A 288,358-nucleotide genomic window follows, 5' to 3' on the forward strand; every position below is an offset into this window, starting at 1 on the left:
ATCACTATTCAGAAGAGGGGAGAATTGCACATTGTCCTTCAGGTTCTGAAGAAAGCAGATATTAAATGTTGCTGGCTGTTCCCTTTTGGATTGCAGTTTGCTGTTCAAAGTAAATCCACAAAGGTGAAGACAGTTGTTGCAGTGAGGGCATTCCTGGGTGAGATGGATATTACTGTGGCAGAGGATTTGTCGAATAGCCGCCAGTCTGCCCCAGCTAGAAGGAAGGAGGACTGGCTCGATAGCAGAGAGTACCAGGCTCTGGCCACAGACTATGGAGGCACTCTGACGACCCCTTGTCACCTGGAATGGGTGAGTGGGTGAGGAGGCCTCATTTGGTACTTTTATGCATTATATCAGTATATAAGTTTGCTCTTTATTGGGGGGGGGGGCTCTCTTGGGCTTATTCTTGCGAATTATGGGTAGGGGGCAGAGTGTCAGAGCGTCTGCTTATGATTGAATGTTCTGGGCTTGGGAGTTGGGAGGAAAGCTATCATGGCTGGATGAGGTCATTCCTCTTGGGGAGATGCCTACAGGAGTAGGGGTTAGAAACTTTTGGGAGATGGAGCTAGGATGGGGTTAGGAGTTGGGGGGAAGGGAGATATTCTTTGGTCTTGTTGGGAGTGGAATACTGTTCTTTTGTGCATGTGTGTGCTACAATGCTGGGATGTTATGATCTTATTGGGTTTTCATGGGACTGCTTAATATTGTTTTGGCTAATACTAAAGGCATGATTTCTAGAGGGAAGAGGAAGCTCCTCTTTATGGAAGCCACTATATGGAAGGCAAATGTGATCTTTTGCCAAGAAATGCATCTTAGGGTTAGGTATAGTGCCCTTATGTCCTCGTTGACGTTTCCATATCAGTATTTCTCTGCTGCTACTAGAGAAAACAAGTATGGGATAACTGTATACACAGACCACAAAAATTTGGAATATCTGCGTCATGCGCAGCGACTGAATCATAGACAAGCCCGATGGTCTTTGTTTTTTAATCGGTTTGACTTTCTGCTCAAGTACCGTCCTGCTGACAAGAATATCCATGCAGACGGCCTCTCACGCTCCTTCACTTCACAGGATGTCCCAGATGCACCTCACCATATTATCAATCCCGATAAGGTGATCCTGGCCGCTACCCATTCCGTTCCAGCTGAAAAGACGGTGGTACCTCGGACCCTGAGAAAGAAACTTCTTAAGTGGGCTCATGATTCCCAATTAGCAGGTCACCCTGGGCAATCCCGTACGCTATCCACCTTTCAGAGGTATTATTGGTGGCCTTCAATGATGGAGGATGTACAAGCATACGTTGAATCTTGCGCCACCTGCGCAAGACAGAAGCCTCCTGCTGGTCGCCCTTGGGGTCTTCTCCAGCCCTTGCCAGTTCCAGAGGAACCTTGGAGGCACATTGCGACGGATTTCGTCGTTGACCTGCCAGTGTCCAGCGGAAGCAACACCATATGGGTCACAGTAGATCGCTTCTTGAAAATGGCACACTTCGTGGCATTACCTGGTCTACCATCTGCCCCAGAATTGGCAAAGCTGTTTATATGACATATATTTCACCTGCACGGCATGCCGAAGCATATCCTCTCAGATAGAGGTGTACAGTTCACGGCTAAATTCTGGAGAGCCCTTTGTAAGAAATTTGATATTTCTTTAGACCTGACGTCAGCATACCATCCACAATCAAATGGTCAAACTGAAAGAACAAACTGTACACTTACACAGTTCCTACGCTCCTACGTCAACTCCAGACAAAGCGACTGGGCAGGGTTGCTCCCCTGGGCTGAATTCGCCCTGAATTCACACCCATCAGCCGCTATTGGATCAACACCTTTCCAAATAGTGTATGGCCGTCAGCCATTACCTCCATTACCAATACCCTTGTCAGTTTCATTTCATGCAGCCCAGGCTTTGGCTGAAGAACTCCATCAGCTCTGGGAACAAACCAAAGGCCTTTTACAAAAGGCAGGACAACAGGCCAAGAAATGTTATGATGCTCATCACAGAGCAGCACCCCAATTCCAACCCGGAGATAAGGTATGGCTCAGTACCAAGTTCATCCGTCTCAAGCTGCCATTTGTTCGATTCATTCCATGCTACATTGGGCCTTTTCCCATTCTTCGCTGCCTGGGACCAGTATCTTACAGCTTGCAACTACCTACTTCCATGAATATACACAATGCCTTCCACGTACCTCTCTTGAAGCCACTCATCCTCTCCGAGTTTTTAAATAAAACTCCGGACCCGCTAATTCTTACTGCCGAAGAGGACATCACGTACCAAGTGGATGACATTCTTGAAGTACATAAACGTGGAAAGCCATGGGAGTACCTCATATGATGGGAAGGATATGGGCCGGAAGAAAATAGTTGGGAACCTGCTAATAACATCATTGACAAGGATTTAATTCAGTGGTCCCCAAACCTGTCCTGGAGGGCCACCAGCCAGTCGGGTTTTTGGGATATCCTCAATGAATATGCATGAGAGAAAATTTACATGTTATGGAGGCAGTGCATGCAAATTTTCTCTCATGCATATTCATTGAGGATATCCCAAAAACCCGACTGGCTGGTGGCCCTCCAGGACAGGTTTGGGGACCCCTGATTTAATTCATCAATTTCATCTAACTCAATTTCATCTAACTCATTCAAGAAAGCTGAAACCCCCTGGGAGGGGCCCTAAGAAGGGGGTACTGCTGCGCCTGTCGGTTGCAGATGGCTGCGACCTCTGATGCTCACCTCCTTTTTCCCTGCACCAGCGATTCTTGGAAGAGTGACAATCTCCGCCTGCAAATGCCGCCTTCCCCGGGACAGTGTGGGCAATCCTGTCCGCCATCTTGAATCGGGAATTACCTAGGGCGCGCGCGCCAGGCCCTCTCTTAAACACGTCATGGCGGGAACCTCGGGGGCGTCCCCTCCGCATGACATCACCTGCCAGCTATTCGGACTTTGCTTCCTACGAGTTAGCAAGGATTTCCTTCCTGCTGAATTCCACTCCACTTGGAGACGCTTCGCTATTCGCTACTCTGAACTTGTTCCTGCACTCCGGGTCTTGAACGCTTTAGGTACCTGCTCCTCGGGGGCCTTGTCGCGTAATGGCTATCTGCTCCTCAGAGGGCCTTCCTGCCTGGAGAATCCATCTACTCATATTGGGACCCAGCCTTGTTCAACCTTGTGAGTACGCTACTCGTTTGCTACTATCTTGCTGACGGAACCTCCAGTGTACCCAGTGCATCGGGCCACTACCGTGCTCGCCTCAGCATACCTGCTTCTACACTTCAGAGTGAGTACCTCATCTATTCTGCTCTGCTGACCTCCTGCACTTCTCTTACAAACTTCAGTGCTGATCCTCGGCGTACCCTGCACTGCGGGCCACTACTGGATCTACCCCTGAGAGGGGTTCATCTAGAGAAGGAGTTCCCTGGTGTACCCCGCTCCACGGGCCACTACCAGGGATATCATCGCTGAGCTACATTACTACTCTGGACTGTGTGTTCCATCCCACTCAGTGGGTACTTCACCTGCATTCCAGTCTAATAAAGTTTCGTTACTATCATTCACAATCAAAAATATTCAAGCCGTCGATATCTCAACAAAAATAATGATACTGAGAAGACTAAAACCACTACTAACACTAAACAACTTTCGCACAGTTCTACAGGCAATGATATTCGCAAGCACAGATTATTGTAACTCCCTGCTATTAGGACTACCTCAATCTACGATTCGGCCCCTGCAAATATTGCAATATTCTACTGCTAGAATATTGACTGGCAAAAAAAAAAGTGACCACATAACAGGAACTCTTGCCGAACTTCATTGGCTGCCAATTGAACAAAGAATACAATATAAGGCACTATGTATAATCCACAAACTAATCCACGATGAAAAAGCAGACTGGCTTAACACGGCACTACGCGTACATGTCCCTCAAAGAAACCTGAGATCTGCAAATAAGGCTCTACTAACTATCCCCTCAGTCAAATCAGCTCGTCTCACGCAAGTAAGGGAAAGAGCACTGTCACTGGCTGGCCCCGTGCTATGGAACACCATGCCACTTGATATAAGGCTGCAGAGAAATCTGAAAATATTCAAAACTAATCTGAAAACCTGGCTTTTTAAACAAGCTTTTTATAAAGATAACAAGAAGGAGAAAAATAGTTGATGTATAAGGAAGCACCCAGCTAGAAGTTATTACTTATAACCTACAAAGCAAATTACCGTATTTTCCGGCGTATAAGACGACTGGGCGTAAAAGACGACCCCCCCTTTTTTATACATATTTTTAAGAAAAAAAAAATTTTTACACTCAAACAGGAGCAACCCTATCTATGAAAAGGCAACACTACAAATACCGTATATCAGGCCCTAAAAACCAATATACCTCTTATTAGGAAAACAGAACTAGCAAGCAGCTATAGATCCCCACACATAAATAATTGTAAAACTATACTAATAAGCAGAATAAATGTTTCAAAACAGCTAGGAACAGAATAACATCCAACAATTAAAAACTCATAAAAACTATTAAACATTCTCCAAACACCAATAAAATATTTCAAAAAAGCAGACACATCACATAATATTAAATAATTAAAATGGCAGTCAATCAAGAAAAATAAACTTAAAAAGCCACCTTTCCTTACCCCCTCCAGCAGCTCTCCTATTCCTCTTCCTCTTCCTTAGGGCCCATGTCTCTCACACACACACACCATACCAGTCATGCCCCCATGACCAGTTTCTGTCTCTCACACACCAATCATTTCCCAAACAGTCTTTGACACACACACCAGACACCTTCCTGAACAGTTTCTCTCATGCCATACACACACACAGGCTTCCCACTCCCGTGTTCTGCTTACCGTACATATACGGGCTTCTCACTCTCATAATCACTTTCTCTGTCTCACACACACACACCAGTCTCTCTCTCATTTCCATGCTCACTCTCCACGTGCACAGGCTTCTCATTCCCTGAATCACATTCTTTCTCTCACATTCACACACACCAGTCTCTTTCTCTCACACACACCATCACCTTATCAACCAGTCTCTCTCTCATGCACGCGCACACACACACACACAGCCAGCCCTCCCGCTCCCATGCTCTCTCTCACATAATCAGGCTTCTTACTCCCATGCTCTCTCACATACCCAGATTTCTCACTTCCATGATTTTTCTCTCTCTCACACTCACATACACATCAGTCATCTCTCTGAGCAGTCACTTTCATTGTCTCTCACACACGAGCTCGCTGACCAGTTTCTCTCAATCACACACATGCTCTCAATCAAATGCATTCTCTCACTTACACACAGGCTGGCTGCTTCTCTCTCTCTCTCTCACTTCCACTCCCCCCCCCCCCCCTGAGCACAAATAGTAGCTGCAGCAGCTTCCTCCTCCAGCCCCCGCAGGCCAAGAAAGAAGAATCCCATCGGCCGCGGGAGGCTCATGCTGCTGTCTCCTTTCCTGATTACCAGCTCCTTCGACTGCTCGGGGCCGTTCCTGCTGTCGCCGCTGCAATTTTTTCACGCGGCACGGCTCTTTCTTCCCGCGCATCACTTCCTGTTCCGGTTCAAAGGGGGGGGGGGGGCGGGAAGAAGAAAAGGGCAGCCGCGGATGCCACAGCTTTTTTTTTTTTTTGCACCGCTGCCGTTCCCGCTGGACTTGAACGTGCTGATAGCCCAGCGGCAACGGCAGTGCGGTGCGCGGGAAGGAGAAAGCCGTGCCGAATGAAAAAATTGCAGCGGCGATAGCAGGAACGGCCCCGAGCAGTCGAAGGAGCTGGTAATCGGGAAAGGAGACAGCAGCATGAGCCTCCCGCGGCCGATGGGTTTCTTCTTTCTTGGCCTGCGGGGGCTGGAGGAGGAAGCTGCTGCAGCTACTATTTGTGCTCGGGGGGGGGGTGAAAGAAAGAAAGAGAGAGAGAGAGAGAGACAGCCTGTGTGTAAGTGAGAGAATGCATTTGATTGAGAGCATGTGTGTGTGATTGAGAGAAACTGGTAAGAGAGCAGGTGTGCCCTATAAGACGATACCCGGCGTATAAGACGACCCCCGACTTTTGAGAAGATTTTCTTGGGTTAAAAAATCGTCTTATATGCCGGAAAATACGGTAATGTTAAAATCAAACCGCTAATATGTTCCTAACAAACAGGCTTAACTTACACAATTAGTTTATGTTAAATTGTTCCCGTACCACGATGGCACATGATTAATTTGTTAGATATACCACCCATTTTTTATTATTGTGCCCTTCTGAAAACCGTTGTGATGGTTATTTAACTTAGCGACGGTATAGAAAAGTTTTAAAATAAAAAATAAATAAAATAAATAACTGTGTCCATCTCAGCTGAGGCCACACCTATCGTGGTGAGTCCCCACAGGGCTCCTCCCTGTGGGTGGAGTCATCTCTCACAACCATACCAGATCATAACATTCCATTTCCAATGGGTGTTAGCAGTATTGCGGAGACCGAGATCCCACTTTGAGGAGCTTTGTTCTAAAATGACTGTGGTATCTAGGGCCATTTCTACAATTTATGCTTTATTGCTGGGGGAGGTAGTAGTAAAACCTAAACATGTTCTGGGATAGGAAAGAGATATGGAAGTGTCGTTGGAAATTTCTGACTGGGATCTGTGTTACCAAATAATGGGTAGGGGGTTGATTTCTTCCAAGGTTGTGGAGAACAGGTATAAGTTATTTTATCACTGGTACTTTACCCCAGCCAAGCTTTCTAAAATGTTTTCAGGGGTCTCTGACAGATGCTGGAGGGATTGCGGGGGCATGGATTACTTTTATCATATTTGGTAGGCCTACCTAAAGTGGTGGTTTATTAGTGCATGGTCATTGACTTTATTTTTGAGAATACAGGTTGTAAGGTGGATAGTAATCCAGATTATTTTTTGTGGACATTAGCATGCTTCTGGATCAGTGTAGCTACTTGATTCAGGTTATTATTGTGGCAGATCGATGTGAACTGGCTGCTTGCTGGCGAAAGTCGGAGGTGCCACAAGTTAATTGTTCAAATCAGGCTTGCTTCCCTTTTCACTATGTATTAGTTAACTGCTATAATTCATGACTATCTGACTAGATTTGAGAGAACTTGGAAGACTTATATACAATGGCATGAGTCCCAAGGCTCGCTTTAGTGTAGATAAGGAAGTTGTGACATGATCCCTTGCTCATACACATGGTCTATGTTCATTTAATAGTGTTCTCTCTCGTAAAAGAACATAAGAAATTGCCATGCTGGGTCAGACCAAGGGTCCATCAAGCCCAGCATCATGTTTCCAACAGAGGCCAAACCAGGTCACAAGAACCTGGCAAAGTACCCAAACACCAAGAAGATCCCATGCTACTGATGCAATTAATAGCAGTGGCTATTAGCTAAGTAAACTTGATTAATAGCAGTTAATGGACTTCTCCTGCAAGAACTTATCCAAACCTTTTTTGAACCCAGCTACACTAACTACACTAACCACGTCCTCTGGCAACAATTTCCAGAGCTTAATTATGCGTTGAGTGAAAAATAATTTTCTCCGATTAGTCTTAAATGTGCTACTTGTTAATTTCATGGGATGCCCCCTGGTCCTTCTATTATCTGAAAGTGTAAATAACCGATTCACATCTAGTCGTTCAACATGTATATCATGTTGAGGTTTTATAGTTTGCCAGAGTGGATGGGGAGGGATAAGGGTTGGAGGGGTAAAATAGGAGGGAAAATAAAGGGACAAATCACACATTGCTGTAGTCTACTACAATGTCTTTATTTACGATTGCTATTTTATCAGTCGACATGTTGCATTGTATTGATGATTGTGATTTCTTGTGTTCTTGCTGTTTATGCAATACCTCTGTTCAATGAACAGCTAATTATAAAAAAAAAAAAGGCCAACTCCTTTAGTGGGTCAACAGCATTTTACACGTTAGGTAGAATTAACAAGATACAGTGGAATTTATTCTGTAAGATTAACGATGACAAAATTAAAGTTTACAAAAGTCAAAATCAGGATGCAAAATCATAGATTTCTCCTAAAACAGTTGCAGGTATTAGCTTATTAGTATTTGCTTTTTCTAGAATGGAATTTTATTTTTTATCTTCTATACATTGAACTGTAAATAAAATTGGAGGTAATATTAGAGGAAGTAGTGGCTGAGACAGCACTCAAATGAACTGCTCACAGCTGAACACAAACATAGCTGGTCTGCATATGCAGACTTTTTTGTTTTTTAATACTTCACTATTTAGCCAGCTTATCACTGGCCTCTATCTGACACTGTCACAGAAGTGCAAAGTAAATTAATTTGCAAGTGCATTGTAGCAACCAGGGATATATTTCCCTAAGGTTCCAAGGGGTAAGTGGCTTGCCTGGAAGTCTGTTTTGTAGAAAATTGGAGGGCCCGTGTACTTGGGCGTAAACAACCTCTGGTGCGTTGTGCTCAGAAATCTGTCTCCTCTCCATGGATGAATGATATGGGACTTCTTGATCTATGAAAACAATGAAAAGGTTTGGTTATAATTCAAACTGAGCCTATTAGAGAAAGTAAAATTATACTTAGAGGAAGCCATTATTCAATAGACTGTTTAGTGGACAAGTTAACCGGCTAACTTATCCCATATATTCAGCAGGATAAACATCCCGCTGAATATACCAGCTTAAAGTTCAAGCTTAAAAAACTACCCAGCTATTTGAAAATAGCTGGGAAGGTTTTTATTTATCCATCCTTGTATGGCCGGATAACATGCTACTTAACTGGATATCTTTAAATATATCTGGCTAAGTAGCACTGACATTAAAGAAAAACAACAAATAAATAAATGGGCCAGTGGGCCATCCCCTCCCTCCCCCCCCCCCCCCCCAAGAAAATATATCTTATAAAAGCCCTGTTGGGCCATGCCCTCCTGACCCCCCAAATCCTTTAAATGTTACTGAGACCCTCCCAACCAGGTATTTTCAAAAATCAGGCTTCCCCCCTCCTTCCCATCCACCCACAAGGATTAACAATATCACAGTACACCCCCTTTCCCTCGACCCTTCCAATCTCTTATATTTTATTGCTAGGAGCAAGGGACCCTCTGCCTCACTCCCGGCTCATGCTTCTAGTGCTGCCTCTCTTAGAGCAGTGCTGGAGTCGCCAGGAGATCAATATTCTAAATGGCTTTTTGAATATTAATTTCAGAGGTTTTTACAGCCATTTTTCTGTTGGGCAGAATCATCAGAAATAATTCACTATTGTTATCTACAGTTAGGAACCTTCATTTTCAACTTCAAGATCACATTGACGCTAATCACCTTCTCAACAATGCTGAGTTTGGATTTTGGTCCTCTCATAACACTGAAGCTTTACTTCTGAGTAGTTTTGACACCATTTGTCAAGTTTTTGATAAAGGCACCCAATATTTACTAGTTTTACTCATTTACCATTAATCATTCCATCCTACTAGCTCATCTAGAATCTATGCGGGTTTCCACATCTGTTCTCTTTTGGTTCACTTCTTATTTATCAGACCGTTCTTTCAGAGTTAAGACTGATAGCATATTCTCTGGTTTGTACCCATTGCCTACTGGAGTCCCACAAGGATCCTTAATTTCAGAAGTTCTGTCAATCTCTATCTGGTCCCGCTTTGTGAAGTTCTGGCAGACCTAGATATTTCATTTAAATTGTAGGCTGATGATATTCAGGGGTTTTTTTCCCCTATTACTTCAACAATGGATCTGTTTCTACAAATCTTACCTCTTGCATGGGTCAAGGTAAGAGCTGGCTAACATCTAATAAACTAACCCTTAATATCAATAAGATCGATATTGTTTTACTATCACGCATTCCTCCTGAGAACTAACCTAACATAGAAACATAGAAATGACGGCAGAAGAAGACCAAACGGCCCATCCAGTCTGCCCAGCAAGCTTCACACATTTTTTCTCTCATACTTATCTGTTTCTCTTAGCTCTTGGTTCTATTTACCTTCCACCCCCACCATTGAAATATCTAGCTTGATTAGTTAGGGGTAGTAGGGGTAGTAACCGCCGCAATAAGCAAGCTACACCCATGCTTATTTGTTTTACCCAGACTATGTTATACAGTCCTTATTGGTTGTTTTTCTTCTCCCCTGCTGTTGAAGCAGGGAGCTATGCTGGAAATGCGTGATGTATCAGTCTTCTCCCATGCCGTTGAAGCAGAGAGCCATGCTGGATATGCATCGAAAGTGAAGTATCAGACACATTTGGTTTGGGGTAGTAACCGCCGTAACAAGCCAGCTACTCCCCGCTTTGTGAGTGCGAACCCTTTTTTCTTCTCCCCTGTCGTTGAAGCAGAGAACTATGCTGTATATGCATTGAAGGTGAAGTATCAGGCTTATTTGGTTTGGGGTAGTAACCGCCGTAACAAGCCAGCTACTCCCCTCTTTGTGAGTGTAAATCCATTTTTCCACATTTCCTCTTGCTGTTGAAGCTTAGAGCGATGATGGAGTCACAGTAAGCATGTGTATGTTTATTGAATAAGGGTATTGTCTCCAGGCAGTAGCTGTCATTCTGGTGAGTCACCCACTCTTCATTGGCGGCCTCTTGACTTTATGGATCCACAGTGTTTATCCCACGCCCCTTTGAAGTCCTTCACAGTTCTGGTCTTCACCACATCCTCCGGAAGGATATTCCAGGCGTCCACCACCCTCTCCGTGAAGAAATACTTCCTGACATTGGTTCTGAATCTTCCTCCCTGGAGCTTCAAATCGTGACCTCTGGTTCTGCTGATTTTTTTCCTACGGAACAGGTTTGTCGTTGTCTTTGGATCATTAAAACCTTTCAAGTATCTGAAAGTCTGTATCATATCACCTCTGCTCCTCCTTTCCTCCAGGGTGTACATATTTAGATTCTTCAATCTCTCCTCGTACGTCATGCGATGAAGATCCTCCACCTTCCTGGTCGCCCTTCTCTGTACCGCTTCCATCTTGTCTTTGTCTTTTTGTAGATACGGTCTCCAGAACTGAACACAGTACTCCAGGTGAGGCCTCACCAAGGACCTGTACAAGGGAATAATCACTTCCCTTTTCTTACTCGATATTCCTCTCTCTATGCAGCCCAGCATTCTTCTGGCTTTTGCTATCGCCTTGTCACATTGTTTCGCAGACTTCATATCATTAGACACTATCACCCCAAGGTCCCTCTCCTGCTCCGTGCACATCAGCTTTTCCCCCCCCCCATCAAATACAGTTCATTCGGGTTTCCACTCCCCATATGCATGACTTTGCACTTCTTGGCATTGAATCTGAGCTGCCATATCTTCGACCACTCTTCCAGTTTCCTTAGATCCCGTCTCATTCTCTCCACTCCTTCCGGCGTGTCCACTCTGTTGCTGATCTTCGTGTCATCCGCAAAAAGACAAACCTTACCTTCTATCCCGTCCGCAATGTCGCTCACAAAGATATTGAACAGGACCGGTCCCAACACCGATCCTTGCGGTACACCACTTAAAACCGCTCTCTCTTCAGAGAAGGTTCCATTTACCATCACACATTGTCTTCTGTCTGTCAGCCAATTTGCAATCCAGGTCACCACCTCGGCCCTCACTCCTAAGCTTCTCGTTTTATTCACGAGTCTCCTGTGCGGAACCGTATCAAAAGCTTTGCTGAAATCCAAGTATATGATATCAAGCGCTCTTCCTCGATCCAATTCCTTGGTTACCCAGTCAAAAAGGTTAATCAAATTTGTCTGACAGGATCTTCCCCTGGTGAATCCATGTTGCCTCTGGTCCATCAATTCTCCGGACTGTAGATAGTTCACTATTCTCTCTTTCAGCAGTGACTCCATTACTTTTCCCACCACCGAAGTGAGGCTAACCGGTCTGTAGTTGCCAGCCTCCTCCCTGTTCTCACTCTTGTGAAGCGGGACCACCACCGCTCTTCTCCAATCACTTGGCACCACTCCCGTTTCTAGGGATCTATTGAACAGGTCACACAGCGGAGCTGCCAGAACATCTCTGAGCTCCCTCAATATCCTTGGATGAATCCCATCAGGCCCCATGGCTTTGTCCACTTTCAGGTTCTTTAGCTCATCCCACACATTTTCTACTGTAAAAGGATTTATATCCATTCCACTTCCTTCCAGTTTCTTGTTGTGTAGAGATGGTCCTTCTCCAGGGTCTTCTTTAGTGAACACAGAGCTGAAGTATTCGTTTAATATTTCTGCCATTTCTTCGTCTCTCTCCACACATTGATCATTACCACCTTTCAATTTCACTATACCACTTTGGACCTTTCTCTTTTCGCTGATGTATCTGAAAAATGTTTTGTCACCATTTTTTATCTCCTTGGCAATCCTCTTATCCTCTCCTTGGCAATCCTCTTATCCTCTTATCTCCTTGGCAATCCTACTTATCTCATCTTTGATAATCACATTATTCCCATTAAACTTCAGGCTCATGATTTAGGTGTCATAATAGATCACTATCACTTCGTCTGTACATTAACTCTGTGATCCAAATTGCGAATTCTGCGTTCTCTTAAATCTTTTCTTGACTGTACCAACTTTTATATGGTGACCCAAGCTATGATACTCCCATCCATTGACTATTGCAATACATTAAGAACATGCCATACTGGGTCAGACCAAGGGTCCATCAAGCCCAGCATCCTGTTTCCAACAGTGGCCAATCCAGGCCACAAGAACCTGGCAAGTACCCAAAAACTAAGTCTATTCCATGTTACTGTTGCTAGTAATAGCAGTGGCTATTTTTTAAGTCAACTTAATTTATAGCAGGTAATGGACTTCTCCTCCAAGAATTATCCAATCCTTTTTTAAACACAACTATACTAACTGCACTAACCACATCCTCTGGCAACAAATTCCAGAGTTTAATTGTGCGTTGAGTGAAAAAGAACTTTCTCCGATTAGTTTTAAATGTGCCACATGCTAACTTCATGGAATGCCCCCTAGTCTTTCTATTATCTGAAAGAGTAACCGATTCACATCTACCCGTTCTAGACCTCACATGATTTTAAACACATTATTCCTTGGTCTACCCCAATCTCACAACTCATCCAAAATTCTGCTGCATCTTTATTCTCTGATGTTTCCTCTAGTGATTATATAATTCCAGTATTAGCTAGTCCTTCATTGGTTTCATTTTTAAGGCTTATTACAATTTTGCTCCTTAAGAACATAAGAAATTGCCATGCTGGGTCAGACCAAGGGTCCATCAAGCCCAGCATCCTGTTTCCAACAGAGGCCAAACCAGGCTCCAAGTACACTAAGAAGATCCCATGCTACTGATGCAATTAATAGCAGTGGCTATTCCCTAAGTAAACTTGATTAATAGCCGTTAATGGGCTTCTCCTCCAAGAACCCATCCAAACCTTTTTTGAATCCAGCTACACTATCTGCACGAACCACATCCACTGGCAACAAATTCCAGAGCTTTATTGTGCATTGAGTGAAAAAGAATTTTCTCCGATTAGTCTTAAATGTGCTACTTGCTAACTTCATGGAATGCCCCCTAGATCCTTCTATTATTCGAAAGTGTAAATAACCGAGTCACATCTACTCGTTCAAGACCTCTCATGAACTTAAAGACCTCCATCATATCCCCCCTCAGCTGCCTCTTCTCCAAGCTGAACAGCCCTAACCTCTTTAGCCTTTCCTCACAGGGGAGCTATTCCATCCCCTTTATCATTTTGGTTGCCCTTCTCTGTACCTTCTCCATCACAACTATATCTTTTTTGAGATGCGGCGACCAGAATTGTACACAGTATTCAAGGTGCGGTCTCACCATTTAATGATATAGAGGCATTATGACATTTTCCATTTTATTAACGATTCCCTTCCTAATAATTCCTAACATTCTGTTTGCTTTTTTGACTGCTGCAGCACACTGAGCCGACAATTTTAAAGTATTATCCACTATGATGCCTAGATCTTTTTCCTGGGTGGTAGCTCCTAATAAGGAACCTAACATCGTGTAACTACAGCAAGGGTTATTTATCCCTATATGCAACACCTTGCACTTGTCCACATTAAATTTCATCTGCCATTTGGATGCCCAATCTTCCAATCTTGCAAGGTCCTCCTGTAATGTATCACAATCCACTTGTGATTTAACTACTCTGAATAATTTTGTATCATCCGCAAATTTGATAACCTCACTCATCGTATTCCTTTCCAGATCACCTTTATCCACATGTTTATTAACCCCTTCAAAAAAATGAAGCAGATTTGTTAGGCAAGACTTCCCATGGGTAAATCCATGTTGACTGTGTTCCATTAAACCATGTTTTTCTATGTGCACTACGATTTTGATCTTGAGAATAGTTTCTACTATTTTTCCCGGCACTGAAGACAGGCTCACTGGTCTATAGTTACCCGGATCGCCCTGGAGCCTTTTTTAAATATTGGGGTTCCATTGGCCACCCTCCAGTCTTCAGGTATAATGGATGATTTTAATGATAGATTACAAATTTTAACTAACAGATCAGAAATTTCATTTTTTAGTTCCTTCAGTACCCTAGGATGCATACCATCTGGTCCAGGTGATTTGCTACTCTTTAGTTTGTCAATCTGGCCTACTCATCTTCCAAGTTCACAGTGATTTTGTTCATTTCGTCTGACTCATCATCCCTGAAAACCATCTCCGGAACTGGTATCTCCCCAACATCCTCATTAGTAAACACGGAAGCAAATAATTCATTTAGTCTTTCTGCAATGGCCTTAACCTCCGTAGGAGCCCTTTTAATCCCTCGGTCATCTAATGGTCCAACCGACTCCCTCACAGGTTTCTTGTTTCGGATATATTTTAAAAAGGTTTTATTATGAGTTTTTGCCTCTATGACCAATTTCATTTCAAATTCTCTCTTCGCCTGTCTTATCAATGTTTTACACTTTACTTGATAATGCTTATGTTTTATCCTATTTTCTTCAGATGGATCCTTCTTCCAATTTTTGAAGGATGTTTTTTTGGCTAAAATAGCCTCTTTCACCTCACCTTTTAACCATGACGGTAATCGTTTTGCCTTCCTTCCACCTTTCTTAATGTGTGGAACACATCTGGACTGCGCCTCTAGGATTGCATTTTTAAACAATGTCCATATCTGTTGAACACTTAACCTTTGCAGGTGCACCTTTCAGTTTTTTTCTAACTATTTTCCTCATTTTATCAAAGTTTCCCTTTTGAAAGTTTAGTGTTAGAGCTGCAGATTTACTTATTGTCCCCCTTCCAGTTATTAGTTTAAATTTGATCATGTTATGATCACTGTTGCCATCTGGCCCCACCACCGTTACCTCTCTCACCAAATCTTGCGTTCCACTAAGAATTAAATCTAAAATAGCTCCCTCTCTTGTTGGTTCCTAAACCAATTGCTCCATAAAGCAGTAATTTAGTACATCCAGGAACTTTATGTCTCTTGCAAGTTCTGATGTTACAGTTACCCAGTCAATATTGGGGTAATTGAAATCTCCCATTATTACTGCAATGCCAAATTGGTTAGCTTCCCTGATTTCTCTTAGCATTTCATTATCTGTCTGACCATTTTGTCCAGGTGGATGGTAGTATACTATCGCTATACTCTTACCCAACACACATGGGATTTCTATCCAAATAGATTCTACTGAGCATTTAGTCTCTTGTATGATCTTTATCCTCTTGGACTCTATACTCTCTTGGACATAAAGTGCCACACCCCCATCAAGTTGGTCCTCCTTAACATTGCGATATAATTTGTACCCTAATATAGCACTGTCCCATTGGTTATCTTCCTTCCATCAAGTCTCTGTGATGCCAATTATGTCAATCTCATCATTTGCTGCTATACACTCTAATTCTCCCATCTTACTTCTTAGGCTTCTGGCATTGGCATACAGACATTTCAAAGTGTGCTTTTCAGTTGTTAGGGATAATTCGAAAATCATTAGCTTTGGTGATTTTTTACATATAGGCACATGGACTATGTTTGCTTTTGATGGAACCTCTCTGTTGGGATGCCCTAAAGGAAAATTAGGTCTTACCTCATAATTTTCGTTCCTGTAGTACTACGGATCAGTCCAGACCATGGATTGAGCCTCCTTTCCAGCAGGTGGAGACAGACTAAAACTGAAAGGATATCCTATATGAGGTCAGAGCCTACCCTGTAGCCCTTCAGTATATAACTATTGTCAAAGCAGAGGAAGAAAAACATCATGGAACAAGCAAGTAACAGCAGAACTCACAATGAGAAAACTCTGAAAGATTAAGTGAACAAGATAAAACAGTGAATGAACTCTGTGCGTGGACACTCTTGCATAAATGCCCACAATCATCACATGGATGCTTCCGGTACCTCATATAAAGCAACAGATAGAACAATGTAGGATAGCATGGTAGGTACAGAATAAGGATCTTCGCGCGGACAGTAAGACAAGGAACGGGAAGGGCGTCTGAACTGATCCGTGGTACTACAGGAACGAAAATTATCAGGTAAGACCTAATTTTCCTTTCCCTGTACGTACCCGGATCAGTCCGGATTATAGGATGTACCAAAGCTTCCCTAGACAGGGTGGGACCTAGACAATCCCGCTCAAAGCACCTGCCGCCCAAAGGAACCAAAGACTGGTGCCTGAACATCAAGGCGGTAATGTCGAGCAAAAGTATGCAGGGACTTCCAAGTAGCCGCCCTGCATATCTCCTGCGGAGAGACCAACTGGCTCTCCGCCCAGGATGACGCCTGAGAACGCAAGGAATGAGCCTTAAGACCCTCCAGAACCGGACGCCCCTGACAGAGGTAAGCCGATGAGATCGTTTCCTTCAACCAGCGAGATATCGTAGTCTTAGAGGCTTGTTTGCCCCAGTTGGGGCCACCCCATAAGACAAAAAGATGATCCGATACCCGAAAGTCGTTGGTGACCTACAGATAACACATGAGGACGTGCTTGACATCCAGACGGCGTAAGTCATCCCCGCCAGGGCTCGCAATGACTGCCGGAGAGAACGCGGGGAGCTCGACCAACTTTTTGACGTGAAAAGAAGAGACGACCTTCGGCAAGAAAGACGGAACCGTCTTGAGGGAGACCCCGGAATCCGAAAAGCTTAAGAAAGGCTTGCGGCAGGACAGCGCTTGGATCTCAGACACCCGCCTAGTGGAGCAAATGGCAACCAGAAATACCGTCTTGAGCATCAAGTCCTTGAGAGTGGAACGGCGAAAAGGCTCAAAGGGAGCCTGACAGAGCGCCCGAAGAACCAAGTTCAAACTCCACGAGGGACATGTGAGACGCAATGGGGGCTTCAAATGTTTGACCCCCTTGAGAAAGCGGACAATATCCGGATGGGACGCAACCGCGTGGCCGTCGAGGCTTCCCAAGAGAGAACCGAGGGCCGATACCTGAACACAGAGCGAACCAAAAGAGAGACCCTGAGAGAGACCTCGCTGAAGGAAAGAGAGGACGAGTGAGACGGGGGCCGATCGAATCGAAATGCCCGCTTCCACACAGGCCAGCTCGAAGACCTTCCAAACCCGGACATAGATAATGGAGGTAGAAGTTTTGCGGGACCGCTAGATAGTGGAAATGACATCCTCGGCATATCCCCTCCGCCTTAGCCGTCGCTGTTCAAAAGCCAAGCCACAAGACAGAAGCGATCTGCCTGGTCGAAAGATACAGGATCTTGGCTGAGGAGGTGTGGAAGATGACCCAGGTGAAGAGGACAGTCCGACGCTAGATTGACCAGATCCGCGAACCACGGCCTGCGAGGCCACTCGGGAGCTACAAGAATGACCGGGCCTCTGTGAAGCTCTATCTGACTGAGCACTTTCGACAAGGGGCCACGGAGGGAACACATACAGAAGAACGTCGCTCGGCCACGGAAGAGATAGGGCATCTACCCCTTCCGCACAGTGTTCTCACCAGTGGCTGAAGAACCGGGGAGCCTTGGCGTTGTGCAGAGTCGCCATCAAGCCAAGATGCGGGGGACCCCATCTGCCGATGAGGGCCATGGCATCTTCGGACAGCTCCCACTCGCCTGGGTCCAGACACTGGCGACACAAGAAGTCGGCTTGGACGTTCTCATTGCCCGCAATGTGGGATGCCGTGAGGCAGTCCAGGTGCAGCTCCGCCCATGCGAGAAGGTGACTTGCTTCGAGGGCCACCAGGCGACTCCTGGTGCCCCATTGTCGATTGATGTATGCTATAGTGGTGGAATTGTCCAAGAGCACCCGGACCACCTGGCGGCGGAGTAGAGGAAGAAAAGCCTTGAGAGCTAGACGAACCGCCCAGGTCTACAGGTGGTTGATGTGCCAACGAGACTGGGCTGGGGACCAGAGCTCCTGCGTGACCTGAGACAGGCAAACTGCTCCCCAACCGGACAGGCTGGCATACGTCGTGACTACCATCCACTGCGGGGTCCGAAGGGACATTCCACAGAGAAGGTGCTTGAGCGGGAGCCACCATTGTAATTCACTGATGGTAGATTCTGAGAGAGGGAGCTGCATCTGAAACTGCTCTGATACCGGCTTCCAACGAGCCAACAAGGCTCTCTGTAATGGATGCATATGTGCAAATGCCCAGGGGACCAGGTCGATCGTCAACGCCATGGTCCCCAGGACCTGTAGATAATCCCACGCCGTGGGAAGAGGCATGGAGAAGAAGCCCTGGAGCTGAACCATCAGCTTGAAAGCTCTGGAGTCCGGTAGAAAGACCTTGCTGACGCAGGTATCGAAGCGAGCCCCCAGGAACTCCAAGACCTGACACAGCTGTAGGTTGCTCTTGGAGAAATTGACTATCCAACCGAGAGGAGCACGAGAACGTGGTCCACTGCCTGGCGGCAGAGGGTCGCCAACTTGGCTCGGATTAACCAATCATCCAAGTACAGATGGATCAGGACACCGTCCTTCCGAAGGGCCGCCTCCACCATAAGAACATAAGAAAATGCCATACTGGGTCAGACCAAGGGTCCATCAAGCCCAGCATCCTGTTTCCAACAGTGGCCAATCCAGGCCATAAGAACCTGGCAAGTACCCAAAAACTAAGTCTATTCCATGTAACCATTGCTAATGGCAGTAGCTATTCTCTAAGTGAACTTAATAGCAGGTAATGGACTTCTCCTCCAAGAACTTATCCAATCCTTTTTTAAACACAGCTATACTAACTGCACGAACCACATTCTCTGGCAACAAATTCCAGAGTTTAATTGTGTGTTGAGTAAAAAAGAACTTTCTCCGATTAGTTTTAAATGTGCCCCATGCTAACTTCATGGAGTGTCCCCTAGTCTTTCTACTATCCGAAAGAGTAAATAACCGATTCACATCTACCCGTTCTAGACCTCTCATGATTTTAAACATCTCTATCATATCCCCTCTCAGTCGTCTCTTCTCCAAGCTGAAAAGTCCTAACCTCTTTAGTCTTTCCTCATAGGTGAGTTGTGCCATTCCCCTTATCATTTTGGTAGCCCTTCTCTGTACCTTCTCCATCGCAATTATATCTTTTTTGAGATGCGGCGACCAGAATTGTACACAGTATTCAAGGTGCGGTCTCACCATGAAGCGATACAGAGGCATTATGACATTTTCCGTTTTATTCATCATTCCTTTTCTAATAATTCCCAACATTCTGTTTGCTTTTTTGACTGCCGCAGCACACTGAACCGACGATTTCAATGTGTTATCCACTATGACACCTAGATCTCTTTCTTGGGTTGTAACACCTAATATGGAACCCAACATCGTGTAATTATAGCATGGATTATTTTTCCCTATATGCATCACCTTGCACTTATCCACATTAAATTTCATCTGCCATTTGGATGCCCAATTTTCCAGTCTCACAAGGTCTTCCTGCAATTTATCACAATCTGCTTGTGATTTAACTACTCTGAACAATTTTGTGTCATCTGCAAATTTGATTATCTCACTCGTCGTATTTCTTTCCAGATCATTTATAAATATATTGAACAGTAAGGGTCCCAATACAGATCCCTGAGGCACTCCACTGTCCACTCCCTTCCACTGAGAAAATTGCCCATTTAATCCTACTCTCTGTTTCCTGTCTTTTAGCCAGTTTGCAATCCATGAAAGGACATCGCCACCTATCCCATGACTTTTTACTTTTCCTAGAAGCCTCTCATGAGGAACTTTGTCAAACGCCTTCTGAAAATCCAAGTATACTATATCTACCGGTTCACCTTTATCCACATGTTTATTAACTCCTTCAAAAAAGTGAAGCAGATTTGTGAGGCAAGACTTGCCCTGGGTAAAGCCATGCTGACTTTGTTCCATTAAACCATGTCTTTCTATATGTTCTGTGATTTTGATGTTTAGAACACTTTCCACTATTTTTCCTGGCACTGAAGTCAGGCTAACCGGTCTGTAGTTTCCCGGATCGCCCCTGGAGCCCTTTTTAAATATTGGGGTTACATTTGCTATCCTCCAGTCTTCAGGTACAATGGATGATTTTAATGATAAGTTACAAATTTTTACTAATAGGTCTGAAATTTCATTTTTTAGTTCCTTCAGAACTCTGGGGTGTATACCATCCGGTCCAGGTGATTTACTACTCTTCAGTTTGTCAATCAGGCCTACCACATCTTCTAGGTTCACCGTGATTTGATTCAGTCCATCTGAATCATTACCCATGAAAACCTTCTCCATTACGGGTACCTCCCCAACATCCTCTTCAGTAAACACCGAAGCAAAGAAATCATTTAATCTTTCCACGATGGCCTTATCTTCTCTAAGTGCCCCTTTAACCCCTCGATCATCTAACGGTCCAACTGACTCCCTCACAGGCTTTCTGCTTCGGATATATTTAAAAAAGTTTTTACTGTGAGTTTTTGCCTCTACAGCCAACTTCTTTTCAAATTCTCTCTTAGCCTGTCTTATCAATGTCTTACATTTAACTTGCCAATGTTTATGCTTTATCCTATTTTCTTCTGTTGGAGCCTTCTTCCAATTTTTGAATGAAGATCTTTTGGCTAAAATAGCTTCTTTCACCTCCCCTTTTAACCATGCCGGTAATCGTTTTGCCTTCTTTCCACCTTTCTTAATGTGTGGAATACATCTGGACTGTGCTTCTAGAATGGTATTTTTTAACAATGACCACGCCTCTTGGACATTTTTTACTTTTGTAGCTGCTCCTTTCAGTTTTTTTCTAACAATTTTTCTCATTTTATCAAAGTTTTCCTTTTGAAAGTTTAGCACGAGAGCCTTGGATTTGCACACTGTTCCTTTTCCAGTCATTAAATCAAATTTGATCATATTATGATCACTATTGCCAAGCGGCCCCACCACCGTTACCTCTCTCACCAAGTCCTGTGCTCCACTGAGAATTAGATCTAAAATTGCTCCCTCTCTCGTCGGTTCCTGAACCAATTGCTCCATAAAGCTATCATTTATTCCATCCAGGAACGTTATCTCTCTAGCGTGACCCGATGATACATTTACCCAGTCTATATTGGGGTAATTGAAGTCTCCCATTATTACTGCACTACCAATTTGGTTAGCTTCCCTAATTTCTCTTAGCATTTCACTGTCCATCTCACCATCTTGACCAGGTGGACGGTAGTATACACCTATCACTGTAGTCTTCCCTGATACACAAGGGATTTCTACCCATAAAGATTCAATTTTGTATTTAGTCTCATGCAGGATGTTTATCCTGTTGGACCCTATGCCATCCCGGACATAAAGCGCCACACCTCCTCCCGACTGCTCCTCTCTGTCATTGCGATATAATTTGTACCCCGGTATAGCACTGTCCCATTGGTTATCCTCTTTCCACCATGTCTCTGAGATGCCAATTAAGTCTATGTCATCATTTACTGCTATACATTCTAATTCTCCCATCTTACTTCTTAGACTTCTGGCATTAGCATACAAACATTTCAAAGTTTGTTTTTTGTTTGTATTTTTATTCTGCTTTTTAATTGATAGGGATAAGTTAGAATTTTTTAGCTTAGGTGAGTTTTTAGTTACAGGCACTTGGACTACTTTTCTAATTATTGGAACCTCACTGTCGGGATGCCCTAATTCTAATGCATCATTAGTATCCTTTAAAGATACATCTCTCCGAACCATGCGCTGCTGAGCAACTGTCGGCTTTCCCCTTTGTTCTAGTTTAAAAGCTGCTCTATCTCCTTTTTAAAAGTTAGCGCCAGCAGTCTGGTTCCACCCTGGTTAAGGTGGAGCCCATCCCTTCGGAAGAGACTCCCCCTTCCCCAAAAGGTTCCCCAGTTCCTAACAAAACTGAATCCCTCTTCCTTGCACCATCGTCTCATCCACGCATTGAGACTCCGGAGCTCTGCCTGCCTCTGGTGACCTGCGCGTGGAACAGGGAGCATTTCAGAGAATGCTACCCTGGAGGTTCTGGATTTAATCTTTCTAACTAAGAGCCTAAATTTGGCTTCCAGAACCTCCCTCCCACATTTTCCTATGTCGTTGGTGCCCACGTGTACCACGACAGCCGGCTCCTCCCCAGCACTGTCTAAAATCCTATCTAGGTGACGCGTGAGGTCCGCCACCTTCGCACCAGGTAGGCATGTTACCAGGCGATCCTCACGCCCACCCGCCACCCAGCTATCTACATTCCTAATAATCGAATCACCAACTATGACGGCCGACCTAACCCTTCCCTCCTGGGCAGTAGGCCTTGGGGAGATATCCTCAGTGCGAAAGGACAATGCATCACCTAGAGAGCAGGTCCTTGCTACAGGATCCTTTCCTGCTACACCTGGTTGGTGCTCTCCCATTATGAGACCTTCTTCCTCCAAGGCAGCACCAGGGCTGCCAGTCTGAAGTTGGGACTGGACTACTATCTCCCTGAAGGTCTCATCTATATACCTCTCTGTCTCCCTCAGCTCCTCCAGGTTTGCCACTCTAGCCTCCAGAGATCGGACTCGTTCTCTGAGAGCCAGGAGCTCTTTGCATCGCATGCACATGTACAACTTCTCACCGGTGGGTAAAAAATCATACATGTGACACTCGATGCAAAAGACTGGGAAGCCCCCCTCTTGCTGCTGGACTGCTGCCTTCATCTCAATTTTGATCAGTTCCTAGTTATGTTTTAGGTTACTATGGGAGTAGGAATGTGTCTAAGTTCCTTTAAATGTATTAGTGAATTCACTATATGTCTGGTAGTGGCCTACTGGGGTCTGATCGAATTCTCTATAAAGTTTTTGTTGATGGGTTTTTGTTTTTTTTTTGTGCAAGTGGCACCTGCCTATAAATTAAGGGATGAGCTTGGGGTGGGTGGGCGAGGGGTGGGAGGGTTGGGAATTACAAACAGTCTAACTTTAGTTAGTCAGCCTGAGTGACTCACAGCTCCCTTGATTAACAAATGTTGTTCCCTATTCAAACCTAATCACACTACCTCAACACTTTTCCAAGGTGAGTAACTGAGCTGAACTATTCAACTTTTTTACTTTGGTATATACTGCTCCTAGCTTATTTCTAGCTTCTGGCTACTTTTTTGTGGGGTTTTTTTTTTTTTTGTGGGTTTTTTTTTTGGTTTTTCAATACAATGCACTCAGTTATTATTAAATAAAATAACCACAACCATCACCTTGGTAAATGTGCTATTAAGTTCACTTAGAGAATAACCACTGCCAATAGCAATGGTAACATGGAATAGACTTAGCTTTTGGGTACTTGCCAGATTCTTATGGCCTGGATTGGCCACTGTTGGAAACAGGATGCTGGGCTTGATGGACCCTTGGTCTGACCCAGTATGGCATTTTCTTATGTTCTTAAGTGTTGGCCCAGGATGTGGAAACGAAGGAACCGCTGATGCTCGGGATGGATCGGAATATGCAAATAGGCCTCCGTCAGATCGAGGGAGGCCAAGAATTCTCTGGGGTGTACCACCGTAATCACTGCCCGGAGGGTTTCCATCCAGAAATGAGGCTTTGAGGGCCCGGTTGACCCTCTTGAGATCCAGGATGGGACGGAAGGAGTCGTCCTTCTTCGGGACCACGAAATAAATGGAGTATTAGTCGGTACCGCGCTCTGCCCTCGGAACCGGGCAGATGGCCCCCAGCCCCTGAAGTCTGAGAAAAGTCTGGGTGACCGTGGCCCGCTTCCGGTGGCCGCACGGAGAGACCATGTACAAGTCCGGGATGTTGCGAGCAAACTCGAAAACGTCGCCTTTGGCGATGGTTTCGAGGACCCACTGGTCCGACGCGATCTTGGCCCATTCCTCCACAAACAGGGACAAACGACCACCTAAGTTGGGAACGGAGGAATGGGCCAGCGGATTCTCATTGCGAGGCGGGCTTGGACGCTGGATGGTGGGAAGCGGCATCTCGAAAAGGTCACCGGCCTTGAAAGGACTGGGGCCAAGACTGGGCCCGAGAAGAATTCCCCCTGGAGAAGGCACCCCTTGCCCTAGGGTTATAGCGGTGTTGACCCCGGAAGCGGGTGTGAGTAGGGAAGAAGGATCTAGCCTGTTTCGGGCAGTCCTCAGGCAACTTATGAGCCTTGTTTTCCCCCAAAGACTTAATAAGCTGGTCCAGCTCCTCCCTAAAGAGTAACTTACCTTTGAAAGAGAGAGTACCCAGCTGTGCCTTGGAAGACAAATCAGCTGCCCAGTGGCCTAGCCAGAGGAGCCATCTAGCCGAGACCATCGCCTTCGCCTGTACGTGGAACAAATCATATAGGGCATCCGCCCCATAAGCTACAGTGCCTTCTAACCGGTCAGCTTACTCTGCCTCTGCAGGCGGGAGGTCCTGGGTGCTAAGCAATTGCTGGACACACCTAAGACTTGCCCGCTGCATGAGACTGCTGCAAATCGACGCCCTAACACCCAGGGCCAGGATTTCAAAAATGCGCTTGAGATGGGATTCAAGCTTACGATCTTGTACATCTCTCAAGGCTGTAGCCCCAACCACCGGGATGGTTGTATGTTTAGTGACCGCCGTCACAGAAGAGTCCACCTTAGGCAGCTTCAACAAATCCAAACACTCCTCAGGGAGGGGATAAAGTTTTTCCATGGCCCTTCCGACCCAGAGACTCGCCTCAGGGGCCTGCCATTCCCGTAGGAACATAAGCTTATGCATAAGGTGAAAAGGGAAGGAGGACGGTAGGGCCTGAGCCCTGCTATGACTGGGTCGGAGGATGCCGGCATTGCCGCAGAAAACTAGTCCACAGGGGGACAGTCAATCCCTAACTCTTGAGAAATAAAGGGAAGGAGAGGTTCCAGTTCCTCCCTACGAAAAAGACAGAGGACCCGGGGGTCGTCCCCCTCTAGGGGAGGAGGGACATCAACCGCGTCCGGATCCTGATCCGGGTCCTGGGAAGGCTGGAGGGCCCGGCGAGGGGAAAGGGGCCCCGGGACCACCCGGACCCACATTGCTCCCTGCCCACCCTGAGGCGCAGGAGGAGGAACGGAGAGTCGAGGGACCTTAGCCGGGGGAGGGGCGGGGGGGGGGGGTCTGTTTCCTCCTGTAAACTAGCCAAATAGGATTTGTGCAATAGAAGCACAAATTCCAAAAAAAAAAATCGGGTCCTGTGGCTCAGGCTGCTCAGAAAAAGAAGAAGAGGGGGCGCTCTAGGGAGCCGATGAGAGCAGATGTCTGAGAGCGGAGCTCCGTCCCCTTCAGGCCTAATATCGTCTAAATTGTGTTTTTATTGACCTCAGCCTTCCCAGCTTTGACTATTTTTCTTGGCAGATGCCAATTTGTGAGCTACCTATGGCTTCTAAACGAAAGACGACTGATTTGAAGCAGTTTTCATACGGTAAAGCACTAGCGGACACAAACACCAACATGGCTGCCGCACAGCCCGAAGCAGTGAATAACACTGACGATCCACTGATAGAGCCCCTGAAAGAAACCCTGACTGGGGACGAAACTCACTTTAACTTTCGTTCCCGGGATGAAATAAGGGACTGGTTTATGGAGTTGAGGTTCGAACTGCACCAACAAAAATCAGACCTCATGGCGGTCATGGCGGAGCTCAAAGAAGATTTCGGCGCGTTAGGCCACAGAGTGGATGAGTTGGACATCAGGGCAGACCAACATGGTGACTCCATTAATCACCTGAGCTCTGAACAAGGGATAATCCGTAAAGATGTCACGGCTCTTGCCGATAAAGTAGAGGACCTAGCAAATAGAAATAGGAGAAACAACCTCCATATCCGAGGTGTCCCTATCATAGAAACTTTTTCTGATGCGGCTGTAGTGGCGCAGCAAGTGTGCGCCTTTATATTAAATCAGAATGATTCAGAACAAGATGACGGGGAAGTGTCACCGGCGGATATTAACTTGGATAGAGCTCATCGCGCTCTAGGTCCACGAAGGGACACAGGAGCCAGAGACATTATTATATGTTTCCATAACTATACGCAAAAATTGAAGGTACATGAGCAATCAAGAAAAATGAAGGAGATTATTTGGCAAAATAATAAACTTGCCATTTTCCAGGATTTGGCGCCAATCACCCTCTCTAAACGATATGCCTTGCGTGAAGTAACAGCTAATCTGCATGAGTGCTCCATACGTTATCGCTGGACATTCCCGTTTAGCCTGCAGTTCCAAGTGAAGGGCATTACCTATAAAATCCAAACACTTGAAGAAGCTGCAGAGGCATTTCGACAGGCCCAACTGCCTACATCCTTTCAAGCCCCTAAAATGGCGGCTGCCCCAACTAAAATGGATATGCATCCTAGGTGGCAGAGAGCAGGAAAGGGAGGCAAAGGCTTGCGATGTCAATCAGATGCTCCTCAATTCATGGCCAGTGACAAGGGCTGAAGAATTCAGATCGCAGCACTGGCTAGAACGATAGGCCTGAAATGGTCTTGGTCCTGGGACCTTGAAGTCTTTACATACACTGCAGGGAGAATACTTTTCTCACATTTTACTTTCATGAAGCAAAAACCTCTGGAGGTTGAGAGTTCTTTGTTACGTTGGTTGACGGTTTTTTGAATATCAGTATGCTATTACTTAGTTCATTCTCTAATAGTATATTTGTATATTGCCATAAGTACATGCGGCCTGGGGGGGAGGGGGGAAGATGTCTGTTCTCGTAGAGGAGTAGGGAGCGCACCCCAATTAACTAATCCCGGTAATAGGAGGGATTGGTATTCATTTTTTCACGCTGACAGCTTGGGCTTTTCTTATACGTGAATGGGCATTGTTGGGGAGGGGATTTCAGTTGGAGGGCCATGTGGTTTATGTGGCAGCGCGGGGGGGGGGGGGGGGGGTTGAGAGATACCCATATTTTCCCTTGGGGTAAGGTTTTAGTGATGGGACCTCCCCATTCTAACAATTTTTATAATGGACACACGCATATTATCCCTTAATGTAAAGGGCTTAAATACATCCAGGAAGCGAATGATGCTTAAAAAAGAACTGCAATCTCAGAGGGCTTTAGTGGCTTTTATACAGGAAACGCATGTGAGAAAGAGACATGAGCGATTACTTACGAATACTCAATTCCAAAGTGCTCATTGGGCAGCCAGCACGAAAGGATCTTGATATGCCAGGGTGGGAATACTTATAGCGAATGCATTGGTGCATGAGGTTATGTTTAAACTGGCAGATGAAAATGGCCGCTTTATGCTTCTCCATGTCTGGATAGGAGCCAGGGTTTTCACCCTTCTTAATGTATACTTTCCAAATACTAATCAAGGGTTTTTTTTAACCATCATTGATAACTTACTGCAGCAACATGCATTGGGTGAACTAATTATAGGGGGTGACTTTAATGCAGTCCGAGACCCCAAGCTCGATTCCTCTAATGTTAGCACAGTCGTGCAAGGTATGCAACGGGAGTGGTCAGCCTTTCTGGAGCACTGGAGCTTAATAGATATTTGGCGTCAGAGGCATCCCAGGTCGCGCTCCTATACTTTTTTCTCTAAACCTCATTGCACTTATTCTCGTTTAGATTATCTATTTCTTAATCCCACTCTACAAAATGCAGTTAGCAAAGTAGGCATAGATAGTATAAACTGGTCTGACCATGCCCCTATTTGGGTAGACGTAAAGCTGCAGGATCCTGACAGAGGGCTGCGTTCGTGGCGACTCAATGAAAGTCTGTTGATTGACAAGACATTTGTGAGTCACTTGGATACACAAATCAAGTCCTATTTTGAGACTAATAGCACAGAGGACATGCCTCCTACAATAGTGTGGGAGTGTTCTAAAGCTGTAATGAGAGGAATATTCATAGCGCGGGCGGCCTACTGCAATAAGGAAAGGGAACGTGCTCGCAGGTCCCTCTTGTGTGATTTGGATTCTCTGACACGGCAACACCAGTTGTCATTGTCCTCGAAGGATTATCATAAAATACTCAAAGTTAGGGATTCCATTAGGGCAATTGATGACACTGCCATCAGCCACTCTTTAAACATCTTAAAGCAACAATACTATTTATTTTATTTATTTAGGTTTTTTATATACCGGCATTCATGATACAATCACATCATGCTGGTTTACAGTTGAACAGGGTGCAAAATAAACTTCAAACTAGACTATGGTGCGGAGAAAGCAGTTTCAAATAACAAGGAAGATAGAACTGGGAGGGGAGAGAAATAAAAGGACAGGATAACGTAGGCTAAAGATAATTGTACATCATTGAAACTAAAATGCCTGTGTGATATAGGTTGGTGGAGTTAGAAATTAATTAGGGTCCGGGAATGCTTGCTTAAACAGCCAAGTCTTACGTCTTTTCCTGAAGGTTAGGAGGCAGGGCTCCTGTCTCAGATCGGGGGGGATGGAGTTCCATAAAGGGGGACCGGCTGTGGAGAGGGCCTGATCCCTTAAGGTAATATGTCTGGTGGTTTTGGTAGAAGGTACTTGGAGAGATCCTCTGTATGCGTCTCTTGTCGGTCTAGATGAGTTATGTAGTCTAAGTGGGATTAGTAGGTCAACTGGAGCATGTTGGTGGATGGTTTTGTATATAATGGAAATGGACTTGTAGATGATTCTGAAATGTATAGGCAGCCAGTGTAGGTTTTTTAGGATTGGGGTGATGTGGTCTTTCCTCCTGGAGTTGGTTAGTATTCGTGCTGCCGCATTTTGTACCATCTGAAGAGGTTTGGTGTAAGAGGAAGGGAGACCAAGTAAGATTGAATTACAATAATCTAACTTTGAGAAGATGATTGCTTGTAGGATCGTTCTGAAGTCTTGAGTGTGGAAGAGAGGTCTAATCCTTTTCAGCACCTGGAGTTTGTGGAAACAGTCTTTGGTGGTTCTATTGATGGTGGCTTTCAAGTTCATGCGATTGTCAATAATCACTCCTAAGTCTCTCACTTGTGTGGTTGGTGGAATGGCAGGATGCGTAGAGGTGTTGCAACTGTTTTCAGGGGAGATGAGCAGGAGTTCGGTCTTGGAGGAGTTTAATACTAGGTTTAGTCTGGAGAGAAGGTGTTTGATTTCTTGGAAGCAGTTTTCCCAGTGGTCAAGTGTTTTCGAGTAGGTATCTTTAATGGGGATCACGATCTGAATATCATCCGCGTAGAGGAAATGTTTTAGCTTGAGGTTGGTGAGAAGCTGGCATAGTGGTAAAAGGTAGATGTTAAAGAGTATAGGAGACAAGGAGGAACCCTGTGGGACTCCTACGGGTGAGGCGTAGCGTGATGATTCTTTGTTCTGGATCCTAACCTTGTAACCTCTATTGCTGAGGAAAGTTTTAAACCATGTAAAAGCAGTGCCTGAAATTCCTATGGAGGCCAACTGGTTTATGAGGATGGAGTAGTTAACCGTGTCGAATGCTGCCGAGAGGTCCAGTAGGATCAGTAAGAAGGATTGACCTTTGTCGAGACCCATGATGAGGAAGTCAGTCAGGGAAATGAGGAGAGATTCTGTGTTTAATGTTTTGCGGAACCCATACTGGGAGGGGAATAGGAAATTGTTATCTTCAATGTAATCCGATATTTGAGTGTTCACTAATTTTTCCATAATCTTGGCTATGAAGGGCAGGTTGGCGATCGGGCGGAAATTATTCGGATCTTTCGGATCCAGATTTGGTTTCTTTAGGAGTGGTTTGAGGGAAGCTAGTTTGAGGTCGTCTGGGTAGGATCCTTGGGATAGAGAGCAGTTTATGATGTCCGCCAGTGAGTTGGAGATGGAGTCAGGAATTGTCAAGAGATGTTTGGTGGGGATATGATCCGAAGGGTGAGAGGAAGGTTTCGTTCTCCTAAGGGTGACTTGTATTTCAGAGGCGGAAATGGGTTCGAATGCATCAAAACAAATGCTTTTGCAGGAAGGATGATGTGGAGTCGGGAGAGATTGGGTGCTGGAGGGCAGCTGCGTTAGGAGGCTGGTGATTTTGTTTTGGAAATGATGGCCTAGTTCTTCAGCTTTAGCTAGTGCTAGGTTACTGGGAATCTCCGGAGGGTTGATTTGTGTGAGATTAGATACATAGGCAAAGAGGGCTTTGGCATCGAAGACCAGGTCATGGATCTTGGATGCGTAGAAGTCCCTTTTGGATCTCATTGTAGAGGCCTTGTATTGATGTAGCGTGAATTTGTAGGAGGCCAGTGAGCTGGCGCACGGGGCTTTACGCCATTTGGTCTCTTTCTGTCTTAAGCTTTGTTTTAGTTTCCTAAGTTCATTAGTGAACCAAGGTTGTCTTTTGGAGGAGTTGGAGTGAGATTTCTTTGTTACTAGAGGACATAATTTGTTGGCAATGGATTCTGTGATGTTGTTCCAGGAACGGAGAGCTGTGTTCGGATCGGTAAGGTCTATGAGATGGAGTTGAGATGCCAAATGATTACTAAGGTCTTCAGAGGAACATGATCTTCTGTAAAGGAAGGAGGGTGCGGGTGAAGGCATGTGTGGGGTGGTGGTTTCTTTCAGTGAGAGAGAGGTTGCAATAAGTGTGTGATCTGACCAACAACTAAGGTGAGAAGCAGGCTTGATGCCGGAGTTGACGAAAAAAAGATCTAGCGTGTGACCTGCCCTGTGTGTGTGTTTATTCACTAACTGCGTGAATCCCAAGGCTGAGAGGGCATTGAGTAGGGCTTCACAACTTGGTGAAAGCGTGGGGTTGTCCACGTGTAGGTTAAAATCGCCTAAAATTATTGCTGGAGCATCCAAATTGAAGAGAGTTGTGGTTATTTCAACTAGAGGGGAGGCGTCTGTTTCCAATAAGCCAGGAGGGGCGTAGACGAGAAGGATTTGAAGTTGGGCTGATGTGAAGAAGCCGATTTCAAGTTTAGAATTTTAATTGAATGCGTGGAGAGAGAATCTGAGGTCTTTTTTAGTTGCTAAAAGAATTCCCCCTCCCTTTTTTTTATTCTGTCGGGGAACAGAGAATATGTCATAAGTCTGCGTAGGTAATTGATTTAAAATTGCTGTATCTGATGGCTTAAGCCATGTTTCCGTGATTGCGAATATATCCGGCTTAGTGTCGATGAGATAATCACTGAAGATCAGAGATTTCTTGGTTAGAGATTGCGTGTTGAATAATGTTAATGAGAATAGGGTGAGGCCTAGAAGTTGGGTGATTGGTGCGATCAGAATTGGTGTAAGTGATTTTAAATTGCGGTGTTGAGCATGCCTAGTTGATTTTTCTTTGGAGGATAGGCAGTGCTGAAGAATCGGGATCGGGCAAATTGGCTGCCTTCTGGAATGTTGTGCTGGTGAAAGTAGAGGATGAGATAGAGGGTAAGGAGTGGGAGCTGGAGGGGAAGGTGGTAGTTTAAAGGCCAGGAGGGAGGAGCTGATGTGAAGGTTAGTAGATGGCAGGGTAGCACTAAGGGATGTCTGAAGGCAGGCGTTGGAGTGAGAGGCTGGTAGGGAAGATTGAGTTGGTCTCAGTTGGATTCTGGATGGTGACTGAACTCCGGAGATGATTAGAGTAAGAAAATAAGTGAGGGTAAGAGGTCCGCAGTAGGGAGAGGCCCCGCCAGCCCTCGGGGCTGCACGAAGGGGCGCACAAAGGGGCAGGCCCCTTTGTCGCGCGCCTTTGGCGCATGATGCCGGGAAAGTAGTAGGGGGTTTAAAACCCCTAAGGTCGCTGGCTAATGATGTCGTGGGAGCGCCTGGCTCCTGATTGGTTGAGGAGATGGAGAGGTGCAGCTAGTGCGGAGTGCGGTCCGGGACGGAGCTGCGCGAAGGAGAGCGGCGAGAGGCCAAAGGATGTTGCCTCGTGGTGGAGGAAACCCTCCGGGCAGTGATTGCGGTGGTACACCCCAGAGAATTCTTGGCCTCCCTCGATCTGACGGAGGCCTATTTGCAGGAGATATTTGCTCCTTTGGCGCAAATATCTCCACGCTTTATTGCCACCTTCTCTATGAAGGTGGCAATAAAGCGAGGAGATATTTGGCCAATAAATTGAGGGCGGCTAGAGCACAAACCATGGTAGCTAAGGTATGCGACTCGAGAGGGAAACTTGTCACTTCATCCACGGACATTCGTCAGGCTTTTACAGATTTTTATGCTACCTTGTACTCCTCGGGGGGAGTAGTGGCAGAATCTAATATCATTGAGTATTTAGACTCTGTAACTCTGCCAGTGCTCTCTTCTGAGCAGTCCACTTTACTAGATAAGCCTATTACTGCTCTAGAAGTAGAGGATGCTATTAAAAGGTTGAAAATGGGGAAAGCACCCGGCTTAGATGGGTTTTCTGCTGCTTATTATAAAAAATATCAGCAGCACCTCACGGGGCCCTTGATGTACATGTTTAATTCTTTAAGGGAGGAGGGTCAGTTGGATAATCAAGCAAACACGGCGGGAATTTCTGTCATAGCAAAGCCGGGCCGCAACCCTGAACAGTGTGGCTCCTACTGGCCAATATCGTTAATTAACTTGGATTTAAAAATTTTGGCTAGAATCCTGGCAGCTAGGATGAATATGGTGCTCCCTGAGATGGTACATCCTGACCAAGTGGGATTTGTACCTGTCGACTAGCTGCTGATAACGTTCGTAGGATTGTGGATTTAATTGAATATGTACAGCAACGTGGTATTCCATCGGTCCTTTTGTCTCTAGATGCAGAAAAGACGTTTGATTTAGTTCAATGGCCTTTTTTGTTTGCTACACTTAAAAAGATGGGATTTGGGCCTTACTTTGTACAATGGATTATGAAATTATATGACCACTCGTCTGCCAGAGTAAAAATCAATGGCAGCTATGGAGATGCTTTCCCCATAGAGAGGGGTACCAGACAAGGTTGCCCACTGTCCCCCCTCTTGTTTGCAATTTTTCTAGAGCCCTTTTTGACCCGCATCCGTGCTACTACTGCAGTGCAGGGAGTGGTGAGAGATCAACACCACTTTAAGATCTCCTTATTTGCAGATGATATTATGCTTACATTAATGGACCCATTCTCTTCCTTAAAGGGAGTTATGACAGAATTGATCTCTTTCAGTAGAGTGTCTGGTCTGCAGGTGAATTATGATAAATCAGAGATTCTTAATATTAAGTTGCCGCAGGCAAAGGCTGCAGATATAGCGAAGCACTTTCAGTTTAAGTGGGCGGCCACGGCCTTGAAATATCTGGGCGTGCGCATTGGAAATAGGGCTAACCAGCTCCTCACTCTTAATTATACCCCACTCATTCAGTCCCTCCAGAGGGATATGGGAGGATAGGCTAGGGGAACATTCTCGTGGTTGGGCCGTATAGCCATCATTAAGATGAATGTTTTGCCTAGATTGTTATATTTTTTTACCACCATTCCAATATTTCTTCCCACTACACTTTTGAAAGAATGGCAAAAACTCATTTTTGGATTTATTTGGAGGAAGCGACCGCCTAGAGTTAGTAGGTCGACTCTATACTTACCAAAGGTGCAGGGGGGACTGAGTGTACCAGATCTAGCAAAGTACTATGGAGCTGCGCAACTTAGAGCTCTAGTAAACCTGCATAAGCCTACTGCCCTACCTCGTTAGGCGATATTTGAACAATACTTTTTTGGGTCTCTACCCCTGTTGGCTCTCCCCTGGCAACCTAGATCTACCTGGAAAGGGATCGATTACATGCCTTATGCTTTGGAAACTACTATGCAGGTCTGGTCTCGATGGAAAGTAGCCTTAACAGGCCCAGCGTGATTTACCCCACTGACCCACCTATTCAGCAATGTACTCATGTCACCCCCATCACGAGATGACTTGGTGTCGCAGTGGCAGAGGGCGGGTATCTGGCGTGTCAAAGATATATTAAGGCAAGACTCTATTATGACCAGGGAAGAAGTAGGGACTCAATATCGCCTAACGCAGGTAGATTTCTTACTGCATGCTAGTATATACCATGCCATAACAGGAAAGGCTAGAGGAGGCGATCTTCGACTAACCATGACACTGTTTGAGACGATATGTAAAAATGCCCAATATGTTAGAGGTGTCATATCCAAAATTTACGCTCTATTAAGTGGTAAAAGTTCAAAGCTGTTTAGACAGCAAATCCTGTGGGCAGACAACCTTGCGCAACAGCTCTCGAAAAGGACTGGGACTTGATATTTTATGCGGCATATAAGTGCTCCATTTCAGCGAATATACAGGAAAACTGTTATAAACTTTTATACAGATGGCATTATTCCCCAAGTCAGGTTCACAAATTTGTTCCTAGGTACTCTGATCAATGTTGGAGAGCGTGCAGAGTGGTTGGCACATACTACCACATGTGGTGGCAATGCTTGAAGATACAAGCCTACTGGTCCTCGGTCCTGTCTTGGGCATCTACTATTCTTAAGTTGGATATTAAAAGTTGAACCATGGCATGTGTTGTTGAATCTACCTTTAGACAATATAAATAAAGACAGCCAGCGTTTTCTTCAACAGCTCTTTATTGCTGCGAGGCTAGTTTTGGCTATGCATTAGAAAGATAACAAGCCACCCAGACTTGCCATGATGCAACATAAACTACATTTTCTGTATCAAATGGCACGCTTGACAGCCACTCACCATGATCGTCTGCCAGTTTTTCTCAGAATTTGGTCCCCCTATCAGACTTGGTTAGCAGTCCAGTAATGCTCAATTTGTTCCACAACCGGGTGTCCTATTCTGTAGTACAGAAGTGGCCCATGTGTGTTTTTCTTTTAACTCCTCTCTTATATGACCCATACTTAGATCATATTGATGTTATTTGCTTCACACAATACTATGCTCTAGCTGTCAGCAAAGGTTGAGTGGGGGGGGGGGGGGGAATTCATCCTTTTTGGATTTATTGCTTCTAAAAACGTGCATTGGGGCAGACAGATGCTTATTAGTAAAGTTTTGTAAGAGTATGTTATGATATCCATAGCGTATTATCTTGAGGCGCATGTGGAAAAATGTATATTGTAATATGTTCTTGTCTTTTCTGTATATTACGGATTTCATGGAACGTATGCATTCTGTTTGGTCTGATAATAAAAATGTTTATATATAAAAAAGAAAAAGAAAAAGAAGAAGAAAAACCTAAAATGGCCGCCGGTCCTGCCTTGGAACGGCCCGGGAACGGTGGGGCAGAACGCTTGGGAGGTCTGGATGGGGGTCCTGAGGGCATAAGAACATAAGAAAATGCCATGCTGGGTCAGACCAAGGGTCCATCAAGCCCAGCATCCTGTTTCCAACAGAGGCCAAAACCAGGCCACAAGAACCTGGCAATTACCCAAACACTAAGAAGAACCCATGCTACTTATGCAATTAATAGCAATGGCTATTCCCTAAGTATAATTGATTAATAGCCATTAATGGACTTCTCCTGCAAGAACTTATCCAAACCTTTTTTGAACTCAGCTACACTAACTGCACTAACCACCTCCTCTGGCAACAAATTCCACAGCTTTATTGTACGTTGAGTGAAAAAGAATTTTCTCAGATTAGTCTTAAATGTGTTACTTGCTAACTTCATGGAATGCCCCCTAGTCCTTTTATTATTCGAAAGTGTAAATAACCGAGTCACATCTACTCGTTCAAGACCTCTCATGATCTTAAAGACCTCTATCATATCCCCCCTCAGCCGTCTCTTCTCCAAACTGAACGGCCCTAACCTCTTCAGCCTTTCCTCATAGGGGAGCTGTTCCATCCCCTTTATCATTTTGGTTGCCCTTCTCTGTACCTTCTCCATCACAACTATATCTTTTTTGAGATGCGGCGACCAGAATTGTACACAGTATTCAAGGTGCAGTCTCACCATGGAGCGATACAGAGGCATTATGACATTTTCCGTTCTATTAACCATTCCCTTCCTAATAATTCCTAACATTCTATTTGCTTTTTTGACTGCTGCAGCACACTGAGCCGACAATTTTAAAGTATTATCCACTATGATGCCTAGATCTTTTTCCTGGGTGGTAGCTCCTAATGTGGAACCTAACATCGTGTAACTACAGCAAGGGTTATTTTTCCCTATATGTAACACTTTGCACTTGTCGACATTAAATTTCATCTGCCATTTGGATGCCCAATCTTCCAGTCTTGCAAGGTCCTCCTGTAATGTATCACAGTCTGCTTGTGATTTAACTACTCTGCATAATTTTGTATCATCCGCAAATTTGATAACCTCACTCGTCGTATTCCTTTCCAGATCATTTATATATATATATCTTGAAAAGCACCGGTCCAAGTACAGATCCCTGAGGCACTCCACTGTTTACCCTTTTCCACTGAGAAAATTGACCATTTAATCCTACTCTCTGTTTCCTGTCTTTTAACCAGTTTGTAATCCACGAAAGGACATCGCTTCCTATCCCATGACCTTTTAGTTTTCGTAGAAGCCTCTCATGAGGGACTTTGTCAAACGTCTTCTGAAAATCCAAATACACTACATCTACCGGTTCACCTTTATCCACATGTTTATTAACCCCTTCAAAAAAATGAAGCAGATTTGTTAGGCAAGACTTCCCTTGGGTAAATCCATGTTGACTGTGTCCCATTAAATCATGTCTTTCTATATGGTCTACGATTTTGATCTTGAGAATAATTTCCACTATTTTTCCCGGCACTGAAGTCAGGCTCACTGGTCTATAGTTACCCGGATCGCCCCTGGAGCCTTTTTTAAATATTGGGGTTACATTGGCCACCCTCCAGTCTTCAGGTACAATGGATGATTTTAATGATAGGTTACAAATTTTAACTAATAGATCAGAAATTTCATTTTTGAGTTCCTTCAGAACCCTAGGATGCATACCATCCGGTCCAGGTGATTTGCTACTCTTTAGTTTGTCAATCTGGCCTACTACATCTTCCAGGTTCACAGTGATTTTGTTCAGTTCGTCTGAGTCATCACCCCTGAAAACCATCTCTGGAACTGGTATCTCCCCAACATCCCCATTAGTAAACACGGAGGCAAAGAATTCATTTAGTCTTTCTGCAATGGCCTTATCTTCCCTAAGAGCCCCTTTAACCCCTCTGCCATCTAATGGTCCAACCAACTCCCTCACAGGTTTCTTGCTTTGGATATATTTTTAAAAGTTTTTATTATGAGTTTTTGCCTCTATGGCCAACTTCATTTCAAATTCTCTCTTCGCCTGTCTTATCAATGTTTTACACTTTACTTGACAATGCTTATGTTTTATCCTATTTTCTTCAGATGGATCCTTCTTCCAATTTTTACAGGATGTTTTTTTGGCTAAAATAGCCTCTTTCACCTCACCTTTTAACTGTGACGGTAATCGTTTTGCCTTCCATCCACCTTTCTTAATGCGCGGAATACATATGGACTGCGCCTCTAGGATTGTATTTTTAAACAATGTCCAAGCCTGTTGAACACTTTTAACCTTTGCAGCTGCACCTTTCAGTTTTTTTCTAACTATTTTCCTCATTTTATCAAAGTTTCCCTTTTGAAAGTTTAGTGTTAGAGCTGCAGATTTACTTATTGTCCTCCTTCCAGTTATTAGTTTAAATTTGATCATGTTATGATCACTGTTGCCAAGTGGCCCCACCACCGTTACTTCTTTCACCAAATCTTGCGTTCCACTAAGAATTAAATCTAAAATAGCTCCCTCTTTTGTTGGTTCCTGAACCAATTGCTCCATGAAGCAATCATTTATTACATCCAGGAACTTTATGTCTCTAGCAAGTCCTGATGTTATTTATTTATTTATTTTATTATTTATTTATTGTTTTTGTTATACCGAGTTTCATGACTGGCATCACATCAACCCGGTTTACAATTAACAATGTGTGAAAAGCATAAGGTAACGTGATAACAATATTCCCAATAGAACTGTGAACTTTAAATACAGAGAATCAATTGAAGGGTGAGAAAGTTACAATAAAACAGGGAAAATTAACTTGGAGCTGGAAGAGGGGAGAGATTGAACAATGCAATATTTACATTTCAGCCAATTAGTGTAGTAGTATAGCGGAGTGAATAAATAAGCCTATGTGAATAAATGGGACAGTACATAAATATGAAACGGTAAAATAAGTAACCAAGAGAATAAATATGACACAGTAGTGAATGATAATAATATGATAAAACTCCGCAGGTAATGATGTGCGTAAGTTTATGGTAGTTGGATTCTTATTTAGATCCAGTTATTGCATGCGAGTTTGTGTTGAAGAGTGGAGGTTTTATTCAAGGCTTGGAAATGCTTTTTTGAAAAGCCAAGTTTTGAAAAGTCAATATTGACTGGGTAAATGTTACATTTACCCAGTCAATATTGGGGTAATTGAAATCTCCCATTATTACTGCACTGCCAAATTGGTTTGCTTCCCTGATTTCTCTTAGCATTTCATCATCTGTCTGACCATTTTGTCCAGGTGGACGGTAGTATACTCCTATCACTATACTCTTACCCAACACACATGGGATTTCTACCCATATAGATTCTACTGAGCATTTACTCTCTTGTATGATCTTTATCCTGTTGGACTCTGTACCCTCCCGGACATAAAGTGCCACACCCCCACCAAGTTATCCTCCCTATCATTGCGATATAATTTGTACCCTGATATAGCACTGTCCCATTGGTTATCTTCCTTCCACCAAGTCTCTGTGATGCCAATTATATCAATCTCATCATTTGCTGCTATACACTCTAACTCTCCCATCTTACTTCTTAGACTTCTGGCATTGGCATACAGACATTTCAAAGTGTGGTTTTTGCTTGTTTTAACAACCTGCTTTTCAGTTGTTTGGGATAATTCAGAAATCATTAGCTTTGGTGATTTTTTACATATAGGCATATGAACTATGTTTGCTTTTGATGGAACCTCTCTGTTGGGATGCCCTAACTTTCCTGTTTCATTAGTATCCTTCAAGGATACATTTCTCCGAACCATGCACTGCTGAGTGACTGTCGGCTTTCCCCCTTGTTCTAGTTTAAAAGCTGCTCTATCTCCTTTTTGAAAGTTAGTGCCAGCAGCTTGGTTCCACTCTGCTTAAGGTGGAGCCCGTCCTTTCAGAAAAGTCTCCCGTTTCCCCAAAAGTTTCCCCAGTTCCTTACAAAGCTGAATCCCTCTTCCCTGCACCATTGTCTCATCCACGCATTGAAACTCTGGAGCTCTGCCTGCCTCTGGGGACCTGCACTTGGAACAGGAAGCATTTCAGAGAATGCCACTCTGGAGGTTCTGGATTTCAGCTTCCTACCTAAAATCCTAAATTTGGCTTCCAGAACCTCTCCCCCACATTTTCCTATGTTGTTGGTGCCCACATGTACCACGACAGCCGGCTCCTCCCCAGCACTGTCTATAATCCTATCTAGGTGACGCGTGAGGTCTGCCACCTTCGCACCAGGCAGCCAAGTTACCAGGCGGTCCTCACGTCCACCAGCCACCCAGCTATCTACATTTCTAATAATTGAATCACCAACTATGATGGCCGGCCTAACCCTTCCCTCCTGGGCAGTAGCCCTGGGAGATTTGTCCTCAGTGTGAGAGGACAATACATCACCTGGAGAGCAGGTCCTTGCCACAGGATCACTTCCTGCTACACCAGGGTGATGTTCTCCTACTGGGAGACCTTTCTGATCCAAGGCAGCACTGGGGCTGCCAGAATGGATTTGGGACTTGGCTACTATGTCCCTGAAGGTCTCGTCAATGTACCTCTCTGTCTCCCTCAGCTCCTCCAAGTCTGCTACTCTAGCCTCCAGAGATCGGACTTGTTCCCTGAGAGCCAGGACCTCTTTGCACCGAGTGCACACATACAATCTCTCACCGGCGGGTAAAAAATCATACATGTGACACTCAGTGCAAAAGACTGGAAAGCCCCCCTCTTGCTGCTGGACTGCTGCCTTCATCTTAGTATTATTGAGTTCCTAGTTAAGTTTAGGATACTAAGGGAGTTGGAATGAGAGTACTTTAAATTTACAGATGAATTTAGTAATTAATCAGCTAGTGTCCTACAAGGGGATAATTAAACTTTCAATAAGGGCTGGTACAATATTATGTTTTAGATAAGACCCTGATTGATTTTTAATGAGAAAGTGTCTTGTGCCTAAAAATCAGGGGTTGAGTGGGTGGGAAAGACAGGCATTAGAATTAACTATCTCTGGCTTGCTTATTAATTCAGACACACACAAACTCTAAAGAATATATCCCTTAATTTCACCATTCACCAAACTTTTATAAGCCCAAAGATTTCTGAAAACTATACTTACCAATCCTCTTAAACCACAGTTAAATTAATCTTCACTCAGTCAAAGGAGGGATTTACGGGGCCTCTGGAAGCTGGGGCGTGGAAGTCAATCCCTGGATCGCTTGCGGTGACCTCTGGACTCCTCTCCCGGGGGATGCTGGGAGCAGTATGCAGATGAGCCTTCCGGTCCTCCTCTACTGCAAACCTTGCGGGGCCTCTGGAAGCTGGGGCGTGGAAGTCAATCCCTGGATCGCTTGCGGTGACCTCTGGACTCCTCTCCTGGGGGATGCTGGGAGCAGTATGCAGATGAGCCTTCCGGTCTTCCTCTACTGCAAACCTTGCGGGGCCTCTGGAAGCTGGGGCGTGGAAGTCAATCCCTGGATCGCTTGCGGTGACCTCTGGACTCCTCTCCCGGGGGATGCTGGGAGCAGTATGCAGATGAGCCTTCCGGTCCTCCTCTACTGCAAACCTTGCGGGGCCTCTGGAAGCTGGGGCGTGGAAGTCAATCCCTGGATCGCTTGCGGTGACCTCTGGACTCCTCTCCCGGGGGATGCTGGGAGCAGTATGCAGATGAGCCTTCCGGTCCTCCTCTACTGCAAACCTTGCGGGGCCTCTGGAAGCTGGGGCGTGGAAGTCAATCCCTGGATCGCTTGCGGTGACCTCTGGACTCCTCTCCCGGGGGATGCTGGGAGCAATATGCAGATGAGCCTTCTGGTCCTCCTCTACTGCAAACCTTGCGGGGCCTCTGGAAGCTGGGGCGTGGAAGTCAATCCCTGGATCGTTTGCGGTGACCTCTGGACTCCTCTCCCAGGGGATGCTGCAGGAGCGGAGGCAGAGAGTGAAGTCTGCACGCTCCTAAACTTTCTCAGAGACTGCCAAAAGTAAGTTAGAAACTTTTCTCCCGCATAGAACTCAAAAGCCCCCCCACCCCTTTTTTTTGTAGAGAAGGCAGGGAAAAGCTCCCAGCAGGCAGTCTTAAAGAAATTCAAACCCCTTGAGGGAAGAAAATTATGGAGGGAGAGGGAGAGAGCTGCTGAACAGGGGGAGTGACTGGCACCACCAATATCCACCCCTGCAGCTGAAGAACACCGGGAATAGGGAGCCTAGGCTATATAAAACAAGGGGCAAAGCCCCCCTAGGCCCCCGCAAAAGCAAGGAGACAGGGACTGTCTCCTGTAGAACAGAACACAAATTTCAAACACAGTAGAAATTTCCTTTTTTTTTTTTTAAAACAATGAAGAGAAATACTTGCTTGTTCCAGTCAACGTGAGAAGAAAAGGTATAAAGAATCCCCAAAGGGACAGATAATAAGGAAACCAGGGAACCACAGGGTGAGCTGTTCCACCTGCTGGAGACAGACAAATACTGAAGGGCTACAGGGTAGGCTCTGTCCTCATATAGAATATCCTTTCAGTTTTAGTCTGTCTCCACCTGCTGGAAAGGAAGCTCAACCCATGGTTTGGACTGATCCGGTACGAACAGGGAACTCTGTTTCATTAGTATTCTTCAAGGATACATTTCTCCGAACCAAGCACTGCTGAGTGATTGTTGGCTTTCCCCCTTATTCTAGTTTAAAAGCTGCTCTATCTCCTTTTTGAAAGTTAGTGCCAGCAACTTGGTTCCACTCTGGTTAAGGTGGAGCCTATCCTTTCGGAAAAGTCTCCCCTTTCCCCAAAAGTTTCCTTCTAGTGTCCAAGGATTAGTTAAAAAATACCTCCCTTTTCGGCACCTATGCTCTCCAGCAAAATTGTTATTAGAAGTACCATTTCTCAAGATAGCTGAATCCAGAGACCGGACATTTAGCATATAGGGATGTGAATCGTTTTTTGACGATTTAAAATATCGTCCGATATATTTTAAATCGTCAAAAATCGTTAGAGGCGATATTTGCCAAAAGTCCCCCGCTGGACTTTTGGCAAGTCTTGTGGTGGTCAGGAGGCCCCCCCAAGCTGGCCAAAAGTCCCTGGGGGTCCAGCGGGGGTCTGGGAGCGATCTCCTACGCTCATGACGTCGTTTTGCCGTACAAAATGGCGCCGGCCATACGCCGTATGGCCGGCGCCATTTTGTACGGCAAAACGATTCGCGTGCAGGAGGTCGCTCCCGGACCCCCGCTGGACTTTTGGCAAGTCTTGTGGGGGTCAGGAGGCCCCCCCAAGCTGGCCAAAAGTCCCTGGGGGTCTAGCGGGGGTCCGGGAGCGATCTCCTACGCTCCTGACGTCGGGGGACAAAAAACAAAATGGCGCCGGCGCTACCTTTGCCCTGTCATATGACAGGGCAAAGGTAGCGCCGGCGCCATTTCTACAACGCACCGGAGGGCCGAGAGTAAAAGATCACACCGGGACCCCCCCTCTGGACCCCAGGTAATTTAAGGCATTTTGGGGGTTTCGGGAGGGTGGGGGATTTATTTTAAAGGGTCGGGGTGGGTTTTAGGGATGTTTTAGTGTGCCGGTTTTCCCGCCCTCCCCCGATTTACGATTTACACGATATTTAAAAAAACAAAACCGCGACGATCCGATTCCCTCCCCCCCCCAGCCAAAATCGATCGTTAAGACGATCGATCACACGATTCACATCTCTATTAGCATAGCAGGTCCCAGACTCGAGAATGCCCTTCCAGCTGTGATTAGACTAGAAAATGACTGTGTTCACTTTAGAAAGCCCACTTCTTTGGCCTACTTTTCCCTATTTAGGTTCTTTTTGTGCTCCCTACCCAGATGTTTTATACTTTGTTGTTTGCTTTGTGATTTTTGCTTTGTGATTTTTGCTTTGTGATTTTTTTGTAAGGTTGTTTTTACTTTGTATGTGAAATTGTTATCCGCTGAGAATTTAACAGTGTTTATTACAACAAGAACAAAAACAATATATACCTGCAAAAATAACGAGTCATTCTATTCTACAGCATAGACATTGTGTGAGACTTCTTTTTTTGTACATTTTATGAATGCTCATGTTTTCAGTTTGTCCATTTATCCATCCATTTCTCTGTGACACATGACATCCAAGATTGTGAAATCCATCACCAAGGTCTCTGGAATCACAGGGACCAGGACCAGGACCTGGGTCAAGCATGTATGCACACACTTTACTTCTCCCAGCTTGATCTACGATCCACCACCCTCCCACTGATACCTTTCTCACTACCACTGATCAATAAGGAAAAGGAGGAGGAAAAAGAGAAGGGTGGATAGTACAGTACACTGGGCCACAACCTCTTCCCTCTAATGCATGGGACCTGACTGGTACTTTTGAGTCGTGGGTTCCTCTTTTCACCTCACCCAGCTAATACCCCTGTCATCCATCAGTTCCTCCTCTCCACACTCCAGTCGACCCCTCATCTCCCAGTCCTTCCTCCCCCTCCTCCTCAACAATCCTCCCTCCAGATCCTCTCGCCTTCTCCCTCTCCTCTCCCCATCTGCTTCACAGATTACTCAAAAAATGCACTCTTTTTAAACTGCCCCACAATTTCAGATTTATTTCAGTTTTTTAAATTCCTTGTTTTTACCTCATCCAGTTTTTCTTCTGATATTGCCATTCTTCCCTTGTGAGGTACATAGGCTGACTGGGCTTCTGTAAAATTCCTTTCATCTTCTATTAGAAATTAATGCATTATTTATTTTTTAAATTTATTTTAAAAGATTTTAAATCTACTCGATCCTACATTCTTGGAAAAGCATAATAAAACATGCACAATAAAAATAATCAAAATTAGACTCGTCCAGACAAATGGGTTATGCCCATTTGTCTGTCCAAACAGATGGAGGTAGATATTAACAAGTTCGCTGACATGGCCCCTTATAGCAACTGTGATGACCTCAGCCTGCCAGTATTGCCTGTAACAAGTTAACTCCAAAATTTAAACCCTTCCAACCAGAGAGCTTTCCAGAAATTAGTAAAGAAAAAAAAACAGCAAAACACGGAACTATATACAAAAACTATTTAGATTATCTGCTTACCAGGATAAATGCTTCACATGGATTACTTCAGAGAACTTAAGAAGTAAAAGGAACGTATTTGGCAGTACAACAGGGGGCAGGTTCTGGACCAGTCTGACTGGATTCAAGGAAAGGAAATTACCAGGTAAGAATAAATTTCACCTTCCTCTTCATCCAATCAGACCAGTTCAGATGGATGGGATATACCCAAGCTAATCCTGAAAGGAGGGGGTTACTGCCAACCTCACTCAAAGAACTCCTGCAGGAAAGGAAGCCTCCTCTTTAGGCCTTGTATCTAAATGATAATTGCTTTGTGAAGGAATTCAGAGAAAGCAAAGTTGCTTACCTGTAACAGGTGTTCTCCCAGGACACATGGGTGACATCATCAGATGGAGCCCTGTCACAGAATACTTTTGTCAAAGTTTCTAGAGCTTTGATTGGCACACTGAGCATGCCCAGCATGCCACTAACCCTATAGCCACCAGGGGTCCCCCCCACCCTTCAGTCTCGTTTGTAGCAAAAGTATGAGCGAAAAATAAAATAAGAAAACAGTAACAAACCCAACTCCGTGGGGTAACGGGGGGGTTTCGTGAGGACTAACATCCTGCTGTCCTGGGAGAACACCTGTTACAGGTAAGCAACTCTGCTTTCTCCCAGGACAAGCAGGATGGTCGTCCTCACATATGGGTGAATAGCAAGCTACAGGCTGATTCATAACAAAGGAGGCCAATCAGCACTCAAAATGTGCAACAGGCACAACAACTGTGGTGCTATTGGCAAAAATGAGGCAGCTTGAAATTCACAGCGGGTTGAGGTAGGACGAGTTGGGTTTCTATACTGAGAATAAATTCCTTAGGACAGACTGGCCAAAGACAGAGTCTTGTCGTCCAGCCTTGTCTAGTCAGTAGTGTGCTGCGAAGGTGTGGAGAGAGCTCCATGTCACAGCCCTGTAGATGTCGGCAATTGGTACTGAACGGTAGTGTGCTATTGACGTTGCCATGGCTCTGACGGAGTGTGCCTTCACTCGTCCCTGCAGTGGAAGGCCTGTTTGCTGGTAGCAGAATGCAATGCAGTCTGCCAACCAATTGGAGAGTGTCGACTTGCCCACCGCAACTCCAAGTTTGTTTTTATCAAAAGAAACAAAAAGTTTGGTGGACTTCCTATGGACTGCGGTGCAGTCTAAATAAAATGCAATCGCACGCTTACAGTCCAAGGTGTGCAGAGCTCGCTCACCTGGGTGAGCATGAGGCCTCGGGAAGAAAGTGGGCAAGACTATGGACTGATTTGAGTGGAAATCAGTTACCACCTTACAGGTCGATACTCTAAGGCCGCGGTAGAAACAGTGCGGCATTGCCAGGCGCACCCTCGCTCCCCGCACGCACAGTTCTCTTCACCTAGCGCTCGATACTCTCTTCTAATTGCATGCAAATGCATGCCGCGTCTGCGAAGTGTTAGGGAAGGGTTAGGCCCGCGCAACCCATTTTACTGTATAGGCGCTTAATACAGCGCCTATACAGTAACCTGGGTGCGCTGGTACCTGTCATTTCAAATGTCATTTCAAATGACAATTGAAATGACAGGCACCAGGAAGTGTAAAAAACAAAAAACCAAAAATATGTAAATACCTGTCACTTTCCGAATCCCCCAGGCGTACGGTCATCCAGGCGGCCGCGGGAGCCAGGGGCGGGTGAGCGCGCGTTGGTTTCAGGCGGTCGGCGGGAGCCGGCGGGCGGGTGGGTGCGTGTTCGATCGAGGCCGCGGGCGGGTGGGCGCCTGTTCATCCAGGCGGCGGCGGTGGGAGCCGGTGGGCGGGTGGGCGCGTGTTCGATCGAGGCCGCGGGCGAGCGCCTGTTCATCCAGGCGGCGGGTGGGCGCGCGTTGGTTTCAGGCGGGCGGCGGCAGCGGGAGCGTGTTCGATCGAGGCCGCGGGCGAGCGATTGTTCATCCAGGCGGCGGGTGGGCGCGCGTTGGTTTCAGGCGGGCGGCGGCAGCGGGAGCGTGTTCGATCGAGGCCGCGGGCGCCTGTTCATCCAGGCGGCGGCGGCGGGAGCCGGGGGGCGGGCGGCGGGAGCCGGGTGGGCGTGTGTTCGATCTAGGCCGCGGGCCGCAAAGGCGCGCATTCATCCAGGCGGAGGGAGCCGGCGACGAAAGCGGCCTCCGGCAGCCCCCACCGGCAATGAATGTGCGCCCGTGCGACCCGTGCGATTCGGCGCTCACGGCATGACGTCATGACATGTGACTTCCTTGAGCGCCGGGTCGCACGGGCGCGCATTCATTCACTGCTGGTGGGGGCTGCCGGAGGCCGCTTTCGCCACCGGCTCCCTCCGCCTGGATGAATGCGCACCTGTGCGACCCGGCCCGCGGCCTAGATCGAACACGCGCCCACCCGCCCCCCGCCGCCGCTTGAAACCAACGCGCGCCCACCCGCCCCCCGGCTCCCGCCGCCTGGATGAACAGGCGCCCACCCGCCCGTGGCCTCGATCGAACACGCGCCCACCCGCCCCCCGGCTCCCGCCACCGCCGCCCGCCTGAAACCAACGCACGCCCACCTGCCCCCCGGCTCCCGCCGCCGCCTGGATGAACAGGCGCCCACCCGCCCGCAGCCTCGATCGAACATGTGCCTGCCGGCTCCTGCCGCCGCCGCCCGCCTGAAACCAACGCGCACCCACCCGCCCCCCGGCTCCCGCCGCTGCCTGGATGAACAGGCGCCCACCCGCCCGCGGCCGCCCGCCGGCCGCCTGGACCCACGCGGCCCTCCAGCTCCCGCCGCTGCCTGGATGACCACGTGCCTGGGGGATTCGGAAAGTGACAGGTATTTATACATTTTTTTGTTTTTTTACACTCTGTAACAGGTTTTTATGTGTCCCACAGCAATACATTTTCTCGATCATCTCTGTATCGCTTTTTTTTTTTATTGTGTTTGAGTATCTTAAGTGGTATCGATGGCCTTAATAGTGATTTGTTACAAGACTCAGTCCTAACACCTAGTAGAGGGTAGGCGGTAAATTAGCACGTTAAGGCCGCGGCAAAATAGCGGGTTACTAAGGAGATAATATCAGCGCCCATCACAGTATCGGAGGGAAATAGCTAATTCCTTCATTATACAGCTAATTCGTTCATTTACATATCGTATACATGCTGCGTGCGGAAAGGGTTATGCGTCTGTTTTAAGAAGCGCTAAGGACGCGTGAAACTGGAGACTGTATCGCTGGATCGCCTTACGCGTCCGAATTGTGCGCTCCCAGCACGTTACAGATGGGAAATCTTCAACCGCATGTTACAGTATCGACCTGTTAGAAAGGAATTTAGGGTGAGTGCGGAGAACCACCCGGTCATGGAGGAACCTTGTGTAGGGTGAGTAGGTCACAAGGGCCTGTAACTCACTTACCCTGCGAGCAGACATGATGGCTACCAGGAAAAGTACTTTCCATGTAAGGTATCTGAGTTCACAGGAGTACAAGGGCTCAAAAGGAGTGTGCATGAGCCGTGCAAGGACAACATTGAGGTCCCATGCTACGACCGGTGGCCATAGAGGAGGCTTAAGCTGTAATAAGCCTCTCATGAAGCGACTCACCAGGGGTTGAGCTGTTATCAGGGCATCCCCTACTCCTTGATCATAAGCAGAGATGGCACTAAGGTGTACTCAGATACATGACGTCTGGAGACCAGATTCTGAGAGGTGCCAGAGATAGTCTAACAGATTTGATGTGGGGCAAGAAAAGGGGACCAAGCCCTTCTGTGTGCACCACAAGATAAACCTCTTCCATTTAGAGTGGTAAGACCTCCGCGTGGAAGGCTTCCGTGAAGCTACGAGGAGTTGAGAGACGTCACTAGAAAGATTGAGTGGTTGTAGTATCAACCTTTCAACATCCAGGCTGTCAGAGACAGGGTCTGGAGGTTCGGGGGGCGTAATTTGCCGTGATTCTGTGTTATGAGGTTGGGCAACGTGCCCAGGCGAATGGGTTCGTGGACAGAGAGGTCGAGAAGTATGGGGAACCAAACTTGGCGTGGCCAATACGGGGCTATATAGAAACATAGAAATGACGGCAGAAGACCAAACAGCCCATCCAGTCTGCCCAGCAAGCTTTCACACTTTTTTCTTTTTTCTCATACTTATCTGTTACTCTTGGCCCTTATTAGTAACTTTTCGGTTCTAGTTACCTTCTACCCCCGCCATTGATGTAGAGAGCAGTGCTGGAGCTGCATCTAAGTGAAGTATCTAGCTTAATTGGTTAGGAGCAATAACTGCTGCAATAAGCAAGCTACTCCCACGCTTATTTGTTTACCCAGCCTGTGTCATTCAGTCCTTGTAGGTTATTGTCTGAATATAATTCCTCTTTTCTTTATTCCCCTCTGCTGTTGAAGCAGTGAGTTACGCTGGATATGTATTCCAAGTGAAGATTGAGGCTTAATTGATTCGGGGTAGTAACTGCTGTAACAAGCAAGCTACACCCATAATTATTTGTTTTATCCAGACTATGTAATTCAGTCCTTGTTGGTTGTTGCCTGAATATAAATCCTCTTTTCCTCTTTCCCCCTGCCGTTGAAGCAGAGAGCTATGCTGGATATGCATTGAAAGTGAAGTATCAGACTTATTTATTTATTTTATTTATTTAAATAATAAATAATTTGGTTTGGGGTAGTAACCGCTGCAACAAGCAAGCTACTCCCCGTATTTTTGTGAATGCAAATCCTTTTTACCACATTTCCTCTTGCCGTTGAAGCATAGAGCAATGCTGGAGTCACATTGACCGTGAGAATGTTTATTGAATAAGGGTATTAATCTCCAGGTAGTAGCTATCATTCCCCCAAGCTACCCCCATGCCTCTTCTCTTCATTCATATCCTCTAGACTTTATGGATCCACAGTATTTATCCCACGCCCCTTTGAAGTCCTTCACAGTTTTGGTCTTTACCACTTCCTCCGGAAGGGCGTTCCAGGCATCCACCACCCTCTCCATGAAGAAATACTTCCTGACATTCGTTCTGAGTCTTCCTCCCTGGAGTTTCAAATAGTGACCCCTGGTTCTGCTGATTTTTTTCCAATGGAAAAGGTTTGTCATTGTCTTTAGATCATTAAAACCTTTCAAGTATCTGAAAGTCTGTATCATATCACCTCTGCTCCTCCTTTCCTCCAGGGTGTACATATTTAGATTCTTCAATCTCTCCTCATAAGTCATTCGATGAAGACCCTCCACCTTTTTGGTCACCCTTCTCTGGATCGCCTCCATCCTGTCTCTGTCCCTTCGGAGATACGGTCTCCAGAACTGAGCTCAGTACTCCAGGTGAGGCCTCACCAAGGACCTGTACAAGGGGATAATCACGTCCCTTTTCTTACTCGATATTCCTCTCTCTATGCAGCCCAGCATTTTTCTGGCTTTAGATATTGCTTTGTCACATTGTTTCGCCGTCTTCAGATCGTTAGACACTATCACCCCAAGGTCTCTCTCCTGCTCCATGCGCATAGCCCTCCCCCCCCATCAAATACAGTTATGAGTATCATTAAACCTCCGTCCTGTTGTAGCTTCACGAGAGTCTTGTTTATTAGCGGAATCGGAGGATACGCATATAGTAGGCCTGTGTTCCAGGGATGTGCGAAGGCATCCATGGTTGGTGCTTGTCGTTCCCTGTGCAGGGAGCAGAAGCGTTCCACTTTGTGGATCTGACTGGACGCAAAGAGGTTGATGGTCGGCTGACCCAACTTGTGGAAGATTCTGCTCACATCCGAGGGATCCAGAGACCACTCGTGGGACTGGAAACGTCAGCTGAGGCGGTCCGCCTGTGCATTCTGTGTGCCTGCTAGTTAAGTTGCTCGCAGTAGTATGGAATGTGACAGGGTCCAGGCCCATATCTGCACCGCCTCCTGGCAGAACAGGTAAGAGCCCATGTCCCCCTGTTTGTTCAGGTACTACATTGCAACTTGGTTGTCTGTTTGAATCAAGACAACTTTCTTGGAGAGGCAGTCCTGGAATGCATAAAAGGTGTACTACATCACCCGAAGCTCCAGAAAGTTGATCTGAGAGGTTGCTTCGGCTGTTGTCCAAGTCCCTTGAGTTTGAAGGCCTTGGACATGGGCTCCCCAACCTAGGTTGGAGGCGTCCGTGGTTAAGGTCACCTGAGGAGCCAGTTGCTGGAAAGGAAGACCCACTTGTAAGCTGGCTCTGTGTGTCCACTAGGCAAGGGACAGACGAAGCTGGCTGGTGATGTGTACCAGGGACGAAAGCGTTTGAGTAGCTTGTCGCCACTGAACTTTTAGAGTCCATTGTGTCCCTCTCATGGCGAGGCATGCCATTGGGGTGACGTGGACTGTTGATGCCATATGGCCGAGCAACTTGAGTAGGTGGCCAGCCGAGGTTCTTTTTCGATGGCGGACAGAGCTGGCAAGGTTGGACAGCGTAATCATGCGTTGTTGGGTAAGAATACCTTGGCTAGTTTGGTGTCCAGTTCTGCTCCTATAAAGGAGAGATGGTGAGACGGTGTTAAATGGGATTTCGAGTAATTGATTAGAAATCCCAATGAATTTAGAAGTCTTATGGTGAGACCGAGGAAGTCGAGGTCTCCTTGTTTGGACTGGCTTTTTATGAGCCAGTCATCCAGGTATGGAAAAACGTATACGCCCCTAAGGTGTAACTGTGCAGCCAATACTGCCAGGCACTTCGTGAACACTCGGGGCACAGAGGCCAGGCCGAATGGCAATACCTTGTATTGATAGTGCCCGTGACCCACTACGAATCACAGATACTTGTGATGAGGAGGGAAGATTGCAATATGGGCGTATGTATCTTGAAGGTCCAGAGAGCAGAGCCAATCCCCCTGTTGTAGCAGAGGAAGCATGGTGCCCAGGGGCACATTCTGAACTGTTCCTTGTGAAGAAATGTGTTCAAGGCACGGAGATCCAGAAGGCCGGAGGCCGTCTGTCTTTTTTGGAATTAGGAAATATCTGGAGTAGAACCCTCTACTCTGCTGATTCGGTGGAACCGGTTCTTCGGCTCTGGCCAACAGAAGGGTCGAGAGCTCTGATTCGAGAAGTCCTGTGTGATCATCCCAGCTCCAGAATGGAATGGGTGAGAAGTCCGGGGGTATTTTTTAAAAATTTAGAAGGTAACCGTGGGTTATGATGGACAATACCCACTGGTCCATGGTAATTGGGTGCCAATTGGTTGCAAAGTGGCAAAGGCGGCCTCCCACTGGAGAATAGCTGCTGCTCTCTGGAAAGGAGTCAAAATCCAGCCACAGGGCCAGCTTGTGGAGCTGGCTGTGGTCTAGGTGTTCTCGCTTGGTGTACATGTCCTCTCTGAGGTGCCTGAGCTGGTCGTGCACGGGACGCAGGAGGGTAATATCTGCATGGCCTGTAGAATTGTTTCCTGGTGTCCCTACGTGTGCCCCTGCGGGCTACAGAGGGAACATCTAGGGAGACAGTTGACAACTGACACAGGGTCTCATGATGGTCATTTAACTGGGCCACTGCGTCCTGGATCTTGTCCCCGAACAGGTTTCTCCTGTACAGGGTAGATCTGCAAGTTTGTCCTGCACTTCCGGGCATAGGTCTGAGGCCTTGAGCCAGGCCCAGCGCCTAGCACTGATTCCCGCTGCCAAGACTCTGGATGCCATTTCAAAAGAAACGTAGGCAGCTCTGACCTCATGTTTGCCTGCTTCCAATCCTTTTTGTAGGATGGAGGACAAAGTCTCTTGTTGTTGCTGTGGTAATGTCTCCGCAAATTCCTGGACTTGTTTCCAGAGATTTCTATTATATTGGGTCATGTTATAATTGCTATGCTACTATTCGCGCTATCAACATGGACCCCTGGAAAACTCTTCGTCCCAATGCATCTAATGCCTTCTGTTCCTTACCAGGAGGAGCAGAGGAATGTGGATGCAATTGTTTAGCCTTTTTCTGAGCTGATTCCACAACTACAGAATGGTGGGGCAGCTAACTTTTCTGAAAACCTGGGGCTTGTTGGACCATCTGTCTTTGACTGGAGGAACAGTACCTGGATGGTCCCACAGGTGGTGCAAGAGGGCAAGAATAACTTTGTGCACTGGTATTGCCATTATCTCTTTTGGAGCATCTACGAATTGTAAGACCTCCAACATCTTGTGGCGAGCAAGTGGAAATGGGATAGTCTCAGACATCTATTTGACAAAACTGGCAAAGGAGAGGTTTTCCGGAGGAAATCGTCACCTTTCTTCCAGGGGTGAAGGCTCTGAAAGCAATTCCTCGGAAGCTTGCGAGGAATCACCTGAGGATGCATCTTCCCATGGATTATAGGGACTTTCCCTTCCCCTGGAGGACTTCCTGAGGGAGGAAGGATGCCAAAGCTGAAAGGGCGGGAAGGCATCGATGGATGTGACACTGGCATCGAGGGCACCGGAGCAGATGAGGTGCACTTGGGCACCAATAGCCCTGATGGACCTGGCACGGGTTCTGGCATCGGTGGTTCCCGTGGATGAACCCGGTATTGGATGACTCGGTGGCATAGGTTGAGTCGGCAAGGCACCGATGAGCATGTTGAGGTGGCTCGAGGAGCGCTGCGAACACCGAGGGAGCCGGTTCTGGTGCCAGTATGGGGGCCGGCGCAAGCTGGAAGCCTCGTAGGGTATTCAGTACTTCCTCTTGGAACATAAGGTCCAATTCCTCCCGAAAAGCTGGCATGGATGGCATAGCAACTAGGGTAGGAGGCAGGCTAGGCGCCACCGGAGCTTCCACGGGGGCCCATGGAGGCTCGGTGCCCAGCACCGGTATTGGTGGGGAACGCCTAGGGGTCCCAGCTCCAGAGGAGGATGGGGGTTCCTCTCCCCAGGTCCTCTTCGCAGGCGACTCAATGGAAGTTGATGCCGCTATGGTATCAGTGCCGGCACCGGTCAGGGATGTCCATTTGTGCCAGTGATTCCCTCGGTGCTCGGTCCAGTCCTTCTCCGGCACCAAGGACGATGACGCCGATGCCTTCGATGGTGTTGGTGACGGACAGTCACCCGCTTCACGATGTTCCTGGCAGGGCATCTCCGAGGTCGATGGACCTTCTCCGGTCGGTGGCGCTTGAACTGGCGTTGATGGAACAGAACGTTTTGAAGCAAACAAATGCTCCATCTTGTCCAGACGAGCGCGCCGGCCTTTGGAGATCATTTGTACGCAACTAGGGCATCAATGAATCTCATGCGAGGGACCTAAGCACAAATCACAAACACTGTGCGGGTCCGTGATGGACATGGTCCTTGGACACTCGGGGCATTTTCTAAACCCAGTCACCATCGAAAAAGAGGCGGGTGCACGGTTGGTAACCCTTGGGCACCGAGAGGTATCCTGCTGGGAACCGACCACAAATCATGGGAAAAATACTTACCAAGCGTCGGAAGGAACAGAGTGCAAAGGGGGGCCCCAGTGAGAGTGAATTTAAAAAGATAAACTTCAAATGTTCCCATGAGGAAAGTTGTGAGAATTTCTCACAGAGCTCCTAACCACGAGGCAACTTGCAGCGCGGAAAAAAAAGAGACTGAAGGGGAACCCTGGTGGCTGCAGGGTTAGTGGCATGCTGGGCATGCTCAGTGTGCCAGTCAAAGTTCTAGAAACTTTGACAAAAGTATTCAGTGACAGGGCTCCATCTGATGATGTCACCCATATGTGAGGACTACCATCCTGCTTTCCTGGAGAAGACCAGATCTCTGCCTTACAAACCTCCTGTGGCAAGGCCAGCCACAACTCCGCCCAAGAAACAGCCTGAGCTCTAGTTAAATGCGCCCTGACCTGCCTAGATTAGGATCTACCCTTATCCACATAAATTGGCATTAATGACCTCCTTTGTTGTAATGGGAATATTTAGCGTGAGTCTGGCTATTGATGAACTCAGAGCCACACACAGTATATACTGAAGCATGTAGAGATGTGACCCTGCAGTGATACTTTCTAGTATTTATAGAAATAATAAAAAGGTCATTGAGTCTGATCTTGCAGTCATGAGATCCCTTTACTATTACTTACATAAATAATAAAAAGGTCACTAACCTTGTGAAACATGAATGTAATGCTTAGGCTGAGGGAGAGGAACAAAGCCACTGACCTTGTAAAACCTGAAAGTTGTGATTAGGCTGAGGGAGGGGGATGCTTATCCCTCTCCTGATTTGCAGCTATTTTGGATACATTACAGAGCTGTATGAAAATGGTCAGAACTATCAGAGAGCAGATCTTTTTGCAACAGACTTCTGGAAGTGGCAGAGCTCACTGATTCCTTGGGCACTTGAGCATTGTAAGGAATGTATAATTTGCCTCTTATATTGTATTATTATTATTGTTGCTTATATGTGCAATCAACAAATCAGTGATTATTTCATTATTTCCCATTTATTTTATGAGTTGTGCTCATATGTTTACATATCCCTGGCAGAGTGTTGCGCTGGAGGTGGACCCTTGGCCTGGCACAGGATTGGTAACGGCCCTCTGAGGGATCCCAGGAGGCGGAGCACACAAGGAGACAGAGGTTAACAGGAACTTTACCAGTTACGGTCTGAGGACTCCGCGGGTTGAGCCCTTGGATTCCCGGACCGCCTGGGCTTAGGTGGGTCTCTGGGGGTCTCCCAGAGAGATGACGGAGAGGTGTGCCCACCAAGAGAAGAGGTGCGTGGCTGTCTATGAACAGGCGAGCTAGACCGGAACAGAATAGTTTTCATATACAACAAGAATACGTTTTTATATACAATTTTTAATTAATTTTTGTAATTATTAATTTTTTAATTTTGTATTTATTGTTTTATAAATTTAATTTATTTTTGGTAATAATGTTTATATAATTTGATTTTTAGCCTCTGAGGCAGCCGTCATAAGCGGCGAAACTCGGCCAGAGTCTTCCACGTCTCCACGTCTCCACTTTAATAAAGGAATTGAAAAAGACTTAAAGGCATCTATCTCTTTTGTATTTCCTAACGGCTTTCATAGATCGCCTACCTTTGTGCTTTTTGGGACCTAGAATTTTAAGAGAACATGAGCGATCAGACAAAACACATCTGTTATTTTTAATGTGTTTCAAATTAAACTATTTTATGTATCACAGAATAGCACAATCATTAAACAAACCATAGAAATAAAGTAAATAACAAAATGGTCCTGTTCACCTTTATAAATCAGGAAAAGGATATAAAAATATATCAAAAAATTTGAAAATGCCAATCAGTACTGTCCAAACACTGACAAGAAATGGAAAATTATAGATTTCGTTAATACCAAGCCAGAGCAAGAAGGATTTCAGACACAACTGCCAGGAAAATTTGTTGGGATGCAAAGAATAACCCACAAGCAACCTCTATTGAAATACAGGCTTCTCTGAAACAAAGTGGTGTGGGTGTTTCAGCATGCACAATAAGGAAATACTTGAACCAAAATGGGCTACATGGTAGAGTTACCAGAAAAAAGCCAATGCTGCACCAACAGCACAAAACAGCCCACTTACAATACACCAAACAGCACAGAGAGAAGCCTCAAAACTTCTGGCACAAAATAATTTGGAGTGATGAGACCAAAACTGAACTTTATGTTCACAACCATAAATGCTGTTTTTGAAGAAGAGTTAACACCATCTCTACCCTGAAGCAAGAAGGTGTATATCTCAGCTGTTTTAGGGGGGTGTGAGTTACAGCAGTACAGGGAATTAGTCAAAATTGATGGCAGGATGAATGCAGCATCTTATCAGAAAATATTGGAGAAGAATTTGCATTCATCAGCCAGGAAGCTATGCATGGGGCACACTTGGATTTTCCAACATGACAGTGATCTGAAACATAAGGCCAAGTCGACCCTGAAGTGGCTTCATCAGAAGAAAGTGAAAGTTCTGGAGTGGCCATTACAGTCTCTTGACCTCAATATCATTGAGCCACTTTGGGGAGAACTCAAACATGCAGTTCATAAAGAATTTACAGGATCTGGAGGCTTTTTGCCAAGAGGAATGGGCAGCTTTACCCCATGAGAAAATAAAGGGCTTCATTCACAACTATCACAAAAGACTGCAAGCTGTCATTGATGCAAAAGGAGGCAATACACAATATTAAGAACTAAGGGTATATCAACTTTTGAACAGGACAATTTTATTGCTATGGTTTGTTTTAATGATTGTGCTATTCTGTGATGCATAAAAGTTTAATTTGAAACATTAAAAATAACAGATGTGTTTTGTCTGATCACGCATGTTTTCTTAAAATGCTATTGTATTAAGATTATTTTAGGAAGTTACTTTTAGATTCCTGGAAAACATTGTACGCGAAGGTGGGGCTAGTGATGGACCAAAACAATTACCAATAATTGATAAATGTGGATCAACATATGTACATTGCACATGGCTTAGCATAAGAGAGGCCTGAAACTGTAGCATACTGCTTGGTACTAATGAGCTAAAATATAAGCCAGGATACTCTGTTCTTTCTACATTTGGTTTTCTAAGAGATAAGGTTGGTGAAGGCTGGTGCCTGGAGTTAGGGAAACATCCTGCCATTACCTAATAACGATAGCCAGGCTACAAATCTTACTATAACTGTGAGTCTTAATTGGTCAAGGTTTAATGAGCTGCATCTGGTCTGGCTAATGTCAGAGTTATAAGTGCAAATTGAAACACCTAACTGGCAGACGCTGGATTAGAGCCAGAAAATGAGATATAAGAGAAGCTGCATGTAATAATGATTCTTTAGATGAGCCATGAACACTAGCAGGTAGCTGGTTTGTGGGGTCTCCAACATCATATAGTCTTTCGTTTTCCAGGATGCATTGGCTCATAGAAAGAAAGGCCTATGAGGGAAGTGTCCTTCTTTAAAATCTTTCCTTTTTTCTAGATTTGTTACTGCAATAACTAATTGTCTTGATTAATCTATATAATGCTTGATGTGCTGCTATCTGTTATTACCGATATTCACTTTTGATATTGTCTTTGCTGATTATACAATTTTCTACTATACTTTATCATATTTAATAAACTAAGTTTTGCTTTTACAAGACTGAGTGTTCTATGACATAATATATCATCTCTCAGCCCACCTTTTACAGCTACACATCTTACAAATTCTACCAGGGATATGTAAACGTATGAGCACATATACTCTAATAAACCTGTTACTATTATTCACCTAGAACCAAATTATGGCTTTGTGTGTGTGTGTGTGTGTGTGTGTGTGTTAGAACCACCGTAGTAGTTGTGAGTGTGAATTACAGTGAGCTCTTTTAAGGGATAATTATGTGTTGTGTATGCTTGTGGGGTCAGCCCTTTCATAGTCACAGGTAAATACCTTTGTGTCTGAGCTTGGAGTCTGTAAGCAAGCCCAGGCAGGGCCTGTCGGGGTCAAATGTAAATCACTGAGCGAGCCCCTTCATTCAGAAGCCAGGCGTTATCCTGGTCTTTCAGTCTGAACTCAAATATTTATCTAATGTGCAATGGAAGCCTTGGTAGCCTCTTCTCCTTTCCTAGCTCCACAGAATAGCACAAATAGATGATCCAATCTTTGAAACTCATTCATGACTTTCAAATATCATATCCAAGGAAATTCTTTCCCTTCTTTTGCTTACAAAAGTAAAGTTAACAGATAATCTAATTAAAGTGAAAATCTGACACTACCTTTGGAAGAAAGAAAGAACATAAGAACATGCCATACTGGTCAGATCAAGGGTCCATCAAGCCCAGCATCCTGTTTCCAACAGTGGCCAATCCAGGCCATAAGAACCTGGCAAGTACCCAAAAACTAAGTCTATTCCATGCTACTGTTGCTAGTAATAGCAGTGGCTATTTTCTAAGTCAACTTAATTAAAAGCAGGTAATGGACTTCTCCTCCAAGAACTTATCCAATCCTTTTTTAAACACAGCTACACTAACTGCACTAACCACATCCTCTGGCAACAAATTCCAGAGTTTAATTGTGCGCTGAGTGAAAAAGAACTTTCTCCGATTAGTTTTAAATGTGCCACATGCTAACTTCATGGAGTGCCCCCTAGTCTTTCTATTATCCGAAAGAGTAAATAACCAATTCACATCTACCTGTTCTAGACCTCTCCTGATTTTAAACATCTCTATCATATCCCCCTCAGCTGTCTCTTCTCCAAGCTGAAAAGTCCTAACCTCGTAAGTCTTTCCTGATAGGGGAGCTGTTCCAGTCCCCTTATCATTTTGGTTGCCCTTCTCTGTACCTTCTCCATCGCAACTATATCTTTTTTGAGATGCGACCACCAGAATTGTACACAGTATTCAAGGTGCGGTCTTACCATTGAGTGATACAGAGGCATTATGACATTTTCCGTTTTATTCACCATTCCCTTTCTAATAATTCCCAACATTCTGTTTGCTTTTTTGATTGCCGCAGCACACTGAACCAACGATTTCAATGTATTATCGACTTTGATGCCTAGATCTCTTTCTTGGGTGGTAGCACCTAATATGGAACCTAACATTGTGTAACTATAGCATGGGTTATTTTTCCCTATATGCATCAACTTGCACTTATCCACATTAAATTTCATCTGCTATTTCGATGCCCAATTTTCCATGCCTCTTGCACACTTTTTACCTTTGTAGCTGCTCCTTTCAGTTTTTTTCTATTTTTCTCACTTTATCAAAGTTTCCCTTTTGAAAGTTTAGCACGGGAGCCATGGATTTGCTTACTGTTCCCCTTCCAGTCATTAATTCAAATTTGATCATATTATGATCACTATTGCCAAGCGGCCCCACCACCGTTACCTCGCTCACCAAATCCTGTGCTCCACTGTTTGAATTTTGATCATTTCTCTTGAGATCACCAAGAAGGGTGCCTACAATTCTGAGAGCCTGGCCGAGCAAACTGCTACCAGAAACACCACCTTCAAGGTGAGCAACTTTAGGGAAAGAGTCCTTAAAGATTCAAAATGCATACTTACCAAGAAAGACAACACCACTTTCAAATCCCAAAATGGAATGGATCCCTCACCGGAGGCCTAATGTGTTTAACTCCTCTCAGGAAACAAGTAACATCTGGAAGAGGTTTCCCTAAAACACAATGGGGCAGATTTTCTAACCTGCGCGCGCAGGGTACATTTGTGCGCGCTACCCAGCGCACACAAATGTACACAAAAGAGGGAGCACGAGAACGGGGAACACGAGAACAGGGAGTGACAAGCGAAACCCGCACCGACGAGCAACACGCGGAAAACAGCACAAACGAACAAGCAGAAAACAGCACAGACGAGCAACAAGCGGAAAACAGCATAGACGAGCAACAAGCGGAAAACAGCACAGACGAGCGAAAGCAGGAAAACAGCAGAAACGAACGAAAGCAGGACCACAGCAGAAATGAGCAAAAGCAGGAAACAAGGGGGGGGGGGGGGGTAAATCCAGGGTGGGAGCAGGCCATGTCAAAAACATCAGGAGGTGCGCAGGCGCCTCCTGCAGGTCGTGGAACTTCATCCTGGGAACAAAGAGCAGATGGTCTGGGTGTAGGTGCCTCCTGCGGGTCGTGGGAACCAGACAGCTGGTGCCTCCAGCAGGTGTAAAAAAAATGGCAGAAGCTGGCGCCTCTAGGGAATCCTCCGACCCAGAGTAGGAATCCTCATTTTCTTCCAACTCCATTCCTATCTTGGGCCTTCAATGAACATTTAAAACTTGGAGCAGACTTAGGGATCAAACTATGCCCCATGGAAAAGGCTGCATGCATGCACCTTACGAACTCCTAGGACATTACAGCCCATACCAAAGAGGATGCTTCCACAGGGTAAGGGGCCAAAATAGCCTCTAAACTAGCCCTGCTGCTGCCCCACTAGTTTCCAGCACTATGGGACTGAGGAGGCCCTGACTATCCATTCCCCACAGACCGAAGAAGGCCACCGTTCCTGCCAAGGTGCTCTTCTTCCCATTAGGAACCAACAGATTAAACTGCTCCACTGACACAGCCCCCCCCCCCCCCACTTTTCCTGGAGCCCAAAAACTTGTAATCTACCGCATGTCTTCCAGTTCAAAATAGGGCCAGCCCAGCTTTAATGATCCTCTCCCGGGTGCTGCTTACAAACTCCACAAGACCTGCAGAGCGCAGCCTTTTTCCCATGCTCTACACCAGTGGCCATACTATTCCTGCTGTGCTAAAGACTCACCACCACGGCCAGGACTGAAGAAGGCTGTAAACTCACCTGGACACTTCCTCTAACTGGAGAGCATCGTTTCTTGGCAGCTGTCTTCCCCAGTACCCTCATTTTAGTTTAGTCTAGCTGCTGCCTCCTTGTGTTCCTCTCTTATTTTTTTAAACTTTATCACACCAGGGACAAAATACTGATGATGTACCTCTTTTATCTTTTAAAGGTAACTAGAGGAATAATGGGTGAGGGGTTGGGAAATCAAGTACTAGAACAGACTGGTAGCCCCCTGGCTCCAGCACTGCTCAACTGATGGAGGGAGCCTAGGATTTCATTTTGCCTACCCCCATACAAATCCAAACCAAATCCACTAATCCAGAGGTATACTCAACTGAGAGAGGGAGGGAGAGCTAGTTTCTCACCTCAAAAGCTGCCCACTAAAATTTTTCTGTTCACCCAACTTAACCAAGCCTTATTTCACAGCACGTGATTCTCACCTACCGTCTATTGTATACAGAGAATACTGGCAAGCTGAGATCAGCACAGTTGCCTTTAAGGACTGATGTCAGCAAACTTGTTTGTCTCCATGTTCTGGTCGGTGGACACAACCCATTCGTCTGGACTGGTCTGACCAAATGAAGATGAAATATACAATACATTAATAACAAAAGCCACAGATGTATTATCAGTTAATCGCTGTGCATTTGCTCGAAGTGCATTGAAAAACTCTGATCTATACTTCATTATGCGGGAGATGGACAAAACTTATTTACCGGGATGGAGAAAAGTGGATAAGTTCAAGGCCATTGGGCACCTTGAAAATCAAAACAACTTCAATGTGTATCTGCCCCTGAGCAGAACAACTTCTTGGAAAAAGGGCTTTCAGGTGCATCTGGTTGCTTTAATATCATCTGGAAACGCATTCTGCAGCTATAGGCCAACAACAATGAAAATTCTTTTCCTTGTCTCTTCCAAGTGCACTTGCCACACTGATAGAACATTTAGGAGATTCTATCCAGTAGACCTTAATGATCTTTTTGAAATAATGAAAAAAAAATATTTAGGGAAAAAATACTACTTCTGACATGGATAACATTTCCATTATATAGATAGAACTGTAAGCTTTAAGCTATGAAAGCAGCTTTCATAAGATCAGTAATGATGTCAGAAAGGGGAAATAGTCAACAATGACATCATAGGCAGTGATGGAACAATCACTGGAGAGTATGCTTAGTCCATTGGTAGTGCACTGAGAAAGCAGGCAATTCCTGAGTGGAATGGAAAAATGACTCAAAATAATTACAAATTTATATTGCTGCAAACAACTGGAAGAGTTAAAGAGAACAGATGGAGAGCAGGATGTCTGTCCTTTGTGATATGAGAATCATGATAACCACACTACTAAACTATAGAAGCAATACAATGCCTCAGTTCCTCCAAAATGCACCAGGGACAAAACACACCACAGTGCCTCCAACACGGGGATCTAAGAAAGAATTGAGCATTAGATGTCCTGTGACAAACCAGTTTCATGGCTTTATATTTCCACTTTTTGGGCTTCATCACTTTTTAAGAATGATGTTTTCCCCCAGGGAATAGCACTCTGTTGATGGAATAGCCAGCTTTATCAGCACAGCCTGCACGATGAGTATCCTGCAATGAGCAAGCTTTCAGCCAAGCCATAATAGGAAAATTGGTTCTTAACCTGCACAACCCACAGATCAGTCCAGACCAGTGGGTTGTGCATTCCTACCAGCAGATGGAGTCAGAGAACAATTAGAACTTTGGGCACTGCTACATAACTAAGAGTGCCACCTGCAGTCCCTCAGTATTGACCTGTACCCAAACCTAAACAACCAAACTTTACTTAAAAGGCGAAGGGAGTTGGAACACAAAACTTAACTGCCAACCTCTCACCTCGGAACTTGCCCCTTCCAGAGCATTTGCAAAAAGACCAAATTGTTTCTTCAGGAAATATCACCTCTCAAGGTAGTCTTTCAGAATCTGAAAAAGGGGACGGGTCTCTGGACTGTTCTGTGGTATTACAGGAATGAAAATTAGCAGTTAAGAACCAATTTTCCTTTCCTGAACATACCCAGATCAGTCCAGACCAGTGGGATGTACCCAAGCTACTCTACACTGGGCGGGAACCCAAAAGAGCCGCTTGCAGTACAACCTCCCCAAAAGACGCTTCATCTTGCCCCCTCACATCCAAATGATAATGCTTGGTGAAAGTGTGCAGGGAGGACCAAACCGCCGCTTTGCAGATCTCCTGAGGCGACAGAAGCTGACACTCAGCCCAGGAGGTAGCCTGGGTTCTGGTGGAATGAGCTCTCAGACCTACGGGCACTTGACGCCCGCGGGCAACATAAGCCACAGCGATAGCCTCCTTAATCCAGCGCGAAATCATTACCTTCGAAGCCTTGTCACCCTTCTTAGGACCCCCAAACAAGACAAACAGATGGTCTGAACACCGTAAATCATTAGTAACCTCCAAATAGTGCAAAAGAACGCGATTCACATCCAAAAAATGAAGTTCCCTCTCCTGAGGAGAATCCCTGAACCAGTTCGGAAATCCTGGCAGATCCATCGCCTGATTGACATGAAAAGCAGAGACCACCTTGGGCATGAAGGAAGGAACCGTGCACAGCAAAACTCTATCATTGTAAATCCTAAAAAGGGATCTCTACATGACAAAGCCTGTAACTCTGAAATGCGTCGAGCAGAACAAATGGCTACGAAGAAAACGGTCTTCAAGGTCAAATCCTTAATGGGAGCCCTCTATAAAGGCTCAAAGGGGGCTCCGCAAAACACCCGAAGCACCAGGTTCAAACTCCAGTACGGACATAAAGGGCGTATGGGAGGACATAAATGCTTTACTCCCTTGAGAAAACGTGAAATGTCTGAATGCACTGCCAGCGACCAAACAACCGTGAACTATACCCCTTGAGGCACCTAAGGCAGCCACCTGAACCCTAAGAGAGTTGAAAGCTAAACCTTTGGCCATCCCCTGTTGCAGGAAGGCCAACACCTGGGGAATCTCCGTTGACAAAGGATCCAAGGAGCGCTGGCGGCACCATGCCTCAAATAATTTCCAGACCCTAACATAGGCCATAGAAGTAGAAGGTCGACGTGCCTGAAGAAGAGTGGAAATGACCTGCTCGGAATATCCCCTCAATCACAATCGCCGCCTCTCAAAAGCCAGGCCGCGAGAGAGACGTGATCCTCCCGATCCGAAAATATGGGCCCCTAATGGAGTAGATGCGGAAGATGCGCCAGCTGTAGAGGACCTTCCAAGGCTAATCGCACCATGTCCACAAACCATGGGCAATGCAGCCACTCCAGAGCCACCAACATTACACTGCCTGGATGCTGCTCTGTGTGTCGTAGAAGCCGACTGATGAGAGGCCAGGGAGGAAAGGCATAGAGAAGAATGCCCGTGGACCACGGACATACCAGAGCATTCAGTCCTATCGAGCCTATTTCTCGACAATGGCTGAAGAAGCGCTCCGTCTTTGCATTGGCTTGAATTGCCATCAGATCCAACTGAGGCACGCCCCACCTGGTGCAAATGAGGTTCCATGCTTCGGGAGCTAACTCCCACTCTCCCGGATCAAGCTGTTGCCTGCTGAGGAAGTCCATCTGTACATTTTCCATGCCCCGTGACATGAGACGTGGCGATTCCTTTGAGATGACGCTCCACCCAAGCGAACAATAGCCTGGCCTCCAATGCCACCGTGAGACTCCGTATCCTGCCTTGCCGGTTGATGTAAGCTATCGTCGTCGCATTGTCTGAGAACACTCGAACCATTGTGTCCTTGACCAGAGGAAGAAATGCTCGGAGGGCCAGCTGGACAGCCCTCATCTCGAGGCGGTGATGGACCAGGATTTCTCCGTTGGAGACCAAAGCCCTTGGGTGGATTTGTTGAGGCAGACTGCACCCCATCCAGATAGACTGGCATCCGTGGAGATAACCACCCAATTCGGAGGGTCTAAGTCTACGCCCTGTTCCAGGTTGCTGCGTGAAAGCCACCATGATAGACTGACTCTGGACTCTAGAAGGAGAGATAACAGTATATGGAACTGATCCAACACTGGACTCCACCGCGATAACAACGCACACTGCAACGGACGCAAATGAGCGAACGCCCATGGGACCAAATCCAAGGTGGAGGCCATGGATCCCAGAACCTGTAAGTGATGCCAAACCGTCGGATTCTTCCTCTGAAGCAGAACTTGGACCTGATCCTGCAACTTTGTTACACAGTCCACTGCCAGAGAAATCTTTCCTTGGAAAGTGTCAAAGAGCGCTCCCAAGTAGACTAACGACTGTGTGGGCTCCAAATGATGCTTCTGGACATTTATGACCCAGCTGAGTGACTGGAAGGTGAGCATCACCCTCTGAACCGATCTTACGCAGTCCTCCTGAGACTTCGCTCGGATTAGCCAGTTGTCGAGATACGGGTGAACAAGGACTCCCTCCTTGCACAGGAACTCCGCCACGACCACTATGACCTTGGTGAAAGTATGTGGAGCCGTCGCCAGGCCGAAAGGAAGAGATTGAAACTGGAAAAGTTGGCCCATCACCTTGAAGCGGAAGAACCGCTGGTGAGCCCAGCGAATCAGGATGTGGAGATACGCCTCAGTGAGGTCTAACGATGCAAGAAACTCTCCTGTGTACCGCAGCCACCACAATTCTCAATGTCTCCATGCGAAAACGGGGAACTCGCAAACACCTGTTCACCTTCTGCAGATCCAGAATAGGATGAAAGGTGCCCTCTTTTTTTTGGGGAACCACAAAGTAGACCAAATACCGTCCCTTGCCCTGTTCTGCCAGAGGAACTGGAACAATGGTCAGGAGATTGAGCAGCCATTTTAGCATCCCCTGTACTGCCTCATGGTTGACCCTCAAAGTGACGCGAGACTCCACAAAGGCCTCCCGCACCAGGCACGAAAACTCGAGACAATTTGCCTCCGACAGCTTCTACGATGGAATGGGTGCCCCTGGCTTCACTGGGTAGGTTTTCCACGACCAGCACCCTGGCCCCTGGACTCTCTGCCTGGGCGCCGTCATCCACGAAAGGACTGCTGACGTCCCTAGCCCAGCCTAGACCCCGAAGGCGCTGAAGACCTACCAGGACGAAATCTGCGAGAATTCTGAAAATGAGCCCGCGGAGGAAAAACCTTCCCCGAAGGTTTCCTATCCTCAGGCAATCGGTTGTCCTTGGACTCCCCCAGCAATTTCACCAACTGGTTGAGATCCTCCCCGAAGAGAAGCTTGCCCTTAAAGGGGAGGCTACAAAGTTGAGACTTGGAAGATAAGTCTGCTGACCAATTACGCAACCAGAGCAGTATACGAGCCGTAACTGCAGACACCATACTACGCGCCAAGGTCCTAATCAAGTCATACAACGCGTCCACGACAAAGGCAAATCCTGCCTCCAAACGCATGGCTTGCAAAGGTCCCCCGCCGTCAGGACTGGGGATTGCAGCCGCCTCCTGAACCCAGCAAAGACAGGCTCTCTGCATGAGGCTGGCGCAATTCGCCGCCTTGAGACTCAGCGCTGAGACCTCAAAGACGCACTTCAGATGAATCTCCAGTTTGCGGTCCTGAATGTCCTTCAGCTCAGCGGTCTTCTTAGTCTCGGCAGACACTGCCACGTCCACCTTCGGTATCTTTAGATAAAATTTGCATGTTATGGAGGCAGTGTATGCAAATTTTCTCTCATGCATATTCATTGTGGATATCCTGAAAACCCGACTGGCTGGGGGGGTCCCCAGGACAGGGTTGAGAACCACTGCTTTAGAAGATCGAAAACATCCTGCGATAGCGGGTAAAGTTTCACCATGGCTCTTCCCATTTTTAAATCTGCATCCGGCGAGTCCCACTCCCAGGTCACTAGCTTGCGGACCTTCTTAGGTAATGGGAAGGAAGTCATTGGACCCCAAATCCCATCCAGGTCCGGTTGACACCTTCGCTGTCTGATTCCTCCTGTGAAACTTTGATCCCCAGGACCTCCAAGATCTGGGGAATGAGAGATCGAAGCTCCTCTCGCTTAAACAAGCGCACTTCGCTGGGATCATTGCCTTCTGAGGGTGGGAGGTCATCTTGGTCCGGGCCATCTTGTATCACATCACCCATATCCTGGGTGAGTCTCAGATCCTGATCCACCCAGGGTCTGAGGGATCCCCGAGTGGGGCCGGCACCCTATCCACACCTTGAGCCCCTTGGTGAGCCCCTGCAGGGTGATGGCAGTCCGGGGACCCCGTGGGTATCCACTTTAGTGGAGGTTCCGCCAAAAGATCCTGCGCTGCTCTCTTCAGGATCTCCTGTTCCTAGCCAGGAACACCTGATGCAGCAGGAGCACAAACTCAGGGCAAAACTCCCCTGAATCAACACCCGCCCCCCCCCCCCCCCCTGCAGGAGGGTCATCCCCAAATGCGGGAATTTGGTGCCCCAGAGAAAGAATGGGAGGGGTCTCCTCCTCCCTGGGCAGCCGCCGTGAGCTACCCTCCCCCGCCGAGGAGGACCGCGGCCCGGAGACCTTGCCTGCTTGCTGCTCCCCCCGAGGAAGTTTCCTCCTGCCCTGAAGAACAGGCAGAACACAGCGAACTAGTATTTATGGCCTGCCCTGACGCCCCACACGTGCAGCAGGTTCCCAACTTAGGTTGGGGTGCCATTGAGAAAAATGAGCAGCAACGTGCTTGGTTAAAAAAAAGAAAAAAATTCCAGTCAGAAAACCTTCACGTGACTGCAGGAGCTAAAAATAGAAAAACTCCATGCAGGCGCGAAATTGCTGAGGAGAGCTGCCGGCGCGAAAATAAAAAGAGGCCTCACATGCACGCGAAACCTTACCCCCCCCCGCCGACCTACCCGAAGCCCCAGGCTGTCGTGAGGACCCGCAGGGTTAAGCTCACCACTCCAGCTGGCCTGCCAACGAAACGGCACAGCCCGTCCCCCAAATGAACTCCTCCTACCTTGAAAGGCTTCTTCCTTGCTTTCTTTCTGATTTTTTATTTTTTTTTTGAAGAAAACTTTACCCTGACAGAGTTGGAGTCTGAAGGAAGGAGTGAGAGGAGCCTCCTTGGTGCTCGAGGAAACCAGGAACCCCTGGTTATTGAGACACTGGCAACGATGCGGGCAGGGTATTCAACCCCCAGGACGCCCGGCTTCAACTAAGGGATGGCCCACAAAGGTGCCTAACACCTCAGGAAGCTACATTACTAACTAAAAACTAGCCTATCCTAGGAAAAAAACCTTTCCCTAATAACCTTTTTTTTTTTTTTTTTAAACTAACAGTGCAGGTTTGCATCTCTACCATCTGCTGGAGTCAGAGAAATACTGAGGGACTGCAGGTGGCACTCTCAGTTATGTAGCAGTGCCCAAAGTTCTAATTGTTCTCTGTCTCCATCTGCTGGTAGGAATGCACAACCCACTGCTCTGGACTGATCTGGGTATGTTCAGGAACAGTGTAACTAATTGTTTCTGTAGTTCCTTCCCAATCTAGCATGTTAGCCCTGAGTTTTTGCATAAACTACTCTGTGGCATACAGAGGGATTTTTAGTGCTCACACAAGTGTGTCACAGTGTCAGATTGGTTTTAGATTACAGTAGTATTCCTAGTTGCAGGCAATACTTTAAGATTCCCAATGTGTAGCAGTTCTGAGACCATTCCATGTTTTCTGTGTTTCCTCACTGCAAAGGTTGTAGGAATTCAAGAAAGCATGAGACAAGCACAGCGAGGAAACACTGAAAACTAGAATGATCTCAGACCTGGACCTTATCAGCCCTGTATCAGAGATACAGTACAAAAGAGAGGGGAAACAGTATAGGGAGGGGAGGAGAAAATCAACCTACTCATAGATTAACTGAAAATTTGAGTGGAATTCACCTACCAATAGATTAACTGAACGTTACTTACACAAGCAGGCACCAAGAAGACGGAGGAAAAAGGAAATCCTGATCTCTCCAGGATGGAAGAGAGAAATATGTTAAAGTTAGGGTCCTATTCTTATTTACTGCAGCTTGATGCAGGGGATTTTACCCAGTTGTCCCAATCCTATGACTATACAGTCATCTGGCTTAATCCGGGGTGTTCTGTAGAGCCTCTGGAAGTTCTAAACTCTGGGGTTCCAATCTCTCATGAATTCTAGAAAAACAAAAAAAAGCAGAATCGACATACTTACTGTAGACACCAAGTGGCACACTGCTCACCAGATTAGACCTGTCTGACACCTTTACTCTGCTGGTTTCTGCAGGCTGGAAAGCAGATGTGTTACTTGTTGTGTAGTAAAGGCAGTTCTGTTTTTCATCTCCTAAATGCAGATTGCTCTTTTTCCCTTCCCAAGGTCGCTCTTCCAAAGTCTGTTGCTCCCTGGGCTCCAACTAGGGTGAAAAAAAAAACCAAAGGTAGGTGGACAGAAATACCATTGGCGCTGCTGACATTTGAACAACTTGAGAGCTTTCAAGACTTAAAACATTCTGATCTCCCACTGAAATGTATAAGAACATAAGAAATTGCCATGCTGGGTCAGACCAAGGGTCCATCAAGCCCAGCATCCTGTTTCCAACAGAGGCCAAAACCAGGCCACAAGAACCTGGCAATTACCCAAACACTAAGAAGATCCCATGCTACTGATGTAATTAATAGCAGTGGCTATTCCCTAAGTAAAATTGATTAATAGCCATTAATGGACTTCTCCTCCAAGAACTTATCCAAACCTTTTTTGAACCCAGCTACACTAACTGCACTAACCATATCCTCTGGCAACAAATTCCAGAGTTTTATTGTGCGTTGAGTGAAAAAGAATTTTCTCCGATTAGTCTTAAATGTGCTACTTGCTAACTTCATGGAATGCCCCCTAGTCCTTCTATTATTCGAAAGTGAAAATAACGAGTCACATCTACTCGTTCAAGACCTCTCATGATCTTAAAGACCTCTATCATATCCCCCCTCAGTCGTCTCTTCTCCAAGCTGAACAGCCCTAATCTCTTCAGCCTTTCCTCATAGGGAAGCTGTTCCATCCCCTTTATCATTTTGGTTGCCCTTCTCTGTACCTTCTCCATCGCAACTATATCTTTTTTGAGATGCGGCGACCAGAATTGTACACAGTATTGCTTTTTTGACTGCTGCAGCACACTGAGCTGACGATTTTAAAGTATTATCCACTATGATGCCTAGATCTTTTTCCTGGGTGGTAGCTCCTAATATGGAACCTAACATTGTGTAACTACAGCAACGGTTATTTTTCCCTATATGCAACACCTTGCACTTGTCCACATTAAATTTCATCTGCCATTTGGATGCCCAATCTTCAAGTCTTGCAAGGTCCTCCTGCAATGTATCACGGTCTGCTTGTGATTTAACTACTCTGAATAATTTTGTATCATCTGCAAATTTGATAACCTCACTCTTCGTATTCCTTTCCAGATCATTTATATATATATTGAAAAGCACCGGTCCAAGTACAGATCCCTGAGGCACTCCACTGTTTACCCTTTTCCACTGAGAAAATTGACCATTTAATCCTACTCTCTGTTTCCTGTCTTTTAACCAGCTTGTAATCCACGAAAGGACATCGCCTCCTATCCCATGACTTTTTAGTTTTCGTAGAAGCCTCTCATGAGGGGAAAAAAGCTTATTTTAGATGTCGTCATTTTGAAAATGAGATCAGGATATCTAAAAGAAGGTCATGCCCAGGGTTATCAAAAGACTTAATGTCACATAAGGTAACCAAAGTCCTTGTTTTATCTCATGGAATGTCTGGAAGATGTAATTCTTGCTTTTCTTAGGGAAATCAAAGCTACACCTCCAAGTATATATTGGGACAAAACCAAGCCTTAGATGACATGGAGTCTCGCATCCTGACCACCCACTTAGGCAGCTGCTTACAGTTAGCATTTACCCATAGTTACATGGTAGTGTGTGCCTCCATAAAATCATGCTATATTCTCTTTACATGCCTCTCACCTGACGTTAGATTTTTAATAAATGTGTGTAATTTTGAAATGTTTAGGTTTTATGTGTCCTGGATGGCCTTTCTATTAAAGGGGTACTTTGTATGCAACATAAGATGACCATGGAAAACAGGTACTGTGTGTCTACTGAAACAGTGGCATTACCACCAGTGGATCCATCTGTTTAATATGGGATCCATATATCTCATCCTTACCAGTAAGAGTCAGGACTAGAATGCTAGATTTGTTATATTTACAAATGCTTAACATGCAGGCTTGTCCTTAAAATGTTCATAAATTTAATGCAGTCACCTTCAAGAGTCCTTTTTACTGCTCTTTCTCTCTTAATACCTGCATTTGATATTTTCATGATAATATAGTAAAGTCCAGAGAGGAGGAAAATGACAAAACAAAAGGAGAAAAACTCCTCATTCCTTGTACATACCCAGATTAGTCCAGATTACTGGGTTTTTCCTCCCTGTCAGCAGATGGAGACAATGAGAGTTTCACTAACACTGTACATAACCCAGTGTGCCACCTGCAGTCCCTCAGTATTTCTCTGTCTCCAGCAGATAAGAACATAAGAAAGTGCCATACTGGGTCAGACCAAGGATAAATCAAGCCCAGCATCCTGTTTCCAACAGTGGCCAATCCAGGCTACAAGTACCTGGCAAGTACCCAAAAACTAAGTATATCCCAAGCTACTGATGCGAGTAACAGCAGTGGCTATTTTCTAAGTCAATTTGATTAATAGCAGGTAATGGTCTTCTCCTCCAAGAACTTATCCAAACCTTTTTTAAACCTAGCTATACTAACTGCACTAACCACATCCCTTGGCAACAAATTCCAGAGTTTAATTGTACATTGAATGAAAAATAATTTTCTCCAAATAGTTTTATATGTGCTACATGCTAACTTCATGGAGTGCCCATAGTCCTTCTATTATCCGAATGAGTAAAAAGCAAGTTTGCTTACCGTAAACGATGTTTCCGTAGATAGCAGGATGAATTAGCCATGCTGTCATGGGATCTGTCAATCAGGCCCGGGAGGCGGAGCTTGTCAAAGCAGAGAACAGAGCTTTGCTCTCTGCGGCTGCGCGTGTATTCCTGCGCAGGAAAGTAACGGAATCTCCTTAGTTTGTGATTAAGCCTTAGTGTAGTCGAAGACTTGGTGACTGCTAGGGAGGAGGGTGGATCAGCATGGCTAATTCATCCTGCTATCTATGTAAACATTGTTTACGGTAAGCAAACTTGCTTTTTCCCGTCGATAGCAGGGCTGAATTAGCCATGCTGTCATGGGAGTCCCAAGCTTCCGATCACGTATATGATATATATGTTTGTTCGTGATCTTTGACAGTGTGGCAGTCACCGTGGACAGGAGGATAGAGATTGCAGTATTGCTTACCCTATCTTCGCATCAGTGGCTGCTTGTTGATCAAGGTAGTAGTGAGATGTGAAGGTATGAAGCGATGACCATGTAGCTGCCTTGCAAATGTCTATGGGTTGTACATTCTTAAGGTGTGTCAAGGAGGCTGCTACTGCTCTGACTTGGTGAGCTTTAGGGGTAGAATGTAACTGTAAATTCTGTTTATTATAGCAGAATTTGATGCACTGTACTATCCAGCTGGAGATGGTGCGTTTAGCCACTGGTAATCCAGGTGCCTTCGGGTCAAAGGAGACAAAGAGTTGAGAAACACGGGAGTCCGAGTTTGTTCTTTCTTTGTAGTGTGCTAAAGCTCTTTTACAATCTAGTGTGTGCAGTAGTTTTTCCCTATTATTTGCATGAGGTTTAGGGAAAAAGGTGGGTAATTCCATAGTCTGATTGAGATGGAATTGGGAAACCACTTTTGGTAGGAAGGATGGGTGAGTTCAGAGAACTACCTTTTGGTGATGAAATTGCAAATATGGAGGATAATGGACCAAGGCCTGTAATTCACTAACTCTTCGTGCTGATGTTACTGCAACCAGGAATACCACTTTCCATGTGAGGTATTTTATGTGTACCGAGTCCATGGGTTCAAATGGGGACAGCATGAGCTGTTCCAAAACTATGTTGAGGTTCCATGAAACTGGAGGTTTAGATACCGGAGGACGAATGTGAGTTTACCCCTTCATGAAACGAGACAGTAATGGGTGATTGGATATAGGAATATCGTTAATTGGTCTATGATAGGCGCCTATGGCGCTGAGGTGAACTCTGATGGATGATGTTGCTAGACCAGCTACATATAGTGTATGAAGATAATCGATGAGCAACTCCGGTGAGCAGTCCAATGGTGGTACATCTTTGGAAGTGCACCAGGTGGAGTAACATTTCCATTTATAGCTATAATTTTTCCTGGTTGAGAGTTTCCTGGATTCTAACAAAATGAATTGTGCTGAAGTGGAAATTCCCTGTTCTGTCAGAAGGAGCCTCTCAATCTCCATGCTGTCAAGTGTAGAGATGAGTGTAGCAGGTGTAGAAGTGTCCCTTGATCTTGGCAGAGAAGATCTTGGCGATTCGGTAATCGAATTGGATCCATGATGGATAGCCGGAGAAGGAAACTGTACCATGGTTGCCTCGGCCAGGCCGGGGCTATGAGTATCAGTTGAGCTGTGTCTGCTATGCACTTCTGAATTGTTCTTGTTATGAGTGGTTTGGGAGGAAAGGCATACAGGAGGCCTGTCGTCCACAAAATGAGGAAGGCATCTTGAGCGATCCTGAATTGGCTTGGTCTTATCGAGCAGAATTTGGGAACTTGAGCATTGGTCTCCATTGCAAAGAGATCCATCGAAGGTGTCCCCCACTACATGAATATGTCCTAGGCTATATCTGTATTGAGTGCCCATTCTTGAGGGTGAAAGATGCGGCTTAGTCTGTCTGCTCTTATGTTTGCAACTCCTGGTAGGTAAGTTGCTTGAAGATGTATGGAATTCTGGTGAGCATGTTCGAAAATTATCAGGGTCTCCTTGCAAAGGGACCATGAACCAGACCCTCCTTGTTTGTTGATGTAAAACATCGCCACTTGATTGTCCATGTAGATCATTACCCTGCGGCCTTTCAGGTGGTCCTGGAACACTCGTAATGCATTCCGAATCGCTCTGAGTTCCAATAAATTTATTTGCAAGTTTTATTCCGAGATTGTCCATAACCCTTGTGTTTCGTAAATCTTGAGGTGTGCACCTCAACCTTTGCGAGACGCATCTGTGGTTAAGACTGCATTGTGCGGAGGGGGACTGAACAATGCTCCTTTGGACAGGGTGGAGTCTAGGAGCCACCATGCTATATCCTTTTTCATTTAAGCGGTCAGCGAAACCTTCTGTGTCAATGGTTGTGAATGTTGTTTCCATTGGCGTTTTAGTCCCCATTGCAGGTATCTCATGTGTAGCCTGGTGTTGGGAACCGTGAAAATCGCCGCCGCCATGTGGCCCAGGACTACCAACACCTGTCTCACTGACGGTCTCTGAGTGTGGTTCAAGGTATGTAGAAGGTGACGGAAGTGCGATATTCTGTCGCCTGGTAGGTATGCCCTGTTGCAAGTAGTGTCCAGGCATGCTCCTATGAACTGTAACTGCTGTGTTGGTTGTAGGTGTGATTTCTGAAAATTGATCACTAATCCTAATTCCTGTAAGCATTGTATCACCCGATGGAGGTGATCTAGTAAGATGTTGGGAGTTGGGCTGATTATGAGCCAATCGTCCAGATATGGAAAGATGGTTATACCTTGTTGTCTGAGATGAGCCACCACCACTATTATGCATTTGGTGAACACCCTGGGTGCAGCCGATAGTCCAAAGGGAAGAACTTTGTACTGGTAGTGTTGATGCCTGTAGCGAAAGCATAGGTAACGCCACAAAGATGGATGGATTGGAACGTGTGTATAAGCATCCTTCAGGTCGATGGAACACATTCAATCGTTGGTTTGAATCAGAGGAAGGATTGATTTCAACGATACCATTCTGAATTTCTCCTTGGTGAGAAATTTGTTTAATTCCCTTAGGTCTAGTATGGGACGAAGGTCCCCCGACTTCTTGGGTATGAGGAAGTATGGGGAATAAAATGCTACTGATTTGGAGCCTGGGTGAATTTGTCGAATTGCTTGTTTGCGAAGCAAAGCAATTTCCTCCCCCAGTTGTGGTTGGAGGTTGTGAATCTTGAGTGTGGAAAGATGAGGCAATATGGGTTTTGTGACAAATTGGAGTTGGTAACTGTGACGTTCTATCTCCAAAACCCATTGATCGGATGTTATTCTCTCCCAGACTTCCAGGCAAGAACGAATCCTGCCGAGTGGAGCTTGATGTTGTGGTGGTGGTGGCTGAGTAACTAAAAAGATGAAGTCGCTTTTACCACAGTAGCTGGCTGTTGTGCCTGCTGTCTCTGGTTACGTGGTTTACCTCTACGTTGGTTTGAGGTATTGTGTTGTTGAGCAGGACGCTGGTAGGAAGGGTATGCTTGTGTACGAAAAGACTGATAAGATCTGTAGGGTCTCCTGGCATATGATTGCCTACGAGTAGATCCAATATAACGACGTGTGGTCGAATAATTAGGATGTGATGTTAATGATTGTACTGCTAGAGCTTCTTCCTTCAGTTTACCTACTGTGTCCTGGAATCTTTCTCCGAACAGGTTATCTCCTGTACATGGGAGGTTTGTTACTTTCTCGTGCAAATCTTCACGTATCGAACTTGAACGTAACCATGCTAGTCTGCGGGCTGCAATGGCTGTTGCCAATACCCTGGAGGATGTTTCATATGCTGCATAGATCGACCTCAAAAGGTGTCAAGAACACTCTTCCATGTCATGAAGAGGCGGAGGTATCTGATCCGCCGTCGAGGAAAGCATACCCTTCATAGCATGCATGCACTCATATAGGTATTCTACCATGTAGAATTGATGGTGCATAATTCGGGCATTCAACATTGAGTACTGGTATATTTTCCTGCCAAACTCATCTAAATATTTGTTGTCTTTCCCTGGTGGATATGAGGAATGTGACTGTTTTCTTAAATCTTTGCATCTCCGATTCCACCACAAATCGAAGCGTGAGGTAATTGTGGTAGAGAGTATGGTGATGTTTTTCTCATACAAAATTTTATGTCTGTTTTCCTGGAAATGGCTGCGATTGCGTAAGGCGTTTCCCAGGATTTCTGTAAGACTGAATGCAGGAGTTCTTGTGGTGGAAGAGATGTTGGTTCCCCTGGAATATCAAAAATCTTTAGGAGACCAAGGGTTTCTGCCCTAGGGTCTGCTTCTTTTTGGACCTCTAGATGCAGTATTGTACCCAATTTTTCTAGGAATTTTGGGTATGTAAGGTCTTCGGAGGGGAGTACGGTTCCTGAGGTTGTTCCTGCGGATCCGACGGGAATCCCGTAGATGATGATGGGGATGTTTGCAGTGAAGGCGAATCAAAAGATGTATCCTGTTTATAATTTGGCGAGGCTGGTCGGTTTGTTATGGGAGATGTTGGCGGCTCCACTGACGGTTCTCTATTAATCTGCATTTTGTGTTCCGGAGAACTGTCAGCAGCAATATTGGTCATTTTGAACGATGACTGAAGAGTTTCAAAAAACCTAAGGATTGAGACAATTGATAAAATGCCTCTTTTGTATAAGGGGGCATTGTTGTACGACCTTCTGGTTCTCGTGAGACACCTGCTTTAGGGTGCATTGGATTATTCTGAGGTGAAGTATTAGATACTTCACAGTCCCTTCGTATTTTATTGCCCGTTATGTTCCTCGAATCCTCTGAATCTGTAGAAGCGTTAGAGGAAACAACCTGTATTACCTCTCTATGTGAGAAGGTATTGGAAGGTGGTATATGAGATGATTTCCCATGTAGCACTCCTCTTTGCCGACCTTCTATGGTGGGAGTGTCGTGAGTGCTTATGATAATAGTGAGACGACAAGTCTGTATGACTTCTACGTGGAGATGGTGATCGTTTCCTACGTTTTATTGTAAATTCATTGGAATCAGCTCTCGAAGAAAGGGAAGTACCTGAACGAGATGAAGTTATTGGTGGAGAAGCTGAAGAAGACCCTTGTAAGGGCTTCGTCGTCGTTTCAACTCATTCTGTAATACATGAGATGAGTAGTCATGTCTCTTATGCGCGGATTTAGATTTATGCGCGGATGTAGACTTGTGCGCATATCCTTCTGTTTTCGTGCGCGCAAGGGTTATCGGCGCCAATGTCTTCGGCGCCGTGCACATAGATACAATTGGCGTCGAGTGCGCAGGTGATGTTGGCACCATATGCGCAGATGTCAACAGCGCCGTGTGCGCAGCGAAACCTTTGGTTGTGCGTTCTGACGTCTTCAGCGCCTTGCGCGCCGATGTCTTTGGTGCCCTGCGCGCAGCATTCTCCTGTGCCGTGCACGCAGGGTTCTTCGGCGTCGTACACACAAGTGTCGTCAGCGCCATGCGCATAGAAATGTTGTGCGCCGATCCCTCTCCAGGCGCCGATGTATTATGCGCCGATACTTTTTTATGTGCATAAGGCGCCTTAAGCGCAGAAGGTGTAGGCGCCGAGGTTTTTGGCGCCAATGTGTCCTGCTGCGGCACTTCTGGCTCTGTGGATTTTTAACAATCCATTGGCCTTTGTCGTTTTGACATCTCCTTACCTCCAAGAGCGGAGGATTGAGGATCCCACGAAGATGCTCTCTTATTCGAGGGAGCCAATGAAATCGGCGGGCCAGGCGATGAATGAGCCTCCGATGGTTCCGTTGAGGCAAAACGTTCCTGAAACCTGTAGGCCCTTTGCTTCAGTGCTCTGGGTGACATCCTTGAGCAAAATTCACAATCTTCCCGATTGTGATCTGGTCCTAGGCATCGGTAACATCGGTCATGGCCATCTGTGACCGACATTACCTTGCTGCAATGACAGGGTTTAAACCCCGATTTTGACATGTTTATTATGTTAACGATGAGGAGAAGAACAGCTCCACGTGTGATCCCGCTCGCGGAAAAAACAGACTGAGGAGATTCCGTTACTTTCCTGCGCGGGAACACACGTGCAGCCGCAGAGAGCAAAGCTCTGTTCTCTGCTTTGACAAGCTCCGCCTCCCGGGCCTGATTGACAGATCCCATGACAGCATGGCTAATTCAGCCCTGCTATCAACGGAAAATAATCGATTCACATTTAGCCGTTCTAGACCTCTCATGATTTTAAACACCTCTATCATATCCCCCCTGCAGTCTGTAGAGAGAAAAAAAGATTAAAAGACAAAACGTCTGGATTCTCCCAGGTTGTGAGGTCCTGGTGGAGCCATCCCCTCTGGTATGAGGTGGACAAGCAGGGGGTTGATGACCCTTTTGATAGCTTGGTCCGAAGTTCTGTGGGGTGGACATCTGGTGGTCCAGATCCCTCATCCCCTACGAAACAGCAGTGGAACCTGCTGGCAATTCTTTACTGCAAGCCCAGTGGAGCAGGGAAGTATTCCTTTTATATGGTTTGTCCTGGGCTATGTTGCTAAAGTTTGGCAAAAGGAAACTGATATAGCCAGTAGTCTGGCTCTTTTCTGATCTGCCATGTAGCCTGCGCTCCTGGAATCTGAACCTCTGCCCCAAAGGAAAGTATTGGTTGCAATGTATCTTTATTTGCTCTCAGAGGGTTAAAAAAAAACAACAAAAAACCCCAAGAGAGAACAAGGAACTAGATGGAGGAATCTGTAGCAGTGAGTCGGGGGGGGGGGGGGGGAGGCGCTACCTCAGCAGCTCAGCGATGGGGTTTTTCAGCAGCTTCTCTGCCTGTGGAGGAGACTGCATGGTGGCTCTGTGGCGCTGAGGGACTGTTCCCCTGCTTGCTGTTGAGGTGCTGGTGGTGCCGCAGGTGAGGGGAGGAACAATGTGTGCGTGCAGCAAAAGCATTTGGGGGTCTCCATCAAGCATGACCGCATGGGTGACAGGGTCTAGAGCTGAGGCTTTCCCCACCAGCGAAGAAATAGCGGCCATTTTCAATTCCTTAGCACAGCGCTTCTCAACCGGTGTGTCGCGACACACCAGTGTGTCGCCAAGCACCGGCTGGTGTGTCGCGTGCTCCCGGTCTCTCCCGCTGCTCTTTCTTCCCTGCTGCCATTGCCGCTGGGCTATCAGCACGTTCAAGCCCAGTGGGAACAGCAGCGGTGCTAGAAGAAATTGTTGTGGCACCTGCGGTTGGCCTTTTCTTCTTCCCGCGCCCCCCCCCCCCCGAGATCCGGAACAGGAAGTGATACGCGGTGCGTGGGAAGGAGAAAGCAAATGTTGCTTACCTGATGTAACAGGTGTTCTCACAGGACAGCAGGATGTTAGTCCTCACAAATGGGTGACATCGAGGATGGAGCCCACCACGGAAAACTTCTGTCAAAGTTTAACAGAACTTTGACTGGCCCCTACTGGGCATGCCCAGCAAGGCACTGACCCTGCAGCCAGCAGGGGTCTCCCTTCAGTCTGATTTTCAAAGCTACAGGCAGTGCCTAAAAAAGTAAAAACAAAACGAACCCAACACTGCGGGGTGGCGGGCGGGTTTCGTGAGGACTAACATCCTGCTGTCCTGTGAGAACACCTGTTACATCAGGTAAGCAACATTTGCTTTCTCACAGGACAAGCAGGATGGTTGTCCTCACAAATGGGTGAGTACCGAGCTGAGGATGTCCCGACTTGCACCAAATGCACCCAACGACGTGCAAGAGGCACAACAACTGGGGTGGAATTTGGTAAGGGCATCCGCACCCTACCGGGAAGGTGGAAGGGTGTTGGTACATCATGTTGGAAAAAGGTTACGCAAGACAGATTGGCCGAAGATGGAGTCCTGTCTTCCAGCTTTGTCCAAACAATAGTGGGCTGCAAAAGTATGGAGAGAACTCCAGGTTGCAGCTTTGCAGATGTCAGGAAGCGGCACCGATCGAAGGTGTGCCACCGAAGTCGCCATGGCCCTCACAGAGTGTGCTTTTACACGGTCTTGAAAAGGAATGCCAGCTTGCTGATAGCAAAAAGAAATGCAGTCCGCCAACCAGGAGGATAGAGCCTGCTTACCCACAGGTTGTCCTAACTTGTTAGGATGGAAAGAGACGAATAATTGAGTGCTCTTTCTGTGAGAAACTGTACGGTCTAGATAGAATGCTAGAGCCCGTTTACAGTCTAGGGTATGCAGAGTCTGTTCTCCGGAGTTGGAGTGGGGCCTGGGAAAAAAGATAGGTAGTATGATGGATTGATTAATGTGAAACTCCGATACTACCTTAGGTAAAAATTTAGGGTGAGTGCGGAGTACCGCCCGGTCCTGCAGGAGTTTAGTGTAAGGCGGATAGGTGACTAAGGCCTGTAACTCACTAACCCTACGAGCTGAAGTGACAGCTAAAAGGAATAATACCTTCCATGTGACATACTTTAATTCACAGGAGTGTAGAGGTTCGAAAGGTGGTTTCATTAGCCGACCAAGAACCAGATTAAGGTCCCAAGATGGGGCCGGAGGACGTAAGGGTGGCTTCAGATGGAGGAAGCCTTTAAGAAAGCGTGTTACCAGGGGTTGTACTGAAATAGGGACACCCTGTATGCCTTTATGGAAAGCGGCTACTGCACTGACATGCATCCTAATGGAAGAGGTTTTAAGACCCGATTCCGATAGATGCCATAAATAGTCCAAGAACTTAGAGATTGGACAGGAAAGGGGATCAAGGGACTGGGAAGTGCACCAAGATGTGTACCTTTTCCATTTATACGAATAGGATCTTCTGGTGGAGGGCTTTCGTGAAGCTATCCGGACACGAGAAACCGAATCCGAAAGGTTAAAAGGCTGAAGGACTAACCTTTCAACATCCATGCCGTCAGGGACAAGGCTTGGAGGTTGGGATGGAGGAGGCATCCGTCGTTCTGAGTGAGCAGATGCGGATCCGTTCCCAGAGGGATGTGCCTGCGGATGGAGAGATCCTGAAGAATGGGAAACCACACCTGGCGTGGCCAGTGGGGTGCTATCAGGATCATGGTTCCTCCGTCCTGGCGAAGCTTCACGAGAGTCCTTGACAGAAGAGGAAGTGGAGGGAATGCATAGAGCAGACCTGATGTCCACTTGAGGGAGAAGGCATCCCTCGGCCAAGAGTGGTGGCTCCGAATGAGAGAGCAGTAATTGTCTAATTTGTGGTTCTGAGGGGACGCAAAGAGATCTATGTGGGGAGAACCCCACTTGTGAAATAGAGAGGTCGCTACCAGAGGATCGAGTGACCACTCGTGTGGTTGGAAGACCCGGCTCAGCTGATCTGCCAATACATTGTCTACTCCCGGTAGGTAAGTGGCCCTGAGGTACATGGAGTGGGAGAGGGCTTCTGCCCAAATCTGCGCAGCTTCCTGACACAGAAGGAAAGAGCCTGTGCCTCCCTGCTTGTTTATGTACCACATGGCCACTTGGTTGTCTGTCTGGATTAAGATTATCTGATTCGAAAGACGATCTTTGAACGTTCTGAGCGCGTAACGAATTGCTCGAAGTTCCAAAAAATTTATCTGGTGTTCGGCTTCCTCTGGTGACCATAACCCTTGGGTTTGGAAATCGTCCACATGAGCCCCCCAACCGATGTGGGAAGCGTCGGTGGTCAGGATTACAGGTGGATCTGGTAGGAGAAAAGGTAAGCCCTGAAGGAGATTGATTTGAGTCGTCCACCAGGTTAAAGACAGGCGAAGCGCTTGTGTAACTGCGACTATGGAGGACAGGCGCTGAGAAGCTTGAATCCATTGGTGTCGCAGAGTCCATTGTGTTACTCTCATGGCTAGTCGGGTCATGGGAGTGACTTGAACTGAGGATGCCATGTGTCCTAGGAGAATGAGGAATTGGCGAGCCGGGCCGTGTCCTGAGACTGGAGCTGGCGAGCTAGGGACATGAGAGTTTGGACCCGCTGCAGCGGAAGGTAAGCCTTTGCCTGTAAGGTGTCCAAGTCTGCCCCAATGAAAGATAAGGTTTGAGATGGGACTAAGCAAGATTTCTCGTAATTGACAAGAAACCCTAAGGAAAGGAGTGTGTGAATTGTCAATTTTAGGGAGGATTGAGCAATCTGAGGGGTAGAGGCCCTGATTAGCCAATCATCCAGATAGGGGTAGACGTGGACACCTTCCTTCCTGAGGAATGCTGCTACCACTACGAGACATTTGGTAAAGACTCGTGGAGCAGATGCCAGACCGAAAGGTAGTACCCGGTACTGATAATGGTCGCGGCCTACCAGAAAACGCAGATACTTGCGATGAGATGGTGTTATGGCAATGTGGGTATAAGCGTCCTTGAGGTCGAGAGAGCACAGCCAATCCCCCTTTTGCAGCAGAGGGAGCAGCGCGCCCAGGGTTACCATCTTGAACTTTTCTTTTTGAAGGTACTTGTTGAGGGCCCGAAGGTCCAGAATGGGACGTAGCCCCCCTGATTTCTTTGGTATTAGGAAGTATCTGGAATAGAATCCTGTCCCTTGTTGACAGGGAGGGACGGGTTCTATAGCATTTGATTGTAGAAGAAGGGATACTTCTTGTTGTAATTGAGTCAACTGGCTGGTGAGACTCCATGCCTGAAGGGGCGGGGAGTCTGGCGGGAGAGCCATGAAGTTGAAGTGGTAACCCTGTGCGATAATTGCTAACACCCAGTGATCTGAGGTGATCTGTTTCCAACGGTGTAAGAAGTGGAACAGTCGACCCCCCACAGGGATGTATGGAAGAGGGATCTGGCATGTGCTCAGTATAGGGAAGTCAAAGGCCCGCCGCAGGCCCAGGAGGTGGGGCTACAGTAGGTCTTTGCTTTCTTGGCTGGCGAGGCTGAGGCCTGTTGGAGGACCGTGCAGGACGAGGCCTAGCTGATGGAGGATAATAGCGACGTGGTCGAAAGAACGACTTCTTAGAGTCCTTCTTTGGTGGTTGCTTGGAGGACACGTCAGGTGGGACAGACGAGAGTTGTTTCAACGTCTCATGGTGATCTTTTAACTCTGCCACAATCTGTTGAATTTGTTCTCCAAACAAATTGTCTCCTAAGCAGGGTAGATCAGCAAGACGATCCTGGACCTCTGGGCGAAGGTTAGACGCCTTTAACCAAGCCCAACGTCTGGCTGAGATGGCTGTGGCTGAAACTTTTGTGGAAGCATCGAATATGTCGTAGGCAGTTCTAATCTCGTGCTTCCCTGCCTCAAATCCTTTATGAAGAAGGGCTTGAAGCTGTGGTTGGTACTGATCCGGCAACGTGTCAGCATAGTCTTGCATCTGCTTAAGGATGGCTCTGTTGTATTGAGTCATGTAAAGTTGATATGAAGCTATGCGTGAAATCAACATAGCTCCATGATATACTTTTCGTCCCACACTATCCAGGAATTTATTGTCCTTGGTAGGTGGAGTGGAAGAGTGTGGCTTAAGACGTTTGGCCTTCTTCTGCGCAGACTCAACCACAACAGAACGATGATCCAGTTGAGGCTTTTGAAAACCTGGTGCTGACTAGACAAGATATGTGGAGTCAGCTTTTTTGTTAACTGGTGAAATAGATGAAGGAGATTCCCAGTTTTTCTTTAGCAGATCCAAAAACACCTGGGGGTAGATTTTCAGACAAGCGCGAACAGCCTACTTTTGTTTGCGCTCCAGGCGCAAACAAAAGTACGCTGGATTTTAGTAGATACGCGCGTAGTCGCGCGTATCGGCTAAAATCCTGGATCGGCGCGCGCAAGGCTATCGATTTTGTATAGCCTGCGCGCGCCGAGCCGCGCTGCCTCCCCCCGTTCCCTCCAAGGCCGCTCCGAAATCGGAGCGGCCTTAGAGGGAACTTTCCTTTGCCCTCCCCTCACCTTCCCCTCCCTTCCCCTACCTAACCCACCCGCCCGGCCCTGTCTACACCCCCCCCTTACCTTTGTCGGGGGATTTACGCCTCCCGGAGGGAGACGTAAATCCCCGCGCGCCAGCGGGCCTGCTGCGCGCCGGGCCGCGACCTGGGGGCGGGTACGGAGGGCGCGGCCACGCCCCCGGGCCGTAGCCACGCCCCGTACCCGCCCCCAAAACGCTGCCGACACGCCCCCGGAACGCCGCGACGACCGGGCCCGCCCCCCCGACACGCCCCCGACACGCCCCCCTCCGAGAACCCCGGGACTTACGCGAGTCCCGGGGCTCTGCGCGCGCCGGGAGGCCTATGTAAAATAGGCTTCCCGGCGCGCAGGGCCCTGCTCGCCTAAATCCGCCCGGTTTTGGGCGGATTTAGGCGAGCAGGGCTCTGAAAATCTACCCCCTGGTGAATAGGGATGGAAGCGATGATTTTTGGAGCATCCAGAAATTGGAGTAGTTCCATCATCTGGTGTCTGTCATCGGCTTCAGATTGTAACTGAAAAGGTACAACTTCTGACATCTCTTTTACAAAATTAATGAAAGAGAGATCCTCAGGAGGAGATCTTTTTCTACTCTCTGTAGGAGATGGTGGTAAAGGCAAATCTGTGTCAGAAGATGTATCATCATCATCACCCCAGGTATCGTAGGGATCATGTGGGACTTGAAGCCCTGAAGGACCTGGTTGAGGCTCTGAAGGCATCGATGGAAATCTAGATGGAATCGGTGCTGCAGGTGGAACTAGGAATGGCATCGAGGGCTTCGGCGCTGCCGATGGAATCGGTGCCAGACGCGGAATCGATGGAGCCGAAGGATAAATCGGTGGAGATATACCAGAAGGTACCGATGGAACCACCCCTGAAGGGGGAATTCGGAACGGTGTTTCTCCTGCCGATGAGAATCCAGTCGGAGACGGTGGTGTTGTCGATGGTACTGGAATTACCGATGGAAGGGCCGTCATAAGTGCCTCCATGCGGTGCAGTAGAGGTGCTAGAGCTTGCACCAACGGCTCGGTGGTCGATTCCCTCCTCGGTGGCGAAGTTGGTGCCGGCGTCGGTGCCGGAACCGGTGCCGGAGACGGTGCCGATGGAGGTTGTAATTTCTTCATCGCTTTCTCGATGGCCTCCTGGACCAGCCGGTCCAGTTCTGCCCGGAGACCAGGGGTAACAATACCCGGCTCGACGGGAGAGGGAGGCTGAGGCAAGGCCGGAGGGACCACCGTAACCGGTGGGATCACGGCCCCCACACCCCGAGAGGGTGAGGGTTTCCTCGGTGCCTGCGAACGAGACGTGGAGGGTGTCCGGTCTGATCGCGGCTTCTTAGTCGGTGGCTCGGCTTGAGCGGAGGTCGATGGCTGTGGATCCTCGACAGGCCGAGACTTGTGCCGTCGATGGCGATGCTTTTCTTTCCGATCCCCTCGCCCATCCGGGGAAGGGACGGGAGTCGACGGCCGAGAAGCGATCGATGGCGGACGGTCACCGGAGGGTTGACGGTGATGGTGCAACTTCGACGGTGCCGGTTCCGATGACGTCGATGCTATCGATGGCGTTGGGGTGGGTGCATGGAAGAGGAGCCCCATCTTCTCCATCCTGGCTTTGCGACCTTTGGGTGTCATTAAGGCACATTTGGTGCAAGTCAGGACATCATGCTCACTACCCAAACACATAACACAAACCCTGTGGGGGTCTGTGATTGACATAGTCCGGGTGCAATCTGGACAACGACGGAACCCCGTTGCCATGGCTGTAAGCCAAAATTTTGCCTGGGGATCGGTAAGTGCCAACAGGCCTCGAGGGCCAAAATCGACGGTAGTCGATGGAAAATGGCAAAAAACTTACCGGATTCCGTAAAGATGACAAAAATTTGTCGAAGGGAGACCCCTGAGGGGCAAATTTTCTTAGGAAATTAATTTCCAAATTCCTGTCAGGAACATGGTAAGAGAGCTCCTTTCACCGCGTGGCAACTGCTGCGCGGAAAAAAGAAGACTGAAGGGAGACCCCTGCTGGCTGCAGGGTCAGTGCCTTGCTGGGCATGCCCAGTAGGGGCCAGTCAAAGTTCTGTTATACTTTGACAGAAGTTTTCCGTGGTGGGCTCCATCCTCGATGTCACCCATTTGTGAGGACAACCATCCTGCTTGTCCTGTGAGAAAGAGCCATGCCACATGAAAAAATAGCAGCGGCGGCAGCAGCAGCGGCCCCCAAGCAATCGAAGCAGCCGGTAATCGGGAAAGGAGACAGCAGCATGAGCCTCCCGCGGCCTATGGGATTCTTCTTTCTTGGCCTGCGGGGGCTGGACGAGGCTGCTGCAGCTACCATTTGTGCTCGGGTGGGGGGGGGGGGGGGGGAGGAAGAGAGGAAGTGAGTGAGAGAAAGAGAGAGAAGCAGCCAGCCAGCCTGTGTGAAAGTGAGAGAATGTATTTGATTGAGAGCATGTGTGTGATTGAGAGAAACTGGTTAGAGAGCTGATGTGTGTGTATATGTGAGAGACAATGAAAGTGACTGCTCAGGGAGATGACTGATGTGTTTGTGTGTGTGAGAGAGAAAAAGCATGGAAGTGAGAAATCTGGGTATGTGAGAAAGCATGGGAGTAAGAAGCCTGGTGTTGTGGGGGTGTGTGTGAAAGAAAGCATGGGAGTGAGACGCCTGATTATGTGAGAGAGCATGGGAGTGGGAAGCCTTTGTGTGTGTGCATGCATGAGAGAGAGACTGGTTGGTAAGGTGACGGTGTGTGTGAGAGAAAGAGACTGGTGTGTGTGAATGTGAGAGAAAGAATGTGATTCAGGGAATGAGAAGCCTGTGCACGTGGAGAGCGAGCATGGAAATGAGAGAGATACTCGGGTGTGTGTTAAAGAGAGAAAGTGATTATGGGAATGAGAAGCCTGTGCATGTGAAGAGAAGGAGCATGGGAGTGAGGAGCATGGGTGTGTGTGAGACACAGCATGGGAGAGAGAAGCCTGTATATGTAAGACAGAACATGGAAGTGGGAAGCCTGTGTGTGTGTGTGTGTGTGTGTATGCATGAGAGAGATCAGGTGACTGGTGTGTGTGTGTGAGAGAGAGAAAAAGAAAGTGATTATGGGAATGAGAAGCCTGTGCATGTGGAGAGAACAAGCATGGGAGTGAGAGACTGGTGAATGTGTGTGAGACAGAGAAAGTGATTATGAGAGTGAGAAGCCTGTATATGTAAGTAGAACACGGGAGTGGGAAGCCTGTGTGTGTATGGCATGAGAGAAACTGTTCAGGAAGGTGACTGGTGTGTGTGTCAAAGACTATTTGGGAGATGATTGGTGTATGAGAGACAGAAACTGGTCATGGGGGCATGACTGGTATGGTGTGTGTGTGAGAGACATGGGCACAAGGAAGAGGACCATGAGTATAGAGCTTAGCCTCTACTGTTGCTTCTGCTGTGTGCTGCGGCCTGCATGGAAGAGGAGTAGAAGAGCTGCTGGAGGGGGTAAGTAAAGGTGGCTTTTTAAGTTTATTTTTCTTGATCGACTGCCATTTTAATTATTTAATATTATGTGATGTGTCTGATTTTTTTGAAATATTTTATTGGTGTTTGGAGAATGTTTAATAGTTTTTATGAGTTTTTAATTGTTGGATGTTATTCTGTTCATAGCTGTTTTGAAACATTTATTCTGCTTATTAGTATAGTTTTACAATTATTTCTGTGTGGGGATCTATAGCTGCTTGCTAGTTCTGTTTTCCTAATAAGAGGTGTATTGGTTTTTAGGGCCTGATTTAATATTTGTAGCATTGCCTTTTCATAGACAGGGTTGCTCCTGTTTGAGTGTATTCCATAATACAGGTTTAACTGTGTGTGGATTAGTTTATGTGCATTACTACAGATCCTGGGAGTATGTTAGGTCGGTTCTGTGTCTGTTACCGAGATATATTACTAGCATGTAAGCATTTGTATCAGTCTTATTTGTTGTGTTTTCTCAAGAGGACATGCATGGGGGTAAACTGCTGTCTTTTCATAAGTAGGGCTATTGAGCCTGGAAGTAGAAGGAGTTTGAGTTGCTGTTACTGAGATGACACCAGAACCAGAATATCTTTTTTGTAGGGTGAGTTGTATGGGGAATGTCATAATTCTGCTTTACATCCATTATTGTGGGTCAGGGGGGTTCCCGTGGATGCAAACTGTACTTTTACATCTAGCCCCGTGACGATCATGGGTCAGGGTGTCATGCATGTGAGAACCATCTGTCAGGTATGTCCCGACAGAAAAAAGGTTGAGAACCACTGACTTAGCAGATTCGGTGGGAGAGGCAGGGGAATCCCCTCCTCAATTATCGCTGGCGGTTCCCTGTACGGCAGAGGTGCAGAGAGGCACTTGCACCGAGGAGGAGTCTCTGGTTCTGGTAGAGGTCTCCTGCTAGTATTAATTTGCTTATAGGCAAAGCATGTTTAGCGAGATGCTGGCTCTTGGCCCCAGTCTCCATGGATTCTCAGCCAGTCAAGAGGCCTGAGATGTTGAGAAGCTCTTCAGGGTGATGATTTTCAGTGCTGGATGTTAAACAGATCTGGGCATAAATGGCTGAAGGTGCAGGCAAGCTTTACTTAGTCATGTGGTAGGCCACTGCAGTGGTTCTTTTCTCGCATGCGAAGGAATGTGTGCACATCGTCTCTGCATGGCAATTGCATGTGCTGGACCAGGGCGCATAAGGCTGCGACCTAAATTTGAGCGTATACGTCTGCGACCTAGACTTGAGCGTGTATTTGCGCGGGTACTTGAGTCCATATTTGCATAGGTACCTAGACCATGACCTAGACTGGAGCCCGTATTTGCGAAGGTATTCATGCGCATAAGACTGCAACCTAAAGTTGGGTGCGTATTTGCGCAGCAATTTGTGCACATACAACCATGGCCTATATGAGCACGTATTTGCGCATGTACTTGTGCATGTACAACCATGACCTAGTGTTGGGTGTGTATTTGTGCGCATCCTGGAGGGGTGTGTGTGTACGCCCAGGTGGCATTAGTGTGCGCACAGGAGGCTGCCTAGAGCCGAAGTTCAGGAGAGTTAGGCACCGGGGACAAACATGTCCAAGCACCTTGCAATCTGATAATAATTCAGTCCTCACTCGATCTCCGTTTGTGTCAGTGCTGTTTAGATGCTCAAAGTGATTTGACTACTACAGCTTTTGCCCATGTTGGGACCTCCCCTTGGCCTATGGTGTCTCTGGAGGGGGACTGGCATGGGAGGCAAGGCAATGGTCATTTCTTCTCCTTTGTTCCCAAGGGCAGAAGCTTCCCTGAGAGAAGTTGGAGAGAGCAAGGTTGGGCCTATGGACTCTAGTATAGATCCATCTCCTCCTCCTGGGTGGAATGTTTCCAGGGCCTGCAGACTTTTCTGCAGGGATGCCCAGCAAAGGCGAAGCAACCTACTTTGTAGGGAAAACATGCTCGGGCTTCCCATTTGTCCATCTAACGGGGAAATGCCACAGGGAGGCTGTCCCTGGTAATGTCAATGGGGTGTAGATCATGAAACATCTGTTGGGAATCCCGGCCGCAGCAACCCGCGGCTGGTCCCCCCTACCTACCTTGGCTCTCAGTGTCGCGGGGCTTCTCCGCACTTGGCGTGGCATGGTCCAGCCCCGAGCCGGCTGGCAGCGCTTCCCCACGCAGCCCATGACGCCGCCGACTTCCTCTTCACGTGTGTTCTCCTAGGCGTGCACGCATGGGACATGCTGGCACTTAAAGGGGCCACAACGGGAAACAGCTGCCCAGCCCCCAAAGATGACGTCACGACTCTGGGGTATTTAAAGCCTGGCTCAGCTTCCTGTTCTTTGCCTTGGCAACAGGTCCTGCTCCTAGGAGTGCGTTGTTGCTGTGTTCCTGCTTGTTCCTGATCCTGAGTTCTTCCTTGTTCCTGCGTTCCTCTCCCTGGATTGTCCTCCCGGTTCTGACTTCGGCTTGGTTTCCTGATTCTGCATGTCTGCTGCCTGTCCTGACCTTTGGCTTGTCTCCTCGTCTCCGCTCATCCGCTGCCTGCCCCTGACCTCCGGCCTGTTTTACCGTACTGCATCTTCGCTGCCAGTCTCGACTCCTGGACTGTCCTCATCTACGCCTGTACTCCGCCCGCCTCAACCCGGACCCCCAAAGCTGTCTCAGCCTGTTCCTGGACTCTGCTTCACCGAGGAGACCCGCACCTAAGTACTGCCGGCCCTGGCACACAAGGGCTCAACCTGAGGGGAATGAGGGCTGGTATAGGTGAAGCTCCTGTGGGTCTTCCTCACTAGTACCACCGTCCGGCGACGAGGACCACTGGGGGCCGTCCCTCAGTGGTGGTTCCAACCCTCGTCCCGGCCCAAGGGTCCACAGCGCTAACAGTTTGCCAAGGCCAGGACCCGGTAGACCTATCCGGTCTCCAGGCCATTCCAGGCCTGGCTCAATGACTCCAGCAACAGCAGCAGTGCCTTGACGTCCTGGCAGCCACGGTCGAGCGTCTGGCCAACCGTCTGGACTCCACCCCCATGCCAGGGGCTCCTCCTCCGCCATCTAAAGCAGCATATGAGGGAGCTGAAGCCAAGGCGCCGGACTATTCCCTTGGCGCCATCTTCTCTCAACCCTTAGTCTCCCCCGCATCTTCTGAACCAGCTTCCGCAAGCAGTGAAGAGCCCATGCAACTCAGCTGTAGTCACCTCACACTAAAGGAAAGGCAGCAAAGTAGAACTCTTGGACTCTGTCTCTACTGCACCGGCAAGGGACACTTACTGGCCCAGTGTCCTGATCAGTCGGAAAACTCTCGAGCCTAGATGTCATGGGGGAGCTGACCCTAGGCTGTGTAAACCCTTCTCCCCAATGCACTGTCCCAATAACACTCCCAGTACCCTGATGGAACCTTTCCAACAGTAGCCTTCATCGACTCCGGAGCCGGAGGAAACGTTATCCTAGCAGAGCTAGTGAGACAACTACAGCTTCCCGTGGTTCCCCGGACTTCTCCATTGTTGATTTCTTCAATTCAAGGAGACCCGCTACCAGGTCGAGTCACTTCCGTCACCGCACTGGAGATCACCTTTTTTGTACTCGAGAAAGCCATTCACCCAGTGGTACGTGGCCTCCCAAGGCTCCAGAAGCATATTCCTCGTATCAACTGGGAGACTCTGCAGATTACCTCCTGGGGTCCTAACTGTTTCTCCTCCTGCCTCCAAGACCTACCTTGACCCTAACTTCTGCTAGCCACATCCTCTCCAACCCTGCCAGCCCAGTATGCAGACTTTGCAGATGTGTTTTCAAAGGAGAAAGCAGAGGTTCTTCTGGAGCACTGTCCATTCGATTGCGCTATTAACCTCCTGCCCAATACCACATCTCCTCGGGGTCGGGTGTACCCACTGGGGCGGATTTTCAGAGCCCTGCTCGCGTAAATCCGCCCAAAACCGGGCGGATTTACGCGAGCAGGGCCCTGCGCGCCGGGAAGCCTATTTTACATAGGCCTCCCGGTGCACGCAGAGCCCCGGGACTTGCGTAAGTCCCGGGGTTCTCCGAGGGGGCGTGTCGGGGGGCGGGCCCGGTCGTCGCGGCGTTTCGGGGGCGTGTCGGCAGCGTTTTGGGGGCGGGTACGGGGCGTGGCTACGGCCCGGGGCGGTCCAGGGGCGTGGCCACGCCCTCCGTACCCGCCCCCAGGTCGCGGCCCGGCGTGCAGGAGGCCCGCTCGCGCGCGGGGATTTACTTCTCCCTCCGGGAGGTGTAAATCCCCGGAGAAAGGTAAGGGGGGGGTGTAGACAGGGCCGGGGGGGTGGGTTAGGTAGAGGAAGGGAGGGGAAGGTGAGGGGAGGGCGTTAGAGGATTCCCTCCAAGGCCGCTCCGATTTCGGAGCGGCCTTGGAGGGAACGGGGGTAGGCTGCGCGGCTCGGCGCGCGCCGGCTATACAAAATCGATAGCCTTGCGCGCGCCGATCCAGGTTTTTAGCAGATACGCGCGGCTCCGCACGTATCTACTAAAATCCAGCGTACTTTTGTTTGCGCCTGGAGCGCAAACAAAAGTAGGCTATTCGCGCGCCTTTTAAAATCCGCCCCACTGTCTCTCCCCGAGACTCAAGCAATGTCACAATACATCTGCGAGAACCTGGAAAGTGGGTTCATCCGTCCCTCTACCTCCCCGGCGGGCGTGGGATTCTTTTTCGTAGCTAAGGAGGACAGTACCTTAAGTCTATGCATTGAAAAAAAAAAATCAGCAGAACCAGGGGTCACGATTTGAAGCTCCAGGGAGGAAGATTCAGAACCAATGTCAGGAAGTATTTCTTCACAGAGAGGGTGGTGGATGCCTGGAATGCCCTTCCGAAGAAAGTGGTGAAGACCAGAACTGTGAAGGACTTCAAAGGGGCGTGGGATAAACACTGTGGATCCATAAAATCAAGAGGCCGTCAATAAAGAGTGGGTGGCTCACCAGAATGACGGCTACTGCCTGGAGATAATACCCTTATTCAATAAACATACACATGGTTACTGTGACTCCAACATCGCTCTAAGCTACAACAGCAAGAGGAAATGTGGAAAAAAGGATTCGCACTCACAAAGTGGGGAGTAGCTGGCTTGTTACGGCGGTTACTACCCCAAACCAAATAAGCCTGATACTTCACTTTCAATGCATATCCAGCATAGCTCTCTGCTTCAACGGCAGGGGAGAAGAAAAACTGATACTTCACGCATATCCAGCATAGCTCCCTGCTTCAACGGCAGGGGAGAAGAAAAACTGATACTTCACGCATATCCAGCATAGCTCCCTGCTTCAACGGCAGGGGAGAAGAAGAACTGATACTTCACGCATATCCAGCATAGCTCTCTGCTTCAACGGCAGGGGAGAAGAAAAACTGTTACTTCACGCATATCCAGCATAGCTCCCTGCTTCAACGGCAAGGGAGAAGAAAGCAAGTGTTGCTTACCTGATGTAACAGGTGTTCTCACAGGACAGCAGGATGTTAGTCCTCACAAATGGGTGACATCGAGGATGGAGCCCAACCACGGAAAACTTCTGTCAAAGTTTCAGGAACTTTGACTGGCCCCTACTGGGCATGCCCAGCACGGCACCAACCCTGCAGCCAGCAGGGGTCTCCCTTCAGTCTTGTTTTCAAAGCTACAGGCAGTGCCGAAAAATAGAATAAACGAACCCAACACCGCGGGGTGGTGGGCGGGTTTCGTGAGGACTAACATCCTGCTGTCCTGTGAGAACACCTGTTACATCAGGTAAGCAACCCTTGCTTTCTCACAGGACAAGCAGGATGGTTGTCCTCACAAATGGGTGAGTACTGAGCTGAGGATGTCCCGACTTGCACCAAATGTACCCAACGGTGTGCAACAGGCACAACAACTGGGGTGGAATTTGGGGAAGGGCATCCGCACCCAACCGGGAGGTGGAAGGGTGTTGGTACATCAAGTTGGAAAAAGGTTACGCAAGACAGATTGGCCGAAGATGGAATCTTGTCTTCCAGCTTTATCCAAACAATAGTGGGCTGCAAAGGTATGGAGGGAACTCCAGGTTGCAGCTTTGCAGATGTCAGGAAGCGGCACCGATCGAAGGTGTGCTACTGAAGTCGCCATGGCCCTCACAGAGTGTGCTTTAACACGGTCTTGGAAAGGAATGCCAGCTTGCTCGTAGCAAAAGGAAATGCAGTCCGCCAACCAGGAGGAAAGAGCCTGCTTACCCACAGGTTGTCCTAACTTGTTAGGATGGAAAGAGACGAATAATTGAGTGGTCTTCCTGTGAGAAACTGTATGGTCTAGATAAAAAGCTAGAGCCCGTTTACAGTCTAGGGTATGCAGAGTCTGTTCCCCGGAGTTGGAGTGAGGCCTGGGAAAGAAGATAGGTAGTATGATGGATTGATTGATATGAAACTCCGAAACTACCTTAGGTAAAAACTTAGGGTGAGTGCGGAGTACCGCCCGATCCTGCAGGAGTTTAGTGTAAGGCGGATAGGTAACTAGGGCCTGTAGTTCACTAACCCTGCGAGCTGAAGTGATAGCTAAAAGGAATAACACTTTCCATGTGAGATATTTTAGGTCACAGGAGTGCAGAGGTTCGAAAGGTGGTTTCATAAGACGACCAAGAACCAGATTAAGGTCCCAAGATGGGGCCGGAGGACGTAAAGGTGGCTTCAAGTGGAGCAAGCCTTTAAGAAAGCGTGTTACCAGGGGTTGTACTGAAATAGGGACACCCCCGATACCTTTATGGAAGGCGGCTACCGCACTGACATGCATTCTAATGGAAGAGGTCTTTAGACCTGATTCTGAAAGATGCCATAAATAGTCCAAGAATTTAGAGATTGGACAGGAAAGGGGATCAAGGGACTGAGAAGTGCACCATGATGTGTACCTTTTCCATTTGTATGAGTAAGATTTCCTTGTGGAAGGCTTTCGTGAAGCTATCAGGACACGAGAAACTGAATCTGAAAGGTTGAATGGCTGAAGGACTAACCTTTCAACATCCATGCCGTCAGGGACAAGGCTTGGAGGTTGGGATGGAGGAGGCATCCGTCGTTTTGAGTGAGCAGATGCGGATCCGTTCCCAGAGGAATGTGTCTGCGGATGGAGAGATCCTGGAGTATGGGAAACCACACTTGGCGTGGCCAGTGCGGTGCTATCAGGATCATAGTCCCTCTGTCCTGACGCAGCTTCACGAGAGTCTTCGACAGAAGAGGAAGTGGAGAGAATGCATAGAGCAGACCGTTGTCCACGTGAGGGAGAATGCATCCCTCGGCCGAGAGTGCTGGCTCTGAATGAGAGAGCAGTAATTGTCCACTTTGTGGTTCTGAGGGGACGCAAAGAGGTCTATGTGGGGATAACCCCACTTGTGAAACAGAGAGGTCGCTACCAAAGGATTGAGAGGCCACTCGTGTGGTTGGAAGACACGGCTTAACCGGTCTGCCAATACATTGTCTACTCCCGGCAGGTAGGTGGCCCTGAGGTACATGGAGCGGGAGAGGGCTTCCGCCCAAATCTGCGCAGCTTCCTGACATAGAAGGAAGGAGCCTGTGCCTCCCTGCTTGTTTATGTACCACATGGCCACCTGGTTGTCTGTCTGAATTAAGATTGTGTGATTCGAGAGACAATCTTGAAAGGTCCTGAGAGCATAACGGATCGACCGCAGCTCCAGGAAATTTATCTGGTGTTTGGCTTCCTCTGGTGACCAGAATCCTTGAGTTTGTAGATTGTTTACATGGGCTCCCCACCCGATGTTGGAAGCATCGGTGGTGAGGATTACCTGGGGTTCTGGTGGGAGAAAGGGCAAGCCCTGTAGGAGGTTGAATTGATTTGTCCACCAGGCAAGAGACAGGCGGAGTGTATTGGTGATGCGAACAATGGAGGACAGAGGCTGAAGAGCTTGGGTCCATTGTAATCTCAGAGTCCATTGCATGACTCTCATGGCCAGACGGGCCATGGGAGTCACATGAACGGAGGAGGCCATGTATCCCAGGAGAACGAGGAACTGGCGAGCTGTTGCTGTGTGTTGAGACTGCAGCTGGCGAGCTAGGGACACAAGGGATTGAACCCGTTGATGAGGAAGGAAGGCTTTTGCCTGTAAGGTGTCCAAGTCTGCTCCAATGAAGGATAAGGTCTGAGATGGGACTAAGTAGGATTTCTCGTAATTGACAAGAAACCCTAGAGAAAGCAAAGTTTGAATTGTTAGTGTCAGGGAGGACCGAGCTAGTTGCTGGGTTGGGGCCCTGATCAACCAATCGTCCAGGTAGGGGTAGACGTGGACCCCTTCCTTCCTGAGGAATGCTGCTACCACCACAAGGCATTTGGTAAAGACTCGTGGTGCTGACGCCAGGCCGAAAGGTAGTACTCGGTATTGGTAGTGGTTTCGGCCTACTAGAAAACGCAGGTATTTGCGATGAGATTTCGTGATTGCAATATGGGTATATGCGTCTTTCAGGTCTAGAGAGCATAGCCAATCCCCTCTTTGCAGCAGAGGTAGTAGCAACCCCAGGGTTACCATCTTGAATTTCTCCTTGGAAAGGTACTTGTTGAGAGCCCGTAGGTCTAGGATTGGACGAAGTCCCCCTGACTTTTTTGGGATCAGGAAGTACCTGGAGTAGAACCCCAGTCCGTGTTGTAGGGGAGGAACGGGTTCTATAGTGTTTGACTGGAGGAGAAGAGAAACTTCCTGCTCTAGAAGAACAGAGTGATCGGTGAGTCTCCATGCCTGCAAAGGTGGGGAGTCGGCCGGGAGGGATAGGAAGTTGAGGTGGTAACCCTGTGCAATGATTGCTATCACCCATTGATCTGAGGTGATTTGATGCCATCTTTCTAGAAAGTGGCAGAGCCATCCTCCTACTGGTATAGCTGGAAGAGGGGTTTGGCAAGTGCTCTCTAAGGGAAAGTCAAAAACCCGCCGCAGGGCCCGGTGGTGGAGCTGCTGCAGGCTTTTGTTTACGGGTCTGGCGAGGCTGGGTCTTATGGTAAGACCATGCGGGCCTAGGCTTGGATGATGGGGGATAATACTTTCTTGGCCTAAAGAAAGACTTTTTGGAGTCCTTCCTAAACGGTTGTTTAGGCGGCAAGTCAGGAGGAATAGATGAGAGCTGTTTAAGTGTCTCATGATGATCCTTCAATTCAGCAACAATTTGTTGAATTTGCTCACCAAATAAATTATCCCCTAGGCAGGGTAAATCTGAGAGCCTGTCCTGAACTTCTGGACGAAGGTCAGATGATTTAAGCCAAGCCCAACGTCTGGCTGAGATGGCTGTGGCAGAAAGTCTCGTGGAAGCATCAAATATGTCATAAGCTGTTCTTATTTCGTGCTTCCCAGCTTCAAATCCTTTATTTAAAAGGGATTGAAGTTGTGGCTGGAACTGTTCAGGCAAGGCATCAGTGTATTCCTGCATCTGTTTCAGAATGACTCTATTATATTGTGTCATATAAAGTTGATAGGAAGCTATTCTGGAAATCAGCATAGCTCCATGATATACCTTCCTACCTACACTATCTAGGAATTTGTTTTCCTTAGTAGGAGGTATGGAAGAATGTGGCTTTAGTCGTTTAGCTTTCTTTTGAGCTGATTCTACGACTACAGAATGATGGTCTAATTGAGGTTTTTGAAAACCAGGTGCTGACTGTACAAGATATGTAGAGTCAGCTTTTTTGTTGACCGGGGAAACAGATCCGGGAGATTCCCAATTCTTTTTAAGAAGGTCTAGAAAAACCTGGTGAATGGGAATAGAAGTGATGACTTTTGGGGCATCCAAAAATTGGAGCAATTCCATCATCTGGTGCCTGTCATCTTGTTCAGATTGAAGTTGGAATGGGACCAACTCTGACATTTCCTTCACAAAATTTATGAAAGAGAGGTCCTCAGGGGGAGAACGCTTTCTACTCTCCACAGGAGAGGGCGGTGAAGGCAAATCATCGGTGTCAGTAGAGGTATCATCACCCCAAGTATCATAGGGATCTGGATGATGACCTGCAGGACCTCGAGGGGGCTGAACACCTGAAGGCCCAGGTTGAGGTTCAGAAATATCGATTGGAATCACCGGGGGCATCGAGAAAATCCTCGAAGGAATCGGTGCCGATATCGGTGCCGGTGTAGGCATGGAGGGAACCGGTGTCAGTCTCGATGGAATCGGTGTCGGCATCGAAAACCTCGGTGGAGCAGAGGTGCGTATTGCCCCCGAAGAAGAAATCGGTGGCGAGGGACGACCTGGCATCGATGGAACAATTCCCGAAGGGGGAATTCGATACGGTGTTTCTCTGCTTGATGATAAACCTGTCGGTGACAGCGGTCTTACCGGTGTCGGTGACTGAGGTATCACCGGTGGAAGGGCTGTCATGAGCGCCTCCATGCGGTGTAGCAGCGGTGCCAGTGCTGCTGCAATCGGCTCGGTGACCGGTTCCACTCTCGGTGCCGGAGGAGTCTGGAACCGTAGCATCGCCTTGTCGATGGCCTCCTGGACCAGCCGATCCAGTTCTACCCGGAGACCAGGGGTAACAAGACCCGGCTCGACGGGAGAGGGAGGCTGAGGCTGAGCCGGAGGGACCACCGTCACCGGTGGGATCACGGCTCCCAAACCCTGAGAGGGTGAGGGTTGCCTCGGTGCCTGCGAAACAGTAGTGGACGGTGCCACTTCTGATCGAGACTTTTTTGGCGGTGGCTCGGTCGGTGCTGAGGTCGATGACGTCGATTCCTCGACAGGCCAAGACTTATGACGTCGATGGCGATGTTTTTCTTTCCGATCCCCTCGATCATCAGAGGAAGGAACGGGAGTCGATGGCCGCGAAGTCATCGATGGTGGACGGTCACCGAAGGGTTGTTGATGATGATGAGACCTCGACGGTGCCGGTTCTGATGACGTCGATGCAATCGATGGTGTTGGGGTACGAGCTTGGAAGAGGAGCCCCATCTTCTCCATTCTGGCCTTGCGACCCTTTGGTGTCATTAGGGCACATTTGGTGCAAGTCAGAACATCATGCTCGCTCCCTAAACATAAAACACAGACTCCATGGGGGTCTGTGATTGACATAGTTCGGGTACAGTCCGGACACCGACGGAAACCCGACGCCATGGCGGAGAGCCAAAAATTTAGCCGCGGGACTGTCGACTGACAACAGGCCTCAAGGGCCAAACTCGACGGAAGTCGACTAAACAACGGCAAAAACTTACCGAAGTTCCGCGGACCGAAAATTTGTCGAAGGGAGACCCCTGTGGGGCAAATTTTCTTCAAAATTAAGTTTTTTTGAAATTCCTGTCAGGAACGTGGTTAAGAGCTCTTCTACCGCGTGGCTACTGCTGTGCGGAAAAAAGAAGACTGAAGGGAGACCCCTGCTGGCTGCAGGGTTGGTGCCGTGCTGGGCATGCCCAGTAGGGGCCAGTCAAAGTTCCTGAAACTTTGACAGAAGTTTTCCGTGGTTGGGCTCCATCCTCGATGTCACCCATTTGTGAGGACAACCATCCTGCTTGTCCTGTGAGAAAAACTGATACTTCACGCATATCCAGCATAGCTCTCTGCTTCAACGGCAGGGGAGAAGAAAAAAGGATTCGCACTCACAAAGCGGGGAAGTAGCTGGCTTGTTACGGCGGTTACTACCCCAAACCAAATAAGCCTGATACTTCACTTTCAATGCATATCCAGCATAGCTCTCTGCTTCAACGGCAGGGGAGAAGAAAAACTGATACTTCACGCATATCCAGCATAGCTCTCTGCTTCAATGGCAGGGGAGAAGAAAAACTGATACTTCACGCATATCCAGCATAGCTCTCTGCTTCAACGGCAGGGGAGAAGAAAAACTGATACTACACGCATATCCAGCATAGCTCCCTGCTTCAACGGCAGGGGAGAAGAAAAACAACCAATAAGGGCTGAATAACACAGTCTGGGTAAAACAAATAAGCATGGGTGTAGCTTGCTTATTGCGGCGGTTACTTCCCCTACTACCCCTAACTAATCAAGCTTGATATTTCACTTGGATGCAGCTCCATCACTGCTCTCTACATTAATGGTGGGGGTGGAAGGGAAATAGAACCCAAGAGCTAAGAGAAACAGATAAGTATGAGAAAAAAATGTGTGAAGCTTGCTGGGCAGACTGGATGGGCCGTTTGGTCTTCTTCTGCCGTCATTTCTATGTTTCTATGACTACCGTGGTCTCAACGCGATCACCCGCCGAGACAGGTATCTGCTCCCATTCATTCCACTCTCTACCCTCCAGGGTAACTCGCTCCTACAGAAGCTCTGGGTACCCACTCCTCGGGGGCCTCTCGCTTCTATGTGCCCTTCGGGGTTCTACTACCTAACCTAGGACACCCGCTCCTCGGGGTCCTATCTACTTTCTTCCAGGATCCTTCAGCACTCCTAGGTACTTGCTCCTCGAGGGCCTATCCTGCTCTGGGTATCCTGCACCTCGGGTCCCTCTCTCCATTCTTCTACCAAGGAAGTACCAGCACTTCCACTCTGTGAGTATCGCTATGCTCCAGCTCTCCTTATTCCACCCTTCAGGTTCGGCTTATCCCGCGCTGTGGAACACTACCCAACCTTACTACATCCGGGTGAGACCATCATCTGTAGAGACTGTCTGAGCTTACTGTGATATCGCTGGCCTACAGTACTATCCCTTCCTTGAAGCAAGATTCAACTTACATCAGCAGTACAATAAAGCTTTCCTTCCTCAGTGCTGCTCACTAGAGTCTAGCTTATCGCTGTGGTTCCCCACGGGGCCCCTCCCCATGGGAGGAGTCATCACCACTTCGACCAAGAGTCCACAATATGCCACAAACCCAACACTCTAACAGCATTGACTCGTAAGGGCCAAGACACTCGAAATTGGACACCGGAAGCCATCGCAGCCTTTCACCTCCTTAAAAGGCCTTCCAGGCAGGGTCTTGTATACATCACCCAGACCCAAACCATCCTTTTCAAGTGGAAGTGGATGCTTCCGCAATTGGGGCTGGGGCGGTCCTAAGTCAACGTACTGCTTCTGGCGCTATAGTCCCATGTTCGTTCTACTCCCGCAAGTTCTCATCTGTGGAACAGAACTTTAGTATTGGAGATCGCAAGTTACTTGCCATAAAATTAGCCTTTGAAGAATGGCACCTGTGGTTAGACAGCGCGCAACACAAGTTCATCGTGTTCACGGACCACAAGAGCCTGGAACATTTGAGCCATGCCCAGTGTCTCAACGCCCGTCAGGCCCGATGGGCCCTATTCTTTTCCAGGTTCAATTTTGAGCTTTGTTACCGTCCAGCTGAAAAAAACCTCCAGACAGATGGCCTATCACGCTCCTTCGAGCCTGAAGACACCCCAGAAGAACCCGGTCACATAATAGACCCAGCTTGTATCTGTCTATCTGCTACTCACCCAGTCCCTACTGGGAATGCTGTCGTGCCCTGACAACTCCGAGAAAGAGTCCTCCGCTGGGCACATGATTCTAAGTTTGCTGGTTACCCAGGGCAAGCTCAAACCTTGGTACTGCTCCAGTGGTTCTTCTGATGGCCCACTATGGTCTCTGACGCTAAAGCATATGTTGAATCCTGTAACACTTGTGCGCAACAAAATCCCCTGATCGGTCGACCTTGGGGTTTACTTCAACCACTTCCAGCTCCCGAGGAACCGTGGACCCATCTGTCTATGGATTTCATCGTGGATTTGCCTCCATCTAAAGGTCATACCATTATATGGGTAACCATAGACCGATTTTCAAAAATGGCCCATTTCGTCCCTCTACCGGGCCTACCATCTGCTCCTGAACTGGCATGCCTATTCTTCCGTCACATCTTCAGATTACATGGCCTACCCAAGGACATTGTATCTGATAGAGGTCCACAATTTGTTGCTAGATATTGGCGCACTCTTTGCCGAAAATTCGGCATCAACATTAGTCTAACAACTGCTTACCACCCCGAAGCCAACGGACAAGCCGAGCAAATGAATCACTCTTTAAAGGCCTTTCTGTGTGTTTACATCAACGACCGCCAAGACAATTAGTCAGAACTTCTCCCTTGGGCGGAGTTTTCTCACAACTCCCACACTGCCACTGCTACAGGCACATCATCATTCTCCATCGTCTATGGAAAGCAACCACGACCACCACTGCCCATAACTTTATCAGTACTGTCCCCTGTGGCGCAGGCCACTGCGGATGCCTTCAAGACTTTATGGGAACAGACGAATCTTCGCTTACGTCAAGCCGCTTCACGGGCCAAGAGAACTGCTGACAGTCACCGATGCTCGGCTCCTGAATTCCTCCCTGGCCAGAAAGTCTGGTTAAGCACTCAGTATATCCGACTCAGAATACCTTCTCAAAAGACCTTTTACAGTCACCCGACACATTGGACCAGTTACATACTAACTTCGGCTACCTCCTACACTGGGAATACATAATACGTTTCACGTATCTCTTCTAAAAAGATCGTTAATCTATCCTTAGAGGAAGGATCCATGCCAGATGCACTGAAAGGAGCAATCGTGAAATCCTATTTTAAAGAAGAAAAACAGCGACCCACTTAACCTGAGCAACTACAGACCTGTATCAAACCTACCCTTAATTGCAAAATTAATAGAAAAAACTATACAAAAGCAACTAGCGGAACACCTAGATAACAATAACATCCTATATCCCTCACAACATGGATTTCGAAAACATTATAGCACAGAGACACTCCTACTGGCACTAACAGACAACATCATGAGGGGATTCGATAACGGTAAACATTACATTCTAGTGATGCTAGACCTCTCAGCAGCTTTTGATACTGTAAATCACAACATACTTTTAAATAGACTAGAAGAAATAGGATTAGGCAACAAAACAATCAGCTGGTTTAGATCATATCTAAGCAACAGATATTTTCAAGTTCAAATCAAAGATTCTATGTCAGAAAAAATAGACCTTCAAACAGGAGTATCACAGGGATCCGCCCTGTCTGCTACACTTTTCAACATATACCTGCTGCCATTATGCCACCTGCTAGCCGGCCTGGGAATCACTCACTACATATACGCAGACGATATTCAATTTATATTACCCATTGACGATACCTCCCCCACCCACCAAGCTGGTCACTCCCTTGACCTTATATTCATCAACCACTGCTTCCTACCATCCCACCCCCCCCCCCTGTTCCCCTGTACCTTGGTCCGACCACTTCCTCATAAAAGCCCTCCTCCCCCTTAACTTCCCCACTACCCCCACTCCCTCAAACAACACCACCTTCACCTTCAGGAAACCCTGCTCTGGAGATGAACTGGCTCTTGCCATTTCCAACACCTCCACTAGCCTTGACTGCTCCAGTCCAGAGACTGCCATCAAATCCTGGCTCAGCATGACTCTTGAAATTGCTGACAAACTATGCCCCATCTCCAGACGTAACATTACCCAACCCACAAAAAATCATCAACCCTGGTACACGACTGAACTAAGATCCCTAAAAAATACCCTCAGACAGCGAGAGAGAAGCTGGCGTAAAGCCCCCTCACCTCAACTCGCCTCAAGTTTCAAAACTACCCTTCACCAATATAGAATAACCACCCTCAAAACAAAAAGAGACTACTTTTCAGCTAAGATCCACCAATACATGTACAACCCGAAAGCCCTTTTCAATTATGTTGCCAACCTCACCAAATCCTCTCAGCCCACTATCCCTGAGAATGATGCCTCCACTAAGAGCGAAGAAATCGCCCAGTATTTCCTCACAAAAATCACCAACATCCTCCGCAGATTTCAACACCCTTCTCCATCTACCTCCCCTTCCCCCTCCCTCCAACCTTCCCCCACTTCACCCACCCTCCAAACCCTTGACCTGACTTCCGCTAAAGAAGTGGAATCTATTCTCAGAAAACTCAAACCAGCTTCCCACCCTTCAGACACCATTCCACAAAATCCCTCCTCTCCATCCCGAATACTATATCCAAACCCATCGCAGACATCATAAAACTCCTCCCTCTCTTCAGGCTCTGTCCCAGATGCTCTCAAACAAGCTATTGTCAAGCCCCTCCTAAAAAAACCAACACTAGACCCTAAAGACCCCGCTAACTTCCGCCCTATCTCTAACCTGCCCTTCCTATCCAAAATTATGGAAAAGATTGTAAACATCCAACTTACAGAATATCTAGAAAGCAACAACATTCTGCATCCAGCCCAATACGGCTTCCGTAAATACCTCAATACAGAAACCCTCCTGCTCTCCCTCACGGACCACTTACTCATATTCATGGACCGAGGCAACTGTTACCTCCTCGCCCTACTCGACATCTCGGCTGCCTTTGATACCATCAACCACAACCTCCTCATCAACCGGCTATCCGAAATAGGCATCTCAGGCCTAGCCCTACTATGGTTTAAATCCTACTTATCTAACAGAAAGTTCTCCGTCAAGATAGGAAACGCCAACTCCACACTCTACCCCTTGTCTCAAGGTGTCCCACAAGGCTCCTCCCTCTCCTCCACCCTTTTCAACATTTATCTCACACCTCTATGTCAGCTCCTCACAGACCTCGGCCTCAAATTCTACCTCTATGCAGATGACGTTCAAATCGTCATTCCCATTCACAACTCTCTCTCAGATGCCCTTGCCTTCTGGAACACATGTCTTGCCAACATAAATGACTTCCTCACCAACATCCACCTCGCTCTAAACTCCTCCAAAACAGAGCTGCTCCTTATCTCTCCTCACCTCCCTCCCAAACCACCGATCTCCAACGATCCAGCTTTCAACGTCATAACACCCCAACCCACAGTAAGAGACCTTGGGGTTATCATAGATCAACAACTCAATCTCAAAAAACAGATCAACTCCATCCTCAAAGAAGGTTTCTTCAAGCTTCATATCCTGAAGAAACTCAGACCCCTCCTCCACTATCATGACTTCCGCACCGTCGTCCAAGCCACCCTTTCCTCAAAGCTGGACTACTGTAATGCCCTCTTATTTATTTATTTATTTATTTTTGGTTTTTATATACCGGAAGTTCCTGTATACAATACATATCACTCCGGTTCACATTTAACAGAGATAACTATCGCCGGGAAGGCGGTTTACAAGGAACATATCGTATATAATAAACGGATAATCTAAAATAAAGTACAATCAATTATGAAACAACTAAGATCAACTTAGAACACAACTTGGAACATATAACTGAAGTAATATAAGCAATATGGACATTACATTATTGTTGTTCCTCTTGCTTTAGCTCTCTGGGAAAGCTTGACAGAAGAGCCAAGTCTTGAGTTTCACTTTAAAAGTAGTGTGGCATGGTTCAAGGCGGAGGTCCGGTGGTAGGGAGTTCCAGAGAGACGGGCCCGCTGTAGATAGAGCGCGTTTTCTCAGGGTAGATTTTGCAGGTTGGGTGCTCATTCTGTTCTGGTATGCCCTTCTGGTTGGTTTTTTAGAAGAGTGTAGTTGCAGCTGGAAAGTTAAGTTGAGTGGAGAGATGTTGTGTAGGGCCTTATGAATCATCATGCAGGTCTTGAACTGAATCCTGTATTTGATGGGAAGCCAATGGAGATGCTGGAGGATCGGGGTGATATGGTCCCTTTTTTTGGCATTGGTAAGGATCCTTGCAGTGGCATTCAGTACCATCTGAGTGGTTTGGTGGTGTATGCGGGAAGGCCCTGCAGGAGTGAATTGCAGTAATCTAATTTGGGGAGAATGATGGCTTGGAGTACTGTGCGGAAATCCCTGTAGAGTAGCAGGGGCTTTAGTTTCTTTAGCACTTGTAATTTAAAGTAGCATTCTTTGTAGTGTTATTTATGAATTTATTGAGGCTGAGTCTGTTGTCTAGTAGTACTCCCAGATCTCTGACTTGAGGTGCGGTGGCATATCCTGAGGTGTCTGGAGAGTGTTGGATGTTGGCGGGGCAGCTGATCCGGTGCTATTATAAGGATTCCGTTTTGTTGGTGTTTAGTATCAGGTTGAGGCTGGATAGAAGATCGTTTGATGGATGATAGGCATTTTTTCAGAAGGCCATGGTTTTGTGTATGGTCTCAGTGATGGGGATGAGAATTTGTATGTCATCCGCGTATAAGAAATGGGTGAGCTTGAGGTTAGTAAGTAGCTGACAGAGTGGGAGAAGGTAAATGTTGAAGAGGGTGGGGGAGAGTGACGATCCTTGAGGTACCCCCATCTTGGCTTGGATGGGGTGAGATTCCTTGTTGTTTATCTTAACTTTGTATGTTCTGTTCTCTAGGAAGGACTTAAACCAGTTGAAAGCTGCTCCTGTGATGCCGATGTCGGTTAGTCGTTGTAGTAGGCTATGGTGGTTCACGGTGTCGAATGCTGAGGAAAGATCCAGAAGCGCGAGGAGACAAGGTTGGCCTTTTTCAAGATTGAAGATAATGGTGTCCGTTAGTGTGGCTAATAAAGATTTGGTGCTCTTTTTCTTCCGGAATCCATATTGGTTAGTGGTGAGGATATTGTTGTCGTCAAGGAATTCAGAGAGTTGTCTGTTGACAATTTTCTCCATAATCTTAGCTAGCATAGGGAGGTTAGCTATAGGTCTGTAGTTAGCCGGATCTGTGGTGGGAAGGTTAGGTTTTTTGAGGAGAGGTTTGAGCGATGCTAACTTGAGCTGGTCAGGAACTTGGCCTTGGGCGAGGGAGCAGTTAATGATTTCAGCAACTGGCTTGGCAATGATGTCATGTATTGAATTCAGCAGGTTTGATGGTATATGGTCTAAGGGGTGAGAGGACGGTTTTATCTTCTTAAGGATATTCGCTATTTCTAAGGTGGACGTGGGTTCAAGAGTTTCGAGCGTTGCTGTGTATGTGTTGGGTTGAAGAGCGGTTGCTGTAGCTGATTGCGGTCTGTGGTTGCTTGCGTGGATTGTGTGGGGCGTTGGCCCTTTGAGAGGGGCTACGAGTGCGGTGATTTTGTTGTCAAAATAGTCGGCAAGTTCACTGGCTTTTTTTAGAGCTTGGTCATCTGGGATGTTTGGTCCGGGAGGTTTAGTGAGGGCAGAGACATAAGAGAATAGGGCTCTTGAATCAAATGAGAAGTGGTGTATCTTTTTAGAGAAGAATTCTCTTTTTATTTTGTTGATTTCGTTTCTGTAGGTGTTGAGGCATGATTTGTAGTTGAGGAGGGTTGTCGTAGACGGGCTTTTACGCCATTGGTTTTCCTTGTTTCTAAGCTCGTGTTTACGAGACTTCAGCTCTGTGGTAAACCAAGGTTTCCTGTTGTCTTTGTCCGGGTTGATAGGACTTTGTTGTCATGGGACACACTGGATCTGCAACCTTGTTGGTGATGTTGATCCATGATGAGGTTGCTGAGTTGGCGTTGGTGAGGTCCAGATTCATTAGTTCTTTAGCTAGGTGTTTGCTTAGGTGATCTCCTGAGCACTGTTTCCTGACTGAGATGGTGATTGTTTGAGTTGTTTGGGGAAGAGGGTCACGGATCTTTAACATTGATGAGATGACTCGGTGGTCAGTCCAAGGAACCGTAAGGCAGGTAGGGGTGGAGTGGGATGAAAGACCTTCGTTTATAAAGATCAGGTCTAAAGTATGACCTGCTTTTGTGGGTAGGTTCTGTCACAATTTGTTTGAAAACCCATATGGTTGAGGGAGGAGAGAAGAGTTTTGCAGTTGGAGGACTGAGGTTGGACGTCCACGTGGAGGTTGTAAGTCTCCCATTAAGATGGCTGGTTTTCCTGAATTTAAGTGTTTTGCTGTTAGTTCTATAATAGGGGAAGGGTCTGATTCCAAAAGGACCGGGTGGAGCGTAGATTAGCGCGATCGTCAGATGTTTAGAGTTGAATAAGTGAATTCCATATTTGCTATGGTATTGGATGTCTGCAATGTCAGACCTAGTGATTTTTTGGTTGCTAAGAGGAGGCCTCCTCCTCTTTTTTTGCGTCTGGGTATGGACAGAATGTCGTAGGTCTGGATAGGAAGCTGGTTGATTAGGGTTGTGTCAGTGGTTTTAACCAGGTTTCTGTGATGGCACAGATATCTGGTTTGGAGTCGGATAGGAGGTCATTGAGTATGTGCGTTTTCTTTGATATGGATTGCGCATTAAACAGCGTGATTGAGAACAGAGCCAGGCCAAGGCATTGGGTGATGGGTGTCAGCATGATGGGCCTGAGTCTCTGTTGGCGGTTGTGGTGGAGTGGTGTGGTGGGGAGCTTAGGTGCTCTCCACCTTTGGTTGTGGATGATGGGGATGGTTAGGGGGTGCATGATGGGAAAAGGGAGCGGGTGTTGTAGCAATATAGAGTACACCGGATGATCTCTGGATTTAAAGGTCCCTCTCCCCGCGCAGCGAATTGGTCCGTCTGCGTTGTGGGAGGGCTGGAGGACCGATCAGCGAGACGGTGCGGCGGTGGTGAATCGAGGACTCGCCGTGTGGTCTGCGTCCGGGCTCGCCGAGGGCAGGGAAGATTTTAAAGGCCTTACCCCGGCGGGTCAGGGCGCCGACCGCGCAGGCCTCCCTTCTGAGATTTGGTCCGTCTGTGTTGTGGGAGGGCTGGAGGACCGATCTGTGAGATGGTGTGGCGGTGGTGGATCGAGGACTCGCCGCGTGGTCTGCGTCCGGGCCCGCCGAGGGCAGGGAAGATTTCAAAGGCCTTACCCCGGCGGGTCAGGGCGCCGACCACGCAGGCCTCCCTTCTGAGATTTGGGCGATGCTGGAGCTGGGAAGGACGAGGTTTAAAGTATGTAACTCCAACCAGGGGCGGGCTGAGCTGAGGTCCCCTGTGCAAACAGAGAACCTCTCTGAGAGGCGAAAGTCTTATCCCGCAACGCAACCTCGCACGGGCTCGGTTATGAGTTGCGATTTTGACGTTCCTGCTTCTCCGTTGAGTGTTGCGGGTGCCTGAGTCTGCTGGACGCCGCGTTTGGGTTGGCGGGTTGCGGCGTGTTGAGGTGTCTAAGGCAGCGAGACTCTGCTTTCAGGCAAGTAATTTCGTCGGATGTGGCGGTCTTTTGCTGAACTGGCTGGAGGACAGCATTGCCCTTTCCTGTAGGCACTAGGGGCTACACGCTTCGGCGCACGACGCTCGGCGCGCGACGCCTAGGAGCCGCTCGGATTTAAAGGCCAATCAGGGCTGTCCCCTGATTGGCTGCTTCGCGTGTGCTGGCTGACGTCGCAGGAAGCGGAGGACCGGCTGGATGGCGTCTGCGGGAGGCAGTCGGAGCTGCCTCGTGGTCGGCGACGGAGGCGGTCGTGGGTGAGTGCGAATTAAGTAGGCCTTACCCCGGCCGGTCTCCGGCGCCGATCGCGCAGGCCCTGCACTGCTTCGGGGTCTCCCGCTCGTCCGGGTGCGTCTGGTTGGAAAGGGCTCTGTCCTGGAGCCACGCGGATTTAGAGGCCAATCAGGGCTGTCCCCTGATTGGCTGCTTCGCGTGTGCTGGCTGACGTCGCAGGAAGCGGAGGACCGGCTGGATGGTGTCTGCGGGAGGCAGTCGGCCTACCCTCCTCCACCACCAAGCCCTTACAAATGCTCCAGAATGCCATCGCCAGGGTCATCACCAACTCAAGGAAAGCTGATCACATTACCCCCATACTCAAAGAACTCCACTGGCTCCCCATCGCATCCCGAATTCTCTTCAAAATTCTAACCATAGTGCACAAGTCCATCCACTCGCACAATTCCAATTGGTTGGATGAACCCTTTCGTCCTATACGCACTGAACGACCCACTCGCACTATCAACAAAGGCACCCTCTCCATTCCCCCTTTGAAAAAAGCCCACCTCTCCTCTACTAGGGACCGTGCACTATCCATTGCAGGCCCTAAACAATGGAACGCCCTCCCTACCACTCTCAGGCTAGAGCCATGTTACGCCAAGTTCAGAAAAAAACTTAAAACATGGCTCTTCCGACAAGCCTACCCTGATTAAGTACACTGACTTCTGCAAGTATCTTGCATACGCCTTGTATATTCCTGTAAATAGTCCGTTGCAGTTTTATTTATTGCTTTAATTCCTCCACCTCCTGCTCTTTGTATACTCCTCCTTGTTCGCCCTCCCTGTTCATTGTAATTTCTGCCTTTAAAGTTACATTGTAAACCGGTATGATGTATGCATATAAAATAAAATGTATCTAGACATTATCAAACAACTATTAAATCAAATGGAACTAGTAATTAATATAGAGAAGACAGAATTCCTTCATTTAGAAAGAAAAAAAAACATGGAGATCTCACACAACCCAATCACACTCAATAACAACAAATAAATATTACTTGCAGAGAAAGTACGGAATCTAGGAGTAATAATCGACACAGAACTAAGCTTAAAACAACATATATCCATAAAAGTAAAGGAAGGATACACCAAACTCATGGTCCTCAGAAAACTTAAACCACTTCTAACAACCGCCAACTTTCGATCAGTACTACAAGCGCTAATATTTGCAAGCACTGATTATTGCAATACCCTTCTACTAGGTTTACCATACACCTCCATAAGACCACTACAAATATTGCAGAACACGGCTGCAAGAGTATTAACTGAAAAAAGGAAAAGAGACCACATTATGGAAACACTGGCTGAGTTGCACTGGCTTCCTATTGAACAAAAAATACAGTACAAAACACTATGCACCATACACAAATTAATACACAACGAAAACGCAGACTGGCTTAACACAGCCCTTCGCGTACACATCCCCAACAGAAATCTAAGATCAGCCAACAAAGCACTTCTAACTATTCCATCAGTCAAAACAGCAAGACTAACCCAGGTAAGAGAAAGGGCATTATCCTTAGCGGGACCCATACTATGGAACTCCATGCCCTTGGAATTAAGACTACAAAGAGAAAACAAAACATTTAGAAAAAATCTAAAAACTTGGCTATTTAAACAAGCCTTTCAAAAAGAGAAGGGAGAATAGAATCCAGGGAAATGCAAGGTTCAAACCAGGGAAGTGCAAGGTACAAAACACCCACACAAACAGGAATCACTAAGGGTGTATGTTTTAAAAGAATTCATCACTAAAGGATAAGTTACATTTATAGAATGAGTCCTAGACTCAAAACTGCTATAGAATTGACCTGGACATGATAGTGTTCACACTCATTTAACAACTAACATTGATTAAAAACTATGTTACCGAACCTTATGGCACCTGTGTAAACTGATAGATTTTAATAGCATTACTTTTTGTGCCTTACTGTAAACCGTTGTGACGGTACACACCTTAACGACGGTATAGAAAAAAATTTAAATAAATACATAAAATATATAAAACCTGTGGTCTTGTCCTGACCTTCCCGAAAGGCTCCTGAACCACCTCTTTTGGTGGCTGAGACTGATATGACCTACAAGGTACATGAAGCCCTCGACGTCCGCCGTAGGGGCCACTGGTGGGAATACCTCCTTTCTTGGGAGGATTACGGACCTGAAGAAAATTCATGGGAACAAGATGAAAACATCCTGGACAAAACCCTCTTCTTGAACTTTCATTGGCCCACCTGGGCAAACCCCGACCTCCAAGGGGGGGCGTAAAGGGGGGAGTACTGTTAGGTGTGCCGTCCGCGGCAGACCCACGGCACAGACCTCTCACCTTTCTACAGTGATTCCAGCTCCTGGTGGGCCGTCAGCTCCGTCCTCGGGCCTTCCCTGGTGCCTCCAGCCCTGCCGCAGTCCCTGGCGTTCCCGGTCCTGCCACCACTTCTTGTCGGGCCTCTCCGCACATCATTGATGTTTAAGTAGGGACCGCAGTGGGAACCTAGCCGCAGCCCTAGATGATGACATCAACATAGCTACAGTATTTAAGTGCAGGCTCCGCCTCCTAGCACTGCCTTTGCAACAGGTCTCCTCGCTGGTCGAGTACTCGTTGCCTCCTAGAGATTCGTCTCATCTCTGCGTTCCTGTTCCTCGTTTGTTCCTGGTTTCTGTCTCTTGTTCCTACCTTGCTTCATACCTCAGATTGATTACACCGGATTTTGACTCTGCTTCATCTGACCACGCCATTGCCTATCTCCAAGCCCGGACCTCTGCTTCGCCTGACCACGCCATTGCCTATCTCCAAGCCCAGACCTCTGCTTTGCCTGACCACGCTATTGCCTATCTCCAAGCCCGGACCTCTTCTTCGCCTGACTACGCTACTGCCTATGTCCAGACCCAGATTTCTGCTTTGCTTGATTACGTTTGACTATCTCCATAATCAGACTTCAGCCTTGCCTGCCACTGCCTTTGGATTGCCTCAAGCCTGTTCTTTGACACCTCTTCGGCTTACTCCCTGGACATGGTTTACTCAGGCTTCGTCCTGCTCTTGCTCGAGCACCCCCTGTCTGCCTCCGTTCCATTGGCATTCGAGTTTCCAGGACACTACTCTGTCCAGATTAAGACTGTACCATCTCTCACCTGCTGTCTCTGGGCTGAACCAATCCTCACTTCGACTACACACAGAGGCCCATCTAAGTCCTGCTGGCCCCGGCACCCAAAGGCTCAACCCGCGGGCAACGAGGGCAGGTATAGGTGAAGCTCCAGTGGCCTGTCTATCAGGCCACTCCGCCTGCCAATGGTAGGGACCCATAGGTCCCTACCTACGGGTTGCGTCAACCCCATCTCAACTCTGGCACAAGAGTTTGAACCATTAAAGAGCTTGGTTTGAACCACTAAAGAAAGCTACGGTTAAGGACTTGACTCTTAAAGTGGTTTTCTTGGTGGCTGTTTGTTCAGCCAGGAAAATTTCGGAGCTCCAGGCGCTGTCGTGTCAAGATCCATTCCTAAAGATGTTTGATTCAGGGGTACCTTTATGCATAGCGCCTTCTTTTTTGCGTGAGGTAGTCTCAGCGTTCCATCTTAGAAAGTAGAGCTTCCAGCTTTTATGGATTTGGATTCCTCTACACCTCATGCGGAGGAGCTTAGGCTCTTAGATTGGTGGTATGTGTTATTGAATATCTAAAGGTCACATGATTTCCATAGCTCGCATCACCTCTTTGTACTGTGGAGTGGTCCAAAGAAGGGAAATAAGTTGTCTAAGGCTACAATTGTGCGGAGGCTGAAAGAAGTGATCTAGTCGGCTTACATTTCTAAAGGGTGCCCAATACCAGGGGGTTTAGGGGCACACTTGACATGTTCTGAGGTGCCTTCCTGGGCTGAGCCACAGCAGGTGTATCCGCATGAAATTTGCTGGGCGGCTACTGGGAAGTCGTTGCACACTTTTGCTAGGCATTATTGCTTGGATGTGGGGGATCCAGCTTCCATATGCTTTAGTGAGAGTGTTCTACGAGTGAAACTCTCCATGTTCCACCCAAGTTAAGGGAAGCTTAGGTACATCCCAGTAGTCTGGATTAATCTGGGTACATACAGGGAAAAGGAAAATTGGTTCTTACCTGCTAATTGTTATGACCGTCGGCCGCGGGAGGCCGCGGCTGACCCAACTCACTACATGTCATGCCCTGCTCTCCACTCCTGGTAAGCTTGCAGCTGTGGCTTGCCGCTATCGCCACGTTCCTCCTGGCTTTCGGGACTCCAAGTGGTGGCTGGGACGCCACCGACTTACACTCTGACTCTGGGCCTTCCTAGGCGCGCATGCCACCTGGCCTCCCTTTAAAGGCCCTATGGCAGGAACTCCAGGGGCTTCCCTGGCTGATGACATCACAAATCTGAGATATATTAGCACCTCCTTTGGCCTACGCTAACCAACTTGGCAACGAGTTCCCTGAGCTCCTGTGGTGCTTGTACCCAGGACTGGTGCAAGGGGATTTGGCACCTTAGGCGAGCCTTCTCCCTTGCGCCCTCCCCCCCCCCCCTGGTTGTGCCCACCACTCCCCGATCTCGGCCCCGACTCCTACCATCATTCTCGATCATGCCCACTGACTGTGTGGTTTTCTGGGTCGCGAGCAGGTTGGGCACTGCTTGCAGCCCGCCAAATTCTCTACCTCCTCTTTGCCGCCGCTTCGGCCACATAGACTCGCACCCAGTGGTGCACCAAGGGTCTCCGGCACCCAGGGGCCAATGCATTTGTGTGCCTCTCCAGCATTCCCCCCTTAATCCTTCTTGTACTAATGCTTAAGTCATAGAAAGTCAGTGGCGTCTCTAGACAGAAGAATTTTTTGGGGGGGGAGCCAAAATGACATTTCTTCAATCACACCCACCTCTTGTTTGTGACCGTCGCTGCCTGACATCTCCACTACGCCCTCCTTACTACTTTGGCGACTCCCTCTTTACCTGTTGGAAGTTTGGCTGCCGCGGCGTCCTCATGCCATCCTCCTCCGGCATCCCCGGATCAGCTAGACGCTGCACACCGCCATATTTCCCCCGAGTCTAAGGGCGTGCGCGCGCGGCCCCGACTGAAGTACCAGCAGTGGCACGAACCTCAGGGGCGTCCCCCTGAGGTGACGTCATCCGCACTAGATATTTAAGGTCTCTGAAATCGCTAACGAATCGAGTTAGCAAGGGATAGGGATACTCTACCTAAGCTACTCTGCCTCCACGGACTTACCAGAGGTACCCGCTCCTCAAGGGCCTACTTCTTTCCAGCTCCTGGGCTGCTTCCAAGAAACTATTGTGTGAGTGTTACCACCAAGGTTCTGTTCCTGAACTCTGCATACCCTGCCTACTCACTATATTCAGTTTCTCTACAGCTCAGTTATCCCAGGATCACTGTTCCAGTATCTGAGGGACAACAGCCCAAACCGGGCACTTCAAGCTCACTACTGTCACCTCCGGTGGTTCAATATACTGTTTAATAAAAAGAACTAGTGTGTGTCTGTCTCCATACTCTGAGCCTGACCCAGTGGTCCCTCTCGGGATCTTCCCCCCCGGGGGCGTGGTCATCTGCTACCGGCCCCAAGGATCCACCCTCAACTACCTCAAACACTAACACCTCTATAGCATGGATCCTGCTTTAAAATTGGTTAAAAAAAAAGTGTTAATAAAAAAGTCCAAAGGGTCTTCTGCGTAATTTTAAAAAGATGGTCAGTTTCACACTTCTAGTAAAACTACTATAAAATATTTGATAGCCTCATTCAACTAATTCTATATTGCTTATGAGAGTGAAGTCTGGAATATATAGGAAAGGACAGAATGTCAATACAAATCCTGCACCTCCAGTCTGTAACTCTGTGACTCCACTGAAATTCCCCCAAACAATGGAGCTTGGATGTTTCCCTTACAGCTCATCATACTAAAGATATTTTCAAATTCTGGTGTCACCTCACAGTAACAGCAGCAAAAACACCTTCCACTGCCAGACACATTGTGAACTAACACCAAAACCTTGCAAAAAAAGACACTCAAAATCTATACTGCAATCCCATCGCAACATAAACAGTAATAACACCAAGGACTCATACAACAATAACCCTACCTGTGAATAAGCAAGGGTAAATATTACATTGGGTCCTAGAATACCAATACACCACCTACTGAGGAAAACAAAACAAGGCCCGATTGCTATAGATCCCGTTACAGACACTACATGTTAGCAGAATCTCTCAGCAGAGGACAGATCCTCACCAAATACAGAATACAAAATAAAGAAGCACAAATTAGAAAAAACTGAAATGGAAACCCAAGAAGCCAGACTCTGTATTAACAATGGAAAAACAGAACCAGCCATTCCTCATAAAACAATAAAATCAAGAAACATAAAGCATCAGTTATAATAGTAAAACCAACTAATAAAAGAATATTTTAAAACTACTGATAAATAGAATTTCTATTAATTAAAATCATAAACATTTTTTACAATTTCCCAAACACCAATAAAAATATTTCAAAACAGCACCCAATAATTAAAACTAATAAGGATTTAAAAAAGCCCCTGCTGTCCATACGTGGGAGCTCATGATTTATTTATTTTGTGCTTTTTTATACCGACATTCATGATACAGATCATATCATATCGGTTTACAAGGAACAAGGGGGAAATAACGTTAACATAACAAGATAGCGAAAAGTTACAATAAAACAGGGTACTTGAACTGGGAAGAAGAGGAGCTAGAGGCAGAGGTAAACTCGGAACTAAACAATATCAAGTCATGTACAGTATCGGAATTGGGGTGCCATCGACTAGAGGGCCTTGGAGTGTCACTGTAGCTGGGGGGGGTCCCAGATCAAGGGAAGGCTTGTTGAAATAGCCAAGTTTTGAGTTTTTTTCTGAACGTCCAGTAGGCAAGGTTCTTGTCTAAGGACAGGGGGGCATAGCATTCCAGATGGTTGGTGCCGCTATCGAGAAGGCTCGTTCTTTGGTGGCTGAGTGGAGTGTGGATCTGGCTGGGGAGGGTGTAGCGAGCCTTTGTAAGTTTCTCTGATGGGTCTAGAAGAGGTGTGCAGAGTGAGTGGGTAGTGGATATCGATAGGGGTCCGGTTGTAAATGGATTTGTGAATGATGGTTGAGGTGAGACACTTGTGTACGATTCTAAAGCTTACAGGGAGCCAGTGCAGATTTTTTAGGATGGGTGTGTGATGTGGTCTCTTCTGTTGGAATTTGTTAAGATTCTAGCCGGCCGAGTTTTGAAGCATCTGAAGCGGTTTGGTGGAGGAGGCAGGAAGGCCTAGTAGAATGGAATTACAGTCATCTAATTTGGAAAATATAATGGCCTGGAGTACAGATCTGAAGTCCTGAAAGTACAGAAGCGGTTTGAGTCTTTTTAGCACCTGAAGTTTGAAGAAGCAGTCTTTGGTTGTGTTGTTGATGAACTTCTTTAGATTTAGCTGGTTATCGATTATACTCTGAGATCTCTTGCTTGGCTGACCAGGTGTGTTGGTGTAGGTCGATTGAAGGTTATCGTTGTGGTTGGGAGATATAAGGAGCATTTCTGTCTTAGATGTGTTCAGAACCAGGTTTAGGTTAGTGAGGAGGTAGTTTGATATCTGGGGACAGTTGTCCCAGAACTTAAGTGTTTTTTGAGAGGGATTCGGTTATTGGGATCAGGATTTGTACGTCGTCGGCGTAGAGATAGTGTTAAGTTTTAGATCGTAAGCAACTGGCAGAGGGGAAGAAGGTATATGTTGAAGAGTGTGGGGAGGACAGAGAGGAGCCCTGCGGTTAATGCTCTTGAGGAGTTGATGAGAGGAGACCCCTTGTATTGATCTTTACTTTGTAGCCTCTGTTACTGAGAAGGAGTTGAACCATTTGAAGGCCGTACCTGTTATCCCAATGTCTGAAAGTCGTTTAAGGAGAATGGAGTGATTCACCATGTCAAATGCGGCCGAGATGTCAAGAAGTACTAGAGGGAAGGAGTGTCCAGAGTCCAGACCCATGATGAGGTGATCTGTAATGGAGATGAGGAGGGTTTCGGTGCTTAGTGATTTGTGGAATCCATATTGCGTTGGGTGGACAATGTTGTGGTCTTCCAGGTAGTCTGATAATTGGGTATTGACTAGTTTTTCCATAATCTTAGCCACAAAAGGCAGGTTGGAGATGGGGGGGAAGTGGTTAGGTTCCCTAGGGTCTAGGTTTGGTTTCTTGAGAAGGGGTTTGAGAGTGGCGATTTTTAGGATGTCAGGGAAGATTCCTTGAGATAGTGAGCAGTTTATGATATCCGCTAGGTACTTGGAAATGGTGTCTGGCACCGATAGAAGTAGTTTAGTTGGGATTTGGTCGAGGGGGTGGTATGAGGGTTTCATTTTCTTTATTAAAGATTCTATCTCTAGAGCCAAAGTAGGTTCAAATGATTTCCAGTAATGTTCTGGTGTTTGAGGAGGGACAGATGGACATGGGAGTAGAGGTAGAGTTGGGGGGCAGGAGGTTAATAGGTTAGATATTTTGCTCTGGAAAAAAGATTGCCAGTTCATTTGCCTTTGATTGTGCCTGTTTGTCCGGGATGGACGGTGGTGGTGGTTTTTGTGAGATCCGATACATAGGAGAATAGATTCTTAGGGTCAAAGACCAGGTCGTGGATTCTGTGAGCATAGAAATCTTTTTAGCTCGAAAGAGTGGAGTTTCTGTAAAAGTGTAGGGTTGATTGTAGGCGGCTAGTGTGCTCGGGCATGGGGTCTTACGCCATTTGTTCTCTCTCTGTCTGAGGGGTTTGTTTTAAGTTTTCTTCATCGTTCATTGGAGAACGATGGTTGTTTCCTGTTAGGTGTCTGACTGATTTTTTTTTTGGCTGCAAGAGGGCACACTTTGTTCGCTATTGATTCTGTGATACTGTGCCATGAGAGGAGAGCCGCGTTGGGGTTGGACATCTAGGTTGAGGAAGTTCCTTTGTTAGGTGCTCACTAAGGACCTCCGGGGAGCAAGATCTCCTGTAGTGAAATGTAGATTGAGTGGGGGGAGCGTTGGGATTTTCCTTTCTCGTGAGGGTGGTGGAGAACAATGAATGGTCAGACCAGGGGACTGGTGTGCATTCCGGGGGGGGGGGGGGGGGGGATAGAAGGTGAGAAGCTAGAAGTTTATGAAGATGAGATCTAGGATATGACCTGCTTTAATGGTGGGCTTGTTGATAATTTGTTTGAAGCCCATAGCCTTGAGGGAGATGAGGAATGCTTCGCAGTTAGTAGAGAGAGGGATTGAATCGACATGGAGGTTGAAGTCCCCTAAGATCATAGCGGGGGCATCTAGGTTAATATGTTTGGCTATGATTTCTACTAAAGGGGAAGCATCTGTGTCCAGGGGACCAGGCGGGGCATAAAAGAGGAGAATTTAAAGCTGGTCGGATTTAAACAGGCCTAATTCTAATTTAGAAGCAGAGTTGGTTGGTTGTAAAGTTAGCCTAAGTTCTTTTTTGGCTGCTAATAGCAGGCCACCGCCTCTTTTTTTTGTCTGGGAAGAGAGAAGAAGTCGTAACAATGTGTAGGTAATTGGTTTATCAGGGCTGGGCCTGTCGGTTTAAGCCAGGTTTCCTTTATAGTGCAGATGTCTGGTTTTGAGTCGAGAAGATAATCATTTAGAATATGTGATTTCTTTGTGAGCAATTGTGCATTGAATAGAGACACTGATAGTAGTGCAAGACCAGAAGTTGAGTAAAGGGGGAAATCATGATAGGGGATAAGGGATCTCTAGTGGCGTGGTCCGGAGTTGTTTATAGTGATTTTTCCTTGGTAAGAGCGCTGTGGTGAAGGATAGGGATTGGGTAGCCTTGTGTCATGTTTCCTCTTTTTTTCAGGGGCTGGGTGAGCTTTGAGTGAGCGTTCCGTCTGTTGGAGAGTGGGGGAGTGGTTGGGGTTGGGAGGGAGAGTCCTGGATAGCTGGATTAGAATGAGTGATGAGTGAGTGTGTTACGATTGGGCAATTGTCAGGTGTAGTGAACACTACCTGCAGGAGTGACTCCAGGTGGAGAGAAACAGGGGTTGCAGGAGAGCCTCTGATAATGGATGGGAGGAATCTGGTGCAGGCAGGAGTGTATAGAACTGGGTGCTGGCTGGAACTTGTGGAGCTGAATACTGGCTGGCAAGGAGTCTGGTGCAGGCTGAGGGAATCTCTGATACAGGGTGCATGGAAGTAAGGGTGAACTAGATACATAGGAGCAGCATGGAGGTATGCGTGGTCTGAACACTGGAACTGGGTGCAGGTATGGGTGGAAACAGGATAGCGTATATGTAAGTGTGATATTGACTGTAGGTATGTGTGACTGGACTGAGGGAACCCGGGGTATCAAGACTGACAATGAATAGACAGACAAACCAGGGCAACACTAACACAGAACATAAAACACAAAAGCCCGAAGGCAGCAATCAGGAGGTTAGACTCAATGTCCAAAGACAGCAAGGCATGGAAGGTAACACAGAGGCAGAATGCCCGAAGGCAAGACAGCCAGGCAGAAAGGAGGCTAGAGCAGGGAGCCCAAACGAGCTCGATGCCGAAGCACTGAGGCCTTGGCTAGGCAGGGTTATATAGGAAGTCCGGGTCATTGAGCAGATAGGTAAACCAGAGTGGGGTGACATGACTAATTCAACCCCTTCCTGGGGTGGCAGAACAGTCCCAAACCCCTCCTGGGGTGACACGGCAAGTTCACTCCCCTCCTGAGGTGATATGACTAATTCAACCCCTTCCCGGGGTGGCAGAACAGTCCCAAACCCCTCCTGGGGTGGCACAGCAAGTTCACTCCCCTCCTGGGGTAACGAGGCAGGCCCAAACCCCTCCTGGGGTGATGTGACTAATTCAACCTCTTCCCGGGGTGGCAAAAACAGTCCCAAACCCCTCCTGGGGTGACATGGCAAGTTCACTCCCCTCCTGAGGTAGCGGGGCAGGCTCAAACCCCTCCTGGGGTGATGTGACCAAGTCAACCCCTTCCCGGGGTGGCAGAACAGTCCCAAACCCCTCCTGGGGTGATGTGACTAATTCAACCCCTTCCCAGGGTCACAAAACAGTCCCAAACCCCTCCTGGGGTGACACGGCAAGTTCACTCCCCTCCTGGGGGAGCGAGGCAGGCTCAAACCCCTCCTGGGGTGATGTGACTAATTCAACCCCTTCCCCGGGTGGCAAAATATTCCCAAACCCCTCCTGAGGTGACTCGGCAAGTTCACTCCCCTCCTGGGGTAACGAGGCAGGCTCAAACTCCTCCTGGGGTGGCTCAAACTCCTCCTGGGGTGGTTCTGCCACCTCCGGGAAGGGGTTGACTAAGTCAACCCCTTCCCGGGGTGGCAGAACAGTCCCAAACCCCTCCTGTGGTGGCCCGGCAGGCTCATACCCCTCCTGGGGCGGCCCTGCAGGCTCAAATGGCAGTGTATTGAAGTCTGTTGTGGATTGTTCACAAATTGTAGGAGTAGTTATGATGCTGTGAAAGGAGGATAAAGACTGGACTGCTGAAGACTTGGTAAATAGAGACAGACTCTTGAACCCCAGATCATGGTTCCCTGGTTCTGATGTGTTGGTCTGCAGATTAATGAAAGCACAGGCAGTTCTAGAACGTCTTGGGAAGCAGCTCGTTAGCCGTGACTGACCTGCAGCTGTGGGAGGCAGAACTCTGCTAGGCTTAATTAGTCTTTTCTGCTTTAGAGAACCTTGTTTCTGAGGCCCTAGCATGGAAATCACAGGAGCATTCTTGACCAGGTGAGTTCTAGGGTTTTCTAGGAGATAACTTGCTTTTTCATGAGCAGTTTTCTTCAAAGTTTCATGAGAAGATGTGCTAGGATTCTTTATCCATGAACTGCCAATAGTAACTACATTGTTAATTTGGCCAGGACCAGAATACAGGCTAATCGAACAGACTGATGTTTTTTGTGGAACAGCTGGTCCGGTAGCTGTGCAAATGGGGCAAGATTCGTCTTGAGATAATAGGCTAGGTATACAGGGACATTCCCACCAACCTGGTCTGGGAGTGTTGCAATTTTAACATTTTTGGTAAACTGAAACATTCTTCCTTTGACAGTTACTGCATGCCCAGTGTTCCTGATCTGAAAGCTGACAGGCTAGACAGTTTTGATAACTTGGATAGTTCAGGGTTTGGCAACAAGTGCAGATATAAAACTGTTGAGACTGGGACATGTTGGGAGTAGTGGAAACAAAAGTTGACTCACCAAATGGTTAGAAAATACTGTCTCTCTCTCTCTGGAGGTGGATGGCTTCGGTATGCTGTAACGATTGGGCAATCGTCAGGTGTAGTGAACACCACCTGCAGGAGTGACTCCAGGTGGAGAAAAACAGGGGTTGCAGGAGAGCCTCTGATAATGGCTGGGGAGGAATTTGGTGCAGGCAGGAGTGTATAGAACTGGGTGCTGGCTGGAACCTGTGGAGCTGAGTACTGGCTGGCAAGGAGTCTGGTGCAGGCTGAGGGAATCTCTGATACAGGGTGTGTGGAAGTAAGGATGAACTAGATACACAGGAGCAGCATGGAGGTATGTGTGGAAGTGAATGTAGGTAAGCGTGGTCTGAACACTGGAACTGGGTGCAGGTATGGGTGGAAACAGGATAGCGTATATGTAAGTGTGATATTGACTGTAGGTATGTGTGACTGGACTGAGGGAACCCGGGGTATCAAGACTGACAATGAATAGACAGACAAACCAGGACAACACTAACACAGAACATAAAACACAAAAGCCCGAAGGCAGCAATCAGGAGTTTGACACAATGTCCAAAGACAGCAAAGGCAGGGAAGGCAACACAGAGGCAGAAAGGAGGCTAGAGCAGGGAGCCCAAACAAGCTTGATGCCAAAGCACTGAGGCCTTGGCTAGGCAGGGTTATATAGGAAGTCCAGGTCATGGAACAGATAGGTAAACCAGAATGGGCCAGCCAAGAGAGTGTACGCATGAGGGACCTCTGGTGGTGAGGTGGCTGCACAGCAGCCATAGTCGTAACAGAATGTCCATCTGCTGAGTGAGGAGGATGAGTGTTGAGTGATCGTCCGTCTGTTGGTGAGTTGAGGAGTGGCTGGAGTCTGGGAGAGAGTCCGGGACCTGGGGAGCTGTTTGAGGATGAGTGAAGAGTGAGTGTCCGACAGCTGAGTGAGGAGGATGAGTGTTGAATGAGTGTCCGTTTGTTGGTAAGTTGAGCGTCCGTCTGTTGGTGAGTTGAGGAGTGGCTGGAGTCTGGGAGAGAGTCTGGGTCCTCGAGAGCTGGATGAGGATGAGTGAAGAGTGAGTGTCTGTCTGTTGGAGAGATAAGGAGTGGCTGAGGTATGAGAGCGCTTCCATGTGCTGGAGGGTTGGGTGCCTTGCTAGGTGTCGTTCCAGTGCGCACGAAGGGGCGCACAAAGGGGCAGGCCCCTTTGTCATGCTCCTTAGGCGCGTGACGCCAGGCGTGCGACGCCTAGCACCGTCGAGTGCCCTTTAAAGGGATCTGGGGCCTAGGTGGGCGGGCTTACCGCTCTCTTTATTTCTTTTTTCCTTCTTCTGTGTCTCGGTCCGGTTCGGGGTGATCTGGTTCGGGGTGAGCTCCGGTCGCGTTGGGAGCGGGCCGCCTTCGCCTGCCTCAGGTCCACCTCCCCTGACCTTGACGGGTCAGCGCCGAGAGCATGGGGAGGGCCGACCTGGACGGCGAGGAGCAGGGAGCAAAGGGTACGCCTAGCGCCGTCGAGTGCCCTTTAAAGGGCTCCGGGGTGCCTGAGTGACGTCGGGCCTAGGTGGGCGGGCTTACCGCTCTCTTTATTTCTTTTTTCCTTCTTCTGCATCTCGGTCCGGTTCGGGGTGGGATCCGGTCGCGTTGGGAGTGGGCCGCCTTCGCCTGCCTCAGGTCCACCTCCCCTGACCCTGACGGGTCAGCGCCGAGAGCGCGGGGAGGGCCGACTTGGAAAGCGAGGAGCAGGGAGCAAAGGGCACGCCTAGCGCCGTCGAGTGCCCTTTAAAGGGCTCCGGGGCGCCTGAGTGGCGTCAGGCCTAGGTGGGCGGGCTTTACCGCTCTCTCTCAGCTATGATGAAATTACCCTCGGCCCCAGAGTCAATGAAGGCACGGGTCTGGAGTTCCCCACCGGGGTATTTAAGAGTCACTGGTATGGTGCATTGAGGAGCTGAACCCGCAAAGCCTAGGAGTAGCTCCTCAGGGTAACCTAGGCACGGTCGTTTCCCGGACGCTCCGAGCAGTTGGCGAGGAAGTGCCCCTTGCCCCCACAGTAGAGGCAAAGGCCCTGCGAGCGGCGTCTCTTCCTTTCTTCTGGGGTTAGTGGAGATCTGCTCAACTGCATAGGCTCTCCGAGACTGGCAGAAGCGGGTGGTCCCTTGGGTGCTGAGACTCTGGCGGTACTCGAGGGCAGCGGTGGAGTTCTACGATAGGAGCGGGTCTCCCTATCTCGCTGCTGTAGGCGGCGATCCACCCTTCCGGCGATATCAATTAAGTCATTAAAGTCATCCGGGAGATCTCGGCCCGCTAGCTCATCCTTGATGCGGCTGGCTAGACCTTCCAGGAAGATCCCCCTAAGGCAATCATCCCGCCAGCCAACTTCCATGGCTAATGTACGAAAGTCTATAGTATAATCCGCCACTGAGCGCGCCCCTTGCCTGAGGTGCAAAAGTTCAGAGGCAGCCGTGGTTTGGCGTGCAGGATCGTCGAAAGCAAGACGGAAGTTGAGAACGAACTCTTGAAGGTTCTGTAACAAGGGATCTTGACGCTCCCACATGGGAGAAGCCCAGTCGAGTGCTTTGCCATCCAGTAGGGAGAATATGTACGCCACTTTGACTGCGTCCGAGGGGAATTGTGCAGGCAGGAGAGTGAAGCGCACATAGCACTGGTTCAAGAAGCCTCGGCATGTTTTGATATCCCCGGCATAGCGGGTCGGTGCAGGCAACTGGGTTACCGATGCGGAGCTGGGCACTGAAGCAAGAGGCGGAGCTGGAGGCGGGTCCGGTGGAGCAGCCTCCAGACGGCTGAACAGCTGTTCCACGGTGGCAGCAAGAGTGTCGATGCAATGCTGTTGTTTTTGGAGGCGTTGTGCCATCCCCGGGATGGCCTGTAGGCCTGGAGCCTCAGCCGAGTCCATGGCCTTGCAAACTGTTGCGGCTTGACTGCTGCGAGAGTAGATGGTGGACCCTTGGGCCGGCCTACTGGAGATGATAGGGCAGGCCGGGAGGCAGAGACACAATCTGGCAAGGTTTCACCCGGAGCCTGGGACCCCCCCGGGAGGAGCCCGTAGGGACCCGGACCCTTGGGACTTAGGCGCTACTGTGAATGTCCAGAAAGGCTGATGCGTAGGGAAGGCAGGAGGCCTATCAGCAGCAGAGGCAGCTCGAGTATTGCCAGAGAGTCACAGTGAAAGACCAGGTCAGGGAGCTGGCCCAGAAGGTACACTGGGGCCAGCGCAGGCAGGCAGAGGTAAGAGTTCGTGGCAACCCGGGTAGGGTTGACGGCAGGCTGTAGCGAGGTTGAAGGTAGACTGGAGACAGGGCAGGCCACAGGCTGCGGCGAAGTCAGAAACAAACCGGAGACAAGCAGGCTGCGGGCTGAAGCGGAGTCAGAAGCAAACCGGAGTCAAGGCAGGCAGCGAGCTATAGCGGAGTCAGAAGCAAACCGGAGTCGAGACAGGCAGCGAGCTGTAGCGGAGTCAGAAGCAAACCGGAGTCAAGGCAGGCAGCGAGCTGTAGCGGAGTCAGAAGCAAACCGGAGTCAAGGCTGGAACCAGGAAGACAATAGGAAACGCAATTGGAAGCAACTAGATAGCTGGCAACCTCGTTGCAAGGCGTTTAGGGCATGACTGAACGCCGGTTATATCGGGAGCAGAGTGTAACGTCAGCCGAGAGGGCGGGGCCGGGCTGCGGGAGCTGGGGCGCACAAGAAGAGCGTCCTCATGCACGCGCGAGGCCGGAGAGGAACAGGCCCGCAATGGCGTCTGCCACGTGGGAAGTGTGCGAACAGAGAGCCCACTGGGACCTGGACCAGGCGGAATCCCGCGGCCGCCGGAGCAGAGGTAGGCGGGCCTGAGCCCTATCAGGAGAGGGGCGGTCGGGACCGCAACACGCGCCCTACATCATCAGGCAACATGGCGGATCCACAGCGTTGTGCGGGTCCGGGGATGCCGGAGAGAGATGGCAAGAAGACACCGTGGCAGCTAGCCATCCATCAGACCCGGAGGGAGTTGCCACAGAGGTAAAAAGGGCAGAGTGAGGGCGTCGAGCAGCGATGGATGCAACACTTAGCCTGTTTTTGAGTTCGAGAGGCCAAGCCTTTACCAATTAATCCGTGCATGAATAGTATTAATATGGTATTTCAGGTTAGCAAATAATTGGGTTGTTTCTTGATTAACCACCTCTTTGTATTTCCTTTTCCCCCCTACAATTTAAGTTATCACTTTAATGAGAGGAGTAAGTTAGATACAAATAATGAGATTTGATAATGTATAATATTTCTTATATGTGACTCCTTATATTTCTATGCAAAGATATTTTGTTTTTGTAAATTTGAAAATCAGATAAATAAAAAAAATTAAAAAAAAAAAAAAGAGCATGAGAGGTCGCAGCAGTCTGCGACAGACAGGCGCAACAAAAACTAAATTAAGGATAGCAATAATCAATCTCACAATCAAAATATACAAAACAAAAAGAGAAAGAAATTACAGTATTTTAATCAAATCACATAGCTGTTTACAAATAATTCCAAAATATTACAAAGCTTATTAATCACTAAATACTACCCCATTAAAATCTCAATCAAAAAACTCCAACATTCACACCATTCATACAATACATACCATACTACATACATACTATGAATATAGAAACACTAATATATCAAAGAAATGATCTATAATCACAAAACATTATTATATAACAAAGAATATCCAACTATCACGGAAGGAGAATGTGCCCTTGGTTGAACAGTGAATTCCAATGTCCCACTCTGTAGAAGAATTAAAGTATTTGTCATTTGTAAGGTTTCATTAAATAACGGAGGAGATATTTCGCTATTTTCGCTAACATTATTATGCTTGGTACAGCTTTTTATTTTTTCTTGGCACACAGTTAGTCCTAATATATTTAATAACCAGACTGAATGGTCTGCTTTTTTGTAAATTTGTTGTAAATTCTGTTGCAGTCGGACACTGCTGGCGAAATAGTGGACCCTTGGGCCGGCCTACCTAGAGTGACAGGGTAGACCGGGAGGCGGAGCCACAGGCAGGAGATGTTCACCCGGGAACCAGGAGCCCCCCGGGAGGAGCCCGTAGGGCACTGGGACCTTGGGACTTGGAAATACAGGCAGAAAGTCCAGGGACTGAGAAAGGCTAGACCGGGACCAGAGCAAACAGGTGGGAGTGGAAGTCCAAAGGTACCCGGGAAGCAGGGGACCGGCTGTACAGGGCCGAGGGCCGGCTGAAGACAGGGCAGCGGGCGGCAGCGGAGTCTGTAGCAAACCGGAGGTTGAAACAGGTTGTAGACTGAAGCGGAGTCGGTAGCAAACCGGAGGCTGAAGCAGGCTGTAGGCTGAAGTGGAGTTGGTAGCAACCGGAAGCTGAAGCAGGCTGCAGGCTGAAGCGGAGTCGGTAGCAAACCGGAGGCTGAAGCAGGCTGTAGGCTGAAGCGGAAGCAGACCGGGGTCAGAGGCTGGCTGCAGGCTGAAGCGGAGTCGGAGGCAAACCGGAGTCAGAGGCAGGCAGCAGGCAGAAGCGGAGTCAGAGGCAAACCGGAGTCAGAGGCAGGCAGCAGGCAGAAGCGGAGTCGGAAGCAGACCGGAGTCAAAAGCAGGAAATGAGGAGATCACCAGGAACGCAACTAAGAACAACTATGGAGTTGTGAACCTCGTTGCAAGGCGATGAGAGAGAGTTTGAGCGCCGGTTACATCGGGGCTTGGGCGTGATGTCAGCAGCACGGGCGGGGCCAGGCTTCCGGGAGTTGAGCGCTCAAGACGGGCGTCCTCGCGCGCGAGACTGACGAGAAGCAGGCACGTAATGGCAGCCGCCACGTGGAGTGAGAGAAGCCCCCGGGGTCCAGAGTGGGCGGAATGCGGCGATTCCTAAGGCGGAGGTAGGCAGGTTTGAGTCGTAGGTGGAGGGAAGCGGTGGAGACCGCAACAAATTGTTTCTATGTTCAGCAGTATGCAGATAAATGAGGGAAGTAATTATGTATATTGCCCTTGAGATAATGAGCTTTTATCATTAGCTTCACCACATGGGTTGAAATATCGGAGTGGGAAAAATGATGATTATGTTGTTTAAGAGGTCAATTGTTTTCAATTATCATTTTTAGTCCGAGATTATATATATATGTAATGTCATCCAGATATCCGTCTACCCAAAAGTACATGAAATCATTGATGTCATGTGAAGATAATGGCAGTTATAGGAGATGAAAGGTAGGAGCTTTGGTTCTTTAACAGTAATGAGGGCATGTTAATCATAGACGTATTATTAATGAGCATATATATATTTTTGGGAATATATGATGTTGCGTAGATGAAGCAATACCCTGAGGCACCCAATCTCATTGCCAAACCCATTGCAGACATCATCAACCTATCCCTCGAACACGGCATTTTCCCTGACAAACTGAAATGTGCAATCGCCAAACCCATCCTCAAAAAAAACCACACCTTGACAAAACTGATCCAGCAAACTACAGACCCATCTCCAACCTCCCCTTCTTAGCCAAAGTTCTTGAAAAAGTTGTCAACAACCAACTCTCCGACCACCTAGAAAACCACAATATCCTACTACCAGCACAACACGGATTCAGAAAACTATACAGCACGGAAACCCTACTATTCACCCTGACCGACACAATCCTACGTGGACTTGACAGTGGCCAATCCTACCTCCTGATACTCCTCGACATCTCTGCCACCTTCGACACAATCAACCACGAAACACTACTAATCAGATTGAAAGAAATCGGACTCTATGACACCACACTCAAATGGTTTAAATCCTACGTCACAGACAGAGCCTTCAAAATAAAAACAAACACATCAGAATCCTCCCAAATACCCCTCTCCCATGGCGTCCTACAAGGTTCTTCCCTCTCATCCACCCTTTTCAACATATACCTGCTCCCCCTCTGCAAATTCCTATCAGAAACAGGCCTCTCGTATTATGTCTATGCGGACGACCTACAATTCCTTCTCCCCCTAAACAAAACCCTTGAAAATACACTGAAGACCTGGGACACGCTGCAAGAAAAATATTGCAACCACTCGCACAACTATCCCTCTCCCTCAACCAAAACCAGACCGAAATCCTCTACATTTCAAACAACCCCAACTAACCTCTCGTCTCATCAACACAATTGGAGAAGCATCTAACCCCCTCCGTAAAAGACCTTGGCGTCATACTTGACAACGAACTGAACTTCAAGCAACACATCAACACAGTGATAAAAGACGGATTCTACAAACTACAAATCCTTAAACGACTCAAACCGCTTCTCCACTACCAAGACTATCGCACCGTCCTCCAAGCTCTGCTATTCTCCAAGCTCGACTACTGCAACACCCTCCTCCTCGGCCTCCCAACCTCCACCCTCAGACCTATGCAGCTACTCCAAAACGCAGCCATGAGATCTCTAACAAACAGCAAAAAATCCGACCACATCACACCCATCCTCAAGGATCTTCACTGGGTACCTATAAACTTCAGGATTCAATACAAAACCCTAACACTCCTCCACAAAAAACTGAACAACAACAAGATAAACTGGCTCGACACATCCCTCCACCTCTACACCCCACAAAGGAGCATTCGCTCATCCGAATCCGGGCTTCTCACTATCCCACCCCCTAAAGCAGTACACTTATCCACCATCAGGAAACGCGCCCTTTCAGTCGCAGGCCCCTCACTATGGAACAATCTTCCACCTCAACTTAGAACTGAACCCTCGGCCCAAATCTTCAAAAAACACCTGAAAACTTGGCTCTTCCAAAAAGCATTTCCTCCAGAAACCTAGCCTATCCCACACCCCCAACCACCATGGCACCATCAACCCACCTCTTCATCCCTCTCAATCTCCCCCACCTATCTGGACATTAGTGACCAAGCCCGATTTTCGAAGCCTACCCATTAAAGGCCCCCCCCCGCCCACCATAACATCATGGTCTCCCACCCTCAACAAAACTCTCACATAACTCTGCAAGCTTTTCAGCCTCTTTGTTATCATACTGTTGCCTCAATCCGTTAAATTATTTAAGTTTTTAAGCTCCAATTACTATAAGCTATCATTTTTTAAGTTAAATCAAGTTACTATGTTTTTGTTTATGTACTCAAGAAACCCAGTTGATAATGTAATCCAATAGCCCTACTTATATTCCCTAATCATTACTTGTAATTCTCTAAATTATCTTGTAAAATAAGCCACCTATGTCTTATTTGCCTTTACAGTTATATGTAAACCGATGTGATATCTCGATCAAATGTCGGTATAGAAAAACAAACAAATAAATAAATAAATGTTATAGTATGATTTTTGTTATAATTTAGTTTGGCATCACTGGATACTGTATAAGCCTCACTGGTTTTTGGTGATTATGTAGTGAATACAACAGCCTGTGACATTAAATTGTACATTGAAGGTCTCTGTTATATGGATAAGTGGGTATATTTTTCATATTTTTAAAAAATAGTGCAATAGTAAAGAAAAGCAAGAAGAGAATGAAACCTATCTGGTTCACAAAGGAGGTGGCTGATAAAATAAAAGTTAAAAGAATAGCGTTTAAGAAATGTAAAAGATCCCAAAGGGAGGATCACAAGGAAGAATATCTGGTAAAACTGAGGGAGACGAAGAAAGTAATCAAGAAAGTGAAAAGTCAAGCGGAAGAAAAGATTGCCGAAGAGGTAAAGCGAGGTGACAAAACATTTTTCAGATACATCAGTGAAAGGAGAAAAGTCCAAAGTGGTATAGTGAAATTGAAAGGTGAAAAGGATCAATGGCTGGAGACAGATGAAGAAATTGCAGAAATATTAAACAAATACTTCAGTTCGGTGTTCACTAAAGAAGACCTTGGAGAAGGACCGACGCTAGTTAACAAGAAACGGGAGGGGAGTGGAATGGATGAAACTCTGTTTACGGAAGAGAATGTATGGGAAGAACTAGGAAAACTGAAAGTGGACAAAGCCATGGGGCCTGATGAGGTTCATCCCAGGATACTGAAAGAGCTCAGAGATGTGCTGGCAGCTCTGCTGAGTGACCTGTTCAATAGATCCCTGGAAACGGGAGTGGTGCCGAGTGATTGGAGAAGAGCGGCTGTGGTCCCTCTTCACAAGAGTGGGAGCAGAGAGGAGGCTGGAAACTACAGGCTGGTTAGTCTGCTGCTTGTAGATAGTGAACTATCTACAAGCAGCAGAATTGCTGGACCAGAGGCAGCATGGTTTCACCAAGGGAAGGTCCTGTCAGACAAATCTGATAGACTTTTTTTGATTGGGTGACTAAGGAATTGGATCGAGGAAGAGCGCTCGATGTCATCTACTTGGATTTTAGCAAAGCTTTTGATATGGTCCCGCACAGGAGGCTAGTGAACAAAACGAGAAGCTTGGGAGTGAGTGCTAAGGTGATGGCCTGGATAGCAAACTGGTTGAAGGACAGAAGACAATGTGTGATGGTAAATGGAAATTACTCGGAAGAGAGAGCGGTGACGAGCGGAGTGCTGCAAGTGTCGGTGTTGGGACTGGTCCTGTTCAATATATTCGTGAGCGACATTGTGGATGGGATAGAAGGTAAGGTTTGTCTATTTGCAGATGATACTAAGATATGCAACAGAGTGGACACGCCGGAAGGAGTGGAGAGAATGAGATGGATTTAAGGAAGCTGGAAGACTGGTCGAATATATGGCAGCTGAGATTCAATGCCAAGAACTGCAGAGTCATGCATATGGGGTGTGGAAATCTGAAAGAACTGTATTCGATGGGGGGTGAAGGGCTGATGTGCACAGAGCAGGAGAGAGACCTTGGGGTGATAGTGTCTAACGATCTGAAGTCGGCAAAACAATGTGACAAGGCGATAGCTAAAGTCAGAAGAATGCTGTGCTGCATAGAAAGAGAAATATCGAGTAAGAAAAGGGAAGTGATTATCCCCTTGTACAGGTCCTTGGTGAGGCCTCACCTGGAGTACTGTGCTCAGTTCTGGAGACCGTATCTCCAAAGGGACAGAGACAGGATAGAGGTGGTCCAGAGATGGGCGACCAAAAAGGTGGAGGATCTTCATCAAATGCCTTATAAGGAGAGATTGAAGAATCTAAATATGTATACCCTGGAGGAAAGGAGGAGCAGGGGTGATATGATACAGACCTTCATATACTTGAAAGGTTTTAATGATCCAAAGTCAACAACAAACCTTTTCCATTACAAAAAAATCAGCAGAACCAAAGGTCACGATTTAAAACTCCAAGGAGGAAGACTCAGAACCAATGTCAGCAAGTATTTCTTCACGGAGAGGGTGGGTGGATGCCTGGAATGCCCTTCCGGAGGATTTCAAAGGAGCGTGGGATAAACACTGTGGATCCATAAAGTCTCAAGGATGTGAATGAAGAGAAGAGGCATGGGGGTGGCTTGCGGGAATGGTGGCTTCTTCCTGGTGATTAATACCCTTATTTAATAAACATACATATGGTTAATGCGACTCCAACATTGCTCTATGCTTCAACGGCAAGAGAAAATGTGGGACAAAGGATTTGCATTCACAAATAAGCATGGGAGTAGCTTGCTTGTTGCGGCGGTTACTACCCCTAACCAATTAAACCTGCTACTTCACTTTGAATACATATACAGCACAGCTCACTGCTTCAACGGCAGGGGGGAATGAAGAAAAGAGGATTTACAGAGAACTACCAACTAGGACTGAATTGCACAGGCTGGGTAAACAAATAAGCATGGGAGTAGCTTGCTTATTGTGGCGGTTACTACCCCTAACCAATTAGGCTTGATACTTCACTTTTATGCAGCTCCAGCACTGCTATCTACATCAATGGCAGGGGTGAAAGGAAAATTAGAACCAAAAAGCTACCAATAAGGGCCCTGACCTCAGCGGTCAGATTAACAGATAAGTATGAGAAAAATAACTGTGAAAGCTTGCTGGGCAGACTGGATGGGCTGTATGGTCTTCTTCTGCGTCACTTCTATGTTTCTATGTTTCTATAATAGGTATGTTTTAGATTAGACCTTAAAAAATCCTTATGTATTGTATGTTCACTAGCGTTTGGAATATTTCCCCTGATGAAGCCCTCAATGTAAGGTGAAACGAAGAATTCTTTGAGAATCCAAGAAAATTAATGGGAATTTAAGAATATCAATAAAGCTACTATTGTAAGACGGCGATTCTGATGTTATAAGGAAGAAGCTGTTTGTGGATTCAATATAGCAAATGTTGCTTACCTGTAACAGGTGTTCTCACAGGACAGCAGGATGTTAGTCCTCACATATGGGTGACATCAGGATGGAGCCCAATCACGGAAACTTCTGTCAAAGTTTCCAGAACTTTGACTGGCCCCTACTGGGCATGCCCAGCATGGCACTAACCCTGCAGCCAGCAGGGGTCCCCCTTCAGTCTTATTTTATAGCTACAGGCAGTGCCGAAAAAATAAAATGATAAAGCATTACGAACCGAACAGCGTGGGGTGGCAGGCGGGTTTCGTGAGGACTAACATCCTGCTGTCCTGTGAGAACACCTGTTACAGGTAAGCAACATTTGCTTTCTCACAGGACAAGCAGGATGGTAGTCCTCACATATGGGTGAGTACAGAGCTGAGGATGTCCGAACATGCACCAAATGTACCCAACGGCGTGCAACAGGCACAACAACTGGGGTGGAATTTGGTAGAGGGCATCCGGAACCCTAACGGGCAGGCGGAAGGGTGTTGGTACGTCACGTTGGAAACAGGTTACGCAGGACAGATTGGCCGAAGATGGAATCTTATCTTCCGGCTTTGTCCAAGCAATAGTGGGCTGCGAAAGTGTGGAGTGAGCTCCAGGTGGCAGCCCTGCAAATGTCAGGAAGTGGCACCGATCGTAAGTGTGCTACTGAAGTCGCCATGGCCCTCACCGAGTGTGCTTTAACACGGTCTTGGAAAGGAATGCCTGCTTGCTAATAGCAAAAAAGATATGCAGTCCGCCAACCAGGAGGAAAGAGTCTGTTTACCCACAGGCTGCCCAAATTTGTTGGGATGGAAAGAGACGAATAACTGAGTGCTCTTCCTGTGGGCAACTGTCCGGTCTAGGTAGAACGCTAGAGCCCGTTTACAGTCGAGGGTATGCAGAGCCTGTTCCCCTGGATTGGAGTGGGGCCTGGGAAAGAAAATAGGTAGTATGATGGATTGATTAATGTGAAACTCCGAAACTACCTTAGGTAAGAACTTAGGGTGAGTGCGGAGTACCGCCCGGTCCTGCAGGAGTTTAGTGTAAGGTGGATAGGTAACTAGGGCCTGTAACTCACTAACCCTGCGAGCTGAAATGATAGCCGAAAGGAAAATCACCTTCCATGTGAGATATTTTAGGTCACAAGAGTGAAGAGGCTGAAATGGAGGCTTCATGAGCCGACCAAGAACCAAATTAAGGTCCCAAGAAGGGGACGGAGGACGTAAGGGTGGCTTGATATGGAGCAAGCCTTTAAGAAAACGTGTTACGAGGGGTTGCACCGATATAGGGGCATCCCCGACACCTTTATGGAAGGTGGCTACCGCACTGACATGCATTCTGATTGAGGAAGTCTTTAGACCGGATTCCGATAAATGCCAGAGATAGTCCAAAAATCTCGGGATTGGACAGGAAAAGGGATCAAGGGACTGTGAAGAACACCATGATGTATACCTTTTCCATTTATAGGAATAAGACTTTCTTGTGGAAGGCTTCCGTGAAGCAATGAGGACACGAGAAACCGAATCTGAAAGGTTAAGTGGTTGAAGGATCAACCTTTCAACATCCATGCCGTCAGGGACAAGGCCTGAAGATTGGGATGGCGTAGACATCCGTCGTTCTGAGTGATCAGAAGCGGGTCCTGTCCCAAGGGAATGTGCCTGCGGATGGAGAGATCCTGGAGTATTGGAAACCACACTTGGCGTGGCCAGTGAGGAGCTATCAGGATCATGGTTCCTTTGTCCTGACGAAGCTTCACGAGAGTTTTCAAAAGAAGAGAAAGCGGAGGGAATGCATAAAGCAGCCCGGCTGCCCACGAGAGGGAGAATGCATCTCCGGGCTGCAAGCGCTCGCTCCGAATGAGGGAGCAGTAATTGTCTACTTTGTGGTTCTGAGGGGACGCAAAGAGGTCTATGTGGGGATAACCCCAGTGTTGGAAGAGAGAGGTCGCTACCGAGGGATTGAGCGACCACTCGTGCGGTTGGAAGACACGACTCAGTTTGTCCGCCAAAACATTGTCCACTCCCGGCAAGTAGGTTGCCCTGAGGTACATCGAGTGCGAGAGCGCTTCCGCCCAAATCTGAGCGGCCTCCTGACACAGCAGGAAGGAGCCTGTGCCTCCCTGTTTGTTGATGTACCACATGGCCACCTGGTTGTCCATCTGAATCAGGATGACGTGATTCGATAGGTAATCCTGAAAAGCTCTGAGAGCATATCGCATTGCTCGAAGCTCCAGGAAATTTATCTGGTGTTTGGATTCCTCTTGAGACCAAGATCCTTGTGTCTGTAGATCGTTTACATGAGCTCCCCAGTCGAGGTTGGAAGCGTCGGTGGTGAGAATGAGTTGAGGATCTGGTAGATGAAAAGGTAGCCCCTGGAGGAGATTTTTCTGATCCTTCCACCAGGCGAGAGACAGACGGAGTGCGTCGGGGATGTGGACAATGGTTGAGAGAGACTGAGTCGCTTGAGTCCATTGTGACCGTAAAGTCCAATGCATGACTCTCATGGCCAGACGGGCCATTGGAGTGAGATGGACTGAGGACGCCATGTGTCCGAGAAGGACAAGGAATTGCCGAGCAGTCGCTGTGTACTGAGACTGCAACTGGTGAGCGAGAGACACGAGGGTTTGAACTCGTTGTTGAGGTAGGAAGGCTTTTGCTTGTAAAGGGTCCAAGTCTGCCCCAATGAAAGACAAGGTTTGAGATGGGACTAAACAGGATTTCTCGTAATTGACGAGAAATCCTAGAGAAATTAGAGTGTGTATGTTCAAATTCAGGGACGATCGAGCGGCTTGCTGGGTTGGGGCCCTGATTAACCAGTCGTCTAAATAGGGGTAGACATGAACACCTTCTTTCCAGAGGAAGGCTGCCACAACTACGAGACATTTGGTAGAGACTCGTGGTGCCGATGCCAGGCCGAATGGAAGCACCCGGTATTGGTAGTGCTTTGGGCCTACTAAAAACCGGAGGTACTTGCGATGAGCTGGTGCTATCGCAATGTGGGTGTATGCATCCTGGAGGTCTAGAGAGCAGAGCCAGTCCCCAATTTGTAGAAGAGGTAGAAGTGAGCCCAAGGTTGCCATTTTGAACTTTTCCCGCTGGAGGTACTTGTTGAGGGCACGTAGGTCCAGAATTGGACGAAGGCCCCCGGATTTTTTGGGGATCAAAAAGTACCGGGAATAGAACCCTAGGCCTTGCTGCGAAAGAGGAACGGGTTCTATTGCTCTTAACTGGAGAAGAAGGGAGACCTCCTGCTCCAGAAGGACAGAGTGGTCGGATACTCCCCACACTTGTAACAGCGGGGAGTCCGATGGGACAGCAAGAAAATTCAGATGGTAACCCTGAGCAATGATTGCCAGCACCCATTGGTCGGTTGTGATGGTTTGCCACATTCCATGAAAGTGGCATTGTCGACCTCCCACAGGTGTGGCTGGCAGAGGAATCAGGCTGCTGCTCTCGAAGTGAAAGTCAAAAGCCTGAAGCAGGCCCCGGTTGGGGAGCTGCTTGTGACTTTTGCTTGCGAGGCTGGGATTTATGATAGGCCCTCGTCACTCGGGTCCTTGTCGGTGGAGGATAGTACTTTCTTGGCCGGAAGAAAGACTTCTTAGGGTCCTTCTTGGAGGGCTGTCTAGATGGGAAGTCAGAAGGTATCGATGAGAGCTGTTTGAGGGTCTCATGATGATCCTTTAACTCAGCCACTATTTGCTGAATCTGTTCACCGAATAGATTGTCACCAATACAAGGCAGGTCGGAGAGCCTGTCTTGTACTTCTGGGCGAAGGTCTGAAGACTTGAGCCAGGCCCAACGCCGTGCCGAAATGGCAGTCGCAGACACTCTAGTGGAGGTGTCGAAGATATCGTAAGCTGTTTCCCTGCTTCAAAGCCCTTGTTGACAAGGGTTTGAAGATTTTCTTGGAATTGGTCAGGCAGGGTTTCAGAGAAGTCCTGAATCTGTTTGAAAATGACCCTGTTATATTGGGTCATATACAGCTGGTAAGCAGCAATTCTAGAGATGAGCATGGCCCCTTGGAACACTCGTCAACCAATATTGTCTAGGAATTTGTGTTCCTTGACAGGAGGGATAGAGGAGTGTGGCTTCGTTCTTTTCGCCTTCTTCTGAGCTGACTCTACCACAACTGAGTGGTGGTCAAGCTGAGACTTCTGAAAGCCCGGGGCTGACTGTACTAGATAAGTAGTGTCAGCCTTCCTGTGTACTGGGGCTATGGATCCAGGATTTTCCCAATTCTTTTTAAGGAGATCAAGAAGAACTTGATGAATGGGAATAGAGGTGATCACTTTAGGGGCATCCAGGAATTGGAGAAGCTCCATCATCTGGTGCCTCTCATCTTGTTCCGTCTGAAGTTGAAAAGGGACCATCTCAGACATTTCCTTCACAAAATTAATGAAAGAGAGGTCCTCTGGAGGAGAACGCTTTCTACTTTCAGTAGGAGAAGGAGGTGAAAGTAAATCATCGGTGTCTGTGGAGGTATCATCACCCCAAGAGTCATAAGGATCAACAGGCTGACCTGCAGGATGAGAGGGTGGTTGGATACCCGAAGGGCCCGGCTGAGGCTCTGAGAAAATCGAAGGAATCGCCAAGGGCACCACAGACACCTTGGGGGGCATCGGTGCCAGCATCGAAGGCATTGATGGCGCCGATGTGCGTATTGCCCCCGATGAGTGAATCGGTGGCGAGGGACGGCATGGCATCGATGGCTGAGGCACTACCCCCGAAGGAGGAATGCAGAACGGTGTTTCTCCTCCCGATGAAGCAGTCATCGGGGAGGGCACCGGAGCCATCGGAGACCCGGGAAGCACCGGTGGAAGGGCAGTCATGAGCGCCTCCACCCGCTGCTGGAATCGGGTCGGTGACCGGTTCCACTCTCGGTGCCGGTGTCGGTACCGGAGGGACCTGGAGTCGTTGCATCGCTTTGTCGATGGCCTCCTGGACCAGCCGGTCCAGTTCTTCCCGGAGACCTGGGGCAATCAGCTCTGGCTCCGTGACGGAAGAGGGAGGCTGAGGCACAGTCGGAGGGACCACCTTTACAAGCGGAATCGCGACTCCCAAACCCCGATCGGGTGAGGGTGGCCTCGATGTCCCGGTCACAGGAGTGGTCGGTGCCGCTCCTGGACGGGGCTTCTTCAACGGTGGCTCGGACGGTGGCGAGGTTGATGATTTCGCTCCCTCGATGGTCCGAGACCTACGGTGCCGATGGCGATGCTTCTACCTACGATCTCCTCGATCTTGAGGGGGAGGTACGGGAGTCAATGGCCATGAAGACGTCGATGGCGGGCGGTCACCGACGGTTGTCGATAGACTGACTTTGACGGTGCCGGTTCCGAGGACGTCGATGCGATGGGCGGCGTCGGGGTGTGAGCACGGAAGAGGAGTCCCATCTTCTCCATTCTGGCTTTGCGACCCTTAGGTGTCATGAGGGCACACTTGGTGCAAGTTAGGACATCATGCTCATGGCCTAGACACAAAACACAGACTCCATGAGGATCTGTGATAGACATGGTTCGAGTACCGTCCGGGCACCGACGAAACCCCGACACCATGGCCATGGAAAATCGAGCCGCGGTACGGTCGACGGCCAGTAGGCTGCGAGGGCCAAACTCGATAGTAACCGACAAAAAACTTACCGGAGTACCGCGGTCGAAGAAAGTTAGAGGGGGGACCCCTGTGGGGCGAAGTATTTTTAATTAATTCCGTTAGGAAAATTCCTGTCAGGAATCAGTTCAGAGCTCCTAAACCACGAGGCTACTGCTGCGCGGAAAAAAGAAGACTGAAGGGGGACCCCTGCTGGCTGCAGGGTTAGTGCCATGCTGGGCATGCCCAGTAGGGGCCAGTCAAAGTTATGGAAACTTTGACAGAAGTTTTCCATGATTGGGCTCCATCCTGATGATGTCACCCATATGTGAGGACTACCATCCTGCTTATAGAAACATAGAAACATAGAAATGATGGCAGAAGAAGACCAAACGGCCCATCCAGTCTGCCCAGCAAGCTTCACATTTTTTTCTCATACTTATCTGTTTCTCTTAGCTCTTTGGTTCTATTTCCCTTCCACCCCCACCATTAATGTAGAGAGCAGTGATGGAGCTGCAACCAAGTGAAATATCAAGCTTGATTAGTTAGGGGTAGTAGGGGTAGTAACCGCCGCAATAAGCAAGCTACACCCATGTTTATTTGTTTTACCCAGACTGTGTTATTCAGCCCTTATTGGTTGTTTTTCTTCTCCCCTGCCGTTGAAGCAGGGAGCTATGCTGGATATGCGTGTAGTATCAGTTTTTCTTCTCCCCTGCCGTTGAAGTAGAGAGCTATGCTGGATATGCGTGAAGTATCAGTTTTTCTTCTCCCCTGCGGTTGAAGCAGGATATGCATTGAAAGTGAAGTATCAGGCTTATTTGGTTTGGGGTAGTCCTGTAAGAAATATTTTATTTGGTTTGGGGTAGTCCTGTAATATTTTATTTTGTTTGAAATATTTTATTTGTATTTTGTTTGAAATATTTTATTTGGTTTGGGGTAGTCCTGTAAGAAATATTTGGTTTGCTTGTCCTGTAAGAAATATTTTATTAGGTTTAAGGTGATAGCTATACTTGTACGGGCAGATTTTAAATTGCCCACGTGCGTAAAATACGGGATTACGCACCGAAGTGCCGAGCCTAAGAAAAGGGGAAGTCCAGGGGTTGAGGAGAGGCGGGGCTTTAGGCACCGATACAGCGGCCATTTGCCACTGTGCTGGGGAAGCGCATGCCGACACTCTGCTGGTATGCAACTTGTTACTGCTCCTGTTGAGGAGCAAAAGGTAAAATAAAAAAAACAGGGGTAGCTAGGATAGGGATAGGGAGCAGAGAGGAGAGGGAAAGGAAAGTTAGGGTAGGGGTAGGGAACTGGGGAAGATCGCAATGCGTCGCCACGCAAAAATTGCATTATTCCACCCCCCTTTGCGTGTCCACTCCAGATTTTATAACATGGACACGTGTGCGTATGTTTAAAAATCTACCCCATATTGAATAGTCAGATATTCTTTGTTATATAATAATTTTTTGTGCTAGATATATAATTTTTTTGATATATGAGTGTTTTTATATACATAGTATGGAGTGTATGTAGTATGGTATATATTTTATGAATGGTGTGAATGTTGGAGATTTTTGATTAAGATTTTAATGGGGGTAGTATTTAGCGATTAATAAGTTTTGTAAAATTTTGGAATTATTTGTAAACATCTATGTAATCTGATCTGTGGTATTAGAGGAACGAAAATTAGCAAGTAAGAACCAATTTTCCTATATATTATGCTGTAACTCTCTTTGCAGGGCAGGCATAACTTGTATAACAAAGGTGGTGGGGGGGGATTTAGGTAGGGCTGGGGGGTGGGTTAGATAGGGGAAGGGAGGGGAAGGTGGGGGGAGGCGGAGGGAACGGAGGTAGGCTGCTCGGCTCGGCGTGCACAGGTTGCACAATTGTGCCCCCCCCCCACTGCGTGCGCCGAAGGAAAATTAGTTTCTTACCTGATAATTTTCGTTCCTGTAGTACCAAGGATCAGTCCAGGACACCTGGGTTGTGACTCCGCACCAGTAGATGGAGACAGACTAAAACTTGTGGGCGGAGCCATATATGCCCCTGTGCCAGTCACAGCCCCTCAGTCATACGTAATGTCAAAGTAGCAATGCAACCAATCAACAAAACTGGCTAGAAAATTCACTACTAACCCAAAACTTAGCAGCAAACTCCTAACCGGACTCCCCAACCGAGAGAGCTAAACAAGCGATCAGCAGGACTAAGAACAATTATGAGCGGACTCTCCGTTACTGTGGCGAAGCTCTGCGGGCGGGATCCTGGACTGATCCTTGGTACTACAGGAACGAAAATTATCAGGTAAGAAACTAATTTTCCTTTCCCTGTACGTACCAGGATCAGTCCAGGACACCTGGGATGTACCAGAGCAAAAGTTACCTAGGGTGGGAAGCAGAGAGGCCCGCTCGGAGTACCCTCTCTCCAAATCCCCCGGAATCGGGAGCCCGGACATCCAACCGATAATGCCTGATAAAGGTATGCATCGACTTCCAGGCAGCCACCCTGCCAATCTCTTGAGGCGATACCTCGACTTCCAGGTAGCCGCCCTGCCAATCTCTTGAGGCGATACCTGAAAAGCTTCCGCCCAGGATGCGGCCTGGAGCCAATGGCCTCCTTAAGCCAACGCATGAACGTCGGGCGGGACGCAGCGGCCCATTTCTTTGGCCCCGAGAACAAAACGAACAGATGGTCGGTTACCCGGAACGGATTAGTAACCTCTAAATGAAGAAGAGACCTCCGCACGTCCAGCTTCCGACTGGGGATCAGAGGACTCCCCGACCCGAAAACGCCGTTAACTCCACTGACCAATTCACGTGAAAAGACGACCCAACCTTAGGAAGGAAGAAAAGGATCGTCCGCCAGGACACTCCGGGATCGGAAATCCGCAAGACCGGTTCCCTACAGGACAGCGCCCGCAACTCCGCCCGTCTTCAAAGGAAGGGCCTTCGGAGTTGCGCGCTTCAATGGCGCCAACGGAGCCGAGCCTAGGGCGGAAGAACCCAGTAGAAGTTCCAAGATGGACAAGGTGGACGCAATGGAGGACGGAGACGTTCAGCCCCCCCGAAGAAAACGGGAGATATCCAGAGGAAGAGCCAAGGAGGCTCCCCGGACCTTACCCCGCAAACGTGCAAGCGCCGCCACCTGGACCCGTAGCGAACTGCACGGCAAGCCTTTGACCAGACCGGCTTGAAGAAACGTTAGAATCTCTGCGACTGAAGCGGAAAATGAATCCATCGCTCGCTGCACGCACCAATCCTCAAAAACCAATAAACCGAAATCAATAAAACCACAAAGACTAACTATCAGTCCTCAGGCCACTCAGAGGCTGTGACTAGACCTGCACCACCTACTAGACCTGCACCACCTACTGGAGACAGAGTAAGACTGAGGGGCTGTGACTGGCACAGGGGCATATATGGCTCCGCCCACAAGTTTTAGTCTGTCTCCATCTACTGGTGCGGAGTCACAACCCAGGTGTCCTGGACTGATCCTGGTACGTACAGGGAACTCTAGATTTTATAACATGCGCGCAGCAGCGCGCACATGTTATAAAATCGGGCATAGATTTGTTCGCGCCGGGTTGCGTGAACAAATCTACGCCCGCGCATAAATTTAAAAATCTACCCATGTTTGCAAATAAAATAAACAGATTCTATGTATCTCATGTCTGTAAATGCTGGGACTTGCGGCTCAAAACGCTAAAGCCTGGATTTTCAAAGGCCCGTGTGCATAAAAATCACAGTTTATGAACGTGGTTGGGGGCTGCGCGTATTTAAAATGGGCCCAACCACGTGCGTAAACCCCGGTATGCGCACAAGTGCCGGACTTCTCAAAAGGGGTGGGCTGGGGGACGGAGTCTGGGTGGGGAGGAGTGGGGCAGAGGGCGGGCCAGGAAAGCGCCATTCTACACTGTCCTGGGAAAGCACACACTGGTAGCTGGCCGGCGTGTGCAGATTACTTCTGTTCCAGAGGAGCAGAAAGTAATGAAACAAAAAAAAGTAAGTAGATAGGAAGGGGTTAGAGGTCGGGGAGGAGAGAAGAAGGGAAAGTTAGGTAGGGGGGTAGGGAACTGGAGGAGGCCTGATTGCGTCACCGCCCCTTTGTGCGCCGCTTCATGCGGTCCCGAGTGGAGCCTCGGCCTATAGTATGGTTCAACATCTGTCTTGCTCCCCACCCGGGCAGCCTCCAATATTGCTCAATATTGCTCAACCTCCTACTTCCACTACTTCCTGGTGGTTCCAGCAATCTGAGAAGCTTCTGAGCTCAACCAGCTATCATAGCCACAGGCTCCTCACTATCCAGCCTAACTCGATCTACCAGCCTTGCCCATAGATCCAGACACCATGCGTTCCTTCAACATTCCCATCTTCTACAACGGCCTGAGGAGTCTCCCTAAGCCCTACACCCATTCACTCAACCGCCAACAGAGGATCATCCCCATCTCGTTATCGCCCTGCACACAATTACTAGGCCTAGCACTTTTCTCACTGACTTTATTTAATGCGCAATCCATCTCAAAAAAATCGCTCATCCTCAACGACACTAAACCGGACATCTGTGCTATCACAGAAACCTGGTTAAAAACTACAGATACAGTACTTCTAAATCAGCTACCCACCCAGGCCTACGACCTCATCTCCATTCCCAGGATCAAAAAAAGAGGAGGAGGACTGCTCCTTGCAGCCAAAAAAGGTCTAGGTCTGACCCTACAAGCCACAAATACTTCAGCTAACCTTGAATTTGCCCTCTTCAAATCAAAATACCTCCTAATTGGATTGATATACGCCCCTCCAGGAATACTCGAGGCAGACCCATCCCCCATCATCGAACTAGTCGCCAACATCTTAATGCAGGAAAACCAGCTATCCTTATGGGAGACTTCAACCTTCACGTGGACGTCCAACCTCGCTCCACCAACTGCGAAACCCTACTCTCCTCCCTTGGCCACATGGGTTTCAGACAAATTGTCAATGATCCCACCCACAAGGCAGGTCACACGTTAGACCTCGTTTTCATAAATGAAGGAATATCGTCCGTTAACAATCCATCATGCCTACAGGTTCCTTGGACGGACCACTGAATCATCTCCACGGCTCTAGAGATCAAGGAACACCCTCCCCAAGCAACACATGCAACTTCAGTCGCTACCAGAAAACCTTGCACCGGAGAACTCCTCAGCTCTCATTTATCCAAAGAACTAGCTCAACTAAACCTTTCGGACGTCAACACGGCCACTACTTCGTGGATCAACATCACCAACAGGGTGGCTGATCAAGTATGCCCCATGACCACAAAAACTCTCCATCCAGACAAGGACAACAGGAAACCCTGGTTCACACCCGAGTTGAAGGCGCTCAAACAAGATCTCAGATGTAAGGAGCACAGGTGGCGAAAAAACCACTCCACAACAACCCTCTCGGCTTATAAATCTTGCCTAAACTCTTACAGATACGTCATCAACAGAACCAAGAAAGAATTCTTCTCCAAAAAGATCCACCACTTTATCTTCGACTCTAGAGCTCTGTTTTCCTATGTGTCAGCCCTCACTAAACTGACTACCGCCCTCATTCCAGACGCACAAGCATCCAACAAAGCCAACAAACTGGCAGTCTACTTTGAGAAGAAAATTGACCCCCTCCTCACACCTCTCAAGGGGCCCTCTCCTCAACCGAACTACTCATCCACCACCGGCCCACAAAGCTCATACCCAACCCCCCAGCAACAGAAATCAACCACAGCTTCGCTGGCCTCCCTCGAGCTGACGTCCGCCTTAGAAATTGAAAACATCCTTAAGAAGATGAAGCCCTTGTCCCACCCAATAGACCACATCCCATCCAATCTGCTGTTCTCCATTCCTAACATTATCGCCAAACCGATAGCAGACATCATAAACTGCTCGCTGTTCCAAGGCCAAGTCCCTGACCAACTCAAGCTTGCAATTCTCAAGCCTCTCCTTAATAACCTAACCTTCCGCCCACTGACCCAGCTAACTTCAGACCAATTGCCAACCTCCCAATGATTGCTAAAATCATGGAGAAGGTTGTAAACAGACAACTGTCTGAATTCTTAGAAGAAAATGACATACTCACCTCAAACCAATTCGGATTTCGAAAGTCATTGAACACTGAATCTCTACTAGCCTCGCTTTCTGATACCATCCTCATCAATCTGGAAAAAGGTCAACCTTTCCTTCTCGTCCTACGGGACCTCTCCTCAGCGTTCGACACCGTGAACCACTCCTGCCTCCTTCAGTGTCTAGCAGAGATTGGTATAACAGGTTCGGCGCTCAACTGGTTCAAATCTTTCCTTGAAAACAGGCAATACAAGGTTAGGATTAACAACAAAGAGTCTCTCCCTATCAGATCAAAGCTGGGGGTACCCCACGGATCTTCCCTTTCACCTACACTATTCAATATTTATCTCCTCCCACTCTGCCATCTACTATCCAACCTCAAGCTAACTCACTTCCTATACGCGGATGATATTCAGATCCTCATCCCGATAGTGGAATCCCTCCACAAAACGTGGTCTTACTGGAACAGCTGCCTTTCAGCAATCAAAAACTTGCTCACCAGCCTCAACCTTGTGCTAAACACTAGCAAAACTGAAATCCTCATAATAGCTCCAGACAACTGCACTCTGCTCAACCCGCCTAGTTCCTCCCAACTCTCCTTCAAATCAATCGACCACACGCCGCATGTAAGAGATCTTGGTGTGCTTCTAGACAACCAACTCAACTTCACCAAGTTCGTAAACAATACTACCAAAGATTGCTTCTTCAAATTGCAAGTTTTAAAAAAATTAAAACCACTTCTACACTTCCGAGACTTCCGCCTGGTACTACAATCCATCATCCTCCCTAAACTGGATTATTGCAATTCACGCCTCCTGGGCCTGCCCGCCAGCACTATCAAACCACTTCAGATGGTCCAGAATGCGACGGCCAGAATCCTCACTAACACTAAAAAAAGGGATCACATCACCCCTATCCTCCAGAATCTTCATTGGCTGCCGATAAAATTTAGGATACACTTTAAATCCCTTATGATGATTCACAAGGCTCTTCACAACATCTCCCCCCCTCAACCTATCTTTCCACTTCAGCAGCACTTTTCCAAGAGACCGATCAGAAGTGCATACCAGAACATGCTTCACACCCAGCCGGCGAAAACCTTACTGAGGAAACGAGCTCTGTCCACTGCAGGTCCCCCTCTTTGGAACCTGCTCCCACCGGACCTCCACCAAGAACCGTGCCTTCTGACATTTAAAAAGAAGCTAAAGACTTGGCTATTCACCCAAGCTTTCCCTGAGAGCTAAAACCTGATGTAGCGATAGACGATATATATACCACTGTACATATGTTTCCTAAGTTGATACCCAGTTACAGTTAATCGAGTTTTTATGAATGTCTCCCTAAAAGTTTTCCTGTCCACATGTTTTAATGTATTCCGCCCCTGAGGTGACTGTTCAGTTCAATGTAAACCGGTGCGATATGTATTGTATACAGGACATCGGTATATAAAAAAAATTAAAAATAAATAAATAAATAATAAATAATGATAGCGCTGTTCAGCATCACACTATTAATTTAAACTGATGTTAGAGCATGTTCCTTTAAATATAATTTACCAGTATTTTAGTGCAAAGAGATTTACAGCATAATATATTGAGGATTTTTTGTCCTTTTGTGTTCGTGATAGTATTTGCAGCCCCTTTTTAGGTACATTGGCTGATTTGTAGTTCATGTGCATGGGTAGGAGAGCTAGTGTTTTCATACATATAAAAATGATGTTCATGCATACCTTTCATGAGGATGTTTGACATTTTGTGTTTATATATATAATCTTTACCTTTGGCTTTATTTTCTGTGAATATTGAATATTCCCAATATTGAAATTAATTTAATGTGATCATTGTGAAAAGCAAAAAAAAGACAGCTACCAAAACTCACTTGGCATGGGTTTTGGGGGGGTTTTGTGTTTTGTTTTTTTTTACATTGTTTTTTTTTACTTGGGCAAGGATAAACCAAACCCCTGCCCAAGCCAATGCTGCCCTCAACCACGCAATCCATTTCATTGACCCCAGCAGGTAACAGAAGTCACATTTAAGTGAATGTCATCTCCTGCTGCTGCAAGGTCGATCTCGCAGCTCTTATCGCTAGATCAACTCCGTGGCAGCAGATATGATTTGCAATCAATGTGACTCCTGCTACAACAACCCATGCCACAACAATAACCCATGATCCAGCAGGCTGCTGTGGGAGTCCATCCAGCAGCCTGCCGGAGAAGAGAGGAAACCCCATGGCCATCAGTGGAGCCCATCTCATTGGCAGCTGAAGATGAGCCCTGGAAAGCCAATGCAGAGCCCATACTGTGGCAGCCGAAGGGAGGACCCACGACCCTGCAGCTTAAAGAAGAGGCGGAGAAGAGACCAAAAGGCCCTGAGCCAGTGTGAGAGAGAATATGTGTAAGAGCGAGCAAGCCACTGAATGTGAGAGAGTACCTGTCTCTATGTGTGTGTGACAGCCACTGTGTGTGAGAGAATGCCTGTCTGTGAGGGAGAAAAAAACCATAGTAAGAATGTACATGAAGGGGAAAGAGCCACAGAGTGTGTGTGTACCTATTTGAGCCAGTAGGGGGCAGAAGCCTGTGAGTGTGCATGTGTGTGAGGGAGAGAGAGCCACTGAGTATGAGTGTGCAGGTGTATGAGGGAGGGAGAGACATTGAGTGTGAATGTGTGAGGAAGAGAGTGCCTGTGTGTGCGAGAGCGCCACTGAGTGTGAGGGAGAAAGAGCCACTGAGTAAGAGTGCCTAAGCGTGTGTGTGTGTGTGAGAGAGAGAGAGTTCCTATGTGCTTGTGTGTGTGAGAGTGCCTGTGTGTGAGAGAGAGAACCACTGAGTGTGAGTGTGCATGTGTTTGATGGAAAGAAAGCCACTGAGTATGTATGAGGAAGAGAGTGCTTTTTTTGTGTGAGAGAGTGCTTGTGTGTGTGAGAGTGGTATGTGTGTGAGGGAGAGAAAGCCATTGCATGTGAGAGTGCCTATGTGTGTGTGTATGAGGGAGAGAGAGCCACTAAGTGTGAGAGTGCCTCTGTGTTTGTGAAGGAGAGAGAGCCACTGAATGTGAGTATGCATGTGTGTGAGGGAGAGAGTACCTTTTTGTGTGCGAGAGTAAGTGCCTTTTTTGTGTGAGAGAGAGCCACTTAGTGTAAGAGAGTGCCTTTTTTGTATGAGAAAGTGCCTGTGTGTGAGAGAGTGTCTTTGTGTGCGTCAGGGAGCGCAAGCTACTGAGTGTAAGAGAGTGGTTGTATGTGTGTGTGAAGGAGAGAGAGCCACTGCATATGAGATAATGTGTGTGTGTGTGGGAGAGAGAGCCACTGAGTATGAGAGCGTGCTTGTGTGTATGTGAAAAATAATGAACACGTGTTAGAGTGAGTGTATGGGGAAGAGAAAGAAGATAAAGTTTGTGCACCCTCTCCCCTGCCAACTAATCCAGGACAATCTCAGGGCAACTGGAAATCAAAAGTTCCCAGGGTATGGAGAGCAAAGGATGTTATTTTTAATCCCTTTTAGTTTTAATTGTTGGATGTTATTTGATATATATGCTGTTTTTAAATATTTTATTGATGTAATATTTGCATTGCTGATCTTTCCTGGGTAAGGTGATTGATGTTTGAGTCTGTAAGTGAATGTTGTTTTGATATGGCTGATTTGTCTCTTGGGGTAATTGTATTCTAGACAGACCCTATTAGCTTTTATTGGAACTATGTAAGTATTATCCTAAATACTGTACATGAGGTACTGAGACAATATGTAACCTGTGTGAATGTCTCTGATCTAACATTGACCTGTGTAGTTTTAAAAGCTTTTGTACAATATTTTTAGGTACAGGTATTTTTTATTTTGCAGGTATTTTTAGGCAGCCTGGCTTGTTCTGTTTGCCTAATAGTGTGTTGGTATTTTAGGGCCTAATGTAATATTTACAGTGTTGCCTTTTTTATAGGTAGGATTGTTACTGTCTGAGTGTTGACAGATAGTGTTGTTTTGGTATAGGAGGTTTACTGTATTGTAATTTGTTTATTCATGGTTTTCTGAGGGCCAAGCTCACACCCAATGCATGTTACAAAAGATCAAATACCATATGGATTCCAACTGTATTTTGTATGTTGGGGAGAGGGAACACGAGGGAGTGAAACTGCTGAAGACCTGGGGGTAGTGTAGAAGGGGAAAGGAGATGGAGGGAGTGAGACTGCTTGTGACTCGGGAAGGGGGGGGTGGAGATGGAAGTGGAGAGGGGGCAGAAGAAGCGAAACTGAATCCACTACTATAAATGTCACCGTACACCACTGCTGCACAGTGAGAATGCTGGATGTATGATTTCTAGGGATGATGTTGGACAGGTACTAACGCTGTTAGCTAAGTGTTTGACATCGATCCAGAAAGAATACATTCTGACCTTTGTAAACCATTTTATCTGGGCAATAACTAAGTTATTATTTTTTATTATAATTTACTTATATGAGTTTCCAAAAATCATCAAGTAAATACTTGAATACAGAAAATTCTTACAGGAATCAATTTCATTAATAACAACAGGAAAAATAAACTCAAAACTTTAGCCCTCAATAAGGGAAGATACTAACGAGGCTATTTGCAGTTAACGTAATTAATTATGCTCCCATTCAATTAGCTAGAAGACTCCAAAATTGAAACAGTGGAGAAACTGATCTAATTTGAAGAAATGCTTCCAACTAGGGCAGGGTCAAAAAATAAATATCTATTACTCTCCATGTTCACTAAACATTTACATGGAAATCTTAATACGAAGGTAACACCTAAAGCAATTACCTTCTGTCTTAACTTCAATAATTTTTGACCCATAAAGAGAGTACTTTACAACGAAAATACTTCTTAAGGGTCCATTCTTTATCTGATTCCAACAGAAATTAAACAAGTAAGGAGCTCTAGATGTAACTATTTCTTGAGAGTCCTGAAGAAAACCTGTTAAGCTTCCAAACTCCCCGGCCAACAATTTCCCCTAATATCACCTTCGTCTTCCAGAAGTGGGATGTAATATACTCTAGTCAAGGGTGGAAAGGACTCAATTGGAATCTTCAGGGCTTCTACATAACATTTTGTAACATCTTGAGGTGAAAGCAAAGAAGATTTAGGGAAGTTTAAAAGTCTAACTTGAACCTCCTAAAGAAATTCTCAAAATGTTCCAATCTAGGATGAATCAAATCTTTATCTTTTATTAAAGATAATTCTCACTTTTGAGATTTCCTAGATTGTTCCTCTAGCCTTTCAATTTTCCCTATTTGTTCCTAAAGCAAAACTAATCTTCTTCAAAGCATTATCAATTATTACAGATTCAGAAACTTCTAACCCTTTGATAGCATTCCATAGCCTCTACTGTTACTGCTGGTGGTTTTGGAGTATAACTAATAACAACATTAGGTTCATGGACAGAAATTAATTCAGTGAGTGAACCCAACTCAACTGGGTTCCCTCCATCAGTTACGATGGGAACAGCTCCACTTTGGACTAAGCAACCATCTACAAGGGGATTCCCTGGTGGTGGAGGGGACCAGGTAACTAAGTTATTTTAATCAGTAAATTGAATCAACATAAGGTGTGGGAGAGAGTCATGGAATAGGCACAGGCCTTCCATAGGTCTCATTTCCACCTGGCAACTTTATCACTAACAAAGATGCTTTATAGCAAAGGGAAGGTTCCAGAAATTAAAGAGAGAGCTCGCACAGGGCAGCAAAGCAGCACCAGACCTGTCTGTAATCTCTATGATGGGTGGTGCTCCAATTGCACATTGTTTCTGGATTTCGGTCCCCAGGGATGCTGGTGAGTGAGTACCTTTGGATTTTGTGGCCAGCAGGGTCTAAGAAAAACAAAAGGAAAGAACGAATATCAGAGACTTCCTCTTAACTAGTTGGGATTTTTGAGGAAATTTAGGGAGACAAAAACAACACGGAATATGATGTTATTTCTTTCTTAGATCCCTACCTAATTTTAAGGGTCCATACGACTTGGCAGAGGTGGTGGAGAATCTGTTCTGACCATCCCCTGGATTGACGTTGTGCTTGGTAATTTCAGACACGACCTGTTGTTTGTCATACCTAGGAGAATATTTTAATGAATGTCATAATATGACACTAGAGGCTGAAAGACAAAAGTTGCACTGTGATTGACCAATGATGCCACATCTGTGCAATCTACTGGCTAGGTAAAAGCATCAGTGCACCCTCACAAAACATAAGAGCTAAATGAACATAAAGCATCTAATAAAAAACAGATCTATTATATGAGAAAGCATTAAAGGAACAGAGAGGATCCTTACTGGTAGGAAAGTGACTTAGTTTTGTGTTTTGCTGTGATGCAAACAGGTCCACTGTCGGTAGACCCCCAGAAGTTTGAACTGATTGCTGCAGAGACCACTCGTGAAGTCAAAAATACTCTGCTGAGATGATTGCTAGAATGTTGGAGATGCTTGGTAAGTATGTAGCCTGAAGGGTCACCCAATGGCATGCTGCCTAGTTCCATATATTCAGTGCTTCTCGACAGGGAGACCATGATCCCATTCCCACTTGTGTGTTGACATAGAACATAGCGACCTGATAGGCCATTTGAATTAGAATGCTCCTCCCTTGAAGGATGTGTGTGAATATAGTGAGGGCATGCCATATTGCACCGAGCTCCAGAAGACTGATTTGATTCTTGTGAGAGAACCAAGTTCCCTGGATGGATAAGGATTCCATATGAGCACCCCAATCCTGTTAGAAGCATCTATTGTAAGGATGAATTGATGGGGGTATAGTCAAAGCAGGGCACCACCCCAGAACACATAGGGTAGTAGCCACTACCATAACTCCTCATTACTGAAGAGAGAGGTTGTGTGAGTTAATCCTATTGAGATCTGAGACCCCACTGAAGGTGTCTGAATTGAAGACATATCAGTAGAACTAAGTGAATGGCTGCCAGACTGGACAGCTGTTTTTGGATTATTTATTTAAAATCTTTTCTATACCGTCGTTCAGTATACTACCATCACAAACGGTTTTACATAGAGGCACATAAGGTAATTGTACATGTATATGTTCCTATTATAAGTAGAGGGGGTGCCTTGCAGTCTCGGTCACATAGTTTCATAATAATGGCTAGATTAGCGAGATCATGGTAAATCCTCCAGTCAATGGGTAAGAATGCTTTCTGTAATACTGAGTCTATGCGTGCCCCTATGAATTGGAGGCACTGCGTGAGCTCCAGGTTTGACTTCTCGAAGTTGAATGAGAAAACCCTAGGCTATGCAGAAGGTGAATCGTTACATCCAGGGAGCAAAAAACTGCTTGTTGTGACTGTGCTGTGATTAGCCAGTTGTCAAGATAGGGAAAGAATTGTATTCCCTGACGATGCAGATGAAATGCCAAAGGAGAGGACTTTGTACTGGTAGTGGGAAGAATTCACCTGGAACTGTAGGTAACACCAATAGGAGGAATGAATTGGATGCAAGTTTATATACAACCTTGAGAACAAGGGCACACATCCATTCACCATGTTGAATGAATGGGAGATCTGTGCTGAGTGAATCAATTTTGAATTTCTTCCAGACGATACTCTGTTGAGAAGCCTCAAATTCAGGATTGGTCATAATCCCTCTGACTTTTTGTGGATAAGGAAGCATCTGGAGTAGAAACCCTGCATTTGCTGTGATGGCAGGATCAGCTCCACTACCTATTTTAAAAGCAGTTGCACTTCTAGTTGGATCTGAGGAAGATAAAATGGATCTGTACATGAAGTTGCATAGTGAGGTAAGGATGGAAATCGGGAAAAACACAGCCAGTACTCATACTGCACAGTTTTAAGAACCCAGGAGTCCTTGGTTATTTGACGCCATTTCTCCAGAAAATGTTGGATTCGGAAGGGAAGGTATGGATTTGGTTGATGGGATCAAAAGCTTGGCCTTAGTTTAGGTTGAGCCTATTGGGTGATTTATGGTTGACTGCACTTATGCTGTCTAGAGCTGGCTGGAAGTTTTCTGTTGGTGCTGGGCTGGAAGTGGTGGAAATCGTTGCTACTGAAAAGGCCGATAAGGTTGAGACTGTGAAAATAAGGATGTTTATATGATAACACAAGTGGTGCAGTGGAGCAGGTTGCTCAGGCACTGTGGAGATAGACTTAGTTGCCATATTTCGGTCTTTTAAAACTGGGAGAACTGTTTCTCAAAAGCTTCTCTCCAAAGAGGTAGTCTCCCAAGCATAGGAGATCTTCCAAGTTTTTGTGGATGTCCTCACGGATGGAACTGGCTCTCAGCCATGCAATTTTGTGTGCTTCACATAGAAGCTGTGGAGGTAAATCAACAGAATCAAATGATTCATAACACCGAATGAACTAGGTATCGCCCAGCCTCTTCTGCAATCGCAGAAAGATTGCGGAAGTATATTCTGGTTAGAGGAAAGTAGGTACAGTTTTAAGCTTTTTGAAAACAATCACTGAAGTATTGCACCATGCAGAACTGATGGATTGTAATGCAAGCAGAAAGCATGGCATGCTGAAAAATTAATTTGCCCAAATTATCCAGAAGTTTATGTTCTTTATCCAGATAGGAATTGAAATGAATATGGATTTTCTTTGCATTCTTCATAGCAGATTGGCCGATGACTGATTGGTGCGGTAGATGCAACCATGCCAAAGCCTAGTGCCTTGCTGGACTTTGAGCAGTGAGGATACCTGAAATTGATGTTTTCCATAGTTTCATGAGTAGCACTTTGAGAATATTGTGAATTGATAAAGCAGCTGGTTCAGCCAGGATATCCAGAATTTTAAGAATTCCAAGTACATGGGTCTTTATCGTTACTGTCTTGAACACCTAGCCTTGCTCCTAATTTCTCCATGAACTTGAGATCCTCCTGAGGGGAAGTGTGCTCTGGAGGATCTGGCAGAGGATCTGATAGTGTTCCTGTAGAGTCCTCATTGGAGCCCAAGGGTATGGGCTTGCTAGTCCAGGACTCCAGTGATAAAAAAAACAAAAGGCAAATCGGGGGCCCCTCTGATTGAGGCTTCAGAAGAATGACCTGGTCTAGAAACTCCGATTGACTACACTCCACTGCAGTTGAGTGTGTGGATAAAGAGCCCGTGATTTGGGGTACTGATGATGAGTGTGCACCCATAGGGGAATGGGGGACTCCAACTTCTGTAATTGCCAAAGCGAGAGTTGAAGAGAGGCTAAAATGTTCCATACGCCTCCTTAGATAGACAGGTAAAAATATTCCTTATGAATCCTACAATTTGGTCAAGCAACTGCTATGTTCTCTGGCCTGGGGTAAGCAGAGGAACATCTTTCATCACAACAGGTGGTCTGTTTGATGAGAGCAGAATTATTGAACAGTCAGGATCTGCTATTTCCAAGCGAAGGCCTTCTGCTACCAACCTAGGTAGCATTAGCGTTGTTATAACTGGAGGAGGTAAGGATAAACTTTCATCTTCTCCTGCAGATCTCAGATGGCTAGCATATTGCTGTGTAGCCAACCCTGCTAGGTCTGAGGACGCAAAACTACCTGAGGGAGTTGAATGTTTGAGCATTTTAAAGACCATGAATCTTCTGCAGTATGTTTCTGAAGGAACTGAGTCGCCAGGAATAAAGATTGCCCAGATGCATCATGGAGTGAAACATGCATCAAGTGCAATGTAGCTTGCATCAGCAAAATCTCAATGTGCATTGTAGAGGTGCACATTGAGTGTGTCAGTGTTGCTGCATTGGCTCTTGGATTCCATGTGCATCAAGAGCACTGGTGCACCGTGCATTGGTGCTTTGTGTGTTGGGCGGGTCGATGGAGCATGCAACAGGTGCAGCATTGGGTGTGCCAATGTGTCGTGCTTCGGTTGCATTGTGCTTCAGTTGCATCAATTAAACGTGCTTCAGGTGTGTCGATGCATCATGCTTCGAGTGTTTCAATGCACCATGCTTCATAGTTCCATGCACCACCAGCACCAAAGAGGGACTGTCTGATTGCACCAGCTTCAATCTTTATGCTTCTTTGTAATAGGGTTGGTTCCAGAGAATGATGCATTTCTTGCTTTGATACAGAGCAGTGGGCTGGAACTCAACCCTACAATCTTGGGCGCTGAGCGGCAGGAGTTTTGGACGAACTGCTGTGCAAGATCTTACCTGAGGTAGTAAATGCTTCAAAAGGAAGACCTGCTGCGAGTCCAAAGAGAATTACACAGTGCTTCCATGTGCAAGACCCTGGAGCATTGAAAGCTCAGGGACATCCATCTGCAGCTTCACGGTTCTTCTGGTCATGGACCAGTTCAAGACATCAAGAAACATAAATCGTGACTGTTGATGAGAGACATTATCCTGCTGCAGCGGAAGTTCTTACACCACTCACCGATTGTGGATTTTTATTTCTTCCAGCCTGACATATCCTGTGAGGCAATATCTTTTCAACTGACAAATTAATATTTTTTATAGCATTTAGAAGTGCTGTTGTGGGAATACAGAAGCAAGAGGCAGCCAAAAAAAGCAGATTTTGAGGAAAAAACTTTGTTTTGATGAAGAGGAGAGACAAAGTGCATGTCCATACTTTAGCATGGACAAAAAATGAACTCCCGCACATGCTCAGTACAGCTACAAAGCTCTACAAGCTTGACAGATAAGCAAATTTGGTGCCACCGAATGATGTCACCTGCAAGATAAGGAAATTGGTTCTTACCTGCTAATTTTTATTCCAGTAATACCAGAGACCAGTCGCAGACCAGTTGTGTTATGCACTCCACCAGCAGATGGAGTCAGAAAGCAAAGCTTCGAGGCACTGGTATCCCAAGTGTGCCAACTGCAGCTCATCAGTAATTTATCGATACCCCCAAAGCAAAGTATAAACTGACAAAAAAAAACATCTAATTCCCTAAACAAGGGCAAACAGGAAAAAAAAACCTCCCTCAAGGGTCTGAAACAAACGACCCCCAATACCTGAAAATCAGATTTGAACCATGATTCATAACAAAAACCAAAATATTATAGAATCATTCTGATAGATTCCTTATGTACAGCAGCTAACCGTTATGGTAAATCAGTCTTATTCGGCAGTAGCATCCGGGCGGGATCCTGGACTGATCTGTGGTATTACAGGAATGAAAATTAGCAGGTAAGAACCAATTTTCCTTTCCTGTACATACCCAGATCAGTCCAGACCAGTGGGAGTGTACCAAACCCACATTACACTGGGCGGGAACCTGAAAGACCTGCTCGCAAGACGCTCTCCCCAAAAAGCGCTTGGTCCGGATCCCTGACATCCAAGCGATAATGCCTTTGTGAAGGTATGCAGGGAAGACCAGAATGCGGCTCTACAAATCTCAGGTGACAACAACTGACACTCCGCCAAGAAGCCGCTTGCGCTCTTGTCGAGTGAGCTTTCAAACCAGGTCAGAACGGGGGCGACCTTCCCGATGTAGGTCAAGCAAATTGTTTCCTTCAGCCAGCAGCCAAGGATGCCCTTAAATTACTTTTCACCCTCTTCGGACCTCCAAAGAGCACAAAAAGTTGATCCGATTTTCGAAAAGAGTTAGTGACCTTCACAATACCAAAGGAGAACCCGGCAAACATCTAACAGATTAAGATCTCTTCCCATAGCGGGGTCATGAGCCTAATCAGGGAAGCCGGGTAACTCCACAGACTGAGTTAACATGAAAGGCAGATACCACTTTCGGCAAAAAGGAAGGGACCGTGGGCAGGGACACCCTAATAAGCCTAGATGCGAAGGAAGGGTTCCCTACAGGAAAGAGCCTGCAATTCTGATAATACGCCTTGTGGAACAGATGGTCACCAAGAACACCCGTCTTCAAGGTGAGGTCCTTTAAGGAAGCGTGTCCCAGAGGCTCAAAAGGGGGATCACGAAGCGCCCTCAAACCAGATTGCAATCTGGTTTTGAGGACGAAGGTGCTATACCACTTTCAGGAAACGAACAATGGTCCGAAGTGGCTGGCTAGAGGCCTGCCACCTACCAGCCCTAGGAGACATCCCAGGCCAAAACCTGAACACGCCAGGGAACTATAAGCCAAACCTTTAGATAATCCCTGCTGCAAAACACCAAGACCCTGAGGAATGGTCACTGACAAACAGTACTACACCCCTGCTGGTCACACCAGACTTCAACAGCACTTTCCATACTCGAGCGTATGCCATAGACGTTGAGGGCCGCCTGGACTGAAGCAGGGTGGAAATCACCTGTTCCAAATAACTTTTCATCCATAACCGCCACTTCTCAAACACCAGGCTGCGAGAGAGAAGTGATCCTCCCGATCCGAAAAAATAGGCCCTTGTCACAGGCGGTTTGGCAGATGAGCTAGGCATAGTGGGCCGTCTGTCACCAACCGTACCAGGTCCACAAACCATGGCTGCCATGGCCACTCGGTGCCACCAGAATTACCGAACCGGGATGGTCCTCTATATGCCAGAGAACGCGCTCGATCAGGGGCCATGGAGGAAAGGCATATAGGAGGATTCCGGTTGGCCACTTGCAGACTAGGACATCTACTCCTACTGCCCCGATTTCCTTCTTTCGGCTGAAGAATTGAAACGGGTCACCATGAGGTCCAGTTGGGGAACTCCCCATTGGGCACAAATGTGATTCCAACCCTCCCGGGATAGTTCCCACTCCCTGGGATCCAGTTGTTGATGACTGAGGAAGTCCGCCTGCACGTTGTCCAATCCTGCCATGTGAGAGGCTGCGATGCCTTCCAGATGAAGCTGTTATGTCTTGTGAAAGTGTGAACCCTGGGATGAGGTGAGAGGTGTCTCCGCCCACAGGGAGGAACCCTGGTGAGTCTCACCATCGGTAGGCGAAGTCTCAGTGGTGTCAGACACAGCTGTGGAATAGATACTTTAATTAAAAGAGGAGAAAGGGCACAGCCCGCGGAGCGGGAGGTACAGTAAAGTCAAGTGCAGAGCAGAGGGGTATACCCAAGGGTGATAGCTCCGACAAGAAGATCCGGTAGTGGCCCGCAGAGTGAGGTTCGCCAGGCAGTCTCTCAGTAGTGTAGAAATACCTCAGACGTGAAGATCCGGTAGTGGCCCTTGGAGCGGGGTATGCCGGAAAGGTGTTCCATTGGTGGTAATAGGAAGGTAGTCAGAGGTGCAGGAACCACGAAGAGTATCCTGTAGAGGATGACGTGGAGTGACCTGCAGCGCAGGGTATAGCAGACAGAATCCCACGATGAGGCTGGATAGTAGAAGTCCGTAGGAGTAAGGTACTCACATGAGATGGTTCCAGGAGAGGTCCCAGTGTTATGCTTCTGCTCCTGAGGAAGGAAGAGTTAGCAATCTGGTAGGAATCTGCTCCTATGGAAGGGAGGAGCTAGCAATCTGTTACGCTTTGCTCCTGTAGAAGGAGGAGTTAGTAATCTGTTATGAACTGGCTCCTATAGAAGGAGGAGTTAGCCATCTGATATGCTCAGCTCCTGTAGAGGGAGTAGTAAACAATGTGTTAAGGTATAGACTGCGGAGGTAGCAATCTGATATGAATCTGTAGCTGAAGACTCCTGATAGGAAAGGAGTAGCAATCTGTTATCAGCGGATTGCTTGGAGAGGACACTCAGCTGTAGATGGATCCTTGGGCCGATGGCAGATGACAGCGCCCCCAGGAGGATATCCTGAGAGGGACCACCGACTAGGCTTGGATATGGAGACAGACACAGATAGTTCTTTTATTAGACAGGTTAGTAGAACCACCAGAGGTGGCAGTAGTAGTGAGCTGATATGCCTGGCAGGGCTGAAGTCCCTCAGGTACTGGAACCAGCGATCCCAGGTTTGCTGAGCTGTGGGGGAAACTATAGATAGTGAGTAGACAGGGTATGCTGTGTCATAGCCAGAACTGGATGACAAAACTCACATAAGGTCTTAATGAAGCTCAGTAGCTGGAAAGGGTTAGGCCCTCGAGGAGCGAGTACCTGGATACAGGGAAAGCTGTGAGAGAACGATAGTAACTCACAAATGTCTGTATCTGCGTTAGCTTCCAGGCATTATATAATCTTCAGAGTGTTCAGGAACATGGGCCCTCGAGGAGCAAGTACCGGTTCCTATCGGCAATCTGAAATAAAGAAAAGAGAGCGAGGGCCCCCGAGGAGCAGGAACCCCTGTAAGTACGAGGAGGCAGAGTAGCTTGACGAATCCTTGCTAACTCGATACATTAGCAAATACTGAGATCTTTTATATTGGAAGCGGATGGCGTCATCCCGGGGACGCCCCCGAGGTTCGCGCCCTTGTTGGTACATCAATCGGAGCGCGCGCGCACACGTGCCCCTAACATCATCAGGCAAACATTGCAAGATCACAACGGTCATGCCGGTCTGGGGACACCGGAGGGAGACGGCTAGAAGACGCCGCGGCAGCTAGCTGTCCATCAGAGGGAGTCGCCACAGAGGTAAAAAGGGCGGAGTGAGGGTGTCGAGCAGCGACGGATGCAAACACACAGGAAGAGGGACAGATAAGTCCAAGGCAGAAGGCCCTCCGAGTGAGCGGATGACTAAAGATGAGAAAGGGCCCCCAAGGAGCGGGTTCCCAGAGTGTCTCACGCCAAGTGCAGAGTCAGGAACCGGAAGTCCAAGATTGGAGCTGATTCAGCAACGAGAGAACTCCTTGCTAACTCATAGAGCCGAAGGGCCAGCCAGCTTAAGTTACAATAGATGAATGACGTCATCCAGAGGGGTCGCCCCCCGAGGTTCCCGCCATGATGTGTACAAAGGTGGCACGTGTGCGCGCTAGGTAATTCCTGAAACTAAATGGCGGTCGGCAGCGCCCACGCCGACCCGGGAATGCCAGGCTTGGTTGGCGGGTGGTTGTCTGAGGCCGCCATTCTTCCTAGAGATGACAATGTAGTATAAAAAGAGATGAGCATAAGTGGTCAAAGCCATCTGTGACTGACGGGCATAACAGTGCCCCCCTTCTTAGGGTCCCCTCCCTGGGGGTTTTGGTCTCCTGGGATGAGAAATGTGGAATTGTCTGATCAAGTCCTTGTCGAGGATGTTACTTGCAGGCTCCCAACTATTCTCCTCAGGGCCAAATCCTTCCATGAAATGAGATAATCCAGCGTCTTCCACATTTTCTTACATCCAATATATCCTCGACCTGATATGTGATGTCCTCTTCTGCTGAAAGAGGGTAGCGGTTCAGGTGTTTCTTTGAAAATTCTGAAAGGATGAGTGGCTTTAAAAGGGGAGATTGGAAGGCGTTGTGGATTTTAAGTGAAGAGGGCAACTGAAGGCTGTAGGTGACTGGACCCAGGCGGCGAAGTATTGAAAAAAGTCCAATATATCTGGGCGCAAATCGAGTGGAAGGCAACTTTAAGCGGATGAAGCGGGTGCTGAGCCACACCTTGTCTCTGGGTTGTAGCTGCGGAGCTTGCTCGATGGTGAGCATCATAGAACTTCTTAGCCTTTTAGCCAGTCTTTTGGAGGAGACGACACCCACAAAGGCACCGGAAGAGGAGGCAGAGGCTGATGTCCGCTGGAAAGGTGAAGATCCAGTTGAAGCAGACTGGCGTGAATTCAACGCAAACTCAGCCCAGGGAAGCAGCCTCGGACCAGTCCACTCTGTTTGGAGTTAACGTATGCCTGGAGAAACTGTTTTAGCATACGGTTCGTCCGCTCTGTCTGTCCATTGGCCTGCGGATGATAAGCAGAAGTGAGATCCAGGGAGATGTCAAATTTTTTACATAGCGATCTCCGGAATTTTGCTGTGAATTGGACCCCCTCGGTCGGAGAGGATGTCTTTGCAGGCCATGAAGGCAAAAGATGTGGCGGATAAAAAGCTTCGCTAATTCTGGAGCTGAAGGTAACCCAGGTAGTGCCACGAAATGAGCCATCTTTGAAAAGAGGTCCACAGTGACCACAGATGGTATTGTTGCCGTTGGATATGGGTAGTCAACGATGAAATATAGAGTTGCATGATTTAGTTGATTGTGATTCCCATTACTGATGTATTATTCTACATAGGTCTGGACATCTTTCTTCATCACCAGAAGAAACCGTTGTAAAGTGGAAAGTGTTTTGGCTTGTCCAGGATGCCCTGCGAGCAGAGAGTCATGGGCCCATCTGAGGATTTTTTTTCCTGAGTTGCTTGGGGAACACAGTCTTCCCAGCCGGAACCGTGTGGGTAGCAGAAGGAGTATCTTGTACGGTCAATGATGTGACGCGGAGTATCAGATACATCTTCCATGGAAAAAGAATGGGAGAGGGAGTATGTCTGCACGGGTTGTTCTTGTCCGCGGTGGTGGTTACCAAGAGCAAGTCGAAGCGATTAAAAAATAGAGACCAGCAGGCCTGCCTGTGGTTCAGGCGTTGTGCATGACGTAAGTATTCGAGGTTTTTGTTGTCGGTGTAAACCGTGATTTGATGTTGTGCACCCTCGAGCCATGGACGCCATTACTCGAATGCTAATTTAATCGCCAGTAACTCCTTGACTCCAATCCTGTAGTTTTGCTCGGCAGGAGAGAAGCTTCGAGAAAAAAAACGAGCAGGGATGTAAGGTGTGATTGTCCAAATGTTGACTGAGGACGGCACCAACCCTGACATCAGAAGCATCCACCTCTACAATAAAGGGTCATCGGGGGTCTGGGTAGCGTAAGCACGGCTCTTAAAGGAATGCCTCTAAGTTCCTGAAAGGCGGTTATGGCTTCTGAGGACCATTGAGAGGGATTGGTTCCCTTTCGCCTCATGGCAGTAAGAAGCGCGGTCAGCATAGAATAATGATGAATGAATGATCTGTAGTAGTTAGTGAACCCTAGGAAATGTCACAGAGCCTTAAGATACTCTTGGGTTTTTGCGGATCCATCTGGAACCCTTGGCTGGATACCACATAGCCTAAAAAGGGAACAGACGCCTGGTGAAAGGAGCATTTTTCCAACTTGGCATATAGGTGGTTGTCTCTTAACTTCTGCAAAACGTTAATGACGTCCCGCTGATGGCTCTGAAGATCTTGAGAGAAGACCAGTATGACATCTAGGCATACTACTACGCAGCTGTAAAGCATGTCCCTGAAGATTTAATTCATCATGTTTTGAAAAACAGTTGGGGTGTTGCAAAGGCCAAAGGGCATGACTAAATATTCAAAATGGCCGTCGCAGGTATTAAATGCGGTCTTCCATTCGATACCCTGGCGTATCCAGACCAAGTTGTACGCCCCTCTAAGGTCCAGTTTAGTGAATATTTTGGCCCCTTGGAGCCTATCAAAAAGTTCCGAGATCAATGGCAATAGGTAGTGGTCCTTCATAGTGATCTCATTTAAGCTGCAGTAGTCTATGCATGGGTGAAGGGATCCATCCTTCTTACCCACAAAAGAACCCGGCTCCAGCAAGAGACTTGGAAGGCCGAATGAAGCCCTTTGCCAAGTTCTCTTGAATATAAGCGGACATTGCCTCAGTCTGTGTCAGGGAAAGTGGGTACATCCTTCCTTTGGGGGGTTCGGTGTTAGGTAATAAGTTTATGGCGCAGTCAAAGGATCGGTGAGGTGGTAAAGTGTCCGCCGCTTTTTTAGAGAATAGATCTCTGTAAGAGGAATACTGCAGAGGTAGACCCGGAAGTGATGTGGTGGTGGTCAGGCAAGGCATATGAGTCACAACCTCTAGGCACTTTCCATGGCAGGAGTTGCCCCATTGGGACAGTTGCAGAGTGCTCCAATCGAATCGGGGGTGTATGGATCTGTAGCCACCATAGTCCGAGTACCACAGGGTGGATGGGCCTTATCCAAGACCAAGAAGGAAAAGGTCTCCGTATGCAGAGATCCAGTGCAGAGTCAGATAGATTGAGTGGAGTAGGTGACTTCTCCAGGTAATGGCTCGCCATGAATTGATAACAATAGCAGAGGTGGTAGGTGTCGAATGGTGGGGATTCATAGGTGTTCCAAGAGTTGTCTGAGTATAAAGTTCCCACCGGCACCGGAGTCCCCCAGGGCTAGAGTGTGGAATTCAAGGGTCTCTGAGATAATGGAGACGGGAAGTGTCAGTGGAAGAGATGGAGAGGTGAGACCTAGGAGGATGAGAGTTTCCCAGACAGATAGGACAGGCAGGCACAGCATGCCCTGGTTGACCACAATACATACAGAGGCCTAATCTTTGCCAGTGACATCTCTCTTTAGCAGATAAGTGACTGCAGCCCAGTTGCATGGGTTCTTCTTCCTCAATACTGGGTGTGGAAAAGGTCTGGGTGACCGGTGTTGGACGAGAGCACAGGACCCCTGAGGACGTCTTCCTGGGCCCCTTGGTCTCCTGGGAATACTCACGCAGGCAGTGGTCAACACGGCCAGCGAAGTCGATGAGAGAGTCCAGAGTCTCAGGGAGCTCACGTGCAGCTAATTCGTCTTTGATACGTGAATTGAGACCTTCAGGGATATAGCACGTAGGCAACCCAGATCCCAATGTAATTCTGAGAACAGTGTTTTAAATTCAATCACATACTCATTCAAAGGTTTGGTACCTTGTTGTAGGTGCAGGAGTGCAGATCCAGTGACAGTCTTGCGAGCGGGATCATCAAATTCAGAACAAAAGAGAGCAAGGAAACCTATCAAATCATTGAGAATTGGATCCATCCGCTCCCAAAGGGGTGATGCCCAGGCCAGGCTTTCCCGTCCAAAAGAGACAAAATGTAAGTAGTTTTGGACACTACTTCAGGAAAGTAGGTGAGTTGCAGTGAAAAGTGCATACAGCATTGATTCAGAAAGCCCCTACATAACAGGGGATCACCAGTAAAACAAGTAGGTGCTGGTAAGGGCACAGAGAGCCGTACAGGTAGCACCTGCGAAGCGGAAGTGGGCTTGACAGGCGTCGAGGCAGTGTCCAGCCGAGCAATTAACTGATTAACAGCATTAGCCAAAGTCTCTAATGTTTTTTATTGCTCTGAGATCCTTTGGGCCAGACCAGGAATGGCCTGGATGGCCAGGTCCATGGAGTTAACAATCTGTTATGTCTTGTGAAAGTGTGAACCCTGGGCTGAGGTGAGAGGTGTCTCCGCCCACACCATTGGTAGGCGAGGAGTCAGTGGTGTCAGATACAGCTGTGGAATAGATACTTTATTTAAAAGAGGAGAAAGGGCACAGCCCGTGGAGCGGGAGGTGCAGTAAAGTCAAGTGCAGAGCAAAGGGGTATACCCAAGGGTGATAACTCCGATGAGAAGAACCAGTAGTGGCCCGCAGAGCGGAGTACGCCAGGCAGTCTCTCAGTAGTGTAGAAATTCCTCAGATGTGAAGATCCGGGCGTGGCCTGCGGAGCGGGGTATATCGGAAAGGTGTCCCAGTGGTGGTAATGGGAAGGTAGTCCGAGGTGCAGGAACCTCGAAGAGTATCCTGTAGTGGGTGATGTGGAGTGATGTGGAGTGATGTGGAATCCCACAATGAGGCTGGATAGTAGAAGTCCATAGGAGGAAGGTACTCACAGGAGATGGTTCCAGGAGAGGTCCCAGGAAGAGGGAAAGATAAGTCCAAGGCAGAAGGCCCTCTGAGGAGCAGATGACCAAAGACGAGGAAGGGCCCCCGAGGAGCGGGTTCCCAGAGCATCTCACACCAAGTGCAGAGTCAGGAACCGGAAGTCCAAGGTTGGAGCGGAATTCAGCAACGAGGGAATTCCTTGCTAACTCGTAGAACCGAAGTGCCAGCCAGCTTAAGTACAATAGATGAATGACGTCATCCAGAGGGGACACCTCCGAGATTCCCCCCATGATGTGTACAAAGGTGGCCCGTGCGCGCGACTAGGTAATTCCTGAAACAAGATGGCGGTCGGCAGCGCCCACACTGACCGAGGAATGCCAGGCTGGTCGGGAGTGGTTGGCGGAGGCCGCCATTCTTCCCAAATATGACAATGTAGTATAAAAGAGGTTAGCATAAGTGGTCACAGCCATCTGTGACCGACAGGCATAACAGAAGCTCGGCTCAAGCGAAGAGGAGGTTTGCTTCCTGTGCCACGGCCGGACTTCTGGTTCTTCCCTGACGATTGAGATATGCCAACATGGTGGCGTTATCCGAGAAGACTAAAGTTTTCCCCTGTACCAGGAACTGGAATGCCAACAACGCTTTGTGGACTGTCCTTGTCTCTAGGCGATTGATAGACCATGACCGTTCGGGTAAGGACCAGGTTCCCTGCGCCATATGACCAAAGCACACTGCTCCCCAGTCTTGAAGGCTCGCATCCGTTGTCACGATCACCCAATCCGGGACTTCGAGGGGCATCCCCTTCTGTAAGTTGTCTTCCGTCAGCCTCCATTGCAGGCTGGACCTCATTTGCTGCGACAAAGGCAGGGGCAACTGGTATTGCTCTGACATTGGGTCCCACCACGACAGTAGATCTCTCTGCAACAGTCTCGACTTGGCTCGAATCAGCTAATCATCGAGGTAAGGATGAACCATTATCCCTTCCTTCGGGAGGGTCGCCACCACCACGACCATCACCTTGGTAAAGGTGTGCGGGGCCATCGCCATTCCGAACGGCAGCGCCCAGAACTGAAAATGCTGACCCAAGATCTTGAATTGTAGGAATCTCTGGTGAGTGCTGCGAATCAGGATGTATAGATAAGCCTCGGTGAGATCCAAGGAGGCAGGGAACTCTCCCTTTCGAACCGCTGCGATGACTGTTCGAAGTGTTTCCATTCGAAAACGGGGCACCTTCAAGCAGCGATTCACCTTCTGAAGGTCCAAGATGGGTCGGAAAGTGCCCTCCTTTTTGGGAACCACGAAATAAATGGAGTACCATCCCCTCCCCTGTTCCTCGGACGGCACGGGGACGATCGCCTTCAGGGCCAGCAATCTTTGTAGAGTGTCTTCTACCGCGGCTCGCTTGTTGCAGGAAACGCATTGTGATTCCACAAAGGCTAGCATGAGAGGCCGAGAAAATTCGAAGGCGTAACCTTCTTTTACAACCTCCAACATTCAGTGATCGGAGGTGATCCTGGCCCACTCCTTGTAAAATTAGGACAACCTGCCCCTGATCATCCTGTCCGAGGAGAGGGCAGGCCTGATTTCATTGGGCAGGCTTCCCAGTTCCGGTTCCCTGATCGAAACTACCTCTGGCAGGACGACTGAAGCCATGAAAGGACTGTGTAGGTTAGAAGTCTGTCTGGAACCAGAGGGTGGAACACTCCTCCCCGACCTGCTTTTTCAGAAATCCCGAGGACCGAATGATTTCCTGTAGTGCTTTCTATCTTCCGGCAGTTTATTGCCCTTGGAATCTCCCAGAGATTTCATCAGCTGATCCAAATCCTCTCCAAACAGCAACTTCCCTTGAAAAGGCAGACTGCACAGTTGCAATTTGGAGGAAGCATCCGCTGCCCAATTGCGGAGCCATAGGAGTCACCGAGCCACCACCAAGGAGACCATAGTCCGGGCCACCGAACGCACCAAGTCATATAAGGCATCTGCCATATATGCTACCGCCGCCTCCAGACGAGCCGCCTGAGAAGCTGACAAAGTCCCAGAAGACGATGGGTCCTGCGGCTTTTGAATCCAACATAAATACGCTCTTTGCATCATGCTGGCACACAACGCTGCCTGAAGTCCTAAGGAGGAGACCTCAAACACCCACTTCAGATGCAGCTCTAGCTTGCGGTCCTACACATCTCTGAGAGCAGCCGCTCCTGCCACTGGAATGGTCATCTTCTTGGTCACCGCTGATACAGCCGCATCCACCTTAGGTACCCTGAGGCGTTCTAAATGATCCTCCATTAGCAGGTAGAGTTTTTGTATCGCCCAGCCAACCTTAAGCCCCACCTCCGGGGATTCCCTCCTGGCTGATGAGCTTTTGAATCTTCTTCGGGATGGAAAAAGTACTAGGTGGACCCCGGAGACTGTCCAGGACTGGGTTCACTCCCTCACTGTCGAAATCTTCCAGCGAGGGTCTAACCCCCAATTCCTCAAGCACCTGGGGAATAAGGGGGCACAATTTCTCTCTCTTAAACAGCCGGACTACGCGAGGGTCGCCCCCCCTCTGCACTAGGTTCTACCGGATCCTGATCGTCATCACCCGTATCTGCAGCGGTGTCCCTCGGGGGCGGAGTGAAGTCGTTCCCCTGCTGATCGACTGCACCCGCTAGATCCTCCCGAGCCAAAGTTGACCGGGACGGACGACTGTCAGTTCATAGATGGGGGCGCTTGGGAACTCCCACACTCCCATCCTGGGTTCTGCGCTTCACGAGCTTCTGAGCCAGAAATGCTTCATGCATGAGCAGCACAAATTCCGGTGAAAATCCCCCTGGTCCCATCTTGTTACTGCTAGAATCAGTGTCCTTTTCTCTTGATTCCTCCGGTCTCGGAGTCCACGCAGTGGGGGACAGCGGGGGAGTGTCATCCTGGGAGACCTTTTCCACAGGGTGCGCAGTGGGGGTTGGGTTACTTCCTTTAGATCCAGCCGCCGACACTGACCTGCATGCAGACTTTTTAGGTTTGGTCCTCTTGTCTGAGGCCCCTTCCCCACCCAGTGCACAGTCCGGGCACAGTGACAGGGGGTCTAAATAAGCTGACCATACCCTGCAAGCCTTACAGCAGAGCTTTCCAAAGTGTGTGTCGCGACACTTTACTGTGTCGCCTGAGGTGTGCCGGTGTGTCGCGCAAGCCCGGTGCACGTGACACACCGGCAAGTGCAGGGGCCGGGAACCCATGGCTCCGAGCCAGATATGGCTCTTTTGAGGGCTGCATCTGGCTCGCAGACAAGTGTCGCCACACTTTCCCGCTGACCCAGCTGCTCCCCGGTCCTCCTCCGCCCGGGCGGAACGCGGCAGGACAGCTGGAGTCAGCGGCACCGGCCTGCTCTCTTCTTCCCGCCCCCCCCCCCCCCCCGGAAGAGGAAGTGGAGAGTATCGGGTGCGTGCGCGGCAAGAAGAGGCCACGCTAGTGCGCTCGGCATTGGCCCGAAGAAAAGAAGACTGCAGCGCGGCTCGGAGGAAAATGAAGAGGTTCAACCGCGGCCGATGGGACTCCGCCTCCGCGAGGGCTGAAAATGAAGGAGGTTAGCATTGGGAGGAGGCTGCTGCTGCTGCCGCGAGTTCCCGGGGTGGGGGAGAGAGAGAGTGAATGAGCTTCACTCTCTCTCCCCCACCCCGGGAACCCGCGGCAGCAGCAGCAGCCTCCTCCCAACGCTAACCTCTTCATTTTCAGCCCTCGCGGAGGCGGAGTCCCATCGGCCGCGGTTGAACCTCTTCATTTTCCTCCGAGCCGCGCTGCAGTCTTCTTTTCTTCGGGCCGATGCCGAGCGCACTAGCGTGGCCTCTTCTTGCCACGCACGCACCCGATACTCTCCACTTCCTCTTCCGGGCCGCGGGGCCCTGTGTGTGTGTATGAGAGAGTGAGAGATTGCATGTATGTGAATGATTGAGAGCCTGTACATGTGAAAGAGAGTATGTGTGTGATTGAGAGCCTGCCTGTGAGAGAGAGAGAGCATGAATGTAAGTTTACCATTGGGAACCTGTATGTGTAAGTTTGTGATTGAAAACCTGTTTGTGTGAAAGAGTATGTGTGTATGATTGAGATCCTTTGTGTGTGAGAGAAATCATGTGTATGTATGATTAAGAGCCTGTGTGTATAAGTAAGAGAGAGATCATGTGTGTCTGTGTGTGGATTGAGAGCTGGTTTAGGTGATGGAGCATGTGAGTATGTGATTGAGAGCCTGTGTTTAAATGAGAGAGAGAGACCATGTGTGTCTGTGTGTGATTGAGAGCTGATTTAGGTGAGGGAGCATGTGAGTATGTGATTGAGAGCCTGTGTGTAAATGAGAGAAAGAGAGGACATGTTTGTAAGCATGTGAATGTGTGTGAGAGAAAAAGACAGCATGTATGTGTGTGATTGAAAGCCTGTGTGTGTGTAAGCGTGAAAAGATAGACAGCATGTGTGTAAATGTGTAATTAAGAGCCTATATAAGTGAGAGAGAAAAAACATGTGTATATGTGAGTACTGAGAGCATGTGTGTATAGGTGTGTCATTGAGAGCCAGTGTGAGAGAGAGCGCTGGTATGTGACTGAGAGAGGAGAAAGTTCCAAGCAAACCACCCCAACTCCTGCTAATTCAGAACAATCTCAGGACACCTGGATATCAAACGTTCCCAGGTATGCAGAGCAAAAAAATGTTTGTATCCTTATTATTTTTCATTACTGGGTCTTTGTGTCTGCTGTTTTGAAATATTTTGTTGGTATCTGGAAATGTTTTATATGAGTTTTTAATTATTGGATATTCCACTCATCAGCTGTTTCGAAATATGTTCTTTTTGTTAGTACAGTTTTACTGCTGATGATTTTATATTTCTTGATTTGTTTTATAAGGATGGGTGATGTTCTTTTTTCCTTTGTTACCACTGCATACAACCTCTGGTTTGCTAGTAGACTGGAATTACTGTGTCCCGAATTATGTTTGTCTAAAAAGTGTGTCACCAACATGAAAAGTTTGGAAAGCTCTGCCTTACAGGGTTCCACCAGAGAAGTTTCTGCCATATTCCTCCTGCAAAAAGGGGCATATAACTCCCCCCCCCCCCCCCCCCGGAAGAAAACAGGTGCTGCCACCCAGCCCTGGTGACTCCCACCAAAAACGCCATGAAAATCGGCCCCAGGAATGCTGGGGAGCCACGTGGTAGGTCGATAAAGACGAAAAACCAAAATGGCCACCACGGTAAAAAGCTCCAGAGCCGGCAGTAAAATGAGGCAGGGAGCCTAAAAATGTCCTTGGAGGTTCTTACCAGGGCTGAAACACTCTCCCCTCCTCTTCAGGGATCTGCCTAGGTCTTGCACCACCGAGCAGACTGATTTACCCTGGGACCACGGTGAACAGAAACTTGGAGCTGTTTTTTTACAGAAAAACTTTAACGTCTAGTAAGAGAAAAAAATAAAGCCTAAGCTAAGAATAATAGAATAAAAATCCCCAAAGGGCTACCTTCCCTGTACCGCAGACACTGAGGTGGAGCCTTCGGGGTCGCTGAGGGAGCCAGTCCCTTGGCTATCAGGGGACCCGGAACCACACGGGCTAGCAACTGCCAGGGGTAACCAACCCCCCCGTTCGCCCGGCTCTACCTGAGGGATGGCCCAGACACTGAACCTAGCACCTCAGGGAGCAATAAAAATCCATCTCACACAGAGCTACAGGTATACCCAACCACCATCTGCTGGAGTCAGAGAATACTGATGAGCTGCAGGTGGCACACTTGGATACCAGTGCCCTCCAAGCTTTGCTCTCTGACTCCATCTGCTGTGGGAGTGCATAACCCACTAGCCCTGGACTGATCTGGGTATGTACAGGAATGGTTAATTCAGCCCTGCCTTTATCAATAGAAAACAAGAAATTCCACACAGAACGAATGGCCCTACTTTCTGGAATGCCACATTATGTAAGTGAATCAAAAATAAACATGCTCCTATCACAATATTCTTGGACTCCCTCCCATGTACTGAAAATCTGATGTGAATTGGATGCTAAATGCAAAATTATTAGAGGTTTCACACACACAGATATAGCAACTCACAAGTCTACTTTTCTTCATTCAGAAATAAAGCTAACAATCTAGTAAAGCACACTCTCTTGAGTCCAATATGTATAAAGCAGAAATAAGAGTCAAACAAATTATAGGTGATACCTTTTTATTGGCTCACCAATGTAGCATCCATCTTTAGTGTATGATATCTACTGTATGCACAAAACAAAATGAATGTGAACCCTATAATATGAATGTCTTTCCTAGGTGGATAGCTGTGTCCTATGAAATGTTCTTATACAATTTGCATCATGGGATCATACAAGGTTTTTGCACCATTTTTCTCACCTTCTGAGTTTCTGTCTGAAGCTACTTCTTATTAGCCAATACAAAGATATCACCTACACTTTGTTTGTTGACCCTTATTTCTCCATATTCAAGTGGACTAACATGGCAACCACAAAACTTAAGATGTGTAAACAGGAATCTTGCATCAAACCACACAAGAGCAACTCATGGCTTATATGGCTTTGAAAAAACATGAAGGAGGGAAGGCATGGTTTCTGAGAACAGAGCATATTAAAAGATATCATTAAATCTCTCATTCCTTGCCATACCTCTGAAATTTTACTTCAGGGTGCTGGTAATCACTTTTCTGCCCTGATGAATTTTCATAAATATGAATGGGGTCCCCAAATACAAGAGAAGAAAAGGTTTGCTGCATGAAAACAAACAAAAAAAAAAGAAGTCAGGTTACATTAAATCAACTGATAGCACAAGGACGAATCTTAGTAGCCATACTGGTCCCAAAATGAACTGGATTCTTTTTAGGCTGTGATACCTTATATTGGTTTCAAAACCAAGTGTCAACTACCAAAAAAACTAAAAAGCTAAAGCCCTGATTTTTTTTTTTCAATTCTTTATTTATCATTTTCCATTACAAAAATTCATCATTTTTGCAAAATCGAAAAAGCTGAGATAAACATTTCCAATTTAAACCATAGGAACTGCCACTTGGTCAATTGCTTAACATATATTTCTCATAATCCAAAAATCAATAATTTCTATATTGGACCCCACGCAATTCAAGGAGAGTATATTAAAAATAGAAAATTCAGAGAAGAGAAACATGGTACGCTGACAAACAACATATTTACTTCATGCATTAATGGGCGTAGATGTAGCTGGCTTCTTCGAATCTATAAAGGTCTTTAATTGTTCAGAGGAAAAAAAGATAAATATTTCTCCACCCCTTTTTAGGACGCACTTACAAGGAGATTTAAGCATAAAAGAAAAACCTAAATCAATAACCTCTTGACGAAGGGCTAAAAACCCCCTTCATCTAATTTGTGTACTTGCAGCCTAATCAGGGTAGATTTATAATTGGCATTCATAAATGATATAGGAAATTTTCTGAAATATTTTCGCATTACAGCTAAAGCCCTGATTAAATAGAAATACAATGAGTGCAAAAGACAAGGGCTCTTATTGTACTAATTTACTGGTATATTCCTTGCAGAACAGACAACATATACAGCTAGGATACAAACAGTATTATCATATCCCAGTCTTTAAATTTTTCATACAGATAAAAACTTATTCTGGAAGCAAAAAATGCTTTATCCAACTGTTTGGCAAAGAAGTGGTTCAATACCAAAAACTTACCAAATGAAGTTCCCTAGGTGCCATATGAGAAGCAGCAGTCAAATCTTAGTGGCGTGAAAAAGTAGTAAAACAATGTCAGTTTATACAATTTCTTTTGCCATTTTAAAACCAAAGATCTGGCCACTTGAGAAAGCCCAGTACTGGCAAAGTCCTTACATCTGGCATTAGTGACCATGTCTGAATGAAATATCAGTGGTTCAGTCTATTCTTCAACTTGTGCCTGAAGAAGTCGTTCCATCATTGAAACACTGCCAGGGTGGGATCTCTCAGATGGCCAGACTTTGCTTTTAAAGTGGCTGAAGAAATTATAAAGCTGAATACAAGCCTTAAGTTAAATGACTAAACAGGGTAGATGGATGGTTCTGAAGGTGCTGTTGAACATTTGTATGTTTGTTTGTCATTGTTGCCTTTACTTCTTGGTTTCTATTAATTTTATTTTCTGTGTTATTTTTAAATATGTTTATTGCATTTATTGTTTTATTGCTCATGGATTTTATTTTTTTATTTTTGCCGTACACCATCTTGGGTGCTCCCTTTGTGGACTGGGGAAGCAGTCTAGAAATCTTAAAATAAATAAAGCTGAGTTGCTTACCTGTAACAGGTGTTCTCACAGGACAACAGGATGTTAGTCCGCACATATGGGTGACATCATCAGGATAGAGCCCAATCAAGGAACACTTTTGTCAAAGTTTCCAGAACTTTGACTGGCACCTACTGGGCATGCCAGCATAGCATCAACCCTGCAGCCAGCAGGGTCCCCCTTCAGTCTCGTCTTATAGTAAAAGTACAAGCGAAAATAAAATAATAAATCGTAAGCGAACCCGACTCCGCGGGGAGGCGGGTGGGTTTCGTGAGGACTAACATCTTGCTGCCCTATGGGCTTTCTCACAGGACAAGCAGGATGGTAGTCCTCACATATGGGTGAGTACCGAGCTGAGGATGCCCAAGCAATGCACCAAATGTACCCAAAGACGTGCAATAAGGCACAAGAACTGGGGTGGAATTTGGTAGAGGGCATCCTGAACCCTACCGTGTTGGTGGAAGGATGTTGGTACCTCAGTTCGCAAATAAGTTGCGTAGCACAGACTGGCCGAAGATGGAATCTTGTCTGCCAGCCTTGTCTAAACAATAATGGGCACTGCGAAGGTGATGGTCGGCCCCTATGACATAGTGAGGGCAAAGGTAGCGCCGGCGCCATTTTGAAATACTGGCAATACGGCCCGAGTGCAGGAGGTCGCTCGCCGACCCCCCGCTGGACTTTTGCAAGTCTTGTGGGGGTCCAGGAGGCCCCCCCAAGCCTGGCCAAAGTCCCCTGGGGGTCCAGCGGGGGTCCGGGAGCGATCTCCTGCACTCAGGCGTATTGCCAATATTCAAAATGGCGCCGGCGCTACCTTTGCCCTGTCACATGGTAAGGGCAAAGGGCCATCAGCGCCCTTTTTATTAACGCAGCCGATGGCCTGAGAGCGGGAGATCGTTCCCCGCGCTCCCGCTGGACCACCAGGTAATTTAAAAGGTTTTGGGGGGGGGGGGGGGGTTTGGGAGGGTGGGGGAGGCTAAAGGGGTCATTTTAAAGGGTCGGGTGGTTTTTTTTTTTATCGGGCCATCGGCGCCATTTATATTAGTGGCAGCCAAAATGGCGCCGATGGCCCGAGAGCGGGAGATCGCGCCGGGACCCCCCCACTGGACCACCAGGTAAATTTAAAACATTTTGGGGGGGTTCGGGAGGGTGGGGGATTTGTTTTAAAGGGTCGGGGTGGGTTTAGGGGTTGTTTTGGTGTGCCGGTTTTCCTGCCCTACCACCCGTCCCCCGATTTACGATTTTTCAACGATAAATCGGGGGAATTTCTATTGTATCGCGACTCTAACGATTTTTGACGATTTAAAAAATATCTGACGATTTTTTTTAAATCGTCAAAAAACGATTCACATCCCTAGTATGCTTACCCACAGGTTTGCCCAATTTGATGGGATCAAAGGAAACAAACAATTGGGTGCCTTTCCTGTGGGCAGCTGTACAGTCTAGATAAAAAGCTAGAGCACGTTTACAGTCAAGGTATGCAGAGCCCCTTCTCCTGGGTTTGAGTGGGGCCTGGGAAAGAAAGTGGGTAGTATAATGGATTGATTGATATGAAACTCCGATACTACCTTAAGCAAAAATTTTGGGTGAGAGCGAAGAACTACCCTGTCATGCAGGAGTTTAGTGTAAGGAGGGTAGGTGACTAAGGCCTGTAACTCACTAACTCTGCAAGCCGATGTGATCGCCAACAGAAAAATCACTTTGCAAGTGAGATAGCGGAGATCACAGGATTGGAGAGGCTCAAACAGCAGTTTCATGAGCCTTCCCAAAACCATGTTGAGGTCCCAAGAAGGGTCCGGAGGGTGCAGTGGAGGTTTAAGGTGAAGCAAGCCCTTCAAAAAGCATATGACAAGGGGCTGTACTGAAATGGGTACATCCCCCACACCTTTATGGAAGGCGGCTACCGCACTGACATGTACCCTGATAGAAGAAGTTTTGAGGCCTGACAGGTGCCAGAGATAGTCCAGAAACTTCGGTGTGGGACAAGTGAAGGGATCGATGGACATGGAAGTACACCATACCGCAAACCTGTTCCATTTGTAACGATAAGATTGCCTTGTGGAAGGCTTTCGTGAAGCTACTAGGACACGGGAAACTGGCTCTGAAAGGTTAAGAGGTTGCAGTATTAACCTTTCAACATCCAGGCAGTCAGGGAAAGGGCCTGGAGGTTGGGGTGACGAAGGCAGCCATTGCTCTGAGTGATCAGAAGCGGGTCCTTCCCCAGAGGAATGTGCCGGTGTACTGATAGGTTGTGGAGAATTGGAAACCAGACCTGGCGTAACCAATGAGGGGCTATGAGAATAATTAGTCCCTTGTCCCTTTGCAATGAGTGGAAATGGAGGGTAAGCATAAAGGAGACCGCTGGCCCACGAGAGGGAGAAAGCATCTCTGGGCTGGTGGTGTTGGCTGCGAGTGAGAGAGCAGCAGTTCCCTACTTTGCGGTTGTGAATTGACGCAAAGAGGTCTATGTGAGGGTAACCCCAATGTTGGAATATTGAGTCCGCTATAGTGGGGTTGAGGGACCACTCGTGCGGTTGAAAAGTGCGACTCAGCTTGTCCGCCAACACATTGTCCACTCCCGGCAAGTAGGTGGCCCTGAGGTACATCGAGTGGGAAAGGGCCTCCGCCCATATCTGTGCAGCTTCCTGACACAGAAGGTAGGAGCCCATTCCCCCTTGCTTGTTGATGTACCATGTGGCCACCTGGTTGTTGGTCTGAATCAGGATGACCTGGTTGGAGAGGTGATCCTGAAAAGCCCTGAGAGCATATCTTCAAATCTTCATATCTTCAAAACCAATCTGAAAACCTGGCTTTTTAACAAGCTTTTATAAAGATAGAGAGAAGGAGAAAAACAGCTAGAAGCTGTTATTTTTAACCTACCAATGCATAGTAATGATAAAACCAAACCGCCTATGTTCCTAACAAACAGGCTTAACATACACACTTAGTTTATTATTATGAATTGTTACCGTACAATGATGGCACATGACCAATTTGTAATCTATACCACCCATATGTTTCATTATTGTGCCCTTATGTAAACCATTGTGATGGTTATCTAACTTAACGATGGTATAGAAAAGTTTTCAAATCAATCAATCAATCAATCAATAAATAAATAAATAAATAACTGATTGCACAAAGCTCCTCTGGAGACCAGATGCCCTGAGTTTGCAGGTTTCCAACATGTGCTCCCCAGCTGAGGTCGGAGGCATCTGTTGTCAAGGTTATTTGAGGTTTTGGAATCTGAAATGGAAGGCCCTGTACCAGATTGGATTGGTTTGCCCACCAAGCTAGTGATAGACGGAGCTGTTTGGTGATGCGGATTGTAGAGGGCATTGGCTGAGAAGACTGAGTCCACTGCAATCTTAGAGTCCACTGCATTACTCTCATGCAGGCCTATCCAGTACCGAGCGGTAGGAAGAGCTGCGTTAGTGCCTACGGCAACCCGCGTTACCGCCCGCACAGTGCAGCTCACCTACCGCTCGATCCTGAAGCCTAATTGTATGTAAATGTAGCCGCGTCCGAAAAGCCTTAGGTCCGCGCACCCAGGATACTGGATAGAGCGCCTATACAGGATCCTGGGTGCGCGGGCCTAAGGCTTCACGCCACGCTGGTATCTGTCATTTCAAATGTCATTTGAATGACAGATACCAGGAAGCAAGGGCGGCGACAGCGCAGAAGCAACGGCGAAACGACTTGTCAGTGTCCCCCCTCCTCTCGGAGCAGGGCGCGAAAAGCCGCCTTGCTCTGGGAGGAGGGGGGACACTGACAGCGACGAAGCAAACGGCGAAGACAGCGGCGAAACGACTTGTCAGTGTCCCCCCTCCTCCCGGAGCAGGGCGGATTTTCCGCCCTGCTCCGGGAGGAGGGGGGACACTGACAACGGCGAAGCTTTCCCCCAGCCCGGACACCGGCAAAAAACTTTTCAGCGGCAAAACTTACTGTTTTGTAGCCAGCAGCCCTGAGCAGGAACACGATCTGCCTCCCGTAGCTCCTCCCGAAGACAAAGATGGCCGCCTGCATGGGGAAAGCGCGCAATTGGCCGCTCAAGACGTGACATCGTGACGTCACGTCTTGAGCGGCCAATTGCGCGCTTTCCCCATGCAGGCGGCCATCTTGTCGGGAGGAGCTACGGAGCCAGGTCGTGTCACTGATGATGGCTGCAAAAAAGTAAGTTGTGCAGGCGTCTGAAAGCGACTTACTTTTGGGATCTTGACAGATCCCAAAAGTAAGTCGCTTTTGGAAAAAAACCAAAATTGTCAATTTTGAAAAAAAAAAATTGCTTTTCTTTTTTTTTTTAGCTTCACCGCTCAGTTTCGTCGTTCAGTTTCGCCGCTTGTCTCTTCTCCCCCCTCCCGGAGGGAGGGGGGAGAAGAGACAAGCTTTTGTTTTTTTTTTAGTTTGGCCGCTGTCATCTCTTCTCCTCCCTCCCGGAGCAGGGCGCGAAAAGCAGCCTTGCTCCGGGAGGAGGGAGAACAGACTGACAGCGGTCAGGTCGGGTCCGGGTTGGGGGTCCGGGTCGGGTCCGGGATTCGCCGGGTCGGGTTCGGGCTTCGCTGCTCAGTTTCGCCGCTTGTCTCTCTCTCCCCCCGCCCTCCGGGAGGGGGGAGAAGAGACAAGCGGCGAAACAACTTACTTGCACGGGGAAAGCGGTCTCCGTGGCAGCCCCAGTCCTCTCCCCTCCTCCCGAAGGAGGAGGGGAGAGGACTTCGGGGGCTTCGGGAGCAGGGGAGAGGACTGGGGCTGCCACGGAGACCGGCACCCATGATCGCGGCCGGGGCAGGTGAGCGGGGGCTGGGGGAAAGCTTGCCACCTACCCTTACCCCTGCCTCTACCGCCTGGGTCAGGGTAGGCGGTAAGTTTGCAGGTTAAACGCGCGACAAAACGGCAGGGAAAGGTAGCGTTAGTCGGGGCGCGGGTTACGGGATGCTAGGGGAATAGCTAATTGGCTCGTTTGCATGCAATATCGAGCTAATTCGCTCGTTTGCATGCAATATACATGCCGCGGGCGGAAGGGGTTACCCGGGGAATTTAGGACGCGGTAGGAGTAGGTTAAAGGGGATTCGGGATCGCAGGAAGGGCTAACGCGGCCGGAACGTGAGTTAGAAGCGGCTTAGGAGCAGGGTAAACGCGGCCGCACTTTACAGGATAGGCCTGATGGTGAGGCAAGCCATGGGAGTGACATGCACTGTGGAGGCCATATGATTCAATACTATGAGGAAATGACGTGCAGTTGAATGTTGTCGAGACTGCAGTTGAAAAGCCAGAGAAGCGACAGTGAGAGCTCGATCCTGAGGTAGGAAAGCTTTCACTCTTAGAGTGTCCAAATCGGCCCCTATAAACAATAGAGTTTGCGAAGGAACTAGTCTGGATTTTTGATAGTTTATGAGAAAACCCAGGGAGATCAGGGAATGTAAAGTGAAGTGAAGGGACGTCAATGCGCCTTGCCGAGAGGGAGCCCTGATCAACCTATCGTCCAGATAGTGGTAGACGTGGACACTCTTGACTCCTGAGGTAGGCCGCTACCACCACAAGGCACTTGGTGAAGACACGTGGGGCAGATGCTAGGCCGAAAGGTAACACTTGATATTGGAAGTGTTTTGAGCCTACTAGGAATCGCAGGAATCTGCGATGTGACGGAGGAATTGAAATGTACATGTAGACATCCTGAAGGTCTAAAGAGCAGAGCCAGTCTCCGCTTTGAAGAAGGGGGAAGTACAGAACCCAAGATCACCATCTTGAACTTTTCTCTTTGTAGGTATTTGTTCAGAGTGCGAAGATCCAATATTGGGCCCCCCACCTGACTTTTTTGGTATCAGGAAATACCTGGAATAGAACCCTTGCCCCTGTTCTGAGAGGGGCACTGGTTCTATCGCTCGGGACTGGAGGAGGAGGAGGGAGACCTCCTGCTCCAAGAGTGGTGAATGATCGGATGTTCCCCACGTCAGCCGAGGCGGGGAATCCGGTGGGACAGAGAGAAAGTTGAGGTGGTAACCTTTGGACACTACTGCAAGTACCCACTGATCTGTGGTGACTGTGTGCCATAGGCTGGAAAAGTGGCACAACCGGCCGCCGACTGGAATGGTCGGAAGTGGAAGCTGGGTACTGTGTTCTAGAAAGGAGTCAAAAACCTGCTGCTGGACCTGGTTGAGTGGCTGGCTGTGACTTCTACCCTCTAGGCTTCCTAGGTTGGCCTTTTTGGTAAGGCTTAGAAGGTCAACCCCTGGACACTGGGGGATAGTATCTCCTTTGCCAGTAGAATTGTCTCTTAGAATCCCTCTTAAAAGATCTTTTGGATGAAGAAGAGGGATCAGAAGGCAATAAGGAGAGCTGGCGCAGAGTCTCTTGGTGGTCCTTGAGCTGCGCCACTGCTTCTTGAATCTTTTCACCAACAAGATTATCCCCCGCACAGGGCAAATCAGCCAATCTGTCTTGTACCTCTGGTCTAAGGTCTGAAGATTTCAGCCAGGCCCATCTCCTTGCACTGATACCGGCTGCCGACACCCTGGAAGCAGTGTCAAAGATGTCATACGCTGAACGTACTTCATGCTTGCCAGCATCTAAGCCCTTTTGTGCTAGGGCATGAAGTTGGCCCTGGAACTACAGAGGTAAGGCCTCAGCAAAGACTTGAATCTTCGTGAACAAGGCCCTATTATATTGGGTCATGTAGAGTTGGTAGGATGCAATACGAGAGATGAGCATTGATCCATGGAATACATTATAACTGCACCCCTGTTTCTTGTGAACCAGCATGATGGGACTACTGTCTTGAATGTTGGTATATAAAAAAACTTAAATAAATAAATAAATAAATAAATAAATAAATAAAATACCCGTCTTCCAAATGCATCCAGGAACTTCTGATCTTTCCCTGGGGGAATGGATGAATGGGGTTTGGAGAGTCTGGACCTCTTCTGGGCTAACTCTACAACCACCGAGTGATGATCCAACTGAGTTCTTTGGAAGCCAGGGGCTGACTGAACTAAGTAGGTGGCATCTGATTTTCGGTTAACAGGTGCCACCGAGCCAAGGTGCTCCCAGCTTCTCTTCAAAAGTTCCAAAAGGATGTCATGAATAGGGATGGACATGATCTCCTTTGCAGCATCGAGAAATTGTAGAAGCTCTAGCATCTGGTGTCTAGAGTCCTCCTCTGTCTGAAGCTGGAATGGGACTGTTTCAGACATCTCCTTTACAAAATTAATAAAGGACAGGTCCTCTGGAGGAGAGCGCTTCCTTTCATCAAGAGGGGAGGGCTAGGAAGATAGATCATCAGAATCCTGGATGAATTGTTGGTTCAAGGATTTTAAGGGTCATCACCAGCTCCCAAATGTTCTTCAGAAGGAAGTAACGGGGTTATTCCTGAAGGCCCTGTCCTGGGCATCGATGGTCCCGAAAGAGGAATCGAAGGCATCGAGAGCATCGATGGTGGTATGGCTGGCATCGAGGGAGGCATCGAGGGAGGCACCGATAGAATCAGTGACATCGATAGATGTGTCAGTGGTGGCATTCCCGATGCTGGAATGAAGAGCGGTGTTTCTTCATCTTCCTCCGATGACAAGGGAATTGGCGAGGAAGGAGTCGGGTCTCTCAGATCCACCCGTGGAAGGACACAATTATCTTGTCCATTTTAGCCAATAGCGGTGCCAGCGCCATAGGCATCGGATCGGTGACCGGAGGAACCGGTATCAGTATCGATGGAAGTTGGAAGCCCTGGAGTGCTTTGCAGATGGCCTCTTGGATCATCCGATCCAATTCCTCAGGGAAACCTGGGGCATGAATACCCGGTTCCAGAGTGGGAGGAAACAATGGCATAGCCGGACAGCAGCGGATTCCCGGTGCTGGCATGACGTAGACAGCACTGGTTCAGACGACGTCGAAGCTATCGATGGAGTCAGGGTTTTTGGCCGAAAGAGAAGACCCATTTTATTGAGTCAAGCCTTACGACCTTTTGGTGTCATTTGAGCACATTTGGTGCAAGTAAGGACATCGTGGCCGGACCCTAAGTACATCACACAGACCGTGTGAGGGTCAGTGATGGACATTGTTCTAGTGCAGTTGGGGCATGGACGGAATCCCGACGCCATGGCTTCGACAAAATTTAGCCGTAATGCGGTCAATGGTCGGTAGGCCGCGAGGGAAAAACTCGATGGGAATCGGCCGCAAATGGGCAAAGAAATTACCATTCGACTGCGGTGCTGCTTAAATGGCAGCGCAGGATAATGAAATTTTTATGGCGGGGTAAACAGCCTCGGGTAGCACAAAAGGTTTTGTACCAACCTAAGGTCAAGGGAGGTCTTGCAGTACCCAAACTTTTAAGATACTACGTAGCGGCTCAATTACGGGCTGTGGTAGATTGGCATAGAATGTCTAATCGAAAGCCTTGGGCAATTTTGGAACAAGAACTTATGGGGTCGCTCCCCTTGACTAATTTGATTTGGCAGTCTAGTAGATCTTGGCCTAAATTGGATAGATTGTCCACCCCAATTCAGTGCACTTTGCAAATATGGCAAAAATGGAAACCCGCGTTAGTGGGTGATAAAACAGGGTCTGCCCTCCTTTCTCCTTTCTATTCACAGGATTTCCTAGAGGGTAGAGCAGACACAATATTTAAAATTTGGCTGACCAAAGGCATATACAATTATAGTCACCTTTGGGAAAATTCAGCTTGGGTGGGGTTCCCGACTCTGCAAGCTAGATTTGACTTACCCCAAGAGGAATTATATCACTATCTTCAGTTGAATAGTTATGCACGTGCCTCTAGTATACAAGTGGACCTGGTCAAACCGGTCTCTTTATTTGAGAATTTTTGTAAGTCTGCTGATAAAGTCCAAAGATTGATGTCAAAAATTTATAAATCACTCATTCAGGGCTTTCGTGTGCAACCAACATTTATTACCTCATGGGAGGTGGATCTCGGTGCTCCCCAGGGAACGGACTTTTGGGATGAATTGTTTACTAGTGGAAGTAAAGGATTGATATCGGCCATGTTACTAGAAAATAGCTTTAAACTATTATATAGATGATACTACACCCCCTCTAAGCTGCATAAAATATATCCGGCAGGCTCCGATAGGTGTTGGAAAGGCTGTGGGGAAAGGGGCTCCTTTTTTCATATGTGGTGGGAGTGTGCCACTGTCTCACAGCTTTGGAAGAGCCTGGATAGTTGGCTTACGGATATTCTACATATGTCTATAATACTCACTACCGCAGTAGCTTTACTGAATTCGGTTTATGCCCAGGGGGATAGATCAATCCAGCGATTCATTAAATTGGTGGCCACTTCCGCTCGTTGTGAGATTGCTTTACGTTGGAAAGATAAGGCAATGCCAACTATGGCAATGATTCAATCGCGGGTGGCCAAACTTTTTACTCTTTGTAAGATAACAGCCCATAGACGGAAACAACTCGGGGTATTTCATCGTACCTGGAACCCATTCCTAAATTGGAGACAGCAGCAGATGCTGGCTTGATATACTTCTGCATTATCTTAAAGGTGAACTCCCTCTAGCTTACCTTATAGCATCAGGAAAGATTCTATTTTTGGTAACCTTTTCCTTTTTCTTTACCAATGTATGATCCCATGGGAATCAGGGGGGGAGGGGATTAAATGAGAAACGAAGAGACTGATTGAAAGTTTTTCAGTGTGTTTATTATACTGTTTACATTTCATTGTACCTTTATCGCTGAATGCTGATGGTTTTGTATACGTTCTATTATATTTCTCTAATAAAACTTAAATTCCAAAAAAAAGAAATTACCGTTCGACCTCGATATGGGGACCCCTGTGGGATAACATTTTTTGAAATTTTTCAAACAAACAAAGTTCCGTGAGGAAAATTCCTGTCAGGAATCTCTGAAGAGCTCCTTAACCCGCGTGGCTACCGCTGCACGGAAAAAAGAAGACTGAAGGGGGACCCCTGCTGGCTGCAGGGTTGATGCTATGCTGGGCATGCCCAGTAGGTGCCAAAGTTCTGGAAACTTTGACAAAAGTGTTCCGTGATTGGGCTCCATCCTGATGATGTCATCCATATGTGAAGACTACCATCCTGCTTGTCCTGTGAGAAGTAAATTTACGTTTGAAAAACCAGAAAATGTTGATGTATGTGAATAGTTTCATTTGAAGGAGAGGCCTAGGTAGCTTCCAAAGCTCATGTACACCAATCCTTCTTTATCAGTTTTATGTTGCTCTAATAAAAAGTTATCACAATCTGGAAAGAATAAAGTTATAAGGTATAGGATTATAACTGTATTTATGTAGCCCTGAGACTTAATGAAGAGTGGTTTGATCCAAGAACATCCCTGTCAGTCGAGAAGCCATTTGGTAGATTAGAACATACAAATTTAAGAAATGTCATGCTAAGTTAGCCCAGCATTCTGTCTCTGACAATGGCAAGTCTGGGTCACTTGTAAGAAATACCCAACATATTCTAATGGGAAGATCCATTCCCTGGTGTTCACTGCCAGCTCCCAGAGGTGAAAAGGGCCATCCCTCAAGCCTACTTTGCTAATAGTTGTTAATAGACCTGTCTTTCAGAAACTTGTCAAAAAATGTTTTTAAAGCAAGCTATATAAATGAACAGTGGCGCAGGCTCGTCTTGCGCTACTAAACATAACTAGGGGAAAGCGCGCAGCAGTGGGAAGTAGGGAAGGGGGAGGGGTGGAGCGAGGGGGGGGCGCACAACAGCCAGTGAGTGCAGTGATTAAATCGCTGCACAGCTATTGGTCGTGGCAGGCAGCCAGCCGGTGACATGGCATGTTCTCTGCCAGACGGACTCAGCTAGCTGCAGAGGCAGTCTGCAATCATGTTTTCTGCCTTTTCTCAAAAAATAAAATAAAAACGCGGGTTAGGCCATTAATAAAAAATTAATAAAATAAAGAATAGGGAAACTTCAAAGCTCATCCTGAGCATGCAGAGGTGTGGACGTGATCGCGGTCCCCCCCGGCTCAACCTCCCTCAGGCAGCCGCAGGTCAGGATCTCAGGGCAGGTGTCTGCCTCCTCCAAATCCGCAGACCTCTCCACAGCGAAGGCAAGTGTACCACCCCGCCCCCTTTTCAGTTCAGGAGAGAGTGGCCTGGAGGTCGGTCCCCCCACCTCCCCTCTCAGACCTGGGGAAGAATGCTACCCAGAAGTTTCCCTGGATGCCTCCGGAACCAAATTTTCCCATCACCCTCCCTCTCCCCCCCCCCCCCCCCAGCCCCCCGCCTCCCACCCGGGAGGCAGCTTTGAGTCCCGCAGGGGGACACCTAGCCATGGCAGGAGCAAGGGAAAAGCTCCATTGCCCAGAAAAAGCGTTAGGGGACAGGTTGCATCCACAGCTGATGGGCAGACCCCGGGTTATATACCAGTAGGCATCCCCCCTCGTGGTAACACTCCGCACCGCAGTACAGGTGCATGCAGTGCCACCCAAAAAAGCAAAAGGTGGGCGTCGGGGCCAACAGGCCGCCTGCCCAGCGATGCAGTGGGAGGCGGTGCAGGACATAGCGCTACACGCAGCAGGGCGTCACAGAGAGGGTTGAGCAGATTCCCTTCACAACCAACAGGATTCTTTCAGCTTTCCAGGTATGCAGCCCAGAGGGAGCCCTCCCTTCCCGATGGCGGGCAGGGGTTACTGAGGATGGGGAGGTTTTGGAGGTTGGCCAAAGTGGTATGGGGATGGTTTCTAGGAGAAGTGCTAGAGCAGGTGCGCATTGCCAGGGCTGGTGAGGTGGAGAGGGCGAGGGTGCGGAAGCCTCAGCGGGGGTTTCAGCGGCTGGTGGCAGAGGGTGGGGTGCGAGAGGACACCCGGATTACAGGTCCAGGGGCAGTTCTGAGGGCTGTGTGTCTGTTTCTACAGATCCACCAGGTCCAGCTTATCACGGCACGTCCCAGCAGGAAGCCTGGAGAGAAAGGGCATTCTCGCGGCTCATGGAAAGATGGGAGCATTGAAGTTCGCCAGCTTTGGACAGAGTACCCGAGGTGGCAGGCAGAAGATTTTTGGGAGCAAGAGCTGGTGAATTGGAGCTTACTGGGGAGCCGAGGAAAGTGGGTAAGGAGAAAAAGAGGAAAAAGGGCACGTCAGCCTAGTTCTGAGTCCGATACTAGCTCAGTATCATCTTCAACATCCATCTCAATCAGAGGCGGATAGGCGAGTAGGATTAGGAGAGGGCCCTAGGCAGGACATGGGGCATTCCGCGTTAGCATCATTGACGGAACTATAGGAGGAAGTACCTAGGAAGCTGCAGAGGTGTATTTGAAAGCAGAAGTACATTAATATTTTCAAATTATTGGAGGGCAGACAGGGAGGAAGGAAGGATAAAAAGAAAAGTAAGAAAAGGGGAAAAGATGAAGCAGCGGGTCCCAAGGTGTCAAATATTTTGGATTGGGTCAGGGGGTTCTTGTGTTTGGCAAATGAAGTGGGTCACTTTGAGCCAGCACAGTACAAGCCATTATTGGCATACACGGATAGCATACTAGGAGCTTTTAAGGACTATGAAAGTTGGGCATGGCTCAATTATGATGATAAGTTCAGGGATAAAATGGCGGGTAATCGCCATATGTCGTGGGTATGCAGGACATTCATCTGTGGCTTACTCAGATGACCAACAAGAGCACAGGTGGAGCAAAGGGGTAGGGAGTGGTAGTGCAGGGCTCATCGGGACGGCAAATACAGGTAGCAGGAAAGGAGGGACAAGCTCCTTTCGGGCTGCAGGGAGTAATATTAAAGCAGGGATGGGGGTCAAAGCAGCGGTCAGAGGGTTGGATGTATGCTGGAGATTTAACAAGACCACTTGTTTGTTCCCAGATTGCATGTGTGCGCCACGTTTGGCGGAGCCTCACTGCTTGCCCCCCCCCCCCATGGGGGGGGGGGGGCAAGCAGTGAGGTTTGGTTGACGAAAGCAGATTCACCAGTGGTGGTAGAGGAGTTGCGGGCGTGGTTAAGGCATTAGCCGAATCAGAGGGTGGCAATTTTACTGTATTACAGTTTTTTGGAGGACCGGGCGACGGGTAAAAAACGCAAGGTCAGTGGTGAGGTTAGCGGACGTAGCAAGGGCAAAATTACAGGTGGAACTGAGCTTAGGATGGATAGTGGGGCCTTTCGAGGAGCCGCCGTTTAGTAGGATGCACCTCTCTCCATTGGCTGTCATCCCAAAGAAGACACCGGGTAAATAAGGCTAATCCTTAATCTTTCTTACCCGCAACGTGCGTCAGTTAATGATTTCATTCCCAAGAGCGAATGTTTGGTGCGGTACGCCTCATTCGATGCCGCGTTAGACCTGGTGCCGAAGGCATATCGGGGCGCATGGATGGCGAAGGCGGATATTGAGTCCACATTTCAGCTGTTGCCCATACATCCGGCGAGCGAGCCGTTACTGGGGTTTTCCTTCGAAGGGCAGTTTTTCCTAAATCGTTGTTTACTGATGGGTTGTGCAGTATCGTGTGCTTACTTTTAAGCCTTCAGCTCCTTTTTGCAATGGGTCACAGAGCAACATACGCATTGTGACAGCATGTTGCATTATCTGGACAATTTTTTGTTTGTGGGGGCCAGTCAGTCCAATCAGTGCCAGGAGCAGTTAGAAGGTTTTATAGAGGTGGCAAGACGGTTAGGTGTGCCGATTGCGCCAGATAAAACGGAAGGGCCCTCCATGCAGTTGAACTTTTTAGGCATTGAGTTGTACTCGGGCACAATGGTGTCACGATTAATGGGGGATAAAGTGCAAAAGTTGAGGGAGTTAGTGCAGGAGGTGAGGAGATCGACCAAGGTATCCTTGTGACGGATGTAGTCCTTGATCGGGTCACTAAATTTTGCCTGCCGGGTCATTCCGATGGGGAGGGCTTTCATTAGGAGGTTATCAATGGCTACAGTGGGAATTTGTGCGGGGCATCATTTTATAAGGGTGATGCGCAGAATTAAGGACGAATTAGGGGTCTGGTAGGTGTTCTTGGAGTCTTTTAATGGTATCTATATGATACAGGACAGCGAGATATCGAATCAGGATATTGAGCTATTCTCTGATGCAGCAGGGTCCACCGGTTTTGGAGTCTATTTTCAGGGACAGTGGTGTGCTGAGCCGTGGCTGCAGGACTGGGTGTCAAAGGGCATTACCAAAAACATTACCTTTTTGGAGTTATTCCCCATTGTAGCAGAGTTAGCGATTTGGGGGGACAAGCTAAGTAATAAGTATTCTGGTGCTATAATCTAGGGGTGGTGCAAGTGATTAACCGCTTGTCAGCAAAGTGCTTGAAGGTTTCTGCACTGTTACAGGAGTTAGCAGGTATGTGTTTGCAGAGGAATGTTAGCATTAAAGCTAGGCATATCCCAGGAGTTCAAAACATTATCGCTGATGCCCTCTATCGTTTCAAATGGAAGATTTTTTATTTATTTATTTATGAAACTTTTATCTTCAGAGCGTTGGCCCCGCAGGCGAAGTTGAAAGCAGAGCATTTTCTGGAGCACCTTTGGAGGCTAGGTCAGAAGAATGGAGACTAATAAAGAAGTCCGTAGCCCCAGCCACTTGGGTGGCCTATGTGGCGGGTAGAGGAGTGTTGGCTCGTTTCCTACATAAGAACATAAGAAATTGCCATGCTGGGTCAGACCAAGGGTCCATCAAGCCCAGCATCCTGTTTTCAACAGAGGCCAAAACCAGGCCACAAGAACATGGCAATTACCCAAACACTAAGAAGAACCCATGCTACTGATGCAATTAATAGCAGTGGCTATACTCTAAGTAAAATTGATTAATAGCCATTAATGGACTTCTCCTCCAAGAACTTATCCAAACCTTTTTTGAACCCAGCTACACTAACTGCACTAATCACATCCTTTGGCAACAAATTCCAGAGCTTTATTGTGCGTTGATTGAAAAAGAATTTTCTCCGATTAGTCTTAAATGTGCTACTTGCTAACTTCATGGAATGCCCCCTAGTCCTTCTATTATTCGAAAGTGTAAATAACCGAGTCACATCTACTCGTTCAAGACCTCTCATGATCTTAAAGACCTCTATCATATCCCCCCTCAGCTGTCTCTTCTCCAAGCTGAACAACCCTAACCTCTTCAGCCTTTCTTCATAGGGGAGCTGTTCCATCCCCTTTATCATTTTGGTTGCCCTTCTCTGTACCTTCTCCATCGCAACTATATCTTTTTTTAATTGCGGCGACCAGAATTGTACACAGAATTCAAGGTGCGGTCTCACCATGGAGCGATACAGAAGCATTATGACATTTTCCATTCTATTAACCATTCCCTTCCTAATAATTCTTAACATTCTATTTGCTTTTTTGACTGCTGCAGCACACTGAGCCGACGATTTTAAAGTATTATCCACTATGATGCCTAGATCTTTTTCCTGGGTGGTAGCTCCTAATATGGAACCTAACATCATGTAACTACAGCAAGGGTTATTTTTCCCTATATGCAACACCTTGCACTTGTCCACATTAAATTTCATCTGCCATTCGGATGCCCAGTTTTCCAGTCTTGCAAGGTCCTCCTGTAATGTATCACAGTCTGCTTGTGATTTAACTACTCTGACTAATTTTGTATCATCCGCAAATTTGATAACCTCACTCGTTGTATTCCTTTCCAGATCATTTATATATATATTGAAAAGCACCGGTCCAAGTACAGATCCCTGAGGCACTCCACTGTTTACCCTTTTCCACTGAGAAAATTGACCATTTAATCCTACTCTCTGTTTCCTGTCTTTTAACCAGTTTGAAATCCAAGAAATCCATGAAAGGACATCGCCTCCTATCCCATGACTTTTTAGGTTTCGAAGAAGTCTCTCTTCGACAGGATGGAGAGGAGGACCAGTTAGAGAGGAGCTGGTGGTGCAATTTATACTGTGGACAAAGGGCAATGGTTATTCCTTGTCTTTGGTCAAATCGCAAGTGGCGGGTTTTTCATTTTTCTAGAAGTTAAGAGGTTGTGGGAACCCGGCTGTAAGCTTAATCGTTAAGAGGGTACTAGGGGGATGGCAGCGGGATCACGGAAGAGACGGGGACAAGAGGCGACCCATCCGGTATCCAGACTTAATTAGCATTGCAGAACAGCTGGCCTTAGTATGTTGGTCGAGTTATGAGGTTTTGTTATTCAGGGCAGCCTTTTCATTGCCCTTATTTATTTATGTATTTATTTAGAAGCTTTTCTATACCGATATGAGAGGGTACATCATATCAGTTTACATTCAAACTTCAGGTAGAAATTACATTAAACAGGGAAGGGGGTTGGGATATAGGTGACTAAAAAACTAGAGAAGTAACTAAAATGAAGGCGAGAGAAAGAGCTGCAGAGAAAATAACATGATAACATCTTAACATGGACATCTTAGCATCTTTGAGGCAACAAGGATCAGTGAGATGGTGGCGAGTTCCAAGGCCAATGTGGCAGGAGCCCTCCTGTACTCGCATCAGATGCGAGTACAGGAGGGCATGGTTATGGTTTATGTGCAAAAATCGAAGACTGAGCAAAGGGGAAAGGGCCAAGTCATCAAGTAAATCCCGGCTGAGAATGCATTGGTGTGCCCGGTGCGGACCATACATGATTATGCAAGGGCGCACCCCAGAGTGTCGGGCTCCTTCCTAGTACATGAAGATGGCGTTCCACTAACCAGCTTTCAATTTACAAAAGTTTTGAAAACGGTAGTGGGCAGACTGGGTTGGAAGGTGGAATGTTACAGTTCTCATTCCTTTCGTATAGGAGTGGCAACTACAGCAGCAGAAAGCAGCATGTCAGAGGCTAGGATCAAAGCTATTGGTAGATGGAATTCAAAAGCCTTCACATCCTACATTAGGAAATAAGCATCCGGGGGAGGGGGGATGAGCGGGCCATTCAGGTTACTTATTGGATTTTCTTCTCTAACAGAGCTGAGGGGTGTTCTTAGAGCGCAGGAGTGTGCTTGGGTCGTGGGTCACTCCTTTATCCACTGGGCACAACGACGGGCAGTGTGAAGACCTTACGGGGAGCATCTGCACCTGGAACAGTTGAATTGGAGGATTGTATGTTTTGGCAAACAGGGAATGAGATGGGCTGAGTTGTTATCCCTCCTGCAGGAGCTGGTGGAACTTCAGGGGGTGCCAAAAATTATATTAATACATTTGGGGGGCAATGATATCGGGAGGGGCTCGTGTAGAGAATTGGTAGCATGTATGAGGAAGGACTTAGCGAGGGTCATGATTAATTGGCCTAGCGTTAGGGTGGGATGGTCAGACATAATTGTTCAATTGAAATGCAGGGAAGAGCTCTTGTGGAAGAGGGGTGTAAAGAAATTAAACAGACAAATAGATAGGTGGGTACTTACGCAAGGGGGTTTTGGGTCAGGTACGAGTGGGCATGGGACATGGAAGAGAGGCTGTTTAGGGGAGACCTGTTGGAGGTAGGCATGGATCTGTTCAACCATGCCTTGCAGGAAGGATTGGAAAAAGGACAATAAATGCGCAGTGGGGGAACAAGGACAATCCGGGTCATCCTTGTTTGTGGCAGAAACCCGAGCCCAAGTTGTATTTGTCAATAATGCACTGTTAAAAGGGCCTTGGGGGGGGGGGGGGTGAATCTCGTGTAGTTGGGGGGGCTGCTACACGAGATGGCCAGCGAGCAGGGGGCTGAAGCTCAAGGCCACGGTTTACCCTCACTGGGACGAGGCGAGGTAAGAAAGGAAGGGGAGGGATTGTATGCTTTACTACTGGGACATAGTGGTAGAGGCGTGAAGGAAGGAGGAGAAAGGGGGGTATTGTTATAATTGTTATAAGTGTTACAATCGTAAAATGTAGTTGTGTGGGCTCGGGTTATGAAGAATAAACTGCGGCCTTTTGTATTGCCACAAAGCGTGTGTTGTTTTATTGAGAGAGGGGGAAGAAAGAGCCAAGCTATGTCTTGCCTCCCTAACAAGCCGATACAGTACCGACGCCTAAAAAAAGTGCGGCAGAGCCGGGCGCCCGCACATTTGACACGCGCACATTTTAGTTCACAAGCCGCTCAATTCAGTATTCAAATTAGATGCAAATCCAAGCGGCGGCAAAGGAGCGTCAAAAGCTCGCCTATAAAGCGGTAGGCGTTCGCAATCCATTTTACTGTATAGAGCGGTATACAGCGCCTATTCAGTATCCAGGGTGCGCTGGCGCCATACCTGTCATTTCAAATGTCATTCCAGCAGGTAAGTGGATGGTTCTTTTCTACAGACCCCGCATGGACACCGGGGCCGCTGCCCTGAGCATCCGGACATCCTTGATTGGAGGCCACCCCCAACCTTCCACGTCCGGGCGCTTAAGGACGTGCAAGGACGTCTGGGCATCTGTGAAGGTCGGGGCCTCCGAGCATGGACGCCCATGATCGGAGGCCCGGCTGCCTTCCAAACGTCCATGGCCGCTGCCTTGAGCGCCCTGCCAGACGTCCAAGGTCGTGGCTTCTGTTCATGGACGTTCCCGCTTCTTTCCGGGCGTCCATAATCGGAGGGGAGGCCCCGCTGCATTCCAACGTCCATGGCTGCTGCCTTGAGCGCCCAGCCAGACATCCACAGTTGGGACCTCCGAACATGGATGCCCGGAAAGAGACGGGAACGCTGCCTTCCAACGTCCATGGCCGCTGCCTTGATCACCTGGCCGGACGTCCAAGGTCAGGGCCTCCGAGCATGGATGCCCAGAAAGAGACGGGAACGCTGCCTTCCAACGTCCATGGCCGCTGCCTTGAGCACCCGGCCAGACATCCAAGGTCGGGGCCTCCGAGCATGGATGTGCAAGGATGTCCGGGCATCTGTGAAGGTCAGGGCCTCCGAGCATGGATGCCCGGAAAGAGACGGGAAAGCTGCTTTCCAACGTCCATGGCCGCTGCCTTGAGCGCCCGGCCGGACGTCCAAGGTCAAGGCCTCCGAGCATGGACGCCCGGAAACAGACGGGAACGCTGCTTTCCAACGTCCATGGACATTCCCGCCTCTTTCCGGGCATCCATGATCGGAGGCCCCGCTGCCTTCCAACGTCCATAGCCGCTGGCTTGCGCGCCCGCCCGGACGTCCAAGGTCGGGGCTTCCATTCATGGACGCCAGAGCCAATATATACATGTTGTCCATGACGCTGTCTGGTCCAAAGCTAACTGAACACCACACTAACACCAGGATCAGGGTAGGCGGTAAATATAGAGGTTAAAGACGCGGTAAATAAGCAAGTTAAAAACACGATAATTTGGGCGTGCATTATTGTATCGGGGGGAATAGCTAATCCGATCAGTAACATATCATATACATGCAGCGGGCAGAAATGGATACGCTTCTTTTTCGGCAAGTGCTAAGGACGCGTAAAAGCCGATACTGAATCGCGCGTCTCTGTCTTACGCGCTCAAAACGTGCATCCAAAGCGGGTTAAAAACCGCGCAACCACGGCCGCGCTTTACTGTATCGGCCCGTAAGTTCTTGAATGGCAGCGCAGGCTCCTCTTGCACCGCCGAATATAACTAGGGGAAAGCGCGCGGCAGCAGGAAGCCGGGAAGGGGGAGGGGCAGAGCGAGGGGAGGCCCACAATGACCGGCGAGTGCAGCGATTTAAATCTTGAGATAATTAAACAGTGATGTATCTTCAGATGTATCTTGAGATAATTAAACAGCTCTTAAATCAGATGGAACTGGTAATAAACATTGACAAAACGGAATTCTTACACCTTGAACGTAAAAACATACACCACATTCAACCAACACTCACACTTAAAAATAACCAAACCGTTGAGCTAGCAACAAAAGTACGAAATCTAGGAGTAATAATTGACCCTGAGCTAAACATGAAACAACACATCTCACTGAAAATAAAAGAAGGATATGCGAAACTAATGATCCTGAGAAGACTAAAACCTCTACTAACGCTAAACAATTTCCGCACAGTTCTGCAGGCAATGATATTCGCAAGAACAGACTACTGTAACTCACTACTTTTAGGACTAACACAATCTACAATTCGGCCACTACAAATATTACAAAACTCAGCTGCTAGAATTTTGACTGGCAAAAAAAAGAATGAACACATGACAGGAACGCTCGCTGATTTACACTGGCTCCCAATTGAACAAAGAATTCAATAATAAGGCATTATGCATAATACACAAACTAATCCACGATGAAAAAGCTGACTGGCTTAACACTGCACTGTGCGTACATGTCCCGCAAAGAAACCTAAGATCTGCTAATAAGGCTCTACTAACTATCCCCTCTGTCAAAAAAGCACACCTCACGCAAGTTAGGGAGAGAGTACTGTCACTGGCTGGCCCCGTGCTATGGAACACCATGCCACTCGAAATAAGGCTGCAAAGAAATTTCAAAATATTCAAAACCAATCTGAAAACCTGGCTATTTAAACAAGCTTTTTATAAAGATAAAGAGAAGGAAAAAAAGCAGTTGATTGATAAGGACGCACCAAAACTAGAAGTTGTTACTTGTAAGCTTCGAATACACATTAATGTTAAATTAAATCCGCCTAATATGTTCCCAACATACAAGCTTAATTTACACACAGTTTATTGAAATGAATTGTTACCGCACTATAATGGCACATGATTAATTTGTAATCTAAACCACTCACATTTTCATTATCTTGCCTTGCTGTAAACCGTTGTGACGGTTGTCCCTCCCTCCCACCCAGAGGATATACTGTTAATGGGGGTGTTTTTGTGTTGGGGGTTAATCTTTGTCGCAGTTGGAGGCGGAAACCCGACCCCAAGTTGTATTTGTTAATAATGCATTGTTAAAAGGGCCTTGGAGGGGGGGTGAATCTCGTGTAGTTGGGGGGGCTGCTACACGAGACGGCCAGCGAGCAGGGGGCTGAAGCTCAAGGCCACGGATTACTCTCGCTGGGATGAGGCGGAGTAAGAAAGGGGGCTCGAGTTATGAAGAATAAACTGTGGCCTTTTGTAATGCCATAAAGTGTGTGTTGTTTTATTGAGAGAGGGGGAAGAAAGAGCCAAGCGTATGTCTTGCCTCCCTAACAGGCCAATACAGTACAGTGCAGTGGAGTGCACTGTTAACCCACATTTGGACGCGCGTTTTTGACATGCTAGCTTTACCCCTTATTCAGTAAGGGGTAATAGCGCATCTAAAACATGCGTCCAACCCCCCCCCCCCCGAGACTAATAGCTCCCACAACATGCAAATGCATGTTGATGGCCCTATTAGTCATTCCCGCGTGATACAGTAAGTAAAATGTGCAGCCAAACCACACATTTTACTTTAAGAAAATAGTGCCTACCCAAAGGTAGGCGTTAATTTCTGCTGGCGCCGGGGAAGTACACAGAAAAGCAGTAAAAACTGCTTTTCTGTGCACCCTCCAACTTATTATCATGGCAATATTAAGTCGGAGGTCCCAAAAGTTAAAAAAAGTTAAAAGTAATTAAAAAAAAAATTTAAGCAGCCCGCGACTTGAAAACCTGGACACTCAATTTTGCCGGCGTCCGGTTTCCAAACCCGTGGCTGTCAGTGGGCTCAAGAACCAATGCCGGCAAAATTGAGCGTCAGCTGTCAAACCCGCTGACAGCCGCCGCTCCTGTCCAAAAAGAGGCGCTAGGGCAGTGATGGCCAACCTTTTGAGCTCAGTGTGTCAAAATTCATAAAAAAACCGAGCATAACTCGGGTGGTGTGTCACTTCTAGAAAAATCCATAATTTTGTGATATTTGTAGCTCTAATCAACAAAGTTATAATTTTAATATATATACTGTATTTATTAATAAAGCAAAAACAAATAATTCTTTACCTTACCTGCTTAGTGACTTTTTTGTTGCTGAATTTCATTGGCTAAATCTTCAATTGAAGGTTGGTATTTCGTACACTTCAAGTCCAAGCAAGCGTTACAAACTTCATCTGTCAGTCGGTTTCTTTTATTGGCTCCCATTCATGTTCACAACACTCCCTCCCCATCTCCCAGGCATGCACACATTCATTCTCACACACACAGACTCCCAGGCAGGCACCCATGCATTCACACACATACACCCCCAGGCAGAGTCCCATTCATACACATTCACACACTAAAGGTAGACCCCCCCTCTCTTTCTTTTGCCAGCAACCTCAGAACCTCTCTCATTCCTCTGCTGCCACTGTCACTGATGCCGCGTGGCTATTGCGGAGGTGCCGATTGCTGCTACTGACACTGAAGTCCATTCTGCTGCCTCCTCTGTGCAGGCCCCGTGGGCTTCCACTTTCTCCATGCTGATCTCGTACATTGTGAGATCCGTTGAGAAAGTGCTATTCTTGCACATTCCCAAAGAGTACATGTGCCAATCACTAAAAAGTACATTTTTTTTTTTTTTGCCTTTGCTGTCTGATCTTAGTTTTCTAATTGGTTGGTCACAGGCTTTTTTTTTCACCTTCCCTTTCTTATTTTTTTGCCAATTCCTTTTATATTGTCTTTTTTTCTGTTTCTTTTTTCTCCATCTTCTTCCCTCAAACACACAGTCAGGTTCTCATTCTCACATGCATTTCTCTTTCTCACACACACAGGCTCTCACTGGCACATGCTCTCTCTCATACAATCATTCATATACACAGGCTCTCACTGGCACATGCTCTCTCTCATACAATCATTCATACACACAGGCTCTCACTGGCACATGCTCTCTCATACAATCATTCATATACACAGGCTCTCACTGGCACATGCTCTCTCTCATACAATCATTCATATACACAGGCTCTCACTGGCACATGCTCTCTCTCATACAATCATTCATATACACAGGCTCTCACTGGCACATGCTCTCTCTCATACAATCATTCATATACACAGGCTCTCACTGGCACATGCTCTCTCTCATACAATCATTCATACACACAGGCACTCACTGGCACATGCTCTCTCATACAATCATTCATATACACAGGCTCTCACTGGCACATGCTCTCTCTCACACACACACACACACACACACACACACACACACAGGCTCTCACATGCTGTCTCTGCAAACATTCAGGTCCTCTCTCTCAACTCACCTCATACACGCACTCTACGGGCCCTCAGCCTCTCTCTCACCTCTGGGCCTCCTCTTCGCGGGTCGCCGCAGGATGGGCTCTGCAGCGGCCCTGATCTTCTCGGGCCACGGCAGCCCTGCTACCGGGCCTCTTCCTCTTCTTGGGCCGCTGCGACTTGGGATTCGCAGCGACCCGCGGCGGCTCCTCCTCTTCTGCACGCGCTGATTCGCTTCCTCCTTCCTGCCCACGCGGCTCCGGCAACGTTTACTTCCGGGGCCGCACAGGCAGGAAGGAGGAGCATCAGCGCGTTGTCTTGAGCCTCATCGCTGCGACGCATGAGCCTCCCTGCGCCCGGGGGCATTGGTGGAGGGTAGGGGGAAACTAAAAAACACATTTAAAGGCTCGGCGCAGCTGAAAAAGAAAAGGCTCGGCGCAGCCGAAAAAAAAAAAAAAAATTCCTGATAGTCCTCGAAACGCTGCGCGTGTCAGCCAAAACGGCTCGGCGTGTCACCTCTGACACGCGTGTCATAGGTTAGCCATCACTGCGCTAGGGACACACTAGTGTCCCTAGTGCCTCTTTTTACCACGGGTTCTAATTTAAATATTTTGTTTTACTATATCGCGCGCCGGGAGAGCGGGCACTCGCCCGATCTCCTGCGAACTTTACTGTATCGGCCTGTAAGTTATTGACCTCGATCACATCCGGCAGCAACAACTTCCATAATTTAACTGTGTGTTGACTGAAAAAATACTTTCTTAAATATTTTAAATCTGCTACCAGCAATTTTCTTGAAGTATCCCTTAGTCCAGGCTGTAGAGTCAGTCTTACAGATCTAGAAAGAAGTTGGATGGAACTAGTGGAGAGACAGGGAGAATAGAGCAACTACTGAACACCCTTTATCATCACTTTTCAGTGAAAAGATGTCCATGAAGTGGAATAAAGGGTTGCAGATGCCATATTAATCCACTTGAAAAGGTAGAAATAACTGTCAACAAACAAGCTATAGGCTGACGTGTAAGAACAGTAGCTTGTTCTGATTAAAGCAGCAAATGTGGACTGGACATTACCCTGAAAGGCCATCAACTCTGATTTAGGACTTTGCTGTGCACGTCAAGTATTGCTATAGAAACACTGAGAAAATGGGAAAAGGACTGCTAGCTGTCTATGAGATGCCTGCAAGTTGTATGGTGGGGGTGGCGAGATTAATGGATGGAAAGATGATGTAATCAGTCCTGTAAGTGATGGCTGCAGAGCTCTTTCACAATAGCATGTATTGGAACATCACTACTGGATTGGAACTGTTAAAGGTCATAAGTGAAGTTGTATGGAGAGCTATTTTATTGTTGTTAACCTGTTGTTCAATAAACAAAAGCACAAAGTAGAAAACAGCTGCTTCCTTCACTTTTTATAAATCACTGCTGATAAATAAATAACTGAGAGGCCGATACAGAAAGAAGCATTCACCCGAAGACACAGCTTTACCTGCTCTGGGCACAAGAAAACTAAAAAGTCATGGGATAGGAGGCGATGTCCTTTCGTGGATTACAAACTGGTTAAAAGACAGGAAACAGAGAGTAGGATTAATTGGTCAATTTTCTCAGTGGAAAAGGGTAAACAGTGGAGTGCCTCAGGGAACTGTACTTAGACAGGTGCTTTTCAATATATATAAATGATCTGGATAGGAATACAACGAGTGAGGTTATCAAATTTGCGGATGATACAAAATTATTCAGAGTAGTTAAATCACAAGTGGATTGTGATACATTACAGGAGGACATTGCAAGACTGGAAGATTGGGCATCCAAATGGCAGATGAAATTTAATTTGGACAAGTGCAAGGTGTTGCATATAGGGAAAAATAACCCTTGCTGTAGTTCCAGATTGACAGTATATAAAATAAATAAAGTTACACGATGTTAGGTTCCATATATGAAAATTATTCCTTACCTGCTAATTTTCGTTCCTGTAGTACCATGGATCATTCCAGACGGTGGGTTATGTTCCCTGTCTAGCAGATGGAGTCAGAACAAAAAACTCTCAGGGGGTGCCTTATAGCCATGCCTCCCCTGCCTCAGCTCTCAGTAAATAGATTATCCAAGCCGAAACGAAAATTTGTAAACCAGAGGGATCAAGTTATCAAAATACAGTATAACTGCCGACCCAACAGGGGCCCAGACAATAAATTTGGAAACTAAAAACTGTAAACTGTGCCAAAACTTGTAAACAGTACTGCGTGGAAGAACAGACCCGCAGTATCAGAAATACAGATAAAAGAGAAAAATTAGAGACAGGTGAGCAGGGATGTCCCCATAGAAAAACTCCCAAAAACGAGGGAGGGTGTCTGGAATGATCCATGGTACTACAGGAACGAAAATTAGCAGGTAAGGAATAATTTTCATTTCCCTGTACGTACCAGGATCATTCCAGACGGTGGGATGTACCAAAGCTTTCCCATCACGGGTGGGCCACGGACAGCCCTGCCCGAATGACCCTGTCTCCCAGTTGTCCGTCTGAGGGTGCCCGGACGTCCAGACGATAATGCCTGGTGAAAGTGTGAAGAGACTTCCAAGTGGCCGCCCTAAAGATTTCCTGGGCGGGCACAAAGGAGCTTTCCGCCCAGGAGGTTGCCTGAGCGCGAAGAGAATGCGCCTTGACCACTAATGGCGGTGACTTACCTGATCCCAGATATGCCGCTACAATCGCTCCCTTCAGCCAACAAGCAATGGATTGTTTCGAGGCCATGCATCCTCTTTGGGGCCCCGACCAGAGGACAAAGAGATGGTCAGAAAGGCGAAATTCATTCGTAACATCCAGATAGTGTATCAGAGAACGTCGTACATCTAGCTTGTGTAGATCACCCGACTCCGAAGAGGGAAAGGATGGAAGTTCCACCGACTGGTTGAGGTGAAAACCTGAAACTTCCTTGGGTAGGAATGAAGGTAACGTACGCAAAGAAGCTCCAGTAGAAGTGAATCAGAGGTATGGCTCCCGACATGAGAGAGCTTGCAACTCCGAGATCCGTCGTGCAGAAGTGAGAGCAACAAGGAAAACGGTCTTGAGAGTGATATCCTTGATGGAAGCGGACCGCAAAGGCTCAAAAGGTGAAGCACAGAGAGCCTTAAGCACCAAGTTCAAGTTCCACGACGGGCATGGAGGGCGGATCGGAGATTTTATATGCTTCACTCCCTTGAGGAATCGCAGAATATCTGGATGGGTAGACAGAAGACAGTCATCCATCCCCTGACGCAAAGCTCCCAGAGCCGCCACCTGAACCCGGAGGGAGTTATAGGCCAGACCCAGATCTAGTCCTGCCTGTAAAAAAGAGAGGATCTGCCCCACCGAAGCCTGCGGAGCCTGAATATCTTGGGAGATGCACCACTCCTCGAAGACCTTCCACACCCGAACATAGGTCACCGAAGTGGACGACTTGCGTGCCCGTAGCAGGGTGGATATGACGGGTTCCGGATATCCGCGATGTCTCATTTTACGCCTTTCAAAAGCCAAGCCGCAAGACAGAAGCGATCTGCCGCTGGAAAAAATATTGGCCCTTGACGGAGAAGTCGGGGAAGATGACCGAGCTGGAGAGGGTCGTCCACCGCTAGATGGAGAAGATCCGCGAACCACGGCCGTCGGGGCCACTCTGGCGCCACGAGAATCACCGGACCCTGATGGTCTTCTATCCTTCGAATGACCTTTCCCACCAGCGGCCACGGTGGAAATACATACAGAAGACACTGGCGTGGCCATGGGAGAACTAGAGCGTCGACTCCTTCCGCTCCATGTTCTCTTCTTCGACTGGAAAAGCGGGCGGCCTTGGCATTTCTGGCCGTCGCCATGAGATCTAAGCGGGGAGTTCCCCAGCGCTTGACTATCAGAGACATCGCCTCTTCTGAGAGTTCCCACTCTCCGGGATCCAGACGCTGTCGACTGAGGAAGTCCGCCTGTACGTTGTCGATGCCCGCTATATGGGAGGCTGCCAGTCGCAGAAGATGAAGCTCCGCCCATTGCATCAACCTGTCGATTTCCAAGGAAACCAGTCTGCTCCTTGTGCTTCCCTGACGGTTGATGTACGCGACTGTGGTGGTGTTGTCCGATAGTACTCGTACCGCCCTGTGGTGCAACAGGTGTAGAAATCCTTGTAGGGCGAGTCGCACGGCCCTGGCCTCCAATCGGTTTATTGGCCAGGTCGATTGCTGCGTCGACCAACGCCCCTGCATCGAGCTGTCCTGACAGACTGCTCCCCAGCCCGAGAGACTGGCGTCCGTGGTAACTACCACCCAGTTCGGTGACTCCAAGGACACTCCTTGAGCCAAATGCTGTGGATTCAGCCACCAATCGAGACTTAGTCTTGCAGAATCTGGAATCGGTAGAACCGCCTGATAATCCCGGGAGACCGGTTTCCACCGGGACAGCAAAGCCCTCTGAAGAGGTCGCAGGTGAGCAAAAGCCCACGGCATCAAGTCGATGGTGGAGGCCATGGTTCCCAGAACCTGCAGATAGTCCCATGCCGTCGTGACCTCGAGAGTCAAAAACCTGAGGATCTGCTCACGTAGAGCCCGCGCTCTCTCCGGAGTGAGGAACACCATGGCCGCATTCGTGTCGAAGCGCGCTCCTAGAAAATCCAGAGTCTGTGAAGGACGTAGCCTGCTCTTTGTGTAGTTGACAATCCACCCCAGTGAGTGGAGAAACTGAAGTACCCTGTTGACCGCCTGAATCCCCTGCCTTCTGGACTTTGCCCGGATGAGCCAATCGTCCAGATAAGGATGTACCAGGATTCCTTCCCTTTTGAGAGCCGCCGCCACCACCACCATGATCTTTGTGAAGACCCGAGGGGCCGTGGCCAGCCCGAAGGGTAGAGCCCGGAACTGAAAATGTTGTCCCAAAATCTTGAAGCGAAGGAACCGTTGGTGGTCTCTAAGGATCGGAATATGCAGGTACGCCTCCGTAAGATCCAAGGAGGCCAAAAACTCCCCTGGATGTACCGCAGCTGAATTACTCTAAGAGAAATTTAATCTAATAAAACTTCTCCCTAACCAAAACTTGATCCCTCAAACAAATAATAAATTATTTCCACAAAATAGAAAAGCCTAAGGCTAAATGCTGAGGACCTCAGTGTCCCCTGCTCACATCTGCTAGAGTCAGAACAATACTGAGAGCTGAGGCAGGGGAGGCGTGGCTATAAGGCACCCCCCCTCCCCGAGAGTTTTTTGTTCTGACTCCATCTGCTGGACAGGGAACATAACCCACCGTCTGGAATGATCCTGGTACGTACAGGGAATAGGAGCTACCACCCAGGAAAAAGATCTAGGCATCATAGTGGATAATACTTTAAAATCGTCAGCTCAGTGTGCTGCAGCAGTCAAAAAAGCAAACAGAATGTTAGGAATTATTAGGAAGGGAATGGTGAATAAAACAGAAAATGTCATAATGCCTCTATATCGCTCCATGGTGAGACCACACCTTGAATTCTGTGTACAATTCTGGTCGCCAAATCTCAAAAAAGATATAGTTGCGATGGAGAAGGTACAGAGAAGGGCAACCAAAATGATAAAGGGAATGGAACAGCTCCCCTAAGAGGAAAGGCTGAAGAGGTTAGGGCTGTTCAGCTTGGAGAAGAGATGGCTGAGGGGGTATATGATAGAGGTCTTTAAGATCATGAGAGGTCTTGAACGAGTAGATGTGAATCGGTTATTTACACTTTAGAATAATATTTATTTACTAGCTATACCCAGCCACGCGTTGTCATGGCTCAGTCTGGTTTAATTTCACAATGCGCATTAGCTCTGCTCCGGCCGTCCCAACTCCCTCCCCCCTTTCCCCGGCGGTGGACGGACTGGCTCGGCGACTCTTTTACCCTTTCCTCCTCCTGTGTGTAACTGTCCGGCAGTCCCTACTCCCTCCCCCCTTCCCCAGCAGCGGAGGAACGGGCTGAGCCGTTTCTCGGAGCGTGTTGCCGTGGCTCAGTCTGGTTTAATTTCACAATGCGCATTAGCTCTGCTCCGGCCGTCCCAATTCCCTCCCTCCCTTCCCCGGCAGTGGATGGACTGGCTCGGCGACTCTTTTACCCTTTCCTCCTCCTGTGTGTAACTGTACGGCAGTCCCTACTCCCTCCCCCCTTCCTCGGCGGTGGACGGACTGGCTCAGTGATTCTTTTACCCTTTCCTTCTCCTGTGTGTAACTGTCCGGCAGTCCCTACTCCCTCCCCCAGTGGTGGAGGAACGGGCTGAGCCGTTTCTCGGAGCGCGTTGCCGTGGCTGTCTGGTTTAATTTCACAATGCGCATTAACTCTGCTCCGGCTGTCCCAACTCCCTCCCCCCTTTCCCCGGCAGTGGACGGACTGGCTCGGCGACTCTACCCTTTCCTCCTCCTGTGTGTAACTGTCCAGCAGTCCCTGCTCCCTCCCCCCTTCCCCAGCAGCGGAGGAACGGGCTGAGCCGTTTCTCAGAGCGGCGACTCGTCTGCCCTTTTCTCCTCCCCTCTGTGACACCCAGCACGTAGCGCAGAACTCTATGGTCCGCACATGCACGGTAGAGCTGCTCTCTACTGCGCATTTGCGGTCCGTCGGTCAGAGCCCATTTATATTGTAGATAGCATGTGTTGCGTTTATGTCCAACAGATGGCGCTGTTTTCCCCAAAAAGCATGTTTTTAGCTGTCACAGGTGTGACATCTATATAATATAGGTATATAAAAACACGTACGAAATCGAATGCAACGTTGTGTCAAAATTTCAAAGCAATCGGTGAAGAAATTTCGGAGATTTAAGATTTTGAACAAACAAACATTTACATTTTTATTTATTTATTTATTTTTAATTTTTCTATACCAGTGTTCATGCATCAAATACATATCACATCGGTTTACATTGAAACAATGGATACAAAATAGCATTACATAGAACAGGGGTTACGTGGAACTGGGATCCATGCAGATAATTAACTGGGGTTAAATACAAACTGATAATATGATATTCGAGTATAGCACCAACAATAAATTGAATTAAGAATTAACAATAGATATTAAATTAAAGTTAGCAATAAATATGAAATTAAAACTAAATATGAAATAAAGAACAAATAAGTAGTTAAGCTGAAGAGCGTACATTGAACTGTGGTCCAGATCGGGATGACAAATCTCGAAGTTATGACAGAGGAGAGGGGGGGAGACCGAACAAAAAGGGGAACCTGGGTGAGATGGGGGGGGGGGGGGATTTTTACTAGTGTCCTGTTATGAGAAATGAGAATGATCATCCAAAATGGGAGAGAAGAAGAGAAGAACGAATATCCATAAAGGAGTGAAGCTCTTGGAGTAGCCAACATGTTTCAGTCTTTGTATGTGGTATCGATTGTCAGATTAGGGAAATGCTTGGCTGAATAGCCACGTTTTGAGCTTTTTTAAAAATTTATATAGATTTATTTAAAGTTTTTTTAGACCGACATTTGTTGGAAACATCACATCGGTTTACATGGAACAGGAATGCAGCGTATATGCTTTACAAAGAACTGTTAACATCAATACATAACATGGGGCAGGTTGCTTAACTAACAGTAGTTGAACTATGTAAGTAATGTATGTACAGTAAGTATAAGGTAACAAATAAAATGTAAGTATGACCATAAATATAAATTGCTAATCGAGTATTTACATGGAGATCAGAAGAGCAAAACAATGGGAGATTGCAGAGCAATTATAATAAATTGTGCAATATGAGGGGGGAGAGGAAAGAGACTTGGGGCAGGTAGAACGTGGAAACAAGATGGGAATGAGTGGCATGATAGGGGGGAAGTGGAGTTGTTACAGGGAGGGCGTGTGAGTGAGAGAAGATCAAGTAAAAGCTTGTTTGAATAGCCAAGTTTTCAGTTTTTGTTTGAATTTTTTTGAACAGAGCTCTTGGAGTAGGTCGGTGGGCACAGAGTTCCAGATTGCAGCTTGGTGGGGGGAGTGTGTAAGGTTGCCATGTAATGTGATCTAGTGGGTCTATAAGAGGTGTGGAAAAGTAGGGAGTCATTGAGCCAATGCATAATATGGGTGTGTAAGGTTTTGTGTATGATGGATAGGGTCTTATAGTGGATTCAAAATGCGAATGGGAGCCAGTGTAATTCTTTGAGGATGGGGGTGATATGTTCAGTTTTGTGAGTGTTAGTGAGAATATGGGCAGCAGCATTTTACAGCATTTGGAGTGGGGAGATGGCGTTTTTGGGAAGGCCTAGAAGGAGGGCGTGGCAGTAGTCAATTTTCGAGAAGATCATGGACTGGAGTACTGTAAGGAAGTCGTTGAAGTGTAGGAGGGGTCTTAGGTTTTTTAGTGTGTGAAGTCTGAAATAGCATTCTTTCATTGTGGCATTGATACATTTTTTTAGGATTAGCTGATTGTCAATGATAACACCTAGGTCTCGAACGTGTTGTGATGTGGAGATTGTGGAGGGGAGGGTGTTAGGTCAGGAGCGGGTGATGTTGTTGTGTTGGAGTGAAATGATCATAATTTCTGTTTTGGAAGTGTTGAGAGCGATGTTGAGATTAGTGAGGAGGGTGTTGATTGCAGAGAGAGCAGTTTCCCAGGTTTTAAGGGAATTGGGTAGGGAATCAGTAATAGGGATGATGATTTGTATGTTGTCCGCATATATGAAATGCGTAAGACCGAGGTCAGAGAGGAGGTGGCAGAGTGGCAGTAGGTAGATGTTAAAAAGTGTAGAGGAAGTTAGCAAGTAGCACAATTAAGACTAATTGGAGAAAATTCTTTTTCACTCAACGCACAATAAAGCCCTGGAATTTGTTGCCAGAGGATGTGGTTAGTGCAGGTAGTGTAGCTGGATTCAAAAAAGATTTGGATAAGTTCTTGGAGGAGAAGTCCATTAACTGCTATTAATCAAGTTTACTTAGGGCATAGCCACTGCTATTAATTGCATCAGTAGCATGGGATCTTCTTAGTGTTTGGGTAATTGCCAGGTTCTTGTGGCCTGGTTTGGCCTCTGTAAAACAGAAAATGTGCGCTCCAAAATATGAGTACTGCTTAGCGCCCTCACATGGAAATCCTATGCAAATGAGGATATTAATTAGTACTCCCCAATGCAGAGAGGTGTTCTGGCCTAACCTGAATTTCTTAGCACTGGAAACTTAATTACTGGGTCAGAGATGAAGTTAAGATTCTAGCGCTGCTGTGCAGGCACATAAAATAACAAAAATATGTCTTTCCCGCTCTGCTGCTACTTAGCCAGACATATCCAGCTAAGGAACGCAAGCAACCTTGCCCCCTCTCTTCCCCCCCCCCCCTCTACCCAGGAAGTAGGGAACGGCTAGAATGGAGGGTGGATGGATGGTGGAATGGGATGCATACCACACATGCAGTGCTCTCTCTCTCTCTCTCTGCTTCAAGTCCATCCTCATCTCTTTCCCCCACCCCATTTCCCTTTCTCTCACTCCCCTCTCTTACAACATGCCAGCTTCATGCTATGAAAGACCTCTTCTGGAGACCCTAATCCAAACAGAAACACTTGGACTTGATATCTGGGTTATATCTCTGATTGAAAAGCTGCATCCTTAGAGGACAATGTCCATGCCCTCTGCCCCACAACTCTGAAGAGATGGTGGCATGGTTGAGAGCTCCAAGAACCACCATCCTTATCTGGCAGAACTCACAGCTTGGTACCACCAATGCCTTCCTCCCTGTGGCCTGAACCACCCTTCACAGCAGCTGAAAATTCCTTATAGCTGTGCTGCAGCTTTTTCTCTGTCTTCTGCCCAAGTGGCTCCACCTACATAAGAAGCACTAATTCCAGCAAGCAGTAGTGGCCTTGCACCAGCATACCTCTCCCATGCCATTCTGATATGCTGTTACTTGCAATTCCGACTTTAAGTATCTGAGCTGGTGGTAGCAGCAGAATATGTTCCTGCCACTACTACTGCAAGCCAGATCAAGCTCCTCCTTTCATCACTGCTGCGGGCGGGATCAAGCTCCTTTACCAGGAGCCTGAAGAAATTCAGCTAAGAGTCACCTTCGACCCTTGGGCCATTGTTTGGGACCCCTGTTAGACCAACTCAACCAGAACCCAAAAGCTATTTCAGTTACCCTCAAGGGAACAAGGTTAAAACCACCAAACTCTGCTGTTGGGTTCTGTCAATCTGAAAGAGGAACAAGATATGGAAATGAAGAAAAAAGGGAGAAGGGCTCTGAATGTTGGAGATGCAGACTACTTGCTACCAGCTCTCTCTCCAACTGCAGCAATATTTTTTTATTTTTTCATTTTCAATGGAAATGTACATGCATGATAAAGAAAAGATAAAAACTCAGATGAAACAAAAATAATCTTTAGTACAGAAAATAAATGTACTAGAAGACTGGAGAAGAGCATATATTGGTACCTTTCTTTATAAAAGTAGAAATGGGCTACTTACTATAGGCTAGTGGTCTTGGTGGTGTGTAAATTAATAGAGTCACTATTAAAGGAAAAGTCAATAAAATACTTCGAATCCAGTGGGTTGCAGAATCCAAGGTAGCATGGTTTTACCTGCGAGAAAACCTGCCAACTAAATCTGATCAATTTCTTTTATTGGGTGACCAAACACTTAGATCAGGGGTGAGCATTGGATGTGGGATGCTTGAAATTCAGTAAGGCTTTTGACACTGCTCCACAAAGAAGACCTATAAATAACTGAGCAGCCTAGGAGTGGACCCTAAGGTGTTTGACTGGGTTATGAGTGCCAGCTAACAGAAAGTAGTGGTAAATGGAGTCCACTCCAAGGAAAGAAGGGATCGTTCTAGGGCTGATTCTGTTCAATATTTTCATAAGCAATATTGCAGAGAAATTAGTAGGGAAGGTTTCTTATCTTGCAAATGACATCAAGATCTGCAACCGACTGGACAATCCGAGGGCTGAATTTAAAATTATGGCACCCACAGGCAGAGGACCTGGGAGAGAGGGGGTCCCTCAAGAGATTGAAGAGCAAGATAGAGGATTCCAGTTTTGGATGCCTTCACAATGTGGCATCCTAGGCACATACCTATGCTGCCTGTGCCTGAATCTGGCTCTGGGCATTCCTGATGAGTATTTATTTATATTTAGAACTTTTCTATACCGACATTCATGTAGAAATACATATCACATTGGTTTACAGTGAAACAACTTATTTGGAAAACCATTACATAGAACAGGGGTAACATCAAACTGGGATCTGGGGTAATAAATAAATAACATAGTAAAATAATAAAAATAAAATAATAAATAAATTAAATAGAGTAGATAAAATAAGGAGTGATTTCAGAAAGCTTGAGGAATGATCAAGCGCTTGACAGCTAATACTGAGTGCAAAAAAGTACAAAGTCCTGCATTTAGGGTATAGAAATCCAAGGGATCAGTATGTGATGAGTGATGAGATACTAATGTGCACCAATACAGAGAGAAATCATGAGATGATCATATCTGATGATCCCAAGACTGCAAAACAGTGCAATAAAGCAGTGGCCATAGCCAGAGGAATGTTATGGTGCCCAGGGAGAAATATAATCAGTTGCAAAAAAGGAGGTGATAATGCTTTGTACAAGTCATTAGTGAGACCTTAGCTGGAGTACTGTGCCCAATTATAAAGGATACAGATAGAGTAAAGGCAGTACAAAGAATGGCTATCAAAGTGGTGCAGAATCTGTCCCATATCAATTTAAACTCAAGGACCCAAATATGTATATCCTAAAGAGGAGAGGAGAGGAGAGACGGGGCAGGATATAATAGAGACATTCAAATACTTCAAAGGTAGAAATAATGTGCAAGAAGCAAACCTTTTTTAATGGAAAGTAAGTTCTAGAGCAAGAAGTCATGATACAAGGCTCAAAGGGGGTAGGACTCAGGAGGAACATTAGAATATATTTAATGGAGAGGGTGAATGCATGAAATGGCCTCTAAGTGGAGGCTAAAACTAACAGAAATCAAGAAAGCTTGGGATAAGTACAAAGTGCAAAGAAGTGAAGAAAAGGTGAGAGATCAACGGGGGTTTATGGCATGCACTGGGAAGTAAATTTGGCAGAGTAGATAGGCCTTATGGTACTTATCTGAAGTCATAATCTCTGTTTCTATGTATATTTTCCATACATGTGTACAGTGAATGGTAGAGAAAATATATTTGTTAGCAAGGACTGTGGTTCTACAAATCTCATAGCCTATATTTATAGTATGACTCAAGATACCTTTCCAGCCGGATCTGGAGGTTTGGTCATTCGACCCTGAAAGTGTGCCTTATAATTACTGTCATAACGAGATGCACTGTCTTGGTCACCTCTGAAAATCAGGTCTCCTCCTACCAGTATCAAATAAAACAAGGCCATTAACACTGTATCAGCTACACAGAACTCTTCTACTCAGTGTGAGTAGTAGTGCTAAAAAGTCAGACGTGACCAGATAGCTTTATGTGATAAAGGACATGCTGAACCCATCCTGACTTTACTACCATTACATCTCTGGACTTGTCATTCCAATGTCTATAAGAAAAAGCAGGAATTACAGCAATTAAACAAGGACCGACTCAATCTGTCTCTTATCATATGAAGCTATCGTGTCATCCAAGTCTAACTCGAGATCAGGATAAAGCCAATGCATATCCTGGTTTTTCTCTTTTATATTTGCTGTCATTGATAAAATACTACATTCTGTATTCTAGGATATCAGTTGTGTACACCAGATATGGAGTCACTTATACAGTCTACTGAATACTTAGACAAGTCATCCTGCTCCCTGTTTTTACTGACTTGACTCAATTAAATTCCCTGCCTGTGATTCCCATTTGGCTCCATTTTTTTTTCACCTGGCTGATCCAGTTCTAGTTTTACCTCCAATGAATGCATGGGGATGCAGTCCTGCTTTGTCTTAGGAAACATAGAACTATGTCCTTGGATGCAGTGTAATAAAACCAAGACTAGCAACCTCAGCCCTGCTGTCTTGTGTCATTGACCTGGTCTTGACCTCTCCCATCAAGCCTCAGTAGCAATCACTATAGTTGCTTGCTAAGTATCTTGCTTTACAGTTCTGGAGATAGTTGATCAGGATAAAATCCATGAAGCCCTTTACACTTTTTTCTTTTTGTTAAAGAGGGCAGGACACTATGCCACTCTGAATTACATATTGGTTCTTTGTTCCATTCCACTCCTGAGGCACCTCTTTTAGGCTAGAAGAGGTACCCTGCACCAAACTTGCAAACATAGTAGTAAAAGAGGCCTGTTGTGTTTGGTCTTCTGCTGTTATCTCTCTGGTAGCTCCCTAGAGATGATCCAGGGGTGGGCAAAAAGAAAACTCTTTTTCACAATTTTGTCTCCCAATAAAAGTAGCTTCATAACCCCAAAAATTGCATCTCCATGGATCAACACCTGAAATAAAAGCAGAAAGTCATAACCGCTGATCTTTCTTGTCCTCCAAGAACTCATTCAAATTCCTTTTCAACATGTCCCAAAAATGTAACCAGAGTATGTTTCCAGAAGCATATTCTACAACTTAACCACATCTCAATGCAAAAATACTTGCCTTTTTGGAGGTAATGAAACTTTCATCCCTCTAGTCTCCAAGTTCACTCCATGAAATCCCTATATATAAGTATATAGTACATAAAATAAAACAACAAACCTAGCACATGGCAGGATTCAGCTTTAGGAAGAGTAGTCACATCATGAGCAAGATATGAAGACCTAGAATCTGATGAACAAAGTCTTATTTTTTCTCTGTCTCCAAATGAGATGGAACTTCTCCTTGTTGCACTGGAGAGTTCATTGTTAGCTGATTGCAGAATTCGGCCTGGATTGGTAAAATCTGTTGCTGTCGTGGCCCTGAAGCTTTTGATCCTGGGATCTGTATGTGTTTTATAGTTAGTGGCCTGAAGTTTCATGGAAGAAATGAATTTCTCACTGAGCTTCTTGGGCTCGTATTGGCGGTTAGTTTCGGTTGTAAATTCCTTAATCTTAGCCCTGTCCTCATGGAACTTCTTAGCTGCCCTTAGGGGTAGGATTTTTCCTAATGGCAAGATACCCCAGTGGGGAGGAAAGTGGCGCTTCATTGTGGACCTCATTGCCTCATCGTACAAGCGTCTGTCTTGGTTTAGCTGAAAATGGGAGGCTTTTAAAAATAGCATGCCAGTGAGTTCAGCTGGTATTAACCCTTGCATGGCGGCCATCATTCACTGTAAATGCAAGGAAAACTGGTGAAATATGGAACCCACTCTTTTTTTTTATAGAGCTTCTTATCCAAGCAAGATCCCACATGCTTTATAATGCTTCACTGTAGAAATTCTGACTACATGATAGTGCCTGGTTTGTCTGATAGCTTCCATGTTACTCAATCGCAGCTGGGTAAACTGAGAAGCAAAAAGATAAACTGTCTTCAGGCAGAGCCAGTGTTTCCATTAGGGAAACTACCGTAGCAGTCACCTAGAGTGCCAGAATTTGGGGATAGCAAATTCCTGCCAGCATAAGGCACTGTGCCAGAGCCAATATCGCCAAAGAGTGCTGTACTGGAGCTACTTGCTGCCAGTAGGAGGAAGGGCTGTGCTGACACTGAGAGGTAATTTGGGGGGGGGAATTGCACAATCAAAGGTTCACCTCAGGCACCAAATACTGTTGCACCAGCCCCATCCTCAGGTCAAAAGGAGTCAAGGCAGAGCATTCATGATTTGAATACACAAGTCCAAAGAGCTTTTCTGACTTGTAGTAATGGCTCTAACCATTAGAACAGACGTTCTCCCTATACAATAGCACAACATCATGTACATGCAAACTGCACAGAAAATAGTAGTGTTTTCTATCTGCTCTTGACAGATGTCAAATCCCAACATTTCTCTGGAAAGATGGAGTTCTTGAGGTAGGAACCTTTCGTAGAGATTACTTAATGGGGTTAGGTGCAACTGTGATACTAGGCGATGATGCCACCTGTGAGTTCAACAGTCTTAGCCAATGGCAAGATAAAGTGCTGACCCTTGAAAAGGCAGGTACATGATCAAATCCATAGGCCAATCTTAGAAAAAGCATATATGCTGGTCACGGAAGTTCTAAAACTAGAGGTCATGGGATGAAGTTTCAAGGGGGTAGATTCAGGAATAACATCACAAAATAATTCTTCATGGAAAGGATGATGCATAGAACAGTCTCCTAGTGGAGGGGGTTGAGGCAAAAACAGTATCATCTTAATACTTTTCCTACATTTTAACATTTTCTTCTGGAATAAAAGTTGTCATTTTTTATTATTGACAAACATTGCTTGGTTCTAATGAGAATCAGTAACTTCTGTGAGTGACTAAGTAAACTGTTGCTTTCAAAATATTTTAACGCTATCTGCTTAACAATAAAATAAAAATTCAGAATGAAAAATAGGATTTTAATAAGTTCGTTTTAGCTGCCAAATACATTATTTTAATTTTGTTAATACTACTATACATTTCACATCAGACACTCAAAAGTTAACAAAATCAGCCCAGCAAAAATACATATGGATGCTGTGTGGCTTTAGTATACTAGAAGAAAATCATAGCTGAGGTACAATATTTAATAGAAATGCCTGAAAGGTGGAATATACATCAAATAAATAAATGCTAAACAGTAAGTAGATTCGTAATCATTAACCAGAAAGACCCTCAGAAACTAGGAAATAAAGCTCCCTCGTGTTTATATTCAGTGCATCCTGGGAAAGGTGGATATTCAGGGAAATGCCAGATTAGGACTTTTAAAATTTCCTCCCTGGTCTGGCCTAGTCCTTATCAAAAGATGGAAAGTATGCAGACACTACAATACAGAACTCCATTTCCCAGCAGGTAAACTAATGGGCACCACAAGCCAGGGATTAATGTAATTAATTTTAAGATCAACTACACAGCCTCAAAATCAAACAGCTAAAAAGGTTCTCTAACCAGTGGGACTGGTCCAACAAAACTCCAGTAGCACCCTCCTTGACATTTCATTCTCATGGGAACAGGGAAGCTGACAGCCTTTGCTCTGAAGTCTATGAATATCACAGATTCTAAGATAAAAACTGATTGTTGTGCAAATCTAACAGCACCTAAATGTATTCAAAATAAATCCTGTACTGACAACCCAATAAAGTTCATCTTACCATTAAGATATGTTTGTTTTTTAGCAGCAATAGTCCCACAATTCCCCACAGCAGCTGTGCCGATAACCAAAGACCAGCTAAGAAAGTGTAACGATGACACTGCCAAGATTGTGATGTCATCAGTGATGTAAAGCTGAATTAATGATTCGGCAGGAAGTGATCCTTTGCTAGGACCTACTCACCAAGTGATGCAGTATCGATTTACACCAAGGATGTACCTCCAGGGTCATGTGCCCAGGTGGGAAGGATTAGGATGGCCTCACACCCACCAGCCACCCAGCTGGTGGGTGTGAGGATCGTTGGTAACTTCACCTGCCTAGTGCGAAGGTAGCACATCTCATGTATCACCTAGATAGTATTTTAGACAGTGCTGGGAAAAGCTGGCTGTCTTGGGCCATGTGGATAACAATGACATAAGATGTGGGAGGGAGGTTCTCGAAGCCAAATTTAGAATTTTTGATAGATGGCTGAAATCCAGAATAGCAGAGTTGCTTACCTGTAACAGGTGTTCTCACAGGACAGCAGGATGTTAGTCCTCACATATGGGTGACATCATCAGGATGGAGCCCAATCACAGAACACTTTTGTCAAAGTTTCTAGAACTTTGACTGGCACCACTGAGCATGCCCAGTATGGCACCAACCCTGCATCCAGCAGGGGTCTCCCTTCAGTCTCTTGTATAGCAAAAAGTACGTGCAAAAAAATAACAAATCGCTAGCATACCCAACTCCTCGGGGTGGCGGGTGGGTTTCGTGAGGACTAACATCCTGCTGTCCTGTGAGAACACCTGTTACAGGTAAGCAACTCTGCTTTCTCACAGGACAAGCAGGATGGTAGTCCTCACATATGGGTGAATAACGAGCTGAGGATGCCCGAGGAATGTACCAAAAACACCCAAAGATGTGCAACCGGCACAACAACGGGGTGAGTTTGGAGAATGGGCAGCCTGAAATTCCCAGCTGGGTGTTGGAAGGAAGTTGGGTATTAAGCTGAGAATAAATTGGGCAGAACAGACTAGCCAAAGATGGAATCTTGTGTGCCAGCTTTGTCCAGACAATAATGGGCTGCAAAGGTATGGAGAGAACTCCATGTAGCAGCTCTGCAGATGTCAGCAAGAGGTACAGAGTGAAGGTGTGCTACCAACGTTGCCATTGCTCTAAAAGAGTGCGCTTTAACGCATCCCTGTAGCGGAAGGCCTGCTTGTTGGTAGCAGAAGGAAATAACAGTCCGCCAGCCAGGAGGACAGGGTCTGCTTTCCCACTGGGATTCCCAGTTTAATTTTATCAAAGGAGACAAATAGCTGGGCGGACTTCCTATGGCCTGCAGTACGTTCCAAATAAAAAGCCAGCGCATGCTTGCAGTCCAAGGAATGCAGAGCCTGCTCGCCTGGATGTGAGTGTGGCTTTGGAAGGAAAGTAGGCAAAACTATGGATTGATTTAAATGAAACTCAGAGATTACTTTCGGTAGAAATTTAGGATGAGTGCGAAGGACCACCCAATCATCAAGAAATTTTGTGTAAGGAGTGTAAGTAACCAGCGCCTGTAGCTCACTGATCCTGCGAGCAGACGTCAAAGCAAGAAGGAAGAGCACCTTCCAAGTGAGATGTCGTAGCTCACAGGAATGCAGAGGCTCAAACAGAGGTTTCATGAGTCGGGCCAATACTACATTAAGGTCCCAAGCATAGGCCGAGGGACAGAGAGGGAGCTTCAGGTGCAGCAAGCCCTTCATAAAACGCACTACTAAGGATTGTGTCGAAATAGAGACATCCCCTGTACCCTTATGGAAAGTGGCCACCGCACTGACATGTACTTTAATGGAGGAGGCTTGTAGACCAGACTCCGAGAGGTGCCAAAGGTAGTCTAAAAACTTCGTTGTGGGGCAGGTAAAGGGATCTAACTCCTTTGAAGTACACCATAATGAAAACCTTTTCCATTTAGAATGATAAGATTTTCTAGTAGAAGGCTTTCGTGAAGCTATCAGGACCTGGGATATAGTGTCTGAGAGATTGAGAGGCCGCAAAATTAGCTTTTCAACATCCAAGCTGTCAGCGACAAGGCCTGGAGGTTGGGATGGTGCAACTGTCCGTTCTTCTGAGATATCAGGGACAGATCCGTGCCAAGGCGAATTTGTGGACGGATTGAGAGGTTGCGAAGGATGGGAAACCATATCTGACGCGGCCAGTAGGGGGCTATGAGAATCATGAGGCCCTTGTCCCTGCATAGCTTCACGAGAGTCTTGCTGATGAGAGGAAGTGGTGGTAGGCATTCAGGAGACCTGTTGCCCAGGAGCAGGCAAAGGCGTCCCTCGGTGGAGTTTTTTGACTGCGATGTAGGGAGCAGAAGTTCCAGAAAGCAAAGAGGTAGGCGATCTATAATGGCCGTCAGGTAAACACAAAAGGATAGATGCCTTGATCTTTTTCAAATTTTTATTAAAGTAGAGACATATGCATAAAACCGCCCCACTCAGGCCGAGTTTTGCAGCTCAACAGCTGCTGCCTCAGGGGCTTAGACAATCCAAGGTCTTGAATGAAATACAGTGGTGTAGTGTCATCAAGTAACAAGTAACTGTATGTCAGCAATGAAAAAACAACTTGCGATTCACCATTCGGGATATAGTCTCTACTGAGAGAGACCAGTCGCCGACGACTGGTTTTGCAGGTGGTTTTTTTCCCTGAGTTTACAGGTGGTTTACATGCGCTCCCCAACCGAGAGTGGAAGCATCGGTTGTCAGAATTATCTGAGGTTCTGGAGCCTGAAAAGTAGCCCTTTGAGCAGGTGGGACTCTTGGATCCACCAAGCCAGTGAGAGACGAAGCTGCCTGGTGACATGGACAATGTTGGACATGGAATGGTGTGCCTGGGACCACTGGGATTTTAATGTCCACTGCGTTACTCGCATGGCAAGTCGAGCCATTGGGATAACATGGAACGAGGACGCCATATGTTCCAACAATACGAGGACATGACGCGCAGTCGTGGTTCGGCGAGACTGTACAGTGCGTGCAAGCACTGCCAGCGTATGAGCTCAGTCCCTGGGAAGGAAAGCTTTCACTTGGATAGTGTCGAGATTCGCTCCGATGAAGGAGAGGGATTGAGACGGAATCAGATTGGACTTCTGATAATTGATAAGAAATCCCAAGGACAGTAAGAGCCGCATGGTGAGATGGAGGGAGTGAAGAACCGCCTCTGGTGACTGAGCACTCAGTAACCAGTTGTCTAGATAAGGATAGATGTGAGTGCCTAGTCATCTTAAGTATGCGGCTACTACTGCCAGGCATTTCGTGAAGACATGAGGGGCCGATGCCAGGCCGAACGGAAGTACTCGGTACTGGAAGTGCTGGTTTCCGACGAGGAACCAGAGGTACTTTCTGTTAGACGGGGTAATTGCTATGTGCATGTATGCATCTTTTAGATCTAGAGAGCAAAGCCAATCCCCCTGTTGGAGAAGAGCGAGTAAAGAGTCTAAGGTTACCATCCTGAACTTCTCCCTTCGAAGATGTTTGTTTAGGGCACGAAGGTCTAATATGGGGCGAATGCCTCCTGTCTTTTTTGGTATTAAGAAGTATCGGAAGTAGAAGCCCTGTCCCCTTTGCAAAGGAGGAACTGGCTCTATGGCGTTGGCTCGCAGGAGGGAAGCTATCTCCCCATGCAGGAGTTGAGAGTGGTCGGAGGAAGTCCACCCCGGCAGAGGTGGAGAGTCCAACGGTATGGAGAGGAAGTTCAGATGGTAGCTCACTGATCCATGGTGACCTTGAGCCACATGGTGGTAAAGTGGCAGAGCCGGCCGCCGACCGGCAGGGATGGCAGAGGCGGAAGATGACAATCGCTCTCTAGGGGGGAGTCAAAACCCCGAAGCAGGACCAGGTTGCACACGTGGCTGTGCTTTCTAAGGCCTGGGTTGTCGAGGTGGAGGCTTTTGATAGGGGCTAGATAGACGAGATTGAGCTGGTGGAGGGTAGTATCTTCGTGCTTTGTAAGCAGTTCTTTTCACCTATCTCCTGAACGGCCGTTTAGAAGAGGTAGAGAAGTCAGCATGTACAGCGGAAAGCTGCCACAGCGTCTCGTTATGATCTTTGAGTTGTGCGACAGTTTCTTGGATTTTTTTCTCCAAACAGATTGTCCCCGTGCAGGGGAGGTCCACTAAGCAGTCTTGTACTTCTGTGTGCAAATCTAAGGATTTTAGCCAGGCCCACCTCCTTGTGCTTATTCCGGATGCTGATAGCCTGGAAGCTGTATCAAATATGTCGTAAGATGGCCTGACTTCATGCTTACCTGCATCAAAGCCCTTTTTTACGATGGAGTTCAGTTGGTCTTGGAACTGATCTGGGAGAGACTCAGAAAATTCCTGTAATTGCTTGAATAAATTCCTGTTGTACTGGGTCATATAAAGTTGATATGCCGCAATACGAGAAATTAACATTGAGCCATGGAAAACTCTTTGCCCAAAAGCATCGAGGAATTTTTGCTTCTTCCCAGGAGGTGCCAAAGAATGAGGCATTGGTCTCTTGGCCTTTTTCTGGGCAGACTCTACCACCACTGAATGATAAGCCAATTGTGTTTTTTGGAAACCAGGCACTGCCTGGACTAAATAGGTGGCATCAGTCTTGCGGTTGACAGTAGGGACCATACCAGGATGCTCCCAGTTGCGCTGCAGAAGATTAAATAGAACATCATGAACTGGGATGGACAAACTGAAGGACCTCCAGCATTTTGTGTCGGGAGTCTTCTTCAGTTTGCAGGGGCAAAAGGTATAGTCTCCAACATTTCCTTGATGAAATTAATAAAGGAGAGGTCCTCCGATGGAGACTTGCGTCTCTCTTCAGGTGCGAAGGTTCAGATGGGATATCTCCAGTGTCCTGGGAATCAGATGAGTCATCAGATCACGGTTGGTAAGGCTGATCCCCAGCCCCCAATGGTGGGTCAGATGGTAGAAAGGGACCTTTCTCTGGCTGGAGGAGGTCTGGGCACCAAGGGTATTGGTGCCGGCATCGCCGGCTTTGGGTGTAGCATCGATGGTCTTGGGTCCGGCATCAGTGAAGGACAAAGGGGCATCGACAGCATCAGTGACCTCGGTGGATCCCTCGGAAATGATCCAGAAGGCCCTGGAATCGGTTCCAGCCTCGATGAACCCTCCTCATCCGAGGAGAGATGAATGGGCGTTGAGGGACCAAGAGATATCAGTGCTTTCCCCGGTGCCACTGGTAGAGCACCGATGAGGACGTCCAGCCTGTCGAGGAGCGGAATAAGCATCGGTGGCATCTGTTCCAGAGCCGACATGGGAACCGGTATCAGTGTCGATGGCTTCGGAAGGCCCTGGATAGCCTGTACCACTGCCTCTTGCACCATCCGGTGCAATTCCTCATGGAACGCTGGTGTGGCTAACACCAGGTCAGGAGTAGGAGGCATGGAGGGCATCGGCGAAGGGTCCACTGGTCTCAGTGGAGTCTCGGCTGCCGTGCCCACGGAAGGCAGGGAACACCTCGGTGCACCCGGCTCAGAGGAGGTTCGGGGCTCCTCAGCACGGGGCTTCTTCGGTGGATCGAGAGACTTGGAAGTTGAAGGCACAGGTGCATCTGGCATCGATGGAATGGACTTGCGATGCCTATACTTCTCTGTGCTCAGCCTTACCTGTGTCTGGCATCGAGGATGGTGAAGTAGTAGACTTCGACGTCGACCGAGAGTCATTGGTATCGGACTGATGGCCTGACTTCGTCGGCGACAGTACCGAAGACGCAGAAGCTTGGGATAGTGGACGCTGTTTTCTGTGGAACAACAAAGCCATTTTTTACAGCTGCCCTTCGGGGCCATTTGGGCACAGTTGGTACACGAGTCCACATCATGTGTCGGACCCAGACAAAGTACCCAGACCTGGTGAGGGTCTGTGATAGACATTGTCCTAGGACAATCGGGGCACCGACGAAAACCCGTCGCCATCGCTGCCGTCAAAAATTTAGGCCGGTCGCGGTCAGTGCCTGTGAGGCCTATACCGGTCCCCAATGGGAACCGATCGAAAAATGGGTAAAAACTTACCGTACGGACGCGGCTATTGATGGCGGAGAAGGGAGACCCCAAGGGGGTATAAACTTTTGCAATTTGGAAAGAAATTCCTGAGGAAAAAATTCCTGTCAGGCACTTGTGAGAGAGCTCCTAAGTCCGCGTGGCAAAAGCTGCGCGGAAAAAAAGAGACTGAAGGGAGACCTCTGCTGGATGCAGGGTTGGTGCCATGCTGGGCATGCTCAGTGGTGCCAGTCAAACTTTGACAAAAGTGTTCCGTGATTGGACTCCATCCTGATGATGTCACCCATATGTGAGGACTACCATCCTGCTTGTCCTGTGAGAACTCTAGGATTCTCAGAAAAGCTACCTGTTCCATGCGCAGGACCTCAGAGGCAGGCAGAGTACTGGAGCTGCAATGCATGGATGGGGCAATGGTGCAAGGAAGAGGGCTTTAGATTAGTTAGGAACTAGGCAACATTTTGGAGAAGGGGAGCCTAGGAATATTTTTTTCAGGGTTTTTGATTTATATGTTGCATGTCTTAATATTTTAGTGTTTGATGTTTTAATAATGTAATCTACCTTGTACAGCACTGCCGAGAAAGGCGGACTATAAAGGTTTAAATAACTATAATAAATACTGAGTACTGACACTTTTTCCCCAACTTGCTTGATTAGCCCTGTAGTCCCTCAAAACAAAACATGATTCTACATGGGCGTACCAGCAACTTTTTTTCCAGAAAGAAAGTACTGGGGGAGCTCTTCTGAAAAGATAGTCTCCGCCTTAACCAGGGTGGAACCAGGCTGCTAGTGCTAGAATTTAAAAATGAAGTTAGAACAGCTTTTAAACTAAATCATGGGAGAAAACTTACAGTTCCTCAGGAGCACGTGGTTTGATGTGTGGTATCTTCAAAGGATGCTGGCATAACGGGGAAGTTAGAAAATCCCAATAGAGAGGTTGTGATAAAGGCAGAAGTAGTCCAGGTGCATTTAAATAAAGAACAGAGAGAAATTATTTTAAACTATCCAAAATAATAAGCAGGCTGTTAATACAATTTAAAATATCTGTATGTGAATGCCAGAAGTCTAAAAAATAAAATTTGAAGGTCAGAAGGTATGGCACTGAGCAAAAGTGCAGATATAATAGGCATCTCAGAGACATGGTACAAGAAAAGATTCCAGTAAGACATTATGATACTAGGGTACAAATTATATTGAAATGATGGGTCAGGTCAAATTGGTGGAGGGCTGGCACTATATGTTAAGGATGGCATAGAGTCAAACAGGATAAAAGTCCTACAGGAAACAAAATGCAATGTGGAATCTTTATAGATAGAAATTCTCTGTGTGATAGGGAAAAATATAACTGTGAGGATATACTCCCATCCATCCGGCCAAGATGAAGAAAAAACAATGAAATGCTAACAGAAATTGAAAAAGCTAACAAATTAGGCAACACTAAAATAGGATATTTTAATTACCTCAATACTGATTGGGTAACTATCTCATCAAGACCTGTTAGGGAGGTAAAGTTTCTAGATGCTATAAGGTGAGATTAGTTCTTACCTGATAATTTCCTTTCCTGGACTGGTCCAGTCAGACCAGTCCAGATAAATGGGTTATGCTCACCGACCAGCAGATGGAGAAAGAAATCAACAGGTTCGCTAATGTCACCTCCATGTATGCATTAGTGCTAACCTCACCCTGCCAGTATTATCTGGTAACAGGCTAAGGCCTAGAGCCATTAAGCCATGATGTTTTATCCCAGGAGGGCATCCCACTATCGCAGGGGGTGTTGCCATGGTAGTGGGTCCCTACCCTGAAAAAGCATTGCAGCTGTATGAAGCATTCTTTTGTCTCGTGGCCAAACACAGTGGGACAAAAGAACGCGGCAAATGGCCCTTTAACGCGATGGTGGCCCCAACCTCACAGGACTGCCATCATCTTAATGGGCTGCTGCCCAAAAAATAAAAGTCGCGCCAAACGGAGGTTGAGCAGGGGTCAGTGCTGACCCCTATCTGCACCCGGGGCTGCCAATCTAGGAGGCCCCAACACCCCCAAAAATTTAAAAATGAGAAACTTTAGGCATGTGGTGATGGCCCCCTCATGCTTAACACATTAAAAAGTGTCCTGGCCCCCTTCCCCCACCCCCCAATTCCAAAAAACCATTGAGGATCCTGGCCCCCCAAGTCCAATAAAAGCATTGAGGCTCCCAGCCCCCTTCCTCCCCAAATCCAATAAAAACAATGAAGGTCCCAATCCCCCCTGTCCTCTCGTCATGGCACCCCCCCCCCCCCCCCACACACACACACACCTTAATTAAAGATGAGAGTCCCACATCAGGGCTGGGGTGCCCACTAGCACCCTGCCTGGTAGGCGCCATTCTCCAAAATGGCACCAACCTGAACTTGCCCCAGCCATATGACTAGGTCAAGGTCCAGGGAAGGGGGGACTGGGACCCTCAAAGCATTTTTTGGACTTGGGGGTGGGGGAAGAAGCGGGCCGGGATGCTATTTTTAATGTGTAAACCTCTGGGGTGGCAATGCTGTGCACCTACATTTTTTCATTTTTAACTTTTTGGGGGTGTCGGAGCTGCCTTAACTGGTGGCCTTGGGTTGAGACAGAAGTCAGCACTGGCCCTGCTCAACCTCCCCATTTTCCCTCTATTTTTATTAATTTTTTTTTTTTGCCAAATCTTTAAATGTGAGGCGGGAGCCTTGGGTCTCGCATTAGGGACCTGGGCCTCCCGCCTCACATTTACAGCTTTTCCAAGACCACCTTCTCAGTTAGGTGCGGAAACATATTTGCATATGAGTGGCTATGCATGACCTTCTTTGCATGCATTTGCATTATTCATACATGCAAATTGCATGCAAAGAAGGTCATTGAAATAGGGAAGGGTACCTGGGCAGGGAGATGCAAAATATTGCATGATATATGCGATATAACCTGCATTAGAGCACTAACAACTTAATGCATTTCCCTGTAAGTGTAGGCAACTTCAATTCAATGCAAATAACAGCATGCAAAGGTTTTTATACTACTAGTGTACTTCGAGAAAGAAGATGGAAATTAAGAGAAATAATAAGAACCATAGACCACATGAAACCACTCACCTGCATAAAAGCAGCAAATTGCAGTTCAATATCATTTTCTAAGCATGTTTCCCATTGACACAGAATGGGAGAAAAGCCTTAGTAAACTAGGCCCTAAAATTGAAGACATACTAAATAATGTTGGGCAGCACAAGGAGGGTCCTGGACTAGTCTCAAGGAAAGGATATTAAAAGGTAAGAACTAATTTCACCTTCCTCTTCATCTAGTCAGACTAGTCCAGACAAATGGGACTTACCCAAGCTACTCCTGAATAGAGCAGACGCTGTCAAAATCTGTACTCCACACCTCAGAGAATTAAACCTTCCCTCTGATACTGAAATCTAAGCAGAAATGCTTAGAAAGTGAATGTAATAAATCCCAAAGCTAAACCCTGCTGAAGAAGCTTAAATCCTTTCCGCAATCCATTACAGGCCAGATTAGCATTGCTGATGCCCATTGTTAGCGGGGGAATGTAGATGGCATGCACTGCCTTCTGAGGTATGGGGAATGGGGGTCAAATCTCAGCAGCAGCAATGATTTTGCATTTTTAAACATTGGATTCAACCTAATCCTCCCTTGAACTAATTGTGGTTTCAATGCATGGCAGAATCGATGCAGTTGGAGAGACTTGATGTGTTATCTACAAAGAAAAATATTGCTCAGGATTACATATTAGCTTGGAAAAGTAATATATTACATTGTGACTTATAATTATTACAATTTATTGCCAATCGGGTATACCCCGCATCATTCACTCTATGCTGGATAGAGTGAATGCATTCACCCATATGCACTCTATCAATTATAAAAACAGCAAGAATATAGAAATATAAAACCTTAATTACTACAATTCACAATGTAATATATTAGTTTCCTTATTTTATTTGTATTAAGGTTTTATATTGCTTTATTCTTGCTGTTTTTATTATTGATAGAGTGCATATGCTACTGTTTTGTATGCATATACTCTTTTGTATCTAACTGAATATAATAATTAATAATATAACCTGTGTTTTATTTGTCAGACATTGTCATAAGAACTGTTTTGTGCATATATTAGCAGATAACAGCAAGGACTGATATACCTCCACCATCCAAGTGCTAATGTGAGACCATTATTGTCAAATTTTTTTGTATCATTTAAAGACACGGTCTGTGTTTCGGCGGTATGCCTTCTTCATGGAGCCGAAAAGTGTGTTATAGCTTTGGCGACAGTTCACCATCCAACCAGTAGTGTGTTTCTTCAACTATATCTTTTTTGAGATGCAGTGACCAGAACTGTACACAGTATTCAAGGTGTGGTCTCACCATGGAGTGATACAGAGGCATTATGACATTTTCTGTGTTTCTTCACACTACTGGCTGCATTTGATAGAGTAAACTATAATACATTACTGACTAGGTTAAGAGAAATAGGATTAACAGATCTCACACTGCAATGGTTTAACTCTTACCTGTCAAATAGATCATTTAAAGTTAAAATCAACAACAGAGTCTGAACAACTACCGTATTTTCCGGTGTATAAGACGACTGGGCGTATAAGACGACCCCCCCTTTTTTATACATATTTTTAAGAAAAAAAATAATTTTACACTCAAACAGGAGCAACCCTATCTATGAAAAGGCAACACTACAAATACCGTATATCAGGCCCTAAAAACTAATATACCTCTTATTAGGAAAACAGAACTAGCAAGCAGCTATAGATCCCCACACATAAATAATTGTAAAACTATACTAATAAGCAGAATAAATGTTTCAAAACAGCTATGAACAGAATAACATCCAACAATTAAAAACTCATAAAAACTATTAAACATTCTCCAAACACCAATAAAATATTTCAAAAAAGCAGACACATCACATAATATTAAATAATTAAAATGGCAGTCAATCAAGAAAAATAAACTTAAAAAGCCACCTTTCCTTACCCCCTCCAGCAGCTCTCCTATTCCTCTTCCTCTTCCTTAGGGCCCATGTCTCTCACACACACACCATACCAGTCATGCCCCCATGACCAGTTTCTGTCTCTCACGCACCAATCATTTCCCAAACAGTCTTTGACACACACACCAGACACCTTCCTGAACAGTTTCTCTCATGCCATACACACACACAGGCTTCCCACTCCCGTGTTCTGCTTACCGTACATATACGGGCTTCTCACTCTCATAATCACTTTCTCTGTCTCACACACACACACACCAGTCTCTCTCTCATTTCCATGCTCACTCTCCACGTGCACAGGCTTCTCATTCCCTGAATCACATTCTTTCTCTCACATTCACACACATCAGTCTCTTTCTCTCACACACACCGTCACCTTATCAACCAGTCTCTCTCTCATGCACGCGCACACACACACACACAGCCAGTCCTCCCGCTCCCATGCTCTCTCTCACATAATCAGGCTTCTTACTCCCATGCTTTCTCACATACCCAGATTTCTCACTTCCATGCTTTTTCTCTCTCTCACACTCACATACACATCAGTCATCTCTCTGAGCAGTCACTTTCATTGTCTCTCACACACATGAGCTCGCTGACCAGTTTCTCTCAATCACACACATGCTCTCAATCAAATGCATTCTCTCACTTACACACAGGCTGGCTGCTTCTCTCTCTCTCTCTCTCACTTACACACAGGCTGGCTGCTTCTCTCTTTCTCTCTCACTTACACACAGGCTGGCTGCTTCTCTCTCTCTCTCTCTCTCACTTACACACAGGCTGGCTGCTTCTCTCTCTCTCTCACTTACACACAGGCTGGCTGCTTCTCTCTCTCTCTCTCTCACTTACACACAGGCTGGCTGCTTCTCTCTCTCACTTACACACAGGCTGGCTGCTTCTCTCTCTCTCTCTCTCACTTACACACAGACTGGCTGCTTCTCTCTCTCTCACTTACACACAGGCAGGGTGGCTGCTTCTCTCTCTCTCTCTCTCACTTACACACAGGCTGGCTGCTTCTCTCTCTCTCTCTCTCTCTCTCTCACTTACACACAGGCTGGCTGCTTCTCTCTCTCACTTACACACAGGCTGGCTGCTTCTCTCTCTCTCTCTCACTTACACACAGGCTGGCTGCTTCTCTCTCTCTCTCTCTCTCACTTACACACAGGCTGGCTGCTTCTCTCTCTCTCTCACTTACACACAGGCAGGGTGGCTGCTTCTCTCTCTCTCTCACTTCCACGCCCCCCCCCCCCCCAGCACAAATAGTAGCTGCAGCAGCTTCCTCCTCCAGCCCCCGCAGGCCAAGAAAGAAGAAACCCATCGGCCGCGGGAGGCTCACGCTGCTGTCTCCTTTCCCGATTACCAGCTCCTTCGACTGCTTGGGGGCAGCTGCTGCTGCGCCGCTGCTATTTTTTCACGCGGCACGGCTCTTTCTTCCCGCGCATCACTTCCTGTTCCGGTTCAAAGGGGGGGGGGGGGGGCGGGAAGAAGACAAGGCCAGCCGCGGATGCCACAGCTTTTTTTTTTTTTTTTGCACCGCTGCCGTTCCCGCTGGGCTTGAACGTGCTTTTAGCCCAGCGGCAACGGCAGTGCGGTGCGCAGGAAGGAGAAAGCCGTGCCGCATGAAAAGATAGCAGCATCGGCCCCGAGCAGTCGAAGGAGCTGGTAATCGGGAAAGGAGACAGCAGCGTGAGCCTCCCGCGGCCGATGGGTTTCTTCTTTCTTGGCCTGCGGGGGCTGGAGGAGGAAGCTGCTGCAGCTACTATTTGTGCTCGGGGGTGGGGGTGGAAGTGAGAAAGAGAGAGAGAGAAGCAGCCTGCCTGTGTGTAAGTGCGAGAATGCATTTGATTGAGAGCATGTGTGTGTGATTGAGAGAAACTGGTCAGAGAGCAGGTGTGCCCGGCGTATAAGACGACCCCCGACTTTTGAGAAGATTTTCTTGGGTTAAAAAGTCGTCTTATACGCCGGAAAATACGGTAACTGTAAGATATGGTGTTCCTCAAGGCTCATCTCTGTCATCTATTCTTTTTAATATTTATATGTTGCCATTATGCAAGATTTTATCAGGATTGGGACTTACCCATTTTATATACGCAGATGATGTACAAAATTTAATTCAGATTACCAAGACGCTTAAAGCAACATTAGAATTATGGGAAATTTATCTGTCTGCAATAAGGCAAGTTTTAACACAGATGAGTCTTTCTCTTAACCCAAAAAACCCAGAATTTTTATTAATTTGTGACAAACTGACTGAAACGATTGAAGGAGAAGTACTAAATAATACAAAAAGATAAACAAGTTTGCTTACCGTAAACGTTGTTTCCGTAGATAGCAGGATGAATTAGCCATGCTGTCCTGGGATCTGTCAATCAGGTCCGGGAGGCGGAGCTTGATAAAGCAGAGGATAGATCTTTGTTCCCTCTGCGGCTGCGCGTGGGTTCCCGCGCAGGAAGTACAGATTCTCCTCAGTCTGTGATTAAGCAGTGGTAGATCGAAAAACAGTTGATTGCCAGGGAGGAGGGTGGGTCAGCATGGCTAATTCATCCTGCTATCTACGGAAACAACGTTTACGGTAAGCAAACTTGTTTTTTCCCGTCGATAGCAGGGATGAATTAGCCATGCTGTCCTGGGAGTTCCAAGCTCCCAATCACGTTCAGTGTATCTTTTTTTTTTTTTTGAACGTGAAATGGTTGTGGCAATCACTTTGTCTGAGCTGTTGCGGATTGTAGGATTATCTGACCTAGCATCGTATCCGCCGAAGCTTGTTGATCCAAGCAGTAATGTGCTGTGAAAGTGTGAAGCGATGTCCAAGTCGCCGCCTTGCATATATCTATGGGCTGAATATTCCTGAGGTGAGCCCACGTGGTGGATAGGGCCCGCACCTGGTGAGCCTTAGGTTTTGGAAGTAATGGTAAGTTCTGTTTGTTATAGCAGAACTGGATGCATTGGATAATCCAGCTCGAAATGGTCCGCTTTGTGACCGGAAGTCCAGGCCCTTTAGGGTCAAAGGACAAAAATAGTTGAGATGGTCGTGAAGCAGCAGCTGTTCTATTTCTGTAATAAGCTAATGCTCTCTTACAATCTAGGGTATGCAGTAATGACTCGCGTTCATTGGCATGCGGCTTTGGAAAAAAGGTTGGTAAGTCAATAGTTTGATTAATATGAAATTGTGACACGACCTTTGGCAGGAAGGAGGGATGCGTCCTTAGTACTACCTTCTGATGGAAAAACTGTAGGTAGGGTTCATAATGAACCAATGCCTGTAGTTCGCTTACACGTCTCGTTGAAGTGACTGCGACAAGAAATACTACTTTCCAGGTTAGGTATTTTAAGTGTGCGGATTCCATGGGTTCGAATGGAGAACGCATAAGTTGTTCTAATACTATGTTGATGTTCCATGGAACTGCCGGCTTCTTGTACGGTGGTCTAATGTGGAGCATGCCTTTGAGAAATCGAGCAAGAAGAGGATGAGCCGCTATTGTTACATTATTAACTGGCCTATGGTAGGCTGCAATAGCGCTCAGATGGACTCGAATGGATGCTGTTGCTAAGCCCGCTTCGTATAGGGTGTGCAGATAATCCAGTAATTGTTGAGGCGTGCAATCCACGGGAGAAACCTGGTTCAAAAGACACCATGAGGTATATCTCTTCCACTTGTAACTATAGTTCAATCTAGTGGAGGGTTTCCTGGATTCGAGAAGTATGAGCTGAGCCCTCTGAGAAACTTCTTGATGTGTTAGCAACCACCTGTCAGCCTCCAGGCTGTCAAATGGAGGGAGGAGTGTAGCGGATGGAGCAGCGTTCCTTGCTCCTGAAGTAGAAGGTCTGGACGATTCGGAAGTCTGATCGGATCGTCTACGGAAAGGCGAAGGAGGTAACTGTACCATGGTTGGCGTGGCCAAGCTGGGGCGATGAGTATCATTTGTGCCCTGTCTGCTATGCACTTTTGTATGGTCCTGGTGATCAGAGGGATCGGTGGAAAGGCATATAGTAGGCCTGAAGACCACGTGATCAGAAAAGCGTCCTGTGCTATCCTGAGCCTGCTGGGATGGATGGAACAGAACTTGGGAAGCTGCGTGTTGTGTTCCGTAGCAAACAGGTCTATTGTCGGAGTTCCCCACTTGTTGAATATGTGGAGAATTACTTCCCCATTGAGGGACCATTCGTGGGGATGAAATATACGACTTAATTTGTCCGCTCTTGTGTTTGCTATTCCTGGCAGATACGTAGCCTGAAGATGGATGCTCTGTGTTTGAGCTAGGTGGAAAATCTGTAGTGTTTCTCTGCACAGGATCCAGGAGCCTGAGCCCCCTTGTTTGTTTATATAGAACATTGCCACTTGATTGTCCGTATATACCATGAGTCTGCGGCCACGCAAGAATGTCTGGAATGCTTGCAACGCCAGTCGAATTGCTCGCAGCTCCAGTAAGTTGATCTGTAGGGATTGTTCTGCTAACGTCCATAATCCCTGCGTCTCGTATACCTCTAGATGTGCTCCCCAGCCCTTTCGGGAAGCGTCTGTCGTGAGGACTGTGTTGTGTATAGGCTGTCGAAAGAGAGCTCCCTTCACTAGGGTGGATGGAAGGAGCCACCAAGCTATGTCCCTGAGCATTTCCCTTGTTAAGAGGATTGACTGAGTGAGAGGCTGCGAATGCTGTTTCCACTGTCGTTTGAGTCCCCACTGTAATCTTCTCATGTGTAATTTGGTATTCGGAACAAGGAAATTGGCTGCCGCCATGTGGCCGAGTATTACTAGTACTTGGCGTGCTGATGTTCTCCGCTTCGTGTGTAACTTCAGTAAGAGCTGTCGTAACTGAAGTTGTCTGTCCTGCGGTAGATATGCTCTGGTTCGCGTAGTGTCCAGATATGCTCCTATAAATTGGAGTTGTTGCGTCGGTTGTAAGTGAGACTTCTGGAAGTTGACTACCAACCCCAATTGTTGCAAGCATTGCAGGATGAGATGTAGGTGAGAGTTGAGCAGTTCTCGGGTCGGAGCTACTACTAGCCAATCGTCCAAATAAGGGAAGATTGTCATTCCCTGTAGTCTGAGGTGAGCCACCACCACTACCATGCACTTGGTGAACACTCTGGGTGCAGCTGATAACCCAAAGGGGAGTACTCTGTACTGGTAATGATTGTGCTGGTAACGAAAGCATAGGTAACGCCAGGAAGAGGGGTGCATTGGAATGTGGGTGTATGCATCCTTCAGGTCGATTGAACACATCCAGTCGTTGGTCTGCAAGAGTGGAAGGATTGACTTCAGGGATACCATTTTGAATTTTTCCTTTACCAGAAATTTGTTGAGTTCGCGTAGATCCAAGATCGGACGTAGGCCGCCTGATTTCTTTGGGATGAGGAAGTATGGGGAATAGAAACCTTGGTTGTGAAAGTTCTTGGGAAGAAGTGCTATGGCCTTTGCTTGACAAAGGAGGGATATCTCCTGTTGAAGCTGTGGGTGAGACCGCAGCTGGTTTGGAGAGGTGAATTGTGGAAGGTGAGGCTTTGACTGAAAATGTAGATGATACCCCTGACGTACAATGTCGAGAACCCATTGGTCTGATGTTATATGTTCCCACACTTGTAGACGAGCTTGGATTCGTCCCGGCGGTAGTGATGGATGTGGTGGTGGCATTAGATTCAAAAAGATTGAACCGGCTTAGCTGCCGCCGGTTGTGTCTGGGTTTGTTGACGGGGCGCCCGTTGTTTACCCCTTCGTGGAATTTGAGCTGTGTGTTGGCTAGATTGTGGTCTCTGGTATGTAGAATACGGTTGAGCACGATATCCTTGATAAGAGCGATATGGACGACGTCCATATGACGATCTGCGAGGGTATGGGTAGCCTCGTCTGGAAGACTGGTAAGGTTGGTGCGATTGCAGCGACTGTACCGCTAATGCTTCTTCCTTTAGTTTTCCCACCGTCTCCTGTAGTTTGGTGCCGAAAAGGTGTTCTCCTGTGCATGGAAGGTTAGCGAGTTTTTCATGCACATCCTCTCTAATAGAACTGGAACGTAGCCACGCGGTTCTCCGCGCCGCCATGGCTGTGGCCGACGCTCTTGCTGAAGTCTCCATTCCCTCGTACATGGAACGTAGGAGATGCCTTGAGCATTCCTCCATATCATGAAGTGTTTGTGGTAATTTCTCCGCTGTTGTGGAGAGGAATCCTTTAGTGGCCTGTATGCACTCGTACATGTATTGAATCATGTAAAATTGGTGGTGGATGATACGAGTAGTGAGCATTGAATTTTGATAGATTTTCCTCCCAATTTCGTCTAGGTACTTAAGGTCCTTATTGGGGGGATATGTGGCATGAAGCTTTTGTTTTCTAAAGCGCTGCATTGCCGATTCCACCACTACGGACTCGTGAGGCAGTTGAGGGAGCGCGTACGGAGCTTCCTTCTTTATACGGAACTTAATATCTGATTTCCTAGATACGGCCTGCAGAGAGAAGGGAGTTTCCCATGACTTTAACATGAGTTTGTGCAGGAGATCATGAGGCGGAAGGGTGGTGGGTTCCCCCGGTATATCAAAAATTTTTAACAGTCCTAGGGTCTCTGCTCTAGGGTCAGGTTCCTTTAGAAATTGTAAATGGAGGATGTTCGCCATCTTTTCTAAAAAGCGAGGATATGACAAGTCCTCCGGGGGAGAGTATGGTTCCGGTTGAGTGTCTGGAACATCCGAGGGATACCCCGTGGATGAAGTGGGGGATTCAGTCGGTGATTGGAAGTGTTCTGGTGAGGTCCAATGATGTGGAGAGGGTTGAGGAGTATCCCGATCAGGCGAGGTTGGTGTATCATCCCTGTCAGGCGATGGGGGTGTGTCTTCCGATTCCGGTTGTGTATTCCTGGAATCCTTCCCCAACTTGAATGATGATTCCAATGTGCTATAAAATCCCGCCAAGGATTGGGATAGTTGCCAGAACGCATCTTTGGTGGCTTTTGTCATCTCTGGTCTATGGTGGCTTGTACTAGGTCTAGTCGCACCCTTTGGTGTGCTGGAGGTCTTGGATGGAGAAGATGCCTGAGAGGAAGTCACATAAATAGGGGAATGTGATCTCCGTGACCTGGATCGTTTGGATGATCTGGAGGTGGACGGGCTGACCGCCCTGTCCTGTCTGCGTCGATGGTGAGCTTCTCGTCCCTGCGTCGCATGTCTCGTTTTTGAGGTATTTGAGTCATGTGAAGACTGCCTCTTGTAGGCCCTAGATTCTCTGGAAGGCGATTTCCTACTACGCTTGTGGGAATGCTCCCTATGATGTTTTGAGAGGGAGTACCATTCCGGACGTTTTCCCGTATGTTCTGTGACAAACCGTCCCTCTGGGCCTGTCAAGTTCTTCCCTGATTCTCTGTCACTTTTGTAGGAAGAGTCAGGTGAGGCAGTGAGTGGTCGCTTCTTTGGACGTGGTTTTGACCCCAACTCGGAGGTTCTCTTCTTATGTACTCCTGTCTTGTGTGAGGCCGATGGCATTGGTACCTTCTTTGGAGCTGATGTTCCTGGTGAATCAGCCCTGGAGCCTGGTTTCCGCGCCGTTGTCGGCGCCGACGTCTCTTGTGCTGGTATGGTTGCCAGTGATTCCTGTACCGTCGACGGCTCCGATATCTCCTGCGCCCTTGTCGGCGCTGGCGTCTTAGACGGCGCCGAAAGAGACGGCGCGTGGTCGGATTTCTCCCGCGCCGAGTAAGTAGATGTCTTCGGCGCCGTCTGCTTCGGAGCTCTATGGTGGGCCGATTTCATCTTGGCCTGGTGGCCTGATCCCGGCGCCATACGGTGTTTGGAGATCGGCGCCGTTGCACTTGGCGCCGCCTCATGACGTATCTTCGGCGCCGTGAGTGTCCGCGCCCTCGGACTCGGCGCCATCTTCTGCGTCGACTCACTCCGTGGAGTTTCCGGCGCCGTCTTATGTACTTCTTTGTGCGCCATGTCTGTGCGCTTGTTTGGCGATAGGCCACACTTCGAGTCTCTGCTCGAAATACTGGGCGCTCCGTGTTTTTTGGGAAAAACAGAGCCCTGTTTTCCTACCTTCTTGTCACTGGGGCGTGTGGTGTCCGACGACGCCGGCCTTGGAGCGGAATACTTCAACTTTTTCACCGGGCCCGGTGAAGAGTGTACCTCAGAGGGGTCTGAGGTACTTAGAAGTTCTTGTAAGCGATACGCTCGCTGTCGCTTGGCTCTGGGAGACATTTTGGAGCAGAATTCGCAGTTCGGGACATCATGGCTACCGCCGAGGCATCGGTAACACCGGTCATGGCCATCCATGACCGACATCACTTTACCACAGCGGCAGCGCTTGAAGCCCGATTTTGACATTCTGAGGAGAGTGTTGGCTCCGCGTGCGATCCCGCGCGCGGAAAGAACAGACTGAGGAGAATCTGTACTTCCTGCGCGGGAACCCACGCGCAGCCGCAGAGGGAACAAAGATCTATCCTCTGCTTTATCAAGCTCCGCCTCCCGGACCTGATTGACAGATCCCAGGACAGCATGGCTAATTCATCCCTGCTATCGACGGGAAAATCCAGTGTCTTTTGAAATTAAAGATCTTGGAGTCAGGCTGGACAGTGAATTAAGCCTAAAACCTTGGATAAACAACATTATTAAAGATAGCTACTTCAAACTAAATGTTTTAAAAAGATTAAAGCCTCTTTTATACAAGCAAGATTTTAGGACAGTGTTGCAAGCCCTCATTTTAGATGGATTATTGTAACATTCTACTATTGGGATTACCTGCTTCCACAATACCACTTCAACTCCTTCAAAATACAGAAGCCAGGATTCTAACCAACACCAAGAGAATAGAGCATATTACTCCGATACTTAAAAAACTTCATTGGCTACCCATTAATCACTGCATACAATATAAAGTATTATCCATGATTCACAAAACCCTCTATAATAACAAAATGGAATGGTTCACCGCATCTTTACATTTCCATGTTCCACAAAGAACCACCAGATCTGCCAACAATGGCTTCTTACTGGTACCATCACCTAAATTGGAACATTTAAATTCAGTGCGTGAGCGAGCACTTTCCACTGCTGGCCCACTGTTGTGTAATTCCCTTCCACAAGAGCTTCAATTTGAGCCAAACATGCAAACATTTAAAAAAGGCATTAAAACTTGGCTTTTTCGACAGGCCTTCCCTTAAGAATAGCTTGATATTGAGCTCTCAATTCTTCTGTTTTACAAAGTTTCTTTTAGCCTTTAAGATTATAGAAATGTGATTTGTTTTTTTACCATATTTTATTTTTTCTAACGAATGTTGTATCTTTTGACTTTTATCGCTGTTTTATTTGCTCTTATTGCATTTATGATTGAATATAATTATTTTTTAATTGGATGTTTTAAATGCCTATAATGGGGCATGACTAGTTAATTGTACACTGATGTGATATTAAATTTTGAACAGCGGTATAAAAAATAAATAAATACCAGTTGGATGGCGAACTATCGCCGAAGCTATAAAGGAAAATTAGTTTCTTACCTGATAATTTTCGTTCCTGTAGTACCAAGGATCAGTCCAGGACACCTGGGTTGTGACTCCGCACCAGTAGATGGAGACAGAGCAAAACTTGTGGGCGGAGCCATATATGCCCCTGTGCCGGTCACAGCCCCTCAGTCATACGTAATGTCAAAGTAGAAAATTCCATAAGGCAACCATAGCTAACCATACAAACTTGCTATTTAAACGGAAATAATTCCAACACCCCTACAGAAACCAGACTCCCCAACCGGGAGAGCGAATAAACAAGGGGTCAGCTTACAGAAAACAACGATGAGCGGACTCTCCGTCACTGTAGCGTAGCATTGCGGGCGGGATCCTGGACTGATCCTTGGTACTACAGGAACGAAAATTATCAGGTAAGAAACTAATTTTCCTTTCCCTGTACGTACCAGGATCAGTCCAGGACACCTGGGATGTACCAGAGCAAACTTACCGAGGGTGGGAAGCAGAGAGTCCCGCTCGGAGTACCCTCTCTTCAAACCCCCCAGAATCAGTAGCCTGCACATCCAATCGGCAGTGCCTAATGAAAGCGAGTAACGACTTCCAGGTGGCCGCCCTGCAAATCTCTTGAGGTGACACCTGAGAAGAGTTCGCCCAAGACGCGGCGTGAGGACGCGTTGAGTGAGCCCTGAGACCCACTGGAACCGGTTTTCCTCGTAATAGATATGCTGAGCCAATGGCCTCCTGGAGCCAATGGACGAGCGTCGTCCGGGAAGCCGCAGCACCTTTCGTCGAACCTGAAAACAGAACAAAAAGACTTGGGGACCTCCAGATAGCGCAGGAGAGACCTCCGCACATCCAGCTTCCGCAAACTTTCAGTTTCGGGTCTGAGGACTCCCGTACCGCAAAAGCGGGAAGCGCAATAGACTGAGTCAGGTGAAACGCCGCCTCGACTTTGGCAAGGAGACCCCAGAATCGGAAATACACAACAAAACGGCTCCCGACAGGAAAATGCCTGCAACTCCGAAACTCGCCGCGCCGAGAGAATCGCGACCAGGGACACAGTATTCAACGTGAGATCCTTAAGAGTCGACCTCCTCAAAGGTGCGAACGGCGCCGAGCATAGAGTAGAGAGGACCCAATGAGGTTCCAGGACGGACAAGGATGACGTAAGGGAGGACGGAGGAGCTTCAAGATATCCGGGTGCAGGGTCAGGGAGGTTCCGCGACCCTTTACCCCCGCAAACAACCAAGCGCCGCAACCAGGACTCGCAGAGAACTGCACGCTAAACCTTTGGCAAGGCCGGCCTGAAGGAACGCTAGGATATCGGAAACGGAGGCGGAGGTAGGATCCACCCCGCGCTCTACGCACCAATCCTCAAAAACACTCAGACTTGGACATACGCCAACGACATGGAAAGCTTCCTGGACCTCAACAGCGTGGCTACCACCGCAGCTGAGTAACCCTTACTCTTCAACCGATTCCACTCACAAATCATGCCGCGAGACAAAGTGATCCGCATCCTCCCAACAGACGGGGCCCTGACGGAGGAGCCCCGCAAACCCCTGGAGACGGAGGGGGGCTTCCACCGACAACTGCATGGGGTCCGCGAACCACGGACGCCGCGATCACTCCGGTGCTACCCTGACCACGTTGGACGGGTGCAACTCTATGCGCCGAAGGAGTTTGCCTATCATCGGCCCCGGGGAAAACACCTACAGCAACAGAACCGTCGGCCCGGGAGAACTAACGCATCAACCCCCTCGGCTCTTCTCACTTGACGTCGGCTGTAAAATCGTGGGGCCTCCGCGTTGTGGTAAGTGGCCATCAGATTCATATGGGGCATCCCCCACGTCTCGCAGATGAGAAGAAAAGCGTCATCTGCCAGCTCCCACTCTCCGGGGTCCAGGTGATGACAACTGAGAAAATCCGCCTGGATGCTGTCGACTCCGGCGATGTGAGACGCTGCGACGTTGCTGAAATGTTGCTCGGCCCAACTCATCAAGAGCTGAGCCACCTCCGCCACCAGTGGGCTTCTTGTCCCTCCTTGGCGATTGATGTAGGCCACGGTGGTCGCATTGTCCGACAACACTTGGACCGCCTGTCCCCGAACCAACGGCAGACAGGACGGCAGCGCCAGGCGAGCCGCTCAGGTCTCTAGCCGGTTGATGGACCATTGCGCTTGCGTCACCGACCACCGGCCTTGTGCGGACTTGCCTAGGCAAACCGCTCCCCAGCCGGAAAAACTGGAATCCGTGGCCACTACCGTCCAGCTGGAAACTAGCAGGGACACACCGCAGGCTAAATGATCTGAGTTCAGCCACCAGGACAGGCTGGATCTCGCGTGAGACATGAGAAGAAGTGGCAGATGAAACTCCTCGGACACCGGCTTCCAGCAGGATAGCAACGAGGACTGGTAGTCGAAGAGACAATAACCGCCTCACCCGAGACTGAAGCTTGCATATCCGGTCCTGGGCTAGGAACACCTTGCCCTGTTTCGTGTTGAATAAAGCTCCAAGGTATTCCAAGGACTGGGGGGTACCAGTCGACTCTTGCTGAAGTTGACGACCCAAGCCAGCGACTGCCAGAGCTGTAAGACCCTGGCCCCTGACAGACGGCACTGGGTCTCGGACTTGGCTCCAAACAACCAATCGTCTAAATAGGGATGAGCCAGGAACCTTCCCGGCGGAGCTGCGCTGCCACCACCACCATCACCTTGTGAAGGTCCGAGGGGCCGTAGCAAGACCAAACGGAGGCGCCCGGAACTGGTAATGCTTTCCCATAATGCAGAACCTGATAAAACGGTGGAACGACTGCTGGATACCGACATGGAGGCACGCTTCCGTAAGCTCCAGAGAGGCCAGGAATTCGCCTGGACGTGCCGAGGCAATCAGCGATCGAATCGTCGCCATTTGAAGTGAGGAACGCGAAGACATCGGTTTACGCCCTTCAGATCCAATATAGGCCTTGACATGCCGTCTTTCTTTGGCACGATGAAATAAACGAAGTAACAGCCCTTGCCTTGCTGACCAGGAGGTTCGAGGGCAATAGTCCCCAGGCTCCCCAAGCGTCGAAGGGTTCCTAGCACTGCTACCCTCTTCTCCAGACACTTGCAAGGCGAGACCAGGAACTTGTCGGATGGAGTTCGAGCAAAATCTAACGCGTAGCCGTATCGTATCACATCGAGGACCCACTGATCCGTCGTTACCTTGGCCCATTCCCCGAAGAACACCGTCAACCTCGCCCCGATGTTTGGAACAACGGCTTGAGGTTGAAGCGAGGTATGGGCCGGCCGTATCTTATTGCGAAGCTTTGGGCCCCGTTCCTGACGGGGTCCCTCCTTGTCTACCAAACCGATTCCCCCGAAAGGACTGCGGCCATTGAGAGGAGCGGGAGGAGACTGACCTGTAGGAAGACCTTGCAGACCTCTGAGGACGCGACCTACCGTTTCCCCGAAAACGGGACCGACCAGTGAATAAAGACCGAGCTCTGGACCTGTCCTCAGGCAACCTAAGGCCTGTGCTCCCCAAGAGACAGCATCAAATCATCCACCTCCTTGCCGAACAGCTTGCCCTTGAACGGCAGCGCATCCGCCGCCCAAGTGCGCGGCCACATAAAACGGCACGCCGAGATGGAAGGCACCATGGCTCGCGCCGATGTGCGAAGAAGAACATGTAAAGCCTCCGCTCCGTACGCGATTGGCGCCTCCAAACGATCCGTCTGTGATGACTCCTCTGCAGACAGATCCGCGTTGGCCTGAAGAACCGGAGCCCAGCGCAGACTGGCCCGCATAACGAAGTTAGTACAGATGGTGGGCTGGACCCCCAAAGCTGAGACCTCAAATCTCTTGGAGCTGCACCTCCAGCTTCCTGTCCTGTATGTCTCGGAGAGCAGTAGCCCCCCCGTGACCGGGATCGTCGACCTCTTCGTCACCGCGGGGACTGCCGTATCTACCTTCGGGAACCGCAGTAGATGTAAAGCATCTTCAGGGAGTGGACAGAGCTTATCCCTAGCCTTACTGATCTTGAGGCCGAACTCCGGTGTATCCCATTCCCGAAACAGGATATCCGTAGACGAAAATGAAAAGGAAATGCCACTGCTGGGCCCGTGAAACCCCACAGTACCGGGTCCAAGTGGGCTTCCTGTCGGGCTACCACCGGCGGCGCAGCTATCCCCAGCTCTTGGAGAATGGCCGGAATAAGTGGGGACAGTTCTTCCCTGCAAAACGACGGACCACTTTAGGGTCGTCCCCTTCCACGGCCTGCGCCCCTTTGCCCGCGGAGGGCTGAGTGGGATCATCGCCTGTCGGCCCTTGGGTCCCCGACGGAGGCTCTTCCGAGTAATCCTCATCCTCCTCCGCCATGGAGTCGCTGTCAGAGTCCTGTGGGACCCCCCTGAGAAGCCGCTTCCCTTCGGGTGGAGCGTGGGGCAAAACCGTGGGGCCCTTGGACCCCTTCTTCGGAAGGCCGGACCAAGACGCTCCCCTGGACGCTTCTGGATGACTGCGCTTGCGGCTTTTATAGTGGAGGAGTTTGCGCAACAGCAGCGCAAAAACCTCAGAAAACTGCCCAGAGCCCTACAAACTCGACGAACTCTCATCTGCACTAGTAGCCTCAGGGGATCCGTTCCCCCCGAGACATCCCCCCCCCTGCTGGCCCCCGCTGCGGGGAAAACGCGGGAAGAGGGCCGGCATCCCCTGCCGGCTACCGCGCGATTTCACGGGCGGGGCCTAAAATGGCCGCCACTGCCGCGCTGGGCGGGAAAGCTCCGGAGGCTTGACTGCTGCTGCGCTGCCGCGCGGCGGCGAACAAACGGGCCGAGAACGGCTGCTCCTTGGCGTCCCAGAGGGACCTACACCTCCCGGGATGCAAGAGGAACACGGGTCCTCCCTAGAAAGGCGCGCGCGTCAAGCCGCAGGCCCGATAAATCGATCCCCGAGGCCTTCGCGCGATCGCGGCGCGAGAAGAAATCAAAATACAATTAAAATTAAAATTTACCCCCCCCCCCCCCCCCCGGCAATCGGCGACCCCACCCCGAGGTACCCCGAGACAGAGCCGAACGTAAAGGAGAGCCGGCGGGACGCAAACTGCAAAAGAAAAACGTTTTTTTTTTGTTTTTTTTTCAAACCTGTCGCTGTCCTCGGTCCTGGGGCCCTGCTCCAGCAGGGGTGAGTGAACCGGGCTCCCCGGTGTCACCCCCGACGCTGCCACTGGAACAGCCGGGTCCTCAACCCTGGCAGCAGCCTCTACCAGGGGGGGATGGTCCCCTCAGAACCTCCCGACCCCCCTGGGAGGTAGGGCGGACGGGACTTCCTCACAGGAAATTTAAGAAAAATTAAGAAAATATTTTTAAGAAACAAAAGACTGGAACTATAGCAACCAGTACTGACTAAAAAACACCGAAAAAAACTCAACCCTGACTAACTACCAGTACCAGGGCAGGCAGAGGCTGTGACTGCACCTGCACCATCTACTGGAGACAGAGTAAGACTGAGGGGCTGTGACTGGCACAGGAGCATATATGGCTCCGCCCACAAGTTTTGCTCTGTCTCCATCTACTGGTGCAGAGTCACAACCCAGGTGTCCTGGACTGATCCTGGTACGTACAGGGAACACATACTTTTTGGCTCCATGAAACTGCCGAAACACGGACCGTGTCTTTAAATGATACAAAAAAAAATTGACAATAATGGTCTCACATTAGCACTTGGATGGTGGAGGTATATTAGTCCTCTTGCTGTTATCTGCGAGTATTACGACAATTACCTCACTACTAATTTTAGAGAGATCTTGTGGGTTTGTGTATATATTTTACAGGAGAATATTGTTTTCCATACTTTCACATAAGCTGTAATCAATGTTAGTGTGTTTTTTATGATCCATACTACAAGGCAAAAACTGCCATTCTTACAAACCATTACATGTAGATATGGAGGACATAATGAGGCGGATTTTAAAAGGGTTACGCACGTAAATCCTCAGGATTTACGCCCGTAACCGCTCCTGCGCACGCTGAGCCTATTTTGCATAGGCCCAGCGACACGCGCAAGCTTTGGGATGCGCGTATGTCCCGGGACTTTGTGAAAGGGGTGGGGGCGGGACCGAGGCCTCCTGCACAACGGCCATGCCAGGGGATCGCGCGCCAACGGCAGAGGCAGGCGTAAATAAAATAAAGGTGGGGGGGGGGGGATTTAGGTAGAGCTGGGGGGCGGGTTAGATAGGGGAAGTGGAAGGAAAGTTCCCTCCGAGGCCGCTCCGATTTCGGAGCGGTCTCGGAGGGAACGGAGAAAGCCATCGGGGCTCGACGCGCACAAAGTGCACTAGTGTGCACCCCCTTGAGTGCGCTGACCCTGGATTTTCTAACATGCGTGCGGCTGCGCACGCATGTTAGAAAATCTGCCCCAATATTGTTGTCAAGCATACTTTGTTGTGTTTAAGCTTCTGGAAGTTGTACTTCATAAGAACATATGAAACTGCCATACTGGGACAGACCAAGGGTCCATCAAGCCCAGCATCCTGTTTCCAACAGTGGCCAATCCAGGCTACAAGTACCTGTCAAGTACCCAAATACTAAGAAGATCCCATGCTATTGATGCCAGTAATAGCAGAGGCTATTCCCTTAGGGGTAGATTTTATAAAAGTGCACCCGCACGTACTTTTGTTCGTGCACCAGGCGCAAACAAAAGTACGCCGGATTATATAAGATACACGCGTAGCAAGGGAGTGCACATTTGTGCACCTTACGCGCGACGAGCCTTGCGCACATTGCCCGTTCCCTCCGAGGCCGCTCCGAAATCGGAGCGGCCTCGGAGGAAACTTTCCTTCGACCTCTCCCCACCTTCCCCTCCCTTCCCCTACCTAACCCACCCCCCCCCCCCCAGCCCTATCTACACCACCCCTTACCTTTGTCGACAAAGTTACACCTGCTCGAGGCAGGCGTAACTCACGCGTGCAGGCCGGCTGCCCATGCGCCAGGTTACGGTCAGGGGGCTGGTCCGAAGGCCGTGGCCAAGCCCCCGGAACGCCCCCGGGCCGGAACACGCTGGTGGCCACGCCCCCGGGTGATGCACTGCCACAACACGCCCCCAACACGCCCCCCAGGAAAGCCCCGGGACTTACGTGCGTCCCAGGGCTTGCGCGCACCGCCGAGCCTATGCAAAATAGGCTCAGCGTGCGCGGGGGGGGGGGGGTTTAAAGGGTTACGCGCATAACTTATGCGCGTAACCCTTTTAAAATCTACCCCTAAGTCAACTTGATTAATAGCAGTTAATGGACGTCTTCTCCAAGAACTTACCCAAACCTTTTTTAAACCCAGCTACACTAACTGCTTTAACCACATCCTCTGGAAACAAATTCCAGAGCTTAATTGTACATCGAGTGAAAAAAGTTCTCCAATTACTTTTAAATGTGCTACTTGCTAACTTCACAGAGTGCCCCATAGTCCTTCTATTATCCGAAAGTCTAAATAACTGATTCACATCTATTTGTTCAAGACCTCTCATCCCCCCCTCAGCCATCTCTTCTCCAAGCTGAACAGCCCTAACCTCTTTAGCCTTTCCTCATAGGGGAGCAGTTACATCCCCTTTATCATTTTGGTCGCCTTTCTTTGTACCTTCTCCACTGCAACTATATCTTTTTTGAGATGCAGTGACCAGAACTGTACACAGTATTCAAGGTGTGGTCTCACCATGGAGCGATATAGAGGCATTATGACATTTTCTGTTTTATTCACAATTCCCTTCCTAATAATTCCTAACATTGTTTTCTTTTTTGACTGCTGCAGCACACTGAGCCGATTTCATTGTATTATTCATTATGATGCCTAGATCTTTTTCCTGGGTGGTAGTTTCTAATACGGAACCTAACATCGTGTAAATACAGTAAGGGTTATTTTTCCCTATACGCATCTCCTTGCACTTGTCCACATTAAATTTCATCTGCCATTTGGATGCCATTATCTAACTTCGCAGATATTTTATTGGTGAAATTTTTCAGCAGCTCATGTATATAATCAGTTCATGCACCAGAATCTGCTACTTCTGGTGTAACTTCCTCATCAGAGGCTGAGTCTTCAGTTGTGGCCTATCTCTCCAAGCTTACGGATTTGTCCGTTTTTTTTTTTTTGGTTCTGTGGTTTTGATCCACCCAGAGAGAAGGGAGAGAGCATTTGGAAATTTCTTTCAACAAAGTCATCTCCAGTAAGATTAGTGTTAAGCTCGGGTTTGTGGACCCTTGGGCCGACGGGAGGATGGAATGCCTTGGGGAAGACCCGAAGGTTCTCCCGTCGGATGGCGAGGCGGGAACCGAAGACGTGACCGGTGGACCCTTGGCACTGGAGACTGCGGCGATAGCGGAAGCGGAGGAAAAGTCGAGAAGAGGAGCAGTGTCTTCACCCCTGGAAGTCTGCGGTTCCCCCAGGAGAGCCCGTAGAAACCCAGACTGCTGGGACTTAGGTGGACCTTTGAGAGGTCAGGTGACGGTGCAAGGACCGACTGGAGCTTCACCCTGGAAGTCCGTGGTCCCCCCGGGAGGAGCCCGTAGGGACCCGGGCCGCTGGGACTTAGGCGGGCCCTTGGAGACGGTAGTCTTGAAGAAGTCCTAGGTCGAGTGCCAGAGGGTCATCGCTCACCAGTCCGAAGTCGTACGCCGGAGAATCACCACTTGCCAATCCGAAGTCAGGAACCAGAGAATCACCGTAAACCAATCCGAAGTCAGGAACCAGGAACTCGAAGGCGAAGCAGGAACCAAAAGCCAAGCTCGAGGAACTCACCGAAGCAAGCAGACTAGACAAAGCTCACAGGAGACGTTGCCAAGTCAAAGAATGGTCAGAGGAAGTCTCCCTTTATACTTCCTCTGACTCTGGAGATAGGAATCAGCTGAATCCACTTAAAAGAACGAGGTCCCTTTAAATCAAATGAAGAGGCGCAGCCTCACGCCTAAGGATGGCGGCGGCCATCTTGGATCCGGGCCGCGGAGGAGAGCAGTGGCGGCCGCGAGGGAGGAACATGAGCGGCTCCGATCCCAGCAGTCAGCCCGGGGACTTGCGCTGCCGCGCGGAGGTGCCAGCCCCAGCACGGGGTGGTCGGCCCCGCCGTGGTTGGAGGATGATGTAGGGGACTGCGCCCGTGGCTGTCCACGGGCGCGGAACACAACAGAACCCCCCTCTTTAGGGCGCCTCCCCGGAGGCCTTCGGTTTATCTGGATGATCTTGATGAAATTGCTCGAGCAATCCCAGTCCAGAATGTTGGCCAGGGGTTCCCAGGTGTTCTCCTCGGGGCCAAACCCCTCCCACGCAAGGAGATACTTCCACTTCTTCCCATGCTTCCTTATGTCCAGGACCTCGCGGACTTGAAAGGTGAGGTCATCCTCGGAGGCAATAGGTTGGGGAGTCGGAGGCGCGCTGGAGGGCCAAGACAACACCAGTGGCTTCAAAAGCGATACGTGGAACGTGTTCTGTATTTTAAGAGAAGGTGGCAGACGAAGCTGGTATGAGACTACTCCAACCTGGCGAATGATAGAGAATGGTCCAATAAACGCGGGGCCAGTCGCGTTGATGGCAGCTTCAAACGGATGAACTGGGTACTCAGCCATACCTTCTGACCTGGCTTGAACGGGGGGTAAGGCCTTCTCCATTGATTTGCATATTTCTTGGCGGCTTGGCTGGCTTGGACCAATGCACGTCGCGTGGTGACCCACGAGTGGTGTAGCTCATCTGCCGACAGTTGAGCTACCGGGGATGTAACCTGAATGGGAACTGGCAGCAGTGGGCGTGGCTGCTTCCCATATACAACCTGAAAGGGCGAAGAGCCGGTCGCAGATGAAAGGTGCGAGTTGAGCGCGAACTCTGCCCAGGGTAGCAGGCTGGACCAATCATTTTGTTTATCGTTGACGTAGAGTCGAAGGAATTGTTTTAGCGTCTGGTTTGTCCGCTCCGCCAGACCATTAGACTGAGGATGGTATGCCGAGGTATAATCCAAGGTAACGTCGAACTTTTGGCAAAGGGCCCTCCAAAAGCGGGCGGTGAACTGAGGATACTTTTAGGCAGACCATGCAAGTGAAAGATATGCTGCACGAAGTGTTAGGCCAGCTGAGGGGCAGTCGGCAGCTCTGGGAGGGGCACGAAAGGAAAATTAGGTTCTTACCTGATAATTTTCGTTCCTGTAGTACCAAGGATCAGTCCAGACTGCTGGGTTATGCCTCCCCTCCAGCAGATGGAGTCAGAGAGAAAACTGAAAGCACCCCCTAGATATACTGGTGTGCCACCTGCCATCCTTCAGTATAATTGATATCAAAGCAGAAGAAATGGATCATCCTTCCACCAAAAATAGCCAAAATTAACTATGGCCACTGGCTGGATCAAGTAGTAAAACTCTGCAAAAGTAAGCATTAACATTGCTCAAACACTACTGAGCCAACCAAGCAAACAAAGCCAAAGGCAACGAAATGAATAATCACTTACCGTATCAAGTTATCGATACCTGAAAGAGTGGAAAAGATACTGTTACGAGCGGACTCTCCTGAAACACCATTACTGGGCGGGCGTCTGGACTGATCCTTGGTACTACAGGAACGAAAATTATCAGGTAAGAACCTAATTTTCCTTTCCCTGTACGTACCAGGATCAGTCCAGACTGCTGGGATGTACCCGAGCTGACTTAAATGGGGTGGGACCCCGAGAGTCCCGCTCGAAGTACGCTGCTTCCAAAGGAAGTAGGTGACGGCCCTCGAACATCAACCCGATAATGTCGAGCGAAAGTATGCAACGACTTCCAAGTGGCCGCCCTGCAAATCTCTTGGCTCGAAACCAGTTGACTTTCTGCCCACGAAGTCGCTTGAGAACGGAGAGAATGGGCCTTGAGCCCCTCAGGAACAGCCGTACCGCCACCAATGTACGTGGCAGCGATCAAGCCCTTCAACCAACGGGCAATAGTTACTTTGGACGCCTGAATCCCCTTCCTGGGGCCATGCCACAAGACAAACAGATGATCAGACCGTCGAAAATCATTGGTAACTTCTAAATATCGCATGAGCACTCGAACATCCAAACGTCTCAAATCTGACCCTTGAGAAGACTGTAGTTCTGTCACCGAGAAGGAAGGCAATTCCACCGTCTGATTTACATTAAAGGCCGATACCATCTTAGGTAAGAAAGAAGGTACCGTACGCAACGACACACCTGAGTCCGAAATACGCAAGAACGGTTCTCTACATGAAAGAGCTTGCAACTCAGAGACCCTACGAGCGGACGCGATCGCCAAGAGAAACACCGTCTTAAGAGTTAAATCCTTTAAGGAGGCCCGCCTGAGAGGCTCAAAGGGGGCCGCATTGAGGCCTTGGAGAACCAAGTTCAAATTCCAAGACGGACAAGGAGGCCGCAGCAGAGGACGCAAGTTCCGAACACCACGTAAAAAGCGTGCTACGTCTGGGTGACAGGCGAGAGAGGACCCTTCAACCTTTCCTCTCAAACACCCCAGAGCTGCTACCTGAACCCTCAGAGAACTGTAAGCCAAACCCTTCTTCAAGCCGTCCTGCAAAAACGTAAGGATTTGAGCTACAGAAGCCCAGCGTGGCGCAATCTTCGAGACACCGCACCAGGAGTCAAACACCTTCCACACTCTAGCATAAGTAAGCGTAGTAGAGGGCCTCCGTGCCCGAAGCAGGGTGGAAATGACAGGATCAGAATAAACCTTTTTCCTTAATTGTCTCCTTTCATAAGCCAAGCCGCCAGACAAAAGCTATCCGCCAGATCTAAAAATACCGGCCCTTGCCGAAGGAGGTTCGGAAGATGACTGAGACGTAAAGGCCCGTCCGTCGCAAGATGAACCAGATCCGCGAACCATGGTCTTCTTGGCCACTCCGGGGCCACTAAAATCACCCGACCACGATGCGATTCTATGCGTCTTAACACCTTGCCGATCAGAGGCCATGGAGGAAATACATAGAGGAGGACGTGACGAGGCCATGGAAGCACGAGTGCATCCACTCCTTCCGACCCGTGCTCTCGCCTTCGGCTGAAGAAACGCGCCGCCTTTGCATTGTGCCGAGTCGCCAACAGGTCTAGGTGCAGAATCCCCCATCGTAGGGTGATGAGACTCGTTGCCTCGGCCGAGAGCTCCCACTCTCCGGGGTCCAAGTGTTGTCGACTGAGATAATCTGCCTGAATGTTGTCTACGCCTGCAATGTGGGTGGCCGCGATGCGGGACAGATAACGCTCCGCCCAGGTCATCAACAACGCTGCTTCGGTCGCCACCGGTCGACTTCTTGTACCGCCCTGGCGATTTATATATGCTACCGTGGTTGCGTTGTCCGAGAGGACTCGAACCGCCCGACCGCGTACCAGGGGCAGAAGGTGGCGCAAGGCTAGACGTACCGCTCTGGTCTCCAGACGGTTGATGGACCAAGAGGCCTGGCGAGGGGACCACGTTCCCTGTACCGCTCTTGATTGCCAGACCGCTCCCCAGCCCGTTAGACTGGCATCTGTCGTCACTACCACCCACTGAGAAGGATCCAGATCTACCCCCTGCAAGAGGTGGTCCGGGATCAACCACCAAGCTAGACTGGACCGAGCCGGTTCCATCAGCGGCAACTGGGCACCGTAATCCCCGGTTTTCTGGTCCCAGCCAGAAAGAAGAGTGGATTGCAAAGGACGCATATGGTGCCCATTTCCAGAGTAGAAACCATATGTCCAATGACCTGCAAATAATCCCATGCCGTAGGTAAGGGGAGATCCAGTAGGTTCTGTACCTGAAGCATCAGGTTCTCCAGTCTCTGCTGAGTCAGGTATACCTTTGCCCACCAAGGTATCGAAACGTGCTCCCAAAAATTCCAAACACTGACTCTGAACCAGCTGGCTCTTTGCAAAGTTGACTACCCAACCTAGCGACTGCAGTAGCTGAACCACCACCTGGACTGCTCGCTTGCACGAGTCCTCCGACTTCGCCCGGATAAGCCAATCGTCGAGATAGGGATGCACCAATACTCCCTGACGGCGCAGGAAGGCTGCGACTACGACGAGAACCTTGGTAAACACTCTCGGAGCTGTGGCTACCCCGAACGGGAGGGCGCAAAACTGAAAGTGTTCCCCGAGCACCATGAACCTCAGGTACCTCTGGTGGCGCTCCCTGATCCCAATGTGAAGATACGCCTCGGCCAGATCCAAAGAAGCCAAAAATTCTCCCCTGTGGACGGCTGCAATAACAGATCGAATAGTTTCCATGCGAAAACGGGGAACGCGCAAGGCCCTGTTTACTCTCTTCAAATCCAAAAAGGGCCGGAACGTACCTTCCTTCTTTGGAACCAGGAAGTAAATGGAATACCGACCTGTTCTGGTCTCGTCTGGCGGAACGGGCACCACTGCCCCCAGGGATCGTAACCGGGCCACGGTTTGGGCTATTACCAGTTGCTTTTCCAGAGGACCACAAGGAGATATCATAAAAAGATCCCAGAGGGGCCGAGCAAAATCCAACTCGTAACCGTGACGCACCACGTCGAGGACCCACTGGTCTGAAGTGATCTTGACCCATTCCTCCCAAAACTGGGATAACCGGCCTCCGATGCGTGGGAAGGAGGAATGGGCCCGCGCGCCTTCATTGCGCAGGTTTGCCTGTGGCCAAACCCTGCGAGGAACCCATTCGTTGTGGTCGTCTGCCTCGAAAGGAAGGAGTCCAAGACTGAGACCTGGGGCCCTGCTGCTTTTGGGGAAAAGATCCACCCCTTCCCGTGCGAAACCGGCGTTGCCCTCGAAATTGGGACCGCGTGTTTCCGAAAGACCGCAATTGTCGGGGCTTGTCCTCCGGCAACTTATACACCTTATTGTCTCCCAAGTCTTTGATGAGTTGATCCAACTCCTCACCAAACAACAACTTCCCCTTAAAGGGAAAAGAAGCTAGTCGCGACTTAGAAGAGGCATCTGCCGACCAACGACGGAGCCACAATAGTCGTCTGGCCGCAACAGCCGAGGACATAGTGCGGGCCGAGGTCCTTAGCAAATCATACAGGGCATCCGCTGTATAAGCAACCGCCGCTTCCACACAATTGGCCTGCTCCGCCTCTTCCGGCGGGAGTTCTTGGGTGGTTAGTAATTGTTGCACCCAGCGCAGTGTGGCCCTCTGGACCATACTGCTACAAGCCGCAGCCCGGACTCCTAAAGCCGCTATCTCAAAAATGTGCTTTAATAGGACCTCTAACTTCCGGTCCTGGAGATCTTTCAAGGCTACCCCTCCCGTGACGGGAATGGTAGTATGCTTAATCACCGCAGTGACTGCCAAGTCCACCGAAGGTACCTTAAAAATCTCTAACGAATCCGAGGGCAGAGGATATAATTTATTCATTGCCCTGCTAACGCGCAGGGATGCCTCTGGAACCTCCCATTCCTTAGTTACGATCTGTAATACCTTAGAGTGCAAGGGAAAGGTTTGCGGGGGGGCTCTCAGACCCGCCATAGCTACGTCCCCAGTGGAAGTATCCGTGTCCTGCTGCGGCGCTGGGATCTCCAGCTCCTTCAAAACATGAAGAATCAAATAGTTCAGCTCGTCCCTGCCAAACAGGCGTAAAACCAGGGGGTCGTCCCCTTCGAGAGACCCCTGAGCGTCGGAGATGTCGGCCCCTGCCCCATCCGGTGAGCCCTGGGTGAGATCCGGGAACCCCGGATCGTCGGCACCCCCAAGGGAACAAGCTCCTGATTTGCCTGGAGCTTCAGCCTTTTCCTGGTCTCCCGATTTGTCCTGCACAGAGGACACCTTAGGCACTTTTAGAGGGGGGGGGTTCGTCTGGCTCCCAGCCTGCTTCTGCCTCCAAAAAAGCCTGGTGCATCAACAGCACAAACTTGGAGGAGAAAGGCACCTTCCTTTTAATTGATCCCCCCACGGGACGCACCGGAGGGGGGGGGGGGCTCTTGGGGCATCGAATTCGGAGCCACTATGAGGACTCAAAGCCGGCGGTGAAAGCGGAGGAAAATCCTCCTCCTCAGAGGCAGAATCAACATGCTGCCTCGTGGACAAGATGGCCGCCGGCTCCCCCTCACTGGGAGGCGGGGTCGACGATTGCGGCGCCGACAGCCTCCTCAGCCGCGCTGAGGACGGATCCGCGCCGCTGCGGGCTGCGCTCAGCCCCCGGGAGGGTCCCTCGCCCCCGGGAATGCAGCAGGAGCAGAGACCCTCCCGGGAGAGTCGCGCCCCCGCCCTACCGCAGGCCGTGCAGGCCGAAGAACGTGGCATCGAGGAGGCAGAAGAAAGGCACGCCAAAAATAGGAGCCCTGTGCAAGCGCCTCTAACGCCGGGTGAAAACCTCCACCCCCTCCGGAGTCCCTGGTCAGGCTAATTACCAGCGCGGCAGGCTAGGGCTGGAAATGGATCACTGCCTGCTACCAACAGGGCTTATGTGTCCTGCATCCACTTTTTATTCACTCTCTTTCTTTTTTTTTTTTCAAGTAAAGCCCTCTTCAGATCAAAGTCTGGAATCACTGTACTTCTGGGGGGGGGAGGGTGACCGGCCCACCGGTAAACTTTCCCCCAAGACCAAAAGGGACACTAATCTGGGTAAAACAATGAGAGCCAAGCTCTCAGTGCCTGCCTGTACGCTGCGCTAGCAAAACCAACAAACAACTGCTACAAAAATATCAACTTTTTTTTTTTTTTTTTTTACACTAAGCAAAGAAGAGAATAAAACCAGTTGATCTAGCCAGCACAGTTATAAAAATCATAAAGAACACCTGAAAGATTGTTTTAGTCAGAACAGACAGGACCACAGGTTATGCCTCTCAATCTGCTGGAGTCAGAGGAAATACTGAAGGATGGCAGGTGGCACACCAGTATATCTAGGGGGTGCTTTCAGTTTTCTCTCTGACTCCATCTGCTGGAGGGGAGGCATAACCCAGCAGTCTGGACTGATCCTGGTACGTACAGGGAAATGTGCCATCTTACTAAAACGGTCCACTACCACCCATTTGACTGTATTGCCGCTGGACAGTGGTAGGTCGACCACGAAGTCGGTGGCCACATGAGTCCATGGCTCCGCGGGCGCTAGTAGCGGCTGGAGTAGACCTGGGGTCGCGCCATGGATCTTCTTGTGCCGAGCACATACCTGGCAGGACTCCACGTAGGCCCGAACATCCCGGTTGACTTTAGGCCACCAATAGTATCGGCGCAGGTTTTGTAAAATCCGGGTTTGCCAGGGTGGCCCGAGCAACGGGAGTCGTGGGCCCAAGCGAGGACGTGTTTGCGCAGGTGCTGTGGGATCAAGGTCTTTGGAGACGGAAATTACTAAGTTGCTACGCTTCCTGTGGGGATAGATATACCCCGTGCTGACGTCAGATCCGTCTCCAACTGCTAGCACGCAGATACTATCCCATTCGTTCTGAGTCCATCTGGCTACACGCCAGGAAATTGGCATTCGGTCTCCATGCTGTCAGGATTAGTGATGTACGGTTGGGGTGTAGCATTGCTCTACTGTGCAGAATTATTTTTTTTGCCATGTTTTCTAAGATGAGTTCCTTATATGAGATTTTCGTTGTCAGTAATTCTTTCATGGGAGGAGGGAGCGTATGTGACGGAAGCATTTGTGTGTTTTACTCCTGGGGGAATTCTGCACAAAAAAATTTAAAATTCTGCGCACAAAAACTTAAAATTCTGCAAACTTTATATTAGTCAAAATAACACAATTTACATGACAGCCTTTATATAATTACATTTTAAATTAATACAGAAAAAAGTTATTACTTAAGAGATACAGAATTTTAAATATTTTGAGAATTTCCCTAGAAAATCACTATAAGAGTATCCCTTCCACTCGCTCTCCCTACTCCCCTGGCCACTTTGCCCTCTCAGGCCCCAACTCCTTCACCTGCCAGTATCTCTCCCCTCCACCTCTAGGCTCAACCCCTTCCATTCTAACGCCAGTCCCAGAGATTGACCACGTTCTCAGTACTGCCCATCACACAGGCTCCTCACTCTGTCGCGCGCGCACACATCTCCTCATACAGGGTCTCTCTCTCTTGCATACACACCCACACAAGCTCCCTTTCTCTCACACATACATCCTCACACAGGCTACCTATGTCTCTCTCTCATGCATCCCTTCACACAGGCTTTGTCTCACACATACACAACCCCTTCACCCAGGCTAGCAACCTCACATACACATGATCCCTTTTTCATACACACGAGCTCCCAATCTTTCACACAAATATACACTCCTTCACAATCTCCTCATATAGGCACCCTTTCTCTGGCACCCACACTCAAGCATTCCCCCCCCCCCATGCTCTCTCTCACACCTTCCTGCTCACCCCCCTGCTCTTTCTCTCACCCTCCCCTCCTCCACACCCCTCTCCCTGCTGTCACCCTCCCCTCCCACACCCCTCTCCCTGCTCTCTCACCCTCCCCACCCCTCTCATATCACCTCCCCCAGTCCCTCCCCTCCCTCACACCCCCTCTCCTTTCTCACACCTCTCTCCCTCTCCTCTCACACACAGACACATTCACTCTCACCGGGGCCTTCATCTTTGCTGCAAGCGAAGCACACTCCGTTTGCGGCACACTGGGGCCTTAATCTTCGCACGCTCTGTTCGCAGCATGCCGGGGTCTTCTCTGCCATTTTCTGCACAGAAAATGCAATTCTGCGCAGGGTGGGGAATTCTGCGCTCCACAGTAGTGCAGAATTCCCCCAGGACTAGTGTGAGTGGGCATTTGTGTGGGGCAGACATAGTGTATATGAGGAGGCGTGTTTGTGTGTATAGAAGTACAAAATTTGTCCCCATCATCTGAACAAAAGCATGAAACTTTGGCATAAGCGAGAAACACAATTTGGGACTTCTCTTAGAAGCTGAAGAATCTATCTTGGCTTCCAATAAAGAATATTGGAACCAATATTCTACATTGGTCTCCTGGTGGTCTCTAACCACTAGGAATAGCAGTGGGCTATGAACCAGGACACCAGGGTTCGAGTCCCACTATACCTCCTTGTGACCTTGGGCAAGTCACTTTACCCTCCATTGCCTCATGTACAAAAAAACTTACGGGCCGATACAGTAAAGCGCGGCCGCGGCTACCCTGTTTTTAACCTGCTTTGGACGCACATTTTGGACTCGTAAGGCGAACCCGCGATTCAGTATCCGGTTTTACGCGTCCTTACCGCTTGCCGAAATGGACGCGTATCCGTCTCCGCCCGCCGCATGTATATGAAATGTTAATGATCGATTTAGCTATTTAGCGCTGCATACCGCTCTATACAGTAAAATGGATTGCAAACGCCTACCGCTTCATTGACGCGCTTTGGATGCCGCTTGGATTCGCATCTAATTTGAATATTGAATCGAGCGGCTTTTGAACCAAGATGTGCGCGCGGCAAACGAGGGTGCGCCCGGTACTGCCGCACTGTTTCTTACACGTCCTTACTGTATCGGCCCGTTAGATTGTAAGCCCTCTGGGGATAGGGAAATACCTACAGTGCCTGAATGTAAACCGATGTGATATCTCAGATCGAATGTCGGTATATATATAAAAAAAATAATAATAATATGTGTTACGTCTGAGGAACTAGTATAGGACTTACCGTACTATCCATTTTATGACGCTTAAGTGATGAATAGTTTGGTTCAGAAGCCAAATGACCTTCAACGTATTTCCGCTTCTGCGCTAGACTATTTGTGCTGCAATGATGCATTTTGTGATGCCGACTATGTTTATGTAAGCACAGCAGTTGCTCTGCACCATGATTTGTTTTTTGTGCTGACTTTTGTGCTGTTATTTTTCCAAACCTATTGTTCCATGCTGTGACCTTTTGGGGCCAATGTCTCTGTGCCAAACGTGTGCTTTGGCACACACATATCGATGCCATTTCGGTACAACATCAAAGGTTTGGCATTGCAATATTTCTGCGCTGATGTTTTTTAGCTGCGTGATCACCCCAACAACTATGCACTATGCCTTTTCCAAACTGATGAGTCTGTTTTGAGACTATTGGCACATATCTTTCCAGTGTGGATTTCTCTATTTCTGACAAACCCGATGACTTACTTTTTCTTGTTTTTTTATTCTGATGGATTTGACAACTCATACCTCAATTTTGGATGTCTGCAGATTCGGGCCCATGGGACACTTCGCCACAGGAACCGCAGTTTGCTATGTCACAACCTGACCTCAGACATTTCTGGCAAATATCATGCAAATCCTTATTGGCCATATTATGATGACACTCCGGGAAAGGTTTAAAAGGAGTTTTCCCTTTCTTTTTACTTTCTGGTATCTTCCACTGGTAAGGATTGGGGGGGACGGGGACCCTTTAATGTAGCAGAAAAATTAGACTGAGGAGAAGAAGAATGCTAACATTCTGAAGAGAAGAAGACGCTAACAAGGGGACCCCCGCGCATGCTTTAAAAACTTCTTAACTGTGAGGGAACTTTATCCGACCTCGGCGCCTTCGGATGATTGATGTCCCCCACTTGCGTGGCTGTATTGCACTACTTGTCCACTGCAACCAGCTCGCGCCTCATTCACCTCCGCTGATTCGCCAAGCTATATGTCCGTTACCCGCTCTCGAAAAGTCCATATTCCTCAGAAGAGGCTCCTTTCCGGCACGAGAAAGCCCCCAGCAGGCCTTGGTTAGCTATATTTGTCGCCTTGCCGCCTTTTCTTCAACCAATCAGATTGCAGGTTTTCTTCGACCGGAACTCGAGACGTCTGCTCCAGAACGAGGCTTGGAGTTGGAACGCATTTCCTCTTCCTCGGTAAAGGTTAATGTGCACGGTGCACACCAACGTTAGCAGGAGATGGAAGGGAAAGGAGTTGTTTGACGGGAATGGAGAAGGAAACTGTGATAACCTCGAGTTAATACAGTTTTCAACTTGGGTCACTTCTGTGTACATAGTTAGGCGTGCTGCTATGGCCGCTGCTTTGACCAACCTTGTGAACACTCTGGAGTCCTACAGGGGCAGAGACCGGGTGGTGAGTTCAGCGGCCAGCGAAGGATACGTTCCAACCTTGCCATAGAACGGCTCTGGGCCTCTTCACCCTGTAACATTTAATATGACATACAGGGGACCGGCGCGCAACAAACTGCACACAGTCCATGTCCGGAAGAGCTTATGATCAAGTGTGTACCGGGGGAGGCAGGGGGATGGGGAGGACGAAAAGAATTTGCCCAAGGCCAGAGCGAGTGCCATTGACAGAAGCAGCACTCGGATCTGCTTGGACCATTCATTAAGCTGTTTCCGTATAGTTTCTGAATAAAAAAAAAATATACGTTACTTAAATCCTTTTTTTTTCCGAAACAAAGGAATAAACAGGACAGCTCAAAACCAAGACTTGTGGTGGCTGGGGTTGAGTATGGTTAGCCTTCCAAGAACGGGTGGGGTGAATTCATGAAGTTTTTTATTTGTTTATTTGTATTTAAAAGTATTATTTCCCACTCCTCCGAGGTTCGGGGCAGGACACATACATACACATACAACATGACAGAATAAAGTGTTTGGAAAAGTTTTATCCACAACTAGTTTACTTTCTGTTACGTTATGCAAAAATGGAGAGAAACGTATCTATTCATGTTTAAAACATAAGGATGGAAAAGATTAAAATTCTATTCACCATTGCTTGGATGTGCCTATTTAGGAAAGATGGTATATGCCAACTGATGCTTCAGAGCAGGATCGACAATGTCTCAAGAAAATAGTCTGTGTAGCATGCTATAGGGATTCATAGAAAAATAATGGCAGAAAAAGATCATTTGGTTTATCTAGTCAGCCCATCCACACCAACTGCTCAGCTCTACATTCAGATCTAATCTACATTATGGATTTTACAGAGTCCTCTGTTTTAATTGCAAATGATAATATAACTGTAATTTCAGCACCTACATCTAATGGAAAATTCAACTATGTGGTTTTGAAAAAATATTTATAAACAAAAAGTACAAACCAGTTAAACTGCAAACAAATGAGTTTTCTACTCTATTAATGATATCAGAATATTTGTTTTTAAAATTTGTTGATGGGAACACCCTGATTTAAGGCAAACACCCAGAGATACAGGGAGCTGAAGTGACTTGACTGAGGTCACACACATCCATTGGTATTTTGAATTCCTGTCCTAGAATTTGTCTCCTGAATCATAGATCAGTGCACTAACAGCCAAGACACTAGACCAGAGCTGTACAGCCTTGGTCCTGGAGGCCTGCAAAGAGGCCCTGTTTTCAGGATAACTATAATGGTTGTTACATATAACTGCATACATTTGATCTGAGAACAGGTTAACTTGCATAATATGGCTACCCCAAAATAACAGACCTGTGTGTGGCCTTAACCAGAGCCATGCAACTCTAGACTAGACTATTCCTTCTCCATGAATGTAACCTTCCTAACCTATCAAATTAACCATTTCAGTGGCAGCCCCCACCTCCCTCACATGCAGTATATCTCAACATGTTTAGAATGTGTACTCTCTTTATTCATCAATGAGGTTCCCAAACAAAATCTGCTGATTACTTTTAATTTCTTTGCCTTCCTAGGAAGGAAATGGTTTTTATCAGTCACTTGCATGCCAATGATTACCCCTAGGAATCCCAACAGCTCTGAATCTAATATGAATTCCCATTCTTTCTAGATCAGAATGTTGTGTTATGGCTGTCAACTGGTTGGTGGCATTCTGGTTGAGAAGACCGGTGATAAACATGAATCTGGGAAACGTTTCCTAGCTGTGGCATCCCAGCTTAGTCATTGCCGTACGGTCCTCCGACTGTTTGATGATCTATCCATGTTTGCCTATTCCACTCACTATGGACTGGGAAAAAAGGTAAAGATCATGGGGCCAGTTTTTTAGTGGGATCTAGGCTGTTTTCTGAGAACATTAGGATAATTTTAAGCTACAACCTAGCTGGCTAGGTTATGACTGAAAATGATCTTAAAATAGCCAGCTCAAACATGAGCCGGCTGCCTTAAACACTCTGGCCCTGTTTAAATATCAGCCCCAATGTTATAACAATACTACTGACCTTGACCTCCAATGATCACCCTTCACTGAAATGTTCTTTTATGGAAAGTTGCTTTTAATGTGGACATAAGGGAGCATTTTGTTACTGGTAAAGTAACTAGAGTTCCCTGTACGTACCCGGATCAGTCCAGACAGTGGATTGAGCCTCCAGTCCAGCAGATGGAGACAAAGAAAAACTGAAAGAGTATCCTATATCAGGATAGTGCTCCCCCTGCATCCCTTCAGTATTTCTCTGTCTCTAGCAGATGCGGACAGCAGAACCTGCAGTTCCCCTTCTCTAGACAGTTTTCTACTTTGGGAAAGTTTTTTTCCTTCATTCTGTCTTTACAGGATCAAGCAAGTATTTCTCTATAAAGTTAAAAAAAGAACAAAAAAGATTTTGAAGAAAGAGAAGTTTTGGCAACTTCATTCCTGTATTGCTCTTAAGGGGCAGCTTGCTGCTCCTTGCTCTTATCTGGGCCTAGGGGGGCTTTGCTCCTTGACTTTGTCAGCCTAGGACCCTTCCCGGTAACCTGCCTGGCTAGGGGTGACACTGGTGGTCCAGTCCCTTCCCGAGAAGTGGAATACCTCCGAGAAGTGGAATACCTCGGGTCTGCAAATAGAGAAGGCTAATTCCTCTGTCAAATTTCAATTACAAAAAAAAAAAAAGAGAAAGCTCAGCCTGCAAGCAGCAGGACAGCTGACAGCTTCGGGGGAAGGAGCGGGTGTCTGATTCACCGCTCGCAGTCAGGCCCAAACACATATGCTGTTCTCTGTCGACAGTACCACCCCCCCCCCCCCCCCCGTTTCAATGCCTCGTTCCACCATGTGCATCATGTGTGGGGAACCGGCCTCCAGCGAGGGAGTCTGTTCTCATTGTTTACCTGGCGGGGAGGGTTCCTCTGCGCCGGAGAAGTCAGGTACCCGGCTCCGGCTCAGCAAGTGCACGGCCGGTCCCATTCCTGCAAACCGCAGGAACGGCAGCCATTTTGTCCTCTCACTACGATGCTGACTCTGTGCCGGATGGGGTAGGGGACCCAATTTTCCTGCGAACTCCACCTGAATTAAGTCCTGTTCACCACCCGGACTTTGGATCTGACCCTCGGCCCAATGAACCCCCCTCCTCCAATCCCAGGGAAAGCCCCTGGCCATTTTTCAACGGGGTTTGTTCTGCTAATGCGCAAAGCATATTTGGCCAGCTTCTTACAGGAGAACGTGCCTCACTTAAACCGCTCTCCTGCAAGGTTGCCCATAAGCCCTCCTCCACCAAAGGTTCCCAGGGCGTCAGTGGATCAGGGACCCAAGATCCCTGCTCCTCAAGGGGCTAATCGGGTCCGGATTGTACTGGGGGTTCCGGACCCTCCGGATCCTCCTCCTCTGCCACCTCAGTTACCGGATCTGGATCCAGATGTGGACCTTATTGATAGTCACTCTCAAGGCACTCTGCATCCCCCAGTAGACGGTGATGATCCTCGTGTACTGCGCCTTTTCCAGCGGGAGGAACTGGATCCTCTTATACCTTTTGTTTTGGCGGAGCTGGGCCTCGAGGCCCCTCAGGAGGTCAGCATGAGTGCCTCGACTTCTGGTAACGTAGACCCTGTACTGGCTGGTCTGAGAGCGCCCCCGTGCACTTTTCCCTTTCATCTGATGCTCATGCAGCTACTGCTATAGGAATGGGAAGCGCCGGAAGCCGGCTTACACGTGGGCAGGGCTATGGATAAACTCTCCCCTTTCCCCGATCAGTGTCTGGATATGCTTAAGATCCCTAAAGTGGATGCTTCCATTTCTGCTGTTACAAAGAGGACCACCATTCCGGTAGTGGGAGCGACCGCCTGGAAGGACCTTCAGGACCGCAAGTTGGAGGTTTATCTTAAGAGGAATTTGTTGCCAGAGGATGTGCTTAATGCAATTAGTGTAGCTGGGTTCAAAAAGGTTTGGATAAGTTCTTGGAGGAAAAGTCCATTAATGGCTATTAATCAAGTTTACTTAGGGAATAGCCACTGCTATTAATTGCATCAGTAGCATGGGATCTTCTTAGTGTTTGGATAATTGCCAGGTTCTTGTGGCCTGGTTTGGCCTCTGTTGGAAACAGGATGCTGGGCTTGATGGACCCTTGATCTGACCCAGCATGGCAATTTCTTATGTTCTTATGATATTTGAAGTTTTGGCACTCGGGTCGGGCGACAGTCTGTGGCAGTCTCATGCAGCGGGCAAGCCTTAGGTGGGTTCAGCAATTACTCAGCACCCAGGACCTCCCATCTGCAGAGGCGGAACAGGCAGAACGGCTTGAAGCTGCGGTCGCATATGGGGCTGATGCCCTTTATGATCTGCGGGTGCAGGCCAGAGCCATGGTTTAGCGGTATCAGCCAGACATCTCCTCTGGCTTCGAAATTGGGCTGCGGATTCCTCTTCTAAGTCACAATTGGGCACTCTCCCGTTCAAGGGTAAGTTGCTTTTCGGTGAGGACTTGGAACAGCTTATTAAATCCTTAGGGGACAATAAGATTCACAAACTGCCTGAGGACCACCCTAGACAATCCAAGTCCTTCTTTCCTTCGCGCTCTCGTTTTAGGGGGCAGCACAGGTATAACAGGCCGCAGGGGGCTGCCCAAAGAATTACCTCCACTAGATCTCAAGCATGGTCTCATTCCTTTCATGGCCGGCGTCCATTCCGAGATGATCACCCTCCAGGATCCTCCAAAGCCCTCCCAATGAGATGCGGCCGGCCTATTCCTCCGTTCCCAACTTAGGTGGACGTCTGTCCATCTTTCTCGAGGAATGGGTCAAAATCACGTTGAATCAATGGGTCCTCGAGGTGATCGAAAAAGGCTACACTTTAGAATTTGCTCGGGATCTCCCGAACCGCTATTTAATCTCCTCTTGCAGAAGTCGGAAGCGTCCAGTGGTGTGCCATACTCTCGACAGGTTACGGGAGCTCGGTGACGTAGTTCGGTCTTCCTGGAGGAGCAAGGGTCCAGCCAATATTCCATCTTCTTCATTGTTTCCAAAAGGATGGCTCCTTTTGACCGATCCTGGACCTCAAGAGAGTCAACAGGGTGCTCAAGGTTCCCCATTTTCGAATGGAGACCCTAAGGGTGATCATAGCGGCGGTTCGCTCCAGCGAATTCCTGGCCTCTTTCGATTTGACGGAGGCCTACCTTCACATACCAATCCACTTGGAACACCAGAAATATCTTCGCTTCAATATCCTGGGGCGCCACTTCCAGTTTTGGGCACTCCTGTTCAGTCTTGCCACTGCTCCCCGCACATTTACCAAGGTCATGGTAATAGTGGCGGCATTCCTCCGTCGGGAGGGAGTCCTTGTCCATCCGTACCTGGACGACTGGCCCATTCGGGTGAAATCAGAGAAACTCTGCAAGTTGGCGGTCACCAGAGTTTTGTCGGTCCTCACTTCCCTCGGGTTGATCATCAACTTCCCCAAGAGCAACCTCTGTCCCTCACAAGTCCTGGAATTCTTAGGAGCATGCTTCAACACCAACATGGGCAAGGTCTTGCTCCCCGAGGCCCAGGCACTCAAGCTTATGAATCAAGTTCAACTTCTGTTGTCTCTGCCGATGCCCACGGCTTGGGATTACCTCCTGGTTCTGGGATCTATGGCTTCCACTATAGATTTGATTCCTTAGGCTTTTGCGCATGTGCATCCTTTGCAGAAAGCATTGCTGTCCCGCTGGAAGCCAGTCATGGAGAAATTTCAGACTCCTTTACCACTCTCCGAATCTACCATTGACAGCATGCAGTGGTGGCTCTCTCTCGCTCACCTGTCGAAGGGGATGCCCCTGGAAACATCCCAGTTGATCATTGTTACGACGGACGCCAGTCTCTCCAGCTGGGGAGCGGTGTGTCAGAATCAGTCTACCCACGGACTATGGTCTCCTATCCAGGCCCGATGGCACATCAATCGCCTGGAGGCTCGAGCAGTACGTCTGGGCCTCAAGACCTTCCTACCCTTGCTCCGTCACAAAGCTGTATGAGTCCTCTCCGAGAATGCCACTACGGTAGCTTACATCAATTGCCAGGAAGGCACAAGGAGTCGTCTGGTGGCCTTGGAAGCCAGCAAGCTGTTCTCTTGGGCGGAACGTCATCTAGATCGACTGGCTGCCTCTCACATTGCGGGAAAGGAGAATATTCAAGCCGATTTCCTAAGTCATCAACATCTAGCCCAGGAGAGTGGGAGTTGTCCAAAGAGGCGATGGATCTGGTCGTGCGCAGGTGGGGAGTTCCCCACTTAGATCTGATGGCCACCATGAGGAACGCAAAAGCTCCCAGATTCTTCAGTCGCAGGCAGGAGCACTGTTCGGAGGGGGTGGATGCCTTAGCCCTACCCTGGCCTTGTGACGTTCTCCTCTACGTGTTCTCACCATAGCCTCTGGTGCGAAAAGTACTCATAAGAATAGAGCGTCACAAGGGCCAGTCATCCTCGTGGCGCCGGAGTGGCCCCGGAGACCATTGTTTGCGGACCTGGTGAACCTCGTGACAGACGGTCCCCTTCGTCTTGGTCACCTTCCACACCTGCTTCGTCAGGGTCCCGTATTTTTCGAACAGGCGGATCACTTTTGAGCGGTAGCGACTGAGAAAGAAAGGTTACAAGGAAGAAGTTATTTCCATGCTGTTACGGGCCTGTAAGACTTCTACCTCTATTGCTTATGTTTGGGTATGGAGAGTATTCAAGAACATGTGTACTGAATCAGGCCCGCAAGGCTCCAGTTTCCCAGATTCTTTCTTTCCTACAGAATGGCCTTTCTAAAGGTCTGTCTTTCAATTCCTTGCAAGTGCAGGTTTCGGCTCTCGGTTCTCTCTTAGGCCGGGTGGATGGTTACGCGGTGGCGGCCCATCCGGATGTCATTCGATTCCTTAAGGGGGCCAAACATTTGAACCCAACCTTCAGGGCTACTTGTCCATCTTAATCTGGTACTTCGTGTCCTTTGTGATGCACTCTCAAAACAGTATTTCTAGTCTCTATTTGCTCAGCTAGGAGAGTCCCCGAGCTTCAGGCTTTATCCTGTAGGGAACCCTTTTTTCGTTTTTCTGATTCAGGGGTTTCCCTAAAGTCAGTTCCATCCTTCTTATCAAAGGTTGTGTCCTCCTTCCACGTCAATCAGTCGGTGGAGCTTCCTGCTTTTTCTCCAGAGGACATTGCAAGCACGCCTGGCAGAGACCTTAGACAGCTGGATGTCAAGTGGGTACTTCTTCAATACTTACATGTGACAAACGAGTTTCGGGTCTCTGATCATCTCTTTGTTTTATGGAGCAGCCCAAACAAAGGGAAGCAGGCGTCTAAAACTACCATTGCTCGCTGGCTCAAAGAGGCAGTTGCGTCTGCGTATATCTGTCGGGGCCAGCCAGTTCCCGAGGGTTTAAAAGCCCATTCTTTGCGTTCTCAGGCTGCCTCTTGGGCGAAGAACCAGTCGGTTTCTCCACAAAAAATTTGCAGAGCCGCTACTTGGAAATCTCTGCATACCTTTGCTCGTCATTACCGCCTCAATGTTCAGGTGCCAGTGTTTGGTTCCTTTGACAGACAGGTGCTTCGAGCGGGACTATCTCGGTCCCACCCTATTTAGGGAAGCTTTGGCACATCCCACTGTTTGGACTGATCCGGGTACATACAGGGAAAGGAAAATTAGTTCTTATCAGATAATTTTCGCTCCTGTACTACCACTAATCAGTCCAGATGCCCGCCCTGTCTGTATCTAGGTCTTACATTTCCGCTCGAATTTCTTGCATTCACAGGTTGCAGACCATCCATTCCTTGTGGCACCGGAAGTATCTATTTCAGATAAATCAGCCCATATAAACATGCAGATCCAATCCAAAACACGTAATTTAACCTGTACAATTTACAACCAAACTATGTTTATAATGACTAAGATAACTGTTAACAAGCGTATGAATTTGTGAACACTGTTAAACATCGAAACTTTGTAAACCATTGTGATGGCGAAACCGAACAACGGTATATAAAACTCGATAAATAAATAAAAAATATATATAAGAGCAGTTTTTAGGAGAACAGTTACTGAATGGTTCAATGTCGAATGTACAAATTCCAATGTTAAGGTTATTGTTCTTACTTGCTTGATCTTACTCTGGTTATGTTTCTCTGCTTTGTTAATGCTTAAACTGAAGGGGTGCAGGGGGAGCACTGTCCTGATATAGGATACCCTTTCAGTTTTTCTCTGTCTCCATCTGCTGGACAGGAGGCTCAACCCACTGCCTGGACTGATCCGTGGTACCACAGGAACGAAAATTATCAGGTAAGAACTAATTTTCCTTTCTGTTTTAAGCACAGTACCAGTTACTGGCCAAAACAATTTAAATAGTGCTTTAAGGTATCTGTTAATAAACATGATGGGCCCTGAACTCTCTGGTCCTAGAGATACATTACTATATCATTGTGCCCATCTCCTGAACTTTTCAGTCCTCCAGGTGAAAGAGTCAGTGATCCAGTGCAAATCCCCTGAGTCATTCAGTCCTACAGGTGCAAGACTATGCCCCTGCACCAGCCCCCTGAACCTTGGAATATGTATTTTAAGAGTTCTTTCCCCGCTTACTTCCCTTTGTTTGGAACTGAAGGAAGAAGATACTGCTGTTCGATGGATCTCTGTGCTTGGAAATGTGGCAGACCAGCTGTACTATCCATGTGAGCACATTGCATGGGCTGCAGATGCTAAGGTTCTTCACACTAAGTCTGACAAGTGGTGGATGTTTAGTATCGCTCTGTGGGGGCTCTCTCTCTTACTGGGAATTGTGAGGTAAGCCCAGTTTTGCCTGCATACAATCCACTTGGTCAGTTTTGATTTTTCTGTCACTTTATCATTGCCCTGTTAGCTTACATCGCTCAATTAATCTTTTATAAAATATTTATTCTATATATTTTTTTAAACTGCTGGGGACTTGCTGTAAAAGTTGAAAAGCAAGTTTATCATGCTGCTTCATGAGAATGTCATGTAAGTTTTGCAAGCTGTTCCAAAAATATTTCTAAGAATATTTTGTTGCTAAAGAGATCTCGATCCTTGCTTAGTTATTCTAAGTACTCTGGTCATCATTATCTGCTGTTATAGAACTGCCCATAAACAGTTTAAAGTGGCATTTCAATTTGGCTGATTCAAAAATTAGTTAAGTTGAACCTCTACCTTACCACCACCTTGGTGGGTGCATAATGTTACAATATAGTTTCCTCCCTCAATCCAAAGAAAACCCAAGGAAATAGCATTTTAATAATATGTAGCACGTGACACGTGCCGAGAGAAGTCTTGATCCCTTCTTGGGAATTCCTCAGCAATCTGATGAGCCTATTGAAAGCTGTATGCTCTTGCTATAGCCATCTTCAGCAGACAGACCGATGCCTCAAACACACAAAAGAGATCCTTATGACAGAGAAAAATAACTTTTAGTGTAAATGTAATTCTCCTTTTATGAAAGTATAACATATTTTAACATTATATACATTCAGATGGGTGAGAAGAGTCATTTTTTCTTTTTCAACTTTTGAGTTGGCCAAGTTGAAATCTATGCCTTCAAATTTATCTCTCAGGTCATGTGATGTTGTGAATGGAGACAGTCGCATTGTTGCTCTGATCCCGGGTCTTCTCTGCAGTCTGCCCCTAAATCGTCATCATTTATGCTACAGTTTCGCGATAATTAGCAGCCTGCTCTGAGACCCTATACAAGCCAGCCTACTTGTTTTTTGATGCGGGATGTTTCCATTAAACTCGCTAAAAAAGAAAAAGACCAACTGAAGGCGGTGGTTCCCAAAATGGCGGATGCAATAAGAACAGGGGTTTGCCGGATACAATCGAAACTGGAGCTTTACTAGAGGCAGTTGGATGGCAGTAGAAAAGGTACCTGATGTCAAGCTGGACAAGAAATTTGACACAGTTTTCACTAAAATCGATGCTTTGACAGTTACAATGTAAACTTTCCTGCAGCGCATAGGAACTCTAGAGCAGCATGTGTCTGATGTTAAGGATGGCAAGTGTGGTATGGAGAGCGCAGGGAGAGTGATCCAGGCTCCTGTAGAGGCATTGGAGGCCAAGGTCAAGGATCTAGAGAACCGCTCGCCTTAGAATAACTTGTTAACTTCCCTGAGACTGTGACTGATGCCAAGCTGTGTGACTTAATGAAGTGGCTCCTGATGGCGCTGCAGGTGATTGAGTGGGTGCATCAGGTGGGGCCAGACAGGAAAATAGTGACAGGCCCAGAGTGGTTCTTGCCCAGTTTCTCAGCTTCGCCCACAAAAACAGCAATTCTGCAAGCAACTTGCAAGGGAATACAGCCAATGGTAGGGAATAGAAACGTGTTTACTTTTCAGGGCTACCCCTGCCTCCCCTGCGTGCGCCGAGCCTATCTTGCATAGGCTCGGCGGCGCGTGCAAGCCCCGGGGCGCGCGTATGTCCCGGGGCTTGCAAAAAGGGGCGGGGAGTGGCCTGAGCCTCCAGGCACAGCGGCTGTTTGCCGGCACCATTGGCCAGCGTGCGTAACTTCTTCAACAAAGGTAAGGGGGGGTTCTAGGTAGGGGGGCGGGTTAGGTAGGGGAAGGGAGGGGAAGGTGCGGGGGGGGGCAGAAGGAAAGTTCCCACCGAGGCTGCTTCGATTTCGGAGCGGCCTCGGAGGGAATGGAGGCAGGCTGCGCGGCTCGGTGCGCGCAAGTTGCACAGTTGTGCACCCCTTTGCATATGCCAACCCTGGATTTTATAACATGTGCGCGGCTGCGCGCGCATGTTATAAAATTGGGCGTAGATTTGTTCGCGCCGGGTTGCGCGAACAAATCTGCGCCCGTGCGCAGGTTTTAAAATCTGCCCCATGGCTTTTGTACATCAGGGGTCTGAAGAATGCTTGAAATCAGAATTGGATCTGTTTCAACTGGCCCCCACACAAACCAGCATAGAAAAAAGTATTTATGTGGAGATTCCGCCATTATCTGCCTTTTCAGAAACAGCGTCTTTAGATTTTTATATAGCCGGACATGTCGAGGATTACCTGGATTTGAACAACATGTTGCTGTACCTGATCTGTAAAATTGTGAAAGAAGATGGGGCCGATCTTGATGTAGGGGCCAAAGTAGCTCTCGTGAATTTACAAGCAGATGCCATCAAATCATCTACAAGCCTGATAATTCAATTTCAATGCATATACAGCATAGTTCTCTGCTTCAACGGCAGGGGAGAAGAAAAACTGATACTACACACATCCAGCAGAGCTCTCTGCTTCAACGGCAGGGGAGAAGAAAAAAGGGTTCGCACTCACAAAGCGGGGAGTAGCTGGCTTGTTACGGCGGTTACTACCCCAAACCAAATGTGCCTGATACTTCACTTTCGATGCATATCCAGCATGGCTCTCTGCTTCAACAGCATGGGAGAAGAAAAAACTGATACTTCAAGCATATCCAGCATAGCTCCCTGCTTCAACAGCATGGGAGAAGAAAAAACTGATACTTCAAGCATATCCAGCATAGCTCCCTGCTTCAATGGCAGGGGAGAAGAAAAACAACCAATAAGGGCTGTATAACATAGTCTGGGTAAAACAAATAAGCATGGGTGTAGCTTGCTTATTGCGGCGGTTACTACCCCTACTACCCCTAACTAATCAAGCTAGATATTTCACTTGGATGCAGCTCCATCACTGCTCTCTACATTAATGGTGGGGGTGGAAGGGAAATAGAACCAAGAGCTAAGAGAAACAGATAAGTATGAGAGAAAAAATGTGTGAAGCTTGCTGGGCAGACTGGATGGGCCGTTTGGTCTTCTTCTGCCGTCATTTCTATGTTTCTATGTTTCTAATAACCATATTTATTTATTGGTTGGAAACAATTGATCATCATTAAAAATGTATTTATTTTATTTATACAACGTTTTTATATACCAACATTTGTTAATAACATCACATTGGTTACCATTCAAACAGAAATGCAGCCACAGTGGCTTTACAGTAGAACTTATTATGAAACTGGGGAGTGGGGACCACATTAACGAGAATCTACTAAGTGGGGTGAGCTAAGGGGGGAATCTATAATTGAGGATAGAAGTTATAAAGTACAATATTTTTGTTTAGAAAATATATATTTACATTCATCTTCTTTAACTTATGTACAAGTGGTGGAATTGAGTACAAGCGATAACAAGTGATAACTTTAAGATATTGACATAAGATGAGGTAAGCTAGGGGGATATAAAATGGGGAGATATACTGTGAGGGGGGCTTTAAGAAGAGGAAACAAACGTTGTTAGGTTGCTGGCAACATAAAAGAATATGTTGCTGAGGGGTGAATACACATTATAACTTTAAAACAGAGGGCTGTGAGAAATGGAAGGGAAGTGAGAGGGGGGGAGGAGGAAAGTGCCGAAGGGAAAGTCTCAGGGGTAAGCTTGTTTGAACAACCAGGTTTTGAGTTTCTGCTTGAATTTTTTTGGGCAGAATTCTCGGCGTAAGTAGGTGGGCATGGAGTTCCATAGCGCTGGACCTGCTATGGAAAGTGAGCGTTCCTTGGTTGAGGTGAAATGAGTGAGTCTAGGGGAGGGTGTTTGTAAAGTGGCAAGGTACTGCGTGCGGGTAGGTCTGGTGGAGGAGCGAAACTGTAGGGAGTCGCTGAACCATTGCATATTTGGATTGTGGATGGCTTTGTGTATGAGGGAGAGTGTCTTGAAGTGAATCCTGGAGGCTATAGGAAGCCAGTGGAGTTGTTTTAGGATGGGAGTAATATGCTCTTTTTTTTTTGGTGCTTGTTAAAATGTGTGCTGCAGCATTTTGTAGCAGTTGTAAGGGGGCGATGGAGTTTTTGGGAAGGCCTAGTAGAAGTGCGTTTGAGTAGTCTAGTTTGGACATGATGAGGGCTTGTAGTTCTGATCTGAAGTCGCTGAGGTGTAGAAGGTGTATCAGGCAAAGTATCCATAAAGGTAATAAAAAGGATATTTACACAGCATTTCTTTACACAAAGGTTGCCAGCAACTATAACACCATACAATATTGTTAGGCATGTCAGTTAACACACGCCCCGTGTGATCTAATAGTTTTTTTTAACAAAGAAGCTTTTGCTGCTATTTGACGGTCCAGCTAAAATACACGAAAAGGGGTGCTTCCAGCGCACATCCACAAAACCAATATCTGTAGGGCAGCGTGTTAAATCCATCTTTTATCACCCTTTTATCGTATACAACCCTTTGTGTTTTCTTAAGTAGGCCAGTCTCTATCGACCAGGTCTTTTTCATGCTGCGGTCTTTTGAATGCTTCCATATCACACACGGCTCGATCCAGTAAGGCCGCGGTAAAAACAGTGAGGTAGTGTCAGGCGCACCCTTCCTCCCCGCACGCACAGTTCTCTTCACTAACTCCCCGATACTCTCCTCTAATCGCATGCAAATGCATGCCGCGGCTGTGAAGCGTTAGGGAAGGGTTATGCCCGCGCAACCCATTTTACTGTATAGGCGCTGTAACAGCGCCTATACAGTAACCTGGGTGTGCTGGTACCTGTCATTTCAAATGACATTTGAAATGACAGGCACCAGGAAGTGTAAAAAAGTTTAAAAAGTGTAAAAAACAAAAAACCTGTGTGTTATATAAAAAAAAAAAACAATTTTAAATACCTGTCGGAGGGCCGTGGGTCCAGGCGGCCGGTGGGGCGGCGGGCAGCCATCAGCGGCATCCGGTAGTCCCTTCTCCCTTCCTCCCTCACTCCCCTGCCTGGATGAGCGCCAAAATCGCACGGGCGGGTCGGCAAGCGGGGGGGGGGGGGGGCGGCAGCAGGATCCGGGAGCGGCGGGTAGGCAGCAGCGGGGTCCGGGGGGGGCAGCGGCAGCGGGGTCCGGGGGTGGCAGCGAGATCCGGGGAGCCAGCAGCGGCAGCATGTTCGATCGAGTAGGCAGGTAGGTGGCAAAGTAAAGATGGCCGCCTGCACGGGAAAATCGTGCAATTGGCCGCTGAAGACGTGACGTCACACCCCCTTGACACCAAACGTCGTGACGTCACGTCTTCAGCGGCCAATTGCACGATTTTCCTGTGCAGGCGGCCATCTTTACTTTGCCACCTACCTGCCTGCTCGATCGAACATGCTGCCGCTGCTGGCTCCCCGGATCTCGCTGCTACCCCCCGGACCCCGCTGCTGCCTACCCGCCGCTCCCGGATCCTGCTGCCGCCCCCCCGCTGCCGCCCCCCCCCGCTGCCGACCCGCCCGTGCGATTTTGGCGCTTATCCAGGCAGGGGAGGAAGGGAGAAGGGACTACCGGATGCCGCTGATGGCTGCCCGCCGCCCACCGGCCGCCTGGACCCACGGCCCTCCGACAGGTATTTAAAATTGTTTTTTTTTTTTTATATAACACACAGGTTTTTTGTTTTTTACACTTTTTACACTTACCATAGCAGGCCCGAGCCTTGCTACTTTTTCGTTTGTTTTTTTTTGCCCTGGTCCCGTCCGGTCTCCTGCAGCCCCGTCCGGTCTCCTGCAGCCCCGTCCGGTCCGGACCGGACGGGGCTGCAGGAGACCGGACGGGACCAGGGCGGGTAAGCAATGTTTTTACCCTACACTACACTACACTAACTCCTACTAGGGGGAGGCGGTAAACTAGCAGGTTAAGGCCGCGGCAGAACAGCGGGTTACGGAGGAGATAATATCAGCGCCCGTTACAGTATCGCAGGGGAATAGCTAATTCCTTCATTATACAGCTTTTTCGTTCATTTACATGCCGGGTGCGGAAAGGGTTATGCGTCTGTTTTCAGAAGCGATACGGACGCGTGAAACTGGAGACTGTATCGCCGAATTGCCTTGCGCGCCCGAATTGTGCGCTACGAGCACGTTACAGACGGGCAATCCTCGAGCGGACGATACTGGATCGACCTGACAGTGAGTCAAACGGTAACACCCAAGGCTGAGAGGATCCTTTTTGATAACACTGCAGTCCTCCATATAGAGGGGAAAGGAGCCATCGATTTATCAGGAAAGCACGTTTTTTGGGGAAGAAAATTATTTTGCAGGTGTGGTACAAGGGTTCTTCCCCTTCCTTTTGGGATTGCAGAAATAAACTACATGGTTTAATATTGTTAGAAAACTTAAATACTACTCTTGCTTTTAAGAGCAAATGCAAATTCATGGAGACTTGGGATCCCTATATACAAAAGCTTTCTCACCAGTAGCAGGCAGCGAAGTTCTTAATAATCCGTAGGGTCACTTGAGTTCTCTTAGATTGAAACACCTTTTGACGTGGGTCCAGTTCTCCAAACGGTTTATAATGTGTCACCTTGCTTGTGCAGCCCTGCTATGTCAGTATTCTTGGTTATATAATTTGGGAAGGAAGTGGGAGAGCATTTTGCCAGTTAATTCACGGAATGAGGGAAGTACTTTTGGATGGGGATTTCTGAAGGATGTAGGTTAAATGACTTGAGGGTATGTGAGTCTTGTTGTTGTCTAAGTGGGGGATGAAGGGTGGGTAGCAGGGATTTGGGGGGCATGATGTTGGGGAAGAAAAAGAAAATGTTCAGCTTGGTGTACTTCAGAACCAGCTGTGTACCAAGCCTTTTGTTTTGCAACTCCATCTAATAAACAGTTTAAACAATAAAAATTAATCTCTGCTTTGAGCAAGAAGCTTTTTTTCATACAGGAAGAGAGAATAGCAAGTTAGAGCTCTTTACCTTTTCAGGGTGGGCCTGGTTGTTGGACTGTGTGTGACACACTTTGCCTAGGTTGACAAATGTTAGCGTCTTATCTCCTCCTCCATTCTTTTCAGGTCCTTGAGAATTTTATGCACACTAACAAGAAAATTAAAGGAGGACAAGGAGAAGAGCTTTGGGTATGATTTTCAACCAGTTTACTATAATCTAATTAAAGGGACACCATCAGAATATTTTGTATGTTGAGAAAGAAAACAATCTCAGAATTTTACACTTTTATAGAATCCTTTTTTGGATTTCTTTTTTCTCTTGCTGCTTTTTGGTTCTCCCCAGCCCCTTCAGTGGCATGCTTTCTGGGTCGGATGGCCTGGCTGCACATTTCCAGTGCTCTTATGGCATGAAAGCTTCCAGATGAGAGAAAGATGAAAGCAGTTTTTCTGTATTGCTTATTGCTGTTATTACTACCCAACTAGAGCTATGTAACCAGAGGCTCGGGGAGATAGTGATATAGTTGGAGACTCAATGAACAGGTGCATTTATTATTATTTTTTTACAGAGAATCTTCCCAGCTGAAACGAAAGCAGATAAAAACCCTGGTGAAATCTGAAGCCCTGACTGTCATGAGCAACCTGGCTGACTTGTCTAATGCCATCCACTGGATGCCCCCTGGTTTTCTGTGGGCTGGACAGTTCCCGCCTTGGCTTGTGGGTCTGATGGGCACAATCTCCTCACTGATTGGCATTTACAGAACCACGGCAAGCGAGAACCATGGGAGTGTATAAAAGAAGTAACCAGCACCCTGATCTGTTTTAACAGGAATGAAGCCATTGTGTGTCATTTTTGGAATTTGATAATCCAGGTTGACAGTTAAGACTGGACTTGTCACCAGAGTTGATTGTGAGTCTAATCCCATGGTCAGCTGCACTTTTTACAACTGCTAAATGTTGGAACTTCTGCCAACCAAGATTGCCATTTCTCAGTATGTTAAAAAATATACTTGACACAATTATTATGCTTTAAATCAAATTTTGCATAATGTTGACCAAGATTAGCAACTTATGAATAATGTCTAATTGTGTCAAATAATTCATGATAGATGCAAATTGTAAGATTTTGATGAATTATGAGGCACAGAGCAAAGGTGAATGCCTTCACTGCCTAGGGAGTATATAAAAAAATCTTTAAATATGACCCCAAGAGAGTGCTGCCATGTTTTTAAAATGTCCTGGGACATATTTAGCTTTGAAAATATCAGTTTTTGCATCCTTCTACTGTATTTACCTGTTTCAGTGAAAATTTCAGGAGAACAGATGATGTCATAAGAACATAAGAATTGCCATACTGGGTCAGACCAAGGGTCCATCAAGCCCAGTATCCTGTTTCCAACAGTGACCAATCCAATTCACAAGTACCCAGCAGGTACTCAAACATTAAATAAATCGCAAGCTACTATTGCTTCATAATTGTTGTACTTTGGACATTGAGGGGTGGGCCCTTGGTCACTACAATTGATGGCACCTCCCACAGGGCAGAGCCCTGCGGAGACTTGTAGCAATAGGCTAGCTCCGAGCAGAGATGGACACAGAGAAGTATAGTTTTTATTATACTGCAATGTAGATGGTGAACCGAGGAACGGGTAGTATTCCCAGCCAGAAGAGGAAATGTCTGATGGCAATGTTCCGTTCTGAGGGCTGCAAGGTGGAAAAGGCAGTTCCACAGTCTCACCAGGTCCCGTGAGGGAGGTGGGTCCGGTAGTGGTCCACGAAGCGAGGTAGGCCGAGGATCTGAGAAGAGAGATGAGACAATGCAGAGACAGAACTGGAGTGGTAGTACTCACTCTGATACTGGCGGTTGTAGAAGCAGAGATCCTCTGAGGAGCGGAGGTCCGGGATGAAATAAGGCCCCTGAGGAGCGGGTACCTTAGGTGTCCTTGAAGGTGGTAGGCAACCCCGGAGGGTAGACAGGAGCGAGGCAAGGCCCCCGAGGAGTGGATACCTTAACCGTCCTAGCTGGTAGCAGATAACCCCGGAGGGTAGACAGGAGCAAGGCAAGGCCCCCGCGGAGCGGGTACCTTAACCGTCCTAGCTGGTAGCAGATAACCCCGGAGGGTGTAGAGGAGCGAGGCAAGGCCCCCGAGGAGTGGGTACCTTAACCGTCCTAGCTGGTAGTAGATAACCCCGGAGGGTAGACAGGAGCGAGGCAAGGCCCCCGAGGAGCGGGTACCTTAACCGTCCTAGCTGGTAGCAGATAACCCCGGATGGTGTAGAGGAGCGAGGCAAGGCCCCCGAGGAGCGGGTACCTTAACCGTCCTAGCTGGTAGCAGATAACCCCGGAGGGTGTAGAGGAGCGAGGCAAGGCCCCCGAGGAGTGGGGTACCTTAACCGTCCTAGCTGGTAGCAGATAACCCCGGAGGGTGTACAGGAGCAAGGCAAGACCCCCGAGGAGCAGTAACCTAAGTTGTCCTGGAGCGAGAGTACACAGAGCGGAGGCGTCTGATAGCGAGGAGAGATCAGCATGGAGGATTCCTTGCTAACTCATATCTGTATTCGTGAACCGAGATTAAATACCAGAGCTTGTGACGTCTTGCAGTGGGGACGCCCCCGAGGTTCCCGCCATGACGCACGTAAAGGACGGGGCTGCGTGTGCGCGTGCCCTAGATGACAACTGGAGAAAGATGGCGAACGCAATCGCCCATACTGGACTGGAAAAGCCGAAGGGGTCGGCGTGGAGAAGCAGAGGCAGCCATCTTCCCAACTGAGCTGAATCAGGAAGAAAAAAGGTGAGCAATAGAGGGCGCAGCTGTCTGCTACCGACGGGCACAACAATAATTAATAGCAGTTTATGGAAGTTTACTCTAGGAACTTATCCAACCTTTTTTAAACCCAGCTACACTAACTTCTATAACCACATCCTCTGGCAATGAATTCCAGAGCTTAACTATGCGCTGATGAAAAAGAATTATATTTAATTTGTTTTAAATGAGCTACTTGCTAACTTCATGGTCGTCCTATTATCTGAGAGAGTAAATAACCGATTTACATTAACTCGCTCAAGTCCTTTCAACAAGCATTATTGATCTGCTTGTCAGGACCGACAGCCCCTGCAGCACACAAAGGATCTGATTGCAAGGGGCTTATTTAGAGATGTAACACATATGACTCCTATCTTACAGCACTGCAGATAACATAAAAATATATTTTACAACCAAAGGATAAGGCTTGCATCTAGTTCAAAAAGCACAGTCCAGGTCTTTACACAGTGATTCCTTCCAGTGACAGTACAAATGCAGGTTGAGACAAGACTTCACAAAACAATTAGAACATGAATACATTCGAGGAAAACTCATAGGTCTGCTCCAGGATCTCACACTTCTCTTAGGCCACCATGCTGTCCAAATGCTGGGAACACCTATGAGGTGTCCCAGCACTCCTTTTCAGTCCTCTGAGAACCAATCTGGATCCACAGAGGCAGGGCAATATAACTAGCTATGTTAAGGTTGAATGCACCTTTCTCTAAGCCCTCGTATGCCTCAGTACAGAGTATGGTGGCATGAACCGGACGGACCGCATTCTCCTAGGACAAGCAGGATGGTAGTCCTCACACATGGGTAACATCATCAGATGCAGCCCGGCACGGAAAACGTTTGTCAAAGTTTCCAGAACTTTGACTGGGTACACTGAGCAAGCCCAGCATGCCCTTTACCAAGTGTCCACGTGTCAGAATTTTTTTTTACATGGAGCTTTTGCATCACGGTTACTGAGCTTGGCTTTACCCAAGGCAAGTCTTGCCTCACAAATCTGCTTCACTTTTTTGAAGGAGTTAATAAACATGTGGATAAAGGTGAACCGGTAGATGTAGTATACTTGGATCTTCAGAAGGCGTTTCACAAAGTTCCTCATAAGAGGCTTCTAGGAAAAGTAAAAAGTCATGGGATAGGTGGCAATGTCCTTTCGTGGACTGCAAACTGGCTAAAAGACAGGAAACAGAGAGTAGGATTAAATGGACAATTTTCTCAGTGGAAGGGAGTGGGCAGTGGAGTGCCTCAGGGATCTGTATTGGGACCCTTACTTTTCAATAGATTTTTAAATGATCTGGAAAGAAATACGACTAGTGAGATAATCAAATTTGCAGATGATACAAAATTGTTCAGAGTAGTTAGATCACAAGCAGATTGTGATAAATTGCAGGAAGACTTTGTGAGACTGGAAAATTGGGCATCAAAATGGCAGATGAAATTTAATGTGGATAAGTGCAAAGTGATGCATATAGGGAAAAATAACCCATGGTATAGTTACACAATGTTAGGTTCCATATTAGGTGTTACTACCCAAGAAAGAGATCTAGGCGTCATAGTGGATAATACATTGAAATGGTTGGTTCAGTGTGCTGCGGCAGTCAAAAAAGCAAACAGAATGTTGGGAATTATTAGAAAGGGAATGGTGAATAAAACGGAAAATGTCATAATGCCTCTGTATCACTCCATGGTGAGACCACACCTTGAATCCTGTGTACAATTCTGGTCGCCACATCTCAAAAAAGATATAATTGCGATGGAGAAGGTACAGAGAAGGGCTACCAAAATGATAAGGGGCATGGAACAGCTCCCCTATGAGGAAAGACTAAAAAGATTAGGACTTTTCAGCTTGGAGAAGAGACGGTTGAGGAGGGATATGATAGAGGTGTTTAAAATCATGAGAGGTCTAGAACGGGTAGATGTGAATCAATTATTTACTCTTTCGGATAATAGAAAGACTAGGGGGCACTCCATGAAGTTAGCATGTGGCACATTTAAAATTTAATTGGAGAAAGTTCTTTTTTACTCAATGCACAATTAAACTCTGGAATTTGTTGCCAGAGAATGTGGTTAGTGCAGTTAGTATAGCTGTGTTTAAAAAAGGATTGAATAAGTTTTTGGAGAAGTCCATTACCTGCTATTAATTGACTTAGGGGCGGATTTTAAAAGGAGCGCGAATAGGCCTACTTTTGTTTGCGCTCCAGGCGCAAACAAAAGTACGCTGGATTTTAGTAGATACGCGCGGAGCCGCGCGTATCTACTAAAAAACCTGGATCGGCGCGCACAAGGCTATCGATTTTGTATAGCCAGCGCGCGCCGAGCCGCGCAGCCTACCCCCATTCCCTCCGAGGCCGCTCCGAAATCGGAGCGGCCTCGGAGGGAATCCTCTAAACACCCCTCCCCTCACCTTCCCTCCCTTCCTCTACCTAACCCACCCGCCCGGCCCTGTCTATACCCCCCCTTACCTTTGTTGGGGGATTTACGCCTCCCAGAGGGAGGCGTAAATCCCCGCGCGCCAGCGGGCCTCCTGCGCGCCGGGCCGCGACCTGGGGGCGGGTACGGAGGGTGCGGCCACGCCCCCGGACCGCCCCGGGCCGTAGCCATGCCCCCGTACCCGCCCCCAAAACGCTGCCGACACGCCCCGAAAACGCCGCGACGACCGGGACCGCCCCCGACACGCCCCCCTCGGAGAACCCCGGGACTTACGCGAGTCCTGGGGCTCTGCGCGCGCCGGTAGGCCTATGTAAAATAGGCTTACCGGCGTGCAGGGCCCTGCTCGCCTAAATCCGCCCGGATTTGGGCGGATTTAGGCGAGCAGGGCTCTTAAAATCCGCCCCTTTGAAAATAGCCACTGCTATTACTAGCAACGGTAACATGGAATAGACTTAGTTTTTGGGTACTTGCCAGGTTTTTATGGCCTGGATTGGCCACCGTTGGAAACAGGATGCTGGGCTTGATGGACCCTTGATCTGACCCAGTATGGCATGTTATGTTCTTGTTTAAAAAAAAGTTTTGGAAAACTTTCCACCGATTGTTTTCAGATTTGTCCCATGTGTGGATCCCTCTTGGTTCCCCTGGGTCTTAGTCAGGCTTTTTGGTGGTTCAGTAAGTTTTCTTTCACTTCCATTCCCCCGTGGCAGCGGTGCTTTGGTGCCTGCCAGTGTCGGTCGCCTGCCACATCCGTTGTCATTTTTCGCCCATTCAGTTCGTATCAACATGGCCTCGTCTGGTTTTCATCGGTGCCCTCAGTGCCCGAAGACTATGTCTATTACAGACCTGCATGATGTGTGCATTCTCTGCCTAGGGGCATCGCACGACGTCCAGGGGTGCTGCCTGTGTGACCAAATGACCCCGAAGGGACATTGTGCTTGCCTCAACAAGATGGAGAAGCTCTTTGGGGCAAGAAAGTCCAAGCTATCAGCATCAGTGGCATCGATGCTGAAGGACCGTGGAGCTGCACCAATGGACAGTGAGCCATCGACATTGGCGGGGCTGTCCACTCCTTTGATGCCGCTGGCAGATAGGGGTGCTGGGGACCGGCCCATTTCGGTCTCCTCAAGGTTGAGGACATCGGGTTTGTCGTCTTTGACCTCAGCACCAGGGAAAGACCGGGCCGAACATCCAGGGAAGCCGAGGAAGCATCGGTACCGGTCGCCTTCGATGTATGGTGCTGGGCTCAAGTCGGTGCCAACGCTTGCCGTGATGTCCCTGAAGCAACCCAAGGCGAGAAGTGTCTATCCTCCATTGATGCCAGAGGTCTGCAACAGTCTCTACCGATTCTGGTGTCAGTTGGTGATCCATCTTAGGGCTCCAAGAAGGACCTAGCCCCCCTTCCTGCCTCCCAGTCCATTTTGGCATCGGCAACTTTTGAGGAGGAGTTGGATCACAGAGTCCAGCTGGTGGTAGATTGGGCGCTGTGGGGCATCGAGCCGGTGGCACAGATGGCACTGGTGCCCATGCTCTCCCTGTTGGAACCGTTACTAGAGCATCTCGATGTGCTCATCGGGGTGTTACCGACCCAGCTGGTGCCGGTTCCTGGGGGAACTGTTGCTCCCCCCGCCCAATGCAGTGCTCCTTGCTGGTTCTTCGGATGAAGCTCCATTGAGGCCGGCGCTGACACTGTGGCCTGAAACCCCCTGTCCAGCTTTGCGGGGCCACTACTGGTGCCCAGGCCTCTGGACAAAGGTCGAGCACCCAGGGCCTCTTCCCCTATGGATTTCAGTAAGGATGAGGTCCTGTATGACCCCTGGAGGATTTACACTGCAGAATCCTCCTCAGAGGATTCGGAGGGTCTCCCCTCAGAATCGTCTCTGTTGTTATTACTTGTGTTTTAGTGGATCCTTGGGTGCTGTGGAGATGACCACGCCCATGGGGAGGAGCCCCGTGAGGAGCCACAACACTGGGCTAGACTCTATACACAAAACACCGGAATTGAACTCTTTTATTATACAGCCTGAAGATAGCCACCAGGTGAGTTGTAGTCACAGGGACCTCGGCAGAGGGAGCCCTTCTCTCCTAGGTGACGTCAGGAGGTTCCGCAGCAAGGCGTTACTGTGGATGAGACAGATGAGATATTAGAGTACTCACTCAGTGTTAGCTGTTATGGATGCAATTTCACCAGATAGTTGTCGTAGGTACAGGCACTGAGGCAGGGAGAGCAGGCCCTCGAAGAGTGAGTACCTGTTCCCTGAATGGCACCTGAAAATAGAACAGAGGGCCCCCGAGGAGCGGGTACTCAAGTTAGTAGCAAACCCCGAAGGGCAGAAGGAAAGCTTCCTGAGGGCAGCAGGGAAGTGGCAGATAGCGCAGACAGGAACAGTCCATGTCCATACGAGTCTATTCGAGCCTTTGCCAACTCAATGAGCTAGCAATGTTGAGAAGTAGATATACCCGGATTGGCATGACGTCAGATGAGGGAACGCCCTCGAGGTTCGCGCCACTGGGTGTACTTAACATGGGTTGCGCGCGTGCACCCTAGCAGGTACCTGGGAGGAGCAATGGCGTACGGCTGCACCATAGCCATTCCGGGGACACCAGAGAAGTCGGCTTGACGACGCTGTGGTAGCCATCTTGCCCAGGTAAGCGGGAGGAGCCGAAAGAGGGGTGCAACAAGTGAGGCAAAGCCGTCAAAGACCAATGGACGCAACAGTCTCCTCCTGAGGACCTGAACTTCCAGGTTTTCTATGGGTGATGGCAGAGGCCATCCCATTTCAGTTGATGACAGAGGAGGATGCCAGGCACCAGGTACTGGAAATCCTCCAGTTTGTGGAGGCTCCTAAAGAGATCATGGTTTTCCCGGTGCATGAGATCTTTAAGGAGTTGCTGCTGAGGATTTGGGAGCACCCCCTCACAATACCTCCTGTAAATAGGAAGGCAGATGGGATTTATCTTGTGCAATAGGTTACTAGATTCGAAACGTGTCACCTGGCACATCAATCGGTAGTGGTAGAATCCACTCTCAAGAAAGCCAGACACTCTCAGACCCATGCCTCAGTGCCTCCAGGGAAGGATCACAGAGCGCTGGACGTCCTTGGTAGGAAGATCTTTCAGGGGGCGATGCTTATTGCTCGTATTGCTTCCTACCAGCAGTATATGAGCCAGTACTCTTGCAACCTCTGGAAGCAGGGACAGGAGGCAGCCTAGCAGCTGCCACAACAGCAACAAGACACTTTTCTGTTGCTGGGGCATCAGAGCCTGGAGTGCAGAAAACACAAGGTGCGTTCCATCTACGATGTTTTCGAGATTCTCTACAGCGGGAATCGGCACCCACTTAATGGCATGGCTGTGGGCCTTGGATCTCTGACCAGAGGTACAGGAAAGACTCGCCAACCTGCCATGTACAGGAGAGAATCTCTTTGGAGTCAAGGTGAGGGACGCGGTGGCCAAGTTGCGGGATCACCATGAGACCCTCCAGCATCTCTCCACCAGCACATTAGACCCACCCTTCTCAGCCAGGATGTCTGTGAAGCTGAGCGGGACGGTCTTTCTACCACCAGAGGAAGTACTATCCTCTGGCCCCTTATGCCCATTAGCAAAGAGTGAGCTCCCGCGGTTGTTCCAGGCAGCAGTGAACTCCCAAACCCAGCCAAATCCTGGGACAGGGTTTTAACTGGATCGTCGGGAGCATAAGCCAGCTGCCCGTACCCGAGAAACTGGACCCCCCCCCCCCCCCCCCCCCCAGTCGGGGGCAGGCTACGGTTCTTTGCGAATCATTGGCCCAGTATTACCTCGGATCAGTGGGTTCTGTCCATCGTCCATCGAGGATTTCCCACCAAATTCTCCTCCCTGCCCGTTATGGGGGCCGCTAGTGCATCAGGAGGTACTGTTAAGGGAGCTCTCTACCCTCTTAATGGCCAAAGTGGTTGAGATTGTCCCACCAAGGCAAAGGGGCAGGGATTCTACTTCCAGTACTTCCTGATTCCAGAGAGAACAGGGGGCTCCATCTCATCTTAGACCTAAGGGCCTTGAACAAGTCTCAAAAAAGAGAAAAGTTCAAGATGGTTTCCCTGTGCACCCTGATTCCCCTCCTGCAAAAAGGGGACTGGCTATGCTCCCTTGATTTAAAGGATGCGTACACCCACATCGAGATCTTCCAAGGTCACAGAAAGTATCTCAGATTTGTGGTGGAAAAACAGCACTTCCAGTACAGAGGGTTGCCGTTCGGGCTAGCATTCTCTCTGCGTTCTTTACAAAGTGTCTGGCCATCGTTGGGGGCGCATGTCCGCAGACGGGGAGTGCATGTTTTCCTCTATCTAGATGACTGGTCAAGAGCACCTCTCAGACGGGTGCACATCGGTCCTTACACTTGACCATCCGGGTGTTGGAGTCACTAGGGTTCGTCATCAACTACCCGAAGTCCCATCTCAGCGTGTCACCTCAGTTGGTCTTCATAGGAGCCCTGCTGGACATGGCGTCCATTGCAGAGGTGATTCAACAGAGCCAGCAAGTATCAGCTCAGCACATGTTTAAGCTGTTGGGCCACATGGCTGCAACTGTCCATATTACTCCCTTGGCACATTTACACATGCACAGAGCCCAATGAACTTTGAGCTCGCAGTAGTGCGAGTCCACCCAGTACCCCAGGCTCTCATCCGCATCACTCAGTCTCTCCAGGACTCCTTGTCCTGGTGGCGGGTTCTCTCGAATTTGGAGCAGGGAATATCTTTCCAGATTCCCCCTACCCAAATTGTCCTTACCATGTATGCGTCCACCCTGGGGTAGGGTGCTCATGTAGATGGGCTTCGCATTCAGGGTCTGTGGTCCACCCAGGAAGTACAATGTCAAATCAAACTTCCTGGAACTCCGGTCGATCAGGTACGCTCTATGGGCTTTCAGAGATTGGCTGTCCAACAAGTTGTCCTGATTCAGACAGACAATCAATAGCAATGTGGTATGTCAACAAGCAGGGAGGCACAGGGTCGTACCTCCTGTGTCAGGAAGTGGTCCAGATCTGGTCTTGGGCTCTGTCCCACAGGGTGGTTGCTCCAGGCCATGTATCTGGCTGGAATAGAGAATGTGATAGCGGACAGTCCTGAGTCGAGCCTTCAGACCCCATGAGTGGTCCATGGATCAGGGGGTGGCGAATCTGATCTTCCACCTCTGGGGGAACCCAGACGGGGACTTAATTCACATCCCCCTTCAACAGAAGGTGACTCAGTTTTTGCTTCCTGTACAGGTCAGACAATGAACCAGCCTCGGGTCTTGTACAGCGAGGGTCTTCTGTACATGGTCCTCCGCTTCCTCTAGTAACGAAGACCTCTCCTGAAGCTTCGAGAGGGACCGAGGGACTATGAGCCTCATAGCCCCTCATTGGCTGTGACAGGTCTGGTTTCCACTTCTTCTGGAGTTATGCCTCCAGAAACCGATCAGTCTGGGGACTTCCGCAGAAGGCCCTAGATCCTTTCTCCTGCCCCACACAAAAATTGCTTGACTACCTTCTGCACCTATCAGAGTCTGGCCTAAAAGCCAATTCCATTAGAGTTCATCTAAGTGCAATTGGAGCATACCACGAAGGTGTAGATGGTACACCCATCTCTGTACAGCCTCTGGTTGTATGCTTCATGCAGGATCTGCTTCAGTTGAAGCCTCCCGCTGTATCTTGGAACCTCAATGTGGTGCTCGCTCAGCTGATGAAAGCTCCTTTTGAGCCACTGCACCCCTGTGACCTGAAGTACCTGACCTAGATGGTCATATTTTTGGTGGCGATCACTTCAGTGCGCAGGGTGAGCGAGCTCCAGATCTTAGTGATTTATCCACCTTATACCAAGTTTTATCATGACAGAGTGGTCTTGCGCATGCACCTTAAGTTCCTGCCTAAGGTGGTGATGGATTTCCATCTTAACCAGTCAGTCGTCCTGCCAACATTCTTTCCCAGGTCCCATTAGCACCAAGGCAAACAAGTACTGCACAGTTTGGATTGCAAGATAGCCTTAGCCTTCTACCTGGAGCGGACAGAAACCTATAGACAGTCCACTCAACTTTTCATTTCTTTTGATAGGAATAGATTGGGAGTGCCATTGCCAAACAGACATTATCCAATTGACTATCAGATTGTATCTCCTTCTGTTATGCCCAAGTAGGACCTCATCTTTGGGGTCATGTCAAGGCTCATTCTGTCAGACCCATGGCAACATCGGTGGCCTACTTGCAAGCAGTTCCTGTGTTGGAGATCTGCAAGGCTGCGATGTGGAGTTCTCTCCACACATTCACATCACACTACTGTCTGGATAGGGGTGGCCAGTCTGTCCTCCAGAATCTCTTTGAGGTGTAGAACCCAACTGTCCCTGCCTAGGGCCCATTGTTTGGGTTCAGGCTGTCTCTCCCACTCTGTTACCAACAGCACTGTTATTGTTGTACCCATTGGCACCTGATTAGTGTCTCTTGGTCCCCTTTTGTCTTGGGGAGCAGCCTGTAGCTAGGGTTCACCATATGTAAGGACTACCATCCTGCTTGTCCTAGGAGAAAGCAGAGTTGCTTACCTGTAACAAGTGTTCTCCTAGGACAGCAGGATGTTAGTCCTCACAAAACTCGCCCGCCACTCCACGGAGTTGGGTTTCTCCTATTATTTTATTTTTATCATAATTCTATGTTATGAAACTAAAGAGGGACCCCACATGGACGCGTGGTATAGGGCATGCTGGGCATGCTCAGTGTACCTAGTCAAAGCTCTGGAAATTTTGACATAAGTTTTCCGTGCTGGGCTCCATCTGATGATGTCACTCGTGTGTGAGGAATAACATCCTGCTGTCCTCCGAGAACACCTGCTGCAAATAACCAACTCTGCTATTCAAGACCAGAAAAAACACCTTTTTTATGACATTGCCTTGTTAGTGCATATTGACATGCCACACTGAATATATTAATTAAATATCCAAACCCAAGAAGTTAAAAAATCCTTAAGTATCCAATTATCAATTATTTCACTTTCTGACTTACAGACCACCAGTGGAACATTAACTTTTTATGTCATCATATCTGTAGGGTCCTTTTTTTCAGTTTAAAATGATTTTCACCCCTAAATTTCCAGATTTTTCTAAAAGTGACCATTGGTTTAAACCGATTTTCACCCTAATTGAAACTAATTAAAGACAGCTCCAGAGTTACAGGTGCAGTGTCTCAAGGCCTCCAGCCTCTGCTGGAAGCCAGTGCTGGTTGTTGCGTCTGCGACCACTCTGTCTCACCTCTTTTTTATCCTTCTCCTCCTCCATGGGTAAGATGGCTGCCTCCGGTGCCGAGTGCCGAAACCCTCGGGGTCTCCAACTCAGCATGGGCATCCCCATCCGCCATGCTCCTTCCCTTTGCCTCCTAGGGTGCGCGCACACTGCCTATGCTTATCTACACATCATGGCGGGAACCTCGGGGGCGTCCCCACCGCATGAGTCAATACCTCCGGGTATTTAAGCATCCGCTTCGCTCCTAATGAACGAGTTAGCAAGGACTTCGGTTTAGCTACTCTGACCGCTTCTAAGCTGCACGCTTAGATTCCTCGCTACCCTTCAGGGTATCTCGCTCCAGAAGAAGCTCTGGGCACCCACTCCTCGGGGTCCTCTCGCTTCCAACTACCCTTTGGGTTTCTACTACTAATTTAGACAACCGCTCCTCGGGGGGGCTCTGTTCTCATTTCAGGATCATCTGCGCTCCCAGGTACTCGCTCCTCGAGGGCCTACCCAGCACCACGGACCTCGGGTCCTATCTTCAACATCTACCAGGAGGATTCCTGCACTACTCTTCAGTGAGAACCTCTATGTTCCAGCTCTCCATTTCTACCCACCAGGTTCGGCTTATCCCGCTCTGCAGAACACTACCAACCTTGTACATCCAGATGAGACTTCTACATCTGAGACTGTCTGAGCGTATTGGCACCTTGCTGGACTTCAGTGCCATTCCTTCCTGCACAATTATCATCTATCTACAACAGTATAATAAAGATTTTCATCTCCAGTGTCTGCTCTCTGAGTCTAGCCTATCGCTGTGGTTCCCCACGGGGCCCCTCCCCATGGGAGGAGTCATCACCACTGCGACTAAGAGTCCACACTATGCCACAAACCCAACAGATTGCTAACTCCATGGACTCGGATCAGCTTGTGTCCTTGCAGGCCATTCCTGGCCTAGCCTAGCAGATCACTGAGCAACAAAAGTCTCTGGAAAGCCTAGCTACTGCCTTCAATCATTTGCAAGCTCAACTGAATACTTCAGCAACTCCAGTGAAAGAATCGCTGTCTCCATTGGTGACCATCAAGACCACTGTACCTTTATCCACACCTACCTGCTTCACGGGTGAAGCAAAGATGTGTAGAGGGTTTGTTAATCAATGCAGCATGCATTTTTCTTTACAGCCTACCCTCTTTCCCACAGAAACATCCAAGACCACTTACATCCTATCTTTTCTAGAAGGACGAGCCTTGGCTTGGGCTTCACTGTTATGGGAATGTGAAGATCCTATCTGGAACAACCTACTAGGATTTCTAAAACTTTTCAAGTCTGTCTTTGATGACCCGGCTCGCCAGGCTGTTGCTGGATCTGCTTGGGCAGAATTTGCTATCAACTCGCATCCTGCTAAATCTACAGGGTCTTCTACCTTCCAACTTGTCTATGGAAGACAACCACTTCCTCCTCTGCCAATTCCATTATCAGTGGCTTCTCCTACTGCACAGGCTACTGCAGCAGAGTTATCTCAACTTTGGAAGCAAATGAAGGAGCTACTCCTCAGAGCAGGACAGAAAGCAAAAAAGATCTACGACGCTCACCATCAAGAGGCACCACAGTTTCAGCCTAGAGACAAAGTCTGGTTGAGTACCAAGTTTCTCTGTCTTAAACAATCTTCAGCATGTTTTGCACCTCACTATGTAGGATCCTTTGCTATCCTTTGGCGATTGGGAAATCTGATGTACAGTTTGAAACTACCTCCATCAATGAAAATACACAACGCCTTCCATGTCTCTCTGTTAAAACCCTTGATGCTCTCTGAGTTCTCCAAAAAGACACCAGAACCAACTAATCTGGATACCGAGGACGATATTGAATAATGCCTCTGTATCGCTCCATGGTGAGACCACACCTTGAATACTGTGTACAATTCTGGTCGCCACATATCAAAAAAGATATAATTGCGACCAAAATGATAAGGGGAATGGAACAGCTCTCCTATGAGGAAAGACTAAAGAGGTTAGGACTTTTCAGCTTGGAGAAGAGACGGCTGAGGGGGCTATGATAGAGGTGTTTAAAATCATGAGAGGTCTAGAACGGGTAGATGTGAATTGGTTATTTACTCTTTCAGATAATAGAAAGACTAGGGGGCAGTCCATGAAGTTAGCATGTGGCACATTTAAATCTAATCGGAGAAAGTTCTTTTTCACTCAACGCTGGAATTTGCTGCCAGAGGATGTGGTTAGTGCAGTTAGTATATTTGTGTTTAAAAAAGGATTGGATAGGTTCTTGGAGGAGAAGTCCATTACCTGCTATTAATTAAGTTGACTTAGAAAATAGCTACTGCTATTACTAGCAACAGTAACATGGAATAGACTTAGTTTTTGGGTACTTGCCAGGTTCTTATGGCCTGGATTGACCACTGTTGGAAACAGGATGCTGGGCTTGATGGACCCTTGGTCTGACCCAGTATGGCATGTTCTTATGCCGTGGATGACATCTTGGATGTCCGTAAGAGAGGCAAGACATGGGAGTACCTCATCTCCTGGGAAGGCTATGGACCAGAAGAACACTCATGGGTGCCTCTGGCCAACATCATGGATAAGGACATGGTACGTCTTCCATCTTGCACACCCACGAAAACCCAGACCACCAGGAAGAGGTCCTGGAGGGGGCCCTTTGAAAGGGTGTATTATTGCATCCATTGGTCGCAGACGACTGCGACCGCTCTGTCTCACCTCTTTTTTACCCTTCTCCTCCTCCATGGGTAAGATGGCTGCCTCCGGTGCCGAGTGTCGAAACCCTCGGCGTCTCCAACTCAGCATGGGTGTCCCCGTCCGCCACGCTCCTTCCCGTAGCCTCCTAGGATGCATGCGCGCACGCTGCTTATGCTTATCTACACGTCATGGCGGGAACCTCGGGAGCGTCCCCACCGCATGACGTCAATACCTCCAGGTATTTAAGCCTCTGCTCCGCTCCTAACAAACGAGTTAGCAAGGACTTCGGTTTAGCTACTCTGACCGCTTCTAAGCTGCACGCTTAGATTCCTCGCTACCTTCCAGGGTATCTCGCTCCAGAAGAAGCTCTGGGCACCCGCTCCTCGGGGGCCTCTTGCTTCCAACTACCCTTCGGGGTTTCTACTACTAATTTAGACAACCAGTCCTTGGGGGTCTCTCTTCTCATTTCAGGATCGTCTGCGCTCCAAGGTACTCGCTCCTCGAGGGCCTACCCAGCACAGAGGATCCTGCACCACGGACCTCGGGTCCCACCTTTATCATCTACCAGGAGGATTCCTGCACTACTCTTCAGTGAGTACCTCTGTGTTGCAGCTCTCCATTTCCACCCACCAGGTTCGGCTTATCCTGCTCTGCGGAGCACTAACAACCCTGTACATCCGGGTGAGACTTCTACATCTGAGACTGTCTGAGGGTATTGGCACCTTGCTGGACTTCAGTGCCATTCCTTCCTGCACAATTACCATCTATCTACAGCAGTACAATAAAGCTTTTCATCTCCAGTGTCTGCTCTCTGAGTCTAGCCTATCACTGTGGTTCCCCACGGGGCCCCTCCCCGTGGGAGGAGTCATCACCACTGCGACTAAGAGTCCACACTGTGCCACAAACCCAACACTGGTCAAATCACCTGAGCATTTCAAATCCCACCCCCCAGCAGTGAAAGCATTTTCTCTCCAATGCTGCTGTTGTACAGTTTTATATTCCACCTCCCCACACTGCAGCATTTGAAGTAGGCCATGCCCACCAGAAGCACATCCCGGTAGGCTCTCTGACCACACAAAAAAGAAGTGTTGTACGAGTGGCCATCCTTGCCCATCTAATGTTGTACAATATTAATATTGCTCCTGTGTTCAATAATTTGTGTTTTCAATGAGCGGCTAATTTGTTCAACATAAATCAACTGGCAGGGGCACAGAATGATATAAATTACATTTTTCGACTGACATGTTGTAGAACCCCACAGTTGAAAAACCCATTTAATAATCGGATGTGTAAATTCAGTAACTGAAAGTGATAAATCACAAACACTACAACATGTGCATGGATAATGGTCTGGCACTAATGAGACTTGATCCTTACTTGTCTGTGACAAAAAAAGATGACACCAAGTGATCTCTTAAATTTTTAGACTTCTTTTTAAGCAAACAAAGGAGGTTTTGAAAAAAACATAAATTTCCATAGAATGGACCAGTGTTGTTTAATAATCTGCACAACCTCCCATGTAATAGGGGTATGTGGAAGGACAAAAACCACCTTATCTGTTGGTACATTCGGCTTTTTTTCAAGTAGTAAGTCACAATTACAGACTCTAGCTTTCTTTATGCTTTCTTAATCAACCCACTAGGATAGCCTCATTCTAAAAAGGATCGCCACAACAAATTCGTCTGTGTCTTAAAATCATCAAGTGTGGAAATCTTCCGACGAAGACTTAAAAACTAACGGGTATATTCTCCTTCATACACCAAGCTGACAACTGTCAAACCTAAGTAGTGACTTACAGCAGTAGGTTTCCTAAAGAGATTTATGGCAAATTTTACGTCACACTGTGAAATCCACATATTCAAAAATGAAACACATTGTGAATATGGGAGATGAAAACACATTGTGAATATGGGAATGAAACACATTGTGAATATGGGAAAACCGCAGGTTGAGATCACATGTATTAAAAAAAAAAAAGAAATGGAACTAAACTATCTTCTGTAGCCCACCTTACCAAAAAGATATCATCAATGTAATGGAGCCATATTACCACCTGCAAGCAAAAAGAAGATCCATACAAAAAAAATTAACTCAAAATTCAATACATAGACAAGCTATTTCGGGGGCCATAGGGGCCCCCATTGCTGTTCCCTTTATTTGTTGAAAGAACTCTCCCAGGAATATTAAAAAAATTTTTGTAAGGGCCAAAGTTGCTAACTCGACCAAATATTGAGTAGGTACACAAATATTCTCAAATCTTTTATCAAGAGTGTCCCCAACAATCTGAATTGCCTCCATTTAAGGGATATTCAATTTTTTTTAATCTATAATAGAAACATATAGAAATGATGGCAGAAGAAGACCAAACGGCCCATCCAGTCTGCCCAGCAAGCTTCGCACTTTTTTTTTTCTCATACTTATCTGTTACTCTTGGCTCTTAGTAACCCTTTGGTTCTATTTCCCTTCCACCCCCACCATTAATGCAAGGAGCAGTGTTGAAGCTGCATCTAAGTGTAATATATAGCTTAAATTAGTTAGGGGTAGTAACCGCCGCAATAAGCAAGCTACACCCATGCCCATTTGTCTACCCAGACTATGCGACTCAGTCCCTGTTGGTTGTTGTCTTTATATAGATCCACTTTTCTTCATTCCCCCTGCCATTGAAGCAGAGAGCTATGCTGGATATGCACGTAGTATCAGACTTCCTCCCCTGCCGTAGAAGCAGAGAGCTATGCTGGATATGCACGTAGTATCAGACTTCCTCCTCTGCCGTTGTAGCAGAGAGCTATGCTGGTTATGCATTGAAAGTGAAGTATCAAGCTTATTTGGTTTGGGGTAGTAACCGCCGTAACAAGCAAGCTACTCCCCGCTTTTTGTGAATGCAAATCTTTTTCCACATTTCCTCTTGCCGTTGAAGCTTGGAGCAATGTTGGAGTCGCATTAATCGTGTGTTTATTGAATAAGGGTATTATCTCCAGGTAGTAGCCGTCATTCCCGTGAGCCACCCGTTCTTCATTCATGTCCTCTAGACTTTATGGATCCACAGTGTTTATCCCATGCCCCTTTGAAGTCCTTCACAGTTCTGGTCTTCACCACTTCCTCCGGAAGGGCATTCCACCTTATATAAAATCAGTAAAGCATATTCTCATAATAACAAAACAAATTAAAACAATAAGGCAATATCTATGCAAAAGCCCACATTATTGGGGGAATAATAAAGAAAATAAGAAAGTTAAATTTAATTTAGTGTACCGGGAACTCCCAAAGCCCAAATCTTCAACCAGGGTTGCTCTTGCCAATTAGAAACTGTTGCGTCCGTCGGTGCTAGACGGCTTCGCCCCGTGTGCCTCACCTTGTTCACAGCTCCTCCTGCATCCCTTGGGAAAATGGCTGCTGCCGCGTCTATAAGCTGACCTCTCCGGCATCCGCGGAACGGCTATGGTGCTGCCTCCTGCCATGCTCCTCCCAAGGGCCTACTAGGGCGCGCGCGAGCACGCCACCCACGTCTTTATTCCAGCAATGGCGTGAATCTCGGGGGCGTTCCCCTCTACTGACATCATGCCATCCGAGTATATAGCCTATATTATGTTGCTAGCTCATTGAGTTAGCAAGGACTTGGTCTCGGCCAGTCTAAGCTACTCTGCCACTTCCGTGCTGCCGCTGGAAGCTCTCTCTCTGCCCTTCGGGGTAATTGCTAACCTGGGTACCCGCTCCTTGGGGGCCCTCTGCTTTATTTCAGGTGCCTTACAGGGATCAGGTACTCACTCCTCGAGCCTGCCTCAGTGTCTGTACCATCTTCTTCAACCTGGTGGAATCGCATACCTACAGCAACCATCTAGTGAGTAATCTAACTCTCAGTCTATCTCATCCACAGTACTGCCTTACTGGGAAACCTACACCGGAATCCCCCTATACCAACAGGGTGAGAAGGGTTCCCTCTGCCGAGGGTCCTGAGACTGCTACATCCAGACTACCTCACTACTGCCACCTCTGGTGGTATACTTCAAGCTGTATAATAAAGAACTATCTCTGTTTTTGTGCGTCCTGCGTTTAGCCCAATACTGTGGCGCCTCACGGGGCTCCTCCCCATGGGCATGGTCATCTGCCACAATACCCGAGAATCCACCCAAACACCACTTAACCATAACAGAAACCTCTCAAGATCTACCGGATCTGAAAAAATAAACTTGTTACCTTGAAGGGGAATGACACACTTGCATGGAAATTTCAAATAAAAAACTGCCCCTAAGTCTAACACCCTTGTCTTCAACTGGAGAAACTGCTCCCTTCTTAACTGAGTTTCCTTTGAAACATCTGGAAAAGACTATATCTTTTATCCACAAAAATTACTCTCCTTAACCTTAAAGTATTGACGAAAAAACAAATCTTTGTATCTAATACAAAGGTAACAACAAAGGTGGCTCTAGTTCTTATATCATCAGATTCAAGAAATAACGAGATATTAGGACTTACTATCAGTGTCAAAACATCAAAAGACCCATCAACCATATTTTCCCTTCTCTTTTTAACAGGCAAGTAATAAGAATTAGATAGTAAAAATATCTTATCACATGAAAATTGGAGAATCTCGCTTGCATATTTTTTAAATAACTCAGCCCCAGATAAAAGGCGAGTTATAGTGAAATTCAACAAAGGTTGAATTTTACTGATTCAACAAAGGTTTCACACTACTGATGAATAACTAAATTATACTTAATGCCTGCAATTGAGGTTGATTGCAAATTAGATAAAACTCCAGACTGTAATTTAATTTCAGATTCCATATTAAGAGATCTTCTTTCTAACTCTGAAAATGTAAGAGATGCCTTTTCAGTATAATAAGATAATTGATTTACAGAATTAGTTAAGGAATTATCAATCCTAGAAGTCACTCTCCAAATATCTTGAAGAGAAACTTCTACAGGTACATCTTTAATAATTGAAGCTGTCCCATCCTTTAACAAATTTAAAGAAACTGGCTCAGGGACAGGCTGAATAGCTATTGACAAAGCTGGTAAATTGTCCAAATTTTCTATTCTCTCAGTCAATAAGCCACTGGGAGTAGTTGCAGGAGCCAAAACCCCTTGAGCAATCGAAGTGGTCATATCATTGGAGTGATGAGAGATATTTAAAGAAACAACATATATTTCTAAAAGTAAGAGAAGGTCACGCCAAACTTATGACTCTCAGAAGACTTAAACCACTACTAACACCAAATGACTTCCGGTCCGTACTACAAGCATTAATTTTTTCAAGCACTGATTACTGTAATGCCCTTCTACTAGGATTACCCCACACCACAATAAGACCACTACAGGTATTACAAAACACAGCCGCAAGAATTTTAACTGGTAAAAGTAAAAGAGACCATATCACCAAAACCCTGATTGAACTACACTGGCTACCCATTGAACAAAGAATTCAATACAAGACTCTTTGCACCATACATAAATTAATACACGATGAAAAGGCAGAATGGCTGAACACAGCCCTTCACGTACACGTCTCTAATAGAAACTTGAGATCAGCAAACAAAGCCCTACTAACTATTCCCTCAGTAAAAACAGCCAGACTAACTCAAGTAAGGAATAGGGCCCTATCCCTGGCAGGACCTATAATATGGAACACAATGCCTTTAGAAATCAGAACACAAAGCGACATCAAAGCATTCAAAAAAAGTTTAAAAACATGGCTATTTAAGCAAGCATACCACAAAGGGAATGAAGAGTAGAATCCAGGGAATTGTATGATGCAGTCCGAAGAACTCCCACACACACACATCAGCTTACTCGAATGGTGTGTGTGTGTATATTTTATTTTACTTTACCTCTATTAGATTGCAACAACGGAGGACAAGACTTAAGTGTTAATTTATCTTATAGCCGATATACTTAAAGCAGACATGACTTATCACAACCACTAAATAATATTTAATATGAAACTATGTTACAGTATTTGATGGCACCTGTTTAGTTAATATAACTCACCACATTTAAGTTTGAAATTATGTGCCTTATTGTGAACCGTTGTGATGGCAACTAGCTTAACAATGGTATAGAAAAGATTTTAAATAAATAAAAATAAATAAAATATTAAATTTTTCCATAAGCATACCTGGAGGAGACTGAGGTTTAGGAAGAGGAGAAACACACTTCTGGGGATAAAGAAATCCCAGCTAATTCTGTACTCTATTCACACAGTGATGAATTAGCGATAATTACATGTGAATCCATTGGTCCATGGACTGATATGGGGGTAGAACTGTTGTTGAAGTTTTCCCCTTCCTTTTCCTTCCCGTAATAAACTAAAGAAAGAATGGAAAGAAAAATCGGCATAAGGGGCGTGCTACAGCTTGCCGCAATTTAAGAACATAAGAACATGCCATACTGTGTCAGACCAAGGGTTCATCAAGCCCAGCATCCTGTCTCCAACAGTGGCCAATCCAGGCCACAAGAACCTGGCAAGTACCCAAAAACTAAGTCTATTCCATGTTACTGTTGCTAGTAATAGCAATGGCTAATTTCTAAGTCAACTTAATTATTAGCAGGTAATGGACTTCTCCTCCAAGAACTTCTCCAATCCTTTTTTAAACACAGCTGCACTAACTACACTAACCACATCCTCTGGCAACAAATTCCAGTTTAAGGTCCTTGGGGTCCTGTAGCGGACAGGGTGTCCAGATAGATGCCTGCGGCTCAATCTCAGAAGCCTCCAATTCCAGCAACAAAAAAGGAAAGGTCCCCCTCTCTCACCACAGCACGCCACAATTTAAGGTCCTCGGGGTCCTGTAGTGGGCAGGGTGTCCAGTAGATGCCTGTGGCTCGATCTCATAAGCCTCCAATTCCCGGCAACGAAGTAGGAAAGGTCCCCCTCTCTCACCGCAGCACACTGCAATTTAAGGTCCTTGGGGTTCTGTAGCGGGCAATTGAGGGATATTCAAGTATAATGACTCTGTATCCAAGGTCACTAATAGAACATCTTCTGTAATATCTGGTAACCCATCTAAGCTCTCTATAAAGTGTGACAAGTCACAAACATATGATAAAGCATGAGATACAAAAGGACACAAAAATTTGTCTACAAAACTTGATAACGGCTCCAAAATTGAGCCAATACCTGATATAATAGGTCTTCCAGATGGGTTAAGATGAATCAGACAATTGACAATTGATCTCACCCACATAAGCCGCACAGTCCAAAATGACCATGTAGCCACTTTTGTCTGATGGCTTAATCATAATACTTTAATCCCTTAAAAGGGAATGAACTGCTTTCCATGCCAAAGAGGACAAATTATTATAACCGTACATTATGTTTCTGGGAATCTAACCTCACCAAATCCCATTGTACCAAATGTTCAAATGCTGAAATTAGAGGATCAATCAGTGGAGGAGGCGTCAATGTAGATTTAACAGAGACAACAGAATCATCGGGAGATGAGAAAACTTTATCCTGAAAAAAAACATTTAGGGGTAGATTTTAAAACCCTGGCGTGCATAAATCCTGGGGTTTATGCGTGTGGCCGGGCCTTACACGCAATGGGCCTATTTTCAAATGGGCCCGGCCACGCATGTAAACCCCAGGGCGCATGTAAGTCCCAGGGCTTTAAAATGGTGGGGCGAGGCTAGAGGCGCCCAGCACAGTGGCCATTTGCCGCTGTGCAGGGGGATCGCGCACCAGTAGGGTTCCAGTGCACGCAGCTTGCTCCTGCTCCTTGGCAGGAGCAAAATGTAAAATAAAAATAACTGGGATAAGGGATAGGGGGAGGGAAGGGAGGTTAGGGTAGGGGGTTGGGAAGTTCCCTCCCAGTCCGCTTCTTAATTGGAACGGATTGGGAGGGAACTGGGGAAGGCC

The 288,358-nt window shown here is 47.7% G+C and overlaps 2 protein-coding genes across 4 annotated transcripts; one reads left to right on the top strand and one right to left on the bottom strand.

The window, feature by feature from the left end:
* Positions 1-7,743: 7,743 nt before the first annotated feature.
* On the bottom strand, positions 7,744-209,379 carry TEX45 (testis expressed 45). The gene is made up of 8 exons (XM_029614122.1): positions 209,305-209,379; positions 205,407-205,516; positions 168,689-168,789; positions 148,657-148,769; positions 148,422-148,531; positions 68,562-68,760; positions 43,890-43,975; positions 7,744-8,486 (listed from the first exon to the last, which is right to left on the bottom strand). Exons 2-8 carry the CDS (start codon positions 205,434-205,436, stop codon positions 8,298-8,300), a joined length of 828 nt encoding a protein of 275 aa, XP_029469982.1. The 5' UTR covers positions 205,437-205,516; positions 209,305-209,379; the 3' UTR covers positions 7,744-8,297.
* Positions 209,380-249,229: 39,850 nt separating this feature from the next.
* PEX11G (peroxisomal biogenesis factor 11 gamma) lies at positions 249,230-266,539 on the top strand. Of its 3 annotated transcripts, none has more exons than XM_029614121.1 (5): positions 249,230-249,499; positions 251,370-251,558; positions 258,326-258,504; positions 265,465-265,527; positions 265,905-266,539. In XM_029614121.1, exons 2-5 carry the CDS (start codon positions 251,376-251,378, stop codon positions 266,128-266,130), a joined length of 651 nt encoding a protein of 216 aa, XP_029469981.1. In that variant the 5' UTR covers positions 249,230-249,499; positions 251,370-251,375; the 3' UTR covers positions 266,131-266,539. The 3 variants fall into 3 exon arrangements, with proteins under 3 accessions (XP_029469981.1, XP_029469980.1, XP_029469979.1); XM_029614120.1 differs by lacking the exon at positions 249,230-249,499 and adding an exon at positions 249,506-249,864; XM_029614119.1 differs by lacking the exon at positions 249,230-249,499 and adding an exon at positions 249,506-249,716.
* The last annotated feature ends 21,819 nt before the right edge of the window (positions 266,540-288,358 follow it).

This window comes from Rhinatrema bivittatum, chromosome 8 (genome assembly GCF_901001135.1).
Source record: "Rhinatrema bivittatum chromosome 8, aRhiBiv1.1, whole genome shotgun sequence".
Taxonomy (NCBI): Eukaryota; Metazoa; Chordata; class Amphibia; order Gymnophiona; family Rhinatrematidae; genus Rhinatrema; species Rhinatrema bivittatum.

Bases quoted from the DNA above. Each gene is read 5' to 3' on its own strand.
- TEX45 (XM_029614122.1), bottom strand. From the start codon at position 205,436: ATGACCAAACCTCCAGATCCGGCTGGAAAG. The intron at 148,532-148,656 runs GTAGGGATCTAA...TGTTTTTCTTAG, and splicing joins GTATGGACCCTTAAAATTAG to ACCCTGCTGGCCACAAAATC. The intron at 8,487-43,889 runs GTAAAAACAAGG...TTGTTTTCATAG, and splicing joins CAGAAGAAAAACTGGATGAG to ATCAAGAAGTCCCATATCAT.
- PEX11G (XM_029614119.1), top strand. From the start codon at position 249,510: ATGTGCACGGTGCACACCAACGTTAGCAGGAGATGGAAGGGAAAGGAG. The intron at 258,505-265,464 runs GTAAGCCCAGTT...CATTCTTTTCAG, and splicing joins CTCTTACTGGGAATTGTGAG to GTCCTTGAGAATTTTATGCA. The intron at 265,528-265,904 runs GTATGATTTTCA...ATTTTTTTACAG, and splicing joins GACAAGGAGAAGAGCTTTGG to AGAATCTTCCCAGCTGAAAC.